Here is a 287,229-nt window from a genome sequence, read left to right as displayed (position 1 = left end):
GTATATGGATCTGTCCCTCTGTCTGCTGAGGAAGCTGAAGTTGGCACGTGTGCTGGCTGGAGCAGCCCCTCAGCACCTAATGCGTCATATCTCACTTAATCCTGACAACAAACCCATAGTAATAAGAACGTCTGGCATCCAGTTCATTCTTGCTGCCTACCTGGCACTGTACTAGTTGCTTCCTGTGACTGACTTCATTTAATCCTTACAATAATTCCATGAGGTATCAGCAAGCTTTGCTGTTCCCATTTTGCAGAGGAGAAGACAGAGGTTCAGGGATGAACTGACTTGCCCAAGGCCGCCCAGCGTGTAAGTGACAGAGCCAGTGCAGGAACCCAGGTCTGTCTGACTCTAGTGCAGTTAGTCAAGTGTCATATCCAAACGTGGGAGGATGGCTGGGTAGGTTCTTTAGAACAAGAGGTAGATATCAACTACGGCATGCAGAATTTAAGTCAGCTTTAGAAAGGACTTCCTGGCAATCTCATGGGCCTGAGGGGAGTTTCAGAGGTATCCCTGAAAGAATCAGACTTTCCTCTCTGTCCTTGCTTGGAGGCAGAGGGGTGGCCCCCATGACCTCTTGAAGTCACTTCCAGCCTGGATTGAACTTAGAGGACCATGAGTCTCCCTCTGCCTCTCAGAGCTCGGATTCGTTTGCCAGGACTGCTGTAGCCAAGTGCCACAAATTAGTTGACTTAAAACTTACAGCTCTGGAGGCTGGACGTCCAAGATCAAGGTGTCGGCAGAGCCAGCCCTTTCTGAGGCTACGAGGGAGAATCTGTTCCTTGTCTACCTCCTGGCTTCTGGTGGTTTGCTGGCGATCTTTGGTGTCCTTGGCTTCTAGGCACATCAACTTGACCTCTGTCTTTGTGTCCGCATGGCATTCTCCCTGTGTGCGTGGCTACACCCCAACTTTCCCTTCTTATAAGGACACCAGTCATATTAGACTAGCACCCATCCTAGTGACCTCATCTTGACTAATTACATCTACAACAACCCTATTTCCAAGTAAGGTCACACTCGGAGGTTCTGGGTGTTAGGACTCCAACATATGAATTGGGGGTGGGGGGGACACAGTTCAGCCCATAACAGAGCTCCATCAGGGTCCTGCTTTCCTCCTAGGCCCAGGCTCCAGGCTGGCCTGTCCCCTCCCCTGAGGCCACACATCTCTCTATGCCCATTCAAGCCATCATGGGTCTCTTTCTTCCCTGCTCCCCTCTCTCTCCTCGCTCTCTCAGGACGCTGCCCACCCCTCAGGACACTTGATGCCCAGACCAAGGGGAGGTGGGGGGGGTGGAGCAGGGTCGGGGGTAGGGAGAGCCAGGAGAAGTCTGGGATGCACTTTTATGAAAGGTGGTCAGGGTGGCATCAGAGAGGGAATAGGATTTCAGCAAAGACTTGGAAAAGGTGAGAGCTTGCTATGAGGCTCTCCAGGCAAAGAATGTTCCGGGCAGAGGGAAACAGACAGTGCAAAGGCCCTGAGTTGGGGTCCAGGAGCAGAGGCAGCCAGTGGCTGGAGTGGAGTGAGGGAGGGAAGGAGAAGTAGGTAGTAGGGGGTGAGGGTGGCCAGAGGGGCCGACGGCAGGTCACACCTCCCCTTGTGGGCCATGGGGAGGACTTTGGCTATTTCTCTGAGTGAGATGAGAGGCACGGAGGGTTTTGAGCAGAGGAGGGATGCGATCTGACTCAGTAGGTTTAGCAGGGTACCTCTGGTGGCCGTGGGGAGAACAGACCATAGGAAGGCAGGGTGGAAGCAGGAGACTGGACAGGAGGCTCTTGCACTAGTCCAAGCATGAGATGATGGTGGCTTGGACCACAGGGGTTGCAGTGAAGGGTGGTGGGTGGGATTGGGTCTGTTCTGGATGTTTCAGTCACACGCTCATTCTTTCACTCATTTATTCCGTTATTCATAATAAATATTTGTGAAGATCCCCCTCTGTGCCAGACACTCGGGATACTAAACATTAAGCAAAACAGACCCAGACCCCTGTGCAAATGGAGTGGAAGTGTAGCAGAGAGACAGATATTCATCCAACAAGCATAAAAGAATGCAGTGCTGCACGCAGCAGGAAGACTCTGAGAGAGACTGTCACGGCCACATGCCCCAGCCTGGGGACCTTCTCCTTCAAGGTACCTGGAGGGGATGTGACTGGCTGAAGGTCACACAGCACGTCCCAGGCAGAGCTAGGAAAAGGACCCAGCCTACCTCTCCCCCTCCCTGGGTTTACCAGAAGGTGGATGTCAACCACCCATCACCACTTCTCCAAGCCCGGGCCTCCCCAGATGTAGCCAGCCGTGGTTTATGACCCCCAGAAGCCCCTGCGAAGTGTCTTGGCGGCGAGACCCTGGGCCACAGGAGATGGACTCGCCCCGCTTGGGCCCAGGCAGCTGCAGATCGATTGTGTGCGCGCCGCCCTGATACTCCGTCTCATTAGGCCCTCGTTTTCATCTCCCGGCTTCCTGGCAGCCTTCAAATTATCCCATAAAATTTATTTACTATTTCATGAATACATGAGCAGCAGGCAGGCACAAGCTTTTTATACATTTACACTGTATATATTTCACGGGAGACTTATAGCTGTCTCTAAGGCAGAGAAGGGGAGACAGGGAGAGAGCAAGCAGACGGAGGCGGCAGCTGGTGGCAGAGGGAGGGAGGCGGCAGGGAGGCACACGGAGGCTGGGCAAGGATGAGGTCACGCCGGGCCACGCCGGGCCACGCCGCGCTGGCCTGAGGCTGGGGCGAGGGAGGGAGGGGAGCTCCACTCTGGGACACTCATCCTGCGGAAGTGGAGGCAGGGCAAGGGGCTTGGGGTGTGAGGATGGGGTTGACACTGATGCTCTGGTCAGTGGTTCTGGGGTGTGAGACTCCAGCTTTGGCACATCCATGGTTACTTATGACCGCAGGGCAATTCTGACCCTAGTCAAGGGCTGGACCCTCATCCTGGCCCCAGGTTAAGCCCTGACTCTTGCTCCAGACTGAGTCCTGATCCTGGTTGTAAACTGAGCCCTGATCCCAGTCACAGACTGAGCCCTGATCCCTGCCACAGCCTGAGCTCTTTTCATAGCCTGAGCCCTGAACACAGTCACAGATTATTCCCTACCCCAGTCACAAACAGAGCTTTGATCCTGCCCAAAGATGGACTGCTGATCTCAATCCCAGACTAAACCCCAACTCTAGAACCAGACTGAGCCCTAACACTGGCCCTAGACTGAACCCTGATCCCAACCATAGGCCGAGCCCCACCCCCAGCCTTACACGGCTCCTCCCCCTGGCCTGCATCTCACAGTCTCTCCCATGCACACGAGGAGCAAACGAAAAGCTCACAGCGGCAGCCACAGGCCCTTCCTCCTCCCTGTGGTCTGTGCCGTGATCACCAGTGGGGATCATAGTGTCACCTGACTGATACAACCAGAACCCTCTTCTCCTCTGAAGGCAGCCACTCTGGGTCCTGCCCACTCCTAGTCACCAAGATTTCGTCCCGCAGCAGGGCCCCAGGGCCCAGAAGCCGCGGCCAGGTGAACAGAACGTGGATCGGCATATGAGGAAACCCCTCACAGGGCGCCAGGCCCACGGTAGGCTCTCAATAAATGCCTGGTGAACTGAAAAATATGGGCTTTTCCCTCTGCTTCTGCCTCGGTCTTCTAGAAAATTCTCGTCATTCTGACACAGTAAGATGCCAGTTCAGGACCCCTAAAGGACAGAGGCTGTGCCCAGGGGTTACTCTGGAGTGGAATCCTGACTCCAGAATCAGTACTGTGACCCTGGGAGCGTCCTCCCACTTTTAGTGCTCAAATTACCCATCCGGGGACCGGGAAGAGAAATCCAAGCCTGTGTGTGTCTCTCTTGCTAGCTCCTCGAGAGATCTGGCTGGTCAGAGGCTCCAAATGCCAACCCACTGTTCCCATTCACTATCATCCGTTATTTACCCACTTATTTATCATCATCGTTGCTGACGTTTATTGAGCACTTACTATGTTCCAGGGCCAGTGCCTTTACTCATTTTAATCTTCATAGTAACTCTGTAAGGTCAATTCCCACTCTTTCATCTCTCCATGAGTTTATTTATTGACTATCCATCTAGTGATCTCATGTATCTCTCCCTCTCCCCATCCTTCCTTCCTTCCATCCTTCTTCCTTCCTTCCTTCCTTCAAGAGGCCGTCCAGTGCAGTGATTAGGAGCATGGGCTCTGGGTCCAGACTGGCTGTTCAAATTCTAGCTCATCCCTTACTAACTGAACGATGTGGGGCAAGGTAAGTAATGCATCTGTTCAATGGAAACAGTAGAAGTTCTTCCCTCTAAGAATTGGTGCAAAGATGAACTAGTTAACAGATGCAAACAGTTGCTTAGAATAATGTTTGGCAAGAGTGAGCGGTTAGGGGCTTCCCTGGTGGCGCAGTGGTTGAGAGTCTGCCTGCCGATGCAGGGAACACGGGTTCGTGCCCCGGTCCAGGAAGATCCCACATGCCGCGGAGCGGCTGGGCCCGTGAGCCATGGCCGCTGAGCCTGCGCGTCCGGAGCCTGTGCTCTGCAAGGGAGAGGCCACAACAGTGAGAGGTCCACGTACCGCAAAAAAAAAAAAAAAAAAAAAAAAAAAGAGTGAACGGTTAGTAAATGCTGGCCGTGATTATTCATAGAGCCAGTGACTTACCCACATGCACCAAGCCCCTTCTTTGTGCCGGATACCAGGCTTTTAGTGATGAACAAGACACAGGATGGTAAATACCAACAATGACCATTGGCGTGGTCACTGTGTGCAAGACACTTTATACTTATTATTTATATCCTCTCAAAAGCCCCATGAGATGGGCACTATTGTTATCACCATTTTACAAAGGAGTGAACTGAGACCCAGAGAGGGTAAGTGACTTTCCTGAGGACACACAGCTCATAGGTGGTGAAGCCTAAATTAGAACCCAAGAGGTCCAGCTGTTGAGCTTGTGTGCCTAACCATTGGGGAACACGTCCACCTTGCTATCACATGCATTCAAAGTGAGCAGTGCTTTCTGAGAGGGTGTGCGAAGAACTATGGATGGGAGAATGAGCAATGGACTCTGCCCGGGCCAGGGTGGGAGTGAGGTCCATTGAGCCGGACCACCCAACAGAATCTTCTGGACTCCCTTCATAAACAGCCAACCCCTAGGGATCTCTCCTGACCTCCCTGCTTTCCTTGTGGAGCCCTTACTCTTTCCTACCCTCCCAGGGAAGTGGTGAGTAAGCACACCATGGGAGCAGAGACTATAAGAACAGTCCCCTCCCAGCCTCCCCCTTGCAGAGCAGTGCTCTGTAATTGCACAGAGCTGAAAGCAGAGGCAACGTCGGGCCGGCTCGCCGACACATGCAAAGCCTGGGCTCCAAGGCACCCACTTCATCGTAGCTTCTTTGTCCGGACCATGTAGCATTTATTATTAATGGTAATAATAATTATAATTGCTTATTGATCTCCCCCAATGCACCCAGCGCTCTACCCAGCACTGAATTCGGGTCACTGCCCAGCAGACTCACAAATCCATGCCCAGTGCGATGCATCGCATGGTGTTGGTGTTCAACAGACGTCCAATAATGTGACCACGTCCGCATGTCGAGTCCCTGCCTGCCACGTCCAGCCGTGCACACTTATCTGGTTCATGGCTAAGCAGATAGCCTCTACTTCGGCCACACGGAATCAGTCTCTGACCCAGAGGCATTTATTATTTGCTTTATATTTTTAGCATTTGCCATGGACCATGAAAATGCTCTCCTGGAATAGAAGAAAAATAAAAGGAGGACACTCTGGTCTTCAAGGATTATCTAGGACTGAATTTCTTAACCTTTAACATGCACTCGCCTCACTGCACGCTGTTTGTTGAAATGCCTCAAAGGACAGTGGGCAAGGCAGGGATGATTATCCCTCCCATTTCACAGATGAGGACACTGAGGCCTGTGAAGGTTTGATTTATTCAGGCGTCCACTCAACAAGCGTATGCTGGGTGCCTGCTGTGCACCCGACGTTGTGTTAGGAACACCATGGACAGGGGCTCAGGGGCTCACCTGGTGTTTCTTAGCCAACACAGAGCACCAGGATCCCTCAGGGAGCTTGTTAACATGCAGATTCCTGGGCCCAGCCCACAGAGATGATGATTCAGTGGATGTGATTCAGGGAAGGGCCAGGAATCTGCATATCAGAAAAAAACCAAACCAACCCTGAAGGTGACACCAATTCAGAAGGAGAGGAAGATTCGGGACAGGACAGAAGGACGCACAGGACCCAGAGTCGAGGCTGAGATGCACCCCAGTGTGAGGGCTGGAGCTCCCCGGCCAGCGGTTTCTTGGTCAAGGTTCTTTCCCTGTCCGTACGGCCATCTGGTCTCCCATTGCCAAGATCCCCACCCGTTGTGTATCCCCGCCTCAGCACTATCCACGTCACCTCAATAGGAGATTTTTCAGGTGTCTTGGACCAGGCAGGGACTGGAGCTTATAGGTTTTAATTTTACGATGTACCTTTCAATTGTAAAGCAATCTACAGTTTATAAAGTACCTGCCCACATTTTGAAGCACTTCCCAGTTTAAAGGACTTTGCAGAGTGTTCTCACCCTCATCACCTTTCATCAGCTTTCCTTTAAGGACCCTCTGCATCAGCCTTCAGCAGCCGAGGAGACTGAGTCTACAGGAAGCAGCCCAAAGGCCCCGGTGAGCTGGCCTTGCCTAGAACACACGAATCTTCCTCCGAATTCCCAGCTCTTTCTGACCAGGGAACCACAGAGATCAAGACATTGCCCAAAGTTTCCTCCAACCTCTGAGGATGAAGCCTGCCACCCACTGATGGGAAAAATGCCCCAGTCCCGGGTGGGCCCATCTCCCCATGCCTCCCTCTCTCCTAGCATCCTCAGGCTCCTGGCACTTGGGATGACATGTCCGGGTTACTGGATGAGGCTATCTCCCTGCACCCCTCCCCCGACTTTTCCAAGAGCTCCCACCGGAATAGCAACCCTAGCCATTTACATCTCATCGTCACAGCCCTGCAACATGGGATCTTTATACCTGTTACACAGAAGAAGAAACAGAGGTTCCAGGAGGTCAAGTCGCTTGCCTGAACTCACATCTACTAAGCAGATGTGGCAGAATCCCATTCTTTCTAATTCCTATGTTTTTGGTCCTCACTGCTAAGTCACAGTCTCCGCCCTGTCCCGGAAGGTCTGGATTCTTGCCATGGGACTCAGAACCATCCTTACGTGAGCAGGGACGTGGGCCGGCCGCTCCATCCACAGCTGTCCTCAAAGCTGAGGGAAGGGGGCTGCATCTCACCATTCAGACCGCCACCTGGTGGAGCCCACGTCGCTGGGAGTTTGGGGATGCTCTTATTACTGAAGACTACAGCAATTAGTTGCAGAGGAAAACAGGGGAGACAGGAGGGAGAGAGAGAACTTTCTGGGCCGAGAGAGCCCTTTGAAAGATTCCTCTGTCAGCCGTATGGGGACTAAGAATAGACTTCCCCACCCTGTGGTCTTATGCTTAGGAAATGACCAAAGAATAACCTAAGGAGATCAGGCTGGGACTCAGGAGACGCGGGAAGGTCACTGGCAGCTCAGAGCCTGTGGGCCTGAAACAAACCAGTCCTGGGGGTCAGACAAGGCCACTGCACAGAGTTGGGCAGACTGGTCCCTGCACAAAAGTCCCAAGCCAAGAAGATGCTCACCCAACCATTTTCCATGGCCCAGAGCCATGCCCATCTGGAAGAAGGGAAGGCTTTTTCTAGTTTTCACCAAGGTGCCATATGGGCTTGCGAAGGTCCTGGTTCAGAGGAAGCGAGAACCTGGTGGCCAACAGGGGCTGCCCGCAAGCTATCAAGAGTCTAGAAGGAGAAGCCTTAGTTTCAGTCCCACTGAGTTACAGGGGAGAGAAACGAAAAGGAAGAAAATGGGGAGGGGGAAGATTATCATTTTGTTTTGACTTTCTAAATACCCTCAGCTGCTTGAAGATGAGAGCCATCGGGCCAGGTAAATACTTCTTTTTTATTTTCCACCTGCACGGCGTGGCATGTGAGACCCTAGTTCTCCTACCAGGGAACGATCCCGTGCCCCCCGCAGTGGAGGCGTGGAGTTCTAACCACTGGAATGCCAGGGAAGTCCCTTTATTTATTTATTTTTAATTTTCTTCTTTCATAATGAAACTTACCTTCTTTCACTTCTGATGGGAATAATGTTTTTTATTTTCTACATCTTTATTGGAGTATAATTGCTTTATAATAGTGTGTTAGTTTCTGCTTTATAACAAAGTGAATCAGTTATACATATACATATGTTCCCATATCTCTTCCCCCTTGCGTCTCCCTCCCTCCCACCCTCCCTATCCCACCCTTCTAGGTGGTCACAAAGCACCGAGCTGATCTCCCTGTGCTATGCGGCTGCTTCCCACTAGCTAACTATTTTACGTTTGGTAGCGTATATATGTCCATGCCACTCTCTCACTTTGTCCCAGCTTACCCTTCCCCCCCACCGCGTCCTCAAGTCCATTCTCTAGAAGGTCTGTGTCTTTATTCCCGTCTTACCCCTAGGTTCTTCATGACATTTTTTTCCCGTAGATTCCATATATGTGTGTTCGCATACAGTATTTGTCTTTCTCTTTCTGACTTACTTCACTCTGTATGACAGCCTCTAGGTCCATCCACCTCACTACAAATAACTCAATTTCGTTTCTTTTTATGGCTGAGTAGTATTGCATTGTATATATGTGCCACACCTTCTTCATCTGTGAATGGACACTTAGGTTGCTTCCATGTCGTGGCTATTGTAAATAGAGCTGCAATGAACATTGTGGTACATGACTCTTTTTGAATTATGGTTTTCTCAGGGTATACGCCCAGTAGTGGGATTGCTGGGTCATATGGTAGTTCTATTTGTAGTTTTTTAAGGAACCTCCATACTGTTCTCCATAGTGGCTGTACCAATTCACATTCCCACCAGCAGTGCAAGAGTGTTCCCTTTTCTCCACACCCTCTCCAACATTTATTGTTTCTAGATTTTTTGATGATGGCCATTCTGACAGGAATAATGTTTTAAAGTGGTTTTCACTGGCGACTTTCCTTTGACGGTTCAAAGTCTAAAGTGGAAAGTTGAAGGCTTCTCAAATCCTCTGGCTGTCTAAAATTCCTCTCTCCATCCATTCATTTATCCATCCACCCTCCTAACCATCCATCCACCCATCTACAGCCCCATTCACCCACCCATCCACCCATTCGTCCATCCAAACAATAATCCAGCCACCTAAAAATGCATTCATTCATTCATTCATTCATTCATTCATCAACTTAGATATCCATTGAGCACCTACCACGTGCCAGGCCCTCTCTAGGCAATGAAGATCCAGTGATAAACTAGGCAAATGGGATCTCTGCCCTTATGGGGCTGATATGCCATTGGGGAAAAGACAGATCATAAACAAGTCAATCAATAAGCAAGATCGTCTCATCAATGACAAGGGCCACACTTAGAATTAGGACATTTCAATGTGCTAGAAAGGGATGGAGGCCTAACTTAGACCACGTGGTCAAGGATGGCCTCTCTGGGTGGGTGACACGTGCACGAGACCTAGATGGCAAGCAGAGAGCTCTTCCATGCGGCTAATCACTCTCTATTTCATCATTACAATATGGCCATCAATATCGTCAACATTAAACCCTGCAGAACTTTTTTTTTAACCTGGAAATATTGAGCCAGGCCCAGAGTAGTTGACAAGGTCAGTCTCTCAAAGAGACAGGAAAAACACACCTGGTCTTTGGTAACTATCTTGAGCTGACATCAAAAATCATGTATTGATTATCACTGATGACAATGACATTCTCCATTTTGAGGGGTGGAGCAGAGTGCAGTGAGGTGGGAAGGTCATGGGGCTGGATCCCCCATCTCTTCCCCTGCTGTTGCCACTTCTAATCCCCTGATTTCAAGCTGCTGACAACATGGGCCTTGAGATCCAAGCTATAAATTCTGACTCTGTCATCTATAAGCTGTGTGACCTTGGACAAGTAACTTTGCCTCTCTGAGCCTCAATTTCCTCATCTGAAATGGACATCTGCCTATGTCCTTGCTTCTAAAATGTGTCTTTTCCCCCATATTTTAATGATTCTGAAAGCAAAATAGGTTTTGGAATGCACACAGTTTCCCTGGAGAATCTTGTTAAATTGCAGATTTTGGTTCAGTAGGTCTGGGGTGGGCCCAAGATGCTGCATTTTTACCAAGTTCTCAGGTGACAGCAGATGCTGCCAGCCCACGGACCACCATCTGAGTAGCCAGAAAGTGGTCGCCTTATACATTTAATGTGGTTGTTATTAAATCAAGGGGGCAAAGCTACAGTTGATGGAATTCTCCATTCCAGGAAATGCATTAACCCTGTGTTTCATTTTATCCCCCCAGTAACCCCATAAAAATGTTTGTAAAGCACCCAGCACACAGCCCGGCACGTGGAAACCATTAATAGATGTTAGCTCACTCCTTTGAAAACCTCCAGCACTGGTGCGGGATGTGAAGGCGGTCGCTGGACTTGGAGGTCCATCTATAATTGGATGCGATCCCCATGGGGCCCAAATGTAGGACGGGGCGGAATGCTGGCAGGATCCTCAGAGAGAAAAATGTTAATTCCTCCCGCCATTCCCCACATCCCCCAGGTTCGGGGGACGTGTTTGATCAGGCCCGCGTCAAACAGCACGTTTGCAACAAGACAAAACAGAGTGTAGGGGACTCAGTTGTATTCGACTTGGTCCTGCTCACAGCCCAACCACCCCCACCCCTGACCTCCTTCAGATAGACGTGCAAATGCTTGTTTCAAGCCACCCAAACTGACAAGCACCTGGAAGATTCTGCCTGCGGTTAGGAACTCAGAGAGGAGGAGCAGGGAGAGGCGGGAAGGGGAAGCTGGGTTTTATTTAGGGACTGGGGACGTGAGAGGGAGAGATGAGCTAGGAAGGAAATGGGGATGTACGGGGCTCTTTTATCATCTTCCAGCCACTCATAATAAGAATGCCACCTTGCAAGAAGCATATTCAACTTTGCACCTTCCAGTGCATTCTCTCATCTGATATAGGCGACAGGGTAAGAAGGAGGCAGTAAAGGACCTTATTATCTTTTATATTTCAGCTGAGGAAACTGTGACTTGGAGACTTGGAGGAAATGATACACAAGCGAGTGGTAAACTAGATTCAGCAGATGCAGGAGGTCCAGGGTAGGGCCTGAGACTCTGCATTCCCAACAAGCTCCCAGGTGATGCCAATGGGGCTGGTCCTTGGATCACACTGGGAGTAGCAAAGATATACTGACTGATATATTGAAGGGACACAGACCAGGAAAATGATCTGCCGCTACTCCCAGAACTTCGTCATTTATTTACCTTGGCCATCGGTATTGGGTATTTCTCATTGCCCAGGCGTTGCGTTGATACCACAGAGGACAAGACAGACCTGCTCACTGGCCTGGTGGAATCTAGACCAAAAGCAAATAAGTTAAACTCCTACAAATTGTAATAAGACTGGTTATGCTTATAGCGCATTGCTGTAAATGATATTTAGGAGAAGAATGTAGCGTGCAGCACGACCTTTGCAAAGAGCCTCTAATCAGTGTACCAAAGCCAGGACGTTGGCAGTCAGGCTCAGGTCCCAGATCCCCCTTGTCCTGGGTGTCTCTGAGCCCATCGTGCCTTGATACACCCATAAAAGTGGTGAGAAAATCAACCCAAACCACAGCGTGGCTGCTGAAGCCCCAGCCCTTGGTACCATGAGCCTTAGATCTTTGGATTTTTCACGTTGACAAGGACGTCATCTACTCCAGTGTTTTCCTATCTCTCTGGGCATCAGAATCCTCTGGGCATATGGTTGCCAGATTTAGCAAATAAAAACCCAAGATGGCCAGTAAAATTAAAATGTCAGGTAGACAACAAATAAATTTTTGGGTAAAAGTATATCCCGTGCAGAATTCGGGACATACTTATACTGAAAATTTTGATTTGTTGTCCATCTGAAATTCACACATCTCGATCTTATTGGCCGTAAGTATCATCAACTTCACTGACCTTTCTCTGCCCCAGCTCCCTCCCAGCCCATCGGAACTGTAAATGTCCTGCTGTCACCTTCTATCTATCCACCACGTCTCCAGCTTGGGTCCGGACAGCTGGGGCCACAAGAGGACGCTTATCCCTAAGCGATATCGCCCCCTACCCATCTGCTAAGCGGACAACTAGGGGCAGAGAGCCCTGCTGGAGTACCGGTGAGGGCCCCCGTCGTGGCCTCACCCTGGGGCAGCAGTTGTAGCAGCCCTCACCGACGAGCAGGCCTGCTGCCCTCATATTTGCCGCGCTCTGCTTGGTACGTTTCAGAGTGGATCCATTTATACTGGGTAATAAATAAGCCCATGAAGGAGGCACTGGAGTGGATCCTGCCTTCTCCTCTTCTCCCTTTTCACTGGCCCCTAGGGAGGGAGGGGGGAGGGGGGAGGGGAGGGGGGAGGGGAGGGGAGGGGAGGGGGAGGGGAGGGGGAGGGGAGAGGGAGGGGGAGGGGAGGGGGAGGGGAGGGGAGGGGAGGGAGGGGAGGGGGAGGGGAGGGGAGGGGAGGGAGGGAGGAGGGCAGGGGAGGGGGGAGGGGGAGGGGAGAGAGGAGGGGGAGGGGGAGGAGGGAAGGGGGAGGGAGGGCATAAATTCAGTCCAATAGCTTCCCTAGCCTCCTGCCCTTCTCTGGGCCATGCCAGATGCAGTGGGGGCTGTAGGTGGTGGGCAGCTCAGGAAACATGCATGCCTACTACGTGTCAGGCACTGTGCCATGTATCTGGGATCCAAGGATCAATGTTCCATGCCCTCTGGGAGTATTGTGGGAAGGATAGGGGGTGGGTAGAAAAACAAGGACCAAAGGCAGCACGATGTCACAGTCTCTTTGCATTCTGCTATCATCTGCTTATTATTCAAATATTCCACATGAAACGGTCATCACTGTGCACTCACCCAGGGGTGGTTGGGAGCGCTGAACACGTAGAATGCCCATCATACTGCCCGGCACATGGCCGGCCTTCAATAAATGAGAAGTAGTTTTGCTGGAGGGGTGCCGTCTGGGTGAAAATTCCAGTCCCACCTTGAGCAAGCTCTGAATGTCTCCTAACCTCTGTTTCCTCATCTGTAAAATGGGGTGAATTATAGTAAGTCCCTTATCAGGTTACAGTCAGGGTGAAACGGGTTGACACATATGCAAAACTCTTAGACGCTATTGGGCACGTCTGAGTGTTGTGGAAGTGTCGTTGTTTTTATTGCAGGGGAGCTGTTGGTTTTATTTTCCTCAATGCAGCGATTCTTTGGGAGCTTGAGTTTTTACCTGGGAAGTGGGGATAATAACAGTACCTACCTTAGAGGTGAGGATTCAAAGAGGTCCTGTATATAAAATGCTTGACCCGGGCTTGCTGCTCAGTGGGCATGCAATATGCTATTAGTAATTAATATAGGTTTTCGTTAACCCAAAGCTTGCATTGGAATCATTAAAGAATATGACTTCCCCATCCTCCCAAGGTTCACAGTCTAATACTGTGACATATTAGGAAACCAACACGAGTCTTAGTGCCGTAACCATATAAAACAAAGGCGCGTGCCTCTGGGTAGCTCTGATGGGAATGTCCAGCCTCGTTGAAGGCAGAGGAAGCGTCCCGGCACCTCCAAGCCTTTGTCCTGGCTTGTCCCCTGCCCCGCGTGCCTCTTCTCCCTGTGTTAGTTTCCTGGGGCTGCCGCAACAAACGACAACAAACTGGGTGGCTTAGAAGAGCTGAATTTTTTCCTTGCACAGATCTGGAGGCTAGAAGTCTGAAATCAAGGTGTTGGCCAGGGTGTTTCCTTCTAGAAGTTCAGAGGGAACATCTGTTCTATATCCCTCTCTAGCTTCTGATGGCGGCTGACGAGCCTTGGTGTACCTTTGCTTATAGATGCTTGACTCCAATCTCTGTCTCCGTCTTCATGTTGCATTCCCTTCTGTGTGTCTGTTTCAACTCTTTTTTTTTCATGAAGACACCAGGCATTGGACGGAGGGCCCACCCTCGTCTTGAGATCCTTAACTAAGTACATCTGCAAAGACCCTTTTCCGAATAAACTTACATTCTGAGGTTCCGGATGGACACGAATTTGAGGGGCTACAATTCAACCCTGCACACTCCCTGCCTCTTCTTGGCAAACTCTCTACTTCCCTTTCTCTGCCTCTCCTCTCCCAGCTCTTGCCCCTGCATCTCCCCTCAGGATGTTTCTGCCCCTTTAGTCTGCAAGGAACTGGGTCCTGCTCACAGCACAGGATACGTCTGACTCAGAAGAGGGCAGCTGGCTGCTAACCCCAGCAAACCCAGAGGTGAGTAGACAAAGGGAAGCCCACATACCATATGTCTGAGATTTAAAAGTTATAGATGGAGCAAACCAACTCTTAAATAAAATATGTTCTATCCTCCTGCCTGGACAGATACGCCATCATAACAAACCGGAAGGCCAGCTTTGAGTCTTGCATTCTTAGATTCCGGACAGTTCTGTGCTCACACGAGGTGGCCCAGAGACAGCCAGCCCCTGGCCCACAGCCTTATCGCAAACAGGTCAGGATTAGGGTTAGCCAAAAAAAGTGCAGTCAGGGCTTCCCTGGTGGTGCAGTGGTTAAGAATCCGCCTGCCCATGCAGGGGACACAGGTTCGAGCCCTGGTCTGGGAGGATCCCACATGCCGCGGAGCGAGTAGGCCCGTGCGGCACAACTACTGAGCCCGCGTGCCACAAATACTGAAGTCCGCGGACGTAGAGCCTGTGCTCGGCAACAAGAGAAGCCACTGCAATGAGAAGCCTGTGCACTGCAACGAAGAGTAGCCCCCGCTCGTCGCAACTAGAGAAAGCCTGTGCACAGCAACGAAGACCCCACGCAGCCAAAAATTTAAAAAAATAAAAGAAAGCACAGTCAGATCCTGTATTTATTTAACACCGTGTTATTTTGTGTATCGTGGATTCAAGCACATCAGGCTAAGGGCTTCGTATGTATCGTTTCATTTAATCTTCACAAAAGGCATAGGAGGTACTATAATCATCCCCATTTCACAGATGGGAAAACTGAAGCCCAAAGTCGTACCACTAGGTAGTGGTGGGGTTGGGATTCACATCCAGGTCTGTATGGTTCCCAACAATCAATGCACTCAAACCTCCCCTGGACTCAGCTTGTGCAGAAAGAACCCTTTTCTTCCTCCCCACCCCTGCTTGCCTCTTCCCCACGGGGTGGGGCCTCCCACACATTTCCCTTGCCTCCACTGGCCCCGACCCCCTTTTCTCTCTCCCCAAGCCTCCACAAAAGGTGCTTTCTCTCTTCATATGCCATTTCGTGCGGCACAAACAGGCATTTCTGAAAGGAACTTTATTTCCTTTTGGCTTTCCCTCAGCTCCGTAGTGAAGAAAATAGAAATTGCAAAAATATAGACAAGTTCTCAGATTGCAGATTCCTGATCCTGAGAATTCCCTCCAGCCAGGACGGGTTGGCACCACTGACTGGTACCACGCCTGGCTTCCCTTCCTCCCAGCTTCAGGCCCCCACCTGCTGGGCAGTATCTCGTCTCCCATCTTCAGCAGAGGTTTACCTAAAATTAACAGTACGTGATCTTACTAGTAGAGGACGTCTGTGCTTTCCCCTTTACGTCTTCTAATGTTAAAGGCACCCACATTTTCTTAGGGGAGCCTCAGCTCTCAGGCCAGGTGGCCTTTATAGGGCTGACCCTACCCCCAGGTCCTGGGATAGGCAGGTGACCCCAGGCAGGCCAGTGAGAGTACCACATCCCCTCTCCCCATAGTGATTGGTTCAGGCAGAGGCACATGACCCAAGATGAGCCAATCAGAGCTAAGGAACAGGGATACCCGATGTTTGCTGGCGCTCTTGGGTGAAAGTCGCTCTCATTTTTGCTGTGCGTGATGCCTGGAGCAGCTGGGGGCCATCTTTGCCAAGCTGTGAGGAGAGGCTGCCTGAGAATGAAGCCAACTCAGAGGAAAACACAACTTTCAAAATGAGAAAGAGACAAATTCTTGATGACATTGTTTCAGGACCTAGATCCAGCTGTACCTGAAGTCGTAGATATAACTATAAACTTTTCAGTCAATGAGAAAAACAAATTGTTTTTGCTTAAGCCACTTTAAACTAGGTGTCTATCTGGGACTTCCCTGGTGGTCCAGGGGTTAAGACTCCGCGCTTCCACTGCAGGGGGCACGGGTACGATCCCTGGTTGGGGCACTAAGATCCCACATGCCACATGGCACGGCCGAAAACCAGACAAACAAAAAATAATAGTAATAAACTGGGTGTCTATCACCCCCCAGCTCAATCAATGCAATAACTAACATTTCTCGAGCACTGTCTGAGTTTGGGTTCCCCCGAAAGCAGCATGGGGATTTGACACAGCAGTCACAGGAAGCGAATACAAACCGTAACTTAAATGTCCAGGCTACACTGTGTATAGTTCAGCGGGTTCCCATGGCATCAGACAAGACCTGGGACTGGAGGAAAGACACACAAAGATACTTTTTTTTTTTTTTTTTTTTTTGCGGTGTGTGGGCCTCTCACTGTTGTGGCCTCTCCCGTTGCGGAGCACAGGCTCCGGATGTGCAGACTCAACGGCCATGGCTCACGGGCCCAGCCACTCCACGGCATGTGGGATCTTCCTGGACTGGGGCACGAACCCGTGTCCCCTGCATTGGCAGGCGGACCCTCAACCACTGCGCCACCAGGGAAGCCCACACAAAGACACTCTTAAGATAGGATGCTATCAACAAAGATGTGAATCTCAGCTTGCTTGCACAGACCTGCACTTAATTAGAGGTGGGCCGAGGGGATGTGGCAGGAGGAACCAGAGGCAGATGCCACAAACAGTCCCCATGGGCCAGCCACTGTGCTAAGTGTGCCACATGCAATATCTTGATTATGCCTCTATTCAAGTCAAAAGGATATGCAAATCCCCTGGGCCCCCAAGGACCTCTCATCTAATGGGGGTTCCAGTTCAAGGGTCCCCTCTTGGTGTGCAGCTCACTGGCACGGCAATGTTGAATGACCCACCTACTCTCAGAAATGATCAAATGGCCTCTCCCTGCCTCACAGGTTGTCAGCTCCGCCTGCCTCTTGGCTTTTCCAGGAGTCACCCTTCAGGTGCCCACATCTGATCACAGTCTAACCTCCCAGTAGTAAAAATATCCAGGAATAGTAAGATACGGAAACAGAAACAGAAGTGGATTATTCTTTCCTCTGGACCTGGAAATGAGTAAAATGCAGCTGGGTATAAGACAAAAAAGGGAGTGGTGAGGACTGTGGCAAACTGGAGACTGAAAGTGGTGACCGCTACTCATCTCCAGCAAGTGGCTGCCATGCAGAAGTGCAGGCCCAGCTTGGATAGACTTTCCTGTTTTTTTTTTAAGACCCCAGAAATCCAAATATTTATATGAGGTCTCCCAAGTTTTAAATGTTGGCAACAAATGCAACTAAAAATCAGAACTGAATGAGGCGGACAAAACTCATTGTCTACATGCTGATCTGACTCACACGTCTCATTTTATAGATGAGGAGACTGAGGGTCAGAGTGGAGAAGTGATTTGCCTAAGATTTCATGGGAAGGGTCACCCTGACCCATTTTCCTGAGACCAGAAAGCAGGCAGTGCCTCTTCTCTGGGTCACTAACCCCAGCCCAGGAATTCCAGGCCCAGGAAATTTCCCTGTGTGGGGGGGAAACCAGAGTAGGAGGTGGAGGCGGGGCATTTTCTAAGTGCAGGGCTCATCTGGGGCTCCAACATTCCTGATGCATTTTATAGAGGCTGGAGAGTGATTCCCAGTGCATGGATCCAGCAATCCTCTTTTTCACTTTGGTCTCTTGTCTCTCTGCCTCTGTGTCTCAGTGTTTATTTCTGTCTCTGTCTCTGTCTCTTTTAGCAACAAATGCTCTGGCTTTGACCCCTTCTGTCTCGCTCTGTATCTCTTTTTCTCTATTTCTTGGTCTTTCTGTCTCTCTTTGTTTCTCCCCAGTCTCTTTCATCTCCCTCTGTTCCTTCTTTCCATGTCTCTCAGCCTATTTCTTGGTCTGTATTCTTTCCGTCTCTCATAATCTCTGCCCCTTTCCATGTCTGTGTGTCTGTCTCTCTCTCTCTGTCTCTTCCTGTTTCTCTCCCCATCCATCTCCCTCTGCTCTTTCATGATCTCTGTCTCTCTCCATCTCTGCCACTCTCACTTACTCCCCTCCCACAGCCCCGCGTCCCCCCAGGCCTCTCCTCTCCTGCCCTCCAAGTCCCTCTGGCCACCATGGAAAGGTTACTGTAAACGGGAATGAAGCCGAGGGCAAAAGTAATCAACCCCCTGACTGACCTCCGATCCCGCTCTCCACACCCAGGCTGGCGGAGCCGAAGCCCCGCGGTCTTTGGCTGCGCCCCCTCCCCCGCCACCACTCCTGCCCCCCTCCCTCTCCACCCCCAGGTCCCCTTGCTGACAAAAGGCCTATCTTCTCTCTGCCTAAATGATTTAAATTCTAATCAAACATCATTTATAGTACATCTCGGAGCCGTCTCCTGGGAGCTGCTCCCACATGAGACGTTGCCATGGCAACCGGGGGGTCTTGTTTCAGAAATGTCAGATTGTATTATTGTCTTCACACTTCTCTGATAACCTAGTGTCTCTCTCTCCCAGCTCCCTCACTCACACCACCATCCCTGGGATTTTATTCCTCCTCTCTCTCTCCCTCTCCCTACCCTCTATTCAACCCCCCACCCCCAGGCTCTTCCCAGGACCCCCAGCCTTCCTCCGGCCCCAGGAGAAAATGGCCTGATCGATTTCATCCCCAGCCTCTCACCAGGCCCGACGCCCCCTCCCGTGTTTCTGGCGCCGGGGCCTCCCCCCTTTGGGAAAGGTGTCTCCCCCACCCCTCATCTTTGGCAGACACGCTCCCCCCTCTAGGGGTTTGCTGGAGTGTTCTGGTGTCATTTTATTTTGCTAGATATGAAAATGAGACATAGATTTTTCCCGGCGATGTGTGTGTGAAGTTCTAATCTGGCTTTTCAGATTTTTTTTTTCTTTTGGGGGAGGGGGTAGCAGTGGAAGGAACCAAGTTCCTAACATGATGCAAACAGAGGGGTAGAGTATGGGGCCAAAGGTGTGGTGTGTGGGTGAACGCGCTGTGTGCATGCGTGTCCGTGTGTATGCCTGCGTGTGTCTGTGATGTAGAAGGCGCCCTTCACAGCCCGGCTTTGGCACCTAACACCTCTGAGAGTCTGGGCACTGCTTGTTTTCACATGGTCCTTGTAGAACATAAATGGGCGCATTTTACCAAGTTTCTCATATTCAGGTCAGGTTCATCATTACCCTGTCTGCTGTCAAGACGCAGTAGCCCTGCAAACGGCCCAGAGAGATTTTCTACACCCAACAATCCCCATTGCACAGATGGGTACAATGAGGCCCCAGAAGGAGCAGTGGCGTGATTAAGGACTGAGGTCCCAGTAGGGTCAGAGGTGGCACTGCAGCCCGAGTCTTGCCCTGTCGGGACCCTGGGAGATGGGCAAAGTGTAGGTGGGAACTAGAGCCCCACTGTCCTTCGGAACCATGGCTCTCAGGAGGGGGCCAGGCCAGCAGCTTGGGCAGCAGCCCCACCAGGCCCTGCAGTGATGCTCCCTGGGTGCCAGGCTCTACCAAGCCCTCTACAAGAATCATGCCCTTTAATCCTTGTAACAACTAATAGGAGGTACTATTATTATTCCCCATTTTGCAGATGGGGAAGCTGAGGCTCAGAGAGGTGATGTGAGACAGCCCGAGTTGGCAGAGGTGGGATTCGAACCTAGGACTCTGGGGCCCCAAAGCGCACCTTTTCCATTCACCCTGCTGTTTCCTGTGGTGGGGGGGGGGGAAGAGAAAGCCCTGCCCTTTCGAGCACTGAATACATGATGATGGAGCACCCCGGCTTTGTCCCGAACATCCAGGGGGTCTTGTCATGGGGCAGAACCAGAGCTGGAGGGACAGGCAGGGCTTAGAAGAGGTGGGGGGAAGGACAGTGATTTCTGGACACAGCTGAGTGTGTCCGCCGACTGCAGTGACCAGGAGCTGTAGCATGGAGAGTAGGACCCGGGCTACAGCAACCAAAAATCAGATGCAAAATGACCCCAAGAATCTTCCTCCTCCACTTCCCAGATGGGGAAACTGAGGCAGGAGTGGTCAGGAACTTGCGTGAGGTCCCCAGGGCTTATAAAGGGCAGTGGTGGCCCTCAGCCTGGTCTTAGTGGCTCTGGTGATTTCTATCGTGTGGTTAGGAGTCAGAGGACAAGGGTCTAATCCCAGCTCTGCCCCTCACTGGCTCTGTGACACTGGGCTCCTTACCTAACCTTCCCAAACCTCCGTTTCCCCATCTGTAAAGTGGGAATAACTTATAGGGTGGAAGTGAGAATTCCATGAGTCAGTCCTTGGACAGCACCGGGGCGGTGCCAGGCCCGTGGGAAGCCTGGTTAAGGTTTGCTGTGTGATGATGATTCTGTGTGATGTGTGATGTGCATCCACGAGCACCCTCCTGGATCCAGACACCTTCCTCACCCGATGTTCCGTTTCTTTTTAATGGCTGCGTTTGGCCAGGGACCATCACCCCCAGGAGTTCCAGAAACTGAGATCTCCTATCCCTGAGCTTTTGGGGATCAAACCCTTAAGAGATGCCAGTTTTCCCCTTCTCCTCTTCTTCTGGCCAATCTCCCAGTAAACTGGGGACTGGGAACGGCAGTGAGTGGGGTCAGCGTGGGCTTTTCCTACCCACCCCCCGTGCCTGTCACCTCTGCCACCTTGGACCCAGCACACACTTCGATCCTGGCAGAGACCAGGGCGCGCCCCTGGTGCCGTCAGGCAGAATCGTCTTGAAAGTCTTGATTTTTGACATTTTCATTTTTCACTGGGCCCCACAAAGTATGTATTGACACGTGGTCCTGACTGACACACAGGTGGACGCAGAGAAAAACAATGCATTGTCTCTCCGGGTCCTCACTGTGTCTGTGGGTCTCTATGTCTCACTGCTTCTCTGGGTCTCTCATTGTATCTCTGCCTCTGGGTCTCTCTCTGTCTCTCTGGATCTCTCACTGTCTCTTTCTGTCTCTCTGAGTCTCTGTGGATCTCTGTCTCTCTGGATCTTTCACTGTCTCTCTGGGTCTCTCTCTGGGTCTCTCATTGTCTCTCTGGGTCTCTTACTGTCTCTCGGATTTCTCTGTCTCTGTGGGTCTCTCCCTGTCTCTCTGGGTCCCTCACTGTCTCTCACTGCCCCTGGTCTCTGTCTCCGGGCAGAGACAGCGTGTGGGAGCGCGGGAGACCGAGAGGAGCGGGGCAGCGGGCGGAGCGGGCAGGAGCGGGTGTTTGTCCAAGGAAGCGCATTGATCCCGTGGCCGCGCGGCCATCGGAGAAATCCCGGCCTCGGTAATGAACCTCGCCACACGCCGCTCGCAAAGCACACACCAGCCCTGGCCCCAGCGGTTAATATTTAACTGAATAAGGGCCATAAATATGGAAAATGGGACTTTTAATTAAATAAGCAGCTTTTAAAAGGGCCCTTGGGCGGGAGAGGCTTTTGTTTAAATATGATTGATTTGACATGTCCTTCCGCTCTCACACTCTCCCGGCTCCCTTCCGACGTTAACTCTTGGCCTCGGCCCGGGGAGCAAGTTGGCGGACGCCGGACTCTGTCCTGCTGGAGGAGGGGGGTGCGATGGACAGGAGGTGCCCACGGAGGCTGGGATTAAACCTCTGGCCGTGTGGCCTCCCACATTTGGGTTAAAGCTCATCTGAGGCTGCCAGCATTGCAGGGCATGTGTATTTCAGCTTCTAGAAGGAGTGAGCTAGTGGGAGTGAGATACCTCCAGGTTCCGCGGGTGCAGGTTCCCAAAGACCTGGGTTTAAGCCACCACCCAGCTGTGTGCCCTTTGGTGGCCTACCTGGTGGTCCTTCCCTGTGTGCCTCAGTTCCCTCATCTGTAACATGGGATAACAATATTACCTACTTCACAAGGCTGTGTTCAAATTAAGTGTGTTCCAGTCCATGCTGGGGCCTGTAGAATGTTCCTTTCCGAGTGTCTGCCGGGATTACGGCTGGAGGCTGGGTGACCACTGAGAGGCCCAAAGAAGCAGCTTGGAGGGCACATTCCTCTGCCCAGCGTCCACGTTATGGGTTTGCATCCTGTAATTGCACAGAGCCCGGCGCTTAGAAGGGCCCCAAGCTTGGTTTCATGCTCTGTTGTCCCCATTTTGAAATTCTTAATAATTTTTTAACAAGGGACCCCACGTTTTCATTTTGCACTGGGCCCTGCAAAATACCCGGTCCTGCCTATACCCATCAATAGGCCAACAATCTTGGTGGCTTGAGAGGTAGTAACTCATCTGAGGAGCTTGGGACTCTCAAATTCCAGGGCTGGAAGGAGTGCCTCCTTGCCGGTGGCCTTTCACTTTCAAAACTTTTCCCTCAGTAGAAAACATATCCTATTTATTCTCAAATTAATGTTTATGAGGCACTTTCTACATGCCTGATTCTGTGCATGTCTGACCTCAGAATCCTATTGGTCTCCCCAATTCCTGGGTGAGGGACTCGGTGCTCAGAGAGGCCAAGTCATCATCCTGGGGTTGCCCAGCTAAGGAGCAAGCAGAGCCGGGATACGAACCCAGGCTTCTTTGCCTCCAGTGCCCATATCTTAAGTCCCATGTAGTTTTAGCCTGATGCAGGCCCATATCTTGAGACTCATGTCTGGTTTGGTCCTGACTCCTCTGAGCTGACATAGAAGTCACTTCCCTGGATAATTCTGCCATCTTCCATTGCCTAAGGCGGGGGGTGGCAAGGGGAAGGGGATGATGGTCACTTGGTTTCCTGATTTATCAAGATGTCCCTCCCCCACTGTTTCTTCCTCTTCCTAAGTCAGATAAGTTCTTGCTTATTCCCACTCATGGTCCACCTCTTCCAGGAAGACTTCCCAGATATGCTCTGTTGTGATGGTGCATCCCCTTCCTAAATCTTCCAGTATTGGCGGCACACGGTATTTAACCATACTCCTTTGTATTGTTTCTGCAACCATTCATTCATTCACATAGGCAGTTACCATTTATTGATGATCTGTTCCTTTATTTCTCCAATTTTAAGATCAATTTCTTTTTTTCTTTTTAACATGTTGAAATTGAGCTATATTACATATATAAAACCCACATCTATTTTTGGGAAACACTGTAATTAAATGAATGGTGCCTCTTACAATTGATGGAATTTTCAGACTCTGAAAATAAGAGTTTGTGCCCTGTGCTGGGTGTTGGGAGAATTGGAATAAATCAGAAAGACCTGCTTGCTACCTCCTGGAAGCTTACAGTCTAGTGCAGATAATATTTTATTTTATCTTTTTCAGATAATATTTTAAAACCATCCTTCTTTTTAATTCTCAGTACATCCAGTTCTGACTTGTTCACACTTTTACAATTTTATTTAACCCTCTGCATCTTCGTGGCTCTGTGGCCAGAAATGTGTTCCTCTCCTCCCGAGAATAAATGGTTTCAGAGAAGGAAAGCATGATGAGAATTGAACACACTTACTGTGCCAGACACTGTCCAGTATCATCTCACTTAATCTTCACTGAAATCCAATAAAGTGAGTGCTGGAGTGATCACTCCCTGATTTTGCTGATGAGGCCCAGAGATGTGGAGTTACCGGCCCAAGGTCACACAGCTAGTGAGTGACAGAGCCAGAGTCAAACCCATGCAATCTGGCTCCAGAGGCCACACCCTTAATCTTAACTCTTTTGACCCTTCTTTCATCCTCTTCCACCCCCGTGTGCACCAGGCCCGTCACAGAGAGGAGTTTCAGCTGAATGTCAGTCAATCCAGGGCTTGGGGCATCAGCTCCCATCAACACAGGAGGGGAGAGCTGCCAGGAGAAAATGGAAGCAGGCTGTCTTCCAGAAGGAACCATAATCAAAGGCATCATAGAAAGATCTGGAAGGACCCAGAGCCTTCTTTTGGGTTTTTTTGTTTTTGTTTTGTTTTTTGCCGCACCGTGCAGCACACGGGATCTTAGTTACTCAACCAGGGATCGAACCCACACCCCCTGCAGTGGTAGTGTGGAGTCTTAACCACTGGACCACCAGGGAAGCCCTGGAAGGACCCAGAGAGCTCCATCATCAGGTTGGCCCGGTGCTCTTCGTCTAGTCACATCCATGGGCAAACCTCTCCTTTGATGGGACGTCCAGAGCCAAGTTCCCCAGTGCCAGCTCCAAGGAGAGTTGATGGTTCATGCCTTCTGTCTACTGGGCAGCCAGTGGGCCGGGTATGGGTCAGTAAAATTCCCCATCTTGCCGTGCTGACACGCCTGTTGCCATGGCAACTCCTCCCGGGCATCACCAGGTTCTGGGTCTGTTTCATGGGCTCCGTGTTGGGGGGTAGGCAGGGCTGAGGCTAGTGCTGGTTTTGGGTGGAGACAGCAGGGTAGAGACACAGGGCCATTTCTAATGCTCAGTAATTTCTAACTACCAAGTTCTAGTCACTCATGGCAGGGACAAGGGCAGTGGGTGAGGTGCCTGGACTCCTCCCTTGTGACGAAAAAAACCTGTGTGTGGGACTTCCCTTGTGGTCCAGTGGGTAAGACGTTGTGCTTCCAATGCAGGGGGCCCAGGTTCGATCCCTGGTCAGGGAACTAGATCCCACATGCATGTCGCAACTAAGAAGTCCGCGTGCCGCAACGAAGATCCTGCGTCCCGCAACAAAGACCTGGTGCAGCCAAAATAAATAAATAAATATTAAAAAGACCCCAAACCTGTGTGTGTACACTTGGGAAGGGAGCTTCCTCCTAGACCATCCCTCCCAATACCCCTCAGTGAGCCCTGAGATTCCACCTTCCCAGTTTCTGTCCTATCCACGCTTTATTTCCCACTAGCACCCAAATTCAGCCATCAGCATCTCCCTCCTGGATGACGGCAAAGATCTCCTAACCGGCTCCTTGGCTGGCAATCTGCCCCCTCATATCCACGTTCTACCCAGAAGCCAGCTAAGCTTTCTTGAGTTGAAGGTTCTCCCTTCTTCTAGCAGGAAACGCTGGCTCTTGCAGCCCTCCCTTCACTTGGTCCAGGCCACGTCTGTGCTATGGGCAGTGTGACTGCCGTCAGGCCCTGGGAACGCCAGGAATCAGGGAGCTGGGGAGCAAAGGTCAGGGCGAGGCCAGCTCCTTTTGACGTCAAAGAAGATTACGAGTCCTGCTCTCAGAGCTGAGGGCTGGGGCCGAACTCAGCTTGTGATCCCAATGAGCTGAGTTCAGAGGTCACCAGCTGCCTCCTTTGTGTGTCAATATTAACACGAGAGTCACCTAATTGGGGTGGGTCAGCCAGTGGACACAGCCACGATGCACATCTGGAGAAAAGAAAGGGACCGATGGTCCCCCAGGCACTGTGTAGGGTGCTTGACATTATATTAATATTCCTACTAATAATCCTAATACAGAGGTAGCAGAAAATAGCAGTGACCACATACATTGGAGGCCTGTGAAAGTCAGGCTTGGCTCCTGGCACTTAATTAAATTGTCTCATTTTTCCAACCTCCTTGAAAGTTAGGTTTTTCTGCTACAGCCAAGGAAACTGAGGCACAAAATGGATACATCAGGGGTCCAGGGTCGCACAGCTTGAGTGGAGGACAGGGAGTTGGATCCAGTCAGTTTGCCTCCTCCCAATACTGGGAGGCAGGGATGACCATCTCCCTTTTATTGATGGGGAAAGTGAGGATCAGAGAGGGTTAACAGTTGTCCGAATCCACACAGCTAGCTGGTCAGTGGCAGAGCTGAGTTACGAACCCTCCAGAAGTATGACTCCTCCGGAGTCTGCAATAGCATGGTGTCTCCTTGTTACTATTTATTTATTTATTTATTTATTTATTGCGGTACGCGGGCCTCTCACTGTTGTGGCCTCTCCCGTTGCGGAGCACAGGCTCCAGACGTGCAGGCTCAGCGGCCATGGCTCACGGGCCCAGCCGCTCCGCGGCATGTGGGATCTTCCCGGACCGGGGCACGAACCCGTGTCCCCTGCATCGGCAGGCGGACTCTCAAACACGGCGCCACCAGGGAAGCCCGGTGTCTCCTTATTTTTAAGCTCATCCCTTCCATAGATTTTTTGAAGGCCACTTTTGTGGCCACTGTTCCTTCCTTCCTGGTCCTAAAGGTGTAATGAAATTTAATTGACTAATGGATGCAGATCTGTCATCTACGTGGCTCAGACTGACCCCGTATAGACCCCACCACCCATCTCCCTTGGTTTCAGGATAGACGGACCCACGTAGACACTTGCCAAAATCATGGCATCCTGGTACCTGTCCGACACTCACTTTATGTAGGCTGAGTGATCAGAAATACCCCTTGCCTCAAATGATTGGAAACTGGGTTCAATAGCGGTTAATACAACTAACATTTCTCGAGGGTCGGCTGTGTGCTGGGCACTGGGCACTGGGCACGTAGCAGTGACCAGAATCCAACACTTCCCTGCCTACCTACAACTTACATTCGAGTGGAGGAGTGGACATTAATCAAATAACCATGCCTGTAATGACACACTGAAACTGTGACAAGAGCTACCAAGCGTAGGACAACGTCATGGACCAACTGGCCTTGGCCAGCAGGATTAGGGGAGGTAATCCTGACAAAAGGACCCTTGAGCTGAGAATCTGAAAGATGAGTAGAGGGTAAGTCCACAAGGAGGGAAAGGAAGGGCATTCTGGGTAGAAAGAATAGCTCATGTAAAAGTTTAACATACGTTTTCCCATCAGATCTATACTGTGATGGGACTATTAATAGCCCCATCTTATAGAGGAACAACTGAGGCTTAGAACAATGGGAGTCTTGCCTAAGTGCAGGGCTCTGATATTAATCTAGGTGTGTCTGATGCCAAATTTGATGCTCTCTCTGCTGTTCCACACTGTCGCTTAGAAATGACATCATGTGATGGTGGGAGGAAAGCTTCCCTGGGAAAAAATAATGCAAACAGCTTTTTGGGTTTCTATGGTTAAAACCCAGCTCAAACTGACTTAAGACAAAAATTTTTGTCCTATGTAGCAAAAATCCAGGAATAGATGGCTTCAGGCTCAGCTGGATCCAGGCGCTCAAACCATCATCAGGGCTTGATGTGTCTGTCTCTCTTCTTCCCTGTTTCTGCCTCCTGGGTGTTGGCTTCATTCTCAGGCTCCTCATGATAGCTACTAGTAGTCCCCTGCTCAGTCTTCCTCACTGTTTGCAGTTCTGGAATAAGGAGAGACTCCTCTTTCTCAGCCACTCCAGAAAAACAAACATTCCTGGACTAGCTCCAATTGGACCAACTTGCTTATGTGCCCGTCCCTGAACCAATCAGTGTAGCTAGGGGACTGAAATGTTCTGATTGGTCAAATCTGGGTCACATGCCCATCCCAGACCAGTGGATGAGGCCAGGAGGGATGAAATATTTTGACCAGTCCTGAGTCATGTGATCAGCCCTAGATCTGAAGGTGGGTCAGCCTCACCCAAGCTCTGTGGACCTAGAGTTGCAGGAAGTGGTGATGCATTTATGGAAGAAGAGGGAATGCCTGACGGGCAAAAAATCCATGGCTAGATGCCCAAAGGAAGCAAAACAGAAAAGACCTTCATCACCCCTGAAAATCAAGCTGGGTTTCACTTTACACAGGGAACACTCACAAAGATGATTTAATGTGCCCCTTCATGATGGCTCATCAGGCAGCATCACAGACCTTCACAGCATCCTATCATCTCCCAGGCTTTTGTGGTTTAGTCTCCCATTCTTTCCTGCACCCTGCTTCATGCCAGCTTCTGTTGGAATTTAAGATGCCCACCACCTTCGGAAGCTGCCAATCTCCCCCTGGATAGTTTATCCATCTCATCTGGAAACTGGAGATCATTATAATCCCACCGTTACAAACTTTAGAGGTCATGTAAATCAATTAATTTAGCCCAGTGCGTGGGTCCATAGTTAACGCTCTGTCACTGTTAGCTAACAGTATGAGCTTTAAGATGCCTGTTTTGCAGACACATAAACTGAGGCAGAGAAAGGAAACACAGCTTGCTTTAGGCCACACAGTGAGTAATGGAACCAGACACGGCCAGATATGGTTCTTCAAAGCCCATGCTTTGTCATCTCGCCTCTGGAGCGGTGCTTCTGTGTCATTTGCTGTGGTCTTCCTTTTAGCTGCTGGGGTCAATTCATGGAATGAGGTGCACTTATGCATACCTCATTTTATCATAATTATGATCGAAAGATTCCTTAGACATCGATCCAGCTGCCCATTGGTAAGCAGAGGGAATGTATGCAACATTAAAAATTAACAATTTAGTCTAAGATGCAGTACATGAGAATCAGAATTGAGAAGTCCAAGAGCAATCTGGGAGGGAACCAACAGGGCAGATGTGGGAAGGAGACATCCCACCTCTGACACCTTCACAAAGTTGCTCTAAGTGCTCTCAAAGGCAGCCATTGATCACACTCTCACTGTGATCAATGGCTACTCGTTCTTGAGCACCCATTATGTGCAAAGTCCATTAACATAATCTCATCAAACCATCCAACAGCCCTGTGAAAGAGGTATTATCATGTACATTTTAGGGATGAGGAAAAAGAGGCTCAGAGACGCCAGGTGACTTGCCCAAGGTCACAGTTACAATGTAGCACAATCAGGATTTGAACTCAGGTCTATCTACATCTGACTCAAGGATCAGTTTCATAACCATGATCTTCTGCCCTCTTTCAGGATGTCCCATGATTTACACAGCTGGTTCTTGATCGATCAACGCATAATTGGTTTCCAATTTTTTAGCAGCACTAGGCATGTGCATGACTCTAAGAGTGAGCGCTTCCTTAAATTGTACACCCTAGGCACCTCACTTGCCTCACCCTAATCCTGGTCCTGTGTTTTTAGAATAACAGACAATACTTTGATTCCGCAAGTCTTTACTGAACACCTATGATCTTAAGTGACTCCCTTGCTAGGCAGAGCCTGGGACGGGGATTCACAGGAAGTGTTTTACTGAAGGAGCATTTGCAGGAGAGATCTGTGAGGGGTGAGGGAAGCAGGACGGAGCAGGGGAAGGAGCTGGGTGAAGATGTCGTTTTCGCTAGAGTCCCATGGGGAGCTCGGGAGGGTGAATGGTACCACAGCGTTGCCCCAGCTCCTGAAGCAAGTGGTGGACCTTTTGTATTCCTGTATCAACCAGGCATTGGCTGTGGGCTGAGCTGGGGGACGGGGAGAAAAAACCGCTACTCCACGGCAGCTCCCATTGGCAGAGGGCGTGTCTCTGGAAACGGAAGGAGCCGCCAGTCTTTAGCGGCCACCTCCAGGGCTGGGGATGGGTGCTGGGCAAAGGTGATGTGGGTGGGTTACCAGCGGCATTTGCTACACCTGCGATGTGTCGGGCGCTATTTACCCTCACGGTACTTACCCACTTCTTGGAGAGCGGCTGTCATGTGACTAACACTCGGGACCCATGATTGAATCTAGTTCTCCCTACAGCCCAGGAGGCAGAAACAGCCCACTTAACAGATGAAGAAGAGGAGGCTCTGTCGGTAGCCCAGAGCTGAGCAAATTGCAGAGCCCACCTCGTGTCCCACACTCCAGTCCCCCGGCCTGGCTACCCTCCTGCCGTGCTGTCCGCAGCCTTCGAGAAGGTCAGCGGCCAGGTGGACACCCAGCCAGCGGCAGGCCGGAGCTGCAGCAGAGGCGGCTTTAATGGCCCTGGCATTGTCTGACATTTGGGTTTCACTCTCTGCGTGAAGTGCACTAATTACTCCTGTTCATTCAGGAGTCCAACTTAACTACCACTTGCATTTTATGGAGTTCTTTGGGGCCGCCATTTCTGCGTGACTTCCGGAGACCACGGTGGCAGGAGGCAGATGTGCCTTTTCCCCCAATCTCCGGCCGGTGACTCCCGGGGACTCCGGCCAGATCGCAGCCACGTGCTGGGGGTGCCTCCCTGGCCCGCTCTCTCTGTGCCAGGCACACACACAGCTCTGCCATCCCCCAAGCACCCCAGGAGGCAGGCACAGTGACTCATCCCCATTTTGCAGATGAGAAAACAGGTCCCGAGAGCGTTGGTAGCCTAGCTCCCCACGTACAAGCTGTGTGACTCTGGCCACCTCTCTGAGCCTCAGTTTCCTCATCTGCAAGACGGGGGTAAAAACAGCACCTGCCTCATAGGTCGGTTGGAGGATGAAGTCTAAATGCTTAGGACAGCATATGGCGAGTGCAAGGCTCTGGGGACAAGCTGGTGATTGTTACAAAGGTGGCGCCAGGGTCGCTAGTGAAGGTCCTCCCTGCCCCAGGCTCTGCTTTCTCCTCCCCACTTGCATCCCTGGACCTTTGCTCCTCTCTCCCAAGTAGCACCTGCTCTTAATTGCTCCCACCTTGGCAGGTGTCCTGAGTCCTCATGACTGGGGACCAGCAAGACTTCTGCCTTTGGGGGGAATATGAGGCACTAGGTTAGGGAATCACTTTCAGGGAAAAGGAGGGGTCTAAGTCCCCCCAGACCATTGCATGTTAGAGCAAGAAGGAACTGTCTTGTCCAATGACCCTCCCTCCGTTCCCATGCTCCATTTTATAGACAGGGAACTGGCATCACCCAATATCTGTTGATGAATGAATGAATGAGTCACTTGTGAAAAGCTGGGGCAACGCAAGTCAAGCCCTGGGCTAGGGGCTGGGGTTGGGTGATGAGCAGAGCTGCCTGGTAAGGTCACTTAGCCTGTGCTTTGCACACATCCAGGGGGTGCTGGTCACAAGCCGTAAGGTGATAGGTGGCCTTGAAGGAGTAGGGCAGTGGCTGTATGTCTAAGACACAGGCTTTGCTCCTAAGGAGCCCATGGATAGGTAGGGGAGAAAAAAGACAACCATTCATCATGTTAAATGTGATCCTAACAGTGGGAGGAAGCCTCTGCACAGCAGTTTCTGAGCACCTACTACATGCGAGGCACTGTTCTAGGTGTTTTGTTGAATCTTCTCACTAACCCTGGAAGATGGATATTACCACACCCATTGTACAGATGAGAAAATGGAGGCTCAGAGAGGTTAAGCAATTTGCCTCAAGACCACACAGGAAATGGCTGACACAGAATCCAAACCTAAGCTCATCTGGTCCAGAACTGTGTGTCCAGGACAGGGGAGTGTCCACTTCTTTAGGAGAGGAGGGGATGTGAGGCCGGAAGCTTCCCCTCTGGAATGTGGCGCCTGGGATAGGCAGTGGCCACAGCAAAGTCCACCCAAGTCAGAAGCTTCTTAGCCAACTCCCTCCTCCTCCTCTGAGCCTCCTCCTGGGATGGGATTGAAAGTGAGCTTAGCCCCTTTGTGTGTGTCTGGAAAGCGGACGTTCTGCCCCGGTGGGGGCTCTGGCTTCCGCTCCATCCCCTGCCTGTCCCCAAATTCCAGTGGCTTTCAGCGTCCCACCAGGCCCTCCAGACAGCTGACATTTTACACCGCCCCTGTGGTCAGCTCTGGGCAGCGATAACAGGATTAGCCCCATGGAGGCAGATCACTTAATTAAACTTGGGGAGGAAGAACGCTGTCGCCTCTCCTCTTCTCAGCCCTGGGGAAGGGGGAGCTGGGGCTCCTAATTGTGCAGGCTGAGGGATTTTACCACCATCCCCCACCCCCATCATTAATTCTGACCCAGCCAAAGGCCAAGAGCATCCATCCGTCATCCCTCCACCTGTCCATCCATCCCACAAATATTGGCTGAGATCCTCACCTATGCCTGGCACTGTGCTTTCGCAGGGATAGAGAAATGGTGGACCAAACTGGCTTCCACGCTTGGTTTGACCAAGAGATTATTGCAGAAGTTACACTACACCAGCTCCAAGCCTAGACCTCAAGAGACCTTGCAGCTTCAGCGCTCTCTCGTAGCCCTGCCTCCACCTGGAGACTGAGCCTAGGCTAACCTGCTCCTGGAGTGACTATATGGGGGAGAGCCAAGTTCTCCCAGCAGAAGCCATTCTAGCTCAGCTGAGCCTCAAACATGTAAGAGAGGCCAGCCTCCATCAGCACCCACCACAGACCACAGAGGCATGAGAGAGCCCAGAAAAAGCCAGAACGGTGACCCATAGACTCTTGAAGCGATACTTAATGCTTATTGTTTCAAGCCACTGAATGTTGGGGTGATTTGTTTGGCAGCATTATTATAGCAGTAGCTGACTGATACAACTTCTCCTTGCCTTTTGTATTAAATCCAACCTCCCCTGCACCTCATCTCTTCCTGCTCTTTCCTTCCCTCCCTCACTTCGATCCAGCCATGTTTGCCTTCTTGCACTTATTTCCTTGTAAGAATCTAGCTTTTTCCTGATTGCTGGCCCTCCCAACCCTTTCAATCTGGCATATGGTAGGTCCTCAATCAATATCTATAGTATGAATGAATCAACAAATGAACATGGGGCTTACCACCCAGCGGAGGAGGTGATGATACCAAATCACAAACTCCACATGCTACGAGGGAGAGTATCAGGGCAGGAGACGCAGGCTGGCCAGAAAGGTTTTCTGACATCTGAGCTGAGGTCTGAAGGATGAGGAGGCATTGATTAGGTGAAGAGGGCATGGAAGAGCATTTCAGGGAGGGGGGAGCAGCAGACGCCAAAACCCTGAGACAGGAGGAACATGATAACCTTGAAGATTTGAAGAGAAGTCAGAGTAGGGGGGCTTTGGTTTTTTTAAATCAAAGAGGAGGAGGGAGGTGAGGAAATGAAGTGAAATGACGGACAGCCAGCACTTTTGTAGACTCGTGGTCGGGATTATACTAGGCACATCCCACCAAGTATTTTTTTTTTTTTTTTTTTGCGGTACGCGGGCCTCTCACTGTTGTGGCCTCTCCCGTTGCGGAGCACAGGCTCCGGACGCGCAGGCTCAGCGGCCATGGCTCACGGGCCCAGCCGCTCCGTGGCACGTGGGATCTTCCCGGACCGGGGCACGAACCCGCGTCCCCTGCATCGGCAGGTGGACTCTCAACCACTGCGCCACCAGGGAAGCCCCCCACTGAGTATTTCTAATCTTCCCAGTGACCCTGAGAGGTATCACAACTTGCTCTTTGCAGATGGGGCAACTGAGTCCCATGGAAGTAAAGTGACTTGCCCAGGGCCACATGGTGGATGGTAGAGCTAAAACTAAAACCAGTCTGTCTGACTGTAGATTCTGTATTTCTCTTTAAAAGCTTCAGAGACATTTTTTTTTAAACGCATGAGAAATCGAGACCCATTACCCCTTGTTAATGTGGGCGACTGTTTGTGGTTCCCTTGTAATTTTCTATCGTTTCTGTTGTTATTATGATTGAGAGATTACAATAGGCTAGACACATTATATATATAAGTCTCACTTCATCCTCTCAATAACCGTATGAGATGGCTCGTGTTCTTATCCCCAGTTGACAGATGAGGCAACTGAGGCTCAGACAGGAGTGTGATTTGCCCAAGCCCTCCTTGGGACGGTGCTGGGATTTGAACCCCCTCCCTTGCACCCCCACCCTGCAAGCTTCATCTGCCTTTGGTGAACATCAATGCTGTTACCTCCCATATCTTGTGTTTTCATGGTCCAGATTCTCCAGAATGGTCCCATCTGTTATCTCCGGTGTGGGTGAGGGGTGCAGGTGGTGAGTGGAGGAGGGAGTTCTTATCCCTCTTTTCTCGATGGGGAAACTGAGGCCTGAGGAGGGGAAGGGGGGGCCCGTTCAGCTTGGACAGCAAGGCTACCCTCCCTCCCACCCTCTGCAGCCTTCCCCCTCTTCCCGACCCCTTGCTCAGAGCCCAAAGCCCCCGTCCCTCCCTTGCATGCCCCCCCCGGCTCACCCCCTGAGGGAGCGCTGAGGTAGACAGTGATAGATTTGGGCCAGCCTTCATTTTCATCCTCTGGCCTCGCATCCCGGCTGGTTCCCCCACCCTCCACTTCTTCTGCAGACGGATGACAAGTGAGAATGCCTGTGACCCAGAGAAATTATCTTCCCTTCTCTTTCACTGCATAATTTTCTGCCCTCTCGTCTGGACAAGCCTGGGTGATTTTTAGCTACAAAAAAAAGGGGGGAAATTATCATTCAGGAAAAAAAAAAATAGAAGGAGGCTCCTAGCTACCCGACAGACAGGCTGTCTCCTGGGTGAAAATGAGAATTTCCTGCCTTGTGAACTCTGGGGGACTTGGGGGGGTGTTCACACTCGCAGGGTGATTGTGGGCACCCTGGAGGGCGAGGCCCATGGCTCCAGCAAGTTCCAGTGGCTTGAGGCAGGTGCATGTTTTTCTGGGGGCACCCGAGTGCCCACCCCCCCATGTGGGTGCAGACCTTGAGGAAGTCAGGGGGACACAGCATGGCCCTTGGTCACCTGTGAGCACCACGGCATCACCTAGCAATCCAGTGTCATGGTGCCGGGAACCCGGGCAACTTTCCCCCCAGCTTGTGGCTTTCTGGAAGTTTCTCTCCCCGTCCCAACACACACACACATGCATAGGCACACACAAGGTCACATACTCAGGGCCTACTCATGGGTCAGCAAGAAAAGTATTATTGACTTTGTTTTTCAAAATCTCTATTTGTTTTTTGATTGAAAATTTCAAGCATTACAAGTAAAGGTCCATCTGTTTTCTCAGTCCTGTAAGTAACCACTGCCTATGGTTTAGTGCCCATTTTTCCAGACTTTTCCATTCAAACATCACAATTATAAGAATGTACACAAACACAGACACACGGACACACAGATACATGCACACACACATGCAGAGAACTCCCTGAGTTCTTCACCTAGTGCTGCCACTTACTGTGTGGCCTTAAGTAAGTTACCTAACCTCTCTGAATTTGTTTGCTCATCTGTAAAATGGGCACAGTTATGGATCGCACATGGCAGGGAAAATTTAATGAATCAATAAATGTCATGTGCTTAGAACAGTGCCATGCATTTAGGATGCGTTCCATAAACATTCTTTATTATTTCAGTTTTCAAATTATGTACCTGGAGCTCTGGGACTCTATGGGGGTATTACTATTACTCTTCTTATGGAGAGAATCTTACTCGATTTATGAAGCACAAATACACACACAGCACATAGAAACAGACCTACAGTGTATCTGTGGTATTACAGTCTCGTGGGGGAGGAGGGGAAGTGATTAGGGGGAAAAATGTCTAATAAGTCTCCTGAGAAGGATGATAAAAAACAAAGGCTGAGAAACCTTGCTGTAGCTGACGGACAGAAGTGTGGGTCAGGAGCTGTGGCCTCTGGCAGAGGGAGACAGTCATGGTGACCCCACAGCAGGGGGGCTGGCGAATCTGTACCCCAATCTCTTTCTCCTTCTGCCTCTCATCTTCTTCCAGGGCCTCCTGCTGGCCACACACACCTGGGAGCCTGAAAGGGGGTCCATTGATGCCAGCCTCCCACGCACACAGCAGGTGGAGAACAGAGGAGAGTAGATCTGGGCAAACGGATGGTGTCCGGCATCTGATCCTGAGTTAATTTCTACCACTTACAAGCTGAGCGATTTTGGGTCAGATCTATTTGACACCATTTTCAGCCTGACTTCCCAGCTCCCTGTTGGAAACTTTATCCCTCTCTCTCTGTCTGTCCAAGAAATTGGGTCAGAAAGTGTGTGGTTCAAAAGTGGATATGTCAATCATGGTATTTGGGGAGCTTGTGGTTTAAGAAGGAGTTAGGCTTGCAAAATGGACAGTCACCCTGCAGGGAGGTGAGTCGAGGGAGGTACAGAGGTCATGTGAGGGGAGGAGAAGGCAGAGGAGAGTCTAGGGAGAGGATTCCCAGCTGGTTGAGGTCCTGAGAGTTGGGTAGTGCTCTTCACACTGAGGCTGGTCTGCCTCTGTGCCTCCGTTCATGCCATTCCACTCTGGAATGCTTATCCTTCCACTCTCCATCTGCTTTTTTTTTTTTGTGGTACGCGGGCCTCTCACTGCTGTGGCCTCTCCCGTTGTGGAGCACAGGCTCCGGACACGCAGGCTCAGCAGCCATGGCTCACGGGCCCAGCTGCTCCGCGGCATGTGGGATCTTCCCGGACCGGGGCACGAACCTGTATCCCCTGCATCAGCAGGTGGACTCTCAACCACTGCGCCACCAGGGAAGCCCTCCATCTGCTTTTGTTTGACTCATCTAACTTGAGACCCATCTTTTCCACAAAGCCTGTTCTTCCATGAGGTCTGTGCCAACCTCTTGCTTGAGATTTTTTGGAACTAGAGACAATCCCAACTTTCAATCATTTCTGATACCTTATCTCTTGGAACAGATGGGAAACATCTGGATGGAGGGAGGCTAGGGCTGTTCCTGAGGCGGAAGTCCCAGGGCCACGTTGGAAGCTCCATGTGTTGCTGTGATTGGCTCACCAGAGCAGCAGTTCTCAACCCTGGTTTCCCATCAAAATTACCTGGGGAGCTTTGAAACATCACCAGTGCCCCAGATGAGTTATTTCAGAATCCCTGGGGGGTGGGGTCAAGGCATGTGTTTTTAAGAAACTCCCCAGGGAATCCTAATATGTAGGCAGGTGCAGGATGAATCGCATAACAGGCTTTCTAATTGGATGACACACACGTGAATCTATAGTCTTCCTTTTCTAAAAAAATGAAAATGCACATATAACTTAAAATGCACATTTCCATGAATTTTTACCTAGGTAAACACCCATGTGACCACCACCCAGATCAAGATATAGAACATCTCCAGTCCACGGCAGCCTCCCTCGAGTCCCTCCGTCACTCGCCCGCTCCCCAGGGGAGCCACTGTTCTGATTTCTATCAGTAGCCGTTAGTTTGGCCTCTCCTTGAACTCTGGACCGATGGAGTAACCGCCGTTTTGGGTCTGGCCTCTTTCACTCAGTGAAACGCTATCTGTGCTGTTGGGTCCATCCTTTGTTTCTTCTTCTCTGCTGACAAGGATTCGGTTGTGTGAACAGGCCACAGTTTATTTACCCATTGTACTGTGGATCGGCATTTGGGTTGTTTCCAGTCTTTAGCTACTGCAGTCAAAGCAGCTCTGGGCATTCTTATACAGATGTTTTTGTGTCTATGTCCTGATTTAAGTGGTATTTTATTCCTTTCTTCCTTCACCTTACACCCCCAAATCTAATTTTTGATGGTAAATGTTCGTAAACCAACAGTCCATTTGTGCTCAGAAAAGGAAGTTAGAATACGGTGTGGCCACGTCTCTGCATCAGGAGAGAGGACAGAGCTGCAGCAGTGCGGGGCAGAAAACAGAACTGAGTCCAAGGTACGCAGGGTTGCGGCACGTCTCCTAGCTTCTTCCCTGAAACCTTTGTATTTTCAATGACACCAAGGCCCTGGGATACTTCCTCCAAACTGCTGGATCTTCAAATGATTTTCAGCATTCATGCCACTTCAGGCGTAGATCACATCCTGGTTGAGAGGCAGCTGAAAGCACACTTCCTAGCAGAGAAGGTGGCCGTTACAGCATTCTTGATTCTCAGTTCCGGCAGCTACCTTGACATCCACCTTTTATGTTCATAATCCTTTGCACCCAGATAATTTCAGCACCCGAGACAGTATGGACATAGTAGGTCTTCAATACATTGTTTGTTGATTGAATGTCAACGTGCCCCAAGCTTAGGCAGAGAGCTGTGAGTTCAGCATCTGAGCTGCAGCACTGGCTCCTCCCCCTGAGGCACGATGGCTTCTCTTGGTCCAGTTGGCCCTTGACCTCAGCTGGGACCTGATTAAGGGAGTAGAATCAGGATGGCCCTGATGCCAGATGCTAGGAACCAGGACTCCACATTCATCCCATCTGTGTCATCTGCGTTTTCAACCATTGCATTTCTGAGGCCTCAACTCTAGGAAATCTGGAGTCTGTGGCTACTGTATGATTTCTATTTCAATGCATACCTTCGCTGAACAAGGATTTATGTGGGCCTCTTGAGAGAACACAAAACACCGAATAAATGTTGTTTTTGCTTCTTCTTCTAACATTGTGTAAAGAATCTGCACATTCTCACAATTTTTCTTTCTTGTTCCACACAACATTTATGGTCACAATGTACCTCAAACCCAGAAACCCAGGGAATAGCACGAGGGCCTCTTCAGGGCTTGTGCAGAAAAATCCTCTTCCTCTCGCTCTTTATCACCTTTGGTTCTTTCTCCATCAAAGTTCAAACATGGCTCCTCCACACCGGGTGCTCCATGTTAGAATCTCAAGGCTGCTGCTTTTGAACTCAGACTCACCCGTATTGTTATTCACTTCTCTTCAGCCCCAATTCCTTACTCCATGTGCCAGCCCAGGGATGTTTTGACAACACATAACAGAAAATCCAACTAACTATATCTTAAATGAATGGGGGTGATTCTTCTCATCTAATGAAAAGATCTAGAGGGAAGTGTGGATTAAATGGCTTGCCTGTCTTTGTGATTCTCTTGGCCTTTCCCTCAAGGTTGCAAAATGGCTGCTGCAGTGCCAAGCATCACATCCAAGTTAAAGGCAAAGAGACAGGTGCTGCAGTTTCACTCTATCCGGAAAACAAAAGCTTTCCTGCAAAGCTTCTAGCAGATTTCTGCTTAAGTCTGATTGCTTAGAACTGTCTCTTAGACGCCTCTAGCTGCCAGGGGGAGTTGGGAAAGCAAGTGACGGGCAGCACAGGTGAAGGAGATTGGAAAAAACCGTTTATCCCACTGCATCTGCTGCATCCTGTTTCTACCCCACCTCCCACGCTTCACTGTTGGAACATTTATGTCTTTCCTGTTTGAATGAATGGCGAGTCCTCGACGGTTGCCTCTAAATATCTCTCGAGTCCATTCTTGACATCGTCCACTATGTTCCAGGAATGCTGGCCAACTTTCTGTCCTCAAAGAAAGGTGCCCCTGCTTCTGGGACTCACTTGTCTCTCTGTCCGACATACTGCTCATCCCACCTCCATTTCCGTCATGCATGGGTGGTTTCTTTTCAATCTCCAAGTCTTGGCTTAAATGTCACTTCCTTGGAGTGGTCTTCCCAGACCAAAGTCGGCTCTTACACTAGCTCTTATCCCTACGTGAAATTATACATGTATTTGTATAATTCGCCTTTATCATCTGTTTCCCCATGAGACTTAGGGACATCGGAACTTTCTGTCCTAGCAGTATGTCATTGTGCAAACCACAGTGCCAGGCTCCCAAGAAATATTTGTTGAATGAATAAGGGAAAAGGAGGGGAAAAAAGTCGATAGTCTCAGAACAGTTGGCAGATACCGTCAAGTGGAGACTACGGTTCAAATAAAACCAGACCTTTGAATAACAGCAATTCTGTTAGGAGTAAAATGTGTGTACGCAAACACATCCACGTCCGCACACAGACTCCAAAATAAAACAAAACAAGAAGAAAACAGTAGAGGAATTTTGAGGCATAATAAAGACACCCTCAAACTTCCCATCAGCCTTTTTGCATCATTCCCGTCTTGGGGACCACAAAGGGGGCGACGGGCCACATCAGTGGGCAGATTAACAGAATTAACCATCTGCAGTGCTCTCTTATTTTATTATTTTTCTCTCTCTTATTTTTAAGCCCCAATGCATTTCTTTTTATGTGGTCCCAGTGTTGCTAGTTTGTGCTCATCGAACCACGGCATGGAGGCACTGGGCTGTGTTTCACACAAAATGCAAGTGGGCACCTTTGTTTGAAAAAGACTTGCCTGAAAATTGCCAAGCCCCCCTTAGAGGGGTCTCAAGGCACGTGTGGTTCCTCGCCCACGAAGGCCACTGTAGCTGCCCTGCCTTCACCGTGGCGACCTCCCACCTTGATGCTCCCCTTCTAAGAGAAAATCTGCATGCAAAGGTCTTTCCCACTAAACTTCAGCCCGTCGACGCCAAGACCACGTCACTCATCTTTGCCACCCTGGTGCCTGGCGCCGAGTGGGTGCTTATTAAATGCTGGTCGTGTTCTTATTGGAACCCCAGCTTCTTCCAATCTTTTGGAAGACTCTGCCCCTCCAGTAACCCCGCATCCTATTCGAAGCTCTTTTTTTGCACAGGATCTGTGGCTCTGCCCCTCGGCATCCAGCCTGCAGGAGCTCTGCAGACACAGACCTGTGGGGGCAGCTTTCAGAACGCTGGGTGCAAAGTCCCCGCTCCCGTGTACGCAGAGCAAAGGGAGCTGATGCTTTTTGAAAAAGGAGGTTAGAAACAAGCTTGGGGATGTCTCCCTCAGCCCCGCTTTGGCCTTTGGAATGTTCTGGATTTGAGAACATGAGTTACAGGTGAAGGGAGATGTGAGAGAAGCCAGCGAGCGCAGAGAAGAGCAGGGGTCAGTGTCTTCAGTGCGGTGTCACATCCCATCCACAGACCTCCTTCTTCATCTCCTTCCTTCCTGGACGACCTCCACTGGCCGTGACATCCCCGTCCCCGTGCACAACGCCCAGCCTCTTCTCCGGTTGCTGGCTCCCCTCCGTCCAGCCAAGTTTGCTTCTTCGGAACCTGTTGCCACCCGGATTCTGCTCTGGCCCCAACTTTCGAGGGTGTTCAGGGAAGGGGAGCTGAAGCCCTGAGCAGTCACAGCCGGGGCAGAGCTGACCACTCTGCGTGTCTGGGTGGCCCCAGGGGATGTCCAGGGAAGGTGGCAGCAAACGGGTGGGACTTGGGCAATATCTCCCCTTTCAAGGACGGGAGGGTGACCGCCTGGGCCTCGTCCGGAGCCCATGCAGGAGGCTTAGGGCTTTTTTTCTCCAGCGACGGCCGTTCTCAGAACCAGAAGAGGGAATCTGAATAAAGAGGAGCTGCAGGGAGAGAGTTGCCTCCCCGCCCCAACTGCGGTTTCCAGGCGACACGCGGGCTGTCGCGGTCGCTGTCATACAAACCCTCTTCCCGTAAGACGGCAGGTCCCATGGGGAGAAGGGGTGAAGTGGAATATTTTATCAGCCGTGTACACATGTAACCAGAAATGGGGCTGAAAAGCGAAACCTCGTTTCCCTGAATAGGGGGAAGGAGAGCCGGTGGGTGGCTGGAGGGGACTTATCTCCACGAGGTCAACAGCCAGAACACAGATGCGACCGCGGTCTTCACCCTCCGTGTTGTCAACTCGGAAAACCTAACACCGAGGGCTGTTCTGGGGATGAAGTTTAAAAGGCCTCTTGTTTTTGTATTAAAAATAAGAATCTGATATGCAGAGAAAAGGTGAAGAAAAAACAAAGAATAAGAAATATTTAAAAACTGAGTAGGAACGGGAGGGCGACCCTCCAAGAGAGAATGGAGCTGGATTTCCCATTCATGGGCCATTCCTCACTCGTGGTTTGAGGACAGTTTTGCTCCTGTGGGGAGCAAGCCCTAAGTGCTGGCATCCTGGGGGTTGAAGTTCCAAGTTCATTCTGCAGCACGGGCGGGTCAGTGTGGTGCTTGGATGGAGAAAGTAGGGCTTCCCCTCGGGGTCGGGGGAGGCAGGAGGCTGTCCAGGTACCCAGAGTGAAAGGTACAATCTCTCCTCTGCTCCGAAAAGGCAGCATCTCTACCCTGCCTCAGTGAGTGCCATCCTCCGAGGGTCTAAAGAACGAGGGGAAAAAATAAAATAACGTGCTGAAATACTTGCTTTGCCCAAGGATTTAGCGTGAAAGTAACCAACCCTGCAAACAGTCACCAGCCCCTTTGCGCGGGGAAAGTAACCACTTGCACGGCGTGTCATAGAGGAGGCTGGTTTATTTGTGCAGATTAGTCTTTTGTGCTAGTTGGGGAAATCGAGGGGGAGAAGGCAGAGACGCACAGGCTGGCTGGGAGGCAAGGATGAAATGTTCTTCTGATGGTCAGTCTTATGCCCATTTCCAAAGAACAGAGCACAGACATGATCAGATGGGCAGACAGCACATCCTCCAACAGCTCTGCCCAGACTCAGGCTGGGGGCTTGCTACAAGCTCATTCAGAAGTTTGTGAGATTATTAAAGTTAAGCAAAGAGGGATGGAGTGTGAGCACGAGAGAGAGAGAAGAGGAAAGACCAAGAGAGAGAGGGAAAGAGAGAGAGAGAGAGAGAGAGGTGAGAAACGCAAGAACCCATCTGGGCAATGCACCACATTGAAATTGCCCCGCATTAAAAATTCACCAGCCAGTGAATTTTCAAGGGATTTGTAGTAATTAGATGACAAAATGCCGGCAAATCTCAGGCTTGCCAAAGATGTTACTCAGGGGTCAAAGACTCGACACTTTCGGCTGGGTAATTTGTAAGTGTCAATCACTTGCCGCCATCAGAGAGGAGGGAGCGATCTAACGGCTGCATTCTAACTAAGTCGAGGCGCGAGCCTTCAGCCGCCGTCTGCCAGCAAACCCCCAGACCCCGCGGCGCTCCGGCTCCGGTGCAGACGGCAGCTGCAGCCCCGCCCGGGGCTCAGAGCCACATCGGCCGACCCAACTTTCCAACTTCTTGACTGGTTTGATTCCCCTCTGTCACTTTCAGGAAGCAGCAGCAGTTTGCCAAGAGTTGGACATCCCTCCTTCATGGAGGGGAGAGCATCTTGTGGCCGCCACCCCTGAAGGTTGAAACGGCGACTCTCTGCACCTGGACGGGCCCCGGGGCCTAGTCTTCTCATCTGTGAAGTGGGGCTGAGACTCGCCTGGCGGGGCCGTCCTTCCTGAAGGAGGAAGAAACCACTCTGTACCTGCCAAAGCGATTCCTTTGCTCGGTATCTGCCCGCCTTTGTCCCAGGAGCTGTGCTGGGCTCTGAGGACTGGACAGTGACCAAGAGGACACACCTGCCCCCAGGGAACATTCTAGTTGATGGGGAGGGCGGAACGGATAATAAACAAATCAACAGAAAGCACGTCAGAGGCTGTTAAGTGCTAGGAAGAAAATGAAACAGAGTCAGGAGGATTAGAGCGTGTCGGGGGACCCTACTTTACACGGTGATGAGGAAAGCCTCTTGGAGGAAACGAGGGCACGGAATGCTCCCCAGAGGGCCTGCAAGGCCAAGCCCCGAGGCCCGGGCTGGACGATTCTGTTCTGAGAATTATCGCGAGGCTGGAGACTGGGACGAAGGTAGGCAGGGATACGGCGGGGCTGGGCCCCCGAAGCCTTGGACGCTTTGAGGCCCCGCGAAGCCGGGCTCAGTGCAGCCCAGCCTGGACAGTCCCTGCTCAAATCTGATTTGGGTTCTAAGGGGAGGGAAAGCACCTGGAGATGCCCGTATGTGGTGTCCGGCCTGCCTGTGGGCCTGGGCCGACACTTGCCGGGGTACCTCATTTCAGCGGCTCACGCTGATTGAAAGCGAGCTACAAAGGGGAACAGTGAGCCGGAAGGTAAAATGATGCTATCAGGATGGCGGCTGGCCTGGAACTGCCTGGACCCCAGACCAGCCTGAAAAGGAGACCCTTTACGAGATGATGGGTGCAGAGCGACCCCTGTCTCCCTCACTGCCCCTGCCCAACAGGGTACTTTTTGGAAAAAGCGCTGGCTGTGGAACCAGACAGATCCTGGGCCCTGACTCTGCTGTTTCTGAGCTGTGTAACCCTGGAGAAGGTAGTCCATCTCTCTGGACCTCTGTTTCCGCATCTGGACAATGGGCACGTGAGCCCCACTCACACGGTACAGACAGGCGTTATTCGTAAGAACCTGGCTCAGGGGAGGCTCTCAACAGAAGCACTTCCAACTCCAACACAGCCCTGATAAACGAAAGATGGCCAGACTCTGGCTGGCCGCTTAAAGAGTATCTCAATTAGCAAAAGAATTCTGCGGCTGAACCACACTTTAGGGGTATAAGCCAGGGGGCAGACCTCTGCTCTAAAAGAGCTGAAACAGGGTGTCTTTGTAGAGCCTGCGCCTGGTTTGCAAAATAAATGTCCAAAGTGGAATCTATATGCTGGGGATATTTATGTATTTGGCTAATATTGGGTCCAGGGAGGGGCCCGGGCTGGGATCTGTAAATCACTTTCTCCCTTGAGCTCTTCCTGGTTATTTCTCATTTGTTGTTGGCAGGGGCAGGGCACCACGCAGGGTGTATTTATTCCCCTCACCCACCTCCTTTCCTGGGCCTGGGTCTCCATCCCAGCGAGCCTTTGCTGCAGGTTTAACTGGGCTGTGAAACTGCTCAAGGGGAAAATGAGAAACTACCCAGTGTTTCATGGGAGGCAGTGGGCTGGGCTTCCTGAGCTCCGATGGCCAGCCCTCACCACTCCACGGAGCAGGGATAACTGGAAGGCCCTGGACCAGGAGGCAGGTGTCTGCGGCACCCCCCAAATCCACGCCAGGCTCCCCTGCAGCCCGGAGGCCCGGAGGCCCACTTGAGATGCAAATGAAAATTAGCAGCAGCAGCAAGTTGGCTCAACTATTCCCCACGGCCCCTCGTTAATATCATCCATCTTTGTAGTTTCTACTGGGGAGTTTGGAGCTGACCCGGCATCTGCTTAAGAATCAGTGGGACGGAGAATCGTAAGGCAAACAACGCTGATCGCCCCCACGGAGCTGCCGTTTACTGAGCACTTACTGCATGCCAGGCGCTAAGCTGAGGCCCCTGGTGAGCTTCGGCTCAGCTGATCCTCACGAGGACCCAGGGACGGCAGATGACTGTCCCCTCATCCGTGGGACCGTCCCTGAGCCCATGTGAAGCTGTCCCCCCGCCCCCACTTCCGGTGCCATCTCCGTGCTCTGATCTCCAGTCCTTCTCTCTGCCTGACGTTATATTACAGGCACTTTGAGGATGGACCCAGGCTTTGTTTGTGATGAAGGCGACCGATCTCGTTGCCTCCCTGGGTCACAGAGGCTGCGGTTTTTAAACTACCTGTTTGTTGCCCTGAATCAGAGGAAGAGCCGGTGCAGTGGGGAGGGGCGTGGAGGACACTGAACGCGCGTCCTGGCTGCTGTCTGGGCAAAAGAGGCGGTGGCTTGCGCGGTCGCATAGCCTTCTGAAGCCGAGGCTAAGCTCCGGACGACCCAGAGCTGCATGCGCATGGCTCCCCTGTCCTTTGCACAAAGGACCCACAGACACACATGCCTCAGCGGAGCTAGGGACCTCCCCAGGGCCCCTGGAGCGTCCCCCCCATCTCAGCAGTCCACTCCCGCCCAGCCTGCGGGCCCCGAGGGGCAGGGGCTGTGTCTGCCCTCTTCCCCCTGGACCCCGGGACCTGGCCCAGGGAAGGTGCCGGCCAACGTTCTGATGAATGAATAAACGCACGCGCTCTCTCTCAAAGGCCTCGGCGGGCGGTCTGGGGCTTGGGGATGAACGTCAGGGAGACCCAGCAGGAACACCCCAGCCTCTCCGGAGCTGGGAGACTCTGGGGATGTCCCCGGAATAGCCTCGAGCCTCAGTTTCCCCAACTGAAAAATGGGGGGAGAGAGCAGTGCCCGTGGGTTGCAGGGCTGTGGTGAGTATTCAATTCTGGATGATTGGACTTCATTTTATCGTTGAATCCACAGGGCCAGAACTTAGCTCTCAGAGAAAGATGGCTGAGTCATTAGGACTCAGACCCCAGCCCTGAGACTCTGTCACAGGTGTGCCCGGAGGGCTCAGGGTCTTCTAATGTGGGCCCCCGGTTACTCAAGTCCTTACTCTGGGTTGACCTCCATCCCTGACAGAAGGGACTGCCTTTGGAGACACAGCACAGGTCCTCGCTGGGCGTCTGAACGCTGATGCCACTCCCACACCCACGGGGAGGACGGGGTGGGAGGGTGGATGCCGCTTCTCGGAACGGGTTTCGTCCTAATAATTAGGGACTGTGGCACCAAGGTGGCATCACACCAGGAAAGTCAAGGATGCAGTAGGATGTAATCTCTGCAGACGCCCCGCGAGCTCTGGTTAAGCGTCCAAACACTCCTCCAGTGCGAGAGGAAAAGGGACAGGCTCTGCCTGCCAGCAGCCTGGCTGGAGGGAAGCTTCCAGCTCACAGGAACGGGCAGAAAGGGTGGTTCAGAGCCTTGCCAGCCTTTCTCAAATGGGTGGGGCTGTGTTTCCAGGCAGAGGCAGACACGGAGGGTCAGGACGGGGTGGGGAGTAGTGGGGACGCAGCCTGGAGGTGAAGAGCACAGCCCGGAGTTGGCCGCCTGCTTCCCACCCTGGCTGACCCTGGAGCTGTGTGGTCTTGGGCAAAGCACCTGACCTCTCTGGGTTTCTGCTTCCTCAGTGGAGATGAGGATGGTGATAATGGTGCCCATCTCGCGGGGAGGTGAAGGATTAAGTAAGTTAATCCGTGTTTAAAGCAGTGGTGATTATGGTCACTTAGGATGGTGGATGAACCAAGCCCACAATGGGGGAGGCCAAGAGAAGGGAGGAAGGACCCTCTCCCAAGCCCACAGTGTGCTGGGGGCTTTATGTCTCTTTCAGCCTGTGGATGGGGCCCTGGCTCCGAGAGGTGCAGTGCCTAGCCTGAGTCACACAGCAGGGCGATCCCCCGCCCAGGCCCGCTCACTGAATCCTCCCAGGTGGGCGTTCCTGTCACCCCCCTTTTACAGAAGAGGAGACCGAGGCACAGAAAGCCAGGCCACGTGGTCCTGAGGTCACAGAGCTTGTCGTAAGCAGCGGAGCCGGGATTTCGACCCAGCAGTCTGGCTTTTCCCACCCAGCTGCGCATGATTCGATTCCCTGACCTCAGGCTGCGGGGAGGGTTAGCGAGCTTGTCACCCACGGGAAGTGCTTGCAACTCCCAGGCCAGGACCAGCTCTTCCTCACTTGGTGACGAGGGGGTAAGTCCTCCTGGGATGGTCTGCCCCAGGCAACCGGTCTCTCCTGGGGTCTCTGGCTGGACCCCGTAACTGCTGTCAGGAGATCCCTGAGGGAGAGGTTAACCTCCTCTCCCTCAGAGGGGCCGGGTTTGGGGTCCCAAACCCTCAATGCCAGCCAGACGCCAGGGTGGGTGTCAGCACCCCTGAGAGGCTGCGTCCCCTCTCCCAGCCCCTTCCATGTGCTCTGTGTCCCGGGCCCAGAGCCTGCCCCCAGCTCCCCTGAGGGCGCTGGCTGCTGTGAGGGGACCCCTGCTCCCCAAGCTGTCTGGCAGCCCCTTGTGGGAGCGAGTGGCCACGGGCCACCTTGCCATCTGCAGCCCTGCCTTCAGGCTTCCCAATTCCGGTCACATCGTGCCCACACCTGCCCGCCGCCCCACGCCATTGCCACTCTCCTTCCCCGGCCCTGGTTTGGGGTGAAAGCCTTGCTTATTAGTCAATCTGGAGCCCACTTACTGTGAATTATCAGGCCTGATTGATATTCATGAGTGGATACATCTGAAACCTCAGTCAGCTGCCACGTGACTCTGCCTTGGGGAGGTGTCTGCTCTGAGGACGCGGGGACCTGAGCGGCCCCGGCACACAGCGGCGGTCCCCGGCTGACGGCTGTCCGTGCCCAGCAGGGGCCGGGGCCGGGAGGTACCAGCTGGGTTTCCCAGTCCGGATGGCGGCAGGGAGGAGGGGCCGGGGGCTGGGGCAGAGGGAGGCCAGCAGCCAGCCGCCCCAGTTCTCACTGCTCTACCTTTGCACGGCCGTTCCTCCCACCCGGACCTCCTCTTCCTCTCTGCCTAGCTACCCGCTCCCCCCGCAGCTGGGACATCACTTCTGAGAGGTGCCTCCCCAGCACCCCCATCTGAGTCAGGCTCCCCAGCCTTATTCTCCTGGTGCACCGCACTATGCCTGCGGGCACACACACCGCAGGGGCCTCCCGGTCTGCAATCTCGTTTCCGGTGTTTGGGGTTGAGTTCCATGGGGACCTAGTCTTGTACCCCTGGCTCACCATCTGGTGCCTGGCACAGGGTAGCGTTCAGTAAAACTTGGTGGGATGCATGGTAAAGTGCTTCCCCCGGACTAGGCCCTGGGCTGTGGTTCAGCTCACATCTCCCCTGGGCTTGAAGCCCCCTGGGAGGGACAGTGTATTCTCTGTTTGCAGACAGAGCAGATGCAGAGATTCAGGAACCTGGGAAGCAGAACCTAGGCTGGTGTGATTCTCAAGCCTGTGCTTCAGGGTTAAAGGGAGGAACTTAACCTCTCACCCCCAAGGGCTTGGGTTTCTGGCAAGTACCGCGTCTTGAGGGTCCGGGGGCTTTTGCTGCAGGCAATATGCCGTGAAAGTAAATATTGACGATCAGCTCAGAGAACATGCAAACCTCTCTCCATCCTGAAAAGCTGCTTTGCTGAGTGGAGGCTGAAAGCATAGATCTGTCTATATGCTTCTTCGCAGATCAGACACCCAGCTGAACAGACGAGAGATGCGGAAACTGGGACTGCTTTCCAGACGCTTGGAAGTTCAAGGCTGGCCTCTCCAAGCAGGAAAAAGGAAGGGCTGCTTCACAAGCCCAGGCCTGCAAAACGAGACGGGTGGTGCGCCCAGCCCTGATTCCCGGCTTCGAAAGCCAGGGCAGGGAGGCCTAGGGATTGGAGAGGGGTCAGTATGCAGAGAAATGAGGCGAAATCCAAACTCCGATTTCGAAATTCAAACGTTTCCCAAAGAAAACAAGGTTGGAACGGACTGAGTCTTGGGAACCAGAAGGAACGGGGTTTTTTTTTTGTTTTTTGTTTTGAAACCCGAGGGCTTATTTTAAAAGGGGGGTGGGGCGGGGATGGAACCATGTCCCACGTACTGGGCGCTCAGGGCACTGTGGGGAGGGGCCGGCTCCCCTTCCTCGAGGAGGATTGGGGTTGAGGCTGCCCGGCTGGAGGAAATCTGTCAGTGACCCCTGGGCAGCTCTGGGGCCCACGTGGCTGTGACGATCAGAGGGCAAAGAGCACAGAAACTTCCAGCAGGAGGATATTAACTCGCTGGCCCAGGGACACCCAGGGGCTTGATGAGCGCCATCTGGGTCCCTTGGCAGCGCGAACGCTCCAGAGGAGAGAGGATTCATCTCGGAGGCCGGGCTCACCTGCCTGGCTAGGACTTTCCTGGGTTTGGCAGTAAAGAGTCTCTGGATGGCCTGCTTCTCCAGAGGTCGGACTAGGGGCGACCTGGGTTCCAGCAAACGCTTAGTGGGAGCCCCTCCCCGCCCCGCACTTGTGGACAAGCCCTCGAAGGCTTCCTTTGGGGACAGAGCACACACACTCTGTGCCATGAGGAAGCACCGTGGCAGTGACAACCCTGAGAAGCTCTGAGGGAGGGCACCCGAGTCTTGGGTGGCCAGGGGGAGGGGGGAGACTGCTCAGAGCCAGTGGCGTCGAGACACGAAGGATGAGCAGGTGGGAAACAGTGGGGGAAAGTGGGAGACGAGGTGTCCCAGTCATCCGGGCCACAGATGGGTGCTGGCACTAAGATGGTCCCCAAGGGAAGGGATGGGTGCAGGGTATGCTAAGTCGTGTGTGGGATCCTGACTGCACTCACGGCCCGATTTTCACCCCCTCCACCACCACGTCCATGCATTTTGCTAGTCCCCTCCCTTGCTGACTTTGAGCTCCGCCATGTGACTTGCTTTGGCCAACGGGGCAGTAAGCAAACCTGTCTTCGCGCGTAAGCTGCGTGTAAGCAACAAGAGCCTCACGCTTTTCTGGGGTTTTTCATTGACACCTAGCGCTTGGGCCCTAAACCCGTTATCCAAATTCTTGCGTTAAGAATCCATGGAAAGATGTGGTATGTGTGTGCAATGGAACATTACTGAGCCACAAAAAGGAATGAAATTGGGTCGTTTGTAGAGACGTGGATGGACCTAGAGACTGTCACACGGTGTGAAGTAAGTCAGAAAAACAAACATTGTATATTAACACATGTATGTGGAATCTGAAAATATTGGTGTAGACGATCTTATTTACAAAGCAGAAATAGAGACACAGACGTAGAGAACGACCGTATGGACACCAAGGGGGAAACGGGGAGGGTGGGATGAATTGGGAGATTGGGATTGACATACATATACTATTGATACTATGTATAAAATAGATAACTAGGGCTTCCCCGGTGGCGCGGTGGTTAAGAATCTGCCTGCCAATGCAGGGGACACGGGTTCGAGCCCTGGTCCGGGAAGATCCCACATGCCGCGGAGCAACTAAGCCCATGCGCCACAACTACTGAGCCTGTGCTCTAGAGCCCGGGAGCCACAACTCCTGAGCCCACGTGCCACAGCTACTGAAGCCTGTGTGCCTAGAGCCCGTGCTCCGCAACAAGAGAAGCCACCGCAATGAGAAGCCCGTGCACTGCAACAAAGAGTAGCCCCTGCTCGCCACAACTAGAGAAAGCCCGCGCACAGCAGCGAAGACCCAACACAGCCAAAAATAAATAAATAAAATAAATTAAAAAAAAATAGATAACTAATGAGAACCCACTGTATAGCACAGGGAGCTCTACTCAATGCTGTGACCTAAATGGGAGGGGAATCCAAAAAAGAACGCATATATGTATACGTATAGCTGATTCACTTTGCTGTATAGCAGAAACCCACAAGATCGTAAAGCAACTAGACTCCAATAAAAATTTAAAAAAAGAATCCATGGAAGAATATTTTTGGATCTGTGAATGGCGCTCACGTGGGGCTGAGTTCTAAAGTCAGCTCAAAAGGTGACAATCAGGGACAGTGAAATTGATCTTGACAATGACCCGTGAAGACGCCGGGCAGCAGCCTGGCTGCGTCCACGGCAGATGCTGCTATAGCCACTCCCACACTCCCTCTCCTGCTTCCTGCAGCACCGGGACCTCCATGTCTTAATGGGCCGACGGCCACCCAGGAGAAAGACTATTTCCCAGTGTTCCTTGAAGGCAGGTTTGACCATGTGACTCTGTCCTGGCCAAAGAGATGCGGGCAGAAGTGACATGAGGCGGCCCAGGCTGTGTCCTCCTGCTGGCCGGGTCCTGCACAGAGAGAGCCCTCCTGGCCGTGTGATCTGGAGGCAGCCAGGTCCCTGCCACTATGCAGTGCCCTGTCAGAGCGAGCGTGCTCACCTTCCCAATGTCACGTGAGAGAAGTCCGCCTCCATCTTCTTGAAACCACTGATTTTGGGGTCTGTCACAGCAGGGGAAACACACTCTAATACACCGTCTGTCTGCAAGGCCACCACAGTTGGCGGCATCTCTAGCTGGCTTCTGTTCTTTGGTTGCGCACCAGGTGAAGAAGCTGGCTAGCATTTCAGTCTACAAAAGATCTCCCAGCTCAGAACTGTTGCGGTGAGATGCTTATTCTTTGAGGGCTGGGCAACTGCACCCAAGACTAGAAATACTGGACGGGGAGGGGCTTAAGGGCTCTGGACCCACATCCCAGCTCCTCTGGGAAATACAGTTTGAGAATCATTAAAGGAACCAGTGTTTTAGGCTATGTCTTATGTGGCCCACCACTCCTCAAGCGTCCTTCCTTCTCCCAAGCAGCCAAAACTTTGACTGTGGGCGGTGGCCAGTGAAGATGCCTGGAGGCAAGGGGGCCTGCCTTGTTCCAGCATCTTCCTGGAGTGTTAGCCATGCACGGCTCACTGCAGTCCTCTAGCCTCAGTTTCCTCACCTGGGCAATGAGAGCGACAGCCTCTGCCTTGTTGCAGTCGAGACTCAAGGCTGCGAGAGCACCTTGTAAACCGCGGGGCAACACACAGACATGCAAGATGGCGGTGATATTATCGCCTGGAATGTTTTTGGGGGTCCAGGAGAAGGGAGGGCTCCAGACAGTTCCTAGGGAAGGCAGAAGCAGCTGCCGTCCAGAAATCTGCACGACTACAGAGAAATGTTTGCTGTTGGCCTGAGCCCAAGGATGGGGCACTGCAGCCCCAGTGGATCGCTTTCATGAGAGCTGCAATTAAGGGGAAGTGGGGTCTATTAAAGAAGCTGGAGGGGACGCAGCCCTGGCTTCTGGCGATGCTCTAATTAGATTGCAGGGCCCCTCTTATTTTGCTGCTGAGCCAGAAGGCCCTGGGCTCGGGGTTTGTGCTGCGTGGTGGGTGACGGCGAGAGCCTGCCGGGGCCCGGGGGGCACGCCTTACGCTAGGGAATGGGGTAACTACGGCAAACGCTCGTACAGTGCTTGCTGCATGGCAGGGACCATACTGTACTCACTTGATCCTCACAACTCCAGGAGTCGTATGGCCGTTGTTCTCAGTTCACAGATGAGGAGACCGAGGCACAGAGAGGCCGAGGAGCAAGGTCAAGGTCACGCTGCAGGCAAGTGGCAGAGCTGGGATTCTGGCCCGGGGAGCCTGGCTGGGTCTGGGCAGAGGTGGCAGGATGGGGAGGGCACAGAATGGGGAGCAGTGCCACGGTGTGACCTTGGGGAAGCCACCTGCCCTCTCTGGCTCTGGCTTTCTGAGCTGCAAGATTAGAGGGGCTTGCTTTAGATTAGGGATTGGCAAATTTGATGTTAAGGTCCAGACGGTAAATATTTTGGGCTCTGCAGGCCATACAGTCTCTGTTTTAACTACTCAGCTCTGCTACTGCAGCAGGAGGGCAGCCTAGACCATCTGTAAACCAATGGGCATGGCTGTGTGCCAATAAAACTTTATTTTTACAAACAGGCAGCAGCTGGACCTGGTCCACAGGCCCGCAGACTACCAACCCCCAGTTTAGATCACTCATGTCCCTTATTTACCACTTTTTTTTTTTGGCCAAGCTGTGTGGCTTGCAGGATCTTAGCTCCCTGACCAGGGATTGAACTCAGGCTCTTGGCAGTGAAAGCATGGGGTCCTAACCACTGGACAGCCAGGGAATTCCCTTTACCACTTCTGTCTCTCTCTTTTTTTTTCCGTACGCGGGCCTCTCACTGCTGTGGCCTCTCCCGTTGCGGAGCACAGGCTCTGGACGCGCAGGCCCAGCGGCCATGGCTCACGGGCCCAGCCGCTCTGCAGCATGTGGGATCTTCCCGGACCGGGGCACGAACCCGCGTCCCCTGCATCGGCAGGCGGACTCTCAACCACTGCGCCACCAGGGAAGCCCCCTTTACCACTTCTTTGTATCACATTCATGTTCTTAATAATTTTCTTTATACAAATTCACTATTTTTTTACCTCCTCCTTAGGGCTTGGCAAAACCATTGGCTTGATGAGCTAGCTGTATATTTCCAATTGTAACGTACATGTGAAAATAAACCCATAAGTTAAAAATTAAAAAAAATAAAGTTTATGGGCTGCCTAAAATCACCTCGTGTACCACGGAAGCCTGCACTCCATGCTTCAGGAGACATGTTTACATCAGTGTTTTTCCAACCAACTCCTGACAGGGAGGAGGAACACGTGGGGGTCCTTACACCCTGACTTTGAATAGAGCGGTTCTACTTTCTCTGTTTTCTGCATTGGGGTTCTTGGTTTTTCTAAGACTTTTGCTTGGAAAAAGGGGTCCTGTGGTCAAGAGAGTTTGGAACCACCTAAAAGGGGCTTCAAAATGAACTGGGAACTGGTAAGCTTTGAGCGAGGACATCCCAGCTCTGCCTGCACGCGGCTGTGAGCCTCCACGCTGCTTCTTAGATTTCCTAAAGAAAAACAGATGATTTCCTGTTACACTTTTGGTCCAGCCCGCTCTCCTGAACTGGAGACACGCAACCTCTGGGAAGCTCTCCATCTCCACCCGATAGCTCTCTCCAAGTGAACGCGGTAAAAACCCAACTCCTGGTTTCTCCTCTGGGCCAGCTCCTGCATGTGGCCTGTCTCAGCACGTGCTGGCTTCTGGCTTCCCGGGGCTAAGGGCCCAGACCATGGTGCCCCGCAGCCCACAGCCAGACCTCTAGTCTGTCCCCTGGGCTCCACCTTCAAAACATCTGGGACCCGGCCGCCTGTCACCTCCTCTGCTGGCTGAAGCCGCCACGCCTCCCCTGGATTACTGCAGGGGCCCTGGGCTCGGCAGCCCAGTTGAGCCTGCACAGTGGTCTTCCCAGTCCCACTGCCCCTCCGTCCCTTCCTTCCCGCTCTGCTCTCACGCCACCTCCTTGGGGAGTCCTTCCTCGGTCCCTCCGGACACCCCGTACAGAAAGCAGCCTCAGTAGCACCAGAGGAGAAAACATCTGCTTGCTGTCTGTCTCCCCACATCCCACTGTCAGCTCCTGGGGACCCGGGAGTGTCTCTCCCAGCACCCAGGGCTGGGCCTGGTGCACAGCAGCCTGAGCAAACATCTTGGGATGCCTGCGCCCAGGTGTTTCAGGTTCAGACCTCTCCTTGGGCTCTGCAGCAACGGGAGCCCCCGGGGATGAGGCCACGGGCTCTGCCTTCGGGAGGTGACCGTCCTCCGGGGGTCTCAGGGGTACCCCATCACCCTCATGCTCTACCCTGGTGCCCTCCACAGCCCCACTGAGCCCCAACATGTGCCCGTGCACTGGGGATGGACGGCATTCGATGGTATTAAAACCAAAGTCAAACAGCATGTTAGGAGTTGATGGTAAGTAGGTGCTGAGCAGGAAGAGACCTGTCAGGGGAAAAATGACTGGATGCCTTTCATGCAAGCCGCCCTGAGGTCAGATTGTTGATTTCCGGCACATGCCGGCCTTCCTTCCTGAGCCTCGAGCACATCTGTAAAATGGGACAGCAGCGCAGCCCGTGGTGCAGGGGTGACGAGAGGAGGGTGTGCATTAAGGCCGCGAGTGGGGCCAGGCTCTCCTGCGAGCACGTGCTGCCCCGCCGCCCGGGGCAGGAGAGCTCGAGGCAGGTTGGAACTCGGGCTTCCCGCTACCTGGAGCTGGGCGCGAGTCCCGGGGCCAGCCCCTTGTGCCGTGTCACCTGGGAATGTCGCCTCCCCCTTGGAGGCTCCACTTCTGTACAATCTCGCTCGTTAACTTACCTCCCACAGCTGCGGGGAGGACAAAGTTGGCGTTCGTTCCTTCATCACATATTTACCAAACACTTCCTGCCTGAGAGGCACAGGAGATGCGGTGCACAGGGAACAGGCATGGACCCTGCCCTCCTGGGGCTGACAACCCCAGGAGGGAGGACAGACACGAAACCACGACACAGACAACCATTTACAGCTGTGACAGGGGCCAGGGAGGCGCTTAGGTGTTACGAGGGCATGCAACACGGGGGCCTGGCTTGTCTGGCGTGGGGTTTGGAAAAGTCAGCTAGGGGAAGGTGACTGTTTCAGTGGCTGGGGCAAGATGGGAGAACAAATTTCTTATTAAGCCAGGATTCTATTAATCTGTTATTATTAATACTGCTGAAAAAAATGATCGCATGTTATTAGCGAAGCTCAGCAAAGAGAACCAGAGAGGCTTTTTCGTGGAAGGGGAGCGCGTTTCATTTCTGCAAGGTGTACCAAAGGGTTAAAGTCATTTTCATTAAAATTCAAATTTCAGCAGGCGCTCACTCTCCCTTCGCCGTCCTTTGAACGTTTGACTGGCAACCATTTCATATTTCAATCTCGGCAGAACAAATTGAATTAGATGTTGAAACCAAACTCGGCTCTGCTCACCAAAGCCTCCATGCTCGGCTTGCACTAATCCTTTCCTAGAAGCTGCAGAGCACAGACAGGCGCTGGGAGGGACGGGCCCCGCCACAGAAGACAAAAGAGCCCAAGGAGGCGGCAAAAGGAAAGGAGGAAAAACACGGGGGCAAAGGCCGCTGGAAATTGTCTTCTGCCTGATTCTCGGGTCTTCAAGCCCAGGAGACAAACTCCCGTGTGGATCCAGTGTTTCTGTCCCTGCATTCCTGGCACCCAGCACAGTGCCAAGTGCAGAGGGATGCCTAGCGTTCGATGGATGAATGAACGAATGATTGGGGGTGAGGATTAGCCGTTGGTTTGAGGACTTAACTCCACCACCCCCTCTCTGCCTCTGGCCTGTGCCGTCCCCCCCCTTTCCTTTCTGAGACACTGCAAAATGCCTGGCGCCCTCCCAGGGTCAAGGTGCTTCCGCTGGGACCTGGGCTCACTCCAGTCCTGTGATCTTCCACACCAGCCCCTGCAGAGCGTGCAAACCGGCTGGAGGATGCCAGCTCGCGTTTCCCAGGGAGGAAGGGGGCAGACCTCACACCCTGGGATCACCCCACGGCTGAGGGTCTGTGGAATGACCTACAAGCGCTGACACAAGGGCCCGAGCCTGGCTTCCAGTCTACTGTGGCAATGGCATCGGTGCCCACGGGGAACCCCAGGATGGAAACGGTTAGGAATAAGCACAGCGACACCGGCCGTTTCTGGGGGAGGGGTTCACTTATTTCCCGACTGCACCACGGCAACCGTGGGCCCATCCTGAGTCTGGCTTTGGCTTCGTATGAGGAGCAACTGGGTAAACCACGTCTCTTGGCCTGCTCGGGGGCTGCTGGGCAGAGGTCACTCCCTCCAGGCTGCCTTTCTGGATACACGGGCTCCTTTCCACCACGACCCACCTCAGAATGCTCGTGCTTCCTCAGGTGCGACCTCCGTGCTTTATTTCTGGAATTTCTCTCCTACGTCTTCTGGTGGTTTGGGACCTCTGATGTCCCATCATCATTCGAACTCACCTGAAGCCCCCTCCCTGAAAGCTCCCCCCGTGCCCCACTGCTCTGGTGGCAAGTGACCGTCAATCTCCCCAGGGCCTTGGCTCCAAGGCCCGGAGTCTCCCCAGTTCACCCGGCACACACTGGGTGGAGGCTTTTCTTCTGAAATGCTTTCACACAGTCCCTCTCCCTCAAAGGGGGAAAGGTAGGCCCTCCTCTGGGCCAGGCTAAAGACCTGGCTTTATTTTATTATTACCTAGCTATACTTCTTATTCCAGAATACCAATAATAATGCCGATGATGATTATGATAATAAAAATGACGAGAGCTTTAGTAGTTCCTATTTAAAGAGTTACTTTCAAAGGGGTGGGGGACAGGGCTCAGGGTTACTGAGACACTTGTTCAGCCTCCAGGCGCCAGGTGCTGTGACTGAAAGGAACAGGGACAGGATCGGCTGAGGACGACATGGGGGCAGGGGCTGGGCATGGAGAGGAACGGAACGTGGCTACTTTCCATAAGGTGGTCGGGGCTGTCTCTGAGGAAGGGAGGGAAGCTTAAATGAAGATCTCAGAGTGGCTGGTGGAGATGGGGGAAGGAAACAGGAAGAAAGTGGAGGAAGGGTGTCCCAGGCAGAGTAAAGAGCAAGTGCAAAGGCCCTGGGGTGGGACTGTGCTTCCAGGTCGGAGAGCAGTAAGTGAGCGGCAGCGGCAGGGCAGGCAGGGCCTTCTTGCTCATCGCGGTGAAGAGTGTGGTTTTACTCCAAGTGTGCACGCGGGGGCAGGGCCGCAGGGCTTTACACTACATTCCCCGTGATCCAGCTCAGAGTTGCAGGTGGAGAATGCAGTGCTCCTGGGGCAGCGTGGAGTCTGCTATGGGCGTTGGTGAGGGCCAGGTGTGGCACGAAGGTGGGGTGATGGGTACCCCCCCGAGATCTCTAGGGGAGTTGAAGTGACTGCTTCCATTGCTTATGGGGGAGCCCTTCCCCCCCAGACAGTAAGCCCCCAGGGTTGGGGGTACAGACGCCAGGCTGGGACGGGCAGGCAGGAGGGGAGGGGCCACAGTCTCCCTGCGTGCAGCTGGCTGAGCGGCTGGTGGCTTTCCCGCCTGCTGCGCCCTCAGGCCATTGGCTTCGCGGGCCCCCTCGCTCCCCTGCTGGTCCTGAGCTTTCTCTGGGCTCGGGCCCGGGCTTGCTTGCTTTTTCTTCTGGACGCAGGGAAGACAGTAAAGCATGAAGGTCAAGAAAGACCCGAGGCCCTGGGGTCAGATTCACCTCCTGCAGGTGCCTGAAGCTCTCTGGGCCTCACAATACCCCCGGTATATGGAGGTGCTGTTAGCACCATCCCATTTTAAAGATGAGAAGACTGAGGAATTGAAGGTTAAGTCACTGGCCCACACTCACAAGGCTGGCGAGTGGTGGATGTTACCAGGAACCCAGAATGGTCTGAATGCAGAGCCCGAGCTGGCATGGCAACACCAGGAGGTGGTGAATTCCGATCTGGGGACATTCTAGTACCTTCAGTGAAGCCGGTGCCAATGTTGCCTCCTCCCGTGCCAGGCCCACGGGTCTGCAATCTTCTTTAACCAGAAGAATCCACGTGGCCCTTAACGGGACAAGCAGTGGGGAGGGAGGGGGTGGACCCCAGCCCTGTCATCCCTGGGACCCACGGAAACTTGGGAGCCTGGTCACCCGAGGGACCCCACGCAGGCTCTACGGTCTGATGTCGGGGAGACACCTCACTATAAAAGCTGGGACGTGAGCCACTCCGGGTCTGTGTCTTTTGCTTCCATTGTGTCCCAGGGATAACCTAGGATGGATTAGGAAGCACCTGCCCCCCAGGGAACTGGGGACACGCGCAGCCTTGCAGGACTGTCAGCGCTGTGTGGTCTTGCTTGGATTCCAGGCCACTCCGAAAACTGCTTGGTGTGGACTGAAACCTCCTCCCAGAAAAATACACAGACCAAATTTTACACAGCAAGTCAGAAGATCCCTGGGCTCTCACTCGGGGCCCAGCTGCCCCAAATGAAGAAGGACAAAAACGCTGACAAGTGCTTGCTCTGGGCTTTACTTGGACTGGCTGATGTAGTCCGAGCACCATCTCTGAGGTAGGTACTAGATCACCCCCATTTTATAGAAAGAGAAGCTGAGGGTCAGAGGGGACCTCGCCGGTCCAAAGTCACACAGCTGGGGTTCAGACCCAGGGCAGACGGGTTCTAGCTCTTTCCTCTCTACCATCCCCCTCCTGGTGTGTGCTGGGTGTGAATCTCCAGGCGGGAGTGGGTGTGGGCACCCCAGGTCTGGGATGAGCCTTGGGACACTGCTTGCCAGGGCTGGGGACCTGTTTGCATTTCACGGCGTCCCCAGCCTGTGAGTAGAGGGCGTCTGCCGTTAGCGACACAGCCGGGCTCAACCAATGAGCCGGTGTCTGGGTTTGGAGCTTGGTGCTTCGTGAGTGGCCCCTTGGTCAGCACGGACGGAAGACGCTCTTGTGACTGAACCAGGGCCCGTGGTCCCAAGTGGCGAGGAAGGGGCAGGACAGAGGCCACGTCCCAGGCTGTGAGCAGTCCCTTGGAGAGCCGGAGGCGGGAACGTCAGCTTAGCAGCCCTGGAGGGGGAGCGAGAACAGAAGCTTCTGGGGCCCGCCTCACACGCGCAGCACTGTTCCTGGCGTTCTTCACGATTATTACATTTCTTTCTCGCTAAAGCCCTCTGAGGTGGGAAGCAGTTATTGAGGAGGCTGGGCCCAGGGAGCTGAGCTGACTTGGCAGGGTCCCCAGTCTGTGCTGGGTGGAGCGGGGCTTCATGCCCAAAGCGCCCAATTCCAGAGAGCTGCCTTCAGCCTGGTGAGTGTTCCGGGCTCGTGGGCAGTGGGGCCCGAGGGTCCTTGCGCCCATGTAGCTGCGCACCCCGGGGCAAGCCCTGAAGTCCCCCTGCACCCTGGCCTTCGCGCCAGCACGGTGAGGCCCTGTCTGCATCTCAGGGTTGCTGGGAGGAGAAGCAAGAGGGGGAACTTGTGCGGGAACCGCCAATGGCTGGGCTGGACGCAGGGCTCGGTGGTTTCTGCCACTTCCAGATCCTCGTGCTGCCACGAGGGACTGCCCGGCGCGGTGGCATCCTGCGCCTGTTCTCTGGCCCTGCAGTGCTGGGCACAGAGCAGGCGCAGTCAGTGCCTGGGGCCCGGGATGCCCGGGCAGTGGGCTGAGGCCATCGTCCCCTCCGACCTTGGACCAGTGGAGGGCGGGGCTGCCTGCTGCTGCTGCCCCACCGGGCGGTGCGGCCCGCCCGGCCCCCGTGGTAGGGGGTGCAGAGCCGGAGCGGCTGTGCCCCGTCCCCAGGGCTCTGCAGCCACGTACCCTCGGCGCCAGCTCACGGCTGAAGGGTCTGCTCGTCACCGCCGTCCTCACTGTCTTCCAGCTGCTCCAGGATCTCGTCCAACACCACAGACCGCTTTTTCTTCGGGGGTTCTGCGGGAGCCCAGATGGCAAGAGAGGAGAAAAGAACAGCCGAGAGGGTTGGGAGTCAGGAAGAGAGAGACGACAGAGAGGGAGAGGGAAGGGGAGAGCAAACAGGGAGCAGGGGGAGGGGATTCAGGAAGGGACAGAGGGAAGGGGTGGGAGGTAGGAGAGCAGGTACAGACCCAGGGTGGGGGTGGGGAGATGAGACAGAAGAAATAAGCAAAGACAAGAGGGGGAAGGAGCATCAAAGGAGGTATGAGAAAGGGAAGAGAGCACAGAGCGGGAGACAGAGAAACACGGAGGCTTAGTCTCTACTTCACCAGGGGGCAGCCTCTCTCCCAGCCCTGTCGGCCACCCCTGCCCATCTTCCACCCACCGAGGAAAGAAGGGAGGAAGGCCCTTCCCGGCAGGTCAGAGGTTAGCGAGTCTCTGCCTGATGTAGGGGGAGCCAGAACCTCCAGAGAGGCCAAGTCAAGCGAGGGCAGGGGTTGGGAAACAAGTTCCTGTTCTCTTGGAGTCGCAGACTCTTAATGGTATAGTAGGTGGCTGGCATACAGTAGGTGTTTAGTAAATGCTGGGTGACTGGATGCTCAAGGACTCCAGATGAGGCATGGAGGGAAAAACAATTAGAGATGGCTTTAGAGAAGAGGGGCTATTTGACCTGGGCTTTGAAGAATGCAGAGGAGTTCTCTGTGAGGAGACGGGGAAGGGGAGGTAGATGCACAGTGTGAAAGGGCATGGTGGGCTCGGCAAAATACATGTCCCCAGGGTGCCAAACACTATTGATTATCTGCTCTGTGCTATGGCTCTTATCTTCTCAACAATCCCATGGGGAGGTATTATTATTACCTCTCACAGGTGAGAGCACTGAAGCAAAGACAGGTAAGTCTAAGGTCACTCAGCTAGGAAGTGGTGAAACCAGGACCCAAGACACACCAAAGCCCACCGTCTTTCCTCTTTTCATAAAAGTCTCAGGTGCTGCCCAGAGACTGCCAGGGAGACAAAGGGTGGAGGGGGGAGGTGTGCAGGTCCTCTCGGCCCTCCAGGAAGGGAATGGGGTGGGGGTGGGAGGGGGAAGGCTCTGGGCTTAGATTGACTCTGTCAGTCCCTCTGCTGTCTAACCAGTCATTTATGGTCAGCCTCACCCCCAGATAACGCTGGGCTTGTTTTGAGGCAGCTGTCGGATGCTGTCCCAATAGCCTCTCCTTCCCTGGTTCAAACAACACCTTCTCTGTGAAGTCCTCCGGGTGGGCCAAATTGCCACTGCGATCCTTAGCTGCCACCTCCCCACTGGGTCTGGGGCTCCTGCAGGCAGCGGGTCTCCCCAGAGCCTAGCCCAACGCTCGCCCTCGAGATGCAGCATCTTGGGTCTCTTCCAGGTGGTCTTGGACAAGTGACTTGACCTCTTTGAGGCTATTTCTCCATCTCATTCCTAAGAACCTGACCCGGACGCTGACCCTTCTCCTCTTCTCCGCAGCTAACTGCCTGACCCGAGCACTCGCACCTTCTCAGCGGACTCTGCTTCCGCCCTCACCCTCAGGGCCACCTATTCCCCCGCCAACAGCAGCCCGAGGGATCCTTCCAGGACAGGCTCTCCTGCTCCGCTCCGGGAGTTCTCCGTGGTCATGTCGAGGCACTGCCTGGGCCGGGCCCTCCAAGGCCCGCGAAGCGCGCTCCCACCCGGAGACCCCTGCTCCCCCGTCCCCTCCTCAGAGAGGACTCCCCTGGCCGCTGTCGACAGGTCCCCGCTCTCCAAGCCCGCCTCGCCCCATAGCACTTCTCACCACCCGGCGGGCGCTTCTTCGTCTGGGGACAGAGCTACCCCGTTCACGGCCGTGTCTCCTGCCTTAGCGCACTGCCTGGCACCTAGTGGGTGCCTGTGAGCAGCTGTTGAACGAGGGGATGAGCGAATGGGGCAGAAAGGGGGGACGCGGAGGGGCTGGCCCCTCGGGGAGGGTGAGGAAGGGGTGGGAGGCCCGCCCGGCCGGAGCCTCAGGCCATCATCACCCTGTTGTTAGTCATGAGGAGGGAGGGGGACAGGAGGGGCTGGGGCGGACACCTGCTTCCTTCACCCCCGCCGCCCCCTCTGGGTTTCCAAATAATTGCCGGAAGTGCGCAACGGTCTCTGGAACTTGGACCTTTGGGCAGGTAGTAGGAGCCGGGAAACAGAAGGACCTGCGGGCCTGTCACTGACGCCCCCCCCCCCCCCCACTCCCAGAGGCTAATGATGGGCTAGGTTTGAGCTCCTGGGACGGCTGGTCCCTGCTCTCCTGGGCTGGCCTGGGGCGCGAGGCGGCGGCCAGTGGAGCAGCAGCTATGATGGTAGCAGCTACCGCTTTCACCTTGGCAGAATTTTTGTTCTTTCCCACGGCTTGAGCATGACTCTGAGACTGGCAAGGGGGCAGGTGCCAGGCACACGGGTGGCTCTTACCCAGCTGGCCCAGGAGCACCACGCAGGCGGTGACTGGGGCGTGAACTCCGGGTGCCCCCAGTGGCCAGCACAGGGCACCCCTTGGGCACCAGCCCACCTCAGGGACCTTTCAGAGAAGCACGGCCCAGGGTCACCAGGAGCCTGGCCAGCTCCGAGGGCCTCTCTGTCACCGGAACATCCCGAGCGCTGCACTGGCCTGGCTCCACCACACTGTGAGCCAGACTGCGAGAGACCGTCCCAGGGTTGAACGCACAGTAGGTGCTCTGTCATCATTTGTTGAACATAAAAATAGATGAATGAAAAAAAAAAAAAAAAAGGATGAACGAATGATTGAGTGAATGAATAAAAAGGGGCACCAATGTGGGTAACTTTTAAAAAGTAAAACTGCAGTTGTCGGGACAGCAAACAAACAAACGGAGTGGCGGGAAGAGAGGCACCACGACTGGGGAAACTGAGGCCCAGAGGGAGGGGCGACATAGCTGGAAGAGGAAACACACAGGACGGGCACTTAACAAGTGGTGTCTCACCTTAGTTTCATAAACCCTCCGGAGGCTGGTGTCATCACCCCCATTTCATGGGTGGGAAAACGGAGGTGCAGAGGAGCAGACACACCGGAGGCGCCCCCCCGCCCCCAGCTAACACGTGGCAGCCCCTGGATTCCGCCTCAGACGGTCTACTTTGCAACCACGCATGCTCTGTGCTGTGCTCTGTGGCATCTTCCGAGGGGCCCTGCCTGGGGGCGGGGCCAAGATCACGCAGGACCCTGTGGTGACAGGGCGTGTGGCCACTGCGTCTGGCTTTGACCATTCCCGAGCTGCGTGACCTTGGGCAGGGCATGTGCCCCGTCCGAGATTCAACCCCTCATGTATAACGTGGGGGGACAGGGCTGTTCCGCCACCCCTCCCTTCTCTGTGACTGCCTTCTGCTGCCGTCCTGACTCCCCGGGAGGTGAGGGCTCCTTCTTCCTGCAAAAGCCCTTCAGAGCCGCCTGACTCGTCCCCAGCACCTATTGTAACTGTGCTCAGGAACAGTGGGCACTGACCCCACAGCCCAGGCATGGACTGGCTGTGAGGCTGTGAGCAGCAGACTTAGCCCTTCTGGGCCTCAGTTTCCTCATCTGTAATATGGGGCCACTAGGAATGCCTACCTCCTGGGGCTGTGGTGAGCACTGAGGAGAGAAAAGAGCAATGCCAGCACCTGGTCAGGCTCCATGACGGTGCTGCGACCACCATCTTTGTTACTACTGCTCATGTCAGAGGTTGATTTAATGTGTCCCTCTGCCATTAGGCCAGGGAGTGCCAGCAGGGCAGGGGCTGTCACAGGAAGGCTGGTACACAGTAGGTGAGCAATAAATAGTTGTCCAGTAAGTGAATGAAGTGATTTGGCTGGTCAAGGCCAAAGCAGGTATGGTTCCCCCTCCTCCAGCTGGAAACCAGAGGCACAGGGGTCTCCACTGACGGCTGTGGGGTGAGTGGCAGGCAAGTCGTTAGCGACCAGCTGACTCCATGACACCCAGAAGTCAGACAGTCTGAGGTCCCAGCTCTGCCACTTAACGCTCGGTGACCTTGGGCAGGTCACTTGTATTCTCGGGGTCTCGGCTGCCTGTCTGTACATTGGGGGTGGAGATGCGACCTCCCGGGGCGGCGGCAAGGATCAGTGAGTTCACTCACGGAGCCTGGCGCCCCAAGGGCTTGGTACCCTGGGGCCTGGTGTATCTGGCTCAGGCCGGGGCCCCCAGCACCGCCCCGCCCCCCAGAGGACACGTCGGGCCCCGAGTCCCCACCAGACAACACCCAGCAACCACCCCCCCCACAGGCCCCATCCGCACGCGGAGCGCCCTGCTTGCCGGGAACAGCTGCTGAAATCCCATCTCCCCGACATCAAAAGCCTCAGTGGGTTTTCACCGAACAAACATAATGCAGAACCAGAGAAAGGTGTAAAATAAATAAACGAAACAAGCTGTGCGTTCTCTTTCAGTATCACAGCTGCACCCAGAGATAAACAACAAGTGAATGTCACCAAACATCAACACCCAAGAAATTAACTTGACAAAAAGCTCAGCCGTCCCCCAGCAACCCCCCAGTCCTGCCCCCGTCCCCCTCCCCACTCTCCAGCCACCATTTTGCATTTCTGGAGTTCCCATCTAATGATTTTATTTTTCAATTAATTCCTTGACAGAACGCCAGCCCGCATCTCTCTCCCGTCCCTGGCTGGTGCCGGCGCCCTGTGCACAAGGCAAGGGCAGGCAGGCGGGCGGGGGGCTGTCGGGAGGACAGGGCAAAGCTTCAGGGCTGGTCGGGGAGGAGGAGATCCTGAAAGGAACCCTGAGAGGAGGCAGCTGTGACGGCCGGGGCGGCCGGGCTCGGAGTTGATGGCGTTGCCGGCTGTAGCCAGGCTGCCCGGCCCGGAGGCAAGCCTGCCACCCCCTGGCTGAGCCACCTGGGGCCGAGGCCTCCCCTCTCTGTGCTCAGTCTCGGCAGTTACTGAACAGCACCCAGCTCCTGGGGTCCCAAAGGGCGTTAGAAGGGCACAGATGAAGGCCTTTACAACAGCGCCCGGCACGCAGGAGCCGCGGGGGAAAGGTGACGCCCTTACTGTCGTTAATGGGTACTGTTACTGAGAGTGCGTGGGCAGGTCACTTCCCTCCTCTATAAAATGGGGATGGCAGTACTGGCCCTCAACAGATGCGGCGGCCGCGGTGGGCGCCCCCCTCCTGACAGTCACGTACGGCGTTAGCGGGCCGCTCTGGGGCGTATTCATCGTTCCCCGCCTGGAGGGCCAGGAGCTTTCTCTGGCCACAGGGGCACACGTGGCCCTGGCACAGGGTAGGCTGGAAGTGTTGGAGATTTAAGGCCCCTGGAGAAATGTCCCAGCTCCCTCGACTCCAGGGGACAGTTCTGGGGCAGGTGCCACATGGCTCTCAGGGGTCCCTGTGGCCTGTATGGTGGGGCTGTTCACTGCATCCCCCAAACTGGCTCCCCTCCTAGCTGGTCAGGGGCTGCTTCCAGGGAACCCAAACTAAGACACCATTGTCTACAGGTGACCAATTGGAATGAAGCAGGCCTCAGCCGGCAGGCCCACTGAAGGGCATCTGGATTTGCTGACATCACGGAACGTTCAAAAAACCCTTAGTTACTAATATGTAAACACAAGACAGGCTACACAAGAATCTCCATTTCTAGTTTCTCTCGAAACTGGCTGATCTGGCCACACTGGGCCCATGTCCCCACCTAAGGATAACCGATGGGGTGTGTGCCAGTTGCCCCTGGAGATGGGAGGTCTCGTTTATTTGGGTGTTTTCTAGCTGTTCCTGGAGGTCCCGAGCTTGCTACTCCCCGAGACAAAGGGCAGGCGAGGCCTTGGCAAACCGTAAAGTGCAGGCCCGTGTAGCAGGTTTCCCCTGTTAAAACCGTACCTGAGGCGACTCCAACAGGCTGGGGGGGAGGGGGGAGGGGGAGCAGGTGGCCCCTCTCTCCGGTCTGTCCCTCGAGGGGAGGAGAGGAAGGAGGTTAGGGTTGAGAGTGGAGGGCGGGATTCCAGGCTGGGACAAGGCACCACAGCCTTCGGACTCAGTGGCCTGCTGCCCCAGGCCATCGGGGGGCATAAGCAACCTGCAGTCCCCACCCTTGGGGACATTACGGTGCTGGAGACACAGGATGTGGGTCTTGCGAGGGGCCGGCACCCTGAGGGCTGGCCTGGCGTGTGAGGCTGCCTGCTCCTGGGTCCCCCTGCCTCCCAGGCTCCAGGCTGGCAGCCCCCATGGGCAAAACCCTCAGATACCGCGATGAGTCTGCCTCCCAGGGCTCTGTTCACAGCAGGCACACACTAGATGATCACAGAATAAAGGGCACTCTTTAGAGAGGATCAGCCTGGCTCCTAAGACCAAACGCGTGGCCCTTGCTCGGTACCAGGAGGTGTTTCATGGATGTGCCTTTGCAGAACATAGCTGGTCCCCCAAGAACCAGGCGTGATCCGAAAGTCCCTGCTCGGGGCTGGCAGACAGGAGACTGGGCCCCAGGCCCACCTCTGCCACCTCAAGGATTTAAGGGAGCCTCTTAACTCCTTTCCTCGGTGTTCCTGTTTGTTAACTGGGAATAGTTACCTGCTCTCCTGATCTCAGGCCTTGAGGGTTCCAGCCCTCAGTCATTCACAGCAAACAGTCATTGAATATATACTATGTGCCAGGCCTGGTGCCAGGGATACTGCCGCCAAAGGAGAAACTGAGCCAGCAGCCACGGAGGCCATGCTGGGGTCCCAGGGCGGGCGGAGCTGGGCTCTGAGCTCTGTCACTCACTGGTCCCAGGCCATCTGATCGAGTTGCTCTCTGTAGAAAGGGCGTGGCAGTAGTGCCCACCACAAGAAGAGTCAACAGATAAGGCTTGGGTGCACACAGAGGTGTTGAGTCATGTTAAAAGTAACAACGCAGGTGTCGTCCAAGGACACCCAGAGAGCGGGCGGTACTCGGGAAACTGGGAACCTAGCAGGCTGAGCCGGGGCCGACCGTACATGAAGGCAGAGAAGCCAGCATCCCCGGGCTTTGAGCCCAGCCTCTTTGGGCTCCAGGCATGGGCTGGGTGTGGACTCACTCACAGGTCTCCCACGAGCCAGGTGATATTACTGCCCCGCCTTCCAGATGCATAAGCAGCTGTTCTAGGGCTTGGGGAAGACTCGCCCGAATGGGGCCTTGAGCACAGATCAGGCTGGTCCCAGGGTCTTCCCGTCACCCCACGGCGATGCCTGTGGTCCCGTGGCTCAGCTGCCCACCCTGCGGGGGGGACGCCAGCCCAGACTCCTCAGAAGGAACTTCTCAACAGGGAAGGCGTGAAACAGACTCAGGCCGCGTGGCAGCGGCCCAGTGCCTGCATCAGCCGTTTTTTCAAGAAGCTATTGGTTCCCAACCCACGGCCTGATAGAATCGTCTGGGAAACCTCAGATACCTGGACCCTACCCCCAGAGGTTCTGATGCAAATGGCCTGGGGTGGACACTGGCTATTGAGACAGCTGTGACTACAGCCGTTATGAATCACAGTGCTAAGGACTCTGGCTCCTGGGAAGCAGGAAGCCCCGGGGCAGCCTGGCGGGTTCTTCTTGCTCTGTGCTCTGGGCATCCAGGGCACACAGGAGTTCCAGGCGGCCGGGCTGGCGGCTCTCCATCCACCAGGGCTGCTGAAGGTGCCCGGCCTGGATTATTGTGGGTTCAGTCCTGGTAGGGCCGTGGGGCCACTAAGCCTGGGGGCTCTGGGGCTTGGTGCTGCATGCGTCTGCATTAGTTACAGATGCTGGAGCGGCCTGTGTGGGCCGGGGAGGCAGGGGAGTGTCCAGGAGAAGGTGACTCATTGCAGAGGACAAAAAAAGAAACCAGGAGAGGCTGGAAGGCACCCCCCACCGCTCCTCGCCCCACTCTCCTGTCTCGGGCCTGGAGGGATCTCCCCATTTCTAGGGGCTTGGTCGACATTAACTACCTGTCCCTTTCCTCTTGGCAAAGGCCCTGGGTTGGGAGTAGAGGCTAAAAAGAAAGAATCAGTAACATCATCTCGAGGGGCCAAGCTGTCTGCACTAGGATCTGTAAGTGCGAATGTGATGGAGTTAAACGGTCTGGGTGGGCGACTATAGGGAGGGCTGCGGACTGCGGCAAAAGAAGAAGAAGAAGAAAAAAAAGCCCATGTAACTCGACCCCAGCTACTCTATGTGAATGTAGGACCTAGGGTGGTCAGACCTGATTTTTCAAGAGAGGCCATAATCTTGACTTTCAGGTCAAATCCTCTGATAGCAAAATAGAGACAATTAATTAAAACAAAACACTTTTTCTCCCCCTTATCTTCTATGCAAAATAAAGATCTGTGATCTCAGCCGACAGCTCACCAGTGCAGCCTCTGGTTTACTTTCTCTCTACTCTCTGTCTACAGAACCCCACTAGTTTCACTTGTGGTCATGAAGCAGTAATAACAACCTCCTCGTCTGTGTGTTTTCCTTGGGTTTCTCAGGCCTGGGCCAGCCTACAGTTCAGAAACAAACCCGGCCACCCTCAGTCACCAGCCACAACCCTGGAGGCAAGTCCACCCTCCTCCTGACCCTATTTCCAGCACTCTGGTCCCCAGGTCCCCGAACCCTCATCCAATCCGGGCCCAGCCCCTTCCCCTCCCAAGTTGCTCTGAAATTCTCCTTCTGTCAGTTTAATTCCATGATCAATGAGGAAGAGCAGGAGAAATGGCCCGGCACAGCTGGCTTCCCCGTTAGCCCTAGCAGGGATTCCTGGCCTCACTGGCGACAGCCGAGTGAAATGTTTGCAGAACGCAGAGAACACAAGTCAATAACAATTTAGCGGGATTGGGAGCAAGTACCTTCCCCGCACGGACAGCCGCTCCCGGGGGAAGGGGGAGAGAGTGTGCAGGATATTGCCAAAGCGCTTGGAAATATTTCCAAAACACCACTCAAAGAGGCTCGGGGAGTGGGGGGTGGAAGGAGGGAGGAGTGGGAGGGGGTGACCTGGAGGACAAGGACACCCGCTCCCCCTTGCTCCAGGCCCCCCCAGCCTCCCTAGCACCTCTGCAGGGAGAAGCATTCGGCTCTCTGAACCTGGCTCCCTGGCCACAGCTCAGCCATTTGCACCATTGCTAGCAGTTGCCACCGAGGAGACACCTTGACTCCGGCTTCTTGACTTTTCTTCTCTCGATTCTGCCTGCATCAGCTGGGGTGGCCTGGGGCATGTGACAGAGAGTGGGTCTCCCGGCCAGTTTCAACCTCTCTCCTGCTGCTACCCACCGACAGGGCTGGGAGCAGAAGGAAGAACAGATTCAGCACCCTGGACAGGGGCGGGCACCCGCTTCCAAGGGGGCAGGGGTGCAACACCTCCTGGGTGGCCCCGGGTGCCCATAGTGACCTTTCCTCTGTCAGGACCCTTTGTGGCAATCCGGGACAGCCCTCCCTCACCTGTCTTCTGCTGGAGCCTCTGACAGCTCTGGAGGAAGGGCTGCCACAGCAAAGCCTTACGGAGGGGATGCAAGGCACCCAAATGGAGGAATAAAAACGAGGCGAGGGGAGCCTATAGGAACCTTCTGTCTCCAGGTAGCTGGAAAGATCCATGGCAGAGGGATATTTTGAATAATAATTTCTGTGACTTCACATACTTGCTTGAACTTTCCTGAGTGTGATTTTTAAAGCCCGATGATTATGTTTTCAGGGCCATGATCAGTGAGGCATATTTGCAAGGGCTGGCATGGGGATCATGGGCTCTCCTGGTCCCCAGCCTTTTGAAAGTGTGCCGTCCTGTGAATGATTAAGTTATGGGCGGGGGGGGGGGGGGGTTGGTGAACTGTTGCAGGCTTTAAATATCATCTGTATGCTGATGACTTCCAAATTTATATCTCAGCCCAGACTTCGCTCCTGAGCTCCCAACTCATAGATCTATCTGCTTGACATCCCATGGGGAGTCCTAATAGGTGTCTCAAACCCCATGCGGCCGGATCACTCCCACCCCCACCCACTCTTCCCGGCTTCCAGGGCCTCATCATCACGCAGCACCACCATCCTGTGAGTGGCTCGCTCTGAGCAAAAATCTCTGTACTGGCCTTAATTTCCCTCCTGCTTCCCAGAAGTCTGGCCAGCTCTACTTTTACCACATATGCACAATCCACTGGCTTCTTTCCACCCTTCCTGTCTCTGTCCCTGCTCAGACTACTGCCGTGGCTTGCTGGGACGACCATAGTGGGACTCCTATTCCATATTCTTACTCCTCTACAATGCATGCCCCATGCAGCAGCGAGGATGAGGGATGGAGTGTAAACCAGGCCATGGCACTCCTCTTTCTAAATCTTCGAGGGATTTCCTACTGTATCTTGAATAAACGCCAGGCTCCCTGCCCCACCCCACAAGACCCCACCAGGGAGCCCTTCTGGCCTCTGCAGCTTTGTTTCCAACCACTCTCCACCCTGGACTCATTCTCTAGTCACAATGGCCTGCGATGAGCATGTTTCTGCCCCAGGGCCTTTGCACCTGCGGCTCCCACTGCTCGGAATGATTTCCTCCCAGATCCTGGGCTGGCTGGCTTCTTTGAATCACACAGAAACACTGACTCCTCGGAAAGACTTTTTCCAACCACCACATTTGGAATCTCTCCTCCCTCTTCACACTCCTGAGTGTATGATGTTATCTTTTTGCATTTCCTCCACAGGGCTTGCGATCACCATAACTTTCTCATTATTACCGTTTTTTTTTTTTGAATCATTCATCTCTCCCATTCAAATACTAGCTCCATGAAGGCAGGCACCTTCTCTTTTGCTTGCCGCTTTGTCCTCAGTACTGAATAAGGCTGGATAATTAGACGATCAATGGAGAATTGAGTGAGTGAATGAATGAAGTGGGAAGCAAGGCACTGCGGCTTCTGTTCCAGGAAGTGCTGGGGATTCTTTTTTTTAAATAAATGTATGTATTTATTTTTGGCTGCACTGGGTCTTCGTTGCTGCACGTGGGCTTTCTCTAGTTGCGGCGAGCGAGGGCTACTCTTTGTTGCGGTGCATGGGCTTCTCGTTGTGGTGGCTTCTCTTGTTGTGAAGCACAGGCTCTAGGCGCGTGGGCTCCAGTAGTTGTGGCACGCGGGCTCAGTAGTCGTGGCTCGTGGGCTCTAGAGCGCAGGCTCAGTAGTTGTGGCGCACGGGCCTACTTGCTCCGCGGCATGTGGGATCTTCCCGGACCGGGGCTTGAACCCGTGTCCCTTGCATTGGCAGGCGGATTCTTAACCACTGCGCCACCAGGGAAGCCCTAGCTGGGGATTTTTAAGCAGAGGACTCTAGCTGGGAGGATGCGGGTGGGGTTATGATGCCTTTAGAATTGTACGTTCTCTGAGAAAGGGGGGTTATGTGGGAGGAATTAGCCACCCGTGGCTTCAGACAAAAGAAGGGCAGCCATCTCACAAGCCCTAGGGGCTGTAAACTTTTTCTGTAAAAGGGGAGATAGTAAATATTTTAGGGCTTTGCAGGCCACACTGTCTCTGTCACAGCTACTCAACTCTGTCCTCACAGGGCGAAGACACAGCTAGAGACGCTACGTGAAAAACGGGCATGGCTGTGTTCCCCCCAAAAGCTTTATTTACAAAAGTAGGCTGCAGGCTGAATCTGGCTGTGGGGCTGTAGTTTGTAACCACGGCCCTACCTGGACTGTGGAGCCCAGATCCAATAAAAGGGGGGATAATTTGAAATTTAGGAACTGCTGGGGGTCTAGGGAGTGGCTAAATACGGTGAGCTGTTCCGTAGTGTGCAGAGCTGTGTGCCCTCAGGCAAGTTACTAGACCCCTCTGGGGCTCAGTTTGCACCTCAGAAAAATGGGAACAGCACTTCTTCTAAGGAGCTGCAAGGCTAAAGTGAGAGTGCATGAAACCACCTGGCAATGTCCCCTGCACGCAGTATGTCCTTGACCCAGCTCTCTCCTGTTTTCTTTTTCTCCTGACTTCACCTTTAAAAAGAAGGCACACAACTGCCTCTTCCAGACTAGTGGTGTTTCGAGGGTCAAGGTTAGCGCCACCTGGCTGCACACCATGCAGGGCCCCTCTTGCAGTGCCCAGTACATAGCTGACGTTCCACTAGAACGGGCCCTTCTGACGATCAGGACTTTTGTCTGTTCGTTTATTCACTCCACCGATTGTTACTGAGCACCTACTCTGCGCTAGATGCAGGGCCAAGGCAGTGGGCCTGGAGAGGGCCTTGTCCCCTGGAGGATAAAGCCTCTCGGGGAGCAGGGAGGTGAAACCCCCACACACGCGAACACAAAGTTCAAGGGAGACGAGGTACGCGGTTCCACAAGGGAACTTTCGGGGAAAAGTAGAAGCTCTGACACTTTGGCTGAGATCTGAATCACGGGGGCCTGGGGGCCAGGCCGACGGGGCAAGGGCCCCAGGAGTCGGGCTCCCTCCTTCCTGGCTAGGAGGGCCACCGTGCTGGAGGCCAGTGACCGATGGGACAGGCGCCCATCGTCTGGGCCTGAAGATGGCAGATCTCGCATCCCAGCCTGGCCTGGTTTGGCCGAGGGTGGGGGCGGGCGGGCAGGCGGGCGACAGCGGCGCTGCCAGCCACTTGCCATGCCGCTCATGTCTGCGCTCCCAGCTCCGGAGGCGAAAGGTGCAGCCGCTAACCACAGCCCATCAGTCCTCCCAGCTGGGATAAGACAATGCCGGGAAGCAGAGCCATGCTCCCGGCCCAATAAAAGCCTGTTTGCCCAGGCCTCCCCGGCTGTGCCCGCTGGAAAACAGAGGGCTGTGCGGGCGGGTTGCTTCCGTACCATTATACTCTGTCAGCGGCGCTCGCAGGTACTGCGGCCTGCCAGGGCCCTGAAAGCTGCTCGATGCCGCGATGCCGCGACCCTGCTGGTTTGTAACACGCTCGGGAAGAAAAGGACACAGCCAGTGGCCGACTTTCCTCTTTCTTCTCTCTGCGCTCTCTCTTTTCACCCGCCCGCACCGAGGCACTGAAGTACAGCACTTCACCTGCCGGGGGCTGCCGAGCGGCAGCTGACAAGGCTGATTCCGGGGGCCGGGAAGGAAGGCAGGGAGAGGACGGGGAGAGGGGAGGGCGGTTCTGTGGAAGAGGGCCACCTTGCCCTTCCCTCGGCCCAAGCACCGCTGTCTGGGGTCAAGGGCTTTGCCTATCCAGGGCAGCTTTTTGAACAACTTTCAAAGAGCTGCCCTCGGTTGTTTCATTTGCTGGGCATTTCGTAAGCACCAACTCGCAAGGGAATATCTGAGGACCGCCCTGATACCGGGACAGTGGGTGAAATGAAGACCCTCCTGCTGGGGAGCGGGTGCCGGGAGGGGGGCTTTGAAAAGAGTTTTGGCCGCGGACAGGGAGCCTAGAGAAGTGGCGACGTCCAGACTGGGCGCTGAGTGTTTAGTTCCCACAACTGCCTCGGAAAGCAAGACATCACGCCCTTTTACCAGCGAGGAATCCCCTTCCTCCCCCTTGCTGTTACTGTGTACTAATTAAGAGCCTACCACGTGCCAGGCCTGGGGACAGGTGGCATCTACAGATGCAAACGTACCGTCCTGAGCACTGCCCAGGTGACGGGCTATTCATTCTCATTCATTCTCCCTCCCTCCCTCTCTCTCTCACACGTTCCTTATTGTCCGGGCTTCTAAAAACTGCGGTTCTTCTTTATGTCTCATTCCTCCACCCAGAGAGCATCCTCCCTCGGTCTGGCTCCACCGGAATGCAAGGAAAACAGGGAGTGTTCTTGGTGGCCCAGAGAAGGAAGAAGCATTCGCGCCTTGCAGGGGAGGGGCGGATAAGTAATACTTGCTGCTTTCTCACTGTGCACCGAGAGCTTTAGAGACCTCATCTCCTGTAAGCCCCCCAATTCCCCTATGAGGTAGGCACCCTAGTCCCGCTGTACAGATGACAAAGCTGAGGCCGAGTGACTTACCTGAGGTAACAGAACGGACATGAGGACACACACTAGGGTGGAACGTTAAGGGGTAGCGGTGCCTAGCTGCTCATATGAAGCCAGCAGGATGGCTAAAAGTCCAGGTCTGACTCCTGACTCGGCCACTAGTAGCTGGGCGCCCCTGGGGAAATCATCTGCCCTCTCTGTGCCTCAATTTTCTCGTCTGGATAATGACGGTATTTACCTCCCAGGATTCTGCAGGATTAATACCTGTGAAAGCCCCACAGATAGTACCTGGCGTGGAGCGAGGCTTAACAGATGAAAGTTGTCATGGTAATAATAATAGTAATTAGTATTACGTGGCCTGAACTGCACATGGAGCTGTACCGGGACCCTGACATCCACCCGCGGTGCCGGGGAGGGTCTCTCAGGGCTCCCTTTCTGTGCACTTGGTTAACTCAGAGCCAGGGGCCCCTTCCAGAACCTGGGGGAGGGGGGAATGTGTGGCTTGACCTAGGCTTGTCAGGGACCAATGCAGGAGAGAAGGGCTGGTCACAGGGCCTGGGGAGCTCTCGGCCCACCAGCACCCCATCCCCACAGCCTCCTCCAGGGGAGCTGGAGCTCAGAGGCAGAGGTGAACTCTGATTGTACCGGCCACAGTAGGGCCAAAGCTCTTCTCTATTTCTCTGGCCACCCCCCCTCTGTCCCCGAGGGCAGCTCAGAGGCCACGGTGTCCCCAGCAAGCTTCCTGCTGGTTCCCGCCCAATGGTTAAGACGCCTGCCGTAGGCCCACCTTCCCCAGGGAGCCCTTTGTCGTGGCCTCGGTGCTCAGGCTGGGCAAATGGGGCTCGGGGCCTCCACCTGAGTCCTGAGTGCCTTCCTGGCACAGATCAGGGCCGGGGGAGGGAACTGGGCATGGATCCCACCGGCCCTCGGAGTCTGCCAGGGCCCTGGATGCTCTGAACAATGAGGATTTCAACACAAACAAGCTGGGCATTTTTCACCACAGGGAAGGGGCAGAGCGGGGAAAAGGGTCCAGTCAGGAGGGCAGGAGGCCAGCAGCCCTATTCTGGGTATCGAGGGCAGCCGTGGGTACCCCGTTTCCAAAGACATCAAGCAGACAATGGGGTGGGTGGGTAAGAGGGCTGACGTTTGCAGAGCACCTGTTCTCGGCCGACTCGTCTACCCTGTTTCCCCCCGCGGTGTCCTGCTTACTTGGGAAGGATGTAGGGCGCAGTCACCCCAAGGATGGAACGCTGTAGCCAGACTGTCCGAGTTCAACCCCTGCTTCTACCTCTTACTGCCCGTGTGATCCTGGGTAAGCTACTTCATCTCTGCGTGCCTCAGTCCCTTCAGCTGTAAAATGGGGTGATTAAGGGCATCTACCTCCTAGGGGTGTTGTGTGGGTAAAAAAAAAAAGGGCAGCTCGTGCTGCTCGTTTTTGCCCTGACCATCTTCACCAGTACCCCATAAGGCAGTACCCTTGTATCCCCATTTGTAAAATGGGAAACGGAAGCCCCAGGGGCACAGTGACTTGTCCTGGGACACTCAGCTGGGAGGCCACAGAATCCAGGACTTGATGATTCCAAAGTTGATGCTCTTCCTCCTAAAACTAACTTTTTGGGGACTGTGACCTGATAGAAAATCTGATGACGACAAAGATCCTCTTGCCAGAGAGGTAAACACACACGTGCACACACGCACCAGATGATACCGTTTCTGGGTGTTCACAGCCCCTCTGAGGCCAGCCCTAGACTAGGGCCCATGAAGACAAGGTTTCATGGATTCTGGGTTAAAAATCCCTGTCTCACATCTTGCTGTGCTCTGGATAGCGTCCTTTTGTTTTCTAAGGATTATATATTGGTTTGGAAAGAGTGCTGTATAAGTATGATAGGTAATTGTTTCAGACTCTTCGGGTCCTGAACTTTCAGGCTACCTCTTTGCTGCCTTTTCACGCCCCAGACAGGTGAGGCCAGCTAGAGGTCTGACACTTGGCCATGTTTGCCAGTGACCCTTCTGGATGGAACACATCCCGCCAAGCCAGGCACTGCTGGTCCCACCCCCCAGAAAACACCCCCCGACCTCCGCCCTATGCCCTGACCTTCGTGGGTCACCACAGATGCTGGATATTCTGTTTGGAGCTGCCAATCCCTCCCCTGTCCTACTCCATCCCCTGGAAGGAGCCGTCACTGGGGAGCCTGGCCCTCTGGCTGACGGATGGGCCAACGCGAGACCTGGGAGGAGAGCAGAGCAGAGAGGGGGGCGAGCGGGATGCAGGCATATCTTGCCTGGCTCCCTCCCTGCTTTGGTTCAGGGCCCTGGCACTGGCTGCATCTCTCCAAACCTGGGGACCAGCTGGCCATCCCCAAGGCCCCTGCTCTCCCTGGAGCCCAGGGGCATCACTTCCTCCTGCTGCCCCTTCACCTCTGCCCCCTGCCCCCACCTCTGCATGGCAGGCCTGGGGTAAGTTCTGTTCCCTGCTGGGACCCTGACATCCACCCGCGGTGCCGGGGAGGGTCTCTCAGGGCTCCCTTTCTGCGCACTTGGTTAGCTCAGAGCCAGGGGCCCCTTCCAGAACCTGAGGGAGGGGGGAATGTCCCCTCAAGGGGACTCAAAAGAAGTGCAGGGGCTTCCCTGGTGGCACAGTGGTTGGGAGTCCGCCTGCCGATGCAGGGGACACGGGTTCGTGCCCCGGTCCAGGAGGATCCCACATGCCGCGGAGCGGCTGGGCCCGTGAGCCATGGCAGGCTCGCCGCTGAGCCTGTGCGTCCGGAGTCTGTGCTCCGCAACGGGAGAGGCCACAACAGGGAGAAGCCTGCGTACCGCAAAAAAAAAAAAAGTGCAAACACATGGCTGGGCTCTGACACCCAGCGCTGGCCTTGGTGGGGCCTTTTGTCACCTCTGCACCTCGGTTTCCTCATCTGTAAATGGGGACAAGGTAACACACACATCGCAGGGTGTCAATTCTAAAGCGCCAGCTATGTTTCTCACTAGATTTGGTATTCATCCCCTCCATTTCGGGAAGGGACCCTGTACATCCTGGGTTCAGGGTCTGGATGATTCAGGAGGAAGGAGGCCGTGCAGTAAACACACACACCCTAGATCTAACGGAGGCCCAAGGCTTTTACAAGTGGCATCTGCTACTATAATGCCATGCGTGGGGTTGTGGCAGGGCGGGGCAGAGGGCTCTAGAGCTGGCCTAGAGTTCAAATGTCAGCTGTGCACTCTCCAGGCTTTCTCATGTCTTGGGCACACGGCTGAACCTCCTTCTCTGTCTGTTAAATGTAGACAGCCGTGCCCATGGCTGGAAGGGTTGCCGTGAGGATGAAAGAGACAACGCGTGTCACATACAGAGGACGGCCCGGCACAGAGGAAGCCTTTAATAAACAGTAGCTTTCACGAGTCCCTTTAGTGCTCGGCTGGTCTCAGTTCTGTCATCCGCAAAATGGGGCTAATCAGGCCCACCTCACGGGGCTGTTGGGGCATTAATGGGAAGATGTATGCAAACAACCTGCTGTCTTTCCTGATATTATTATTGTATCTGCCCCTGTCTGGGCCTCGGCCTGCAGCTGATAGGGGGAGACAGCCAATCCCACAGAAACGCCTCCAGCCAAGGCTTTCTGCTGGGGTAAGGCAGTAAATGCTGTCTTTGGAGCTCAGTTTACTGAAGGAGGCTACTCTCCAATGCAGGGCAGGACTGCTGAGTCTGCACTCCCCCGCGGGGTGGGTGGGTGGGTGGGGGGCAGCGGGACGGGAGAGTCCCTTACACAAACATTTGCCGATGGGTGCATTTAGGCTGGTCAATGGCTGTCGATAAGGACAGGCTCTCCTCCTGCACAGCAGGATTTGGGGGCTTATTGAGTTGTGTGCTTGCGACTGTGTACTTAGCCCTGACGGCTCTGCTTTCTCGTTCGCCTTTGCTTATGTATTCCCCAGCCTCGGACTGGTCCAGGCTGGCACGGGGGCCCGGAGATGAACCAATCACCGTGACAGAGGTGACATGACGGCACACGACGGCACGCTCTCCACACTGCGGGAGGCGCCAGTCCAGCGAGGAGAAGAATCGTTAAGAAATACAGGATGGGGACTTCCCTGGTGGAGCAGTGGTTCAGACTCCACGCTCCCAATACAGGGGACCCAGTTTCGATTTCTGGTCAGGGAACCAGATCCCACGTGCACGCTGCAACTAAGGAGCCCGCCTGCCACAACTAAGACCCGGTGCAACCAAATAAATAAATAGAATTAAAAAAAAAAAGAAATACATGACGACGTGGCAAGGAGGTTTAGAAACACAGGTGGGAGAGCAGAGGACGGAGCCATTACTGATACCTGGGGGTGGAGGGTGGGGAAAGGGAAGGCTTCTTGGAGGAGGTGTCATTTGAGCTGGGCCTTAAAGGCTGGATAGTCACTTGCCAGGTTGGAAAAAAAGAGAAAAACAAAACTGAGAGGCAAGGCATTCTAAGCACAGGGAACGGCATATGCAAAGACACAGAGTCCTGCCTGGCGTTTGGACGGGAGGTGTGGTGGGGAAGGATTAGGCAGGAAGGGCCGCTGGGGTGGGCACGGGGGTGTGTTCTGAAGGGTTTGGCAGGTGGAGCTAGAGTCAAAGGGCTTCCACGCTGTTTCTAGACAACGTGCTAGAGAAGGCGAGGCCTGTGTGAGGCCTCTGGCTGCCCTCCCCAGACACACTGGCCGCCCCGTTTCTCGATGTGTCACGCTCATGCCAACCCCGGGCAACCCTCCTGTGGGCACAAATGCCACCTCTGCGGGGAGGCCCTTCTGGACCCAAAGCCCCCCGAGGTCACCGCGGCACTCCTCGTACTGGGACACGGCAGGGGCTAAGTATTTTCTGGAGATGGACTGCATTACGGGCGAGGCTGTGTGAGGCCACCAAGGTGTATAAGAGGTGGGGCTGGGTCCTGTGACCATTGGGGCCCGGGCAGGAAGCGGAAGGCGCTCAAACTGGATAACTGAGGAGGGTCCAGTAAACAGGTAGCAGGCGCAGGGAAATCGGGGCAAGGGGTCCCTGGGTCAGCCACTGGACCCTGGACAGAGAGTGCTGGGTGCAGAGAGCCACTGCATGTGAGCTGTGGCCTCTGGGGGCAATGACAGCCAGCCGGCAGCAACCAGGCAGGAAGTGAGGGGGGGCGGGGGGATAACCACCCTCACCCAGGCTGTTCCTCTCCCCGATATCCTGCCAGGTCTCCCAATGACCTGACTTGACTGGGAAACCAAAAGGGCATGGAGGCCACCAATGCCACCCACTTGGGTCAGCACCTCCCACTGGCACAGAGAAGCGTATGGATGGCGAAGGGTAGATGTGAAGGAGACGGAGGGAGGTCCAGGAACCTGGCCCCCCAGCCCGGCCGGCGGACGGCAGTTCTCTTACCGTGGAAGCGCTCGGCCGTCTTCCGCCGCAGGGCCTGCAGGCTCACCTCGGAGTCGGCCCACTCCAGCACCAGCCTCCGGCCGTACAGGTGGGTGCTGTGACACAGGGCGTTGAAGGCCCTCTGGAACGAAACACAGCGCGTGAGCCAAGACCCACCGGAAGACGCCACAGCCTGGTCTCCCACCCGCCAGCACCGCAAACCTAGGCCAGCTCTGGCCCCGTGACACCTGCTTCCCGGGGCGGGTGTAGGGAGCTGATGGGCACTTCTATTCCATTAGTGGGTTACGTGCCCAGGGACAGTGCTGCAAGTGGCCGTGTGCTCAATACGTCCGCTCTCTGGGTTGTGACTGGTGCCTGGGCCGGGCAGCCGGCTTCCCTCCCGTGTTCCATCCCATCTGGGGACGGCGACCCCGTTAGGCGGCTGGCCTCCCACCCGGCTGCCAGGGGCAGTGCCTCTGAGGAAGCCGAGCCCATCCGGCCCCTCGATGACAACCACAGGGGCCCTTCACTGTCACTGGGCGGCACCGTCCTCCGCGGGTGCTGGGGATTCTGGCCCCCATCTCTCTCTGCTGGCCTCCGCTGAGGCTCCCTTGGCCACCGCACTGCCGTGGTCCCCCAGCCACTGGCTTCCGCCCCGGGCTCAGCGGCCTGGGACCTGCGCATGCTCTTGCCTCCCGCTCTTCACTCTTCCTGACCCCGCCCCCCCGCACTCTGCCTACTTCCCTCTTTTTGATTTTTGTTTTGTAACAGTTTTCTTGGGATATAACTCACCATACATACAAGTCACTATCACAGAAGCCACCCGTCTACAATTCAATGGCTTTTAGTCTATTCATAGTCGTGTGACCACCACCATACCTATTTTAGAACATTTTCATCATCATCACTGCAAAAGAAACGCTCTACCCATTTGCAGCCACTCCCTATTCCCCCTGCCCCCCGGCAAGCAGTAGTCTACTTTCTGTCTCTGTGGATTTGCCTGTTCTGGACACTTCCTACAAATGGATTCATATGGCACCAGTGAGTTCCCTCTTAAACATCACCAGGTCTAGAGCTAAATTGGCTCTGTGCTGGGGCTCTTCCCAAAACAGCCCTGAGGTACACAGAGGTCACTGCACTTGGTAGCCAGGAGCTTGGGCTCTGAGGCCACCCTGCCTGGGCAGGGCAGGTCCTGCACTTCCTAGCTTCAAGGCCTTGGGCAAGTTAAATGAATCTCCCTGGCCTCAGTTTCCTCATCTGTAAAATGGGAAAGTTAACGGCACTATCCTCTAGGGTTCTACAGAAGAAGACAAAGAGTTAACATGCAAAATGCCCAGAACACTCTGGGGGCGCACAGTAACTGCTCAATAGATGCTACTTCTCGTGAAGGTGGTGTTGCCACCACAGACATTTGCAATTTCTCTCGGCACAGAGGCCTCGGGTTAGTGCTAGGTTGAAGGCGCGGGCTCCCAGGCGCTGTCAGCACCAGGGAGCAGCAGTGGCCAGTGGTGGCGTCTTGGTCTCTGCTTCTGGGTTGCAGGCAGCGCCACCTGCTATGAGAAGAGGCACCACGGGGTTTGTCCCTCTTGCTTCTTTGATGCTGTGAAGAGGCAGTGTATAACCAGGGGTCTGGATTGGAACCAGTCCCTCTCTGGCCTCATCTGCACTGTGACTGTTAGAGGTTGGACTGGATCCCCCAAAAGAAGAGATGTGGAAATCCTAACCTGGCACCCCAGGTTGTGACCTTATCTGCAAACAGGGTCTTTGCAGATGCAGTTAAATTAAGGCGACGACATCCTGGAGTACGATGGGCCCCTGATCTAGTGTGACTGGTGTCCTTACAAGAGATGGCCATGTGAAGACACAGGGTGAATGCACGTGACAAAGGAGGCTGGAGTGATATCCACAGCAGGGAATGCAGGCTGTCGCCGGAAGCTAGGGGAGAGGCATGGAATAGATTTTCCCTGAGAAGAACCAATACTGCTGACAAGCTGATCTTGGACTTTCGGCCTCTAGAACTGTGAGAGAAGACATTTCTGTTGTTTTAAGCCACCCAGTCTCTTACAGCAGCCTAGGAAGGCAACAGTGGCCTTGGGTAAGCCAACTGCCCCCACATGAGCTTCAGTTTCCTCACCTGTAAAATGGGGCTAACTGTGAGACTTACATACCATCAGCCCCGAGGGTGGCAGAGAGTAGGTATCTGATAGACGGCTGCATCTGAAAAGCACCGGTGCGAGGTGGGTGGGACATGCGTCTTTTAAAAATTAGACATGGGCCCAAATTAAAGAAATGCTTTTGTTCTCCTTCGTGCTTTTCTGAGAAGGGCCAGGTGCAGGAAACTTTTTCTTTTCTTTGTTTTTTTTTTAAACGTTAATTTAAAAAACTCTTTCTGACTGCCAGCAGAGCCTCTGCATTTTTTTTTTCCATGTGGATATAAAAATGCATCTGGACTCCAAGCCGGAATGGCCCATTCAGAGCTTTAAAACACACGCATTCTCAGCTGGTGAGGCAGAGAAACAGCCTGACTGGGGGAGCTGGGGTTTTAAGAGCGGGGAGTGAAACTGGTCGGGAGTCTGGCATGGCGGGTACTCCATCCTGGTGCCAGGGTCCCTGAGGAGCTGCGGTTCTGGGGACACGGTCGGATGCGGGCGGCCAAGAGGTGGCATCTGGTAGGAACTAAGTCAGAGTCAGAACAAGGGGGTACTGGAGCCTGGCAGGTGAGTCCAGGCGAGATGCCCCAACTCCAGCCGTCATATCTGTGTTTCTTTCTTACGCTTGGAAACCCACTCTCCATCCCTGTGGCACACAAAGCCTGGAGCGGTCTCTGTTCATTATAGGAGTTGCTAAAAATTCCCTCTCCCAGCCTCTCTCTGACATCACCCCTTGCAAATTCTCATCTCTTCTTTGGAAGGGCTTTTCACTCTAAGAGGTGAGGGGGCACGGCAACTAACACTGGGGGCTCTGGACCTGGGCTACTATGGTTCAAATCCCTGCTTCATCGCTTACAAGCTGTGTGATCTCGGGCAAGCTGCTTAACCTCTCTGAGCTTGAGATTCCCCACGTGTAAAATGAGAGGCAGCAGCAAAAAATGGACGCGCACATTCAATGAACTATTAAGTCTGACGCCACACTGCCTGGCACGTGATAATTCTCACCTAAATGTTGGCTGTTGTTATTATTATGATGTATGCCCTCAACTTCCCATTATCACGCTAAAGAGCAGGGAGAGTGGTAAGTAGGGTACAAAAGCTCTTTTGTATTTGAGGTTAGAGCACAATGTGTGAATCTCCAAAAATAGCACAATTACCCTTCCCGGTTCTAGTCCCCTCAGGTTAATAGGAAATCAGGTTGTGTTTCCAGCCCTAGTGGCTGGAATGCGGTAGCCCCAAACTATCGCAGGCAGGAAGCCAGGATTCCTGGCTAAAACTGGCCTCGGATAATTCCGAGTAGTGGTGCTTCATGCAAAGAGCCTGTTATGTGTGAGACCCGGGGAGGGTGACGGGGAGACACAGCCCCAGAGCCTTGGGGCTTTCGGGCCAGTGCAGGGGAAGGTTCCAGGCACAGTCCCGGCCTCTCTGGCCTGCCCTCCTCTAGCAGCTTCCTCCCAGGTCTGTGTCTACACTAGACTCCACCGAAACCCACACCACCTTCTCCCCAGACAGAGACTTCCCGAACCTCAGCTCTAGGGCTGCGGTCGTCTCGGGGTGCCCGGGGTTCCACAGAGTGCCGGGCGCTGCAATGGAGGAAGTGGAAAGTTAGCTGTTCCCAGCCCTTTGCTTCTCTCCGAATCCTGCTTCTGCTGCCTGTGTTCCTCCCTTGCCATCCAAGGGCCTTCATACCACAGATTAGAGATGTCCTGGGTTCCAGAGAACTCTAAGCACTTGACCTCAACCAACTCATGAGAACAGACATCATTCTCCCATTTCAAGGAAAGGAAAGCTGAGGCCAAGGTTGGTATGCAGGTCAAGTTCCTCCTTACTTTTCCTTTCAGCCTCTATGTGTTCCATCCCTGGGCCTTCGTAACATCCCTCTCAGCCTCGGAAGGGCTCCCTTCGTACAGACTGCAGCCAGGTGCCCTCTGTGTGCCCTGCGCCCCCAGCCTCCTTAAGAACGCCTGCCCTGTTAATGCCTGCTTGTGTGCCGGGCTCCCTGGCTCGACCTTGAACCTCGGAGGGAGGCCTCTATCCTGGCTACCCTTGGCACAGAGCTCAGGACAGAGCGTGCTCGGTAAATTTCTGCAGGGCGAACCATGGAGCGAGACCTTCACCGAGGGTCGTGAAATCACGTCTCCAGACTGGAAGGGACGCTGAGGTTGGTCCCGGCTGGAGACGGAGGGCTGGTTTAGATGTACTGCCCTGGCTCCTCCAACCCCTGAGATTCAGCCCACGAGGGCAGCAGGGAAAGGAGCACGTCTCGCCCACGACTGTTCTGTCCTGTACAAGTGGGAGGCTCTGCCTTTGGTTAGGACAAGAGCTGACACATACACAGTCCTGGGTGCGGCACAGAGACGGACAGGAGGCCCCGCTCCCAACATGCGTGACTTTGGGACCTTGGGATGGGAAGAGTCTCCTGTGCCACTAACACCCGATCGCCCAGCTGGGTCACTGCCGAAGCCTGAAGGTCTAGAATGGAACTCTAAGGGTACACTGGTTTGGCAAAGAGGAGGATGCTGTAGAAGATGAGGTCCCCCCCGCCCCCCGGCCACTTCGGGGCCACTTCCTTCATCACCCGATGGGCCCGTGCTGGTTATTCCTGATCTTCCCCTGCACCCCCTCTCCGGGCTTTCAGAGCTGCCTCCCCTGGAGGGCATAACCAGGGCTCGCTGGCCTCGGGTACCATTTAGGATGAGCAAATGGGAGGCGGCGGTGAGAGGCTGGGGGAGGGGCAGAGAGGCCGGGAGACTTTCTCCCTGGACCCCTCCCTCCAGGACCACAGCTCCTGCCGGTGGCCCCTCCTTGACAGCTCAGGCTCTCACCTGTCCCTTCAAGGTCCCTTAGCCTAAGGTGGCGACAGCTCCCACTGCCACTGGCCCTGGTGGGGGTGGGTCACATCCCTGGCGAGCCCCCCCGAGCCCTTCTTAGCCCTCCATGAATCTCTCTTCACTTGAACCATCTGGGGTTAGGTTCTGTTTGCTGACACAGATGGTCGCCTGGAGTCCCTCTGCCTTGACCCGGGGCAGATGGACTGCCCCCTTCAGAGAGCAGGTCTTAGACAACGTGAGGCCCGACAAGGGCTACTCTGAGCAGGTCTAGCCGGAGTCTGGAGCTGCCCCATCACCCGGTTCTCCGCCTCAGCTATCTTGGAAACACACCTCTTTCATCTCCTCTGACCTAAGCCACCAACTGTGGGCGCCAAGAGCCCTGGCCTCCAGTGCCGGCTAGACTGTGCCCAGGCCTGGCAGCCACCTTTCCAGAACAGGGAAGGCACCGGAAGGCTGCCAGCTCAGTGCCAGGCCTGACCTTTCTGCGGCTCTCTCTGGAAGACGGGCTTCTGCCTCCTGGCAACAAAAGCCCATGTGATGCCCTTGGCAGGACTCCCATCCCAAGGGCCATGGCTCCCGGGCTGGGCTGAGGCCAGGCCTCCTGTCCTGAGATGTCCAGGTCATCTCTCAGCCCCTCTGCTGTCTCTCGCCGAGTGGGAGGGCCGCATCTCTCGGCGGATGCCAAATCCACCTGAACACGGACGCCGCCAACCTGCCCTAAACCATCTGTGCCCCTGAATCCTGGAGGAAATGTGGCCAAGAATGACCACGTGGCTCAGAGCACAGCAGCCAAGCCCGGGGAAAGGGAGCCGCGGCCCAGCTGGGGCTGCCGGGGGCTCAGCCCCTTCTCTGCCGGGGGCTCAGCCCCTTCTCTGCCGAGGGGGGTGAAAAACAGGGGCCTGTGATTCTGGGAGGACAGTCTGCTGCCCTGGGACGTTCTATATCGGCTCCTTGTGGACAGCATGCTGAGCTCTAAGGGGGAGATCACTTTTGTCCCTGTACCAATGCTCCCCGACTCCTGTAAGTGAGCTCCCAGCAAATCTTCCAGCTACCTCTGGCCTCCACTGGGGAAGAGCTGGTCCCCAGAAAAAGTGGGGCTCTTTGCACAATACTGCTAACTTCAACTGTGGGCCTCCACTCAGCACCTTGGGCCCCTCCGACTTACAATGCCGTGGAGCTGAGGGCAAATCCATGCCTTGAAATGCAAGCCTCAGGATTCAAACACGTTTTCCTTTATCCCTGGGCCCTGATGATAGGAACTAGGGAAAACCTGCACTTAAAACACAAGCACGGGCTTCCCTGGTGGCGCAGTGGTTGAGAGACCGCCTGCCGATGCAGGGGACGTGGGTTCGTGCCCCGGTCGCTCCGGGAAGATCCCACATGCCGCGAAGCAGCTGGGCCTGTGAGCCATGGCCGCTGACCCTGCGCGTCCGGAGCCTGTGCTCCGCAACGGGAGAGGCCACAACAGTGAGAGGCCCGCGTACTGCAAAAAACCCCCCCAAAAAAACACAAGCACGAGCGCACACACCTAACACAGACAAGTGGGGATAGCACCCCAATTCCTGGATTTGTGGCCAGTTAACATTTCAGGAGACAAAAAGCAACTGATACCTCGGCTTCAAAGCACAGCACCTCTGCCCCGTGGGGCCCGGGACACTCCACTGCCTCTGCTCCTTTGGTGCCCTGCGCCGCGGCCTGTGGTGAGTGCTTGGCACGCGGCTTTCCACTTAATCTTCATGGCTGCCTCAAGGCGCAGATCATTTCCGGTTGTGGACATGAACAGCCTGCGGTGTGGGGACATGAAGCCCCTTGCCCACGTTCACGGAGATGGAAGGAGGCAGCTCTGACTCCATGGGCCACGCTGCTAACCACTGTGCCGCCCTGCCTTTCTAGAACATGGGCTGTCTAGGGAGGACACAGCCCACGGAGTCTTCATTTCCATGGGGCCATGTCCCATTCAGACCCTGGCTGCACACCCTCGGGGCCCCTGGGAGGCTGTACTCTATGCACTCCTTGCACTCAGATGAGCAAAGCTGTGTGTGTGTCTGTGTGTGGAGCGCACACCACCCACCGCTAGTCTGATGGCGATCGCCGTTTACGGCGCCTGCACCGTGGCTGGGCACCCAGCGAGAAGGTGGCTGTCCCTGCCTTAAGAAGCTCTGCCTTGCTCACCGTCATCTCTTCCCACCACTGGTCTTGTTTCAGCGGAATCTGCAAGGCGAAGGCCAGGCGTGCGGAGAGGCCTGATGGGACCCCCCTACGAAACTCTCTCAGCATTACCCCAACTGGGGTGGGCCTGGGTCCACGCCCCCCTCTCCCCCGGCACCATACAAAAGTGAGAAGTGAGAACGGAGACGTTAACTGGCACGACTCCCCAGTTAAAGCTGTGGTTGTTTACCAGTGAGAAGAGAAGAGCGCTGCCTGCCAACGCCGACCGCCATCCCATCTCCCTACTGCCGGCTCCCCCCAAGTGTTTATTTAAGCCAACACATTGCTCTGCTAATTGGATAACATTCCATGTGAAAACAGACCTTTTAAAACAACAGCAGCGGTGGCAAATAAAAACAGCTGCAACTGCAAAAGTACAAAGGCTCGGTGGGCTCCGGGAAGGGAGAAATTAAAGGCGCATGCATGGGGGAAAAGAAAAAAAAGAATGTTCTGGTTTCCAGGCTGCAAGTCTGCTCTTTGCTTTCTTTCCCTTCTTCCTCCGTGACCAGCCAGTCCAAGTAAAGGCAGAGGAGGTGGTGGCTTCTAAACGGAAGCCCAGTGACTACTGGTGGCCACTTGGCCAATGGGCACGGGCACAGCTGGTTGGGAATCCCAGGTCACCTGCCCAGGTAGAAAGCTGCTGTCTCCAAGGCTTGGGACGGTTGGCAGGAGACAGTGTGCGGCTCTGGAGGCCCCTAAAGGAATGCCCACTCCTCCTCTGGGGGCCCCGGAGGAGCTGATTTCATCCTGGGCTTGTTCCCAAGAGATGTTTTAAGGGCCAACCTCTTGGCCTTCCTCCAAATGTCTAATTGGTGAGTTGCTGGGGATGGGTGAGAGGTGAGGGGTGTGGTGTAGAGAGGAGGGGGCTGGCGCACGGTTTGGCCGCAGCTGGCACTCAACTTAAGTGAATACGTGAATGAAGGGAGGAAGAGCTAATCCGTGGACTCTGGAATCAGATCGACACGCGGGGTTTCCCAGCTCTGGCACGTGGCGCCAACCCTTCGAACCTCAGTTTACCCATCTGTCAAATGGCTTCCTCCCGCTGACGCGCCAAATGCCCATGGCCGTCCCTGCCAAAGACGGGCTTTTAGAAGTTGATGGTTTTTTACTGATGCCAAGAGGCTGCCCTTCCAGAAACATCATCAGGACCCAGAGAAACACGTGGCACCTGAGACACTACAAACATCCCTACACACAAGCGCAGGCCCAGGCCACTGGGGAAGACCACCTTATTTGGGACTTCCTGTCTGCCCTCATCGACCTTTGTCCCTGCTTCCCTCCAGCACGTGGGAGAAGGTTCTTTGAGAAATGTGGGCTCATCACACTTGGAGGTTTAGATAATAACAACAGCAGCCCTTTCAGAGGGACTGACATTCATGCCTGGGACATCGGGGGCTGATGAAATGCCCTAGGTTGGGAGAACATGCCAGCTCACGGAGCCTGTGACAGGGGCTGACGGCCAGGTCCCACCCCTGGTTTAGCATCTCAGCAACAGAGCCAGGTCCCGGCTTCCCATTGGTTCCCAGGACCCTGCACACATGGAGCTTAACAAGCGCCTGGAGAAACCGGGGAGGGGGTTATGCAAATCTCCAGCTGAGTCCGGGGCTGCTGCAGGTTGGGACGAGACAATGCGTGTACGGTGTACATGTCACACACAAAGCCAGCTCGGCCGCTCGCGGGCGCCTCTGGCTATTGTCATCAGTTGCCTGGTTACCCTGAGCTCTTCGTGGAGCCTTGCGCTAGGATTCTCTTCCCTGTTTGGGGCGTGTGCTTGACCCAGAGGGGCCTGACGGATGACGGAGTTCCCGAGGATGTGCGGGGTGGAACACGGGGTCATGGAGCAAGGTCGGAAGACTCAGGGTCCCTGGGGGCGGGGAGGACGCAGATGACCCGTGCTTGGGGCCCACAGAGAGATGGGGGTGCTGAGCGGATGCCTCCAGGGACCAACCAGGGTGCCTAATTCTCTCCTCAGCCAGCTGGCAAAGTGGACTGGTTGGTGCCCAGGAAAGAGTACTGTGCTGAGTCACATCCCCGGGTTCACAGCCCAGCCTGGAAACTGCTAGTTTCTCCACTGCTTTCCAGACCCAAGGTTCTACCATCGGCCTCTACTCCCTCCCTGCCTCCTCCCCCTAATATGTGTCCGCTCCCCTCATCTTTTCCTCCCTGTCTCCTCTTTTCCCCTCTGAGGACCGCCTGGCGCCCCGGGGCACAGGAGGCTTACACCTCCAGGTTCCAGTGCTCTGACGCCACAAGAGTTACTGACCACTTCTTCCTGGAGGACGCCCCACGGCAGGAAGCAGGGGTGAAGCCCTCGGTGAGGGAGGCGAGTGGTCAGGGTTCAGTCAAGCCCCGGGAAGGATTTCTAAAGCAGGTCTTCTTCCCTGAAGCGCTTCAAAGGGAGAACCGCTGGGGGTGGTGGTGGGGTGGTGGGCGGCGCTTGTCCTGAGAAACTGGGGGTCCTGGAGGTTCCCGTACCAGCCCTGGGATTCCCACGAGTTCCTTCTTTCGAAATGAAAATAGGGTCTCTGGGGGTTTCTAACTCAATGTCTCCTTCCAGCATTGCTTTCCCTCTTCAAACTCACGCCTGCCCTCGAGCTAACCAGATATTTACAATATTCAGAATTCTATTCACCAACATGGAGCGCGCACGCTCTATGGCTCAGTGGAGAGCGCTAAATGTTCCACTCGGGGGACAATAAAGTTCTTCAGACAGACAGGGAGAAGGAGAAGGAAAAGTCACGGCAGCTTCTCCGGGAAGCAAAAAGAGCAAAGGAATCTTTGCGGGAGAGGTGCGTTCCCGATGGGCTCAGACTTCATGGGAGACCAGCTCGCCCAGCGGCGGCACAGAGGGCCCGTCCTGGTGCGGTGAGAGGCGGGAATGGCGGGGCCGGGACAGCTCCGGAGCCAGGTTACCGCCTGTCGGAGGTGAGGGGCCGCAAGAGCCCGTCCTGGAGGGGGTGTGGGTTGAGCCCTCGCCGTCCTCGGCTGCCCTTTCTCTTCCTGGAGCCCAGGTTGGAAGGGACAGAGGGGGAGGAGCCACCTCCATAAGTCAGCAGAAGGCTGTGCTAGGCTCTGCAAAGAACATTTGCAGCCTGGCCTCCGGCGCCAGGCGCTAGCCAAGCGGGCACTGGCACTGCCCGGCTACCTGAGCATCTCCCCCCTACGCCCCGTTCCCATGACCCCAGGGAACAAAGCTATATTGACTGCATCCTGGCGACGGGAGCGTGGAATTTCAGGGCTGGCAGTCCATGCCTGGTCTAGCCCTCTGGGTCGCGAGAGCCACGTTAATTCTGACTTCAAGCTCTGGAGGGAGGCTGCCGCGTGGAAGAAGCTTCTAGTTGGAGGGCGTGGACAACTTTTCTCTCTGCTCCTTCCCTTCTTCTTAGATCACCACCATCACCATCCGCCTCATCACAGCTAACAGACGGAGCTCCCGGAGGCCAGATCCCGTCCTAAGACTATCATCTCATCCCAGCCTCGCAACGATTCGGTGAGGGAAATTCTATTACCGTTTTATAAGGGGGGAAACTGAGGCACGTAGAAAGTAAGTCACCTGCCCAAGGTCACATAGCAGGTAAGGGCTAGGATTCGGGCAGCAGAGTCTGTGCTCTAACAGCTAGCCCTCGCACTGGTCCTTAATAAGAGATTTTTCTTGGGGCTGGGAGTGAATCCCCCTTCATTTCTCCCGTAATCGCAGTCTCACACAGGAACCCTGACATAAAACAGATGACAATGGTCCTACACACTCACAGAAGCTCAGGGCTAGACGGACGCAGTGCAGGAAGCGCTGCCTGCACCCCTCTCTTCCCTGTCCACAGATGGAGGGCTCTGAAGGGACCTGGGCTGGTGGGAACGAGGAGGAAACAGCTCACTCATCTCGAGCACCGTGTGCCAGGACCCGTGTCACCATCTGCCTTCACCCTGTGGGCGTGAGACCTCTCATCATTCCCATTTTACAGATGAGGAGACTGAGGCACAGGGCAGGGCCGGGGAAGCCAAGCAGCCAGCAGTAAGTGCAGTGCTCTGGACGGCTGTTCCCTGGCTTCTCTCTGAGCCAGTGGCGGGGGGACCCCGCAGGTGCCTGCCTTGCTGGTGAGCGTCAAGGCCGTGGGCCGGCTGCACGCAGGGGTTGTGGTCCCTCCTGTCACGACAGGAGGCGAGGGGAAGACTGCCAGCCGAGAAGAAAGAGGCGCAGATGTCTGGACAAACATGGCCACGTGTCAACAAAGCGTGCACTTGAGTTCAAGACGCTGAGACAAAGGTGGCTGGCAGGCCTGCTGAAGTCCTGGGGCACCCTCTCTGCCTGTGCGTGTTCCCAGGGCCCACAAAGGCCGCAGCTGTGTCCCTGAGATGACACCTTCAGCTCCACCCACAGGGCCTCTGGCAACGCCAATTTGCTGCTGGCCAAGAGTGTGATTCCAACAAATACTCTGCTTTTCTGAAGATGCCTCCTCAGAGGCGGAGGGGATCCCAGCCATTAGTGACACGTGCCCCTTGCTTTACTGCACCCTCAAGGGAAGACAGGCCAGGACGGGGGAAGGCTGCCTGTGGCACAGGCTCTCGGAGGGAGCCCACGAAGACAGCGCCATGGCCCCCTCCCCCCAGGATCCTGACCTGGGACTGTGAGAGCAGCAACCGCGGACCCCGGTCACACAGCCTCTGCCCCTGGTCTGCTGCCGCGGAGGACGAGGACCCCGGACCTACTGCGCCAAGCCCACACCCAGAGAGGCTGCCTTGCTTCAAAAATAAAAGGTGGTTCTGTCTCCAAGGAATTCCGTACACGTGCTTACACACAGCAGCACTTGCCTGGCCTGAGTGCACCTGAAATCAGCACAAAACACAAGCCCCAGGCACCAGCAGAAGAAGAGGGGAAAGAGCTGTCCCCGCGGGTTCCCACTGGGGTGCCTGGCGGCCTCTTCTCCGAGCGCTGTCCCCTGGCTCCTCTCCACACTCTGCACAGCATCTCCCACGCTTTCTGTCTGACCTGGAGCGGCCCGGGACACAGAACTGCCCCTTCCTCCAAACACAAGGCCCATGGTCTTTTCTTCCAAGGACATTGTGTAAATTAGCAGGGCTGGGGAGTGGAGGGGAGAGAAAATCCGAATGGGGAGTGGGGGCCGCGCCCACGTCTGTTAAGAGGCCTTGCTGCTTCTCCCACAAAGGACCCAGAAAGGAGAGGCCGGGAGGGAGGGGCCCTGGTCTCACCTTCGCGTCCTGCTTGGTGAGGAAGTCGACGAAGCCGAACCCTCTGTGCGAGCCCATCCCCGTCATCTTCTTCGGCAAGCGGACTGTCTTCAGCTCCCCGAAGGTGCTGGGAATAAAAACACGGGAGTTTCAGAATCGAGGCCTGCAAAGGGGGCGGGGGGAGGCAGGACCGATTCTCACCCGCTAACCCTTTCCAGTTAGAAGAGAGGAGTGCCCGCAGATGCACGAGGCGGGTACGTGTGCACAGCCACGTGCACGAACACTCGTGTCAGTGTCAGCTCCCCACTGGCCAGCACGTGTCCTGGGGGCCCGGGTGGCCTTCCCCCTCCGGCCTGGCCATCACGCCAGCAGGGAGGGAACCGTCAGACTGGGGATGCCGTTCCTCCCGGGGGTGAGGGGGTGGGGGGAATGAATATTCAGCAAGGGGGATGCAGCCCCGTGCACGCATGGCTGGGCTGGGGAGGCACTGGCCAGGCCAGGGCCCCGGACTCGGGGTTAGCACGGACTCCCCACGGACCCCCACGAATCTGACTGAGTAAGCAGGGTGAGTCCCTTCTCCCAGATCCGGGACCTGGGATGGTTCTTCAGCGCTTGGCACTTGAATGCCACACAGCCACACCCTCCAAACCCCACTCCTGCCTCAGGGTTTTGATATCTGCGAAGCCAAAGTCAGGCAAAGCTGACTCTGGAGGAGAAAAGGCAGGTGTTCCCCACCGCCCCCCCGCATCCAGCAGGGACAGGTAAACACGGCCTCCAACCATCTCCCCAGTGCCCCCTCTCCCCCTGGATAAACCTTTGAGAAATTCCCGGACAAAAGGATCGGGCCTCCCTTGCTTTCCTCTCTCACTCCCCCGCCCCCAGCCCATCCTCGGGTCCATTTATCAAACATATACGCACAAATTGTTGCCGATAAATATTTAATGTGCGTGGCATCTGCAAAGAGGTATTATTTTATTTGAAAATCTACACACACTTGTGGGCACCCGGGCACACGCACCTACACACGATGGTGCAGGATGCCTTGGGGCCAGAGACCGACTGGGCAAAAGGCACAGTAAAGGCCGTAAGCTCTCGTGAAATGATCTAAGCTGAATCTGTGGCGTTAACCCGCAGCCCTGCCGGCATGACCAGGCATCTGCCCGCCCAATTTCTGGAGGCAGGACGGTGTGTAAATGCAGCATTATGAAGCCTCAAAATGAATCTGCACGTCTCCCCGGCACTCTCCCCGGCAGCTCCGCTCCCTCTCCTGGCGCCTCTCCGAGCAGAGGCCACGGAAACTGGGCTGCTGGCTCCACGGCCAGCCTCCCGGGAGGGGAGGGGCTGCAGAGGATGGGCAGTGGAGGCCTGTCAGTCATCCCAGCCCCCGGCTGGGGCTCGTGGCCCACCTGGAGCGGCCCAGAGGCTGGGCAGGTGGGGACCAACACGAAGGTGAGGTGGGAGAACCCAGCGGAGTCCTGCCCACAAACCCTGCTTTCTTCTGCCACCTAAAGGCCGACACGCCCCACGACAGACACGCTGCCTCTTTTTCCAGCGAAGCCCTGCTGGCCTTGGACACGGAGGGCAGGGGACGCACGTATTTTCTGGCAGGCTCCTTTGGGTAAACATAAATGGCGCTTTGGCACCAAGTTCTTCAGAGTCACGGGGACTGTGGGGACAGTGTATCTGACGGATTCAGACCTGGTCTCAGGAGGCTGAAGGGCACAGGGAGGCCTTGCCGAGCACCCGCTGTGTGTCTGGGTCATGCTGGGCGCTGGGCAGACACGGCCACAGACAACCTATGGGGTGGGCCGGTCTCTCTGCCTGACTCTCCACCCCCGGCCCAGCCTCCAGGCTCTCAGGCCTCGGCTTCCGTGAGCAGTCTTGGCTGACCTGCTCTGGGTGGGGGCGGATGTGCCCCCAGCCGTCAGGCCCCACCGTGCTTCAGGGCGCTGCGGTGTGGACGCCTGGGGAACGCTCTGCCTTCCCCTGGGGCTGGAATTCAGCTCTGCGAGAGTGGAAACCACATCTATCTTGCCCATCACGGGATCCGCAGTAAGGTGCCCCAGGCCTGGCTCACAGTGGACGCCTGGAGGTAGTTTTGGACCGAAGAAACAGCAGCCCTGGAAGGCGGACGCGACCATTGGGATGTCGCACCTACGCTCCGAGGGTGGTGGTGAGGATTCCACGAACCAGGCCACGGGGTACATATGAAGAGCACAAATGTTAATTACTATTGGTCTCACCGACCCCATTGTCAGATGAGGAAACTGAGGCTCAGGGAGGTAGCGGTTCTTGCGAGTAGGTGGCAGGGCCAGAGTGTGAACCTGGGAGTGTCTGATGCGAAGCTGGAGGAGCTCTCTGTGCTGCGCGATGTTTCACCCGCTTCAGTTATCTGGAGGGGACCAGCCACTTTCCGGAGCGGGGCTTTCATTCTGAGGCTTGGCCCTGTCTGGCAATGAAGAAGGAAGGCCGTGTACGGGGACGGCTAGGATTGGGCTGTGCAGGCTCCGAGGGGTCCAGTGACTTGCCCGAGATCCCAGGGCAAGGGAGGTCGACTCAGACCCAGTCCCTCCTGCCTGCACTGGGTGCAAACCCCCTGCCTCTGCCCACGGGGGCTCTAACTTCCCGTCCCTTGATGCTGCCCAGTTCTTCTTAGCCGTGGCTCATTTCTGGGGACCTCACCCGTATGTGTACGCAAGAGAGACCGAGAGAGGGAGAGACTGGTGAGGTTAATTCCTCCCTCTCTGCAGTGCACTGCAAGCTGTGGACGCTGTATGCATGGTAAGCAGCTGAGGGTCCGGAGAAAGGCGAGGAAAATAATTAAAAGGTGGAGAAAAAAAGCTGATGAGAGAAGCTAAAGGAGCCATGCTTACGTGGCCTGGAGAAGTGGCATCTGGGAGCTTGGCAGGGAAAAGCCAGGACGGAGGGGCATCCTCGATCCACGAGGGAGTGAGGGTGGGGACCAGGGAGCTGGGGGGCCGTGGGGGAGGTCACTGCCCGTCTGGGGTGTCCAGACAGACATCTGCATGGCCAAGGAAATGCTGTGTCCCAAGACCCTAGGAGCTTAAAAAATCCCACCATTCCTCACGACAAGAAAGAGTGAGGGCTTCCAGAGCAGCTGGAAGATTAGGGTTAGATCTTAGAACGAACTTCCCGATTCCCGTGAAGCCCCGGAATGAATGGCTGGAGCTTCAAGACCGTCACTGCGGCTGTCACCCCAGTGGCCAATGACAGAGTGCCTGTGGAGTGCTAGGCCTTTTAAATATACCGTTTCTAGGTACAACGATTGTGGGGTAAGAGTCGCTGCCTCCTGCTTTTACAGATGAGAAAACCAAGGGCTGAAGAGGCCAAGTGACCTGCCCAAGCCCCACGGCCTGGGACTCGAAACTCAGGCGAGCTTTCCCTCCCAGTTCAGGAGGGATGGCTTCAGTTGCTTGTGGAACTACTGGGTGGGAAAAAATAAAGCCGATACTAATGATCTCAGAGAGAGATCAAAAGAGAATTAAAAAGAAAAAGAAAGGTAAAAAAGGCTGGGGCGGGGGAATCGATGAAGTACCTTTAGCTCCTTGGAGATAAGCGATATATAAATACCGGCCATTATTAAAGTTCTCATCTGACAGCAAAGCCCACAGAGCCATTTTCAAGAGCGGCTTTTGCAGGAAGTTCTGCGCGTCTCCTGGGAGAGGAGGCCTGGGCATGGCTGGGCAGGGCCGCCAGGGACCGGAGAGGGAGGCAGATGACCGGGCACCCAGGAACCAACCCCCCCCAACCCCCGCCAGCCCAGACTCTACCACTTGGGAAGGAGACACGGATGCTCCCCACTGTGTAGATAATAGAAACCACAAAATAGCAATTACTGTATCAGAAGCTGTGAATAAAGAGGACATACGGGGCTTTTAAACGTGGCCCTCCTTCCCTCCCCCACTCTGCTCACACTTCAGTAACAAACTCACACCTCACTGTTCCAATTATTTCATTCACCTCGGGTTCACCAATTACTCCTCCACGCCGCAGCCCCGCCCCGCTCCGCCGCGCCAGGAGCACGTGACTGGTGGGGATCCGTGGGTGTTTGTTGTCACATTTTTAATTTCTTTCGAGGTGCAGTGGGGGTGGAGGGGGAAGAGAAGGAGGAGGTGGGGAGGGCGCACCAAGGTGTGGAGCGAGGCAAGCCAGTTATGCCTGGGCCCCGTAAACAAGTCCAGGCACGCAGATCGCGCTGGCACACAGGCCTGATCGCAGACACAGAGTGTGTGTGTGTGTGTGTGTGTGTGTGTGTGTGCGTGTGCGTGTGCGTGTGTGTGTGTGTGTCTTGCGTGCGTGAGGGGATCCCCTCCCCTGGTGCCCTCTGACTGGACCTGCCACAGCCCTGGATGGCAGCGGCTCGGTGGCGGGGGTGGGGGTTGGCTCTGCTACTGAAAGGGATGAACCATCCTCTCTCTCCTCCTTGACTGAAGTGACGGGATGGGGTGGGGTGCAGTGGGGACAAGGAAGTGTGGGGGACAGAGAGCGCCCTCCAGAGATGCCGAACCTGATGATTTGGCAGCCGTGCGGATGCCTGGGTTCGGGGGTTTCATGGGCAGGCTGGGAGGGCGGCCCAACCTTCTAGCCCGCACGCTGACACCGAGTAGGGGTCGGGCACACCCCCAGGAGCCTAGGCCCCCCTGCTCCCTGGACACAAGTTCTTATCACTCTCCTATTTGGATCCGCTGGAGGAACCCGAGTCCCAGCAGAAGTGCTGAGTCACGTGGGGAAGTCTGCTGGCCTGACTTCTCTCCACCTGCACTCAAGGCACTGCTGAGGGGGAAAAAAAAACAAACCAGCTGCCCCAACAGTGTGGTGTGAACAACAATGAGATAAAGGGGTGGTTTTGTGCTAAGAATAAACTGCAGGCTTCTTTCTGTTCCTTCTGGAGTAAGAAAAAAGGGCTAAATCTCTTGGCATCAAAAAGCCTTTCCAATATACCACCACCAATTTTCTAACACACACACACACACACACACACACGTAATATCCATTATTCCCCCCGTCCTTCTCAGTGCCATGTGCCCCACGGTGTGTTAAATATTGGCTATACATGATCTTACAACAGCCTTATGACCTAGGCGCTTCTATTCCCATTTTATAGATGGAGAAAACTGAGGCTCAAAGAAGTTATGTGATTTCTCCAAGGTCACCCCGAGTCATTACCTACGACGGGGGTGAAGTGACTTGTCCAAGGCCCCACGGGTGGCAATGAGCCAAGCTGGACTCCAAGTGGGCAGTTTGTCCCTGAACTTGTGCTTTGCTCACTGGAAGTCTGTGTGGTCTGTCTTGTCTATTAATAATTGGCCAAAGGGATCTGTGTGCAAGGTGCCTGGGCGAGGCAACGGTGGGCCAGACATCAGCTTTGTCTTTAGGGACCCTTGGCTGGTAGTAGGGAAGAGCTACAGGCAGGCAGTGAGCCCCCTGCTGCCCCACAGACAAAAGAGGACTCTGGGGTCAACCCCCGCGTCTCAGCTGCTTAGGGTCCACAGCTGGGGGCTTCTGATTCCCGCTCACTGCTCTCTCTTCCACGCCCACATCCACCATGAACTCATGGGGTAGTTCCCACGGGGTGAATGAACGTGGCAGGTTGGCAGCCGCTCTGCCCGGTATCCCGTCTCGTGTTCCCCTTTCCTTACTGAGTCGCCGTGTGGCTACGGGCCCCAGCTGAAGCAGGGTGGAGGGACAGACAGGCTGAATGGACACCTAGGGACAAACCCACCCCTCCGTCAACGACAGGTGGTTTCTGCAGCGGAGGGAGGCTGGGCCACAGGACCCATCATCCAAACCTTCCGCTCCTGGAATGTGTACAGAGCGAAAGCTTTGGTCAAAGCTGCTCGTCCGATCCTCCAGCCTCACAAACGGGGAAACGGAGGCTAACCCAACCACACTGGCTTTCCTCCTGTGCGTGAAGCCACCGAACTTAGGCCAGGACCTATGACCTTGCTCTTCCCATAACCCAGAACTCTCCACGCCTAGCCGTTCCCACCACAGACCCTCCTGTCATTCAATCTCAGCTCGAATGCCACTTTCTCAAGGAGGCCTTCCACTGCCACCTTATTTAACGTCGCTTCCCCGCGCCACCAGCCACGCTGTCACATCTGAGCACCGTCTGGGATGGCTTGTTTACTTATTTGTCTTTCCCTCCCCCTTCTAGAGACACAAAGAACACTCTAAGACGGCAGAGTCCAGTCTCTGTTGTGTCTGCAGAACCTAGCCTGCGCCTAGCCCACAGAAAACACTCTATAAACATTCATGAAAACACGCACTTGACATTGACCGAGTCCTCCCTAAGTGCCAGGTCTGCGTCCTTCACCCGAATCATCTCACACGATGCATACGCTACTGCGATGGCACCGGCACGCCCGGGGCCGGAACACCCAGTCCTTCTGTCCTCAGGACATTCTCTCATCTTCTACAACCACACGCTATTACAAGGAGTGTTTGGCCCCCAGGGGCTCCTTCCAAAGTACCTGCATCGATTCCTTCAATTGCAGGCAGTGAGCCAGCAAAAAGGGGGCCGGCTGGATTACTCACCAAGGAGCTAGCGCCGAGACAACGGGGTTCAGAATCCTGCCCTGCTGCGTAGGAGAGAAAAGACATCGTTCCCTCCAGACAGCCCTGGCTGAGCTGCAGACAGGAGTGGGGGGTCTCAGCGAGGCTCCACCTGTGGCAGCTGCTCCCCCAGAAGGTTACGCAAGTGAGCTGTGGATTGACCCCGGATCGCACCTCTACTCCACCCAGGGGGCGTGGGGAGGGGGCAGTGGCTTTGGGAGCCGTTTCATGGAGGTATATTTAAGCCCAGAGTTTCTTCCTCTTTTGTTCTCTCTCTTTTAAAGAGTACCGATTAGATTGAACTTTTCCAATTACGCACTGCTCATCACGGTGAGAACTGGATGTAGAAAGGTTACCTTATCATCACTGGTGCACTATTCCTTTCATTTTTGCCTCTTGGAGGCTGAAGAATGGCCTGGTTTCCACGAAAGGGAGAGAGGAGGTGTGGAGGACAGCGCTTAGCTTTTCTCAATAGCCTTTCATAGGGTCCTCTGCAGGCAAGCGTAACCCTCTTGTTTTCTAGATGAGGAGTCCCGAGGATAAGCGGTTCAGTGTTATCTCTGAATCAGAGTCTGGGCCCGAGTTCCAGGTAGAGCCCAGAATTGCCTGAGAGACTCTGGTGGAGGGAACCTGGCACTGGAAAACAGAGGCTTCCTGTAGTGGCTCTGCCCTCACCTGCCGTGTGACCCTGGCTGAGTCATTTCCAGGCTGGACTGATAAGAGAGAGAGGATAAGAGAGGAGGAAGCTGTATCAAAACATCTTGAGACATGCCAGAGCCAGGATAATGCAGGAAACAGTCCCCAAGTAAAGACCTCTGGGGCCAGACAGATGGTAGGAGGGAACCAAGAGAGCTGGGGCCAAATTGGCAGAAATGCCCCCAGCTCTGGGTGATTCTTGGACCCGTAGCATCAGTGTCCTCCAGGAGCTTGTCAGAAATGCAAAGTCTCAGCCCACTCCCCTCCTTCTGAATCGGAAGCTCTGGGGGAGACCCAGCAGTCCAGGTGGTAACAAGCTCACCTGTAACAGGTGAGGGTGATCCTGCCCCAGGCTGAGGACCACTGTTCCACCAGAGCAGGCAGGGACCCCTCAGGCCCAGCCTGAACAGCCAGCTAGGCCCAGGACTGGCAGATCTTTCTTCTAAAGAAAGCCCTGCAACCCAGATTCTTTTAAGAAACGGGATTTTAAATATTGGTACCAAAGTCAAAACATTTTCAACACTGTGTTGCCAAAGATACCAGATGCCCCGTCTTTAGCATCTGCACATGTAAGTTCCGTTCTGGTTCAATTCTAAGAGATCAGAAGGGCTGGTCTACTTCCAAAGTGATGGAATTTCCTTCCCTCCTTATTACCCCAGATTGGGGCCCTGCCCTCTTCCTCCTGGCCCCCTGCAGCCTGTCGGCCCCCTTGGTGGTCTATGTCCACGTAATGTGGACACCTTCGTGGCTGGCTCCACGTGCACTGAATGAACTGCCCCTCGCCATTCTCCAGGACCCAGCCCCAGACACGAAGCACGGCGGGAACGCCAATGCGCCTTGTCATTCGGGTATTATGGGTCCTGCCTTCACTCGGCGAGTATTTCCTGACCAGGTCCCAGGTGTGGGCGCCGCGCTCTGTGCTGGGAAAGAACGGCAGGCCAGACGCGCCCGGGCCTCCATGGGGCACAGCCTCTTTCTTGTGGATTATAAGCCAGTGGTTTTCGTTTTTCAACCCCCTAGGGTTGGTGCACATCCTCAGTAAAACAGTTTTGAGCATTCATCTCCAATATATGCACACTTTTAATTTATAAGTGACATGCATACGTACTGCTGTTTCACTGTATATGTTCATCCTTATTTAAAACATTTAAAAGAATGAGATAAAACAGAAATAGAAACGGAAATTGTAATGATTTTCTACTGCTTCCCCAACTGACAGTCAGAGGCACTTTTTAGAGTCCCACCACACACAGTGGATCAGGCATTGTTCCAAGTATATTTCATGTGTAACCTCATGCCGTCCTCAGCAGTCCTGTGAGGCATGGATCACGCACCCATTTACATATGGGGAAACTGAGGCTCCAGCTGCTTAAGGGATTGGCCAGAACTCAAACCTAGGCCTGAAGAAATTCTAAAGCCTCTGCACTAGAAGGGGGCCATCTGTGCACGGTTGCAGGGCTTCAGAAGAACTGAAGGCTGAACACTGCCTGCTGAATCTGAGTATACTCCTCCGGCAGATCATGTCAGAAAAAAATTTTTTGAAATCAGAGGTAACTTTTAAAAAACAACATTACTCAAACTTGTCCTGAAAGATGCTATTTGGTATTCTGTGTAAAAAGCATTCTGAAATTAAATAAATTTGGGAGAGACCTGCCTAAACAGACTTCAGTAAGCTTCTCCGCTGCAGACCTTGTCAGTCCCTTTAAGATATTTGATGCAGGGAGGATTTATCTGGAACAGCGAGAGAGAAGACACAGCGTTTCTCAAACTCATCCAGCCATTGAACCCCGTCTCCCCTCAAACAAGAAAACCTATCAGCACCTCCTAAGACACTGTTATTCCACGGAACACAGTTGGAAAATACAATCTGGAAGAGAAAAAGAAGACAGTCACACACCTCAAGGTGAAAGGCCTTTGCCTTGAACACTCAGGTGAAACCTCGAATTCACCAGGGACCACACAAAGTGGGGAAATGCTGCAGGAGTCTAGTTTTGACAGTGAGGGGTCAAGTCACACATTACTGAAAGAACCGAAGTTTGGAGTCAGATGTGAGTTCAGACCCCAGCCCTGCACCTGACGTCCCCTTTCTGAGGCTCAGTTCTGTCACCTGTAAAATGGGGACAATCAGCCCACCGTACAAGGCTGCTGATGCCATGGTTCCTGGCAGGTACCGGGAAAGAAGAAAGGGAAGTTGTTATCAGGAATGCCCTTGTCCTTTACACGGATCTGCACTGGCGCCAAGTGAGTGACACCTTCCGAGCCCTTACGATGTGTCAAGTCGAAGCTGACAAGGAGCGGGTTGGGCTGGGCTGCCTCTCCTGGGGGCACCCCAGGGGTTTCCAGCAAAGAGATCTGGTAAGAGGGCCAGACGTGATTTTGTGATTCTTGGAGCCCTGAGAAAAGAAGCAGTTCTCCATCTTATCCATGTGTTCTACTAGTGTTGCAAGATAATTAGAAGAAATCGTCCCCAAGGAGGCCTCCGTCAGCCAGACCCAGGCCCTGTGTCTTCCCTCGGGCCGAGCGAGCCCAGTGGAACTGCTCGTGTTCCCTCTTCCTTTCGGAAGACGCAACCTCTGGCCTGGGGCGTGCATTCTGGTCGGCTCCACGCCTCTGCCAGGGTAAGTTAATAGAATACACAGCGGATGCTCTCCGCCACCTTTTCCCTCTCTGGTCTCAAGTACAGCTAATCCCGTTACAAGAAAATAAAGTGGATAATTCAGGCTAATGAAATCGTTACAAGAATGTGGCCAGCCAGAGGTGGACCTTCAGAACGAATTTAACACCCTTTGGTGTTATTCTCATTACAGGAAATGTTTGAGAGGAAGGAAAAAAAAATAGAAAGAAAGAAAAAAAAAAAAAAACTCTCCCAAACCCAGCCTCTTTCTGGTGGGCTTAAATCTGATTAAAGAATTAATCTGCCACATATCTTGCTTCTTGCAATTATCTCCGTGGTACCCAATATCGCCATAGTAACTCCAGAAAATATGAGAGGAGGTGGAGAGAATCCAGGAAGTCCGCAGGCAGGGTTAAACTTGTCTATAACTTGATACCTTTTGCTCTGCCCGGTGCTGCTGCCACTCAGAGAAGGGCCACTCCCGGGCCTCCACTTAAGCACCACACTCGGGGCCCTCTGATACTCAATTAGACTGTGCATCCCTGAGGTCTCTATGAGGCAGGAGAGGGTGGGGTTAGCTCCCATGCAAAACGGGGCAGGTAGCTAGACCCTCTGTCCAGGGTGGGCACGGGGTGCTGGGCAGGGAGATACCCCTCGCCACTGGTCCACACCCCTCATGCCGCCCGCTGCCAGGTCACGGCCAGGCCCCCTGAGAAGGCTGAATGAAGGGTGGCCCCTCTACTTCTCAGCCCTCACCACCTCCACTCAGTGGCTGCCCCCTCCTCTGCCACATCGACGCATACACAGAAAGGGCCCCTTCAATGTCATTTTTTTTTTTTTTTTTTGCCATGCCGCATGGCATGTGGGATCTTAGTTTCCCAACCAGGGATCGAACCCGCGTCCCCTGCATTGGAAGCGCCGAGTCTTAACCACTGGCTCGCCAGGGAAGTCCCTCAGTGTCATTTCTTTTGGATCCATTTTACCACTCAGAACTCTAAGGACGACTGCATGCCATGAACCCAGAGTGTCTCCGGTTGATTCTCATCAGGCCCACGCCATCCTCCCGAACTCACGTGGCCTGTTCTAACATCTCAAGCTAAGGGCACAAGTCTTTCAGTGATCTAAGTGGCCCTAACTGGAGACTGTGGAGGGCAGGTGGACGGGCATAAGGAGGACGTGAAGGCAAAAGGAGAAGCCAGGTCTTTCAAATATGGGGAGAACTTCCGTTGAGCTTGTAAGGTTCTGAAGGGATCTTAGGGGGCACATGTGGATAGGCAGAAAGTTCTGGTCGCCGGGGGTTTAGAAACTCTCCACTGATGGTCCCCCTATTATAAGTGCCAAGCAGCAGCCCACAGCCACCAACACTGCCTTCCACTCCTGATTCATCAAGAGGAAGCCATCCCAGGGAGATTGGAGATGGACCACAGAGCAGCTCGGGGCTGTCAGGGTGCAGCAACGCACATGCCTGCATCACGGCCGCAGGGCCCCGCCTCTTCCCATCTCTCTGGAGAAGCACAAGGAGGCAACTCAACATCCAGACAAGTCTCTGGTGTCCCGGCAGCATCTCTAGGAAAAGGGGCGGGATGGTGGCAGCAGCCCCCTGTATGAGTTCAGGAACCAGAGCACACATGGGATGCAAGCTAATGCCACCACTTAGGGGCCAAGGACAGAGACTCGGGGAGCAGGGGGCTCAGAGCACAGCAAGTCACACGTCAGCAACGCCATGCAGCTCCTGCGGCCTGAACGAGGAGATGCTGCGCGCACTCGTTCTACAGAGAATCCAGAAGGAAGAAAAGAACCCCCCGGGCAAAACAGAATGACGCCAAGAAGCCCGTGCACTAAGCTTCTGCCTGTCACCCATGGGAAAGCCCTTGACCCTGCCCCCTCCCACTGAAAGCCTATTTAACTTTTACTTTACAAACTTGTTTAATTTCTTGTCCCAGAGCAGCTGAGAAGGGCAAAGGGGTTAATAGGGGCAGGTTCCTAAAAGGCCTCAAGAAGGGAGGGCTGACGGTCACAGATTAGACCAGGGCCACGCGCACCTCCTCTGTAAAGGGTCAGATAGTAAATATTTTTGGCTTTGCAGCTACTCAGCTCTGCCACTGCAGCGTGCAGGCAGCCGCAGACAACACGCGAACGAGCAGGCACGGCTGCCAATGGAACGTCACTTACAGAGACGGGGCTGGCGTGGGAGCCTTAGTTTGCTGACCCCTACCCTAGTCCAAAAAACCAAAACGTGCTCTTAAAATAACTGGACAAGCACAGCAGCCCGGGGCTACCAGGTGCAGGGCAAACAGCAGACGCACCTACGCAGCCCCGATCTGCCCCGTGTGGTGCGGCCCGGGCTCAGCATCACTGAGGCAAACACACAGACCCATGAGCCTGGCCGCTGCCCCGCAAAGGGGCAGAGGGACCGACTGCCGGGCTGGAGGATGCCGAAGGCTTCCCACCTGGTCTGCCGACCTGCACCGGCCTTGCACTGCCATCACCTGACTCACTCCAGCCCCCGGGTGTCACCGACTTACGTCCTGCTGTGCATTTTGTTCTCTGCGTGTGGTCCTCCTTCCTTGCTGGGCTGCCGAGTGGCCAGCGCCCAGGATGGGGCTAACCGTGCCTGGCGCGCAGTAGGTGCTCAGCACAAACCGCACGTGGTCCCTCTTACGACCCAGGTCCTCAATTTCAGAAACAGGAAACAGAGAGTGGGGAGGAGACCAGGTACCTGATGCCTTGTCGGATGGTCTAACTCACTGCTCAGAGCAAGGCCCGGGGCGGCCGTGCTCCCAGGGTGCATGTGACACCGAGGGGGCGTCTGTCTGAGCTCAAAGGGCTGCGTCCAGGGCTGTCTGACCATGGACGTGGAGTTCCCCGACTTCCTCCTTTGCTGTGCTATGTCCCCATGCCACACGGAGTAACTTCTGCCTGCCAGCCTACTCCTCAGGTTCTCGCTGGAGCCCACCAGCCACTGGGAAGCCGTCAGGCAAATGATGGAGGAAACAGAAAAAGAGGCCAAGGAGATGTTGACAGATATGGAAGGCAGCTTCCGAAGAGCTCAGCATTCTAGAAGCTTCTGACACCTGCCGTTAGGAAGAACACTCCAGACCCCCACAGATTAGAAAGCTCTCCACCCCCTTGGCAAGAGTCCCGAGCATCCCTCTAGCCCTGCTCATGGCTGGAAAGAGGCAAGGAGGCAGTCACCGTGTCTCCCCAGGAGGCCCCAGACCGACGAGTCACAGCTGGGAGGGGACCACTTTTCTGGTCCAGCGGGGCTCAGACTGGAGTGTGCCTCGGATAACCAGCCTCAGCATCGGAGCTTGAGAAGAAAGCCAGCCTGTCGTCACCAGGGGATGACAGCTGACACACCCTTGCAGAAGATGCGAGAGGTAAACCCACAGCGTGGGCCTTCGATGGAAGGCCCTGGAGGCCCTTCCAGGGGCCTGTGGGAGACGGAGTGGAGGACGGTGATTCACGCTGGTGAGCCTGCCAGCGCCGAGGGGAGGGGAGGCACTCACTCCGGCTGGGACAGATATGATTTTTAAAAGCCTGGGAAAGAAAACAACAATAAAACAACCTGAGCTCAGGCTGGCTGGCGAGTTTTCAGAGACAGGGAGGGGTGGAAAATGGATTTGTGAGGGAGAACCATTTGTTAGGGGCCAAATAAACCAATATGGAGCTCGATTCAATTACAGGAGAGAAGAGGAATTTAGTTGAGAAGAGGAAGATGGGCCAGATAGCTCGGTGCTTTGTGACCACCTGGAGGGGTGGGATAGGGAGGGTGGGAGGGAGACGCAAGAGGGAGGGGATACGGGGATATATGCACACGTATAGCTGATTCACTTTGTTATAAAGCAGAAACTAACATGCCATTGTAAAGCAATTGTACTCCAATAAAGATGTTTAAAGAAAAAAAGGAATCTGATGGGACATCAGGGGCCAAGAGCCAAAGGGGCCTGACTTGGGCTCTGCCTGGTCTGGAGTCTGGGACAGAGAGAAATGGGCTCTGGAGGGCTGCTTCCAGCGGCCCCAGGAGGAGAGGGAATGAGTCTGAGGTGTGTGGACGTGAGAGCCATGATGGGTCCCACCGTGGGGCATATCTTGGTGTGCGCAGGTGTGTGTGTGGGGGCTCTTTCCATGATAAGAAACCCAATCAGGGCCAGACAGGATTTGGGGTGGAAGAAAACCAAGGAGGCCCAGGCAGAGGTGAGGAGAAAGGGGAAAAGTCAGCAGTCAGTAGGGAAAGGTCCCCTCTGCAACAAGCACTGTTTATCTCCCCAGCGAGTTAAAGGGCATCATTTGCAAAGTTCAAGAGGAGGGAAGGGTAAGTTATCCTGTCTCTGGCTTTGTGCGTTTGCCACAGGCCTGCTGCCTCAGAAGAAGCTGCAGCCACATTTCCCGTCTTCCGGGGGAGCGGGGGAGGTGAGGGAGGCACAGCCGAGATTCACACCCCCAGCCCCTCTCCTGCGCATCGAGAGGCAGCCGGGAGATAAAGCACCCCATATTTGGGACGGCCCCCACTCAAACCGGGAGAGGTCAGAGGTCAGAAGGCATAGATGGTGCTACAAGGGATACACAGGGGTTACAAGCACAAGCCTGGGGGCCAAGCTGCCTCCCCCACTCTCTACCTTGGGTTGCTCATCTGTAAAATGGGGATAACCCGCCCCCCACCCACCCAACAGAGCTGTGGTAGGGCTTAGAGGAGACATTTTATCTGAAGCGTTTCCCACAGAGCCGGGCTCCTAGTGCGCGCTCACTAAGAAGCAGAAGGAACAAATGCAGGGGTGAATGACAGAGTCAACAATGGAGATCAAGTGAGGTCGGTAAGGATAGTCCTCCCTGGGAAGTGTTCTGGTATTTGTGTTCTCTCCTGTCCTGAGCCAGCGGCGAGGGGTCCTGGGCCAGAACTGGACTCCCACTTCACAGATGAGGAAAGGGGAAGGCCCCTGGCCCTGCCTCCCTTTAAAAGGCCAAGTGGCAGAGATGGGACTGGAACCCACAGACTGATGCCCTATTCACCCAATGGGCTGCCCTGGGGCCATGGAGATGCTCCGTCTCATCCTCTCCAACTCGAAACTGGGAAGCTCCGTGAAGGTATGGTTTGCACTTCACGATTCTGGGGGAGCAATTTCCTTTGTGGGGAGAACCCCCTCCTCTCCACCAGCACCACTGCTGTGTTCCAGGGTCACTGACTGAAGGTGGATGGGTGGGAGGGAGGTCAGTTACTGTGGCAGAGACGTCACTTGCTCTCCGGTATCCACGGCTATTCCGATTTTCAATGACAATGAGGAAAAAGTGACTGGTTCTTTTAAACCAGGGGTTGGCAATCTGGCTCAGGAGCCAAACCTGCCGCATTACCTGTTTGGGTCAATAGGCTGTGCTGGAGCACAGCTATGCCCGTTTGCTTACGTCTTATCTAGGGGTGCTTCCGAGCTGCACAGAGCTGAGTACCTGTGACGGAGACCACACAGCCCACAAAGCTGAAAATATTTGCTCTCTGGCTCTGTATCAGGGTTCTCCAGAGAAACAGAACCAATAGGTCATATATAGATATACAGGAAGAGATTTCCTAAGAGGGACTGGCTCACACGATGATGGAAGCTGAGAAGCCCCCCAGTCTGCAACCTGCAAGCTGGGGGCCCAGGAAAGCGAGTTCCGGTCCAAGTCCAAGGGTCTGAGAACTAGGGGAGCCGATGGTGTTTTCCCTGATCAGGTATTTACAGGCAGACCTCGTTTTCCTATGCTTTGCAGGTACTGCATTTTTTTTTAGCAAATTGACGGTTTGTGGCAACCCTGCATTGAGCAAGTCTATCGGCACCATTTTTCCAACAGTATTTGCTCACTTTGTGTCTCTGTGTCACGTTTTGGTAATTCTCGCCATATCTCAGACTTCTGCATCATTGTTACACTCGTCACGGTGATCTGTGATCAGCGCGGCCTTTGATGTGATGATTGTAACCATTTTCAGCAATACGGCACTTTTCATTTATTGCTTTATTTATTTAGGTCGCACGGCGGGGCTTGTGGGATCTTAGTTCCCCAACCAGGGGTTGAACCCGGGCCCTCGGCAGTGAACATGCCAAGCCCTAACCACTGGACCACCAGGGAAGTCCCAATAAGGTACTTTTTAATTAAGGTAGGTACATTGTTGTTTTAGACACAGTGCCATTGCACACTTAACAGACTACAACAGAGTGAAAGCATAACTTTTACATGCGCTGGGAAAGCAAAAAATGTGTGTGACTCGCTTTACTGTGATACTGTTTATTGAGGTGGTCTGGAACCCAACCCGCAATATCTCCGAGGTCTGCCTGTATGCTCATGGGGCACTATTAGAGGCAGTGAGAAAATCCAAGGCAGCTGGTAATTAATGAGGTTTGCAGAAAGCATCCCTAGGCCTCTCCACCGGGCCCTCCCAAGGCATCATTTGCCCAAGGGGGCCTCATGAGGGACGCTTTCCCGGGAGCCTGCCATCGCAGATGGCTAGGCCTGGTGTCACCCCAGCAGCCCCGCACCCAGCTTTTCTCCACAGGACCAGGAGAAGGGAAGACCCGGCCGGTCACTCTGCCCTGGGAGCGACGAGATGCGGTGCTCGGAACAACAGGGTGCTTCCCCCACCTCCCCACCACGCAAACACCCTCAGCCTGACCTTCACCCAGCCAGCGCACCACGGACAGTGACCTCCCAGGCAGTAGGAAGGCAGTCTGTGGTCATCTATTTCTAATGTTAGAAAACTGCTCCCCAAACTAGATCCTCGCCAAGATAGGTGATCAAGTGGAAAACAAAACAAAACAAGACAAAACAAAAAAACAACAGGTGCCAGAGAGTTAAAACGAAAAGCGGCGGGAAGAAGGCAGTACACAGGTGTGTACATGTGCACACAGTATTATTTCTGGAGAGAAACAGAAGACATCAGCTGCAGCGGCTGCCTGTGGGGAGCAGCACAGGGGACCAGGCCCTGTGTCCCCTCCCCTGCACCATGCTGGCATCTGGCTGAAGCGATGGTGGTCGGTCCTCATGAGCGCTCAGATTCCCCCTACCTGCCAGTGTCCCACCTCCAGCGGCCCCCAATCTGCCCCGGGTGCTTGCTCAATCCCAAGTGCAGGGCAGCCCCGGCCCCGGGGGCCAGTGCTCAGCTAGCAGGACACAGGCTCTCAGGCAGACTGTTCTGGAAAGGCCTTCTGTACTGTTCTCAGGAGTGTCCGTGGGATCAGGTCCTGGTACTCAGCGCAGTGGCCTCGGTCACACCCCTGTGTATGGTTGCTTCCTCCCCGACCTCCCCTCACTGCTCCCCGGGTCATCTGCCAATACACTCTCTGTACCTAAATCCTTCTCCAAGTTTCTGGCGTGGGGAGAACCAAATGAAGATATATACTTGCCATTTAGTCTAACCCTTTTTATAGCTGTTATACTATGTGCATGTTCTATAAAAATAATCATACGTATGTATAAATATAATACGTATTTATATATACTATATGTATATGTAATACATCCAATATATACAATTATATATACATGTATACAATTTATGTGTATACACACACATATATATATACATACGCTCATACATATGTGTATATATACACATGTATTTATAGTTTGGGCCACGTCACGTGGCTTGTGAATCTTAGTTCCCTGACCAGGGGTTGAACCTGCGCCCCTTGCAGTGGAAGCGCGGAGTCCTAACCACTGGACTGCCAGGGAATTTTCCCTGTATATATTTTTCTAAAGGGGAGAAAGGAGACCCACTGACATCTCAAATACTGATCCCTTCAACCATACTTGGATTGCTACTTCATTTCTTCCTCTTGAGAGTTTAGTGCTAAGAAAATAATGTTCTCTCTTTGATCCACGTACTCAAGAAGCCCAGTGGGACCACTTGTTTCCCTTATTCCCTAGGCTGCCAGGGAGCTCAGGCTACATCCAATATTCCACTGCACGAACCCTCCAGAGGCCAAGGTTTTCTGGCCCCAATACTGCCCTCAGTTGCACAGACTCCTCCATTTGCCCCTCTCAGATGCGCTATGGAGGGCATCACCTAACTCCCCTGTGGGCAGGTTGGAGGGAGGGATTACAGTATTTCCTCCCAGCGTCCTTGTGCTTTGCAGGCCCTTCTCTGGCAGCAGTTCTGCTACAACAACAGTGCCCCCAGGCAGCCCCTCCTCCACGCTGGACCACAGACTGGCTCCCCATGCTGTCACTCTGGCCCCAGGGGTAGTGATGAGGGCTGCCAGATAAAACACTGGACACTCGGCTAAACAAGAATTTCAGATAAAGAACAAGTAACTGTTCGGGATAAGTATGTCCCCAATACTGCATGCAACATACTTACACTTAAAAGATCCACCTTATTAAAAGAATTTTTTAAATCTGACACTCAAATGACACCGGGCATCCTGTACTTTCACTTGCTACCTCGGACACCCCTGTGCGACAGATTTCTGCTGCTGATCTTTGGGTGCCTCCTCCCTCACCCCCCACCGGTTCCTTGTGGGTTCCAGAATCCTGCCCACACCTGCAAGGAATGCGTTCACTGGAGTATTTAAAGCAGAGGCGTGAGTTCCGTTCCCAGTTGGCACGCTGGCAGATAAGAAGCCTCTTGTTCTGTTAGCCTTGTCCGAACGAGGGTCCTCTTTCAAGTGGCTTCAAATTCCTTGGGTGCAGGATGATGTAGCTGCCACGCCTGGTTAGACTCTGAGTTAGAGCTGCACTGACTCAGGCTTGGAGCTCTCCTGCCTCTGTCCCTGTAAGGTTAGGTTTTTCTCATCCTTCGAGTCTCAGGTCACAGTCACCTCTTCAAGGAAGCCTTCCTCGACCACATGAGCTATGCTCCCAGGCACGACCAACCCCATCACCGCAAAACGAGTTAGCCTTGCGTGTATCACTGTCTGCTGTCCCCTATTTGTTGTCCATTTCCCCACGTGTCCATCAGCTCCGCCAGGGCGGGGATCTCACTGGTCTTGGCCACCTACGTACCCCCCATGGCCCTACCATGCACTCCATATTTCGATAAACCAATGAATGAGAGTAAAAATCAGAACTACAAAAGGAAAGGGACCCTCTCTGCCTCCCCCTCTTCCTGAAAACACTGCTGTCATCAAATTTCACTTAGCCTGCAAATGCCAATGCCCTTTAGTTTTTGGCCTGTCAACTTAGACACCTAGGAGTCACCCCTCAAATGCCCCATGCCCCCAATTTGCTTTGTTACACAGGCAACCTAATGGGTGTGTGGACATGGGAGGGAACTTTCAAACACTTATTGTCTTGGATTCTCTGCCTGGCCCTGATAATGACTTTTCTCGACCAAGTTTCTCGGTGAAAGAAAGTGATAGAACCAGAGGCAGGTACAGTTGCCATAATACAGTCGTTTAGCCTCATTTAGCCTGAGCTCTGGCTCCCTTGGAATAATTTAATGATCTGTCATGGGAAGGGAGGAAGGATGAGTGTCGCGTGGCCTGACGTCCCCACCTCCAAAAAATAATCGAAGTTCCCACAGCCAGAGAAGGTCCCCGGGTGGAAAGATGGGAGGGTGAGAACATTTCTTACAAGGACCCAGGTGGGCATGCCTTATCTATCTATCTTTGCAGGAGAGAAACTAGTGAATTAGAAAAATCGTAGGGACATCTATTCCCAACTGTGCCTTCCTCTGGCCGCCAGTTACGTTCCTTCTATATCCAGAGCCTGGAGGGTCTTTCTTTAAAGCCACTGCTTGTCAAAGCGTCTGAGTGGCTTCCTCCCTCCTTCAGGGGCCTGTGGCATGGAGGAAGAGGAGCTGGGAACGGGAGAGGACAGGATGGCAAGATGCTGTGCTAAGTAGCAGTTTGGACGGTAGGTGTGGACAAGAAATGGAGCCACGTTTGTGGCCCCATGACCTCCTGTGTCCCTGACTTGAGAGGAGATGGCTTCTAGGAGCTGGAGAAAACCCCTCATTCTACGAGCCACTGTTGCTTCCTTGCACCACTGACTCTTGAGATAACAGGGGACGGGGAATGGCTCTGCAGGTGGGCAATTACCCCTCCGGATGGAAGCCAACCCCACCCCAACACACAGGTGATGCACACACCCTGCACCCCCCGGGGGTGTGTCCAGGACTGCACCTTACTGACTGTGCACCCGGCCGGCACCCGGGGTCGCTGACCCTCTCATACTCAAAAATCCGCCATGAAACCTCCGGGCCCCATTAGCAGGCAGGGTCCTGGCGGCCTCTGTTCTCTGCGAGGTCCAGCTTGGACCTGTCTGCCGATGTGTCTTCCCCTCTCAGTTGAGAAAATGCTGGAAGTCGGGGTGCCAGACACTGAATGGCAGTAATACAGGAGGAGAGGCACTGCTGGGTCCCCTGGCTCGAGGTGAAAAGAAAACCTCACTCATCTTGGAATGGACAGATTAACAGGCTTCCTGGTTCTCTGAGTTTTAACCAGTCGTTTAGAGACATCAGCAACCTGGCCCATGGGGCTCTGGGACCTGGAACAAGTCACTGACCCCATGTGTGAACTGGCCTCAAAGGCTGGGTCACCTCCACAGGGGTTCACGGAAGGGCTCTGCAAACTGTAAAGCTTTATCCCAGTCCGCCGTAATTCTGTGTTCTAGCAATACTCTCCCCACTCCGGGGTAAAGGACCAGTATATTTTACTTTAAAAGCGCTCTAAGGTCCTACTAAAAAGAGTTGCGAGACAAAGCCTACTTAGTACCAGGAGGAATGAGAGAAGGTTCTGGAGCTGGGGTGAATTTTAAATGAGAGCTCTAGCCAGAGGGGGAGGGAGGGCTCAGAGAGTTATGGGAAGGGGAGGAGGACCAAGACCAGGGACGGCTCCAAGGAGTGGCCTGGGGGTACCTTGGTCTTCAGGACTTCCACTGGTCAACCACCCATTCTCTAAGCAAGACATGTGCTCCATTACCGTGTGAATGCAGCTCCCACCCTACCCCCCCACTGGAGAAATTCTGGAGCCCTCACTGCTTCCAGACGCTAAGATTCCGACATCCAGCAGGTAAAGGGCAGGGATGCTGCTAGAGTTCCCACGATGTGCAGGACAGCCTCTATCACAAAAAAGTTATCCAGCCCCAAATGTGCTGAAACCCTGGCCCAGCGGCCATGAGACCCCTGAGCACACCTGGCACCCAGACCTTGGTGTCTAAATACCACCACCCCCTGAGAAGAAACAGCGCTCCTTGGAGAAATGGCTGGTTCCAGGGCTGGAGCTGAGAAGATGAGTCTGCAGTACCTTGCTAGGCCAGAAAATAAGGAAGTACTCAAAAAAAGAAAAAGAAAAGAAGACAGGGACATGTCAAAAGGATACAACCATGCTTGAAGGGGTTCCCACTGGTCTAACTGGGGACGATTTCAATAACGCAATAAATAGCGATAATCATGGGTTAGGACTCATTGAATAACCCGAGTCCACACTGATAAAAATTAAATAAATAAATATAGGGAGGGGGGAACGGGTAGAAAAGCCCTTCCCAGGAGGAGAATATCAACGAATAAACGTGAGGAATGAATGAATTACAAAATCACCATTTGGAAGCCAGCTTGGTAATGAATAATTCAGGCACACACCCGTCAGTGGATGCTAAAAGCAGTACAGTGAGCCCAGACACAGGATATTTATAGAGCCCCAAAGCACCCCCCGAGACATTTATTAACTGCAAAGGGAACAGAAACAGGTTAACAGTGGAGAAAGCTGGCAGAAACTACTTTATCCAAGTGATCAAAGATAACATCGCCAGCAGTGGGACATCGGATGTGCCTCCTGACACTAGGCACTGTGGAGGACACCACTTCTGCGGTGTCACCACCCAAGAGCCGCAATCCAATCTAATCTAATCCAATCGAATCCCACAAACCCAACTGGGGGACCCAAGCCAAAACAACTGGCCAGTAGACTTCGATATTGTCAGGGGCATGAAGGACAAAAGAAATGCCAGGTAATGCTTCCAAAATTAGAGGAAACTAAAGACACGTGAAAACGAAATGCAACACGTGATCCGGGGTTGGATCTTGAATCAGACTTTTTTTTCTACAAAGAACATTATTAGGACAATTGAAAAAATCTGAATAAGGTCTACAGATTAGATAAGACGGCTGTATCTAAGTTAATTTCCTGATTTTGAGAACTGCACCACAATGATAAAAAGAATCTTGTTTTTGAAGAAATACACTATTAAACATTTAGGTGTTTAAAAAAAAAAAAAGCCAGTACCCAGAGGTTCCGCTTTAATTGGTCTGGGGTGGGGCTCAGGCTTTCCTACAGCTTCCAAGGTGACCTGGATGTGCAGCCAGACCTGCGGTTGGTCCCCCCGACTTGCAGCCCACCCCCCCACCCCCGTCATCCATCCAAGCTGGGGAGAGAGAGACGGCACAGAATGTTGCTCTATTGAGATTCTGAGCTGGGGGACTTTACCACTAGGCCTGTGATGCTTTTTGTAAAAACTCAATACTTTAAAAACATTCCCTTTGAAATGCCATTATATAACCAGTCTGTTTAATGACACAGCATGTACGACAATCCTCAAGAAACCAACAGCACATCACCCAAAGGGTATTCGCTTTGCAGCCACTTGGCACATTTTGGCCCCAACCTAGTCTGGCTTTAAACCTGACCTTCTAAGTCCACATTCCAATGGTCACTGACTCAGCTGATGACACGGGTTCATGAAGAACGCTTTTCACTATTCACGTGGTTTTAGATTCTTGGCAGGTACAACAATCACTGAAATTTCCTTACACTTGTATTCTGTACTTTTTCAAAGGTCCTTTACGTGCATTCTCTCTTAAAAGTCCCAAGGAAAACATCTGAGGTGGGAGGACAGTTATCATTTCCCCCCATTTAACAGATTAGGAAACTGAGGCTCTAAGAGGATCAGTGAGCAGAGTGGTTGAGTGGTTTGGCCTCTGACAGGTCTGGGTCTTAACTCTTGTCTTCCCTGGTTCTTAGCTGCAAGTAAGGGATGTCACCTCTCTAAGCTTCAGTTCTCTTCCTTATCTTTAAAATGGAGGTAAAAACATTGACCTCCTGGGACTGCTGTGAAGATTAAATATGAAAAGGGATGTGTGAGAACCTACGTTGGCACTGGGCACGTGGTCATCACTAAAAACAAAATTAAAGGCAGGGATTTTTAAGGGAAGAGGCACCTTCCCCCCCGAGGGATCTGTGGGGGCTGCTTTTGGTTGTCACAATGAAGGGGGATTTCACTGGCATTGACCAAGTGGCAGCTATACAGGTGAAATACTGTTTAGGCATGAGATAGCCACCCCCCTTCGCATGCCAACAGCACCCCTATTTAGAAACACTGGGACACTCACAGCTCCTCTGCTGTTTCCTCTGCAAAAGGTCCCTTTCCCTACAGTCCAGGGTTTACTCCACCTCTGCACCACTGACATCTTGGGTGGGATAATTTGCTGCTGTGCCCTGTAGGATGTGTGGCAGCATCCCTGGCGCCTACCCACTAGAGGCCACTAGCACCCTCCACGTTGTGACAACCAAAAGTGACCCCGGACACGTTGCCGAGTGTCCCCTGATGGGCACAGGTGCCCCTGGTTGAACACTCCTGCTATAGATAAATAGACGCATCATGAGGATGTAGCTCTTTTCAGCTCCCTGGTACCAACGGGCAAGGGAAATCAGTAGGGATGAGGTGGGTGCACGTCTATAACACCCAGACCATCTTAGCCCCAAGTCTGACTGCAGCAGCCGAAACCCAAAGTGAGAGACCCCCATTGTGGAAGTCTGAGTTGATTTGGGAATTTTATGGGTAGGAAACAAGAATGACACATGGTCTCCCTTGTCGGGTACACAAAGATTACATTCTCTTGCAGTCACTGTGCCTTTGAGATTAGCCCCGCAGGCCTTCAATTTAAGGCAGAAGTGTGCTCGCTTCCTGATCACAAAACATCTGCTTTCTGGTGTCACTGACATTTTTTCCCCCATACTTAAAAAAAAAAAAAGGAAGAGAAAAGAATGAATTTTAAACGGCTTAGGTAGAAGGCAGTGAATACAAAGTATTATTTATTCCTCTGCCTGGATGCACAGCGCTTAGAAAGAAACACGTGGAGTGACTGATATTATGAAGAGAGGAGACTCTTCAAGGGAGAAGGGAAAACACACGCATTCCTCTGCACGTCAGTCAAGCAGAGGGAGAAAAAAAGTAACCATAATTGATCAGAGCTTAGAGCGCCTGGTTCTCTGCTTGGCACCGCACCCCCACCCCCACCGGCTCAGGGGCTGCATCCACCCCCGCTTTGCTGGCTGGCAGCTGGGACCCCAGGAGTGGTAACCTCGCTAATTCAATAAATGAACTCTGACACACCTAAATAGTTGTTTAGGGGGATGCATCCTCTCTCGTTCCCTCTCCCTCGCTGCCCAAAACCTCAAATAAAATAAACAAAACACGAGACACAATCTGAGTCTTTTACGGCCGCCTTCTCTAGCGGGAGTCGGAAAAATGCTAAGGATTCCGGAGGCGGCGGGGCTGAGCCAGGGCTGCCTTGGGGCCTGGAGTAGCTGGGGAGGTCTGCCTTCTCCGCTCTTCTGTTTGCTTTTCCTCCCTTGGTGCCCTGGTCCCCCCTGCTCCTGGCCAGGGAGGGGGCGGGGCAGGATGGGATGTTACTCGACACGCTGCCTTAGGTGTCTTCAGCCAATCGGAGGCGATGGCAGCTGCCTGCACCTTGCTGACAGCTGCTGTCAAAACACCCTCACGACCGGCGGCTCGATAATAACTCGAAAATGAGAGACAAATGAGTGACTTCATGAGCGGGGAGGAGCCACCGTCCTCCCCCACCCCACCGGCTTCCGAGCACTGGCCACGGTGGAGGAGAGATGGGTTAGGAACAAAACCCCAAGCCAGCCAGACATGGAAGACTGTCCCCATTCCATTCCCCTTAAAGGGGATCCCACAGGCCTTTAAAATGGATCCGACAGACATCCTTCCCTGAAGGGATGCTACACACTCCGAGATGCAGCTGGATGTACTGATGGAATCTTTTGAGTGGAAACAACCCGCGGGGGTCTTTTCTGTCCACCCATCCAGGGAGGCTGTATCAGGAGCCCCAGGGAGAGAACCTCGGGCTCCTTCCCAGGATACCTCACTCCCCGCCCTACCCCCTTTCCCCGCAGTCCACAGCCAGGCCTCTGGGCTGTGTTTTTATTATCAAGCCAACTTTTTCCTTCAAACTTGGGCTGTTACTCCCCTGGGGAGGCCAACATTAGCACACTTGTTTAGAAAAGCACAAGTAAGCCCCAGGGAATACAAAGCCTGTGGTCAGCACTTCTCCGTGTTTCCTAGGATGGAGGGGGCTTAGGGCAGCAGAGGGGCAGGCGGATCTGAAACTTCCTTCTCGTTTTGCCAGGGCCAGCCCTTGCCTGGGATCTAAGGCAGGCTAGGATCACCCAGGTGGGAGAGGAGGCAGGGGCTGTAACATTCACTTACTTGAGGATACAGAATGCCTCTGAAAATTCCAGAGTACATGCCATACTCAGGAGGCCCTGAGTGGAGATCCATTGTTTTGTGTTTTTTTTTTAAAACCCTTCTGGGTTGAGCTCGGCTATATTCAGAGAAGCCGAGGTGATGGCTTAGGCTCCGGTCAAAAAGAACGCTTTTGCGGAACAAGCCATTAAAGGGACTTTATTCAAACTCAAGGTAGGCAGAGGATAATTGTCCCAGGGAAGTGCAATCATGCTGCCTGGATTAAAACCTCTTCCACATGACTCTTTCTTCCCACTCATTTCCCTGCAGAAAGCCTTTATTCCTCCGTCCATGTGTCGGGTAAACATTTAGCTTACTCCGTTTTGTGTGCGACAATGCACATCTTGAATAACCCCGCCTGTGTCACCCGTGCCTACTTTAAAGAGTAACTCCCATAAAGAAAGGATCAGCCCAGTGTAACTTACTCTGTGAGCTGAGCCATTATAGAAGGCTTTTAAGTGCTACACTCGGAAGGACAAGAGGCTCTCAGCATCCCATGAATAGGTGAGGAGGCTATTTGGGGGTTACGTCAAACCTCACCTATAGAGCTGGGGAAAGAACGCAGACTAGAACTCAGGCTCGGGCCTCGGTTCTGCCACTTAACCAGCCACGAGACCTCAGGCGAGGCACTTAACCTCTCTGACCCGCTGTCTCCTCATCTGTGAAATGGTGATATTAATACCTGCCCTGCCTGCAGAGGCATATGAAAGAGGATGAGGGAAGGCACCCACAAAGGGGATTGCTGTGTCCCGTGGCGGGGAGATGGGCGGTTTTCTCCGGCTTATGTTCAACTTCCCAAAGACTCTGGAATGAGGTTACTTTTCTAATCGGAAAAGAGAATTTGAAAAAGAGTAAAACTCTGCCTTGCTAATAACAAAGAAAGATTCAAGAGAGTTCTGTATGTGACAGAGTTTTGAAATTCTATAAAGTGCTGAGCAAAAGAACCCCACTAAAGTGGTATATTGTCCTGTCTCCGTTCAATGCAAGTAGATTTTTTAACGGGTTGGCTTTGGAGTTCAAGGGCAATGTGGAACAGAGATGGGGAAGAGAGAAAGCCAAGAACCACTCAGAGGGTTTCTTACAAGTGAACTGGGTCTGGAGTTTGACCAGAGTATTTCAGGAAACACCCTCCACGCACCACCACCCCCTGGCCCCTGAAACTGTGACAGAGCAACAGACAGCCGTCTTATTTTGAAGAAGTACTTTTCCTTCTGAATCTAAAGCAATCTTCACGCTCACGTAGGCGATCTGGCAAATGCACAGTAATACGGAGAAGGAAGGAGGAAGCGCCGTGGAATTTACCAACAGCGACTGTTATTTTGGCGCATTTCCTTCCAGTCTTTTTTCTACGCGTGTTTACTCGGAGATCGCATGGTGCCCTGTTTGGACTGCCTGCTTCCTTCACCTAATTGCCAGACAAAAGCATTTCCCCTCTCAGCGACGCTCTTTACGAACGCTGTTGATGTCTTCTTTCTGGCATTCCATTCATAATTCACTTAACCCATCCTCTCTCACTGCTGAATAGTAACATTTCCAATTTTTCCCTGCCATAAACAACCCTTCACGGAAGATCCCCGCACAGCAAGCTTGTTGATACGTCCAGTCATTTCTTTAGGGTAAAACTCTAGAGACAGAATCACTAGATCAAAAGGTATGAACGCTGTCACACAGTGCTGTCAAACATGGCAGCTACCACTATGCGTGACTGTTTCAAATTGAAAGGAAAAACACTGCATTTGCTATTTAAGGTTCAATTAAACAGCACTGAAATTCAGTTCCTCAGCTGCACAAGCCGTGCTGCAAGTGCTCAATGGCCACACAGGTTAATGGCTGCCACAATGGACACGTTTCCACTGTTGCAGAGAGTTCTACAGGACCGTGTGCCCTTGGCATGCACTACACACTCACAGCGGGGGCTAGCGCCATAACACAAGCTTGGCACTCGTGACCTGCACTGGGCCTTCCACCTTTTCCTGACCTGGCACCATCTTCCTTCTTTCATTCCCTCTTTCTATTCTCTTCTCTCCACTTATGACTTAAGACTTCTCAAAACTTCTCAGAGATGCACCTTATCCCAAAGGGCAGATGAGAATAAATGCCCACTTCGAAAGACTCAGTGAGCGTAAGGCAAACTTATCTTGTACTCATTTTAACATTTCGTGTAAACTTTGCATTCTATTCCACAATAGGGCTGTAAATTTGTGCAAAAATATTAAAAAAAAAAATTCATCCTGTCAGTCCCCCTGGAGCCCTCCATGGGAGCAGAATCTCTTTAGAGGGCTGGGTGGTAGCTTAACAATCAGCAGGTGCTGGTGCTTTTTTCCCCTTCTTGCTTTGGTTGCTAGGGAGCTCAGACTTAAGTCCTGCTTTACTGAAGGACTCCTCAGCCTGGGAGTTGTAACATAATTTTCTTCCAACTGACATTTTTCTTAAACTTCTATACTGACTGAATTGAGGTCTTGTTCCTTCCGAAAGTAGGTGGAGAATCTACTTGCAAGTAGAGGTAAAAAGACAAGGTTCCTATACAGATTCCTAGGCAAGCTGCTGGCACCTTGAAGTTCCTTCAGCTCTCAGAGGTTCCTTTTCCTGAAAAGGGAAGAAACTGTACACCTATTCCTTCAAACAAGGGAAGGTCCGCGCTATGACTCAGGCCACTGCTGCCTGACTGCAGAGTCCAAACTCTGGCCAAAGGTGTTTTGCAGAAGCTCAAGTGGGATGCACCTAGTGGGACGATGTTAAAGTCACGCGATACACCCCCAGATGTCCCTGAGCTTTCCGATACTGGATAAGGGCTGCCCCTTTCTCTAAGCCTGCTTTTCTGGCCAGAGGACAAGGCCCGTCGCAGGGGACGCCATACGCGATGAGAGTCGCTCAGGCCAGCAGCCAGGACGTCCCATTAACCAAGGCTTCTGCCCGGCTTGCGCAGTGGTAACTGATATTTGTAATGACGACCCGGGGCCCTGCAGGCCCTGATCGTCAAACATTCAATTACACTCCACTGAGTTCCAACGTTAAGCAGATTCTACTCTATTCTAATTCCTTGGAAATTAGATTGGCCATCCATGGTATCGATGGTAACTCTCCATTAACCTGAATGGTGGGTCTGCCAGGAAGCCCCATCCCTCAACTTGGTTTGGGTTGGGTTGGAGGGAGTTATAACACGTCAGTCTGTAAAGGATGACGGAGCAGGCTGCCGGAGGCTCGGGAACAGGGGAAGGCTGCTGGGGCGAGAAAATTCAGCCTGGGCTGGGACTCAGAAGTGGCTTTGCCACCTCCCAGCTCTGTGACTTTCCCCACTCTGAACTCCACTTTCCTCATCTGTAAAATGGGCTGCATGATTCCCTCAGAGCAAAGAGATAACGCAGGACATTAAGAACCAGGTAGAGCTACAGGGACTAAATTGGAAAGATCACCAAGACACATTTCAGAGGGAAAACGCTTAACGATGCATGAAACATGGCACCATTTCGGTCTAAATGGACCCAACGCAATTGTGTGTGGTGTCTTCAGGTTCACATGTATATGGAATGCACAAGGAAGGATCTAGAAGGAGGGTTGCCAAACGGATAATGTAAGTTTCTCTGGGGAGGAGGGTGGCACCGACCAGGGGTAGCAGCTGATGAACAAGGGTTTTGGTCTTCAATCTTTCTTTCAACAAGAAAAACATATTCCTGTTTTAGTTGTGCAACTAAATTTTATTTTTTTTTAAAGAAAAAGATTAATAAAGAGAGAGTGCGCACACGAGGAACTGATGGCTGCATGGAAGGGATTCAATTAAGGGTGAAGAATTACCATTAGGCTGAACTAAATAAAAGTGTTTTGCAGGTCAAAGCTGACCACATACTGGCATGTTCATACAGTTTAACCTAATATCTGCAGGCTAAGGCGTACCCCCCGATCCCGCCAGACGGCCAGAGGCAGCTAGAAGGAGGAAGGGAATTAAAACAAACCACACCAAACCACACACATAAAACCCTGGGCCCTGGGCTCACATATCTTCCCTGCAATGTACTTTGTTCGCCAGTGCAGGGAAAGCCGGGCAAATCCTCCAGGGCCCGCAGCCCATCACATATGACCTTGCGAGAGCTCAGAGGGATTTCTCAGCTGGGGGCCGTGTACACTTCAAAGGCTTAGGGTGGTCAAGGCCGCCCCCCTCCGCCAAGCCGGGGTCCAGACTGCGGGTGCTGGCCCTTGCCAGGAACTCTGTGAGGCATGGATACTCAAGTGAATTAATTTCCTTCTAAGACTTTTATGTTTTGGATGCTTCACGACACCCCTCTGAGATGACTGCGGGCAGCCTGGGGTTGTTTCAAAATCTGAGCTGGGAAATCAATGTTGTGAAATGCATTCTACCAGCGAACAGGAGTGAAACGCGGGGAGGCAGGAGGCGCAGCCTAGTCATCTTGGGTACCAATCCCACAAGTGCAAAGTCTCAAGAGCTGAAACGGAATCTTGCGGCCAGCACAGCCTTTCTGGTTATATTATTATGAAACAATCTCTACTCTTTATCGAGCTGTGATTTGTACCAAACACGAGGCCACAGGTTCCCAAACTTTCTTGGTTCACGCACTGTGCCCTGATGCCTCAGTAATTTTCTCACGGCATTTCTAGGCCCAAAGAAACACCTAACAGTTTGGTTACAACAGCTTGATAGTCTAAACCATTAATAGGTCCAAACAACTAAACAACAGTGGTTGGCACTATGGCTGATGATGTTGCTGTGTCTTTCTTGAAAATCTAGAATAGCCCGCAGTGCACCTGTGTGTTCACTGAGGCACCCCAAGGTGCCTTGGTGCACAGTTTGGGAACCGCTTCACTGGGCTAACTGCTTTACTTTCATCCCCTCATTGAATTCTCCCGATAACCCTGACAGGTATGTACTATGGTCCCCATTTTACAGACGCAAATACTGAGACGCGGGGTATTTAAATGACTTGTCCGAGTCTGACAGCGGGTGATGGAGAAGCCAACATTGAAACACCGATCTGATGGACTCCCAGGGCCACCACATTCAGCTGTACAGGTTGAATACTGCACAATTCTGGAGGGTGTCACAGACCACAGTGCTGGTGCTCTGAATCCTGAAGCTAACGGGTGGTGCTGGATTTAGCACAAAGCCCCCACGCTGAGCAGCCTTTTGCTTTGCCTTCTATGATCACCTCGGCCCCCATCCTTTCCCCAGCAAATGGGGAGGGCAAGCTAAAGAGCTCCAAAAGCTTCATTTAACTTTGGGTGACCAAGTAGCCAAATGAGTGACTCCTACAAGCATGAACTGCATAAAAACCAGTGGCATTTGAACCCTAAGTAGGCTTGGCAGGGAAAAAGATCCACAGGTCTAAGTGGACCCCACAAGTACCCCAGACTCAAAACTTGTACTATGGTAAGAGCCTACTTAATAGAACAGAGTTTCTCATCCTAAGGTCTGCTGCCTCTCAGATCGATTTGGGTACGTATATGAGGGTAGGGGCAGGGATGTGGAGAGGATTAGCTACTTCTGTAAGATAATCTTAAAATTTTCTGTTTGTATTTAGATAATGTAATTTTTAATATATGTGCATACATATATGTGTATTGTAACAGGGCTGTGAAGAGTCTTGGTACAAGCACGCTGACCTCAAAAGACCTGTAACTGGAGTAGACAGCACTCAGGGTAAGAGCAGATGCTGTATCGTGCGGAACTTATCTTTACATGTACTGACCTGCAACAAGAGATCGATTAGCCAGAATGAATGATGAAACACTTTTCTGTCCTCAAGTCTAAAAGAAATTGGTTATCCATTCACTGATATTTTCAATGACACTATAATGCTAACTTTTATTTTTAAGTGATCAAGATGGCTTTACAGAACCACTCAGCGACACTGCCTGAAAAGGGGTGTCTGATGACTGGCTGAGATTTAGACAAGTGAGAGGTCTGATGACGCTGAACTGGCAAGTAAAGCCTTCAAACCCGTGTTCCCGTCCTGCACGTACTGACTCATGCAAATAAGCATCCTCTGCATTAGTACGACTGACGTAAAAGTAGCGAAACCGACTATAGATCTGGACCTGAGGCTACGACTTTCTAATATTAAAACCCACATTCTGAATTTGGTTTCCGCAAAACAACATCATCCGTCACACTAAAATAATGTTGTTAATTTGAATTTTATTGATTTTAAATTTTGTTTGTATTTAACTTGAAAATGTGTTTTGGTTTTATGGTCCTAATAGAACCATAAGCATAAGTTGTCGGTTTATTCTGGGTTTTACATTTGTACATAGTTAAGTAACATAATAATAAAAATATTTACATCACCGCTGTGCGGGGAAGGACCACGAGATTTTTCTTTTTCTTTAAATGGAGGCTCTTTATACATTTCTCAAGTTTGAGAAATACGGTCATGGCCCATGATTTTATGAAACGCTCCTTGAAAAGAAAACCCTTCCAGAGACCTTCCTGTTGTGAAGCTCCGCCACTTCAGAGTGTCCTTGGGGAGGACCAGAAAGACAAGGTAAGCTTCCTAAGCATTCGGCTAGTTAGTAGCAGGGCTGGGAGTAAGCGGTGCCCTCCTAGTGTATTCTAGGAGTTCTGGGTACCAGATACAACACCCTCTGGACTGGAGAAGGGCCAAGCACTTTACCAATATCGTTGACCTTGTCATTATGGCAAACTGGATACAGTTGTTAATCTTGCCATTCTACAAAGACGAACACTGAGTCCTGGAGAGGTTGTCACCAGACCAACGACGTGTATGACCTGGCCTCTGCTGTGAGGGTTTTAATGGAGTGAACCTTGTATCCACTTCTCCTTAAACCAAGACAGTCCCTTCCCTTCTGGGAGTTCACGTTTGTTTCTGTAACCCAGCACCTGGCAAAGCCCCTGCCTCATTAGAGATGCTTCGTAAATATTTGCTAAATCCACGGGTTATTTCTTAACTAAAAAGCAGTGTGGCAAGACCCCTTTTCCATGGAAAGCTCTGAGACAGGAGAGGATTCAGAATCTGTTCTTACTCAGAAGCCTCCCAAGATTTCCTGGGGCTCCCTCCCCGCTGCCTTTCAACACCAGGGTGCTGGTGACACACAGCACAATTATGGGTGGCTACAATGAGCTGACTGCCGCCCTCCCAACAAGCCTAGACAAAGCGCGGAGACCTTGTAACTGAAAAGGCACTGAGCGCAGAGAGAGGAAGTGAGAGCAGGCGGCTGTGCTGGGAATCAGGCACAAGGCGCCCTTCCCGTTCACCCACCCACCCTCCCCTGGGAACCGCACGTTCTCCCCAGGGTGCCCCTTTCCACCGTCTGGGCTTTGTCAACTACTCTGCAATCAGTCTAGGCGTGGGGAGAAAGGAAATGTCAGCTGTGATGGAAGACCATATCTATGGAATTGCAAAGGAAGAAGAAAACAACAAAAAGAAACATCCTCTCGACTTTCAGTGTATTTTTATTTTTTTTAAAGAGGAAAGCTAAGTCCACTTCCCCATGGGCTGTGGGTTGGGACTGCTCTACCAGTCAGTCTGGCAGACAGAAACGTAAAAGCTCTAGCGACATGCGATAAATACCAGAATCTTCAGCGAATACCTGCAGCTGCTTGCCTATCACAGACGCTGCGCCCGGGTCCCTGGCAGACATCGCTAATCAATTACAGTGCCATTTCCTGCGGAGCCCAGGCAGCCTCACAATTCTCCAAGACAGAACTCTAGCAGCCATGACCAACGGGTTTGCACCGGCTTGCGAGGGGGAAGCTATCTGCTCTGGCTGGCCTCGCCCAACCCCGTCACTGATTCACTCAACAAACAGAGGCTCTGAGAAGTCACCAAGCGCCCAAGGTTATGTAGCGGGTGCCAGGCAGAGCTGGGCCAGCATTCAGGTCTCCTGACTCCCTGGCCAGGTGGTCGCACTTGGAAAATCACACTGGCTGCTTTCCAAGCTGACAGCCGACTTCTGATGACCGGGGGACAAGACAGCATGGAAAAGGAGAACTCAGGTAACCCGAGTACCTCACCTGGGCAAGCGCTGCTTTGTCCTGCTTTGAGCTGCAGTCACTTTTACATCCTCTGGCCAGCCCTGGGTGGACATCCTGGTGGGCAGGGAGCAGGACCACTCAAAGAGGGAAGCAAAGAGTTTGGCGTGCGGTTTTCTGCAAAGCAGGCTTCCGAAACGAAGGAAGTATCACCCAGAACACATCTCTACCAGATTCCTCGGGGCTACGTTCCCAGGATCTTAAATGGGGGGAGGCCTGCTCTGAGAGACAGGGCTCTGTGCCCAGCCTGCAGGACAGAGAACCTGGAGGCGCCCAGACGGACAAGAGCCTGGGGGGCTACCTGGGTTCCCCTGGCTTCTGAAAAGGGTGCAGAAACACTTCAGCCTCACACGGCAAACAACCGAAGCTTAATATTTTTCTATAGCCAGGTTCGTGCCTAAACCTACGAAATGAGAATAGATCCTAGGAGGTGAAATATACTGACTAGACCAGTCTTTTCATTTCCTGGGGTTCAATTAGCCTAGATTTAAGTCATAAGGAGGATATAATCTTCATACAAGTTGGGATAATTTCTCTTCCCCCATTTCCCTTCCACCCTGGCTGTTAACTGTGAGGCCACTGAGTGTTCATTTCCTTCTGACCACAGAATCAGACCACCTTCCGCAGACACCACAGCCCAGAGGATTTTCCTTTCTCTGGCAGAACGGACTCTACTGCTGACATACTTAAGGGTGGAAGTGTCTCAAAGGGAGTGAGCCCGGCCTCCCATTCCATCAGAAATCCCTTTCATAGCATCCTTAACAGTCACCTTAGCCTTCCTTTGCTTACGCCTTGTAACGGGCAATTCACTAATTCAAGAAGTGACCTTTTTTTATCCGTTTTGGATTGGGATACTCGTTTTCAGAACACTTTTTATTTTAAGATAATTACAGACTCACATGCAGTTGTAAGAAATAACCAGAGAGACCCTATATACGCTTCACCCAGTTTCCCCTAATGGTAACATCTTGTAAGACCATAGCACAGATCACAACCAGAAAACTGACAGTAATACTATCACTGACCTTACTCAGATGTCACCAGTTTTGCATGTATTCATGTGTGTGCGTTTATGCAATTTTATCACATGTACACTCGTGTGACCATGACAATCAAGACACAGAATGGTTTCATCGCAGGATCCCTTGTGCTACACTTTTATGGCCACACCTCCCTCCCTTCTTGCCTACCTAATCCCAGGCAGCCACTAATCTGCTCTCCATCTCTGTAATCCTGTCATTTGAAGAATGCTGTATAAATGGAATCATGCGGTATGCAACCTCTGGGGATTAGCTCTGTCCACTCAGCATAATTCTCTAGAGGTCTATCCACGTTGCTGCACGTATCAGTGGTTTGCTCCTCTTTATTGCTGAGTCATATTCCATTGTACGGAGGCATCACAGTTTAACGACATGCCCACGTAAGGACATTATGAATAAAGCTGCTATGAACATTTGTGTGCCGCTTCCTTCCTTCCAACAGCTTTACTGAGATGCAATTCATATACCATACAATTCGCCCAAAGTGTACAATTCCACAGCTTTTAGTGTATTCACAGAGTTGTACAGTCATCACCATAGCCATTTTAGAAAATTTCATCAGCCTTCGTATCCTTTAGCCGTCACCCCCACCCCCTTCCCCATCCCTAAACAACCACTAATTTACTTTCTTTCTCTCTATATTTGTCTATTCCGGATGTTGCACATAAATAAAATCATATAATATGTGGTCTTTTGTATCTGGCTTCTTTCACGTAACGTCTTCGAGGTCCATCCACGGTGCAGCAGCTATCAGGACTTCATTCCTATTTATGGCAGAATAACGTTGCAGTGTATGGAGAGACCACATTTGGTTTACCCACTCACCAGTGGTTGGACATGTGCATAGGGGGTTTTTTTGGCCACACTGCGCGGCTTTTGGGATTTCAGTTCCCCAACCAGGCACTGAACTCGGGCCCTTGGGCAGCGAAAGCGTGGAATCCTCACCACTGGACTGCCAGGGAATTCCCGTGTATCGGTTTCTGTATGAACACACATTTCCATTTCTCTGGAATAGATGCCCAAGAGGGCAACCGCTGGGTCACGTGCTAAGTGCCTGCCTTGTTTGTCCGAAACTGCCCACACTCTTTTCCAGGGTAGCTGTACCATCTTACATTCCCACCAGCAATGCGCGAGGGATCCAGTTTCTCTGCATCCTCGCCGGCATTTTGTGTTACTCTTGTTTTTTTCTTTTAGCTATTCTGACAGGAGTGTGTATCTGCCATGCTTTTCCTCTGAGCAGAAATCTGATTCCCAGTAACATCTGCTGTGCGTCTCCGCCCTGCAGGCTCCTCTAATCTGCCATAGCCTGGTTAGTTCACACCTCTCCCCTCTAAACCAAGGGACCCCCACATTAAAAGCTGGATCCAAGATGTGGTCACACCACAGGGTGGGGATGGGACCTCTGGGATTTGGACCATGTAAGTCCTTTGAGCTGCATTCTACAGCTGGCTCGTGGGAACCCTGGAGTCCATTCAGAACCCCAGATCTTTTTCCCAAATAAAAAGAGGTTAGGCAAGGACTCCTGCCTTCTGTCTTTGGGACAGTCCCTTAATGGAAGAACTGATTCCTCCGCATTGTTTTGTTTCTGCCTTGTAACTATAATCATCTTCCCAGGTGGGCCCCTCATTTTCTTAGAATGTAGTGATCCCAGAGGCAGAAGCGGGCACTTTGAAATGGGCACAGTACTTAGCTCACAGTGAGCGCATGTTACGTATTTAAAGATCGGTCTTGAGAAGCATCATAGACATGGAAAATCACAGGCATATTCCAAGGACTTAATAGATATGAGCTACGTGGATACGTGAGAAAAGGCACGTCTCTATCCCTTGAATCTGCCACGGGAACAGCAGCAGAGAAAGGGAGTGACTGGGAGCATGAATCCGACTCTGCCACTTGCTCGGGGTTTTATGGCTGTGCAGCCATCTGCCTCATCAGCGGCTGTTCCCCAGGCTTGCGGGGGAAGAAACAAATGAAATCATGAGCACAAAGGCACTTCAGGCCCCGGCAGGGCCCGCTGGTAAGGGCTGTGCAAACATCCGGAGTACTGTCAACAGTCCTCCCCCTAACGGCAGAGAACACGCCCATGAGGGATACTGACAGAGCGACGCCGCTGCTACGGCTGACATCCACGCAGCTAACGGGCGGCCCTGAACCGGAGGTGTTGCCGAACCCCCAAACACATGCACACACGTGGGCAGATCAGCTGAGAAGTGCAACTCTGGCACCACGCTGTGGCCCCTGTTATGTGCGATGCATCGAGGGTGAGGAAAGGGTGGGCGTGCAGAGTGGAGCTGACGCCTCCCCGGACTGCCCTGACCCCAGATCATGTTGCTTAGGACCTAAATATAGGGGTCATTCTTGACTCCTGTTTGCATCACGGTCCTCATGAAAGCCATCAGCAGGACTCTGAAAACGCACCCCCCGGCACCGATCTGGCATCCCACTGCCACGGCTGACACCTGGTCCAAGCCACGATCACCTCTGGCCCAGGGGACTGCAAAAACCTCCCTTCGGGTCTCCTCACGAGGTATTTCACAGATGGAAGTCAGATCCCACCACTCCCTCTGCTCAGAACCTCCAGCTGCTGAGGAATAAAACCCACAGACCTGATGAGCACAGGGCCGAGAAGAGCCGAGGCAGTCTTGAAGAACAAAGACACCCCAGAGCAAGCTATTACAAAGCCACAGTAATTAAGACAGTGCGTATTAGCACAAGGGTAGACAAACAGACCCGTGGAACAGATTAGAGAGTCCAGAAACAGACCCTCGCATACACAGTCACCTGATTTATGACAAAATCAATACTGCAGAGCAGAGGGGAAAGAATGGTCTTTGCAATAAATGATGTTGGACCAACTGAATCTCCATGTGGGGAAATAAATGTCCCTTGATCTCTACCTCACGCCGTACACAGAAATCAATTCCAGATGGATTACATACCTACCTGTGAAAGGTCAAAGATTTTAGAGGAAAACATAGGAGACTGTCTTCATGAGCTTGGAGGAGGCAAAGATTTCTCAAATAGCACACAAGAGGTTCTAACCAGGAAGCGAAAAAATGACAACTTGACAATATTTAAAATTAAGAGACTCGGTTCATCCAAGGACACCACTAAGCTACCCACAGAATGGGAGAGGGAGGGGATGCAATCATATATCCACCAAAGGACTTGAACCCAGAATATATAAAATTATATAAAAAGTAATTAAGAAAATTAATAAGAAAAAAAGACAATCCAATTTTAAAATATGGGCAAAAGACTTGAATAGGCATTCTACAAGAGTATAGCCAAATCATGATAAATGTATGCAAAAGCATTTGATTTCCTTAGCCATCAGGGAAGCACAAATTAATGTTACATGATGATGCCACTGTATACTCACCAGACACGCCTAGAAAGAGAAAGACATACACTACCAAGTGCTGGCGAGGACAGGGGGCAACCAGAACACTCATGGAGGAAGGGCAAACTGATACAACTACTTTGGAAACCTGCTTGGCAATATTTACTGAAGCTGAAATACGCACACCCCATGACCCAGCAATTCCACTCCTACAGGTACACCCTATAGAAAAGCGTGCACATGGCCACCAACAGACATACATAAGAACGTTCCCAGGAGCATATGTTATTCAAAAAAGACAAAATGCTGCAAACTACACATTCACTGAGTCCAAATGTCCCACTCTGGTGGGGATGCTGACTGATAGTCAGGGAGGCTACGTACACACGGGGGCAAGGAGGCACGTAGGAAATCTCTATACCTTCCTCTCAATTTTGCTGTAAACCTAAAACTGCTTGTAAAAAAAAACAGTCCTACAACAAAACAAACCAAAAACAACCCCAGCAAAGTCAGAGGAGAAGGGATACCTCTGATGAGAAAAACGAGTCAGAGAGGGGACACGGTTTGCAGAAAGGAACACAGAAATTCTCTGAGCTGAGATCTTATCTTCAGCAGGGTCAGTGGGGCTATAGCTTTACCTGTAATGTCTGTATGTTTCATAAACAGGGGAAGAAAAAAATACCTTATGTGTGTAATTAAAACTAGAAGACAGAACCAAAACCCCTAGGGCATGCCCCATCTCCCTGCAGGCGCTGCCTGGGTTTAATTTAGTCCAGGGGTCAGCAAACTTTCCCCCATAAAGGGCCAGATAGTATTTTATAAACTTGTGGGTCCTCTGGTCTTTGTCACAACTACCCAGCTCTGCTGCTGCAGCCTAAAAGCAGCCAGGGGCAGCAGGACAGTGAGTGAGCGTGGCTGGGTCTGATCACAATGAGCGAGCGCGGCTGGGTCTGATCACAATGAGTGAGCGTGGCTGGGTCTGATCAGTGGATGCGCTGCCTTCTTCTGAGGGTCGCTCTGCGGGGGTACACCTGGCGGGAGATGAGCGGGGGTGGGGAGGCACCTGGGGACAGCTGCGCCCTCCTTACCCCAGCCCCCTTTCAGAACCTGGCTGAGGGTTTTCTCCGCCACCCCCCACCCCAACCCCCCCTTCTGGAATGGTCCAGGCTGGCTCTTGTGAACTGCCCGAGCCTGTTTTTTGCAGAGCTTCTCCCTAATGAACGGGAAGTGGCCCCGTGCAGCTTACAGGGCTTTGCAGCTTTTGGAAAAGTGCTGCTGACAACCAGGAGTTAAACGGGCAGTGACCCTGCCACTGGTCGGGGGACAAGGGGGGAGCGCGTGAGAGGAACTCGGCAGGCAAGCTGTCTTCAGCCCTTCCTCCACGGTCACGGTCACTGCGAGAGGAAATGAGGAGGAAAGGAGGCCTGGGACGGACGGACACTGCCCACAAAGTGGGCACAACAGGTGCACCGGGGAAAGGAGATGCAAACCCAGTAATTAAGGCCTCCAGACACCTGTTGTGAGCTCACCCATTCACACCCCCCGCAGGTGGTTCACACCTCTGAGGAAGGGGGGAAAAAAAGGCTCAGATGAAAAGCTCTCCATCTGTAGCCTGCAGCCGAAGGCCTAGCCTGCCAGAGATGGCGGCGTGACCTCCAGGGACAGTACCCCAGGGGTGGGGGTGAGGAGGCTCCAGAGTGAGAAAGAGCTGGCTGTGCCGCTTCAGAGCTGTGTGACCCTGGGCAAACTCCTTAACCTCTCTGTGTCTCACACGCCCTATCTTTATCAGATTCCACAGGGCAAGGCTTTGCACAGTTAAATCTACGTGATCAGCAAACATTTACTGAGAACCATCTACGTACCAGGGGCCTGTGGCCACTGCAGCAAACCAGACAGCATGTCTGGGGGTGGGGAGTGAAGGACACGAAACAGCCACATGGATAGCACTCCAAGGGGAGCTGTGAGGTGGGCTGGGTGGAATGGGAATGGGGGCCGCGGGAAAAGAGGACAGGCCAAGCTACCCTGGCTGGGGAGTCGGGAGTGAGCCAGTGGAAGGGTAAGCTGAAGGCCTCATTCTCAACAGCAAGAATTCTAGCTAACTCTGCTTGCTCTGTGCCAGGAACTGTTCCCCAAATCAATCTTTATAACTGCCTGCTGAGGTTATATGTCATTTGGAGGTCTATGCCCATTTTCCAGATGAAGAAACAGAGACACAGAGAGGGTAAGTGACTTGCCCAAGGTCACACAGCTAGGAAGTGGTGGAGGTGGGACATGAACCCAGGCGGGCTGGACCCAAGCTGCATGTCCTTATCTGATTGCACTGTAGACTTAAGCTATACCATAATCATCACCTAAGAAGGATGCCTCTGTGCTGTGGACATTTTTCAAATCGAGGCCAGCCTTTAAGGGGCAGGATCGCTGAATGCGATACATTACTCGGGGCACTTGTAAGTGAAGTCGGAGGAGGGGGAGGGGCCGGAGAGGGGCTGTCTAGTCCCCATATCTGCTGTGACGCTCAGCCAGGAATCATAAACTGTGTCTACCAGGCTGGTGGGTAAGAAAGAGTGAAGTGGGCCGGGTGGGAAGCTCAAGAGCAGGTGTGAGCAGCCACTACATAGAGCAACAGTCAAGGCCACAGAGGAACCCGGGCCTGATGGACTCAGACCTTTCCATGTTTCTTCCCAGGTCAGAAACCAAGCTTGGATGTGAAACCCCACGCTTTGCAAATATGGGACACCAACTCGTCCCCACCCCCTGTCCCCGACACTGTGTGGGCCCAAGTAAGCCACGCCAGGGGCCGCATCTACCCTGCTAATTTGCAACCTTTGCTATAAGGAGAGAGGCAGTGAGGAGAGAGGCACTGAATCAACGGCAGCACTTGCTTCTCAGGTGAGCCTTTCACTGCCTGGGGAGGGAGGATAAGTGGGCATGACTGTCAATCCCCTCCTGCAGATGAGGAAACTGAGGCTGGCTGACTGCCAAACTATACTCTGCTCCGAATCTGATCTTTCCACTGGTTTGCAGGCAGGAGTGGCTGCATAGTTTGCTGGGCCCAGTGTAAAATGAGAATTGAGGGCCCCTTGTTGGAAAATTAAGGATTGCGGGACGGCGACAGGAGAGCATGAAACCAAGTGTGAGGCCTTGCGGGACTATGCAGGTCAGATGTTCACGAGGCTGGCCCTGTCTGGAGAACCTCTTTCTTGGAAGATCACTGCCTTCCAGAAACCAGGTGCCTCAAATCAAGGCTGCCCCTGGAGTACAAAAGAAATGGGCAAGCTGAGGGTCCTTCTAGCAATAGCCCCTTGACCTCTCTGCGCCTCAGTGTCCTCATCTAGAAAATAGACACAACAATAGTTCCACTAGGCTGGGCTGTTCTGAAGATACACTGATACCATGAGTGCCCAGGATGTGGCCAGCTCAGTGTCCGAGGCCTCCTAAGTGCTCGCAGGCACTAGCCACCTGGTTCCCAAGGGGTCTTTGCTATCTCAGGGCCATCACTTGAAATGTGGGTGGGAATGAGACCCTTCCATCAGATGCTTTGGCTCTGCACACACGCGCTTGTGCGTCAGGATGGGAGGCCCTAAGTATAGAGGCTTCCACTGAGCGAACGGACTGAGGCTCCGTGGAAGCATCTGCGGGTCTGTTCTCTGAACCATATCTCTGCCCTGGGGTCTTTCAAACCCAGCCTTTCGGATGGAGGCGGGAAAAGAATGAAAAAACAGCTTAGGGAGGGTGGAAGGGAGGCGCAAGAGGGAGGGAATATGGGGATATATGTATACATATAGCTGATTCACTTTGTTATACAGCAGAAACTAACACAACGTTGTACAGCAATTATACTCCAATAAAGATATGAAACATAGAGCTTCCCTGGTGGCGCAGTGGTTGAGAGTCCGCCTGCCGATGCAGGGGACGCGGGTTCGTGCCCCGGTCCGGGAAGATCCCACATGCCGCGGAGCGGCTGGGCCCGTGAGCCATGGCCGCTGAGCCTGCACGTCCGGAGCCTGTGCTCCGCAACGGGAGAGGCCACAACAGTGAGAGGCCCGCGTACCGCAAAAAAAAAAAAAAAAAAAAAAAAAAAAGATGTGAAACAAAAAACAACTGAGCAAAACCACTTAGCACAGGCATGCACATGCGCACACCTAACCCACAGTCAACCAGAGAGCAGGGGGATGCCCACTTTACATCTTCTGGAATCGATACTGACTTAAGGCTGTGGGCACCTGCTGGGTGAGCCGAGGACCATCCCATCCTTGCTCTGGTTGTGGGTTGAGGAGTTGGCTCCCTGCATCCGTGTGTGCCCCGCGCAGTCTGGGGAACCCCGGTTTGTCCTCCACATGTCCTTTCAGGGCTTGAGGAGGAGCAGCTCGGCCTTGCCCTGGGTCTCACATTCCTTACTGACCCTCTCTGCCCCAGAACCTAGCTGCAGGGGGACAGCACTACAGTGGAGGGCGCGGGGAGCTGGGAGGGAGGGAGATAATTAGGGAAAAGAGGAAAAAAAAAAAAAAGGATATGCTGCGGAGAACTTCCAAGGAGTCAGCACTACTGTGACACGGGCTCTGTCTAGAGTCAGACCTGCCCTGGGTTCAAAGCCTGGAGCCGCTGGCTTTGTGCTGTTTAATAACCACAGCTAATGCTAGGTAACTACCCACTCCACACCAGGTGCTGTACTAAGTGCCCCACATGCATAATCTCACTTAATCCTTTAACAGCTCTGGAGGCAGCCGCATGGTGAGGGAGCCGGGTGCCAGCCCGAGCCACCTGACAACCCAGTGGGTAGGAATTCGGGCTCTGGAGCTGGTCTCTTCACTGGGAAATGGAGCCGATGACAACCGCTCCGCGGGGCTGGAATCAGGCGAAGCGCTTCAGCCCACACAGAGGTCGCACTCAAAAAATCTACCTCATTGATAATGACAAACACTAGCCTCGTTACTGAGATTCGCAGCACACGTCATCACCAGTATTATGGCTACTATTTTATGCCAGGGGAAACTGAGGCCCAGAGAGGGGGCAGCAGAGAGAGAACTGCTGTCTCCTAATTCACTGCTGTGTCTACTCTCTGACTCTTCTAAAGGGCGAGCCTCGAACTGTCCCAGAGGACGATCCCGCAGAGGCATGGATCTGCAGGGCCTCTTGGCACCCGTCGGACTGGGTTTAAGGGGTTGGGGTGTGGTGCAGTGAGGCCTGGGTGGAAGGCTGGTGGCCCCCAGGAAAGGCCCAGGCAAACACTGCCTCGGCTGAGAAACGGCTGCCCCCAGCGCTCGGGCAGGGCCCCCAGCGGCTGCGGAGGGCAGGTGAGCTGCTGTACCCCAGCGGGCTGCCTCAAGAACCAGACCATGCCCTCCCACGGCGCTGCACTCATGCCCTCACACCCCGGGTGTGTCACTGTGCGACTGTCACTGTCGCTTTCCTTCCTGGTCCTTCACAAACAGTGAATTCCTTGAGAGAGGAGCCTGTCTCTCCTGAAATGGCTACGTGCCGGGCGCCTAGCACAGTGCCTGGTACAAACGACACACGTGCGGGATGGTGGTTCCACTAAGGGATAACAGCATCCCTCCTCCGCAGCGCTGCTCTGCTGCTTAATAAAAGATACAGCATAGGAAGGCATGTAGCAGAGCCCAACACACACTGAGCTGGTGATTTTGATTATGCCTGGCAAATAACTCCATGAAAACTGCCTGGCAAAATGGACCGGACTGGTTCCCCTAAACCCTGACATCTTCCCCTGGCTCTGACCTTTGCTGGCCACTGGCTTTGTCTGAAACTGGGTCTGTGTGCTTTCCTGGCAGAGCTCGTCTCCCAGAGAAGGTTCACAGCGACCCCTGCTGCCCGCGCTCGGAGCGGCCTCAAACCCCCGGCCAGAACACACAACAAAGCCAGGCTCCAAGCAGGCTCTGGATTTCCAGGGGTTGATGAAAACTACCACCAGAACAATGGCAGGAAGGGACACCACATGTAATGATGTTCGGGGAACACTAATTCCCTGTCTTCTCAAAATAAACATAAAACGTGAGATCAGACAAAGCGCTTTTCCCTTCCCCTTGCGGGCTTTTGTTTCCCTGGATAAGTGTCATCCTCAACAGGCTGCGGAACCAAGTGAGCTGTCATTTCAGCAGGATGCTGTTCCCTGATCAACGCGTGCTGCTCAGAGCCATCCCGTTCTGATCTGGCAGTTCTTAAACTGGACTCTTTAAAAAGCAGAAGCATGGTTGAAACCAGCGGCCGTGTGGGGCTCGGGATACATACCTTCTCGTGACGGCGACCCACTCCTCTTGACTCGTCCCCCCAGATGCTGGGAGATGGAAAACAGCCTCCTGCAGATGGTGACCCCACCTTACCAGGCTGTTACTACCACGCAGGGGACCCTGGGATCATAGATAAGACCCCGCTACTAAGAAATCGACAGGGTTCCCGTCTTTGCATCAGCACTGGGCTAATGTCTGTTAATGAACTGTGTGCCAGTGTATGATTTAGAGTGGGGGGGAAGACGACAGGGATTTTTAAAGCAGACCCTTCAAGGGGTTCCCCATTCTTTACACCACGGAGTAGGAGCAAAGAGGGTAGACTTCACACAAAGATAATACACACTTTCCAGTCTCCAAAAGCTAGGACTTAACATTTTGCGCCCACAGCTGACCTGGCAAGATGCTAACTGGCAAAACCCCAATCGGGGTTTAGCTTTCCTGGCCCTCACGCCAGAACCGGACAAACGCAGGTTAAACAAACAAGGTCTAGCACACAGAATCCTGAGTGTTCACCCCTATGCAGGCCGCAGAGCCGCAGGTCCCCAGAGTACTCTCAGACTGCAGCCGAGCTTCCGTGATCTGCTTGGTTGGGGCCGATGGCATCTGCCTTAGGTTCTGACAGCCAGAAGGGTCTGTTCTCCGTGCCACACAGCACACGCCTGGACAGTGCCCCGGCTTTATAAACGTCTCCCCCTTATGCCCTCTCTCTGAAAACGTTTCATCCAAGGCTTGGTGCTGGGTGGTGCCTGACTTACCTGGAAAACCCAACAGTGTAATGTACTGGCACGGGGGTTGCAGACTCGTGGCCTGGGTTATAGCCGGCCCTCAGGTAGACGTTGTCCCACAGTGTTTTTAGAAAGTGAATTAGTTGCCAACTCAAGAATCCAGATTGCTAGTTTCTCTTTCAAAACGCGGAAGAACTGGTCCTATGACATCTGCGTCCCTGCCCAGCATCACCGCTGGCCCTCCAGTCCGTCAGTTCCCACCCAGTCTGCTCTGCCAGGCTGTTCGCTGCCTGGCCCCCAAGAGATCTGAGTTTTGACTCCTGTGCTGTAGCATCTGCTGGTGGACTGCATTATTTAGGCAGGTGGTCCCCCCTCATTTCAAAGCGGGCTTTCCATAGACAGCAGTGCAGACCAGTGTGCTGCCCAACCCTGGCTGTATACCAGAATCCCCTGGGGCGCTCTGATCCGAATATCAACATCTGGGCTCCACCCCTGATCAACTGAATGCAACTTTCTGGGGGCGGAGCCTGAGCAAAGGTGTATTTATAAAAGTCACCAGGTGATTCAAAGGTGCAGAGAAGGTAGTGGGCCACTGGCTTAAAGCAAAGGATGACTTGGGCGGCAGGATTTCAGGCAGATCATGGGCAGAGCTGGGCGTCAGCCGCCTGGCTCCCTGCCCCTCCTGCAGGTCGCTGGTGGGGATGAAGAAGACTGACTGCCCTGTTTGGACATGTTTCTGCCCAGCGGTCTGGAGAGCAATGTCTGAGATTAAGGGAGATACATCAAAGGCAGCCAGAAGATGACCTCTGAGAGGCCACCGCACTGGCCTTCAGCAGACCATCGAGGACCCGAAGGCTCAGCAGCTCCCCCCAACACGACGGCCCCGCGGACCGGACCAGCGCCTCTCACCTGAAGAGCTCGCGGATCTCACGGCTGTCAGCCTGGAAGGGGATGTTCCGCACCAGGATCTTGGAGGTTGTCTGCTTTCTGGGCTCCTGTTTCCTCCGAGCGGACGTCAGGGCTGGCCTGGAGGGTCGGCGGAAAGTCTCCAAGTTATTTGGGGCCTCAGCAGCTGCTGCCCTCTGCTGACTCCACCGGCCCCTCCCCCCACCAGCACCGACGCTCCTGTCCTCTGTTCAGGTGAGGGACTCGAGGAGTCTGCGTGGACGCGGCTGAGAGGAAAGGGGAAGGAGGCGGGCTCCCCTGGGTGGCACGCAGCCTAATTATCTTCTCCCCCCAGCAGCTCTGGATGTCCAGTCGGCACATCCTACCCTGGGGTGTCTGCTGCCCTTCATCTGAGACACTCAGGGACCAGCAGGGACTTGAGGAAAGAACTCCGATGGGGGGGTGGGGCAGCCTCTCCCTAAACCCAGTCTCCTCTGCCTCTTTCTTTGCAGATGCCCAGAAAGACGCCGGCTGGTCCCAAGGTCTTGTTGGAGACATTTCCTCATGAACCCGAAGCGCAGAATCCAGGGGCCTGGAGCAGTTTCTAACCATGGAGGTGGGTCAGGGCTGTGAGACGAACTCTCTCCACCTGAGGTTCAAGGCCATCCCGAACCTGTCCCCCTGCTCTTCCAGGGAAACCCTCCACTCCACGGACGCAGGGGAGGGTCACGAGCACAGCCATGAGTTGACAATCTGGGTGTGAATGCCCCGTTGGCCACTAAGGATCTGTGTGATCTTGGACAAGTTATTACTTGGCCTCTCAACTGTAAAACAGGCCTAATAATAGTGCCAACCTCATCGGATTGTTTGAGGATTTAATGAAGGACACGTCAAAACACTGCACTGTGCCTAGCACAGGGTAAGTGTTCCATAAACGGTAGCTGTGATTATGAGGACGGTTATGACTCACTTCCTTTAAGTCTGCTCCGGGTCACCTCCTCCCTAACTGTCTCCACTAAAATAGCAGCCCGCTCCCACTCCCAGCCCGGCTCGATGTTCCTGGCACTCATCACTGTCCAAGAGCACATTACATATTCAGTCATGTTTCTCTTCACGGTCTGTCCTCTAGGGCTATGCTGTCCAACACGGCAGCCACCAGCTGCACGTGGCTAACAGTTAAATCGATATTAAAATGACACAAAATTAAAAATTCAACTCCTCGGTTGCTGGGCTAGCCAGCCTCCAAGATGGTTCCCAATGGTCTCTGCCTCTTGGTATTCATGCTCCTTGTGTACTCCTCTCCTGCTCTGAGCCTAGGTCATAAAAGACGCTGCCGCTTCCTCCCTATTCTCTCTTGGATCACTCGCTCTGGGGGAAACCAGCTGCCAGGCTGTAAGGACACTTGTGCAAGCCTAGGGAGAGGCCAACATGGTGAGGAACTGTGGCCTCCTGCCAACAGCCATGTGAATGTGCCATTTTGCAAGTGAAGCCACCAACCCCAGGGGAGTCTTCAGATGAGACTGCAGCCCCGGCCAACGTCTTGACTGCAACCTCATAAGAGATGCCAAGACGGAACTTCCCAGCTAAGCTGCTCCTGAATTCCTGACCCTCAGGAACTGTGAGATAATAAACGTCTGCTGTTTTAAGCTGTTAAGTTTTGGGATACTTGGTTATGTAGCGATAGATAATTAACACAGTGGTAGTTGCCACGTTTCAAGAGCTCAAATGCCATGTGTGGCAAGTGACTACCACGCTGGGCAGTGCAGATGTAGAACATTATAGGATGTTTTCATCATCGCAGAAACTTCTATCAAATAGCACTGCCCTAGAATGTAAACCCCATGAGGAATCTCCCTCCCCAGCTCCTGGGAAGAGTGTCTGGTGCCCAGGAGGCTTTCTGTAATTTTTTGTTGAATAAAAGACAGACTAAATGAACACTGCCTAGGAATTGAGAGCCTGCAAGGTGACTTCAGCCTGACTCCCTGGAGTCAGGGGACTGAGAAGAGAGAGACGGGCGCCACTGGCTGAGTGATCACGTGCTGGCCACGTGCTAGACGCTTCATGCACAACCTCCAGTTTCCACATTTTACTTTACGGGCAAAATCACCCGCCCAAGGTCACACAGCCTCTGGATTAGAACCCAAAGCTGCAGGGCACAAAGCTTGAACACCCCCCCACTCTTAATTCATGGCTCAAGAACCCCCGTTAGCTTCTGGGGGCTCCCACACCAAGCCTTCTTCTGGCTAAGGATGCTCAGCACGGGATGGCCTGGGATGGGTGGACACCACCAGAGGTGGCCAAGGCTGGCTTCACAGGGAGCATTAAAGAACAGAGAGAGAAGGAAGAGACAGCGGCAGCTTCAGGTCAGCTCACTGGCGGCTGATCTGCTCAACGACCACAACAAATGACCGACTTCCTGAAAACCATCGAATAAATATCTTAAACCAGCCCAAGGATTGTTAGAGGCAGTCACTTCATCACCTGAGGCGGACAGATGGGACTGACAATGACAACAATGATAACGGCTGACCCCAGGTACGCGTTACATGCCGGGCACTGTTCAAAGCACCTCCAGTGTATTAGTTCAATTAGGACTTGCAAGGGTGAGGATGTAGGGGCAAAACTAAAACTCCCAAGAGACCTCCACTACTTTAGGAAACTGGTCATTGGGTCCAGTGGTCTGTCTCCATCTCTAACGTCTACTGAATCTCTTTCAAATTAAGCGGAGGCCGTCTCTGGGCGCCGCTGTCCAGCTCCAAGAAAGAGAGTCCCATAATGCGAGGCGTCTAGGTTTTCTCACTGCCTCTGGTTCGTCCAAGGCTCCAGCAACTTGCAAGTCTCCCTGGGTTTATTTATAGGACCAAGATAAGTGGGTTTTGCTTGCTTCTCCTGCCTGTGTTCCTTTTGTTATAATAGATGTGTACTAACACGTTTACTCCGGGGACTGGCATGGTCCCAGTTTACCAGGGAAATGGGTATCAGAGCTGGCATGCGGGACACCTCCTTAATTAGGAAGCGGTCCCAGGGTGAGGGGGGTTGGGTCGGGGAGGATGTTCAAAGACCATGAGACACCATCCAGGGCACCAGCACCAACACAAAAGGGATGGACTCAATCCAAGGAAGAGGGGGCAGGGGAGACTCACTTGGTGGCTCGTTCTGAGATCCTGACTTCCAGCTTGTGGCCGTCCACGACGTGACCCTGAGAGATGAGACAACACAGCCTGTCCCTCTGTCCTCTTAGAAGCACTCACCCGTAGCCCTGTCCTTCACTGGAGTGGGCTTCGGCTGAGTGAGGGGAGAGAGAACTTCGAGGGGGCACTGACTATTCCCAGGAGACAAGCCCGCTGGAGTCAAGGACAGAGAAGGGCTTTTCCTGGAAGTGGTTCCCGCTGAGCCCGGGCAGCAGCTGGTGGTTACGGAGACCCAGCCCTCCAAGTCCTCTGGAGCCACGAGTGGGCCTTGACCTTTAAGCCATTCAAGGGGCACAGAATTTTCCATTGTTTATAAGCATTTTCAGGCAAAGTAAGCCCTTTGGTCTGGCTTGCAGAGAGAGAGTTTGGTTTGGATTGTATGCCGTTAAAAAAAAAAATCTAAATCACAGCAGAGATGCATCTAAAGCTAGGCTCTTAACATGGGTCCCTTAAGGCAAAACTGGTGTATTAGCAAAACTACCCTTGAAAATCCTTTAAAGTCCCCCATAAAATACAGCACACGTAGCTTCGTATAAACAGCTCTTTGCGGCAATATACCCGTATGTAGCACACAGCGAGGCACAGAACATAACTCTAATGTGTGCAAGGCAGACTCTGACAGGCTCCTGAATTACATGGAAGAGAAAGACAGACCACTGGGCGTGCAGAGCTGAAATCCAGTTAAATGAGTACACAGCATCTAATGACAAAGTTGGATTTCTAGTGTCTCTTGAAAAAACAACAAACAAAACAAAAAACCAGAGAAGATCTGGTATGGCCGGGGCCCACCTGCCCGTCAGGCAGTACCTGGCTGAGGCCAAGAAGTGGCTGCCCCGGTAGAAGGGGCGCAGGTGCCCAGGCTCTGTTTTGGGTGGTGCTGGCCCCGTCGCTAGTTTACAGCTAGTGGCCCCATGGGCACTTGAGGTGGAGAGCAGAGAGACTTTCCAAGTGAGAGCAGAGGCCCCAGAGGCCATCCCTCCCCACCACCGCACCCAAACCCAATTCAGCCCTGGAGTTGCTTTGGGCCAAGGGGAGGGTCATCAAAATTCTACAAAAACGATCATATTGGCTAAGTGCCCAGTTACATTTCCTATAATCCCCAAGGCCTTTCGCTTGACTAGCAAGCTCTACTGGGACAGATTCCATCACCTGGAGGGTCCCTATAAAGCCAGGCTTCACAGGGAGGTGGGCCGGTATGGGTGCCCTTTTCACCCAGTATCCAGCCCAGCTGTGCAGGCCCAAGCACACGTCTCAGAGAGAATGGGAGCTGGGAGGGCGTGCGGCTTGCTACGCGCTCGCTTGTCAACTTGGCCCTGGTCAACTCCATCTTATGTTGCCGCTGCCTGGATGGCCTATACAGACACGTGACATTCTGAATAGGGTTTAAAAGGGATCCTGGAGCCCCTGGAGCAAGTGGGCCTCCAGAAAGAAAGAGGCTCGTGAGAAAGCACTGTTCCTTGTCCCCTTCCTGCCACCGAAGGGCCTGGGGACGTGGGGTGTCAGGGAAGGTGCTGAGGACACTGTCTTTTTTGTTGGCGGTACGCGGGCCTCTCACTGTTGTGGCCTCTCCCGTTGCAGAGCACAGGCTCCGGACACGCAGGCTCAGCGGCCATGGCTCACAGGCCTAGCCGCTCCGCGGCATGTGGATCTTCCCGGACCGGGGCATGAACCCGTGTTCCCTGCATCGGCAGGCGGGCTCTCAACCACTGTGCCACCAGGGAAGCCCTGAGGACACTGTCTTAAGCTGAGGCCTGGCCCACTTTGGGGCTCTGTTCTGCTCCCTGTAACCTCAGCTCCCTTCCTGCCATCCAGGGCCCTGATCTGTCCCTGTACTTCGACCCAGCAGGAGGGCATCGCTCCTTTCTCAGCAGGACATAAGTCTGTGTCCCAAACACCTCCGCGTTCAGCCCCCTTCTCCCCACTGTCACTGCGTCCACCCTGACCTGTGCCTGGAGGACTCAACGGTCTCCAACCTGCCCTCCTATGATGCACCCTCCACACAGCAGCTGGAGACACTGTTCTGCAGCAGAAATAAGATCCTTCTCCAAAGTGCTCCAAGCCCTCTGATGGGATCGCACTGCCTCTATGTTGAATTCCACAGTCCATAAAAGGTCTGCAAGATCCAGCTCCACATACCTCCCACCCTGTACCCTGTCCCTGCCACACTGGCGTCTTTCTGCTCCTCAGACATAGTAAGCTCACTCCTGCCTCAGAGTCCCTGCCCCAGGCCCTTTGCACGTGCTGTTCCGAGATCTCTGTGTAGCTGACTCCTTCTTGTCAATTAGGTGTCAGCTCAACTGTCACGTCCTCAGAGAGGGCCTCTCCTGACCACGCGATCTAAAGCAGCCTTCCCCTCACCACACTGTCTGCTTTATCTGCACCCGAGCACTTCTCATGACCTGGTCGTGGCGTGTTTCTTCAGAGGTCTGCTTCACCCAGCTCCCTGAGGCCTGGCACAAACCAGGCTCTTGATCAAGAGTTGCAGACTGAAGGAATGCCTTGTAGTGACTGTGGGGGGCTGAGGAAGTTCAAGGCCGTGGGCCACAGTCCCCTAGGGAACTGGAGAAAGCAACGGGCCTGGGAAGATGTGGGCTGCTCGGCATTCCCACTCAATTTCCGAAGACTGACGGGATACCGCACCACCTGCCTTGTGCCCCCGGGAACCTCGGCTGAGAACGCCCGCTTACCTGGAGCTGCTTGAGAGCTTTCTGGGCCTGCTCCGGTTTCCTGTATTCCACGAATCCAAACCCCATGGACAGCAGCGCGCCTGAGAGAGAGAGGTGGGAATCGTACGGGGGCGCCAGGCAGGGAGGAAAACAAAGAAGGTGCACCAGACCAGGTTCAAGGGCTCCAAGGGGCCCCTGGACGGCCCCTCGACATTCTCATTTCTTCATGCCCCTCTTTGTTCCCCAAGATCCCAGCTCCCGGCTCGCCATTTATTACCAGTCGTCTTGAAGAATCAGCCAACGAGGTTATACAGCCGCCACCTGAGGCCCAGTTGACTATTAATTAACAGATGATCGACGTGATAATTAACTTCATAATAGAATTCCGCCTTTGGGAGGGAGGGGTGACCATCGCCACGACAAGCGGCAAAAGCTCTACCCGGGCAGTCCCCTGCTTCCATACATAATGCATAATATGAACACATGCATCAAAGTCAAGCACGCCAAAGGCTTACTCTTTACAAAGTATTTCTGACCACCCGGTTACACCTGGTTCCTGGGTTTCAGACATAAGGCTGGGACAGGGAGGCTGTGACCACCTCGTTAGAACTCCTCTGGTTCCCTATTGCTGGGTCGTGAGTAGCAAGAGTTCAGATAGCCAGGGGTGTCTCCAAAATTTATAGAGAACTCTGCTTCCTGAATGTAAACATGCATAACTGGGGGCACACAAGAATAAGGTCTCTAATCACACCTGGCTCTTTGACACAAAATGTGATGCATGCCTCCGCCCCCGCGGTTCATGCTGATTTACTAATTTTACTCTATTTTTTCACAGTTGAACTCAAAGAGGGCCGGCTCAAGGCTGATGGGCCCAAACGCGGCTCAGGGTTCAGCACTGTTGACCCAGCAGTCCTCATCTTTGTCTGTATTGTTTGTGAGGCTGTGCCCCTGCTTGTCTGCATTTCTACTCACAACTACATGTTATAAAACGAGGGCCCAAAGCAGGAAGAAATTCCACAAACAGCCCAGACATGGTTCTGCGGGCGACCGGAAGGAGGTTCAGAAAGAACTGATGGCTGATGGGTAGCGCCACCCCGTGGTGACTTTCAGTATTTGTTTTCCAGTGGATACGTGAAAACACTGTTCTGAGGGCCAAGGCTGGAGGGTCTGTGCCCGTAGGGTATTTAAAAAGCTCATTAAGATGGTGTTAAAGGCAACTACAGAGAGTCAAGTTCATTGCCGATTCACTGACGCTGTGCAGATCCATTCTGCCCTTCTCCTGCCCTGGAACGCTGATGCCCATAGAGAGCACGACTTGGGCCCCCCGGCCTTCTGGTTTCCTGTTCGGTTTACCCAATGGAAAGCTCCGATTTGACATAGGCGGGTGGAGGAGGTAGAGTTGGGGCCCCCGTTCTTTCCACGCACCCCATCGCCTCCCCGCTTTGGCGTGGTTCTGGCAGCGCCAGTGTCCAACCCACACCCTTGGCTCTGCTGGTGGCCCTTCTTCTGTGGCTCTGGCCACACCACTCCCTCCCCACGGCCTCTGGGCTCTGCAGGGGAGGGGCGTTCTCCCACAGGATCCACTGCCTCGACATTCCCGTGGGTCCCCTCAGCCCAGCCCAGACCCAGGCACTCGGCCCCTTCACTACAAACATCTCCTTGACAACCGCAGCTGAGCGTGCTTTCTGGTTCCTGCTGAGACCCTCGCTGATAACAGGCACCATCTAGATTCCCCCCAAACTGTGACGGATGAGCCCCGGAGAGTAGGGCTCTCACATACAGGCTCTTAAAAAAGACAGTGTAGCTTTCAAGAGCTGCTCGTGGCACTGAAAGATCAGATAACCGTTCTAAAGCACGCTGAAGAGCGCTCCCGAGGGCCGAGGGGCCGGCTCCACAGAGCGTCTGACTGCAGAGGGGCACGGTGACACTACAGCCTGCAGGGACAGCCCTGGATGGAGCTGGCGACCCCTCTGCCAGCCTGTCTCACCCCCCAGACTTCAGGGGTCACCTCTTTTCCTGAACTCCGTCCCCAGACCCCCCCAAACTGAGCCTTCATGTCGTTCACTCGGCGCTTAGCTGCCCTTCCCTGTAGCCCAAACTACATCTGCGGTTCCTGGTGAACAGGGATGTTATGGTTTGAACTGTGCCCAGCTCCCCAGTGTGCGTTAAAGTCCTAACCCTCACATCTCAGAATGTGACCGTATTTGGAGATAGCTCCTTTACAGAGGTAATCATGGCAAAAATGAGGTCCCGAGGCTAAGTGCTAATCCAATATGATCGGTATCCTTATAAAAAAGAAAAGGGGCAGGCTTCCCTGGTGGCGCAGTGGTTGAGAGTCCGCCTGCCGATGCAGGGGACACGGGTTCGTGCCCCGGTCCGGGAAGATCCCACGTGCCGCGGAGTGGCTGGGCCCATGAGCCATGGCCGCTGAGCCTGCGCGTCCGGAGCCTGTGCTCCGCAACGGGAGACGCCACAACAGTGAGAGGCCCGCGTACCGCAAAAAAAAAAAAAAAAAAAAAAGGGGTGGTGGTGAACTCTGAACACAGGACAGGTGCACACAGGAGAATGCCATGTGAACATGAAGACAATCACTTATAAGCCAAGGAGAGAGGCTGGAACAGATCCTTCCCTCACAAGCACTCAGAACGAGCCAACCCTGCCCACACCTTGATCCTGGACTTCTGGCTCCCAGAACTGTGGGGTAATAAACTTCTGTGGTGGAAGCCACCTGGTTTGTGGTGCTTTTTGCACCCCTAGCAAACTAATACAAGGAACTCCCCAAATTCTATGCCCCCGTCTGCTTCAGCCCCTCCAAGGCTCCTCTGCCTGGCAGCAAGCCATCTGTGACCTGGAATCAGCCCACCTTTCTAGGCGCGTCTTCTCCCTCTTCAATACACTCCCGACCTGCTACTGCGCCCTCTCCCGCCTCCGCCACCCACTCCCGCCCCCACCAGCTGACTGCTCTGCCTCCCTACCCTCCAGGTCGCGGTCTGACGTGGAGACCCCTGGCCTGGGCTCCTGTCCAGCCAGGGCCCCCTCTACCAGACCCCTTGTTGCTGTGTGCTGTAACCACTAGCTCCTTAGTCTCTCAGGACACAGCCACGGGACAGCCCACGTGGCATGCCTACAAATCCCGGCAAATTGAAGGGATGGGGAGCGCACAGCTGTGAGGAAGCCAGGAGCAATGGCCCGTCTACCACCTGCAGGAAGCCAGGGCCGGAGGAGGAACAGAGAGACGCCAAGGGACTCGTGGCAACGCCTGAGGCTGACAGGAGAGATGAGGGTGGGGTCTGCGTGGCCCAGGCACCCAGGGGCCAGTGAGGTGCGTGGCTGGTGACTCAGTGGAGCGTTCTGGATGTTCTACATCTGGGTCACTTCTCTTGGAAGGGAAGAGGGAAAGCCCAAGACGGGTCTGTTCTCACTCTCCCCTGGAGATTTCCAGAGCACAGAGATGCTGGGAGCAGGGAGAGGCTTCTGCCACCGAACAGTGTCAACCCTGCCAGCCCTCTAATCGCACTGCTCTGAAAACACCCGACAGTTCGGGGTGGCAAAGGGTCTAGATTCAGAAGAATCTGACATGCATGGCTGCTCCCACCGGAAACCAGGAGTCTCCAGGGACCCAGAAAGGAGGACCATTTTAGACAGCCAAGCGAGAGAGCGTGGGGCTGCCAATGCTTCAGAATGAAAGAAGACCCTCAGAATAAGCAAGAGAGAGGTACCCTTACCCCTACCCAGAGCGACACTGTTTCTTTCAGAATCGTTCCTTTCTAACTGAGATCTCCTGTGAAATACCTGCTTTGTTCTTCTTCTTGGAAATGGAGCAGCTCTTCACCACACCCACTTTGGAAAACACCTGGAAGAGAATGTCGACAGGTATTATCAGAATTTCTGTGCTAATCCCGCAACCTGGTGTAGGCGTGTCTCGAAAGACAGAGGGGACCAGGCAACTGCAGGCATGGAGAGGGCGAGAGTAAGAGAAGAGTTAACCCCTGGATGCGCTTCCGTGGCCGGGCCCTGGCCCGAGCCCTCTGCCTGCATGAACTCATCCAGCCCTTGCAGTGATTCTACCAGGTAGGTGTTACTACCCACGTTTTGCAGATGACAAAACTGAGGCTCCAAGGGGTTAGAGACGCACCCAGCGTCACAGCTGGGAAGCCCCGGAGCTGATAGTTGGATCCAGGCGCCAGAGCCCAGGTTCTAAATGCCGTGCAGGTGGAGGTCCTGGTCAGACACTAGGCTCCCCACATTTGCCCTAATATCACCTCGGGGGTCCCCAAAAATATCTGGAGGCACTGGATCATGGCCTACTTTAAGTAGCTTGGATGCTCCCTTAGGGTTCCCCGTAAGGGCCGCTGGGCTGGGTCCTGGCTCCCAGTGTCCAAGAAGGACCTGGGACACTGAACAGTCCAAGGAATCACGAGGGCCATGCAGTGGGGAAGCTGGGCCTACACTTAGAAGCTTGGAGTCCACTGACCCCAGTCCTGACCCTCTCACTGCCCCTGCACCTAACGCCAACTAATGTTTAAAACTTTCAAAAATCACATTCTGCTCTATTTTTCCCTTTACTTTTTTTGTCTTTCTTGCTAGAATTTGAGAACTGACCAGTGCGAACTCCTGTCCTTCTGGTTCACTGCGGTGTCTTCCACAGCACACACAGGGCCCAGGGAGAGGCAGGTGCGGGTCACTGTTCACCGACTGAGTGAAGGGGAAGCAGAGGGGAGGGGGGATTCCGACCAGCAAACAAGAACCGCACGCAGCTGACATTCACTGACTCTCTTATTCCGACCGTCAAACACTTTACTTGAATTATCTCATTCATTCTAATCAGATCTTCCAAACAGCTCCGCAGAAGATTCTATTAACACCCCCTTTTTACAAATGGGAAACTGAGGCACAGAAAGGCCAAAGGACCAGCCCAGGGTCACACTGTTAGTAAGGAGTGAGGCTGGGACCCAAGTCCAGGCAGACTGACCCTTAAGCACAACTCTCCACTCAGGATGCTGTTAACAGGAGCCCTGTGAGCTGGACGCTGCTACCCACAGTGCCTCGAATGGGCTGTGTGACCCTAGGTCAGTGAACTGACCTCTCTGAACCTCAGTCTCCACATCTGTAACATGAAGAACCTGGACTAGATCATTTTGGCTGTACCTTCCAGCTCCAGGGTTCTTTAACTCCAAGGATGCTCTTAGGCTGAAGCTTGGGCACATCTTCCAGGAAAAAAATGGTTCCCGTTGACGACATCCCCATACCAGATACAGGGGGGCCAGCACAGCAGAAATAAAAAAACAAACCCTCCACAAGCTGGTTTGACCTCTTCAAAGCTATCTAGCCTTTGGACACTACTAGCGTGTGCCTGTTTGTAAAAGCAAACTCAAACGAGACCAAAACGGATTCGGGAAGTAGCCCAGGAAAAGTCCAAGAGTGGGTTTCCCATTGCCCCAGAGGGTGAACCTCTGCGCTTAAAATGCTGCTGCTTTTGCCAGGCACCTCTGCTGCCGTGGTGGCTTTTCTAACTGGCAAGTGACAGTCACACTGGAGATTTAGCCAGAGGGTCCCAGCGTGCAGGCTCTGATCTCCTGCTTCACCTTGACACCCTGGGCTTTCCCGCCCAAAGCAGGCTGGACTCCTCTCCACCCATCCATCACCTTCCTGCCTCTAGGACTCAGTGGACCCCGTCTCCCCTCCTGAATCCAGCTCTAGGATTTCAGAGCTCAAAAGAATTTGCAGAAACCAATCAGCTCAATCCTCACGGCCTTCGTCCTTTCCAGAACCAGTTCATGGCTGTCAGGCTGCTAGTCACCAATTCATGCATTAAAAAAAAAAAGGCATCGAGCATTTATTCTGTGCCAAACCCAGTTCACAGAAGCAGAGACTCTCCCCGTGGACAGTTCTCAGTCCAGCGGGGGAGCTCGCAGACCCCAGTCCTTTGGCACTAGAATCCCCATTTCCAGATCTCTGGCCCAATTCCTTCTAGAAGCCCCCCAGCGCCCATCATTTGGCATTTTCCCAATGCGTACTTGGAGTTCCCCATCCTTTTCCCCTCCACCCCCTTCCTATGAATGCAAAACTCTCAGCCCATCAGGGACTCCAGGCACGACTGCCCCTCCTCCAGATTCACTCAGTGCTGTGTCTTCTGCGTGTTCCCACCAGGCCAGGAGGGTGTGCTGGCGTTTACTTTTGGGTGGTTACCCTCGCAGACACCATCTGGGGAGGGGCTTTGTTTTCTGACTACAGCTCTCACACCGCATCGCAACAGGTCCCCTTCAAGTGCATGCAGGCGCCCCTGCCAGCCCCCAGACTGGTCTGGCCAGGGCTCCGATCTCCGGGTGACATGTCTACTGGACAGCTCGGTGGAGGTGTCAATGCGGTGGCTGTTGGCTGTTAATCTACACGCTGCCACAAGTCACTCGTCCAGGCAGGATAAACACAGTGACCACATCAGCAGACTGGGTCTCCCGCCCCGCCCACCCCCGCCCGCTCCCTCTGGGCCGAGCGGTCACTCACCCCCTTCAGCGTCTCCTCGGTCGTGTCGAAGTGGAGATTTTTGATAAACAGCGTGCACCCGGGAAGGCTCTCCTCATTCTCTTCCTCCTCCACCTCTGCTGAAGTGTCGTGTGCTGCTCCCTCTGTCAGCTTTTCACCTTCTGGGGTCTCGCCGTCTGCATGGGCCCCCCCAACCCCGCCACCAAAACAAATCTGTTAAATGATGCCTTATCTGCCTAAGCCCCGGGACCTAAAGCACAGAACCTGCCAGACCCGGGGGTTCTGTCTCTGAGTGGGCAGCGTCAGGAAGGGACGGCTTGTGCTGGGTTTTAGCAACTGCTGGGGGGTGGGCTGAGGGAGGGGAGAGACCGCCGTGCTTCCTGCCTCTGTTTTAAAGAGAAAAGAGTGTGAAGCACAGACCAAAACCCAGGAGCCCTAACTTAGACTGACCCACATCATATCACCCATATAATCTGAACCTCAAAATAAATTACTGTGAGCTGCAAACGTAAGCGACGTGGTCTTTTTCCTCAAAAACCAGCACTTGGCGAACTTTCAAAATAAAATGCAACTTAAAACTGCAAAAATTACAGAATGGGAGCAAAACTCAGAACGTCCTAAATACCCCTTGAACCTAAGGGATGTTACGTTCATTTAAAATCCCCAACATACATAACTTCAGGAAGCATACACATAAGAGTATGTTTTCATCTACACAAAATATGTTCAATTCAGAGCTACACATAACAGCAAAAAACTGAAAAAAAGACAAAAATCGACTATATTCATAAACAAGAGATCTGGAGAGTTATACTGCCACCAAAGGCTACACTAATATGTAAAGATGACGTTTCCGAAGAATGTTTAAAGACGTGCAACGATGCTCGTGACAGAAAAATTAAGAGAAAAATGAAGGTGCAAAACAACATACGACGTGACCCCAATCACGTTCTGTATCCAGAGCTTACGAGACACATACGCAAGAAGAGAAAATAGCGCACTCCTGGTTATTTCTGGAGACTGTGATTACGAAGCGCTCCATCCTGTCACTCCCACCCGTGACACGCCTACTCTGAAGGAACAGCATTGCAGGAGGAGGGAAGGGCAAGCGTGAGGCTGTGAGTTAGCAGGGCGGGCGTGTGGCTGCAGCTCAGGATGGAGCCCTGGTGGAGAACGGGGATGTCACCCGAGGGTGCCGGAAGCCTCACGAGGTTGGAGGTGGCGTCGTGACCTCTTGAGAAGTTCCGCTGCTGGAAAAATGTGTTCCGTTTGGGTCAACCTCCCCAGTTTTTCACATGATCGGGGCCTGGGGACAATCATCATTTCCCCCACGTTCAAGCTCCAGGAGCTCCTCCCATAGCCCCCGGGGAAATCAAACCCCATCTCAGCCATTCTCCAAGATGCCCGCCCGCTCCCACCCTCATGGTTCTGAGCATGTGGCCCCGACCCCCCCTCAGGTCTGAGCCCTGCACGTGCCAACCTGCAGCGGACGGGGACACTCATTCTCTCGTGCCCACTTGCACGCAAGTAGTTCAAGGCCAAGGGAGCTTCCGGGGCTTCAAACCCGTCCCGCACGCTCTCACGCCGAGCACGACAGCCCTCTCCATCGCCCCCGGCCCTTTCTGATGCAAGCCTACTGCTGGCCAGTCCTAACTGAACTTCAACCGCTTTGTCATAAAACAACCCTTTCAATCCCTAATGGAAAGAGCGACAGTGAGGATGTTGCCCATTTCACATCAGCTGAACGGGCAGCCTTCTCCCTTCACGCTCCCTCGGAGGTGAACCCAGAATCCAGACTCTCGCTCCAGGACAAAAAAGGAGAAATGTACATAAAGGCTCCTCCCCCACCCAAGCGACTAATGCAATTTACCCACCGGGACTCCGTGGTGTGGCCATTTGTCCTCAAAACCCAACTTCCAAAGCAAAGCAGGGTAGAAAAAGTATTACTGATGATGAGGAAGCAAAGCTAAGCAGACAGGCTAAGATTCCAGGTGGTGAATGAGAACTTCAATGGAAAGGAAGACCACGCCCCTCAGCTGCGAAGGACACCCACCCCACAGGCTCGCCTCACGTCTGATGTGTCTTGGAGATAAAAGGAGAGAGGAAGGGGTGCCAATCAGATGCCCCACTGCGTGCGGGGACTGGGCTAGGCCTGCGAGGATGCTTTCTCACCGCAGACCATAGCACTGCATCACAGTAAACCGGTGGTCCATGGAAAGTTCTGGAGTTCGCTGCATCTGAACTCTAAACCTCAGGCAACTTCATGTTGGGAGAGAGGTTCATGCGAGACTGAAAAAATTTTTTTTGTAGAGAAAAGAATGGGGGGATGATGGTGATTGAGAGAGCACCGTGCCGGTTTAAGGGGCAGCCTGTTCGCGGCACCGGCCAATTGCTGTCACGAGGACAGATCAACCCAAGTGTGGCCAGGTGTTCAGAGCTTTCACGAGAAGCTGAAAATCCAGCTTTTCATGGGAAAACCCACATTTTAAAACTCTTGGCAACTAACTCAGCGGCATGTGGCTTCTGTACTAGGCAGTGGTCAACAGACTGATTTAAACCAGCTTATGGGCCTTCGTGCCCTGCTCCCCACTTCCAGCCTGGCAAAGCCCAACGACCCGTCCCTCTGCCTCTCCCAAGGGCCTGGAATCCAGCCAGTTCCCAGCGTGGCATTCCAGGGATCTGAAGCCTCACAAGGACAACAGCTCCGGGGAGCCCAGGGGCTGTGAACAGGGCCAGAGTCCACTCCTTCCTGCCTCCCTGCCCCAGGAGCAAGGGCTGGTCTGCTTCAAAGCACTTATTTCAAAGGTCACAGGCCCCTGCCCAGGAAGTGTGATGTTTGCATTTCGTGACAGAGCTGAGATGAGCTTGCAGTCAGGGTTGGCACCCCAGGAACAGACAGATCCCTTCCCCGGAGGGTGAGCTGCCCTCAGTCCCAGCCCAGGGGGAACAAGAGGGGACTGCGAGGACGGCCAGGACCTATCACCTACCCGGGTGTGCAGCTGGCCTGGCTCCTCCCACTTCTACTAAGTCAGCCAACGCCCCTGACCCCCAACATCCAGGAGAACATCCAGCTTGAAATAAAAGACACGATTAAATGCAGCCTGGTTCTGCTCCAACAGCAGAGATGCCTGTTGTTTCTCCAGACCTCTGTGTGCCCAGCCACCGCCTCCCCACCTGCAGCTCCCCCGGGGTGCTGGAGAGCTAACAAAGACAAGGGCATCCCAGTCTCGGGACCTGCTGGAAAAAGGGGGCCTGAAGAACACGAGAAGGGGGCCCAGAGACCGCAGTCAGGAGGCAGCGCAGAGCTGTGAAAGCGCACGGCCTTCGAAGTGAGAGTGGTCTGGGTCAGGGTCCCCGTGATGCCACACACACACACACACACACACACACACACACACACACACACACACACTCTCTCCCCTTTTCTCTGCTGGCTTCTTTGGAAATTCGAATGTCTGCTACTCCATACGCACGCTGGGTCCCCGGTCCAGGGCACCGTTGCCTCTTGTGTGGATGACCGGGTGTTCTCCTCACTGGTCTCCCGTCGGCACCTGTCCCTGGCCTGCCAGCTTCTCCCATTCTGTCTCCTCGCCTGCTCCATTCCAGCTGCACCAGCCTCTATTCTGATCTCTGAGCCTGCCAAGACCCATCCCTGCCACAGGGCCTTTGCACTTGCCATCTGTCTCCTCTGCCTGTTCTGCTCATCCCATTTTCCCAGGCCTGGCTTCTTGTCAGGTCTCAGCTCAAACGTCCTCCCCTCAGAGCTCCTCCTGTGCAGTTGTCCCCAGCACAGGCCTGGCCACTTGCCATCAGAGTCCCCTGGGTACCTTTCCTTCAGAGGCCTTACCCCTTTCTGAAATCACCTTACCGGTTCACTTCTCTGTGTCCCCCAACTACAAGGGGAGCTCTCTGAGGACGAGACCACATCTGACTCAGTAACCTCTGCACCCCCAGCACCGGGCCCAGAGCAGATGCTCCAAAAATATTGGTAGATGATGATCTGCTACACAAATGGCACTTAGTGTGACCGACAGGAGCTGTGGGGTCACAGCTAGGAGCACAGACCTGGGAGCTGGTGGCCTGGGCACAGCCCAGCTCTTTCCAGATGTGTGACTCTGCATAAGTCACTCAATCTCCCTATGCTTCCTTCTTTCCATTCAAAAAAGGAGAAAGACAATCACAGGGTCCACTTGCAAGACAATTATGAGAATTAACGCACAGAAACCCAGATAAAACAGTGTCTGGGCCAGGGGAAAATGTCAGGAATCCCTACCTCCGCAGGCCCATTGCCGGAAGAGGCAGGCCAGCCGGCTGCAGGCTTTTGAGAAGAACAGCCAGCGCCGCAGGTCTGAGTGCAGGGGACTGTGTCTCTGTCGGCCACATCCCTGGGAAGAGCTTCTGCCCCGCTCAAGTGGCCAGGCCCTGCTACGACCCATGCCCATGTCCAGAGAGGTGTGGAAACGGCCAAGGTCCAAGGACGAAGCCAAAGGTCACTGTTAAAAGTGCTTTTCTGCCAGGCTCCCCTGGTGGCACAGTGGTTAAGAATCCACCTGCCAATGCAGGGGACATGGGTTCGAGCCCTGGTCTGGGAAGATCCCACGTGCTGTGGAGCAACTAAGCCCGTGAGCCAGAACTACTGAGCCTGCGCTCTAGAGCCCGCAAGCCACAACTACTGAGCCCACGTGCCACAACTACTGAAGCCCGCGCACCTAGAGCCCGTGCTCCGCAACAAGAGAAGCCACCGCAATGAGAGGCCCATGCACCGCAACGAAGAGTAGGCCCCGCTCGCCGGAACTAGAGAAAGCCCGCGCACAGCAACGAAGACCTAACGCAGCCAAAAATAAAATAAAGAAAATAAATAAATTTAAAAAAAAAAGAGAAAGAAAAGCGCTTCTGCCCCTGGCCTCAAGTGGGGTGATGACAGGAAGACTAGCAAGGAAAAAGGAGGTATCACAAAACGAACAGATGTTTGCCAACGACCTCACCAGGAACCAGGAAAAGTGGGAAGAAGCGCAGGATGGGGATGGGGGCGGGGGCGGGGTGAGGGTGCGAGGAAGGCTCGGAAAGCAAGGTGGGCTGGAGGGGGCTGGGAGAGGCAGGGGGGAATACCGTCCATCTGTAGTTGGCACAATAAAATCCAGTCACGCATCACCACATGGGGCTTTATTATAATCAGGCCGCAGAATTTACGGTCGCTCCCTCCCCCTTCCGGCTCTCTGCGCGGAAGGCTGACAGCAGAGACTGTTATCAGTTGCAAGCAGCTTTTCAGGACCTCCCCCGACTTGGAGCCCTTTATCTGGAGGTGAGGGTCTTGGTTGTGGGGAGATAAAACACACTGTCCCCCCCCCCTCGAGAACGGTACAGGGAATGGAGGGCTTCGCCGAAAAGACAGGTGTCGGGGGGGGGGGCGCTGGTGAACAAAACAACCCTCTTGGTCCACTCCCCTCCTGCTGCCTTCCTGCGGAGCCTGAGAAAATCCAGGGCTTGGGGGCCGGCTGGTCCCCGGCAGTGGGGATGGGGAAATGGGGAAGCTTCAGGAACCATGTGCAGAGGGGCGGGCGTGGGGGAGCAGCAGGTGAAAAGGAACAGCTCGGGGACCGGGGAGGGGACCGTGTGTGTGATACAGGTAAGAAAAGGAACAAAAAAGGGCAAAAGGAGGCTCGGGAGATGAGTCCTGCGGGGATCCGCCTGACGACACAGGACTCAGCGGGGCGTGAAATCAGCTCAGGCGTGCACAGCTTCTTGGTCCCTATCCCATCTATTTGCTGCAACTACTGGCTCCCTCCTCCTAGCTCCGAGGCCTCCTTTGTGTGAGGGGCGGCAGGACCCTGGACAGCAGCCCCCTAAGAGGCAGGGCCTGTTGGGGACAGTCTGTCTGGGATGTTCTCAACACTGGAACCTAGGCCCGGGCACCCAAGGGATGCTGGGGGCAGGCAGGGGCAGCCTTCCACCTTCCGACCAGGGCACGCTATCTCTGCAAAGCCTCCCCTCGCTGTGCTCCAGAACATTCTGCACCCAGGGCCCACTTCTATTACTGTAACATCTCAGCTACCCCCGAACAGCCCCACCCATCCTCCTAGCAGCCCGGGAGCTTCTGAGGAAGCGGTATGTGTTGGGCCCATCTTGGTCGCCCCAGCTCAGTGGCTGGAATCCAGCTGGTGCTCAGGGCTGAGTTAGAGACCATCCACTTCACCTTATGCTGCTGAATTAGGACGAGGGTCAGAGAAATGGTGACTCGGGCGGCTTCTCACTGAACTCTCACAAAGGCCTTCTGCCCATTTTACAGATGCAGGAACAGCCTCGGAGGCTGGTGGCTTTGCCCAGTCACTGGGCTAGGCGGGGACAAGGAAGACAGTGACTTCCCCGGGAGCTGTAAGCCTCACGTACGGAGGACCCAAAGTGCTTAGCGCAGGGCCGGGCATGGAGGAAATGCTGCTTTTGCCTGTGGATTCGCTCAGCACCTACTGACTGCTCTCCCACCAGACGCTGGGCACCTTCCTGGGTGCCAGGGCACAGCAGTGCACAAGCAGACGAGGTACCCGCCCTGCGGGATGGACGTCTAGTGAGGCAGTCAGACAGACAGACAGTGAGGAAGGGAACCCATAATGACACACTTCTGGGAAGCAGTAAGCCTTTAAAACAAAGTTTAAGGGTGGGGGGGGGTATAAATCAGCACCATGAAGGGAGCCACGGTTACGCGATGGGTGGCGCCACGCTCTGATGCTTAAACAACGATGCAGAACAAACGTGCCGACGTCACCAAGCTCTACTATGTGCCGGGGCTTGGGACACAAGGACGAGGATGGCCCAGCCCTACTCTTCACAGGTAAAGAGAGACAGAGAGGCACAGAAACCCTTCTTCCTGCATTCCTTCACTCCCTCAACTCACATTCCTGAGCTACCCCACGCCCGGGGCCCTACGGGATGCTTGCGCCCAGCAGTGAGCGAGACGGCCACGCCAGCAAGGGATGTTAAACAAGTAAAACAAACGAATAAACAGGATAAACACAAACTGTGACGAGTGTCACAGAAGAAAACAACAGAGAGAAGGGAGGGAAGCACCGGGACACCTGCAAAAGAGTGTGGCCACAGGGCAGCGGCCCCCCGGGGAGGCACCATACTTAGTGGTCCCGCCAAAGCTAGGAGAGGCCTCTGCTGGATCTGTTTCCAGGGCCCTCGCTCCTGGCAAGTCTGTGCTTTAAAGGAGGACTTGCTTTTGGCCGAAAAACATTAGTCATGTCCAAGTTTAGTGACTGAAGTTGAAACCAAGGTCGCTGATAATTTGGGGGTGATGGCTAGTTAAGAAGAAACCGTGACTATATAAAGAGAATTCTTCTTGATGGAAGCATAAGCACGGTGGAAGAGAACGTTAATCCAATCTGTGGCCAAAAATAACTCAACAGGGGCTAGTGAGGGGCTTTTGAAAGGTTTATATCAGTGGTCAGTAGGTAACCCCAATGGCTAAGGGATGCTTTCGGGGGCCTCAGAAAGCAGAGACTGAAGAATTTTCCTTCCTGACTGAAACAAGGCTTCTAGACCAGGGGTTCCCAAATGCCTTGTAGTGGCTTGGGCCAGTCCTGAGGAGGTTTTACCGATCCAAGATGAACTGGGAAATGCAGACAGCCTAGGGAGGTTTATGGACAGGGAGGTCTATTCAGTTAAAGGACTGTTCTTTAATCTGAGAATTCCCATCCCCACCCCCATTCTTTTATGAGGACAATGGAGAGGGTATACAGGAGATGTATTTCTTTTAATCCTTATTTTAATCAACCGGCAACCCTACGTTAAAATGGAGGTACGGAGGAGGGATATTACCGATGGGCAAGATCTTAATGTCTGGGTAAGGGTGTTCTTCAAAGCTTTTCTAAAGGTCTTTGCTTCTAGGATGGAGTCGTGGTCCCCTAAGTGGTTCTCAGTTGAGGGCTGCACTGCCCCCTAGAGGGCATCTGGCATACAGGGAAGGGGTATCAGATCGTCACAATTACAGGGGCAGTCCTGACATTCAGTGGGCAGGGTCAGCAAAATGTCTTACCATTTGTAGAACAGTCCCGACAGGGAAGAACTGCGCTGCCCTGAGTGCCAGGAGCACCCCCTCCTCACCCGAGTGTGAAGCATCAGCTGAGGGTTGGGTCCCCGTCTCCCTTCCTTTTCCTGCCTTTGCAGCCACTGGGCACCAGAGGGCGCCATACCATCCCAGGGACCCGGGAGAATAAACATCTCCAACAGCCCTGCTCATCCCGGCGGATGTATCAATACGACCCAGAAGGCTATTTTCTCTTGCTCTGTTCCGAATCCCTGTTAACAGATTCTAGTGGGTTTTTTAATTTTTCCTTTCACAACCTATACTTGATAAGCCAAAATAGTTGGCTACCTTATGTTGTATCCAGAATTTTTATGCTCTATTTTTTTTAAGGACATTTTACGTGCCTATAAAACTCAAGAGATGGGGACCCACCAGTCTCAGGATGAATACAGAACTTTAAAAGAAATACCTGATAAACAATTTAGTGCTGCCCCCTAGCCCTCTGTCCTTCCCCTGCCTGATGCCCCAGGACATCCTGATCTCTTACCTGTTTCTGGCTCCATCCTGTCCTTTCCGGCCAGCTCTGCTGGTGCATCTTGGAGTTCTTTCTTGTGTGGGGCTGGGCTGGAAAAGATGCCCACCGGAGCCCACTCCAGATACAGGGGGACGTGGTGGAACTGCAGAGACGGGGCGGGGGAGGGACTCAGTCCACGACACAGACAAAGAGCCTGAGGCTCAGAGTATAGAACTCTATGTGCTGCTTGATCCCCTCGCTGCAGCTCAGGGTTCAGGTGAGAGGCTGGAGCATCTGCTGTCATTGAATACGTCTGCATCCCCCGGTGCTTTCTCTAATCAAGAGTGTGAACAGGGAGTGGGACGGGGGAGCAGAATCACTGATACAGGGCAGCCCTCCTGGAGGAAGTGCAACAGGGCCACCGGACACCAACCATGCTTTCTCTCCCTCCACATACGTACACTCACAGGCAGTGAGTATACACATACGTACATGCAGAGAGGTTTTTTTTAAAAGAAGGATAAACAAGACACTGATAAACAGTCAGCAAAGCATTAAAGTCCTTGATAAAGAGAAGCTACTTGCAGTGGGCTGAATGGTGGCCCTTCAAATGGTATGTCCACATCCCAACTCCCAGAAGCTATGAATGTGGCCTTATTTGGAAAAAAGGCCTCTGCAAATGTCATTAAATAAAAGATCCTGACATGAGATCATTCTGGATTATCTGGGTGGGCCCTAAATCCAGTGACAAGCGTCCATGTAAGAGAAAAGCAGAGGGAAGATTTGAGATGGAGAAAAGGCCATGTGGACAGAGGCAGAGACTGGAGTGATGCGGCCACAAGCCAAGGGACACCTGGAGTCACCAGGCACCGGAAGAGGCAAGGAAAGATCCCTCCCCCCACCCACAAGAGCCTTCGAAGGGAGAATGGCCCTTGGGCACCTTGATTTTAGACTTCAGACCCCCAGAACTGTGAGGGAATACATTTCTCTTCTTTTAAGCCACTAAATTGGTAGTAACTTGTTATGGCAGCCACAGAAAGGAATACACTGACACATGTAACTTTTTCTTCCTTATGACCAAAAATCAGGAGGTAGCCCACCTACAGAATTGACTTTCAACTAATTGTAGGTATAAGATATCCAAAGCGCCGAGGATCATGGTTCAAAGTCATGGGGGAATAGAAAGCTGAGGAAAGCCAGAATCGGCAGGGAACCGAGGCAGGCTTTCCGGAGGATGTTTTGAGCCTGCCCCTCACACTACCCTGTCCAGAGGTGCTTCCAGGGGCGGGATGACATTCACAATCCCGACAGACATGGCTGGTTTCCAGCAAGTGCTTGCACGTGCCAGGTCTATGCCAAGACTGTCCGCCCGTCAGCTCCCTCCGTCCTCTCCCTGAAGCGGGGCTTGGGCGGCCCTACCTTGGAGTAGGCCAGGTGTCGGAAGGCCTTGCGGGCCTCCAGCGGCTCCAGGAACTCCACGATGGCCGTGATGCCGCCCTCTGGCAGCAGCACGCGACCCAGGCTGCCGAAGCGGCCAAAGGTCTCCTGCAGCTCGGCCGCCAGGGTGCCGGCCGGGAGGTTCTTCACCAGGATCACGGTCTTGCTTCGCTCGGCGGCGGCCTGCAGGGAGGGCACAGCTCATGTGGGACGATGGAAAGGAGGGTCACTGACCCCCGACGCCAGTACTGATCAGTGGGTGACTCTGGACCTGGCGGCCACGTGGGACCTCGGGTACCAGGCCCTCAGGAAGCAGGTCCAGGAGACCCCACCCTCTTGGGCACGCCACCCTGTGGATGAGAGGCGGCCCCGAGGAGTGGATGAGGGAGAGGGCTCTGGAACTGGACCCCCCAGGTCAGATCCCGGCCCCTCCACTACTGAGCCCAGGCAAATTCTGACAGCGCCCAACCACAGCCCTCGCTGGACCTTCCAGGACCCTCCAGCCCAGGGCCGGATCTGCATCTCTGTGCTAGGGGTCTTTTCCCGGATCTGCAGAACGCCTGACGCCACACGTGAGAAGTTAACACCCCGTGGGAGCTGCCCGTGGCTCTCAGGAGTTGGCGTGTCACCTGTCCTTTGGGTGGGACAACTCCGAGTTGGGCGGTGTCCCCGGGGAAGGTGCCAGCCCACTGTTCCACCAGTGGCACTGGGACGAGCATGCCCGTTGCTGGTCTCCCCCCCCAGTCCCTTCTCGCCAGTGTTCTCCGTCCAGTGAACTACTTGCCCTTGAATCTTTGCCTCAGTCGGCTTTTGGAAGGACCCAAACCAAGACACCAGATGTACGGCCTTGAGAAATGCACTTGAAATGTATTCAGCCCCTCCCCTGACATGAGCACACAGCACCTATTTCATGGGTCGTCCCAGGAAAGGAGTCAATCAAAAGCGTTGACGTAAGCACGCTGCTTAGCAATTGCTAACATTAGCAATTATTTTATTATTAAAGCATGCTGGATGGAGAATAAAAGAGCCCCAAAAAATTAACGGGAGGATTCCAGGCATAGGGCACATCTGGGTATGAGTCTCCACTTGGCCACCAATCTAATTTGAAACCTTGGGTCAAGTGCTTTTCTTCCCTCTGGGCCTCAGTTTTCTTTTTTTTTTTTTTTAATTTTATTTTACCTTGCAGTATAGTTAATTTACAGTGTTGTGTTAGTTTCAGGTGTTCAGCAGTGATTCATTTATACATATACATACATCCGTTCTTTTTCACATTCTTTTCCCACATAGATTATTACAGAATACTGAGTGGGGTTCCCTGTGCTATACAGTAGGTCCTTGCTGATTATCTATTTTATATATAGTGATGTGTATCTGTTAATCCCAAACTCCTAATTTATCCCTCTCCCTCACATTTAACCTTTGGTAACCATAAGTTTGTTTTCAAAGTCTGTGAGTCTGTTTCTGTTTTGGAAATAAGGTTTTTCTTTTTTAGATTCCACATATAAGTGATATCATATGATATTTGTCTTTCTCTGTCTGACTTACTTCACTTAGTATGACAATCTCTAGGTCCATCCATATTGCTGCAAATGGCATTATTTCATTCTTTTTTATGGCTAAGTAATATTCCATTGTTAATATGTACCACATCTTCTTTATCCCTTCCTCTGTCGATGGACACTTAGGTTGCTTCCGTGTCTTGGCTATTGTAAATAGTGCTGCAGTGAACATTGGGGTGCATGCATCCTAACCGTCCTTTTAAGGTGAAACTCTTAAAGTTTGGTGAGGCTGAGGAAACAGCAGTTTGGGGGTCAGAAGCCCTGAGATTGAGTCCAGGCCCCTGTCACAGACTCACTGTCTGATCTAAGTCCGCTCCCCACTCTCTGGGCCTCAGGTTCCCAGTCTGTAAGACGAAGGGGAGGATGTCAGGTGTTCTCAGCGGGCCCTCCAAAACTTCATCATCCAGACACCTAAGAACTTCTACCTGCTAAGGAATAAGCACGTGGAGGAACCTTCCCCTGTGATTCAAGAAAGGTCTCGATCCCGAAACAGATAACAGGTGCTCTTAGTAAGGTGCTAGGTCGGGGAACAGGATGCTTAGGGCCCCCCCCACCTGCGTGGAGAAACTCTTGCTTACGGCCCCCGAGGGACACCATCCAGGTCCGACGGGCCACTGGGCCATGCTAATCATCTTTGAAAGGCCTGACCCTCCCACCCATCCACGCGTCTGCTGATGTGAGACTCCGCCCTCTCGGGGGGAGGGCGAGCCCTGAGCAGCTCGCTGGGCTGGGCAGCGGGCACTCACCTGGCTGAAGGAGTCCAGACTGACCCCATTGTCGAGGAGGAAGCGCCGCACCTCTTGGACGAGCTGGGTCTCTCCCAGGGCCACGCGCACGGCCACGCTGCCCTTGGTCTCCTGTGGGAGGGAAAGGGAAGATGCCCTGTTGGCTGTCGGGCAGGTGACGGGTCGGCTGTCCCATCTCCCAACAGCCCGAGGAGGAGGCTTGCACGGAGCTGGACCCCGCGGATGGCCCCCGCGGATGCTCCCCCCGTGAACACCCACTCTGGCTTGATGGCTCTGGGTTCCGCATCTGTCAGGGTGAATCAAGAACCCCACGCCTCCCCTCCAGCTTCCCCTCCTCCATCTACCGCCTGCTCCCTCCCCTCCGGTCATATGTACGGGACTCATGCCAAGTTCATTCCCACCTGAGGGCTTCTGTGTGCTCACCTCTGCCCTCCATTCAATTTCTGCTAGAATGTCGCACCCCTGAGCAGCCTGCCTCGCTCTCACACCCTGTCCCCTTACTCAGCTTAAGCCTTCTTCAAGCCATCACGCCAACATGCGGCACCTTTGTTAATGAGCTAGTGTCTTCCTCTGCTGGAAGGCTCTAGAAGAGCAGGACTGTTTCCCTTCAGGGCCCTGCTCTCTTCCCAGTGCTCAGAGCACTGGTGGGATCTGAACCAGCTGCAGCCCCTCCTGACTGGCTGAGGTCCAGAGCTGTGTGGCCAACACAGTGCCCACGAGCTCAGCCACTGGGCACCTGAAACGCGGCGCGTCCGAACCCAGTGTAAGACACGCACTGAATTTTAAACACTCAGTGAGGGGAAAGAAAGCAGTGCAAGACAGCTTGTCACTTTTTTATATTGCAGATGATGAACTAATAATATCTTGGCCGTATCGAATTAATAGAATAGATTCTATTCTGAAAAATTAACTTTGAAAATTAACTTTGCCTGTTCCTTTTTGCTTTTTAAAAATGTGGCCCCTTGGACATTTACAATTCTGTGTGGGGCTCGCATTCTATTTCTGGGGGACAGCGCTGACCTTCAGCATGGGGCAGGGGCAGTAAATGACGATGGCCAGCGAGTTTATGGACCAAATCTATGGATATCCTTTGCCTGCTGGCTGAAAAACACACTCCCAGGTTTTGCCAAAGATGAACTTGGCCACGGCCTAACTGGAGACACAGCATTTAAAGGAAGGTATGTGATCTGGAGAAGCCAAATGGACGGAGGGGAAGGTCGGGAGGAACAAGGTCAGACTTGGAAGAAGGGGACGGTCAGAGACCTATGACCTACCCCGTGCTCATCTCAAAGACCTGGGCTGGCTGGGCCCAGAAGTGGGTGGGACCACCTCTGGGGAGTGGTTCAGAGCAAGGGCAGTGGATTCGGATTGACCTGGGTCACCCCACCTCTGCCTGTTTCCAGGCGTGTGACCCTGGGCCTCCAGTTCTTCATCTGGGAAGTGGGGCGAGAGGAGCACCGCACGCTAAGTGCTCATCGTCAGTTCCTTTCTGCACGTGGCTCCACACTCGCCCACGAGAAGCCAGGGCAGGGTGGATGCTTCCATGGGGGAGGCCCCAGAGGACAAGCTGGTTGACAACCCCAGCCCGACCCCACCCCCTCCCCTGCCCAGAGCCGGGCGCCCACTCACATGGTCAAACACTTGGCTCTTGGTGGCGCTGTACTTCTGGGCGATGGCGTCGGCCACTGCATTCGGGCCCATGAACAGCGTGTTCCAGTTGTGAGAGCTGAGTCAGAGGCAGAACAGAGAGGTCAGACCGTGGCTGAATGGGGGCAACTGTTTGCAGATGCAAAGCCTGTAAGAAACGCGCTTGTGGGCCTGCCTTCCTAAGTCCCCGAAGCCTCCTCTCCCCCATCTTACTTGGCATGGGCCAAGTACCAGGGCCTGAAGACAACAAAAGCCACGATGATATTAATAAGCCCTAACGTCTGTCAAGCGCTTACTCAGCACCAGGGACCAAGCACTTTGCTTACATTGACTCAATCCTTATGACACCACAAAAGTGAGGCTCCACTGATTCTCCCCATTTTGCAGATGAGGAAACTGAGGCTCAGCAAAGTTATGGATGAGGGGCTAAAGCCACCACGAGGAGTCAGGGTACCCTGGCAGCTAGGCAAGGAGGGGCGAGGGCAGCCAAAGCCGGGGTCAGAGGCAGGTATGGACCTGGAGCTGTTGGCCTTGTCTTTTGACTCTTTCTTCTTCTTGTAAGTCGATGATCCTGGGGCGTCTGCGTCCTCGCTGGCCTCCTTCTTGATGGTGGATGGTAACACGTGGAGCATCCTGCCCTGGAGGAGGACGAGGGGAAGGGGGTAAAGACAGGAAGGGGGCAGGCGCTTCTACATCCTGCCCCGGGTATGTCGGCCTCTCCACGAGGGGGCTAGACCCAGCACTGAGACCCTTGTTGCAAGACGGGGACCTCGGGCAGGATGCCCACGAGGCCGCCCTGAACCCAGAACGGGGGCCTGGCCATGTGGCACAGGGGCCTGACTTTGTGACGGGGGACACCTGACAAAGCTTCACAGAGGACGCTGATCGGTTTGTAAGTGACACCTGCAGGGCTCCCCACCCGCCTCTGTCCCTGTGAGGGTGTGAGCTCCATGCGGGCAGGAGCCAGGTTCAGCCTGCAGTCACAGGGGATCAATAAATCATGAATGAATGAACGAACGAACAGGAAAGGGAGGCGAGGCAGCCTGCGGCTTCGGCTTGTGCTAAGCACGGTATTTGGAAGAAAGAAGCGCTTCTTATATTCTACTGTGGCCATTTCAATGACTGGGTCAAAACTCTCTTTCCTTACTCCTTCCTCTTCCAAGTGGTATTTTGAGAGAGCATGTTCATTTAATCCACAGACACTTTTTAAGGGCCCACTATGGGCCAGGTGCTCCTCTAGGGGCTAACGATAGACCCGTGAACAGGACAGAGCAGACCCTGCCCCTGGAGGCAGCTCGGATCAGGAGGTGGCTTCACGTGCATCAGGTGTGCTTCCCTAGAAGCGTGGGTGTGGTTTCGTGCCTGCGCGCACGCGCACACGCCCACAGCCTCTCCCCATCACCTGGGCCCGGCAGCCGCCCGCCACCCCACGGGCCATCACCTGGAACACCTGCCCATCCACCTCCGCGTAGGCCTTCACAGCATGCTCCGGAAACATGAAGGTGACGAAGGCAAAGCCCTTGGGCTTCTTGGTCAGGCTGTCGATGGGGTAATGCAGCTCAGACAGGGGACCTGAGGGTAGGAAGGGCGTCAGTGTCCTGCAGGCCAGAGCTGGGTGAGAAAACTCTGGGCACTAGTCAAGCTATGGGTTTTAATCAGGGAGAGCGTGGAGCTGCTGCCGCCGCTTGGCCCAGGACAGATGGTGGCAAGGGGCTGCCGTGAGACCCCCTCATGGGTCAGGGTGTCCTTCCACAACCCTTCGTGTGTCTATTCTGAGAGCAGAGGTGTCTGGCCTGGACCCTCCTGCATCACATACTATACGTGTGGCCTCGGGCAAGCCACAGGGTTTTACGGGCCTCAGGCTTCTCATCTGTAAAATGGTATTGTTAAGAATACCCAGCTCGGAGGACGGCGGGGAGGGTTAAACGCGCTAATACGTGTCATGTACTAAACAGTGCCTGCTGGTGACGTGGGGCCACAGAAGTGGCTGCTGGGATATTATGATGCTCACATTAAAGTACACACCTTCCACTCTGAACACCAGGGTGTGACCAAGTCCTCCTTCTCGGGCTTTATCCTCCCGGATGGATACTTCGAGTCTACTGATGACCCCCTCTCCAGTGCCCGGCCCTGCCACGTAAACCAGGGCACCAGCCTGTGCGGGAAGATCTGGCGACAGGACAGCAGGACACAGGCCAGGAGGTGACACCAATTTGCCTGATCTCAGAATCCTACTCAGGGCCTCCTTGTCCAGAAGACACGCACTCGACCGAGCTCGGATTCCCTGCAACCCACAACTGGTCTCCGAAGAGAAGCGGGGAGACGCTCCAGGGGATCTTAAAAGCATCTAGACCTCGCCCTGCCATCCTGAGCCCTAACTTCCTTCCCTTCAACAACCACGACCTTACAAACAAGCACAGCTCCATGTGCCAAGGTGAACTACAGGCCTTCAAGTCTGTGTCCTGCAAAATAAAGCCAGCAACCACGACAACAATGAAAACGGCCCTCACTAGCAAACGCATCCGGATGCCCGGTCTGGAGAGCAAGACTTAGACAGCAGAGTTCAGACTGGGGAGCACTTCATATCAACACACACAGTGAGTGGGCTTCCAAGAGCAGAGCAAGGGTTCAGATACCAGGAACATCTCAGAAAACTGTACCCAAACCCCGTCAGTTCTGAGTTTAGTGAGTGAAAGCTAAGGGAGTCTGGGTTCAGACCACGAAAGGTGCCTGTGATGCCATCTAGGACTTCGAGTTCTGCTGTCTACATACTGTTTGAATCTTCACAGCAGCTCAGAGATGGTGAGGCCCATTTTATGGATGAGAAAACAGGCCAGAGGGGGCCATCATTAGCCCAAGGTCAAGAGCTGCAGGAGGCACATGGGGACTCGGACCACCCGCTGCAGGTGCCTGTGGTGAGCCGGAGGCCACGCCCCTACCGTATTTGGAGAAGAGCTTCTCCAGGTCTTCCTCAGAGCTGGTGTAGGGCAGGTTTCGCACAAAGAGCCTCCCAGAGTCAGCCAGGTCCTCTTCCTCTTCATGCTCCCCGAGTGTCCGGCCTTGCCAGGGTTTGGCGCTATTCTCTGGGGGCACCTTGGCTGCGGGGACGTTCTTTTCCCTAAACACCTCAATGTAGCGTCCACCTGCACAAGGAGAGGCAGTCAGGGCCCCGGGGGAGGCCCGGAACCTGCCAGCTTCCAGACTCTGTTGCTGCCTTCCGGAAGCCATGGTGAAGGTGGCTGGTGACAGCACCAGACACCAGGCTCTGTTAACCAGGGTGGCGGCCCCAGCCAAAGCCAGGCCTCGATCTCACTTATCCTGCGAGCTCGGCTTTAGCTCAGGGGGGAGCCTGCCTGGGCCGCCTGGCCCATGGGGCTGCATCCTCCCAATTCCAGGGCACGGCCCCTGGCACTGCCCTGGGAATCATCTCACGTGACAGCCCAACCCTGAAGAGCCACCTTGTGCTGCTGCTGAACTGCGTCCATGCATTGCCCCGGGCTCCTGATTAGACCACGACCACCACCATCACCTCCACATGCACACAGCAGGTGCTCAATAAACACCTACCACCTGACTTGCTAGCAAGACCGCTTAGGTTTCTCCTCTTTCCTAACAGAACTTGTGTCTTCACAAGGGGTCAGTGGCTGGACCTGAATCACCTGTCCATACCAGGGACAGGCCAAAGAGCACGTCCTTGGATATCTTGTTCAGGTGACCTCCCAGCTCCAGACCCTGTACTTGCTGTTCCCTGTACTTGCTGTTCCCTGTACTGGAACGGCCCCGCCCCACAAAGCCAGAGCTGGCTCCCTTTACCCCTCTGGCTTTTGTTCCAGTGTCGCCGGCTTAGTGTGGCCCAAGCTGACACGATCCTGTTTAAAATGCGCCTCCTCCAATCCCGGCCCTCTCCTGCATCTGTCCACAGCACAGCCCCTCTGGTTACCGCCTGTCTCTCCCCTCTCGACGTCAGTTTCCTCTACAGGAAACTTAGCCTAATCTCTGCCCCAGGAGGGCGGGGGCTTTGGTCTGTTCTGCTCACGGCTGTATCCTCCGTGCCCAGGGCAGTGCCCGGCAGGCACACGGCAGGCCCTCAATATAACCTTACAGAGCAACTGAATGAGCGAACCCCTGCCACCACGCGGCGTGGGGCCGCCCAGCACCCTTACCCATGTATTCCCTGTTGCATTTCAGAGCTTTCCTCACTTCCTCTTCGCTGCTGAAATCCACAAAGACGTACCCTGTGAAAGGACCACGACAAAGGTAAGGGCTGCAGGCCCCGCAGACAATCGTGGGAGTCACGGAGGAACACCCACACTGTGCTAGGTGTTTGGGGGAATCTGAGCAGAAAGGGGGGAGAACCTGTACTTTTCGCCCAATCTCCAAAATGCAGACACTCCCTGATGCCCCCCAGGCAAATTTCCCTTTGTAGGCAGCGTTCGGAAACGGGAGGGCCTTGGCCTGCCTCCCAGCCTCACCCTGTCCTGACCAGTGCCTGCTCTTTGACCTTCTCTGGACAAATGCCTGTGGGTGCGGCGCTGCAACCCAGCTTGGCGCCAAGGGGCCACCTCCACAGTGACTGCCCGCCAGTGCCCGCGGCCCTGACTTGCACAGACGAGCATGTGGAGTCTTCCCGAAACACGAGAGACCTCGCCTCCCCACTTTTCTAGGAGTTAAGTGACGTGCGCACGGACACACAGCTAACGCGTGGCAGTGCCGTAACCTGCGCCAAAGCCTGTGGGTTTTGGTCCCTATCACAAGACCCTCCCCTGGGGGGCTGCAAAAGCCCCCACCCAGCCCACCTGTCCTTGGGCCCTGCCCCTGGACCCTTCCCTCACCAGCCAGGGCGCCATCCTGAATCTGATCACGGCCTCCCCTCGCTTTGAGCCCCCGGTGGGCCCCTGCATCTGGGCTGAAGGCCGCAGTCATTACTGAGCCCCCAGGCCTGGGGGCTGGGCCCTGCCTGCACAGGTGAAAACCTCACACTAGGCTGCCAGCGGCAGGGGACAAGAGGCAGACCCCTGTCCTGAGCACTTTCACCACATCCACAGAAGTGGGGACCACAAATAGGAAAGAAAGTAGCTGCCCTCCAAACACCTCCACAGTTCCACTGCCCCAACCTTCCAGCTCTAGCATCTGCCTCTCCAGCCCCCTCGAAACAGCCCAGACCTTACCTGTTTTGTTTCCATGGGCATTTCTCACTATTCGAATGGCCACCGGTTTCAGGGGTGCCAGGAATTCCATGACATTTTTCTGTGAGGAGAAGAAAAGTTTTTTCCCCAAAGTGCAAACCGAATAAAGAAACATGGGTCAAATTTCTGAATTCAGAAAGGACACCAAAGTGTTCCATCTTTTGAGACTCTCTCTTTCCTCTAAATTATACACATTTTCTCCATCGTAAATTAAAACCGCCTTGGAAAAGAAATTTTTTTTTAAGTTGGAGAAGAAACAAGGAGTGTAAATACAGAATAGTAATGGCACCATTGGTATTTTAAGGTACTGCTTCTGATCTTTCTTTCCCAACTACCTTTTACTTAATTGGGGTTAAACCCAGCTTTCTTCACGTCTCATCAAAGCACGATTATTTGTCCATGTTACTTCACGGGGATGATACACATAGAGTACTGTTGTAGATGGTTCCCAATTTTCTTAACTACTTCTCTATTTTTTGGACGTGAGGGTGATTTAAACTCTTTTTAAAAAATGCACAAACACAGAGAGTAAAAAATTTAGCAAATGCTGAAAAGCCCCAAGAAGAAAACAAAAATGGTCCTAACTGCAAGGCCCAGATCACCTTGTTGGCACTCCAGACGGGGCCAAGTGTTCCCTGACGGGGGTGTGGGGGGGGACTTTCCCCAGCTGAGACCCACTAATTTAACCATTTCTCTAGTGATATAGTGTAGAGGTTGTTTCCAGTTTTTTGTTTTTATAAATAAAATGACACAAATTAATACATTAATTTATAAATAAAATAAGAATTAGAAAATGCGGCAATGAACATTCTTGCACTGACCTCTTGGTGTACCTGGCTGATTCGCCTGTAGTGCAAATTCCCAGCAAGGTAACTGCTAGGTCAAAGGTACGTACGTATATTTTAAATTCTGACTGATGCTTCCAGATTGCCTTCCAAAAGGCTTCACCGCAAACTTCCCCCAACAGTGCGTGAAACAATTTATTACTGAACTTAAAAAATTTCTGCAAAAATGTAACCTTCCTGTTTTGATCTGTATTTCTTTAATTATGAGTGAACTCAGGCATATTTCCCAGCCATTTGAATTCTTTCTCTTAGAAGACCTCCTATCTTTCGTCCACTTTTCTATTGGGTCATACGTAGGTCCCAATATCTACTTACCTATTTGTAAATGGAAGAAGCAGGTTTTTGTCTGTTTGTGTTATACGTGTCTGTTGTTTGTCTTTTGACTTTATGACAAAAAGTTGCCTTAGAGAAGTTTTAAATGTTATCTAGTCAATTAATCCATCTTTTTCTTATGACTACCAAGTTCTGCAAACTGCTTAGAAAGGCATTCTTTTTTTTTTTAATTGAAGTATAGTGATTTACAATGTTGTGTTAGTTTCTGGTGTACAGAAAAGCAATTCGGTTATATGTGTATATATATATGTATGTGTATACGCATATGTGTGTGTACATACGTGTATATATGTGTATGTATACATACACTTTTTCATATTCTTTTCCGTTACGGTTTATTACAGGATACGGAATACAGAAAAGCATTCTTCATTCCAAGATTACAAGTAAATTCAATGCTTTCTCCTAGAACTCTTATTGTCTCAGTTTTTTATCTTAAATCCTTGATGCATCTGAAATTTAGCTTGCTATGAGGAGTAAGGCGGGGCTCCACCTTTTTTTTTTCTTCACATAAGTTAACTGGTTGTCCCATTACTATTTATAGAAAAATCTCTTTTCTCTTCATTGATATGAGACACCCTATCCTAAATTAGATGCTTATACATATGTGAGTCTATTTCCGAATTCGATTCTATTGAATTAACCTGTGAACAGCTTCACCTGAACCAAACTGTTTTAATTACTGTAGCTTTAAAACATGTTTCAACATCTTGCAGGGGAAGGGTCTAATCCCACAGCATGTTCCCAGCTGTTCTCCGGGATCCCACCCCCACTCCCCCAATCCTGACGAAACTCTGTGATCCCACTGAATTTACTCATTTATTCGCTAATTAGGGAGGAACTGGCATTTTTACTTTCTAACAATGTATGGCTTTACATTTATGTTAGCATTCGTTTATATCCCTCAGTGGAATTGAACATTTTCTTTATATAGAAACTATAAATTTTTTATTAGAATACCTATAAAGTCCCCAATACATAATTTTCATTAGAATATCTAGAAATAGACTGTCTTTTCGTTTCTTCCTTCCCTTCCTTCCTTCCTTTTTTTCTTTCTCTTTCATAAAAGTAATCTGTTTTTCCATTACATTTTCTGTTACTGTTTGTGGAAAAAAGTGATCATTTTTCATGTATTTATTTGCAATAGTCCATCTAATGTCCCCCGTCCCCACTGAAGCACATGATTTTCTGCATGGTTGGTACTGACAGAACTCTGACCCTAAATTAGCAGACAATTCAGATAGTCCAGCAGAACCCAAATGCTTGTTACTCCGAAATGCGATTAAGTTTTATTTAAAAAAGTAATTAGCAAATATACAGACTCAAAAAAGGTGAGTACTTTGAGGAAAAAAGAGCATAAAATATAATCAGGCACTTTCCAAAAGAGGATACACACATGATACACAAACGTGAAAGAATGATCGACCTCACTAATCATTGAAAATATAAATCAAAATGAGATACCATTTTGACCTGTCACATTGATAAAGATTAATACCCAGGGTTCACAAAAATGTGCACTCTCATTCTCTGCTAAGGGAGTATAAACTGGCCAGGCTTCCAGAGGGCAACTGGCACTCTGTATCAAAGACTTAAAAATGTACTGAATACACGGATGTGCTTAATACAGTACTTATCTGGAGCAAGGGTTGGCAAACGATAGCCCACAGGCCAAATATTGCCCACGGCCTGCAAGCTAATAGTTTTTACATTTTCCAAGGATTATCAAAAAAAAAAAAAAAAAGTGCAATAGCCCATATAGCTCACAAAGCCTAAAATATGCACTAAATGATGTTGATAGAAAAACGTCTGTTGACCTCTGATCTCAAGAAATGCGCTGACTGCATTATTATTCAAATCAGCAGAAGACTGGAAACAATCCCCATGTCTCAATTTAGGAGGTTGGGTGAGCGTAACACAGTGTGCCCAGAGTAAAGAATAGCATGCAACGTGAAAAATGATGCTGCAGCAGAATGTTCACTATTCAGAGATATTTATGACATAATGTGATGAGGGAGGAAAAGAGTTGCAAAATAGTTCCTACTGTAGGATTGCTTTTTAAAAAGAAAAGACACAGGACTTCCCTGGTGGTGCAGTGATTAAGAATCTGCCTGCCAACGTAGGGGACACAGGTCAAGCCCTGGTCCGGGAAGATCCCACATGCCGCGGAGCAGCTAAGCCCATGCGCCACAACTACTGAGCCTGTATTCTAGAGCCCGCGAGTCACGACTACTGAGCCCGCGTGCCACAACTACTGAAGTCCACGTGCCTAGAGCCCATGCTCCACAACAAGAGAAGCCTCCGCAATTAGAAGCCCGCGCACCGCCACGAAGAGTGGCCCCCTCTCACCGCAACTAGAGAAAGCCCAGGCGCAGTAATGAAGACCCAACGCAACCAAAGATAATTTAATTAATTAATTAAAAAAAAAAAAAGAAAAACACAGGTCAACGTTTCTATACAAAGAAAAAGATGTCTAAGAAGATATACTGAGAATTCATTACTGGTTGTCAGTGTATGGGATATAGACGTGGGGGATTGAGGGGGGCTTGCTCCAGTTTGCCTGGGACAGTCTTTACTCCTATAGTAATCAGACCTGTAGGTAATTAGCTCTGCATCCTGGTACCCCATCTGGTTAGCACTTCTCTCTCAACACAGTTTGCTTGGCAATTTATAGAGTGATAGGTAATTTTTACTTCTTGTTGTTTAGCTACATTAAAAAACATTTCCTAGGCTGAACTTCTACTACTTTCATGAGGAGGGAAATTGACAAAGTGTTCTCTCCTGTGTAGACCCAGAGTCAGCAAACTACAGTACGCAGGCCAAACGTGGCCCACTGCCTGCTTCTGTAAATAAAGCTTTATTGGCACACAGCCAGGCCTATTTGGCCACCTCTCACCTCGGGCTGCCTCTGTGCTACGACAGCAGGGTTGAGTAGTCGTAACACAGACCATACTGATCACAAAGCCCTGAGTATTCACTAGCTGGTCCTTTTTAATTTTTCAGCAGAAGTATGCCCGCCCCTAGCATAGATGACTGGTGACTGAGACCAGTCCTTCCTGGTCTCGTATAGGCGGCCCTGTTTCCCGACCGTGACGATGCCCGAGATCCTGTGTGTCAGTCGTTCTGGCCCCCAGTTCCCTCCGGCTGAAGTCCTCAGCTGATCCTGAGGCTCCCGTGCAGCAGAGGCTCCTGGGACCCTCACCCTTGTCTCCTGCTCCCCGGGGGCTCCTCACCCCGCCCCGTTACTGGCGCGTACCTCTGTGACATTGAACGGGGCTCCCCGCAGCTTCACGGTGTGGGTGGTGGTGCGTTCCTTCTGGTTGGCTGGTGTCTCGGTCTGAGTGATGGCAAAGAACAGAAACGGCCACAGTGAGCTCCCTGGTGCAGCCGCAGGAGGTGCCGACCCGGGCGTCGCAGTGAACGCTGCAAGGCCCCTGGCGCCAGGGCCAGCTGGCAATGCCGGAAGCATCGTGCCTGCCAAGGAGGCAGAGTCTGGCCAGAGCCTGCGGTAGGAGGTGCCAAGCCTCCACGTGCCCCTGAGATGAGGGCCAGAACCACAGGCCGGCTCGCTGGGGGTCTGCTCACAGGGGCGCCAGGCACACGGAGGGGCAGAGCCTGGGAAGGAGCCCTGAGGTATGGTGACATTTGCTACCACTTATGTAGGGCGTATTCTGTGCCAGATGTTGTGCACTTTGCAGACACAGCTGTCCTCCTGAATCTTTAAAACAATCTTACAGGGTTTGGGACGTCTTCTGTAGTTTTAGAATCGAAACAGCTCTGAGAAACCTAATCTTTTGGTTAATTCGTTTGGTAACAAAACCTGCCCTGACTTAGACTCATTTGCCGGCAAAGCCCACTCTGAGCTGTTACGTCACAATTTAGGGTTTACGTCTTCCCCAAGTAGATGAGCAATCATTTCTAGCTTCACTGCAGAAACAGTCCTGTGCTTTTATGGACCCGTGTAGTTATGGGGCATCTCCCGGAAACCTGGAGCTTCTGATTTCCAGTGCACACCCAGGTGCAGGGGTTTTGGAAACTGGACACAGAGACCAGTGCTCTGCCGAGCATCACCTCACATGACGAAGATCAGAGGCCCAAGGAGAAGCGCCTCACCCCATCCCACGGCCACTCCACATCAGGTCAGAGGCCCAAAGAGAAGCGCCTCACCCCATCCCACGGCCACTCCACATCAGGTCAGAGGCCCAGAGAGAAGCGCCTCACCCCATCCCACGGCCACTCCACATCAGGTCAGAGGCCCAGAGAGAAGCGCCTCACCCCATCCCACGGCCACTCCACATCAAGGCTGGGATGTGAACCCACGGCTCCCTGACTTAGCCACACTCGACTACTTCTTTAGAATTTCTAGGAGAAAAGGACAGGAGATGGCAATTAGAAGGGAAAGAGAATGAACGGAGGGAGAGGGGGAAGGAGAAAGAGGAGGAGGGAGATGAAGGAATGAAGACCCAAAGGATGTGTGAAGCTGCCCTAAGCAGAGCGGACCCCCGGGTGGAAGACGGGGCGGCCATCCCCAGAGGAAGCACCCACGTTTATGACCTAGACTCCAGAGCCCAGCAGACCTGGGTCTGGGTGCTGACCCCACCGCTTCCCAGCCGAAACCTTGAGCAAGTCACTTCCTTTCTCTGGGCCTCAGTTTCCTCACCTGTAAAAGGGGACAAGAATCCCCATCCCCCAAGATTCCCATGAGATTCAACGACAAATGACATGCCAGGTACTGAACCTCACATGCAGTAAGTGCTCAATTAATTTCATCCATTATTGTTGATCACGGGCTCGCACCTGTCTACTTTGCTAGTAACTGCGAAGTACAATATGCTTGGGATACTTTTTCCGCTCATTTACGCCCCCCTCCCCCCCAAGTCAAGAGGGGCAGGCAGCCTCTGCGTTAGCGACAGGAAATAAATTCAGAGAGGGAAGATGCTTGCCCAGGGTCACACAGCAAGCAAGCAGCAGTACCGAGACCTGAAGACAGGTCTCTGGGCCGCTGAGCTGTCTTTCCCCGACGTTACAGGCCCCGACAAAGAGGCTGCAGGGAACGTGGGCGAGGGCCAAGCAGACCTCCTCCCTCCCCAGGCTCCCAAGCTCACCCCGATGCACACGCACCTCGGCTCGGGCCGCCTCCCTGTCCTGCTGGGCGGCGGGGGTGCAGGAACCCTCTTCCTCGGCCTCGCTCCCTTCCTCGCAGTTCACGGCTTCATCTTCACTCTCCTCTGAGGATGGCGACTCGGCCTCCACCACCTTGGATTTCAGGTAATCCATGTCCGACAGCTCCTTCCGTGTGGCTGCCTTGGGTTCGAGGCTGCTGTCTTCCTCTGGAAAAACGGAGAGGTTGGGAGCCGGTGACGGTTGTGAGCAAACGAGAGGGCTGGAGGCAGACAGCATGGGGGTGTGACCGGTGGGTGGCACATAAGGTGCCAAGCCTGAGGTGACCAGGGGCCCCGTGCCAAGCAGCTAGTCCCCAGTAGGTCCTTGAATAAATAGCGTCAAGTGGGGAGAAACTGATGGAGTTTTGACAGTTTCCATGCTACACACTGAGAACTTCGGGGTTCCCTCACCAGCCTCGCCAACCGCCTACAGAGAGGACTCTCACTCCTCGATCAAAACACACCAGGGGCTCCCAGATGCTCTCAGGGTGAAACCCAAACTCCTCGTCGGGCCCGGTGAGCTCACTGGCTCCTCACCGGCTCCCACTGCTGCAGCCACCCTGAGCCATGTGGAACCCCCGTCCAAGTTCCTGTTTTTCCTTCCCTCTGTGCCTTTGCCATGCCGTTCCCTCTGCCTGGAACCCCTTCCCTCACCCCATCCCTTCTGAGTCGCACCAACTCCCAGTGAGTCCTTCGGATCCCAGCTTTGCAGAGACTTTACCAGCCATAAAACTCACGTTAAATTCATTCCCTCATCTTTTAACCAAAGTCGATTCCCACCCCACGACCACGGCAGTCACCACGCTGAGCCACAGTCGCTCACAGGTCCATACGCCCCCCCATGACACTGTGACCCCCTTCTGAGGACAGAGATTCACCCCCTCAGTCCTGTGCTCAAGGGCCACCTCCTCGGAGGCCTTCCCCAGTGACTCTCCCGTCCCCCTTTCCTACATTCCTCCCTTTCCTGCTTTCTCCCTGCAGCACCAGTATTCACATCATATACTAAATAAGAGACCAATGTCTTTATTGTTTCTCTCCCCAACCAGGGCGACAGCTCCACGGGGGCAGGATTCCCTGTCTTTTGCTCACTCCTATATCCCCAATGCCTGAAATAGCGCATGGCATACAGTTGGTGCTCAATCAATATCTGAGTGAGTAATCAACTGACTGAATAAGGAACCAGGATCGGTCAAAGCCGACGTACCCGCAGGCGGGATAATCACTGCTCCATGGGGCAGCGTCTGACTCGCAGTCTCCTGGGCCCGGCACAGAGGGGCCCCAGGTCACGTGTGCACAGGCCCGGGCGCTGCAGGGCGCGCACTCAGGTAGGGGCCACACCCTTACCTTCCGGGGCCTCTCCGGCTCCCTCCTCCTCACTCTCCTGCCCTGAGTCGGAGTCGAAGTTCAGGTAGTCTTCGGCCAAGTTGTTCTTCCCTTTCGAGGGCTCAACGTCCAGGGCATCATTCGCCCAAGTGGCCACCTGCGTCCGCTTCTGGTGAACTGACAGGAACTCCTGGAACTCGTTATCTTCCCTCAGCTGCAGGTGCCGGGCGGCAGGGAAGCAGGAAGGAGGGAGAACAGGCAGAGGAGGCTCAGGCAGGGCTCACCCTTGCTAACTCTTCAGAGGGTAAGCACATCTTCCGAGGCCATTTCCCCCAGTCTCTAGAGGACCTCTGGGGCCAGCTGGGTCAGTCCCAGGGAGGGCGGCGTGGACTCTTCATCAGACAGAAAGACCAAGGAGCCACAGCCATGGCAAGGCACTGACTGCCGGGCCCGCCCTCGCCGCCCGCCTTCCGCTTGTCACCAGGACAGACTCACCTTCTCCAGTTCACCTGCTACCTTTTTCTTCTTGTCATCCTAAAAACAGAAGGCACAGGTGGTGAGGGTCATGATGAAAGGAGATGGAAACGCACTGCCCTGGGAGGGCTGCTTTCGGGAACCACCCGAGAGGGATTCTCAGGTCCCTCCCCCTCCCCTGCCTTCCCGGGGTGACCACCCTGCTGACACCCGGATGCAGCCAGGAGTGCCCATCCATGCACCTTCTTAGTTTCTGGGGAGATGGAGTCTTTGTCTTTCGGAGGGGGCTTGGACTGGCTTGTTTTCTGGGCATGCTTGCTCCAGGCTCGGGGCTTTGTCGGGTCCCCAAACGACTTGCAGAACTCTACCTGTGACGGACAGAGAGGGGGATGATGACACCTGCCACCACGCCCGGCACAGGCAATTCAGCCACTGACTGGGCGAGTGGATGAATAATGGAGACCAGCGCTTCTCATCCTGGGACCAGCAGCATCACCATCACCGGTAAGCCCGTGAGACGTGCAAATTCTTGGATTCCCTCCCCCAGCGTACAGAATCAGAAACTCTGGGGAAACTGTTTCCGCAAACGCTGCAGGGGATTCACAAGCATGGGAGCTTGAGAACTGTGAGGAAGACCAAAGATGCCACGGTCTGGAAGGGGACAGGCTTTGGACTTGAGTGTGGAGAGAAAGAGCCAGTGGGTCGCTGTTGACAGGCAGGAGAGGGCGAGATTCACACCCACTCACCGTGATCCGGGACATGTCGATAAAACTCTTGTTGAAATGGTTCAGCGCTGTTTGGGCCTCCTCCTCGGACTTGAAGCCGATGAAGCCGAACCTGCGGAACTTGCCGCCTTTGGTGAACTTGAGGCTGCAGTCTGTCAGTGTGCCGAAGGCGGTGAACAGCTGCCGGAAACGCTCCTCCTTCATCTAGGGTGGAAGGGGGACGATGAGGGGGGGGAGCCGGGGAGCCCTCAGAGCCAAGGGGACAAAAAGGGCTGGAAACCCGAGGCCCTGGGATTCCCCGGAGGTGACCTTAGAAGGGGCGGTTGCAGAGCATGCGTTGCAGCTGGACCCGGTTCCAGCTCTGGCTCCAACACTTACTCGCTGTGTGACCTTGAGCAAGGCCCTTCCCCACTTCATTGATAAGGAAATCAAGACTCAGAATGACTGCACTGAAATCTTTCTATCCTGTGGGCTGCTAGGAGGCTGAGATCTATCGTACAAGCAGCCCAGCATCCTGGCTGCTGCATAGTAGACACGTAATAAATGTCTGTCACAGTGATGTGTGAACTAAGGAAATGGTAAACTACACAGTGCCTGCTAATTGTGGTAGAAAGAAGTACACAAGATCTCTCAAGCTATCTTTATAGCCTGGTTTTAGGACTCCTCATAAGCGTGGCTCCATGTCCCTATACTGAGCTCTCACTTTCATTTCTTGGCTTATTTACCCAATGACTATCTGCTGACTCTCACTATGAAAAATAAGAAACCTACGTCATCTATTTCTCCCTTCTAGTCTCTGTCATTTATTGGCTTTTTAAAACTTTTTATTTTATATTAGAGTATAGCTGATTAACAATGTTGTGACAGTTTCAGGTGCACAGCACAGTGACTCAGCCATACATATGCATGTATCCATTCTCCCCCAAACTCCCCTCCCATCCAGGCTGCCACATAACACTAAGCAGAGCTCCCGGGGCTATACGGTAGGTCCTTGTTGGTCATCTGTTTTAAATATAGCAGTGTGTACATGTCAACCCTAAACTCCCTAACTATCCCTTCCCTCCAGCCTGTTATTTATTGTTTTTAATTCTTCCATCATTTATTCTAAATAGTACACTTAAAAAATATCTATTATTGATCCATCCGTCAGCTTTCGATAGCGTCTCTTGATGCCTCACTCTGACGGATGAGGATTTTAGCATGGCTACCCTTCCTTCCCCTCTCAACTACCATCTCATTTTGCTTCTCAGTATGGCTGTGTCTCTTACCATTACATGTCTTGTTTGATGAATGAAAGAGTTAATAACAGTAGTAATAGTAGCTAACGCTTTGAGAGCTTACTATGTAATTACATTAAGGGTTTTGAAATGAGGAACTTGTCAAGAGATGCAAGCTGTAAAGATGGTTACTCCTGGAGAGAGATGGAGGATAGGATGGAACAAAAGACTGTGCTTCTCATTTTATACTGAATTTTAAAAATCGTATGATAGGTGCCCCCCCATCCGCCGCGGGGGGGAAGGTAAAGTTAAAAAACCACAACAATGAAACAGAAATGGTTTTATGTTCTCACTCTTTCTAAGGAGTACACAAGATCTCTCATACCATCCAAACGGCACATTTTGTATTCTGGGAATGAGTATACTGGCCACACCAGTCGTGTAGGGGCTCTCTATCCAAGAAAAGTCATAGTGAAATAGGTACGGATGATTCACTTGGGCACAATGCACTAACCGTCTGACACCACGCATTCAACTATTTCTTCACTCTTTCATTCAGCATGTATTTACTGGATGCCTACCACGTGCCAAGTTCTGTGCGGACTCTAGGCGGAGACAAGTACGACTGGGGCACCCCTCCCCACTTACTGGATAAGTTGCTTAAAGCCCTGCACACTCACTCAGTTTTCTTATACTATCTATTCCTACCTTTTCTAAAGGCGGGAGTGGGAACTGGAACGCAGGTCCTCAGTCTATTGCTCCCCACTTTCCTCCCAGACAGTGTGCCGAGTGGGAGAGGGATACAGGCGCAGTGTCTGACCCAGTCACGAGTCAACCCAAAAAAGCGACTGACAAGAGGGCTGTGGGAGCAAGGCATTCGACACAGCGTGGGGGCTGGCATGTCCCGGGGAAGGAGGTGTCTGGCTGGGATCACATACATCGGGTCGGTTGTGAAACCCTGAGCAGGCACTGTCCCTCTCTCCCAAATGTCAACGGGGAATCTGCCGAGAAGCCCCTTTCGGGCTCTGAATCCTCCGGGAATCCTTCCCGAGATCGAAAGCCCCTCAGTTCTCCCCAGGCACCTCCCTCCCAACCTCCAGCTCCTAGCTGGTCCCAATTTCAGATTCTCAAGTCCAGGCTCTGCACTCACCCCATCTGGGAGGTTCTTCACGATCAGTCGCGACATGGCGCACGGTCCCACTGTTGTGATTCCAGCACGAATGGCCTGCGACTACGACCACCAAAATTCACGCTACGGCTCTGGGCGCCGCCATCTTCCGCAAGCCGGAACCAAGTCACGTGCTCCAGGCGTAGCCCGCCCCCGGAAGTAGGCGTGGCCAAAGAGATCAACCCAAGGAAGTTACACCCTCCAAGGGGCGGGCCTGAGCGCTTGCATTCTGCGCAGGCACAGGCTGTTTGGCGGCGCCTGGAGAGACCAACGTAGTGTCCAGGCCGCCAGGGGACGCTGGTCCCTAACATTGGCGGGGGATTGCCCGTAGGCAGAACAGCGTTTTAGCTCTGCTTAGGCTCAGAAATCGTTTTAGCCACTTCCTGTATTTAAACAGGATCCTGGCCCAAGATAGTTAAGATGCAATCAAAGGAATAATTTCAATGAGCCTAGGCTCTTGCATCTTCCCACACTAAAAGTGCAAAAATCATTAACTCGAGATGTCTGTTTCTGTGATTAGCAGTAATCTTTTTTTTTTTTTTTTTTTTTTTTGCGGTACGCCTCTCACCGCCGCGGCCTCTCCGGGGCCTCTCCAGTTGTGGAGCACAGGCTCCTGACGCGCAGGCTCAGCGGCCACGGCTCACGGGTCCAGCCGCTCCGCGGCATGTGGGATCTTCCCGGACCGGGGCACGAACCCGTGTCCCCTGCATCGGCAGGCAGACTCTCAACCACTGCGCCACCAGGGAAGCCCAAGCAGTAATCTTTTGATATTCAACTACATTTTTTTCCCCCCAGCGGAAAAAGTCATATATCCTGTCATCTCCTTTACCTCTTTGGAACAGTCGCTCAGAGCTATCTGAGAAGCTGTATCCTCCTGGGCTTAAGTCCTCAGTAAGTCTGCGGAATAAAACACAATTCTCCATTTTTAGATTGTGCATTTTTGTTTTCAGTCGACATAGGATTATGGGGTGTATTGGTTCCCTACCACCTACTCCAAGTTTCCAGAGACTTAGTGGCTTAAAACAACAGAAATGTGTTCTCTCACAGTTCTGGAGGCCAGAAATCCAAAATCAAAGTGTCAGCAGGGCTGAGCTGCGCCCGGAGTCTCTGCGGGAGGACCCTTCCTCCTAGCTTCTGGGGGCTCCAGGGGAGCCTTGGCTCTGTGGCTGCATCACGCCCACCTCTGCCTCTGTCTTCATGTGGTCTTCTCTCCTCCGGTGTCTGAATCAATCTATCTCCTCCTCTGTTCTCTCATTAGGACACCTGCTATTGGGTGTAGGGCCCATCTTAAATCCAGGATGGTCTCATCTCAAGATCCTTAACTTGATGTCTCCAAAGACCCTTTTCCAAGTAAGGTCATGTTCACAGGTTCCAGGGGAAGGATGTGGGCGTGTCTCTTCAACCTATTACTTGAGGATTTACTTGCTTGGTAATAGGTTACTCTGAAGGTCAGACTTCGCCCTGTCCACCTCTTACAGTAGACTGTCTATTCAAAGAAAACACACACACCCATGTAAAAATGTACCCTCAAGCCTAGAGTAGGTGACAAGGGGTCACTGTGTTTCCAAGTCATTTTTTATTCAACAGCTATTTATTGATATGTATGAAAGTGCTCTTTAATTAAATGACAATTAGGGGGTTGTTTTCTGCACACCGCAACCCCAGTCAGAACAGGCTGGAGCAAGCTTTACGAGGCAGTGCTGAGATCTTAGCCTTTTATGAGAGGGCAAGTGTGGGTTGCCCAGCCAGGCCTGGTTTCACGTACTTTTCTTTTATTATTTTCAGGAACTGCCTTTATTAAAATGTGCAACTAAACGTAGCCCTCCCTAAAGAAATTCACAAATCAGAAGGCCTTTCAAAGGTATTAAAAGAAAATGGAATGCTCTCGGCTAATCGCACGACCCAACTCTGGGCCAAGAAAATATGGTCCCCACATGTCGGGGAAAGGAAGAACCGTTCCTGGGCTGTATATCCCTGGGCTTTTAATAAACAGCTAGGTTGTAACATTATTATTAGCCTTCCTGCTTTCCTGCCTTCCCGTTTTGTCTCCGGCCTCCTTTTCTCTCCCACCAAATATTATCCAGGGGCACCTGGCCCCCACCAGGCTGGGCTCTCTGATTAGACATGGGGATTTAAAAAAAAAAAAAAAGCAGGTAAATCTAAAATCTGAACTAGCTCCAATCAATCACGGCTGCCTTCACAAATGTACTCAGGCAATGAGAAGTCTGTCTAGGCTCTGCAGTAATTAATGTCCCACCAGGGAAAGGCCAGCCGTGGGGAGAGATCTTGGAAGGGTTGGAGGATGGAGAGAAAGTTGGACCCTTGATTTCCTCCACCTGAGGCGTCTAATTATGAAAAAATGTCAGACAAACTCCAATAGGGTGGGAGGGGAGACATCCTACAAAAATCCCTGACCGGAACTCTTCAAAATTGTGGAGGTCTTCCAAAACCAGGGACGTCTGGGAAATTGACACAACCAGGAACAGCCTCAGGACGCAGGCTGACCCAGTGGAATGTGGGGTCCCAGGTGAGATTCTGGAAAAGAAAAAGGACATCAGGGGAAAGCTGAGGAAATCCAAACACAGCGCGGACTTCCATTAGTAATAACACATCAATATGGGTTCGTTCCTTGTGACAAACGTACCACGGCAATGTTCACAGTAGGAGAAACTGGCTGCAGGGTGCGTGGGAACTCGAGTATCCTCACAACTTTACTGTACATTGAAAGCAATTCTAAAATAGTTTATTAACTATCTCTTTTAAAAGATATTTTGAAGATTAAAGGAGAAGGATGAAGGAGGTCAGTGTTTACAGAGGTGGAATAATTGCCAAGGCATATTATAAAAGGGCGAAAAGCACGGTGCACAGGGATATTCCCGTTGGTGTAGAAAAGAAAGGCGCGGCGGTCTCTCTGCACACCTGCTCCTGTACGCGGGGCAGCAAACCGTGTCCTGGGCCGGATGTGGCCTGTTGCCGTTTTTTGTCATGGCCTCACAGCTAAGAAGGGTTTGCACATTTTTAAGTGGTTGAAAAAAATATCAAAAGAAGAATCACGTTGCATGACTCATGAAAATGATATGAAATTCTCATTTCCCTGTCCATCAATAAAATTTTATTGCAACCGAGTCACACATGTTCACTTACGTCTTGTCTGTGGCTGCTTTTGGAGACAGCAGAGGTGAGTCGTTGTGACCAAGGCCATATGCCTGCAAAACCGAATCTATTGACTGCCTGTCTCTTTATAGAAAATGTTTGCTGATCCCGTGCTTGGCTATCTCTGGGGGAATAGACGAGAAATTGGTAACAGTGATTTTCTCTAGGAAGGCAAACAGGATGGCTGGCGGAAGGGGTGAGTGTTTGATCTATGTTTTAAAAAATCTAATTCATTTACCAAATGCAGAAGCTGGGCTCTTTGGGGCACATGGGTTGGGGGCTTGAGACATTTTAAGTAGAAAAGGTAACGCACCAAAGCATTTTAGGCATCACTTATTTGACTGTTTAGAAAGGCTTTCCAAAGGTAGCGCTCTGGTCATGGTGGGTCGGCGTGCTATCAGGGAAGGCTTCCTGGAGGCGGTGAGCCTTGAAAGCTGGCAATTGACTTGTTTGGAGGGTTATGCGGAGAAGGGGCTTAAGGCAATGATGTGATTAAGTTGGGGAGGAAGAGTTGGGACTCTACATTTTGTTGGACGTGGTCCCTGATCCACGTGGCAACAGTGTTGTAAACTAGCTATTACCCACGTTTGTTTGTTGAGAGGAGTAAAGGGAAATGTAAATGTCACAGCTCAGAAGTCATACAGCCACGATTCCAATCCAGCTGTGATGGAGCGAGTGCTAGGATGACCTCCGTTGTTCCCTCCCTTTCTCCACATCCTCGGCGTGGGGCCTCAGAGTTCTTCCCATTGGGAGAGAGCCCGTTTCCTCTTCTTGCATCAGGACCCGCTGGGAGAGTGGTACTAAGCAACAGAACGAGGCAGAAGCAGCGGTACCACATCTGAGCCTTGAAGACGTGGGGCCCGTGTGCTGCCACGCTCTCTGGGAGCCCCACCCACCCAGAGAGACACATGGCCTCGTCACTCCACTGCCCCCGGTGACAGCTACCCGATTACCAAAGAGGATCTGGGTTGAAAAGACAGTTCATTTCTTGACTTCAGCCTCAAGGTCCTAGGAGGTCCATCTGCTGACCTCTGCTCCCCTTCCACTCAGCTCTGGCCATAGCAGCCACTTTCTGCTTCTCAGATGTGCAAACCTTGTTCTCACCTGCCATGGGTTGAATCGTGTCCCACCACCCCCAAAGTCCTTGGAACCTGTAAATGTGACCTTATTTGGAAATGGGGTCTTTGTAGATGTCATTAAGTGAAGGATCTGGAGATGAGGTCATTTGAGGTCATTTTAGATTTAGGGTGGGCCCTCATTCCAATGGCCAGTGTCCTTACGAGGAGGCCACGTGGAAACACAGGGAGAGTTCTGCATGGTGACAGAGGCAGAACCTGGGTCATACAGCCACAAGATGAGAATTGCCAGCAACCAGCAGAGTTAGAAGAGGCCAGGCATAGATTCTCCCTCAGAGCCTTCAGCGGGAGCATGGCCCTGCCCACACCTTGATTTCAGACTTGTAGTCTCCAGAACTGTGAGAGGATACATTTCTGTTGTTCTAAGCCACCCAGATTGTGGTGATGTGTTACAGCAGCCCTCGGAGACAGACACCTCACCCCAGGGCCTTTGCATATCCTGGGCTCCCCCTTCAACTCTTCAGCTGCCCAAGTCCAGCTCATCCCCAGGGCCTCAGCTTAGATGCCCCATCCTCAGAGAGGACACCACAATCTACGTTAGGGCCACGCTGATTTGGCCTCTGAAAGCACCCTCCACCTCCCTCAGCCATTTGTCATCCCATAGATATTCGCTTGTCCACATTTTTAATGCCTGTTGCCCCCAGACGGAAGCCTCGCTGGGCAGGGGCTGCATCTGCCTCTGCTCGCTCGGGTGGGTGATGTGAAGGGCCGCCCAGCTCCCCTTCCATGAATTCAGGATGGTTTGAAGGACTCATCCTCTGCGGCAGGAGGCTGCCTCACCCCGTCCTGCGTGGCCCTGGTCCAGTGACTGAGTGATGTGTGTGTGGGGGAGCGGTTATAGAAGCCCAGCTTCCTTGTCCAACTAGGGGCAACCCTGAAGTCTCAGCCCATCTTCAGAATTCTCTGGAAGGTCAGCTGAAGCCTCCTGTGACACCGCAGCACAGCCTGACTTCCCCTTCTGCGCACTCCTGCTTCCTTCCCTTCCCAGGCGCTACCTGTTCCCAAGATCAGGGCTCTTGTTAATGTCCATCATGTCCCACCCCCACCCCGCCCATCCTTTTCCTACTTTTCCTTATTGGGTAAGAGGCTTCGGGTCTTCGCGCTGCCCATTTAGAAAGCCTGTCTGCAGTTCTAGAGATTGACCAGCAGATAGCGCCAGAGGATCATGTATAAACACGTTCAGAGCAGCGGAAACAAGGGGAAAAATCCTTGTGAAACTGAATCCACAGAGCGGAAGATTTCAAGGACACCGTCCACTGGGCCCCCAGACATACGAGCCTAACCTGGTCACAATGGGTGGGGCTTATTCCTGATTTCACCCCGTTAGGGAGACAGAACCCTGCATCCTTGCCAGCAGAACCCTGCTCAACGGAGCGCCTGGCTAGAGTTTGTCAGTAAATATTTCTGGATAAACAAGTGGATTTGAACCCAGAGGAAGTGCAAGAAAGCTGTCTAACTGCAGAAAGCAAGAGGGAGAGTTCTGTCTGGGATGGAAGGCAAGGACACTGCTGGTCAGGGTAGCAAGCAGGGAAAAGACCATGGAGGTCTTGAAGATAGTTTGAGGTAGGGACCATCTACAGAGTCATGGGCAGGGTTAGGAGATCCAAGGATCAAAGGCAACGGATATGCATGCGACAGGCTGAGAAATGGTCCCCCGCACGAGATAGCCACGTCCTAATCCCTGAAAACTGAGAACACTACTTTATGTGGCAAAAAGAAAAGAAAAGAAAGAAAGAAAAAGAACAGGAAAAAAAAGTGTCTTTGCAGATGTGATTATTTTGAGATTTCTGTGTGTACCTAGAAGAGGGAGGCAGACGGAGATCTGAATCCCACAGAGAAGACGAGCGATGCGAGATGGGGAAGAGGGAGACTTCAAGGCACAGCCTTGATGGTGGGAGCGATGCAGCCACAAGCCAGAGAATGTTGGCAGACACGCGAGCCTGGAGGAGGGAAGGGATGGAGTCTCCCCAGAGCCTCCGGAGGCAGCTTGGCCGCACTGACACCTCGGTGTCTGCCCAGTGAACGGGATTTCCGGCCTCCAGAACTGAGAGAATAAGTGCGTACTGTTTTAAACCCTCGAGTTTGTGGTGATCTGTTAACAGCAGTCACAAGACACTAATACAGAGACATTGCTACTCCAGGACTGAAGAGGTGGGGGGGGGGGGCGACCGGGGGCCACTTAGAGAGGAGCTATGGGCGCAGTGAGACTCAGCCACTGTCTCAGGACACGGTCCAAACTGGGCGTGGGCGGGACCGAACTGCCTTTTCTCCCGCCTCCGATTGCCTGATGGTGCCTCCCATTGGCTGAGCCCAACAGGCGGGTGAAGGATGGATAAGGGTGGGGCCTGGGAGTCAATGGACCCTAACCAGCGCGCCAGCTCCGTGCTCGCAGCGAAGATCTCCCATTCCCAGGACAGCCCCATATTTTGATGGATTTTCCTTTCTTTCACAGGACAACATATATACCTCACAGTGCGACGCTTCTGGAACACTTTCTTGAAGTTATCTTTAATGATTAACTTATCATTTCTGATTTGGTAAAACTTTAAAAAAAGAATATAATAATCAGTATCGGTGATGGTGTTGGGAAATGGACATTCTGTAATATTCTGAAAAAAGTTGTGCGAAATTGTTACATTTTGGGGGGATCATGATTTGAAAACCACATAGGAGACTTTTTCACAACAGTTGCATTTCTTGGAGCTTATTTTAGGAATTTTTTTTTTTTTGCGGTGTGTGGGCCTCTCACTGTTGTGGCCTCTCCCGTTGCGGAGCACAGGCTCTGGACGCGCAGGCTCAGCGGCCATGGCTCACAGGCCCAGCCGCTCCGCGGCATGTGGGATCTTCCCGGACCGGGGCACGAACCCGTGTCCCCTGCTTCGGCAGGCGAACTCTCAACCACTGCGCCACCAGGGGAGCCCAGATCCTGTGCTTTTAATTACAATGTTGTACTGCCTTTCTCACAAGCAGAGGCAAAGTATTTGCCCATTCAAATACTTGTTAAGTTCCTAGCTCATCCCAAGTGCCTTCCATGTGCGATCTTACTTATTGCTGTGCGAACTACTGGCTTCAAGAACTATTCTTATGCCCATTTTACACATGAAGAAAGTCATGCCCAGAGAGGTGGAGTGACTTTCCCACAGCCATGCAGCCGGAAAGTGGTAGAATGTGAACCGGAGACCCTCTGACTTTGGAGCTCGGGCTTTTGCTTTTGATTCTGTCTACAAGGACAGCACACTGGGGCAGGGCTTGGGAAATTAAGTGCCAAGCCCAGAGGGCATGAGAGAGGCAAGTCCAGCCTGCCTCCTTTCCAGACTCTGTCTGCCCCTGGGACCCAGCCTCACTCACACAGCTGCCAGGGATCAAAGTCCTCTCCGAGATGTATTTGCTGCGAGTTCTAAACAAACGGGTGTTAGCATGTAGCTAAGAGAAACACTGGGAGGACACAGTGTATGAAAGCCGACTGGCCTTTCAAGTCCTGTTGATTGATCAGCTCCCTCTTGGGTCTCATGCTCTCAGGGGCCAGGATGGAGGGGTGGGCAGGCTCCCGCTCTGGAGCATCGAGGCAGAGCAGTGGGCTACCAAGCCGGTACCACCACACTTTCTCCAGCCTCTAGAAAACTCCCCTTTCAGCCGACAAGCCCATGAAACCAACACTCACAAAATAATAATGAAAAGCTACCATTTACTGATGGATTACGCTCATCACGCTAAGCACTTTGAATGCATTGAAGCCAAATCACAAGGCAGGTATCTTTATTGGCCCATTTTACAGACGAGGCTAAGAGCACAGAGCTATTAACCAGTGAGGCTGGATGCCACTTAGCACTCAGCAAATATTGATTGAGCACGATTGTGGGACACAGTTCCTGTCCTCCCGTTGTTCACATTCCTCAGGGGGCGACAGAAAGAAGAAGAGACCCTGTGATCCAGCGTGATGAGTATTAAGACAGGGCTAGGCAGAGAGGATGCTCAGTATGGGTAGACCAGTTGTTTATACTAGAAATCCTCCCTTCTGATTGAGTCAAAGTCAGTTGACGGGTTTTTATCCCAGGCTTACTGGTTAGATTTTTTTTTAATTTTAATTTTTTATGAAGTATTGTTGATTTAAAATGTTTCAGGTGTACAGCAAAGTGATTCCGTTATACATATATATATATATCTATTCTTTTTCAGACTCTTTTCCATTACAGATTAGCACAAGATATGGACTATAGTTCCCTGTGCTACACAGTAGGTCCTAGTTGTTTATCTGTTTTATAGTGTATATCTGTTAATCCCAAATTCCAAATTTATCTCTCCCGTCCCCTTTCCCCTTCGGTAACCATAGGTTTGTTTTCTGTGTTCGTGAGTCTATTTCAGTTTGGTAAAGAAGTTCATTTGTATCATTTTTTTAGATTACACATATAAGTAATATGATATCTGTCTTTATCTGACTTACTTCACTTCATATGATAATCTCTAGGTCCATCCGTGTTGCTGCAAATGGCATTATTTCATTCTTTTTTATGGCTGAGTAGTATCCCATTGTGTGTGTGTGTGTGTGTGTGTGTGTGTGTGTGTATCATATCTTCTTTATCCATTCATCTGTTGATGGACATTTAGGTTGCTTCCATGTCTTGGCTATTGTAAATAGTGCTGCTATGAACACTGGGGTGCATGCAGAGTTTTCTCCAGATATATGCCCAGGAGTGGAGCTGCAGGATCATATGGTAGTTCTATTTTTAGTTTTTTTTTTTTTTAATTTATTTATTTTTGGCTGTGTTGGGTCTTTGTTGCTGTGAGCGGGCTTTCTCTAGTTGTGGTGAGGGGGGGCTACTCTTCGTTGCGGTGCACGGGCTTCTCATTGTAGTGGCTTCTCTTGTTGCGGAGCATGGGCTCTAGGTGCACAGGCTTCAGTAGCTGTGGCTCGTGGGCTCTAGAGCACAGCCTCAGTAGTTGTGGCGCATGGGCTTAGTTGCTCCACAGCATGTGGGATCTTCCCGGACCAGGGCTCAAACCCGTGTTGCCTGCATTGGCAGGCGGATTCTTAACCACTGCGCCACCAGGGAAGCCCTATTTTTAGTTTTTTGAGGAACCTCCATACTGTTTTCCATAGTGGTTGGACCAATTTACATTCCTACCAACAGTGGAGGAGGGTTCCCTCTTCTCCATACTCTCTCCAGCATTTGTTATTTGTAGACTGGTGATGGCCATTCTGACCAGTTGGTTAGATATTTCGAATATCACTCATTCTTGGTGGTTTCTATGAATGGTTGGAGGGCACAGAGGAAGCCCTTACCTCTCCAAGCTGCTCAGTGAAGATAAACCTCGAGGGAGGGTGAACAACCCGTGTGTACAGAGCAGAGGTGTGGATGAAGGAGGCATTCGAGGGCCTGAGATGCTTGGTGTGCTTGAAAGATCACACTGGACACATAGATGCAGGTCCAGAGTGGACCTTGACCTTGCTAGGGCGTTTGGACATTCACCAAAGAGCTCTGGGTTACTCCATCAAAATTTGAGGCAGGGGAGGAATTTCAACCCCCTTGACCGTGCACAGTTCCCAGGACCATGTGAAGTCAGATCCTTGCGCCAGGACGCGGTTCTCGGGTTCCAAACTATACAGCAGTGACTTCTCTACCGCTACTCTTGCGTCTTAGGAAATATTTGGGGACTGTAGGCAGATACAGCACCTCGTGAGGAATCACAATTAGGGTGTGTGCTTCAGCTCGCCCTTCTAGTGCCAAGGCTCAGGATTCATGTGATGTTTGGACCTTGATCAGGGGAAAGAAAAATGAAGCGGCTGGGTTTTCCTAAACATATTTGTTTTGTTTTTTTTTTTGTTTTGTTTTGTTTTGTTTTGCGGTACGCGGGCCTCTCACTGTTGCAGCCCCTCCCGTTGCGGAGCACAGGCTCTGGACGCACAGGCTCAGCGGCCATGGTTCACGGACCCAGCCGCTCTGAGGCATGTGGGATCTTCCCGGACTGGGGCACGAACCCACGTCCCCCGCATCGGCAGGCGGACTCTCAACCACTGCGCCACCAGGGAAGCCCTTTCCTAAACATATTTGAATGGAAAAACGTGCGTCCTGGAGAATCTATGAGATAATTCCCTTAAAGGGCTCTGCACACAGCCTGGCATACAGTCAGCGCTCAATAAAGCGAGCCATGATTCTCATCACCATTGGGTAGTTCTCAGCCGTCTGCCCAGTGAGGTCACCATCCATCCCCCCCATCAGGGCTGGCGTCGGGGCTGAGACCTTCGTTTAAAGCTTGTAGCATCAATAGAACAGGATTCAAATCATGTACTTTTTATTCCCCATAGAATGATTTCTCTCTGCTTACATGAAACTTGCATTTTATTTCTTTAGGTACCTGGAAGACGAGGCATCCTGGTGGCTCTGAGGCCAGGCTTAGAGGACAGTGTGGAACTCTGATCGGGGCTGGGGTGACTGCAATATAGTGCAGGCATTAAGAGCACAGGTTCTGTGCTTATATACTGATATTTCAAATCCTGACTCTACCACTGCCTATAGTATGTGCTGGTAAGTGTTCCATAATGGTTCTCTGGAAAAAACAAAATCCTGACAGGTAGCATTTGTCAGTTACCATGGTGTAACTTCTGTTGTGGCTGATTTCTACCCATGTCACTGAATGTGGAGTTGGGAAGAGATACACAGTAACGCCCCACTGTATAAAATTTCTACCAGCCAGAAGTAACCACAAGAACAAAGATAACGGCAAAACGTCATAAGACAATTAGGAAGGGATGAGTTTGGAGTAATTGCCTCTGTTTGTAACATAGTTTATTTAATTGTAACTTTCTATAATTTAATTTTGAATGATGGCCGTGTTTAACAACTCACCAAAGTTCCTGAAAATTGAACAATCAGCTCTCAAGAGTGGGTGTGGCCAGCTCCAGCGCACCCCTGTCACTGGCCCTTCTGTGCGTTAATTTCTGCAGCCGGTAAAACCAGGATGATACCACTGATGACAGTAGTTGTGAGGGTTAGAGAAAATGTATGCACAGGGCGAGGCACAGAACAGACACTCAGAAACGGGAGCTGTCATTATCTGAGGTTCAGTTAGAGTTTGTGGCCTTGGGGTTTCTGAGGATGGGAACACAGCTTTTCCAGCACACCATACGTTTCCATTTCTCCCATGGGAAACAGAAACTGGAGTAAGGCAGGGAGATGGGTTTGCTACTGCCAGTCAGATGACGGGTGCTGGGGGCTCCCTGTGTACTTCAGCTCAATTTTTCCATCCTTATATCTTGTCTATCTATCTATGTATCTATATATGTCTATCTATACATATATCTATCTATGTATCTATCATCTATCTACCTGATGATGATAGTTATATCATCTTCTAGAAAATTGGTATCCAAGTATCTACACCATTTTATATTTTGCCTAAATTTCAAAATTCTTATTACAAAAATAGCATATACTAAGTGCAAAGTAGAGATAAGCCAGTTCTGGAATCCAGCAAACATTTACTAAACTTAGGTACTATTATTGGAGAACATGGCCATACATTTTGTTGCATTGATGAAAGAAGATGAAAAGTAAATGTTTTCTCTCAGCCCAGATACGAGTACTGTAGGTTTTCTGGTGTACACGCCTCTACTCTGTTCCCATAAGTGTATTAAAAACAAACAAACACACACACAAAAATGCCCAAAACCAAAACTCCCACGGTTATCTTGTATATGCTGTTTCATGCTCTGCTTTTTATTTAATTAATTGTAAACATAAAATTCAGCTCTTGACGACCTGCAAGAAAAGATGGAGTCAATGGGGCGAATCATGTTAACTGCAGGGAATTATTGTCATTATAAAAGCTACTGGCAACCTCTACATTAATCTCTGAGATTTTGCCTCTGATCTCCTTTTGAGGTTTGGGCCCCTGAAGCTTCTGCGTTTTCAAAGTTAAGCTCATTGCATATCTGCCCCCGCATCAGCTTCTCTGCGCAGCGCCAGTGGACCCCGGTCCTTCTGAGACCTGCACTGACAGGACCAGCACCCCGGCCGGGGGGCGGGGGGCCGGAGTCCCCCATCGCCCCGCCGAGCCCCGCCCCCAGGGCTGCCCTGCTCCATCGGTCACGTGTGCGTCCCTCCCACCCTCCCGCCTCTACCCTACGTGCGTCTATAATCTTGTGCTCTGGGGAGGGTCCGGGCAGCAGCTGCCTTTGATCAGCCCAACATCTGGGAGACTCGGCACTTCAAGAACGCTGACTGGTGATCAAAGATGGGAACGCTGTGACAGCGGAGACTTGGCAAGGACCCAGCCCGGCTAAATGCACTGGTGGGGGAGGGGAAGGAAGGACAGCGGGAGTTGGGGGGCTGGAGCGAGGAGCAACCCACCCAACCGCAGGGGCTTGGCGGTGGCGCGCGGTGGGGGGGCAGTTAGGAGCATGGGCTTTGCTTCTTGACCTTGACTCGCGGTGCCTCAGTTTCCTCCTCTGCAAAATGGGGATAATAACGTGAGGACAAAATGAGTTCAAAAAAGAAAGAGTACTTAGAACAGAAGCCTGGATCCCAGTTTGGGCTCATAAATGCCAGCTGTTGTGGCCGTGCTATTAGGGCTCTTCTTATTCCTAGAGCCGGGTCTGGGAGGGAACGATAGAGTCTGCGTAGTCCCCAAAGCTGTAGTGCCTACTCATTTGTAATGATCTATTTTGAGCCTCAGTTTCCCCATCAGTAAAATGGAGAACCACACAAGATGGTGGAATTCAGTAAGGATTACCGCTTTCCATTTGACTCATGGAGAAACCGAGGTCTCGAGATGGGAAGTCATGCAACCAGGAACCGGCTCAGTGTTTCACCACCTGGGAGCTGGCCCTAACTGGAGGGTTGGACTGCTGCTTGGTGGGCCCAATGCTGAGTCACTGGTTTTTTTGCTCAAGCCAAGAATTCTCCCATTATCTCCTACAGGCTGGGTTCAATAACATTACTACCAACAGCAGCAGGTTATAATTTTATTTTATTTTATTTTAGGCTTTTGATTTCTTATTAAAGTATAACATACACACAGGGGAATGCACATATCACCACACTGAATTGTCCCAAACCAAACACACCCATGGAACCAATGGCCAAATGGAGAAGCAGAATGTTCCCAGCTGCCCCTGCCCCCTTCCCCAACTCCCAAAACTCCCTCGTGAGCCCTTCCGGTCACTACCCTCTCCATGGAAACTTCTCAAGTTGTTTTTATGTATTGCATGCTCACCAGGAACTAGGAGGGACAGGAAGTGACCTGGCAGGCACTGGCCTCATCTAAACCTTGCAACAACACTCTGAGGCCAGCCCTGTTAAAGATCCCTATTTTACAGATGAGAAGACAGAGGCACAAAGAGTCTAACAAAATCGCTCAAGGTCACACACCGGTCAGCGAGGCTTCAAAGCTTTAAGCCGTGGCTGCAGGACTGTGAGCTCTTGCTGTTATAGGGATGATGCCTCTTGGAAGTGGGTCAGTAGGGAGAGCGTTTTTAATTTTTGGAGGAGAGGGGGTGTTAGGGAAGAAGCAAGCTTACATACAATAGTTGTGGGATGCATCAGGGCTTTTAGGAAATAGAGCTGTTCAGTGGCCCTGTGGGCTTTTAGGGTTGCTCCTGAGTCCCCAGTAAGCCGTGGCCAGTGGCCTGCTCTGAGGGACTGGATGCAGCCCCTGGACCTCTCTCCTCTCACCAATTTTTTCCTCCAAGAGCTCCATCAGTTCATAGAGGGGACATGCAGATGCACCAGGGAGAAGCCCACTCCCCTTTCCCTACAGAATACCTTAGCCTGGGTCTGAAAGCAGAGCTTGAGGCAAGGGTTCGTGTGCAGGCATTTGACTTGGGACTTGATCCCAAGGAGCAGGAATGAGGGACAGGGAAGGAAGGAGAGCCAGTGTGGGCATGTGTTACTGATTTGGCCATGGCTACAGGCAACTGGTGTGGCTTCTGCAGGACCTAGGAAGCCTCATGAAATGCCTCTCAGAAGCATTTATCCATGGCATAAAGAAGGGAAGCATTTCTCCATTGGCTCCTATCCCCCATGGGTCAAAGTGACCTCATGACTGTTAACTGCCACCCACTTCTAGGTTGCACATTGGTGAACTGGTCCCCACATCAGTGGCAGGGGCAAGAGGGGGGATTGAGTAGACATAAGAGGTGCACAGAAGGTCTGGAATCCTGGATGCCACTCTTCTCAGAGTCCATGGGCTGGGGCTGGCTCATGCCCTCCATAGCCACCTGGTCAACCCCACCCGTATCAGTCCTTCCTCTTCCCATCCTCTACCCTAGTGAACATACCCCCTCCATACCGCCTCTGACAGCACAAGACGGCACCTGCCTGACCTTAGGACATCCTTAAATTGTGTATCCCAAATATTCTCATGTTGAAGTTCTAACCCCTAGTGCCTCAGAATGTGACCTTATTTGGAAACAGGGTCATTGCAGATATAATTCGTTAAGATGAGGTCATGCTGGGGTAGCGTGGGCCCCCAATCCAACCTGACTGTTTTCCTTCTACAGAGGGTAACTTTGGACACAGACATGCATGCAGGGTGAACACCACACGAAGATGAAGGTAGCGATCCAGCTGAAACATGTACAAGCCAGGGAATGTTGAAGATTGCCAATCAACCCACCAGGAGCTAGGGGAGAGGCAAAGAACAAACGGATCCTCCCTCAGAGCCTCAGAAGGGACCACCCTTGCCGACAGCTTGATCTTGGACTTCCAGCCTCCAGAACCGTGAGAATAAATTTCTATCATGTCAGCCACCCCGTTTGTGGTACTTGGTTACAGCAGCCTTAGCAAACTAGTAAACATCCTAAAATAGAAAAATTGAGCGCTGCCAAGGACAGGAGCTTCTCTTCAGGTGTGTTTTGGGTCATGGGCCAGCTGCATCATTAAATAAAACAGCAGACCCTCTCTACAAAGATCTCACGTGCATGTAGGATTTTGGAAACAACCTTGGGCAGTCCTCAAATATCCTCAAACCCATCCATGTCTTAAAAGACATTCTGGAGACATGTAACTGCTCAGAGCAGTTTCAGGCAGACATGAGGAAGCATCTCTGAGCTGATTAAGTCAAGTGGATTTGATATACAGATGTTCTTTGTATGAACAACCTTTGTTGAAACATAAATCATGAGAAGGGAGAGAAGCCCAAAACCTTTCGTGATGGAAGGAGTGTGAACGGCAAGAACTGTGGGTAAGGGGTTGGCACAAATAATGCCCCTTGAGTCATGTCACAGCTTCCGGCTCCCAGGAGGGGCCCACCAATGCTGGTCCCTTTCTGCTGGCCCCCAGGAAAGGGAGACATATAAGCAGGATCTGGAACTTGCAGACCAGAAAAAGTTACATGGAGCTGTTCATTTTAACCAGATTACCCAGCTTTTCAGCAGATATGCACCATCACTGCTCCATCCAGATTCCCTCCCCCCGCACCCCCACTCTTTTATTTTTTGGCATATCTGTGCGATCATCCTCTAGCTTCCGTGACCTTTCGCTCCTGGCATCTGCACCTGGAACTGTCTTTGGAGGTCTGCTCCCAGGCTACCGGCTGCCCTGCCTGCAAACCCAGAAGGCTGAGGTGCCAGGAGATAGACTACACCCCGGGCACCACCCTTAGCTGATGACAGACTGGTCCAGGAGCATGAAAGCTCGGCTTCTTTGCCTCGATGAGTTGAGAGGAGCTCTGAGGTATAATTTACGCTCCCAAGCTCCCCACAGGATCAGGCTAATATGAGGCTTCGTGAAAACCTCACCCCGGCTTGGCTTCTTCCCTGTCCCCCTTCTGCTTCCCCCATCACCTATTGCTTCCTCCTGGAGCATTTCCTTAATAAATCACATGCAGAAGACTCCTAGTGTCCGTTCCTGCTTCTGCGAGTCTGACATAAGTGGGATGGTTTAGTCCGTTCAGAGGATCCCAAATATCTTCTCAAATATCCTGGACTGTCTCCTGTGGGCCTGACCCAGATTGTGTTTAAGTGATAAGAGGAGAAAGAATAGCAGGAGATATTATTATGAGAAAACTTTTAGTATTAGGGAAAACGTCCTTCCATTCTAAGGTGATCAAAGCAAGAGTTCTGGCAATAAGCCAGAGTTTCTCCATCTTGGCACTATTACCATTTGGGCTTGGATGATCCTTTGTGGCAGGGGCTGTCCCGGGCATTGGAGGATATTGACCAGTTGTGACTACCAAACATTGGCAGATGCCCTCCAGCTGAGAACCACTGCATTAAACCAAGACCTGAGCGCCGAGTAAGACTTAGGTCAATGGAAGCAGCGTCCTATGCAGAGGAAACAGCCTGTGCGAAGTCCCTGAGGTGGGAAGAACTAGGATCATTGGAAGAAGAGAAGGGAGGTTAGTGTGGCTAAAAGCAGTGAGTGAGCGGGGAGATGGTCCAAGAGGAAGCTGGGAAGGGGGTCAGGGGCCAGATCGCGCAGGGGCTTGAGCGGCAAAGACTTCAGATTTTAACTTAAAAGCAATGGAAAGCCGCAGAAGTGTTTCCCCCCTAATTCGACATGTAATTATTGAATGTCCACTCCATGCCAGATACCATGTAAGTGAAAGTCAGAGGAGGGCTTTCAGAGGAAGAATCACAATGAGTGGTGAGGTCACCTCCGTATATGAAATGGTCATTCCCAGCTCCAGACTCAGGAACGTCATACTGATGTTTTGAAATCAGCCACAGAAATCAGTAAATATTGCAAATCAGGACTTCCCTCACCTTGTGCCCCATGGGATCATGTTATCTGCAACCAGAAACAGTTTTACATCTTCCTTTCTAATCTGGTTGCCTTTTCTTTTCTTTTCTTTTCTTTTCTTTTCTTTTCTTTTCTTTTCTTTTCTTTTCTTTTTCCCTCCCTCCCTCCCTTCCTTCCTTCTTTCTTTTTTGCCTATTTCCCTGGCTGCAACCTCCAGTACAGTGTTGAATAAACACAGCAGGAGTGACCATCCTTGTCTTTCTCCTGATCTTAGGGAGAGTGGGGAATGCTTTTAATTAGTCTTTCATCGTTAAGCCTGTTGCTTGCTGAGGATTTCTTGTAATCAGGTTGAGGAAGTTTGCTTTTTTCTTTTTCCTCACAAAAGTGTTCGATTCCAGAAGGATCTGCAGAGGAGTTGCCTTGAGCTGACCTTTACTTTGAAAAGCCTCCACTGGCCGTTTAGAGGAGAGTGGCCTGCAGGAGGCCGGAGTGGAGGCAGGGAGGCCAGGGAGCGGGCCGTGAGGGGTGCTGGTGGCCTCAGTGCTGCTGGTGGCCATAGAAAGAAGGGTAGAGCTTCAAGAGCTTCAAGAGATGCGGGAAAGGTGACACCGAAGGGAGTGCACCCGGCCGTATGCATTGCCCTAGGGCAGGATTTCTAGAAGCAGAGTCTGAGGTAGGGATTCAGGAGAACTTGGTTGATTGCTGGAGACCGCTGGGTCAGGGAGAGGGAGTGAGGCAAGCAGGAAGGGACAGGGATGGGAGCCCAGTCAGGGTGTGGCCTCAGGTGAAGTCTGGCCTCGACCTCACCCTCGGGGGACTCTGGAGTATAACTTGCATTACAGAGTTGCCCCCCAGGTCAGTCAATTATCAGCTGCTCCCAGTAGGTGGGGCACAGCCTCCCAGGGGTGTCCATCTCTGGGCAAAGTGGCTTGATTCAGTCCAGGTCAATTTCCCAGGGAAGGTTGCATGGCTGTGAGCCTCCTGAAGCACTGGGAGAAGCTCAGGGGCGGGTGCATCAGGGATAAAGGGGATGTGGGCGGGGCTTCAGCTCCATCTATCATGTTTATGGAATGTCCATAGGGCTCCATGTGGTGCCTAACAGGTCCAACGGGGTGTGGGACCTGCAAGTGAACCGCCAAAATCCTTGAAAAGATCAGGGGTGGCCTTGGAGTGTGTGTGTTTGGGTTGCCTAACCAACCCGAGTGCTTTTCCCAAGACTGAGGGGTTTCCCAGGATGTAGGACTTTCAGTGCTAACCAGGAGAGTCCCAGGCAGTAGTCACCCTGTTAGTGAAAAGTGACAAGGCACCTAATACATAGGATTATAATAAAATATCCTTTACCTACAGACTGCATGCAGGTGGCATGCCTTTACAAAGTCTATTTCTAGTATTTATGTGGTGATAAACCGACCAGCGGGAAGCATTTTCTAGACATGACCTAAATTTCCTCCTAAAGGCATCAGAAGATGGTAGTTTGGTGGTGGTTAATTCAAGACCCTGTTTTGAAGGTGGGGAGATATTTACGAAGTCCTAGGGTCTCCAGTGCCCAAGTCACATGGCCCATGAGTGAAAGACCCCTCCTCCTGCATCTGCTCTCTAACTGCAGTCTGGAAGTTAGAGGGATCCTGGAATTCAGATTTCCCACATATCCCTTTTTTTTTTTTTTACCCCAGAATCTCTCTCTCTCTCTCTCTAAAAAGAGAGACTGACCGACTTAGATCCTGAAGGTTTCAAATTTCTGCTCCACCAGTGGCTCCAGCCTTGAGTCAGCTCCTTCTACATAGACAGGAGATGCAAATGCCCGTCTTGTGAACTATCTCCCAGACCCTCTTCCCTGCTTTGCCAAGATACACAGTCACCACCTCTCCTCCCGAGCCTGGTGCCCAGCTGTCTCGGAGAGAATGAGCCACTTGTGAGTCCTACAGGGCAGCCCTGCCTGGAGTGGTCCATTGGCACATCCAAGAGCATGACCTCCTCTGCCCTGGGCTCAGCTAGCTCCGGCCAAAGCTGGCCTGACTCTCCCAGGCTCCTGGGTGGCTCCCGCCCAGGAGAGGCCACACTACCTCCCACTCTGGTCAGAGTTCTGAGTTTTCTTGGAAGCACATGATGACAATTTTCAAAAACCTTATTTGACTTTTTTTCCAAAAAGAGCCTACTAAAACACTCTCACAGCCAAAGGAAATGCATCTCAGTTGGGGACTGCCCATGTTTGGGCAAGCTGATGAGAGATTTTTTTCTCCCTTTTTTTTTTTTTCCAATTGAAGTGTAGTTGACTTACAATGTTGTGTCAATCTCTGCTGTACAGAAAAGTGACTCTGTTTTACACATATATACATTCTTTTTAAAAACTATTATTTTCCGTTATGGTTTATCCCAGGAGATTAGATATAGTTCCCTGTGCTATACAGTAAGACCTTGCTGTTTATCCATTCTAAATGTTATAGTCCCCTCTGCCTAGTGTTTTGAGAAAGTTGACAGCAACTTGGTTTTCCGTTCTCAACTTTTAGGGAAGTTTTTATTTCTCCTTTCTTTCTTTCACTAAAGTCTAGTTGATTTACAATGTTGTGTTAGTTTCGGGTTTACAGCAAAATGATTCAGTTTTACATACATATATATATAAATCTATTTGTTTTCAGATTCTTTTCTGTTATGGATTGTTACAAGATAATTGAATATAGTTCCCTGTGCTATACAGTAGGTCCTTGTTGGTTATCTACTTTATATATAGTAGTATCTGTTTATCCCAAACTCCTAATTTATCCCTCCCCTTCCCCTTCCCCTTTGGTAACCGTAAGTCTGTCTTCTATGTCTTTGAGTCTGTTTCTGTTTTGTAAATGAGTTCACTTGTATCATTTTTTTTAAGATTCCACATATAAGCGATATCATATGATATTTGTCTTTCTCCGTCACTTTAGTGACCTCCAGGTCTGTAGATCCTGGGAATATCCCAGTTTATCCCCTCTCCTCCGTAAGACTCTGTCGGCTCATGGTCCCTCCCTTTTGAATGGAATTTGCGTAGGAACCTGTCACAGCAAATGTAGCATGTTGAGGATGGGTGAGGCGTGAAGGCTGAGAGCCTACACCTGAGTCTGTGATGTCCAGAACTGCAGGTGCTTTGCCTGTGTGAGATGAGACAGGAGCAGGGGAGGCTGCCTTCTGCTGCAGAGGAAAGTGGTGAAATGGAGCAGCTCCGAATGCCACCTGGGAAACCATCCTCTCCTAATATTAGCTACCGTGGCTGAGGCAACCTGGCCAAGTGCATCACACACATAAAAGTGACCTCAGCCCCCGGTCAGGACAGATCAAAAACTCAAATTCCTGGGCTAGGAGGTGTCTTGGGCTGGATGCCCCCAGAAGCAGACCCTGAGGCAAGGAATCAAGTGCAAGTATGTTTGGGAGGTGATGCCAGGAAGCTCTAGGCAGAGGGGAAGGCACTGAGATGCAACTGGTCAGAGATGGAATCGGGCCTGAGAACCCAGAATCCCTGTCTTTCACTCTCCTTTCCCAGCGGGAAAAGCATCCATTTGGTGACTGGGCAGCCCTGTGCTTAAAAACAGAACTAAGTTGTCTGAAATGCAGCATTGTTTGAATACGTGTATGACATTGTTAGTTTGCTGCAGCTGCCATAACAAAGTCCTTAAACAGAGATGAATTTTCTCACAGTTCTGGAAGTCTAAGCTCAAGGTCTCGACAGGTTGGATTCTTCTGAGGCCTCTCTCCTTGGCTTGCAGACGGCCGTCTTCTGTTTGTGTCTTCATATCAGCTGCCCTCTGTGTATGTCTGTCTAAATTTCCTTTTCTTATGAGGACACCAGTCATGTTGGATTAGAGCCCACCCTAATGACCTCCTTTTACTTAATTACCTCTTTAAAGGCCCTGTCTCCAAATGCCAGAGCATTCTGAGGTCCTGGGGGTTGGGAGCTTAACATATAAATTTCTAGGGGACACAATTCTACCCATAACAGATGTTGACACTAGCAATTGGAATGCAAACCGTAGGAACCCTTTTACCCAATATTAGGATGGTTGAGTTTCCAGTTCATCCCTGGGGGTGTATTTATCCTCTACAATGCAGCCATTTACTGTATTTCATTAAGAGACTTGACCTACTGTATAGCACAGGGAACTCTTCTCAATACTCTGTAATGACCTATACGGGAAAAGAATTGAAAAAAGAGTGGATATATGTATAACTGATTCACTTTGCTGTACAGCAAAAAGTAACACAACATTGTAAATCAACTATACTCCAATAAAAAATTTTTAAAAAAGAGACTTCTGGCCTGTGACATCCAGCATATGCCATGCTGAGGCCATCATCCTGTGAATAGTTACTGGATCCCTGTGAATTAGGGGTTTAGGTGAAGGAGGAGGAACAAATGCCAGGTGGCTTCCACGAGCATCGTCTGCAGGGACTGAGATTGCCATAAATCCATAGCTCTCAGACTCAGGTGCACATAAGCGTCATGGGAGGAGCTCTGAATAATCCCGGTGCCCAGGCTCCACCCCTGACCAATTACATCAGATTCCCTGCAGGTGGGACCCGGGCATCAGAATTTTTCAAAGATTCCCAGGTGATTCCAGTGTACTGCCAAAGCTTGAGAAATACCTTTTTTAGGCTAATGTGTCCCCCAATAATACTTTGTGGTTCAAAGTCAAAGATTTGAGAAGGCTCCCGTCATAAAGAGACTCTGTGATGATTCATATATAATGCAAATGACTCTTCCTTAAGGGATTTTGGGGGTTTTATTCCCAGGGTGGGGAGGGATTCTTTGCCCTCTACTCAGGCACCAGCAGTAATGTGGTTTACATGTAAGTTGGTCCCATTGCCCCCTCCCTCTGCTTCTCTATATGATCTCTCTGTTGCCCCTACTCTCCACCTCTCCACACCGTCTTGCCATCCTTCTCCATTCTGTTCTGCGTCCTGCAAGGCTGACCTATATGAACCATATAGGTTCAAGGGGTCCCCCTACACTTGGCTTCTGGCTGATTCTGGCCATAATGGAGCCTTGCCAGGAGAAAAGAAAAGGGAGAATGAAATCGGGGTATTGACTTGTGTGGCTCCCTCCCTGGGAGGTTGTCTTGGGATGACTGAAGTTTCCTCCTTCATGAAAGCCATGAAAATAATGTGATATGTTTTTAACCGTATGCTCTTCAGCCAAAGTCTTGAAGCTTATTTGTGTGTTTAACCAGAGATGAACAGGTGATCAAGAGGTGTTCGTGGCACACCAGCACCAAGCTGAGACTCTCCCGTCCAGGTAATCCAAAAGATGGAATGGGAATAAACGAATGAGTTAGTGAACGTGGAATCGACTTTCCCAATGTTATTTGATGCTGTGCCCATGCAATAGATCCCTTCCTGAATCCCCCGTGGGAGACGATGCACATATAGTTTAAAATGTACCTGGGTTTTGGTTTAATCAGGTCTCATAAGACACGCAGACACAGCCATTGACTACCATGAAGGAAAGCATTTATACTCAGAACTTCCGAGAAGCAGGAGGCATGGCATGGCACTGCGGGGCCATGGGTATGCACCAGGGTCTGTCAGGAGGCAGAGTCAGTGAGCGGAAAATGTGGGCAAGAGCTTTTCCTGTGATTTCATCGGGAAAGGCGGGGCAAAACAAGGCACAGTAAGCAGGCTCAAGATTGGCTACTTTGAGTAATTTCAGCAGGTTCTGGGGCATAGGGACTGTCCCTAGTTGCCTGGTACCTGGCCCTGGGGGTGATTAGGGCAGGGGGATAGTCACCTGGAGTGTGAGAGCCCAGTAAAGGAGAAGGTTGGCGTGTGGGCTCTGGACTGGTTGGTTTGCACAGATACACTTGCAGGCAAGTCCTTTACTGTCTCTAGGAATCAGCTAGCCCTGGGCGGGACGGTCTCTCCACAGTAAGTATGGCTTCCCAACATCAAAACATCAGAAAATATAGCAAACGAAAAAATGTGATTAATACACCTGCCTCGCAGCAACCTTGCAGAGAGGGACAGGGAAGGCAGGGTGACCTCCCCCCACCCCCAGGCCAGGTGGAGGTCTGGTTAAATTCCACCTATCATAAAAGTGGTCATGGAGTGGCTAATGTCCCCAGGTGGCACTTGTTCCCCAGAGACCAGAACCAGCCAAGGGCTGGGGAAAGGGAAAGGAAGGAAATGAAGAGCAGGGAGACACAGATGACCAAGGAGCACCACGTACTATCAGACAGACAGCTGGAGGAGACGAGGTGGCCAGCTGACAATCACAGAACGGGCAAACCCTGCCAGGGACCTGATAGTCCAGAGGTTCCCGGTGTCCGAGACCACCCAGGACCCGGCTAGCATCCACGGAAGGAGAGATGGACGGCAGGGAAGAGAGAGAGGAAAACAGGTCCTGACGTGTCTGGTTGGAGAATCCTGGGCTGTTCTGCAGTCTCACTGTTCGGATAGGAATGCTGAACCAGAGAGGGGAAGGGACTCGCCCAAGGTCACACGACGAGGGCAGGGAAGAGCGGGGACTGGGACTCTGGTCTTTCAGTGACAGAGGCATCCCTGTGGGTCCCCCATATTTCCTTTCTATACGCAGCTGAACCCTACTGTAGGTACTGCCTGGGTTTCCGGCTTCCCCTAGAGATGTGAGATGAGAGGGCATCAGCTCTGCGCTGGCCCCTTCCAACATGTCCCCATCACCTCAGAGTCCGGGGCAGAACCTTTCTCTGCTTTTGGCTTATTTTGGGTTCACACACAAAACCCAGCCCCAGTACCTTAGCTCCCTGAAGCTGCCCCTTAGTGTAATTAACTAGTGCCAAGGCCTGGCACTTGTTATGTGCTGGGTACCCATTTGAATGTGTCCGTGCTTTATCTCACTTGCCGCTCACTATGACCCTAGAGGCTAAGTTTTATTATTATTTCCATTTTACAGAGAAGGAGACTCAGATCCATTCTGCAGATATTTCCAGAAAGAAGAGCAAGTGAAGGTCCTCTTCCAGATACTGGGTTCAACGTGCGTATTCGAGTTGCTTCCATATCATGAACTTCCTTCCATTAAACGCAAGCTGCTAGGCACTTAATATACACGATGCCATCTCATCTTTGCAACAACGTCACGAAATTGACACCATCAGCATCCCCATTTAACAGATGAGGCAGAAAGAGGTGATGTGTCTTACTCAAGGTGACGTGGCCACCCAGAGGCGAAGCTGCGGTTTGAACCTAGGGCTTCCTATGGCACGGTGACTCAGTAACCTATGCAGTGCAGAATGCAACTTCTCAGCCCCATCTCTTTTCCTTTCCATCTCCCTTTCTGCTCCAGCATCCCATTGCCATGGAAACCAGCTGCATGCAGCCGTAGCCAGACAGAACCTCACCTCATCTGTCTTTCTCATCCTTTGCTTTCTTCTCTGGGCTTCTCTGCCCACAGCAAGAAATCCTTCTACCATGTGGACACCTACACATACTTGGAAAATCCAGGAGTTAACATTCTCCGGGAAAACCCTTGACTCACGGGGTCAAAAGCTGGTGGATTAATACTCCCCATACCCTCCTCCTGTGACTTGGGTGGAAATATTTGAGGTGTGTTCTACGTGTTTCCTCAGAGGGGCCCGGGTGGGACTGAGCCCAGGTGTCTTTAGGGCACCCATCTCAATAATGCACCTTTGAGTTGGCTTTTCCTCATCCCCATTTCACCCATCTGGTCCCTCCCCAGACCACCCACTGCTCCAGCTACCTGGGATCACTTCCCAAAATAACCTTCATCTTGGGCTCTGACGTGAGGGTACCTCCAGTAAGAAAGTTAACACTGTTCATCTATTTCACAGTCTTCCTCAGCATCTGACCCATGAGGCTTTCTGTTCTCAGGCACTGTGGGAGCCTTTCGTTTTCTCCATGATCCTAAGGTAATTCTTATTTTCCCCTCGGTACAGATGAAGAAGTGACGGTTCAGAAGGGTTAAGTCACTTGCTCATCTGGTGTCAATGACTTCATGGGGGTCTTGGGAAGTTTCCACGATGTGAGACTCACTATTTGCTGGACACGTGCTTTTCTCCCTCGGACTCTGCAATTCTTATGAGCTCACTAAAAAAGAGCACGGTGACTCTCAGAAGCAGGGCTTTAAGTTGTGTGAGAATCTTCGGAATCAGTGGTTCTCAACTTGGGGTGATCCACCACCGCCCCTGCCCCTGGTGACCTGGGGACATCTGACAACGTCTGGAGCCGTATTTGGTTGTGACAACTCGGGGTGGGATAGCTACAAGCGTGGTAGGCAGAATAATGCCCCTCCGCCCTGCCCCAAAGATGTCCGTCTATCAATCCCTAGAAACTGTGAATATGTTACAAGGCAAAGGGGAATGAAGGGTTCCACATGCCATTAAGGTTGCCTGTTGGCTGACCTTAAAATAGAGAGATAATTTTGGATTATCTGGGTGGGCAAATGGAATCACAAGGGTCCTTAAACGGGGAAGAGAGGCAGCAGAAGAGAGGCAGAGGAAATGTGACCGTGGGCCAGAAATCAGAGACACGCGCTGTCGCTGGTTTGAAGACGGAGCCAGGGAATGTGGGTGGCCTCTCAGAGCAGGAAGAGGCAAGACAATGGACGCTCCGCTTGAGCTTCCAGAAAGGAATGCAGCCCCGCTGACACCTTGACCTTCACCCAGTCAGACCCTCGTCGGACATCTGATCTAAACAACTGTGAGATAATAAATGTGTGTGGTTTAAGCTGCTGTGTGGATGGTGCAATAGCAGCAATAGAAACTGAATGTGACTGGCATCCAGAGAGGCCTGGGATGCTGCCACACGTCCTCCCATGCCTGGGACAGCCCCCACCACCAAGACTCATCCAGCCCTGTTGTATGAACACATGATCATGGGTTTTAGTTTACATGGTATTCTTCAGATCTTTACTTAACTTTTTTTCTCCCAGAAACTTTCTTTAATTATCATAGCTGGAAGTAATCTCTCCCTCCTTTGAAGACCTAGCTCCTGCGTCTCAATTTTGATGTGTACCACATTCTCTTTACTATGAGATTGATACTTGTTGCTTTCATATCTCTTTAACCAGATAGTAAAGCTCTCTGTGGTCCCAGACTCTGCTGTACCCTTTCCTGGGACTGCTGTCCCCTTCCCCAGTGCCTGGATCAACCCCCCGCCCCACACGTTACAGTCCTGCTGCTGGAGTCGTTCAGTCCTGGACTCAAAGCCCATCTCAGCCACTGGCTCAGCTATTAGTTTCTGGACAGTGCACACATTATTCATGCCCACTAAACCACAGTTTTCTCAATTGAAAACGGGAATAACATATTCCACAGAGGGCTAGGGTGAGTATTGAATGTGGTGATGTTTCCCAAATGACCTAGTCAGTTACTTGACACGTGGTAAATATTCAGTGATGGTTAGTTTTCTTTCAATACACAGTGTGCGATAAATAAATGCTTGCAGAACAAGTGAATAAATGAATTAATGAATGACCACCTGGCAAAAAAAAAAGAGAGAACTATTCCAGCCCCAAATGTCCATAGTTTCAAAGCTGAGAAGTTTAGGGATTATAAACATTGGTTGGGGCTGGAGGGAGTCAGAGGTCCCATTGGGAATTGAATGAAAGTTAGAAGCTTCTGCCCAGATTAGCATCTCACAGGCATGTGTACACATGTACACTTTTGCATTCAGTTTCAGGGGGTTCAGGGAAGCCCCTTGGAGTCCACAGGCTCAGGTTAAGAACTTCTGTTCTAGAAGAAGAGCATGCGCAAACTCTTCCCAGGTGCCTGGTGGGAGGAATAACCTGGAACAACGGGGAATCCTATGCAATGTTGTGGAAGCTGAGGGGAGGGGCACCTGGACTTCGATCCCAGCTCGGGAGAGAGACCCAATATATACATGGGCAGGACCGTGATTAAAAGCCAACACTTTTTGCAAAGACATTTTTCTTTTTTTTTTTCCCACAATCAAATCAGAGATAATCTGGTGTACTATTGAATAAAAGTCTAACTATCATCACATACCTTTCTAGTGACAGTTAATAATAATGGTTGTGTGCATATAATAAGATGAAATAGGAAAAAGACAATGATGGAATTTGGATGGGATAAACCTCACCGTGTTGTTGTGATGTTCAAATGAGTTCATTGATGGAAAGCATTTTGACATTGAGTCTCTACAGGAAATTGTTCTTACACCTGATTATGTTCAAGCGTGCTGTTGGGATTTACACGAGACTCACACACCTGTATAGACTATGTAACGTGTGCATACGTAGCATGGGGCCATCCGCCATGGAAGTTTGTAGTTACATGATGCCCAGTGGCTCCCATCCCCACCAACCACCTCTGTGTCAAGATTCCACCCGTTGGGGCAAATGGACCCCATTTTGTGCACCATTTAATTAGGAAAAAAATCCTTTTCCCCTAAACTCTCTGGTGGGCTGCACATCAGGGAATGTTTATTTGCCTGTGAACAAAAGAATCAAGGGGTCAGACCTGTTTTTGTAGACAGAGCAGCAGTTGAATGAATTAGTGCACAAGGAATAGATTCTGAGTTGGATTAGACACAGTTCCATGTGGGGACACATCTCCTGGACCAGGGTGCTGAAATGCCATTGTATGACAGGGTTCTGAGTGTAAAGAAGAAATTGGTACAACATAGTATGGGGGCTTGGAGACAGAAGCCATTGCCAGATGTTTGGAAACGGGAACCCTGGAAGGCTTCACAGAGGTGGTGACATTGAAGATAAATCTTGGAGGACAAATGCAAAATAGTCAGGGACAAAGAATAGAAGGGACAGTGCAGACACAGGGAGTATCACGTGTGTAATTATGATTTTCAGATCTCCCAGACAGCCCAAGGGAGAGATGAGAATACATAGTTTTTCCCAATGTGTGGTATACTTACCACTGGAGGCATAATAAAAATACAACAAAGGAAAAAGGTTTCATTTTTACCTTCTGTTTGTGACTAATAATACTGGTTTTCCATTTTACTGTACTGATAAAAAATTAAGTATTTATCATTTATTTATTTATTTATTTTGCTGCACAGCATGGCTTGCGGGATCTTGGTTCCCTGACCAGGGATTGAACCTGTGTCCTCGGCAGTGAAAGCGCAGAGTCCTAACCTTTGGACTGCCAGGGAATTCCCAAAATTAAGTATTTAAAAAATAAAGGGCTTCCCTGGTGGCGCAGTGGTTGAGAGTCCGCCTGCCGATGCAGGGGACGCGGGTTCGTGCCCCGGTCCAGGAAGATCCCACATGCCGCGGAGCGGCTGGGCCCGTGAGCCATGGCCGCTGAGCCTGCGCATCCGGAGCCTGTGCTCCACAACGGGAGAGGCCACATCAGTGAGAGGCCCGCGTACTGCAAAAAAATAAAAATAAAAAAATAAAGTAGGGACTTCTCTGGTGGTCCAGTGGTTAAGGCTCTGCGCTTCCAATGCAAGGGGCATGGGTTCAATCCCTTGTGGGGAAAATAAGATCCCACATGCCACGTGGCATGGCAAAAAATTTAAAAAATAAAGTAAAAAAGGTCAGTCCATTTAAAGGAGGAAAGTCATACGTAAATAATTTGGTGTGACAGAATTCTTAAAATGGTAGACAAATGACAGTCTGTTTTATCTACAGCTGTGTAACAGTCTACTCCCAAATTTGCTGGCCTAGAACACCATTTTATTTTGCTCACGGTTTTGTGGGTCAGAGATTCAGGAAGGGGTGAGCTGGGCATTTTCTCTTTGATTCACTTGGGTCTGCTGGGGTGGCTGGGACAGCAGGACGGCTCTTTGTTCATATCTGGAGCCTCAGAGCTCTGTGGCCTGCCCCACTCGCCACGTGCTGTCTTATTTCCCAGGGCCTCCCCGTGTAGCTTGGGCTTCCTCACAGCATGGAGGCAGCGACTTGTAGCAAGTGTTCTGGAGACTCAGGGGGCAGGTGCAAGGCCTCTTATGACCTCTTAGGATAGCTTTGACTATCCTGATCAAATTAGTCCCTAAGGCCAGCCCAGATTCGAGGCGAGGAATATAAGACTCCGTCTCTCCATGGAGCAGCCATCCTTAAACCATCACACAGGCGTCATGTTCTCTAAGTCCGTCCTGAGCTCACACTCTGTATTCCACGTCCCTGTGTTCCATGAATCTCGTAGCATTTAAATTCAGCCTTGCACATGGGTGTCCTCGGTGTAGCCCGAATTTAGGTAGCAAACCCCTGGTGGGTGGAGTTATGGTTTAAACCTCTGGCCGGCTAGGCAGAGAGCAGGCTGAGCTCTCCTCCCTCCCCCATCTTTTCCCGATGATGAGAATCCTTCTTAGGAGTCTTGGGAGAACAGAGTGGGAGCTGGGCATCGGGTCCTATTGGAAGCCTCCTCCTTTTCCTCTTGCCCTTGCTGTCACTTCTGAGTTATTCTCAGAAGTAAAAGCCCTCTATGCCTACCTGGTCCTCTCTCAGGCAGCCAGGAGTGCAAGCATAGAGAGCTGGGCTGCTCAGGCAGAAACAGGACCCCAGAATCAGGGAAGCAGAAACCTTCAGCCGCCGGGAAAGGACGGAGATGAGTACACGGAAGCTGGAGGGTGCTGAGGGCAGGGGGCTGTGGTCATCTCCCCGAGGCCTCTGGGAAACTCTTTTCATCCCCCTCCCAAATCTCTCCAGCATGCTAGCCCACCTCTGTGCTGATGCCCCTCCATCAGAAACGAAGTCGTAAAGAATCAGGGAATCCAGTGACAGGAGGGGCATCATACGTGGGATCAGAGGGTTTCGGTTTGAGGACCGGCTCTGGCTTAGTCTGCCAGCATCACTGTTGAGTGCTTAAGGATAATAATGATGGTGATGAGGGGCTTTAAGTGTTTATGATGATGGATGAATGCCTTCTAAGTGCTTTACTTGTATCAACTCCTTTAATCCTCATAACACACCTATGAGGTATGGAGTTTTAGTACCTCCACTGTACAGTTGAAGAATTGAAGGCTAAGATTTATGTGTATGTGGGGAGCATGGAGAGAGAGAGAGATGGATGGATGGGGGAGGGAGGAAGGGAGGAAGAGAGAGAGAAAGGGAAAGATAGGGAGAGGGAGAGAAGACATAGCCATCTATCCATCTATCCACCTGCCCATCCGTCCATCCATCGTCTACCTATCTAAGAGACAGAGACAGATAGACGCTGATTGGGAAGAACTTGTTGCTTTTTGGCTAAGCATGGGCAAAAGTGGTTCAATTTATCTTTCTTCCTTGGAAGGGGCGTCTAGGGCCCATGACTGGGGGCATGTGGGCTCAGGGGCCCAAGTGTTCACAGAAGGCGCACAACAGCCCCAGAGGAATAGACTCTAGAAAAAGTGTGGGAGTTTGAGTCCCGGCTTTGCCGATTACGGCGTGGATTTGGGGAGAGCTATTCAGCTAACTGTGCCTCTCTTCCGTTATCAGGCTGGAGAGTTTGACATGGCGCCTCAAGCACAGTGCCTCGTACTATGTAGTAAGTGCTCAATAAATAAGGTGAGTGCTTCGCTCAAAAAGTAACGCCTGGTTTAACTTTAGGATGCCTCATGGTACCCCCTCCCTCCTCCATGGAGAAGTCAAGGGGCTTATGACAAACATCAGTGGGGTGCGGGGGTAAAAATAATTACACCTGCATTTCACGGGGTGTCTAGGGCAGCATGCAAGATCCCCTGGTATCTTGTTCTCATCAGGATTTGGATTCAGGAGGGCTGGACTGAGACCAGGGACTCGGCCCCGTGGTCCACACACCAGCCTTTGCGACCAAGGGCTGGGGCAGCATCTCAAATCCAGGACTAGCTTCCAGTGGGTGGTTGTTGGCAGAGAGACTGGGGAGGTGGTAGGACCAGGACACCCCTGTATTTCTCAAATTATTATGCCAGGGTCCTGCCGCCCAGATGGCCTACTCTAACCTGGAATGCCCTCTTTTTCCATTGAAGGTGTGGTCCTGTGTTAGGATGCAGGGCAGAGGTGGCAGAACGGGAGGTGAGCAGGCTTTGAATCCAGACAGATCTGGCTTCAAACCCTCAGTCCTCCGCTTAGCAGCTGCGTGAACTTTGGTGGAATTACTGCCTCTCTCTGAACCTCAGTGTCTTCCCAGGTAAGAGAGGGGAAAGGAAGTGCCCAAGGTCTCACAAAGAGCAAGGGCAGCCTTCTAACACCCACGCACAACTTTTACCAGGTCTGTAGGTAGGTTCCTACTGTCCTATGAAATATCAGTCAGTTGATTGTTGGATGGGTTTTAAAATGCTCCTGCAGGAAGAGGTGGCAGGCTAGGTTAGTAGAAAGCCTACCTAATGGTCTGGAAGGAAGAAGATGCCACAGTGGGCGGGGCTTGCTGGCTAGAGCCAGTGGCTAGCCGCTTGCCTGAGGATGGAGCTGCTGACGGAGTGTGAGGCAGGGCTGGATTTCTTGAAACACCTGCAGGGCACCTACCAAGTGTCAGGCAGTGGGTGTGACAGCATCCCATGTGGGGGACATTCTAAAATGCATACGGGTGTTTCCCCTAGGGGCTTTCAAACTTCCCACCCCTTCTCCAGACTTTACCCTTACCACGTTCCACACCGATGCTGAGGACAGGCTTAGAGGAAGGACAGGTCCCTGGATGAGCCACATACAGTGTGAGTTTCGCCTGTTCCCTTCACCTCCAGTGGGCAGGGTTCAATAGGCAAGTTGTTGTCCCATTTAACAGAAGCAACATCGAGGCGTGTTGTGTCTACAAGATTGAAATCCTTGTCACGTTGGCAGCCACTGGCCCAGATCAGAGAACTGACCCAACCCCCGGAAAGGTGTCCCCAGACGATCTTGCCCTTCCACTTCCAGCGGGGGCTGCAAAGTCCCCACTGGAAGGATTTTTAGCTGCAGGTCACGAAGGGCCTTTGAGGAACCAGAGTGCAGTGACTCGCCTTCTGTCGGACACAACTGAGTCCTTTGAAGCTCATCTAGTCCAACCTCATTTTATAGGTTGGGTGGACTGAGGCCCCCCCATGGAAGGCTTTCTTCTGTAATAGTATGATAAAAAGAATTTTTAATCTTTTCGTAGGACAGTGTTTTTCTCCAGAGGAAAAATAAAGCATTTAGGCTTATCAAATGTGGAAAATACAAATAAGAGGGATATTAAAAATTGCCTATAATTGATCTTACCATTCAGGTATAACCACGCAACATTGATTTAATATATGACTCAAAGGACGTAACATGTAGACTGTCTATTAAAGATGGATCAGCCGTACATGATTGTTTCCCGCCCAATTTTTCAAGAACCTTTTCAACGGACTCTTTCCAAATCCTTCAAAGAGCTGTGACATCAGGTTGAATGGCCTCTTTTTTTTTTTTTTTTTTTTTGGTGCGGTACGCGGGCCTCTCACCGTTGTGGCCTCTCCCGCTGTGGAGCACAGGCTCCGGACGCGCAGGCTCAGAGGCCATGGCTCACGGGGCCAGCCGCTCCGCAGCATGTGGGATCTTCCAGGACCGGGGCACGAACCCGTGTCCCCTGCATCGGCAGGCGGACTCTCAACCACTGCACCACCAGGGAAGCCCTGAATGGCCTCTTGAATTGCATCAGATAAATGAATCAATTGAACCAATCTCTTGTTGTGGCACATTTGTGTTGTTTTAATTTTTCACCTTCTTATAGATGCTGGGATGGAATAGCTGAGTCGCATTCATGGGAGCCTCTCTCTTCTCTCCGCACAGGGGGAGAAACAATCCCTCCTACCCCTCTCTCCTCTTCCCCATCAATCGTGCCCTTTTCTGTTGGAGTTGTTTTCAAGTGAGGCAGAATTTTGCCACAAGGGGTCCTTCATACTCTTTAGGCGGAAGCAACCCTTTGTTCAGATTAGAAAGGGATTTGGTGCCTGAGAAACTCTGGTTTGCAGCTCAGCTCTGACACTCGCTCTCTCCGAGGCTTTGGACAAGGGATTCGACCTCTATGCATCTCAGTTTTCCTGTCTGAGGACTGGGGAGAGCACTCCCTTGAACCACATTATCTAAGCATCATAGCCACCTTGAAAGGAAAGCGTTGGGCATGGTGCCCGGTGCACGGCGAGTACTGGGTAAGTGACAGCTCCTTATAATGTGCTCAGTTCTGCTGCCCAATTCCTGGAAAATGGGAATTAGAAGAGTCCCCAGATCATGGGGGTCGTGGGCAGGATTAAATGAGATAGTACACGTAATGTGCCAAGCCAGGAGTTTCAGTTGATTGAATTGTTAACTTTTTAACCGTTAATAAATAATTTTGTGGTTTTTATTACTGTAAGGTCCTTGTCTGCTGCTGTCCCCATTTACAGAAGAAGAAAGGAGCCTTTGACAGGAGGTCAGAAGGGGCAGTGAGCTTTCTGGGGGCCTAGGAGTTGATCTCCCTTCCCCCCCTCATCCTCTGCTCACTGCCCAGTGGCATCTACTAAAAATGTCCTGATAGTACTGCCGTGTTGGCTGCCCCAAGAGCAGCAGCTGCCCCAAGGTCACAGAGAGGCCCCCCAGCGTGAAGTATAAGTGGCACCCTCCCCCGCAGCTGTGTAGCAAAATGACCCAGCTCCTTGCCCGTCTCCCCAGAAGACCAAGTATTCACCCTGCAGCACAGAAGCCCCTTCAACAGTCCTGCCCACACCGTCTTCTCTCGTTGGGGAAATTCATCCAAGTGGTCCCTCATTTTGCAGGGGCACTTCCCACCTGACACCAACTCTCCAAGGGGTAGCAATAGGGGGATGCTTTCCCAGCCTCTCCCTGGCAATCATCTGGGGAGACTTAGTTATCTGTGGAGCCGGGGTTTGAAACCAGGTCCAGTCTGAGTTCGACACCAGAGCTCTTAAATACTATTTGAAAGAGAAGTTACTGGAAAGAGTAAGCACTTAATAAATATTGGCTCTGTTCTTATCTATAGTAAGAACAGAGCCAATATCATATGTTATAATATATAAAATGTATAAAACATATATATGTACATAACTATAGATAAGAGAATATATATAAATATATATGTATATCTATATCTATGAGGATATAGCTAAGAGGTTAGATGAAAGAATATATGAATACGTACATGTACACATATAATCTTACACCCACACACACAATCTTTTGATCCACACATATAATCTTACACCCACACACACAATCTTTTGATCCTCTCAACAACCCGCTGCGGAAGGTACTATTATCCTCATCCCCATTTCACAGATGAGCAAACAAAGTCCCAGAGATATCAGGTGTCTGTCTTCAGAGTCCATGCTCTTAACTGTGCCCTCTGCTGAGGAGGCTGTGACACGGTAAAGCATTCAAGGGGTCCGTGCAGTGCCTGGCACTGAGCATTAAAGGACTCAGTGCCTGGTGGCTGTTTTCCTAGGAGGCTCCGAAGAGCCCAGAGAGGCAGCCGAGGGGGTTCCTCCAGGCTGATGCTTTTTAACTGACCTTCTGCGGGGTGGGGGCGTGGAGCTGGGTTATCTCACTGTGGCCTTTCAACCTCTGGGAGGGCTGGGGTCAGGGCCGGGGCAGCAGGCCTGCTGAGGGCTGGAGGGCTGGGCAGCATGGAGCCTGTCAACGTGAGACATCCCAGGAGGACCGCTGGGGAGGGCCCAGGGGGCGGCAGAGAGGTGGGGGGACCATGCCCTGCAATCCACCCTCCAGCCTGGGACAGCAGACTGAGGACAGAGGGGCAGGCGGAAGGCCAATTCTGCCCCCTCCCCAATGCTCCCTCTTTGACCAGCCACTCTTCAAGGTTTTAGTCTTCATTTTGTAACTGAATAGCGCTCATGATCTCTCTTTAAGGAAAAATGCGAAATGCAGAGGGATGTATCATCCTATCACCCTGAGCTAGACAACAAGAACTGCTGGACGTGTGACCTTCCCAAACTTCTTCCTCCTCCAGATAAGAAACATATAGACACATAGGATTTCCCCCCTTTTGCAAAAAGTAGATCACATCAAACTCTTATTCTGTGGCATGCCTGTTTCACTGATAGGTCCCGGACACTTTTCAAGTTAAAATTCATGGGTCTGCCTTGTTCTCTTTTAGGCGTTGCGTAATATTCCACACTATGGCTGGGTCATCACTCAGCCATTTCCCTGCTGATGGACAGGAAGGTCACGCCAGCTTTTTTTCACGTTATAAAACGTGCTGCGATCAAAACCCTTGCCCGTGTTCCTTCAGCCCTTACTGCTGCCTCTAGAGTCCCAGAGGTGCGTCAGAGAACACAGAATTTTTGAATTGTAGTCGATTTTTATCGGACTGCTTGCCAAAAGGGCTCTGACAATTTACACTTTGTCCGCTGAAGTGTTTGTTTCTATACAGCCTGAGTGTTATCTCTCTGTGTGTGTGTGTGTGTGTGTGTGTGTGTGAGAGAGAGAGAGAGAGAGAGAGAGAGAGAGAGAGAGAGAGAGAGAGAGAGAGAGAGAGAGAGAGAGAGAGAGAGAGGATCAATGAATCTGGTAGATGAAAACTGAAAACAAAATTATATTTAAGACTTTTATGTCATAAGCCTTTGAAAGCAAATGTGCTGCCATTTTTAAAGGGAGAAGAAAATAAAAATCATAGTATTCTAGTCACACTACAGCCTTGTTTCACAAAGGAGATTGCGATCTGAAAGGGAATGGCTTGGTCCTGCGACTAGGACAGTGGTGTCCAGAAGAAGGGACGCAGCCTGGGATGGGGGTGGAGGTGGGGACTCAGGTGCACGTTGCCGTCAACTTGACGATCCAGAGGGCGGGATGAAGTGCTCAGGATGGAAGGAGTGAGAATCTTCAGGAGGAGAAGCCTCCACTGGCTTGCCGCCCAGGTCCCTGGGGTGCCATTTACTCTGCCTGAGTCCCCATCACCGCCAGCGTCTGTGCCCTTGTGCTTCTATTGGCCCCAATTCTAGACCTCACTCAGGGAGATGGCCCCCGGGGCACTGGAGTTGCTCTGCCCTCGTTGCCAGGCGGATTGAAGAATCTAGGACTCCATGTTTTACCGGGGCGGCCCTTAGGCTGTGATGGATTGGTGGGTGGTAGAGAAGCCCAGGTCCCTCGCCTGAGTTGGGACAAACTCAAAGGTACAGTTCACACTCCAGAGTGCCCTGTGGGATCAGGTTGAGACTTTGCCTGAAATCGCATCCTTGCTGGACCCTCTCTCCTGCCTCTCCCTCTGCCTTACAAGTTTCTCCTGGGGACAACCCATTAATAAATACCTTATACACAAGTCTTGTCTCGGGCTGTGCAGACCTGAGGCACCGGAACACTGGCAATACCGCAAAGCCCTCTGTTGGGAGCACTGTCTTCATTCAGCCGTCATCCAAACTCCAGACGTCAAACTCCCACACGCTGCTGCAGAACAGGTAAAGTCAGCCTCCCAAAGCGAGTCTGGCCGTGTGAACCGGGAAGCCTCAAGACTGTATCCTTCTTGCACTCGTCATTCTACATCCAAGAATGCAGCCTGAAAAAAGAGCTGTCACTCGGTCCACCATGTGCCAACTGGGTAACCTTGTACAGTTTGCTCATTCTCTATAACCCTCAGTTTCCTCATCAGTGAAATGGAATAGTAATAGTGCCTATATCATGAGCCGGTGAGAATTAAATAAGATAATGCATTTCATCGCTTACATCCCAGGGCCTGAGTAATGAGTAAATGCGCAATAAACGCTGTTGTATCTCCTGCTCACAGCATGTGGGCATTTATGTTTCTCAAGCTCAGGGATTAATAAACTTATTAACTGCTATCATAATAATATGAGGGCATATTATTAAGTAGAATTTTTTTTTCCTGGAAGAATATAAAGGACTCTTAGCATTGGTTATTTTGGGGAAACCGGAGAGGCGGGTGGTGGTGATTAGATAGGGAGGACTTTTCACTTGGATTTCCTTCCCTTTTGTACTGACAGTCTTAAAAATAAAAAGACCATCAGAAAGTGTAAAAACACAGTGTCAGCAGGGGTTACCCAGGTGATGACACAGGGCCCGGCCCATGGTAAGTGTTCTAAGTTTTTAGAAATATTCAATCATTTCATCTTTGCAACAACTCTGTGAGGTAACTACTGTCATCATCCTTATTTCAAAGAGGGGAAGAGGAGGCACAGAGAGGTTCAGCAACTTGCTCCAGGTCGCCCAGCTGGCAAGAGGCAGATCTGGGATTTGAACCCTGGAAGACTGGCTCTAGAGTCCATGCTCTTAATCATTAACGACACTGATAGCTTTAAAACATTCATTTTGGGAGCACATACCATAGAAGGCACTGGTCCTCCAATCCATAAAACCTTACTCATCCACGTGCTGGACTAATGACCGTGGGGATGAAAATACCGGGGCCTGGGACCAAGTCTCTGATTCTGAAGTTGATGAACGGTGTGATCTGAATCTTGGGGAAGTGATGACCTAGCCCAGGACACTGGAAAGGCCTTCGGCTCCAGGTCTGAGCCTCCAAGCTTGCCGCTAGGAGTCCCTGAATGGAACCCACAAGGGCTTCGGGGCTCAGGGTCTGGAACACACCTGGCCAAGTTGCAGTGCTTCACGGTCAGCTCAGCTGACACAGGAGACAGCCGTGGTGGGCCCTGGGGGAGAAGTTATTAGACTCAGACCCTCTCTCCTAGGCCTGGATCATTCTAGAGCTGGAACTAGATTTTCACCTGAGATCTTGTTGGCTGGCTTAAAACCAAGCCCCCCTAGGCTGCCACTTCAAGTAATGCTTGAAGTGGGTCCTGGAGCAGGTTATGTCATCCCTAGAGCCCTGGTCAGGACCTCTGCTCAGCAGTTCGCTAGAACTCGGCAGCCCCCTCGCCTGGCCCTGAGCAACTATAATGTCAGAGGCTGAGTGCGATTGAGATCGCCGTCTGGGTTCCAGGAGATGTTTTACTGCATTTCTAACGAATCTACGAGACCCTGGAGTCATAACTGGTCAGACGGGGTCTATGTCGGAGGAGTCTGGGTGGGGGATATGACTGGGGTAACCTTGGAATGACCTTGGGGCTTTCCCAGTTTTGCGCTCCGCTGTAGTCTGGGCTGGGGGTTCACGCTTGTCTCTACAGTGCTTGTTTCAGCAGAAAGAAAACGTGGGGTCAGATGGTTACCCCACCACTCACTCTCCACGTGATAACATCTGAGTCTCAGTTCTCCCCTCTATGACTAGAAACAACTACTTCTCTCATTAGGACTGTCATGACCATTAAGTGGAAGGTCATGACCGTGGCCTTGCATGGAGTTAAGTTCCCAGCTCTGTCATAACTCATACTTATGATCACCTGGGCACAGGAGGGCCACCTAGTGACATACCAGATGTAGGACCAGGAGAGAAAAACAATCTATGAAAAAACTCAGCAGAGTTTTAATGAAAGAGAAAAGAAAGCCAAACAAATAAATATAGGAAAACAAAAGCCTCTTTTGACCCTCCCCAGACGTTACCACTGTAACTAGTTTGGGGAGCTCTCCAGTTTTTCTTTCAATGCATTTTTTTATATTTCAAATATAAATGTACATCTAGAGAGTCTGGAAAGTATGTTTTTTGAAAAAGAGGATCGTATTCTACCTGTTTTGCAAGTTAGTGATTTTTATGTAATGCATCTCAGAATGGGGTAGAACATTTCAGCATCAATATCTACGGCTCCGTTAGCATGCTGTCCTATGACATACCACTCGGTAGTTAGCATTCATTTAACGTTCCGCCTTTGATGAACACCTAGGTGACTACCTACTTTTTCCTTTGGAAGTCATTCTGCACACGAACATCTTGTGCTTGTTCATCTTTGTGCACCTGTGGTAGTATTTCTATATGATACATCTGTTGACCCCCCCCTAAAGACCCCGCAGAGAAAACCGTAGGTCAAGAAGGTTACGTTTTTTTTTTTTAATTTTTATTTTACATTGGCGTATAGTTGATTAACAATGTTGTGTTAGTTTCAGGTGTACAGCAAAGTGATTCAGTTATACATATACATGTATCTATTCTTTTTCAAATTCTTTTCCCACTTAGGTTATTACGGAATATTGAGCAGAGTTCCCTGTGCTCTACAGTAGGTCCTTGTTGGTTATCTATTTTAAATATAGTAGTGTGTACATGTCAATCCCAAACTCCCAATCTATCCCCGCCCCCCTTTCCTCCTGGTAATCATGAGTTTGTTCTCTAGGTCTGTGTGTTTGTTTTGTGCTGTACAGTAGGTCCTTGTTGGTTTAAAATAGATAACCAAGAAGGCTAAGATTATTAGACTGACTGCAGTAAGGGACAGTATTAGCCGTGTCTCAAAAGGCAAGTAGGGCAGAGTATTGACAGGGTTTTAGAAGTTGGGCTGGATGATTCTAAAGTGGGTCTTGCAGGGCAGGGAATGGTTTCAAAGTTGGCAGAGCTTAAGACATGGTGGCTCTGGATAGGTGGACACAGTGAGGCTAGGCTTTAGGGTGAATCTTGATGAGCAAATGGTCTTGATAAGTTGTCTAGTCTTGTCTTCAAGGGGCAAGTATGTCCTAAAACCAGCAGCTGGTTTCTGCTTGGCCTCAGCGTTGTTTCACACAGGAACAGAAATTGATGTTGGTTTCAATTTTTCAATGCCTGCAAGGTGAATTTTTGGGTCAAAAGTATGACTGCTTAGAACCGCCAGCATATAGCAAGCAATAATAAAAAGCAGACCAACTGTTAGTCCATTTTATTGTTTTTCTTTACAGATGAATGTGTCTCCTTATTGCCCGGGGCAGCCACTTCACTGCGCCCCTCCCTTAAGCTCCCCACAGTGTTCCAGTGATTGGCACAGAAGTATTTTGGAGAATTGGCAGGAGACAGTAAAAGTTAAAACAATACCAACGATAAAAATAATTCCTTTCTGCTGTTGCACATACCACCCCTCCCAGTACGAGACTGGTTCCAAGTTATATTTCTGCCTACAATGTAAGAGGTTAATTACTTTCTTTAAAAACAACTTTAAAAGTGTTGGAATAATTTTAGATTGATGTCACAACTGCACAGATAATACAGAAAATTCCCGTATCCCCTCGCCCCTTGTGCTGGCATCTTCCAACATCACGGAACATTCATCGAAACTGAGAAACCTGGGACTGCCCTGGCGGTCCAGTGGTTTACACTCCGCACTTCCACTGCAGGGGGTGCGGGTTCGATCCCTGGTCAGGGAAATAAGATCCCACATGCCGCGCGGCTGAAAAAAAAAATAAAATTATTTTTTTAAAAAAAGTGAGAAACCAACTTCAGTACATAACAATTATCTAAATGTTATTCAGACTTTATTCAGATTTCACCACCTTTCACACAGTCGTATTTCTTTTTCTTTGTTCCAACGTCTCATCCAGAATCCCACATTGTAATTACTCATTTCTTTCCTCCGATCTCTGGCAATTCCTCAGTCTTTTCTCGTTGTTTGTGACGTTGACTGATTTGAGGAATACTACTGGTCAGGCGTTTTGTAGAATGTTCCTGAACTGGGGTTTCACTGACGCTGTTCTCATGATGAGACTGGGTTGATGGGTTACTGGAAAGAAGACCACAGACGTGCGAACACCATTGCTCACCTGCCCTCACGGGTGGTGGTAACCTTGACCACGTGGTCAAGGTGATGTCTGCCGGTTTCTTCACTGTAAAGCTAGCATTTTCCTCCTTTCCACATTCTCTTATTTGTGGGGGGTGGGGGGACGAGGGGAAGGGGTTAAGCCCCGCCTCTTGGACAGGGAGGCGTTTACTTATTACTCTGGTTTCTCCTGTAATGAGGGTTTGTCCCGCTTCCCCCATCAATCACTTTTGTAAAAAGAGAATTTCTCAAATTCCACTAAAATACCTATCTTTCTCCAAGATGGATAACAGCACGCTTGATGAATTGAAGATCTCCACCCCGCACTCCAATTTCATTCAATTTGATCGATTGGAATTTCCCCAAAAGTTCTCAAGCAAGATGCCCAATATCCCCTGAGCTCCTTCTCAGAGTTCTCTGAAAGCCTCCCGGGGTCAGGCATCAGCAGGGGAATTGGGTAGCATCTTAGATGTGGCTTCTCCTACTGTGGCCCCTGGCCCAGCATTGCCAGCAGCACTTGGGAGCTGGTCAGACATGCAGAGACTCAGGCCCCACCAACACTGCCTGATTCAGACTCTGCATTTTAACAAGTCACCCCCAAGGTGACTGGGGCACAGGTCCATCATTTGAGAAGTGCTGTCTTAGGATCCCAGGGTCTCCGGAAACGGGGCAGGGAGATCAACTCCAAGCAGGGGGTGGTCCCATCTCTATCAATGCCGCACCTGCTGTAGTTCGGGCTGCATCTTGCTCAGCGGGAGGACAATTAGGAAGGGCAGAAGTGAGGGTCACGGAGGTAAGGCGGGAGAGCCAGGTGGAGCAGGGACAAGCCTGAGGTTGGAGGAGGGCTGGCGGGCTGGGGAAGGTGGGCGAGGGGCGGATGGTATCAGCATCACTGATAGATGAGCGTGTGGTGTCTGGGATGGCCTTGAGGAGACAGATGAGAGCAGGGACCCAATGATGGATGAGCTGGGGTGGGGAAGGCTGCTTGACAGCTGCAAGGAGCAAAGGGCTCAGGGTTCAAGAGTCCACTGTGGGTGGCAGCAAAGCCCAACAGCCACGAGAGAGTAGGCGCTACTCTCTTCCTGCAGCAGTGTTCACAAAAGCTTAACTACGCCATTATCTCTCTTAAAAAAAATTTTTTTAAGTGTACGGTTGGGTGGCATCCAATACCTTCCCACTGTAGTGCAACCATCACCACCATCCACCTCCAGAGCTTTTTCATCTTGCAAAGCTGGACCTCTGTACCCAGTAAACAATGACTCCCCATTCTCCCCTCTCCCCAGCAACCACCATTCTACGTTTTGTCCCTGAGTTTGACCCTCTAGGAAACTCATATGAGTGGAATCACACAGCATCTGTCTTCCAGGATCTCTTTCCATCTTCACGACTGCCTTCTGAACCAGATGGAGCAGGAAATGGTAGTCCCATTGTAGAGATGAGGAAACTGAGGCCTGGGGTGAATCACTGAGCCTGGATCTCACATCTAGTAAGTCAATGGCACACTCAGTAGCATCAGGGAGACCAGGAGACCATCATGACTCTGCTGTGGAACATTCTGACCCACCAGCCATGAAGGTGGGCTGGAAAAGAAAGGAACAGGACTGAGGGGACATGGGGAGGTGGGAGGGATCATCTCTGAGATCAAGGGCTCCGAGAGGAACGAATGACTGTAGCTTCCAAACCTCCCCAGCACCTGTCTTTGTACCTGCCATATCAAAGATGCTGAGATATTTGTTGAGTAAGTAAACTGTGGACTATTTTCTTTCCCATTTTAATGATCGATAAGAATGAGTTTGCTAAGACAAGATGGGGAATCTATTCAAGGAAGCTTAGGTAATAGAAATGTGGTGGTTTTAGTAAAATCAAGTTCACGGCGAATTCAGAAGGCTTTCATGGATTTTGCTGGGTCTCCCATATTTGTCGCTGATCACGCAGGGCTATATGAACACATGTGCCACCTACATGCCAGGATTCAGTGGGCCTTGAATGAAGCCATTTCATGTTTACCTTTTAAAATAGAAATCGCAGAATTCCCTGGCGGTCCAGTGGTTAGGACTCTGCGCTTTCACTGCCGGGGCCCGGGTGCAAACCCTGGTCAGGGAACTAGGATCCTGGAAGCTGCGACGCACGGCCATAAAAGAAAAAGAAAAATAAAATAGAAACCTCTGCAATGCATGTGAACTCTTTCCCGTAAAAGGCAGTGTCACTTGGAGGCTTTCATGATGTGTCGCGGCTGATTCAGAAACCAGACGCTATTAATCGCCAACCACATACCTACATTTAAAAACAGGGATTACGTTTAACTTCTTCCTACCCTGTCCTCTAAACAACTTAAACTTATTTTACTAACCATAATATGTTTTTTCCACTAGACCAGAGGTTGGCAATTTTTCTTCTGTGAAGGGCGAGACGGTAAATATTTTAGACTTTGAGGGCCGTACATTCTCTATTACAACTACTCAGTGCTGCCATTGTACGTTAATGAATGAGCACGGCTGGGTTCCAATAAAACTTTATTTACAGAAACACATGGTGCGCCAGATTTGGACCACAAGGTGTAGTATGCTGACCTTGCACTAGATCATGAACTATGCTGTACTGGTCTTTGGATCTCCGTGATCCTCAAACCAAGCAGATGTTCCAATCTTTGGAAACAGGAAACACGCATTCTCCTTCCGTTCGCTAGTTGCCTAGGAAATGGGCTGGTGTGGACGACTGCAAGGGATGTTCTGTTGACCCCCAGATCCTCCCTGCACCTCTATGGAGAGGCTGACCAGGGGGCACTGATCACCTGGGCTCACTTGCCCTCTGACTTCCAGTGGGGCTCTGCTTTGGAAGGTGAAGCAGGGTATCAGGGAGAGGAGGAGAGAGTGCAGCGTATTTCCCCCTGGCTCCCTCCCTGCCGGGCCACTGGAGTGCTGGGCCACTCCCTCCCATCCACTGCTACCTCACCAAGGGCTACAGCTCTCATCAGGCAGCCTTCTCTGTACAGCTCTTTTCTTCCAGTTCCAGGAACTGCACCCTCCTTCCTAGACAGTTCTGGCTGCTATAACAAAAATACCACAGACTGGGGGCTTAGACAACAGATATTTGTTTCTCACTGTTCTGGAAGCTGGAAGTCCAAGATCAAGGTTCTGGCAGTTTCAGTGTCAGGAACCAGCCCCTTCCTGGTTCATGGCTACCATCTGCTCACTGTGTCCTCACATGACAGAGGGGGTGAGGGAGCTCTCTGGGGTCCCTTTTATAAGGGCACTAATCCCATTCACGAGGGCTCCACTTCATGGCCTAATCACTTCCCAAAGGGCCCACTTCCTAATACGATCAGCTTGGGGGTTAGGTTTCAACACATGAATTTGGGGGGGATATAAATATTCAGTCTACAAGTATATACTCTTCAGGTATAGGGGCATTAACAGTGTCTGCTGTTACTAGCCGCAGAGTACTTCACATCCCCCCCTTTTTTTTTCTATGCTCCCTTGCCATCCCTTTGGGGGAAAGTTGAGTCATTTGAACGTGCCATCCATGTCCTGCTGGGACCCTGAATGCCAGGAGAATTTATTAAAAAGACAATCCAGGCCCTACACTAAGTTCTTCACATACATCAGCTCTTTCACTCCCCCACTGTGAGTGAGGTAAGCCCAGCAGACATGCTCTAAGATGGTTCCCAATGATCCCTACCTCATGGTATTTATGCCCTTGTAAAACTACCATCCCAACCCCCTTGAGTGTAAATAAGACCTGGGACTTGTTTCTAAGCAACAGCACATGGCAAAGGGGATGAGATGCCACATCTGTGATATGTTACATGGATTGTAACTTCCATCTTGCTAGCAGACTTTCTCCTTTGCTGGCTCTGATGAAACAAATGGCCACGCTGGGAAGGCCCACGTGGCAAAGAACCAAGGGCAGCCTCCCGCCAGTAACCAGCAAGGGACAGAGGCCATCAATCCTACAACCTGCAAGAAACGGGGTCCTGCCAACAACATAGGAGCTTGGGCGCCAATCCTTCCCCAGTTGAGCCTTCAGCTGAGACCCCAGCCTTGGCTGACGCTTTGTTTTGTCGTCTTGCTAGAGACCCTGCCTCAGAAGACAGCCAAGCAGTGTACCAATTACCCACAGAAACTGAGAGAATAAACATGTGCTATTTTAAGCTGGGTTTGATATAATCTGGTAAGCAGCAATAGATAACTACACAGCAAGATAACTGCCTCTGTCTTACAGGTGAAGACAGTAAGGTTCAGAGACGTGAGCTAATTTGCCCAAGGGACACATCTAGGAAACTGGCAGCCTGAGGACTGTCAGGCATCAGAGCTAACTGCCCCTCCTCTGTGTGCACATATTTCCACCAAGTGGATGTCCTTTCAAGTGTCACTGCCCTTGGTGAATGACTTGCCTCTGAGCTCCTTCCTGTTCTACCCGGCACCACTCGGGGAGCAGCAGGGGTCCAGGGTATGTAAAACACAGTCCAGCTGTCAGCACTGGCATTTGTCAAAGGAAGTGACTGCTCTTGGGCACCAGCACGGTTCCCAAAGTGGACGCTGCTTTTGAAATGTGCTAACGTACAAGCTTGTCAGACTCAGCTCGGGGAGCTGAAGCAGTGATCTGATGCTGGGGGACAGATAAGGGAGAGGCAGCTGCCACAGTAAAGCTGGGCATCTCTTTCCCTTGCTCACCTCTTGTCCACAGCCTTCCTCCAAAGCACTCATGGGCTGGAAGATGAGGGGCAGAGTGAGCAGAAACCACCTCTCTTCAGATCTTCTTATTCTTAGGACCCAGAGGTGATGAACCAGAGAGAAATACAGACTCATACACCCTCTTTCTGGTGAAAACCAGTACCATGGGAGCTGAGAAGGAGGGCACACCTCCTCAGCATGGATTGGAAGCAGAAGGGTCCCTTTCTGTTATAAGGTAGAGGAAGAAAGGGGGTTCAGTTCGCCAGCTAAAAGAATTGGGATCAGATGTTAGGGAGAAGTATACCCTTTGGAAAGTGGACATGTGAGGCACTGGCAGCCTGCGTTAAATGTGAAGATACTCCCAGATTGTCCTGCCTCATGGGTCTACCTTATACCACTATGGTCTGTCTGCCCTTACTAAACAGGAATAGGTAACTCCAGATAAAGAATGTACACAAGTCAACTCTAATCAATAAGAGGGCAGGAACCTTTTTTGCCCAGGAACAGGAAATACAGTGGTGAACAAGACACTGCACCTACTTGAAGGGCTTTAACCACCTATTAAAACACTTGAGTAATTATCCAGTACCAAGTACCACACTAGACTCAGGGATACAGTAGAAGCAAGACAAAATCCTAGCATTTGGGCTCACATCTTGGTGAGGGGAATCATGATTGCTGAGTAACAAACATCCCCAAACTTAGTAGCTTCAAAAAACACTGATTGCTCATTATTTTGTGGGTCTGGCATTTGGGCAGGGCTCAGTTGGGTGATTCTTCTGCCCTAGGTGATGTCAGCTGGAGTCATCTGTGTGTTTGCATTTACCTGGTGGTTCGGATGGGAAGCCAAGATGACCTCTCATCCTCCAAGGTGTCTCTGTGTGGGGCCTCTCATCACTGAGTGGTCCAGCTTGTACTTCCTCACAACATGAAAGCTGGGCTTCAAGAAGGGAAAGCAGCAGCTCAAGTCCTCTTAAAATCTCAGAAGTCCCAGAACATCACTTCCACCACTCTCTACTGATTAAAGCAAGTCCCAAGTCCAGTCCACACTCAAGAAGAGGAGAAAAGAACTCCACCTCTTACTATGAGGAGTGGCAGGTGCATACATCGGTGCCGGGGGGAGACGGAGTTGTTGGTGACCAATTTTGGAGACTATCTTTCCCGATACGTAACTTCAGATAGTGATACACTCAGCAATGAATATTAAACACAGTAAAGGAGAAAACAGTCTGGAGGATGAGTGAAATGCTGCTCACAGCTGAGGTATGGGTATACTTTTAGGTGGTGGTAGGAAGGATATTTTATGATGATACATATCTAAGTTTATATGATTGTTTAGCTTCAAGTATTAAATGATGTAAGTGTTATAACCATGATACACATGAGGAAACTGAGGTTGAGGGAGATGAAATGACTTAGGTTACAGAGCTAGTTAGTTGTGGGGCTAGGGTTTGGTAACCGGGCATGACTTCACAGCCATTTTTGTGTTAATATTCCAGATGCAGATGTATGACTTAATTGTTGAAGTCTTCCTTTTCCACCAATTGACCCAAGTAGCTAGAGGGACAGAATTTTGTCCCCACCTTAACATGATCCCTTTGCCACCATTTTACAGGAATAAGTTTGATTCCTGGCAGATGACAGATAATTGGAAAGCATGTAGCTTCAAAACATCCTTTGAGACAGAGGAAATCCACAAGGGATGGATGAATTAAACTTCACCTGTCCATCTCTATGGATGAAAATTATCCCAGGTTGGCCTTATCTGCAATGGGAAGCAAATGATAGTTATTATAGTGGCTATTTTAAAGCTATACTTTGAACACTCATTGTCAAGAGGTCATGAGACTCCTGGGTCACAGCGCTGCAAGCAGCACTATCATGGTGTCCCCATCGTCCCTCAAGGAGTGACCCAGGTGAACACTGCACACTCAGTGAGTTTGCATCCCAGTTGAGAAGCCCCGAGCTTAGGGAGCCTGACTCTTTTATAACAGGCTGCAAGCAAACCTGCCTGAAATTGCCCCAGATGAAACATTACCTTTATTGCATTGGACACCAAACAAAACTATTCCCTGCTCTGGAGCGAGACACGAATTCTCTCTTCCAAGGCAGTGTGCTTTATACACATCCTTGAAAAGTTAGCCCAGAATGAAAGGGCAGTGAGTGCCTCACGCACAAGACAGGTAGAACCATGAGATGCCTATGAAGAATTGCCTGCCAACACTTGTTATGTACCAGGCACTGTTCTGTGGTCCAACTAACTGAAACCTCGCAGTCATCCCGTGAAGTAGACCCTGTCATCCATCTTTACCGTTGATGACACTGACCTTGGGAAGGCCCCTTCACCTCTCTGTCCTCCAGAGCTAGCAAGTGACAGAACTGAGTTGGTGCCCTGCCCACCCAGCTCTTGCAGTCCCCGTCTCACCACCACGCCACAAGGCAGACAATATAAAAGCTGACAGTCCACCTGCTAAGTACCTTGTCTCAAAACTTCAGGACAACCTGTGCCATGGCCATTATCCTCAGGATCCTTTTAGAGACGCTGAGGGAAGTGAAGTGATTTATCCAAGGTCACACCATGGCCAAGTTGGGATTCTAACCCTGGGATGACCCAGGCCCTTCCCCCAGTGATGTCCTGTTCTCCTTGGCCCCGTGAGCCCCCTGTGATAGAAACAGCAGGTGATACACAGTATCATTTATTTGCCATCTTTCCTATTAAATACAAACACGAAAATAAGATGGTGGGCCACAGAGTGTATAAAACACTTGTATAATTTTATCTCCCCAGCTCCACTGAATATTTCCTGATGGCAAAACCATATGTTATGTCTTTACCTTGTACAAGGTACTATTACACTGATCCAGGGACCACTGGGAGATAGAAAACTTCATGGCATCCCATGTGATGAACACAATCCGTATCACTCATTCATCCATTCATACATGTACATATATGTATGAATACATGTGTTCATATGTACAACACACACACGTGAATCGATACATGCATCCATATGTATAATATACACATACATGAATAGATACATGTGTTCATATGTACAATATACACATAAGTGAATAGATTCTTGTGTTCATATGTACAATATACACATAAGTGAATAGATACATGTGTTCATATATACATGTGCATCTATATGAATGTATGTGTGTGGATATACATTCACATATATTTTATATTGTATTGTGTAAAATATTATATGCATACATGACTATAACATATATAACACACACACATAACATACACATGTATATGACACACATACCTTGTTTTACTGCACTTCACAGATGAGTGCATTTTTTACAAATTGAAGGTTGTGGCAACTCTATATCAAGGAAGTCCACCAGCACCATTTTTCCAACGGCTTCTACTCATTTTCCTGTCTCTGCGTCACAGTTTGGTAATCCTCACAATATTTCAAACTTTTATATTATTATTCTATTTGTTATGGTGATCTGGGATCGGTGGTCTTTGATGTTCTTACTGTACTTGTTTTGGGGCACCACGATCCGCGCCCATATAAGACAGGGAACTTAATCGATAAACGTTGTGTGTGTTCTGACTGCTCTACCGACCGGCCAGTCCCAGTCTCTCCCCCTCCTTGGACCTCCCTATTCCCTGAGACACAACAATATTGAAATTAGGCCAATTAATACAGTGACCTCTACGTGTTCAAGTGAAAGGAAGAGTTGCACGTCTCTCACTTTAAATCGAAAGCAAGGAACGATTAACTTAGTGAGGAAGGGCATGTCCAAAGCTGAGACGGGCACAAGATGCCTAGGTTTTGGCCTGACAGTTGGCCAAGTTGTGACTACACAGGAAAAGTTCTTGAAGGAAACGTGTGGTTCTAGCCACCTCCTTATGGCTATGGGAGGTTTTCAATACTTTGTAGCCAAGAGCTGGCTCCCTCCTTTGCCCGTGTGGTGCCTGTCCTCCATTCTCACCCCCTGAGCACAGCATGTCCCTCAGAGCCGACCCTCTATCCTGTGCCCAGGGGCAAGGCTGCTGGGAAACGTAACACATCCCCACTGCCACGTCCAATGCCAGGGAAGCAATGGGCATCGTGAGTCTCATGAAGGTTCCTGGGAAAAGGGGCAGCCACAGCAGGCTCAGTGGAAGCCCCCGCACCATCCTCTGTGTTGCTGTTGAGAGATCTGAAGCCCACCTCTGGACGCGGCACTCTTGTCTGCCACCGGGCATCGGAAAAGCACTGCCTTTCTGCCAGAAAGTGAGTCCTTCCAGGAGGGGGGCAGGGTGGGGATGGAGTCAGTCCTGCACTCTCGGTGCCTGGATGTAGGCGCTCCACACGCGCTGGCAAACGTCCAGCTTCGTGGAAGGTCCCTCCATCCTCTGGGCGGCTCACCTACGGAGAGTGACATCCTGGGACCTCCTCTCTCTGTGGCCGCCCCAGACTTTGGTTTCATCTGCTCCCGAGGCCCCCCACTTCCGGCTGGCCGGCCCTGCAGTCTGTCACCGACAGGATGGTCAACCTCAGAGCCGGGTGACCTTTCAAAGACACCAGGATTTGTTTAATTTTCAGAATTCACCTCTCTCCATCCTTATCAGAGGCGAGCCAGTCCCCAGCTGGGAAGACTGCTTGGCATCTTTCCCTGAGTTTTGAAACAGATGGGCTGAGAGCTTCTCAGACGGTGTCCTTTTTTTCTCAACGGAAAGGAATGGAGAGAAAGGAAAGACAATGACAGGATAGGATGGGGCGGCGGAGAGCTCCTTAGAGAAGAGAGGAAAAAGCCAAACACACACTGAACGATTATAATGCTGGACGCATCATCATGGAAACTTTCATTACTGCACTTTCAGAGAAAGGTCTTCCGGGCACTTAACTGTAGCTTACGTTTGAAGAGCTTTTCTCACGCACCAAGTGCTGTCTCCGCTAATCCTTACTGCCGCACGTTGGGGTCCTGTTATCCCCATTTTACAGGTGAGGAAACAGAGGCAGAGTCATTGCCCAAAGCTACAGGTAGTGTGGAGGGTCCAGGGTCCAAACACAGCGCCACAGACTCCGAGGTCTGTGCATGAGGCAGGTCTGAGTAAACTTCACCTCATCCTCACAGTAACCTCAGGGAAGGAATGGACCCTCCCCCATTTTATATGATTTTCAGGACGTGACTCTCATTTTTCAAGTCACACAGTCAGCAAATGTCAAGCACAGGGGGAATAATAATATAACAACACTAAACAGTGTCTGGCACAGGGCGGTTCAAAACCCTTTACTACCTATGGATTTATTTAATTCCAACAGCCACATGGTTAAGAACCTGCCTGCCAATGTAGGGGACACGGGTTCCAGTCCTGGTCTGGGAAGATCCCACATGCCGCAGAGCAACTAAGCCCGTGCACCACAACTACTGAGCCTGTGCTCTAGAGCCCCTGAGTCACAACTACTGAGCCCGCGAGCCACAACTACTGAAGCCCACGCACCTAGAGCCCATGCTCCGCAACAAGAGAAGCCACCACAATGAGAAGCCCGCGCACCGCAACGAAGAGTAGCCCCTGCTCATCACAACTAGAGAAAGCCCGCGTACAGCAACGAAGACCCAACACAGCCAAAAATAAATATATATAAAATAAATAAATTTTTAAAAAAAGAAATACTATTTCATGGTACTATTATTGTTATTTATAACAATAATATTGTATTTAGGAGAGAAAAAGAAGACTCAGGTATGTAAAGTATGTCCAACAGCAAACTGCTGGTGGGTGTTAAAAGCAGGTTGAAATCAGAGTCACCTGACACGGTAAGCCTATGTCATCCGTGACTGTTACACTCTTCTCCTTCCTATGCAGACCCTGGTCGGCAGGACCCCAACATCAAGGTCTTTCTCCAGTGGGGTCACCTGGTGCTCACGGATGAACAATTCTGGATGTCCAGCTGCAGCAGACCCTATGGAATCCCATGCCAACTTACCTTCCTTTTCCTTTCTGCTCTGACCCGTCCAGACACCCCTACACATGCCCCTAGAAACCACAGGGATATTTTGAGGCCGGTGCAAACTGGTTTGAGTGGGAAAACATCCCTTAAAGAGGGAATCACTGTGGCAGGCTCACACCACCTAAGTCAGGAAGGGAGGGCAAGAGATTTTCTAGAAGGGAAGCTGCAGGAAGGAAGCCATGCTTGGGAATTACGGGCACACACCTGTTTTTTTCATTTTTTTGATGGAGGGAGATCTGCCAGGAGAAGCCAAGCCTGAGAGTTTGACACCCAGGCTCACGCCGGGGCACGAGGTGAGAGTGGCGTAGGGTCCTGCTCAGCCGGAACTTAGGAGACAGCGCTTCCGTGGCCTCTTGCTGACAAGTCCAACCCTGGGAACACAGGTGAGTAAAAGTGTCTCCCTTCTGGAGTCGAGCTACCTCGGTCTGAAGACATCCAGGCATCTGAACCTAGAGGGTCCCCTGGGAGCTTAAACACACAAAGGAAAAAGCTCAGGACTGACACCACTTCCTTTTAGCCGATGAAGTTCTTGGCTTCTTAACTGTACTCTAGAATTGTTTCACCTATTTTCTCATTTCAGACCATGATTACATCATTTATCATCTTAGCTTACGCCTTATGTCAGTTTCTAAGCTTTATCTTATCCTTTCATTGGAGATTTTTGGGTCCAGGGGGGCCTCACTGAATAAAACTGCAGGCAGGAAAAAGGGGAAAATGCCTAGTGAGAATCTACGTGTGTGGGATACAACGTTGAAGGCGGCAGCCACTGTCCCTACGTTTCCCCTCTCCCGGGCATTCTTCTGGGTGTGGGGTAGTCAGCAAATATATGTCCTTTATGACTGTGAGACGTTCTAGCCAGGGGAGTGCGCGTGCTTTGAGGACCGACAGCTAGGGGTCTTAACCTACTCAAGGGAGTTATTTTACACTAATTCTGTTATTTTAACCTCTTCTACTTTTATCCGCCTCTTTAATTGGGTTGATTTTATCCTTTGTTTGGAATGTTACCCATTTAGAATTGTATTCTTAGTTGACGGAGTAGCAGGCAGGAAGTGTGGATATAAGGTGACCGCTGCAAGGAGAGTCCACGCTCTAATCAAGGTGGCCCTTCCGCCGCCCCTTCCAGCAGCTCTTAGTAACTCAGCAAACACACACACACACTTCAAAATGCTGTGGGATCTGCGTTATCAAGAAGACAACTTCCTCAGCATTTATACTTTCACTGCTGGAACTAGGCTACTTTCTCAAAGTAACCTCTTTTTTTTTTTTTTCCTCTTTTCTTTAAAGTGGTGGTTGCGTATACTGCGTGTTCCCAAGGTCCTAAGTGAAATGTCTGACATCTGCAAATGCACCAAGGTTGTATCCGATCTGCACCGTGGCTCTAGCAGCCAGGTGCTCTATCCATTTTCAGATGGAGATGGGAGGCTCAGCAAAGCTGAGGAACCGGCCCAAGGTCACGCGGCTCTCACTAATGGAGGACAGCACTTACCCACCCAGTCTCATTCGAAAGGGTGAGCTTCTCACAGCCTCTGGATGCCCGCCCAATAGCCCGAAGTGTGGGACTAGCCTTGTGATGGTCTGGAATCACCGAAGCCACAACACCATGCCACCACAAGCTTTTAGAATGGAGTTAAGCTCCTACCATGCAAGTTATTGCCTATCTGGGGAAGGGACCGTTGAGCTATACACTCCAGGGGGTACAGAGGATGCCCTTATACGGTTGAGGGACTGTGATTTCTTGAAGGTCATGATTGTTACTAAGCGTGAGGTGGAAATGAGATCTGGATCTGCCTCCTTCCCATCAGTGTGACCTGGGTTCCCCCTCAGTTTGCTTGTTCTTGACACAGGGATTCTACTAAGTCCTCCGTTAGAGGATGGGTTTGGGGATAAAATGAAGTCCATGAAAGGAAGGTCGGTACAGGGGTATGCGGAAGGGGTATCAAACGCGTAGGACCTGCTGAGATAGAGGAACGGGTCGCTTCCAAGCAGATGAGCATCGGCAGAGGTGTGGGTCGGCGGTTCTCATGAACGGTGAGCAGGAGTGTCCAGACTGCTTTGGAAACCAGGTTGGCACCATTCGCTTTTTCTGCTGCTTCCCCCACTAACAGGGCATAGAAGTGTGCTCGGCACCCAGCAGCTGCTGTTCAGTGGTTTCAGTATTAACTCGTTTAATCCTATGACGTGGACCCTATTACTTATTTTACATGTGAGGAAACTGGGGCACAGAGAGGTGGAGTCGTTTTCTTAATGTCACTCAGCTAGTGAATTGCGGAGCGAGAACTTGAACCTGGGCAGTCTGGCTCCAGAGCCTGAGATCTGGGCACCGTCTTGCCCTGCTTGAGCCCTCGGTTCCTAGGGCTTTGCACGCAGTAAGCACTTAATGGTTTCTGAATGAATAGCCCTCAAGTGAGGAAGGGAAGGCAGGAAGGCACCCTTCTCCCCACCCCTAGGTTGGCTCAAACCCAGCAGACAAGGGGGAGCAGAGACTGCCTCAGCTCGAGGTACCCGGACGTGCCATGGAACAGGGGTCTACACAGCAACCCCCTCACTGGAGCCGGGTCTTTCCCTGTTTGAAACGAACCCTCCAACTCTTCCCCTGCCCCCTCCCAGCCTCCTGCTAGGGGTCTCGGAACAGAACAACCTCATCGATTCATCAGGGGACGTCAGCCTCTCGGAGCTGTTTGGGGCATAAATCAAACCACGAGGAGGAAAGGTTTTTTTTTTTTAAAAAAAAAAAAGGTAGTGGGGAGAGAAAAATCAGGGGAGGGGGTGGGGAGAAAGAGAGATGGAAGGAGGTGAGGGGGGTGTGAGATCAAAGGCAAAAATTCATCAGAGATAACGAAATTATTTATTTTTCCTGCTCTCAGGCTCTGGGCCTTTGAGGCCTCCACGCTGATGTATTTGGACATCTTGGGGCCGTCTGTTACTGGAGGCCACCCCAGCCCCCCAAAGGCACGTCGGTTCCATCAGCCGCGGCTGCCCACGGAGCCTTTTGAAGTGGATCCTGGTGGTGTTTACTCGCCTTCGTGTAGGAAACGTGTGCACAGTGCTGGCGGCGGCAGCTGCCCTGGCGGGGGAGGGGTGGGGGGAGGGGGGGTTAGGGGTGGGGAGGGGGTCCCCTCATCATTCATGAGGCTGTTTATTTGGGAACCAGAGTGGTCCTTTCTCTGGTTATTACTCAACGTCCTCTACAGACCAAATGGCCTCGTTCCACAACGTGGGGCAGGAATAACACACACGCCGCCCACGGCCAGGCACGCCCATCTCGCCCGGGCCCCGTGGTGCACTTGGCTTTCAGAGAAGCCTTGGGCCTGGCTGAGCCTCCTCTTGGCCCCCTCATTTTCAAGAGGGCTGGTTACGAACACAGACCAGGACCAGAACCACGGGCTTCCAATGCTAGTTCTCTTACTAGCTTTTGCAACCATCACGGGCAAGTGAACTCACCTAATCCTCAAAGCAACTCTCCTTCCCCACATTACAGATGGAGAAACTGCGCTTCAAAGAAGTTAACATATGCAGAGAACTTAGATGAATGCTCAGTACCTAGTAAGGCCAATATAAACGTTATTTGCAAACCAGCAGTTGGCTAAGGGCTACACGGGGTTACCGTGGCCCCCCTTAAACATCAGCTCTCTCCACGCCGATGCCCCCCATGCTTTAGTTAACTGGTAGACAGCTGAAGACACGATTTCATAATCTGTGTTAATAGGACAATAGTGTGAGAAGTTGCTTAAAAAGTAGTTTGAACCGATAGTGTTGAGGCGGATGGACGCTGAGGTTACAGCATGCGAGGTGCCCACGTTCAAGGAGAAAAGCCATCTGGCGTCAGGTCACCAAACTAGTTACCTGTAACGTGAAGCCGGGGGTTGAGGCAAAGACTAGAGTCAGAACGCCGAGCTTCAAAATTCGGAGGCTGCCGTGGGCCGGCTGTGGGGCCTGGGAGGCACAGAGACCCCAGCTAACGGTTTCCTCATCGGGAAGAGGCAGACCCTCGTCCCTTCCCCCGTGAGGTTTCTGTGAAGACTCGGGGGTTTTCTTGATTAAATAACATTTATATGACATGATGTGCCAGGCACTGTCCTTGCTGCCTGATAAAATATTTGCTTATTTAATCCTTAGAAAAAGCCTCTGGTCTAGATGAGCTTTGTCAGAAATAGAGACACAGACGTAGAGAACAAGTGTATGGACACCAAGGGGGAAATGGCGGGTGGGAGGAATTGGGAGATTGGGACTGACACATATACGGTATGGATACTACGTATAAAATAGATAACTAATGAGAACCTACGGCATAGCACGGGCGACTCTACTTAATGCACTGTGGTGACCTACATGGGAAGGAAATCCCAAAAAGGGGGATATATGTACATGCACAGCTGATTCGTTTTGCTGTGTACAGTAGACACTAACACAACATAGTGAAGCAACTATACTCCAATAAAAATTAATTAAAAAAAAAAAAGAACAAGCCTCTGAGCTGGGCGCTATTCTCCTCACTTTACAAATGAGGAAATTGAGGCTCAGAAACGAATAAGGTTACACAGAATAACATTACCAAGGACACACAAGAGGGGCGCACGCAGAGGTTGGACACTTAGGATTTCTCACGTTCGTGTCTTCAAGAATGGTTCAGAATTGCAATACGTGGGCTGCTTCATGCTATAACCCCTTGGACAGGGCACTTTGGCACACAAACGGGCTGAGAGATGACTCTTCTGAAAGAGGTGTAGGAGGATGCCAAGGCCCTCGGCCGGAGACTGCAGACAGGGAGGTGAGGGTTGGAAATTCTCAAGTCTCGGTGAAGAGGTGACCCAGGCTCTCCACTTTACCTCTCCTGCAGCGGCAGGGACCAAAGTCCCGCTGCAAGGGATGTGGACCAGCTAGATTCTAGCTGTTGGACCTCAGGGGCCCACGAGAGCCAGGAGAAAGTAGAGTTCCCCTGGGAACACACAGGCAAGGCCAGGCTGCTCCTTTGGGGGAGAATCAAGTCTAGTGCTGGGCTCTTGGCTCTCGCGGGCAGCAGGGAAAGTGGTCCAGCAGCTCCCAGAGACTCTACAGGACCTCCTGGGAGTGGGGCAAGGGGTTTCCCAGAGCTCGAGGGGTTGCTGGAATTTCTGGTTTGAGTGGCCTGGAGTTGGGACCTGCTTCACACCATCCCGGCTGCCCCTACAAGCCCTACCACCAATAACAGGACAACAGGGCCCATTGGCATCCAATTTTAGCATCATGTAGTCAACGATATTATTTTTGAACAGAAGGGTATGCCTTTGATCTCCTCTGCCATTAAGGGTATTCCACGAGGCGTGGGAGCAAATGCATCCCAAACGTCCTTGCTCACATCCTGTATCATCCAACCCAGCCTTGGGATCATCCTTGCAGAAGAAGCAGGGCCAGAGGTGGCCAGTAGCTCACTTCGTGAAACGGGGATGGGCAGATGACCCTCAAGAACTTGCCTCCCTGGTCTTGCCCTCAGCCTGGCCGGCTTGTGCTAAGAGGAAAGGAGAGAGAAGCAACTCCCTGAAGGACACGGACCCTCAGCACAAAAGCTCACAGGCGGAGGGGGAAGGCTGGTGCCGGTGAGGTGCTCGCCGGGTGAGAGGCAGGGTCTGGTTTTGATTAAACAATCATCATTTACCCACGTCAGGAACAATGCTGGGGAAGGCAGATGTCACGTGACCCACAGGCTGGGTTGGGAGCCGGCAGCCCTGCCAACCCAGAAAGTCACGATGCCCTTATGTTGCCTCCACTTTGTGCGATGATCCCGACATGGCTGGAAGGCCTCATGAAATCCCTGTGACGCCCCTACTGAAACAGGCGCTTATCTCAAGATGTCGTTATTCCTCTCAGGAAAATGCTGATCTCTAGCCTTTCAGACTGGAGAGCCCACTCAGAATGCTCATGGACCTTTTTACCAAAGACAAAACTAAAACAGATTCCAGACTTTTCCATCTTTGGGTTTATTATTGCTACGTTATTGAGGATCGAGCCAGAAATTAAGTCATCAAGAGTTACAGCCTTTTCCCTCCCCTATTCCCAGCTCAACCAGGGAACTTTCCAGAAGAGTATGTGGTTCAAGACTCCTTCCACTTAGGGGAATATGGTGGATGTCGGAAATGGTAGCTGTCACGATGTATCAGGTCTTTAAAATTGATGCTTTAATTTCAAGCACAGTAAATTCTTATCCCAGTGGCCGTGAGCGTCGTCATTCATATTATACAAGAAAACGGAGGCTCCTAGAAGCTCATGAGGCAGGTTCACCCCAAATCTTTACATCCCTGCGGAGGGTGCATCCTGGGATCCAACAGTTCTTGATTCTGTAACTCCATGAGGGCAGGGACCTTGCCTGTCTTATGCACTGTAGAACAGTGTCGGGCCCAGGAGAGCTCAGGCCTGGGATCTGGAAGCTCAGAGAGGTGATGGGAGTTCAGTTCAATTTCTTCATTAAAATGGAAACAGTGAAACTGCTTTGCATCTACCAGTAGGTGGCTCTGTCAACAGCACAGGTGATGAACGTGGAGTGCTACGTCCAAGGCTTTTTCATAATTTGAGGTACATTCAGAATGAGCTGAAAGGGACCTCAAAGTAGCACCGGCATTGGTGACACCTTTTCATGGAGGTGTGGCCATCAGAACAGATGTGTCTTGGGTTCTCACCCTCATCTCTGGGTAGCCACTGTAGGGGCGTAAGACCAGCCACCAGGCAGAGGCAGGTATCACGCTTCCCATCGTGCTCCTGAGCAGCTGAACAGCTTACCCCCTATTAGTCGAGGGTTCCCAAGCTTCCTGAGCCCAGAACCAACAAGGGTTCAAGTGTGTGTTCTCTTCCTTGATCAGAGAAGTTGCAAGGGTCTGATTTTTTAACATCTAGGAAAGACTGAGCCCCAAACTTATCAGTATTATTTAAAATAAGCTTTATTTGGGGATAGTTTTAGGATTACAAAAATGTTACAAAGTAGTCCAGAGGATCGTATCCATGCGCGCTTCCCCTAATGCTCTACGTCACAACGGAACATTCGTCAGAACTAAAAACGGAGTCCGTTAACAGGAACTCGCTCCAGGCTTTATGCAAATTTTCAGTGTTTCCACTGCTGTCCTGTTTTTGTCCCAGGATCCCATCCAGGGCACCACACTGCATGTAGCAGAATGTTCATTTATGCAATACAGTGCTGTACGATATTTCCTAAAGAAGCCAAACAAAAAGAGGGAAAGCCCTGTGGCTCCTCTTCTCCCGCCCCAATGCCATTATTAAGTTTGCTCTCCACCTTCCAGACCTCTGCCACCCAGTGTGGTACCCAGTAGCCAATGAGGCCATTTCCATTTCAATGTTAATTCTACTTAATTCCTCAGCCGCACTGGCCACATTTCAAGTGCTCAACAGTGTGTGTTACTAGTGGCTACGGTACCAGGCAGCAGAGGTATATATAGATTTCTATTCTCACCTAAAGTTCTGTCATATAGCACTGTCCTGGATCTTTTTCTATGTGTTTTCCTACAAATATATGCTTAAATACATGCCTTTAATTTTTGACATAAAGATTGTAGGCTGCATAGCACATCACATTTTTACCTAACGTGTTTTAGCCATCGCTCCACATCAGTACATTTTACAATTTATTTTATTGAAATATAGTTGATCTACGGTGCTGTGTTAGTTTCAGGTGTACAGCAAAGTGATTCAGTTATACATATATATCTATTCTTTTTTAGATTCTTTTCCATTATCGTTTATTACAAGATATTGATAGAGTTCCCTGTGCTGTACGGTAGGTCCTTGTTGGTTATCTGTTTTATATACAGTCGTGTATACATTTAATCTGCCTCATCTTTGTGGCAGCAAAGGGGGGCCCATAGTGAGGGTTACCATCATATAAGTCATCTCCTCTTCGTGGGCACTTAGGAGGAAATTAGGAACAACTGATTGCAACAAAGACTACAAGGAACATCCCTTATTCTTTCTAAGAGCGCTCTAAATTGACTTAATTCGGAGTAGAGTGACCTTAGCTAATAAGAGATACTCCCCCAGAAGAGTTCTGTACCATCAGAACTGTGTTTCAGGCAATGACCCTCCAGTGAGATGGACACAGGAGAGAAACTCAGTCATGCCTTAGTGTGGGCAGGATGCCAGGGGCTGCCCAGAGGTCAGATGTATCTCAGGCCACTGTTGAGAGGCGTGAGCCAGAGACACCATCTGGCCACTCACAGGTAAAGCACTGTGATACCCAGACTAGAAAATGGCATCCGACCAGTATCTGAGGGTCTGAATTACATGGTTTGATTGGCAAATACTAATTACATGGTAAGAAAAAGCAGTAGTTAGTTCTAAAAATGCAGTTGTGTGGCAGCAGTGTGCAAACCCTTTACGTGATGCCATTTAATCCAAAGCGATTTCACTAGGTAGGTTCTATCATCACCATTTTACAGATGGAGAAACTGAGGTGAAGGGTTAGGAAAACTCCTCATTCTGTTTCTGCAAAAAGAAAATCCCAGCTGTCAGTGGCAGAGCTGGGACATGAACCCCACATGGAACCCGTGGTCCTAACCCATGCCAGCCACCTGTGCCTCCCCTGTGACCGGGCATGCAAAAATAGCACAGAAATACATATACCCTTCACCCAGCCTCCCCTAGTGTTAATGTCTTACGTCCCCAGGGCACTTATAAAAGCTAGACGTTAGCACTGGTCTATTACCACTAACTGAAACCCCGACTATTTGGATTTCCGCAGTGTTTCCCCCCTTGTCCTTGTCACTGCCTACCACGGATCAGACTCCTGTCTGTAGGTATTTGCTCCATTTTACAAAGGATGTGTAGGAAGGAGGCTCAGGGAACTCTGGTCACCAACCCAGGCCTGTCCAAAGCCAGACGGTGCTCTGACCTTGCTGAGTGATCTTGCATTTGCATTCTCAACGGCCGATGTAACGATGTGCTCATAATGTGTTCATCATTAATTCTAACGATGAGATTGGAATTGGGCCTTAAGGAATGGGCAGGATGGTGGGGGGCAGGGCATGGGATCCATCACTGGCTTTGAGCGGAGACCTCCTGTGTCTCCATCTGTCACAGCCCTCCCTCCCAGGGAGCACAATTTTAGGCCCAGAGAGACTTAGTACTCAATAACTGAGAAACCCTGGGCCTGGAGGCTTCGGACCTCTAGATCTCTGTGCTTCTGATCAAATTCAGGTGGCAATTCATCCACATGGCTCAGATATGGGGTCTGCAAACCCTCCAGAAGCACGTTTGCTGTTGCTGACTGCACAGCACGCGTGGGTCGGCCCCTCAACCTAGATCCATCTTCCGAGATGGCCAAAGGCCATGGGGCCCACCTGTAAAACTTCCAACCCGGGCATCCTCAACGTGGCCTGTCATAGTGGAAGAATATTTTATTGTGGTTTCAATTCCACCCCTCATTTATCACAGAGGGCCTCTAACCACGGGCTCGGGCAGAAAATGGTCCACAAGAAATCGGGTATGGTTACATTAGAATCCCCCGGGATGCTTTCAAAGCGTCCAGAGGCCTGGGCCCCGCTCCAGACCCAGTGAAATCATCGTCCCCGGGAGTGGGGCTCAGGCCTCTGGACTTTTACAATCTCTCAAATGGTGGATCAAAGCCAGTTGGAGGCATGATCCTGGATATATTTCCCGAGATTACAGGAATCTTTTCAAGGAGTGGTTTGGGAAGGGAGGCCTCCTTAAAGATACCTTGGGTGTGCTGTGTGGACTGGGCCTCTGCCTGGTGTTATTCCTGTACCACTCCTCGCACTCAGGGGTCCTGCTGGAGACACGGCAAACACGTCACTTTCTTCACTGTATTGATGGGAAACGGCATCCCACCTCCGGAACAAACAATGACGATGAAATGATGGTACTTTGTAGAGAGTATGTAAAAGATTCAACTTTGCAAAGAACCGTTAAGTACGCGGGCTTTCTGAATTTTAAATACCTGGCCTTTAGTTTTTAAATTATATTTATTACATTGGGTATGTAAACCTTGTCTCAGCATCTCCCCCCTCCCCAAACCAAAGGAAGACAACTTTAAAAAGTCAGTTAGTAAAATAGCCTCCTCCCCCAATTCCGCTACCGGGAAGAATTCACTATTGACATCTTGGTATGTATCTTTGTCTCCAGGGCAAAAATCACCCCCCGCTGAGAACCACTATTCTAGCCTACATTCAGCAACGCCTGCAGATACACCTGAAGGTTACTACTGACGTCAGCGGATAGTGGTCAGGGATGCTGTAGGTCAGGGATGCTGTACATACAGGACAGCACCCCAAAAAGACCTACCCAGCCCCCAATACCTCTACTGTTGAGACTGAGAAACTTTGTTTTAGATCTATTCTGTGCACATATACGCGGGCACGCATGTTGTTACTCTTCTGCAATTTTGCACCTAATATTGAGGACATCTGTCTATTGTTCTGATGAACGCGCGTCCCATAGAGCATTTTAGAAAACTGGAAATAATCTAGTGCTTATTACCTACATCTTTGCACGTTTATCCACTGAATCCCCGAGCCGTCTGAGCTGTTGCAGATGTGGCTCTCGTAGCCAAGAGAGATGGCTCTGAAACACCACTAACAGAAAAGCAGCTCAGGTCGGCAGAACCGTACGCTGCGTGGCTGTGTGTCTACACATGTGTGTACTCCAAGAGTCTTCGGAATCATTTAGCCACCCGGGGCCTCGGAGGAAACCTCTCAAGAAGGGAAACCTGTGTGGAGAGCTCATGGTGGAGGTCGCTCTCCAGTCCTAAGCCTGGAAGCGCACGTGAGTCATGGCTTTGAAATCCACCTCAGATGCCGGCTGAAGACAGAGGCTTTGCATAATCAAGTTGACAGATGAAGCCTGGCCTGCCCTGCTAGGGACAGACTCATCCATATCTTGGGTTAAAAGAAATATTGCGTTTTTAAAGAGGAAAGCAACATATTTAAGAGATAAAGGAGGGGGAAAAGAGAGAAGAGTTTTCTGGTCATTAATTATAATAAAACACAGGGGGAAAAATTCACTTTAAAGGCAGCCTAAAGCCCCATAATCTTCAAAGAGACAGAAGAGGCTCAGCTGCCCGGGAAGAGAGAAACTTCCCCGGGACAGCACCATTTCTAAGCAACTGCAAACAGCTAAAGTGAGGGCTGTAGTTGGTGGACTGCCTTGGGCTGGGAACGAGTTATATTCCTACCTAGCTCAGGTCAGCTACTGCCCCTCGGGTGTTGCGCTCAGATCCAGCCACATGCCGTGGAAGGGCGCTGGTTTCCAATCTCCCCCAGGGCTGTCATGCCCAAATGTTCACCCCTGTTCTTCTGGGGTCTCAAACTCTTGCCCCCTCTTGGGACCCTGGTTTTCAGGGCAGAGAGTTCCAGTTTAAGGCCATTAGGTTGTGGCCAGGCAAGAGCACAGACCCAGTCTTGCCAGACTTTGCTCACAGGAAGCCCATCTCCAGGTTTGTGTCCAATTTCTCCAGTTTGCACAAGCCAGTTGACATGCCTCCAGCTGAACTGAGCCCTGCTATAGCCAGCTGGCCAGTTGTTGGAGGTACCGAAAGCCTTACACCATCTTGAGGGAGGTGACTTCAATCAACGCCGGGTATTCATGGCGGAATATGGCTTTATTTATCCAACAAGCTCCTGGCTTGATGGCCTAACCCGTGGTGTTGGAAGAACCCAATGGTTCTCTGAAGCTGGGGGAGGGGGAGGTACTGGATGAGAGAGAGTCTTGAGTACTTTTTGGGAACTAAATCTGCATTTCAGTCTCATAAAGCCCTGAGAAGTGTGTTTGCAAGTGGGGAGAATTAGGTTGTCCAGCGGGAACCAGTTCTGTAGGGGGGCTTATACCAAGAAAAGTAAGGACGCTTTGCAAGCGTTTCAATGTTTGAAAACAAAACAAAACGAACCAACTCTCCACTCATCCTACCCTCCCCACCTCCTGAATTAAGAACTCTCGGATCACCCTGGAGGGGCAGGAAGATTCCTGTCCCCAGACACTCCCTCCCTCCAGCCTTCAGCTGCTGCTTGCTCTGCTAAGCAGGACACGCTCCTAACGCATGCATTTCAGACCACGGTCAGGACCCATTAGAGGCCTTAAATCCATGACTTGAGACGCACTTTATTTTATTTTTTTTAACATCTTTATTGGGGTATAATTGCTTTACAATGGTGTGTTAGTTTCTGCTTTATAACAAAGTGAATCAGTTATACATATACATATGTTCCCATATCTCTTCCCTCTTGCGTCTCCCTCCCTCCCACCCCCCCATCCCACCCCTCCAGGCGGTCACAAAGCACCGAGCTGATCTCCCTGTGCTATGCGGCTGCTTCCCACTAGCTGTCTACCTTACGTTTGGTAGTGTATATATGTGAGACTCACGTTAAAATAAAAAGTGAAAGGATAGAAAAATCATCATCACTGCGTATAGCAAGGGCAGGTATTGCTCCAAGATACTTGTTGAATTACATACGCACACGTGTGTGGGGATGCAGCGTCCTGGGGCTGACTCCCTACGGACCTATAAGCCCATCTTGCCCCTCTCGTTCCAATTCCACATTCGGTGACTTCAAGATGATAATTTGAAGGTGGGCATGGTGGGAGTATTTACACCCTGGAAATTGGAAATTGGCAAATCAGAACTTTTCCCCCTGGAGAGGTGGTTGTTAACACGTAACTAGTGGTAGTCTGGTCAGTGTTAAGGACAGGTGTCAAACTCTTCGACCTGTTAGTAAGAAGGTCACGTGCTGTAGGTTGAGTTTCCTGGGATTTGCATGCAGGTGGGTTTCCTGGGGAGGACCCTTAGCAGTAGCACCTGTGGAAGCCAGGGAAGAAGGGCTGGGCTTCTTCTGGGACAAACGGAACTGGCATGCTGCTGCAGAGGCCTCCGTGGGCCCCGTGGGGAGCCTTGGGACAAGTCTGAAAGGCCATTCCAGTTTCAAAGCGGAGAAGATATCAGCTTTGTGCCCTTCACAGACTAGGCATTGAATGTAGGTTGCCCCTGAGAAGGTAGCAGATGTTGGGGGGAAGCGGCTCTCTAGGGCCAGAAGCCAGTTCCCAGAGGACAACTGATCTGTGAGCCATTAGCAGCCCAAACTCACAGCACCTGGGGGGGTTGTTTCAGTCCTGAGGGAGGTGATCTGAGTAGCACACTAAGGATCTACGACTTCAGCTGGAGTCTAAGGAGTAGACATGCTACCACCATGTGAATGAACCTAAAGCTAGACAGTGGCCATGAGGGCCAGCTGTCCCAGCCAAGGTCAACCTAGAGCCAGTTGACCCTCAAAAACACGAGAAAGCCCAGAGCTGCCCACGCAAACCCAGCTGATGAGAGATGCGTGAGCGAGTCCAGCTGACACCAAAATACACACCTAGACGAATCCCAGTAGCAATCATACACGCTTATCTTAGCCCACTGAGTTGAACCTCTACAGGCCATGTTGGAGGCCTTTCAGAGAAAAGAATGGACTTGATGCTGAAGGTAGCGGTGAGCCATAGAAGGTTATTGAGCAGGGGGGATATCCCTTCCCAAGCGCTGCCTTTCTGGAATCAGAAACTGTTCCAATCAAGACTTTTTTGGGCACTAGAAACATTCACTCAAGCCAGCTCACAGTTTTTAAAAGTAGAGGGGAGAGAGGGGGTTTTTGTTTTTGTTTTTTTGTTGTTTGTTTTTTTTTAAAGGGTGTGGATCTCAAAATCTAGGGACAAGAAATGAGATGTCTGGGCAGGCTAGGAGTCAGAAGACTGTCAGTAACAGAGGTTACTTTCCATCTCCCTGTGCCCTCATGGCCTCTCCCCTCCATGCCTAGAGGTCTGCTCCATTCTGTTCCTCCTTGAGAGGATAGAAAATGCCAGTCTTCAAATACCTGAATACCTACTGTGTGCGAAGCCAGTACTGCTTTGCTGGTCATTACCTGTTTGCCTTTCCATCAATTTCTTACCCTTCCCTCTGCTCAGCTTGTGAAGACAGCTGCAGACTTCCCCAGGCTCCTAGGCAGCTGGCTTCGGTTTGGGTCCATCCAATGGGAGCAGAGGAGAGCAGGAGAACCAGGCTATTTCTACCCCTTCCTCTCTTCCTCAGGTGCTGCCTTGTTCTTATTTCCAGGTCCTGACGCCACCTCCATCCCTCCCTGGTCACCAGCCACCGCTGGGGAAATCCAGTGCCTTTCCAGACTCAGCCCAACGGCTCCAGCCAAAGCAAGAGGTTAAGGCCACCTCTTCTGCCCTCCATCCTCTGCAGCAGGGGCCCCCAGCTATTGCTTATCCCTGGGTTGTCTCACCTTACCCTGTGCGCTCCAGCAACAATTTAGGGGCTTTGAAAGGGATTCTCTGTATTAAATTCCCTGGCATTTCCCCCCCGCCTGGGACCTTGCTGATGGGGACACCCTATTGGGCCATTCAGGTATACAAGGCACACATCCAGGGCACCTCTCACATGGTGCCTACTTTGACCTATTCAGTGCCAGAGCTCTGCGGTCAGGTATCGCTCTGGGTGCCGGGGACGCAGCAGCGAACACAATGAAATCTCATCCTTTCAGTGCTCAACTTCCAAGCTCGTACTCCCCATACTGGGGGAGCCGAGTAAGCCAAACACATGCAACTTCAGTTGGTGATAAGAGCTATGAAGAAAAATAAAGCAGGAACATGGGTGGAGACGGCACAGGGGCATGCGGGTAGGGTGGCAATTTAAAATACGCTAGGAAAGTTCTCACGCGTAAAGACTTGAAGTAAGCGTAAACCACGCTCATATCTGGGGCAAACACCTCCGCAGAGGGAATAGCAGGTACGAAAGTTCTGCTGTTGGAATCCGTCAGTGACCCCACCTCTGTCACTTTCTGATCTGCTCCTGCGTCCACTGGCTGGACTCCATAGGACGCAAAAGAACAGAGTGTAACTGGCACAGGAAGGAAATGACGTAGGTCTGGTCCAGATAGGACGTGGAGATACGGAAGTGCGAATTGATACCCATCTGTCTAATAGCAGGACCTAGTGAGTAGGTCTGTGTACGTGTGCGTCTCACTTGACAAAAACTGATTCCCCCTCCCACATATGCAGAGCAGACCTGCCATGGAGATGGACCTCCCAGATCTCTTTTAAAAAAAAAGAGATTTTTGTTCAGCTGCAGAAATGTGGTTTAGCTGACAGATTTGAGATCAGCCTCCAAGCTGAGATCGTGCTCTTCCTGGGCCGCTCATTGGCAGTGTCGGAGCAAAGGCAGGCGGACTGGGGTCTCGTGCTTTCTGCCCACTAGAAGGGTCTCACAATCTTTGCTCGAGCTCCCTATTGGGTTACCTAATACTTCGTCAGCTCTGCTTCGGAGGCTGAGGCCCTCCCTGCCAATTCTTCTTCCCACCCTCGTCTTTCGGAGGCATATCAGTGGTGTTGTGGAAAGTGGTTAACAACTGGCCCTGATTGACGGCGTTTGCCAAATTCTCTGGTGTAAATACTTCCACCCCCCAACCAGTTTCAGCCTATCCACTGGGTATCACTGAACGTAGAGTTGAGAAGTGATGCCAGCCCCAGCTTAGCACTGGGAATTGCCCTAAATAAGACACTTTCCCTTCTAACTCCATCTCTCCCTTACTTTCTGAAAGACCAAACAAACAGATTTGAGAATTCTAGCTTACAAAGGTCTCTTCCCATATCCCATCCATCTGCAAGTCACAGACTCTCAAATATACCCTGAATCTGCCCACTTCCTTCCTGCTGACTATTCTAGAGAGAATGGAGGAAGACCAGGTGGCTTCATCTATGGTGATAACATTTTAAAATCTCATCTTAATGCTTCTACTAGTTTCTCACTGGCCTAAAAATAAAAGCCAAACCCCCTTCTCTAACTAACCTACAAAGTCCTGCACAATCCAACTCCCTTTGTCCTTTCCAAAGGCATCTCCCACCCACCCTCCACCAGCCAGATTTGGCTCTCCTGCAGTTTGATGCCAAACCCAGTCGCATCGTACCCTCCCTTCCTCTTTGGTCCCTTGACCTGGAATTCTCTTCACTCCTGCTGTTGGCTTATCTGGCTTCCTCTTCTTCAGATCTCAGCCTAATCAGCTGCAGGCCACCTTTGATATTTCCTCGTTTGTCTGAGTATCCGTGGAGGCCAAGTAGGGTGCTATGATGAAGCGTGACTATATACTGTTGCGTGAGGAGAATTAGGGCTATTTCTCGGAGATAGGAGATAGCACCTGTATTCTTTAGGTCCACAATCTCAGCACCTTGAACAGTGCTGGAACACAGCAGTTACTTCAATATCTGTTGGCTGAATAAATGAAGGCTGCTAAACTCCAAGCCCAAGCTGGAGTTCGTGGAGCTGGAACCCTACGCAACCCCAGTTTCTGAATGTAGCACACGTTCCCTACACCCTCCTGGCCCACCCTGAAATTTACCTATGGCATCAGTGGACCACTCTCATCCTGTGGCCTTCATGCTGCCTGCCCCCCAACTTCCAAAGCCCCAGCACCTCTGCCTGGGGGCTTTCTCTGGCCACAATAATCATGAACGATCCAGAAGTGCTGATCAGTTAACGCCCAGAGAGATCCTCCCAGCCGGTGAAAGACCACCGGGGTTAGCGGTTAAATACCCCCAGCTTCCTTCTTAGAGAACAATCCTGAGGTTCGGTCTAAGCAGTTTCTTGAGAGGCTCCCAATAGGATAAACCTTAACGTCAAAGGTGGTCACATTATTAACAGGCCCCTTTAATGGGCGGTCACCCCAGAAAGCGTGACGGAGTGCGGAAATGTGACAGAGAAGGGAGGAAAATTAGCAAACGCGATTGTACCCAAATTCTTCTCTCAGTCTGGGATCCCTCAGACAGACCCTGAGTCAGCAAGTCGGCTAAGCTGGTCCCAGCACGAGCTGGAAGTGTGGGACCCAATAGGAAGCCTCGCCGATTCAAGTCTCCAACGACACTTGGTTCTAGAGCTGCTCCTTGCTGGGCAGGGCAGCCGTTGGCTGCGTGGACCAACCGTTTCCCATGCAGCCGAAGCAGGTGCGCGCAGGAGCCCTGGAAGGTGGAGGACCACCTTGATCCACTTAGCCCTGGCATCCTGGGCTGAGACTGCAGGAGCTGCCCCGCCCCACACGTGGAAGCCTTCAGAGGCGAGTCTGTGCCCACAGATTTATAGGTTGCAATCTCCTGCCTTGACCCTGGGCCATTCACTTCCCGCACCCTCCCTGTTCTGCATTCTCTACCTGCTCTGAAGTTATTGGGGCCTGGTGTGAATTTAGGGACAATAAAACCATCAAAGGGCTTGGTCCTAAGAACAATCAGTTGGGGAGTTTGCAATAAAGGAACATCCTGCCCAGGAAGGTGTGAGACTTCAAGGCAAGCTGATGAGAGACCTCTGAAAGGGCCTTCTCTGGGGAGTCCGGCACGGTCCACACCTGGGATGGCTTAAGGTGTCATCTGGCCCGGAGACAGGCACATGGACCTCGTCAGCTGCAGCGCAAGTCCCTGTCTCTCCAGGACTCCGGGAGGAAGGCCACTCTGTCCTCCCCAGGACATCCATTCCAGTTGTCAACGCCCCCGGCAATGCCTCATATTGCACTGTGTTTTCTACACAAGCTCCTCCATGCCCAGTTCCCCGCACACGCTTCATCTCTTACCACCTGGCCCCTGCTTTTCTCCGATCTCTTCCCTCACTCGGGCAAAGCCCTTGACTGCAGGCAAGTGTGTGTGCTGGGGATGCGGAAAACACAGAGTGGGTGCCCGAGGCAGTGTCCCTGGGAAGTTTCCTATTCTGGGGGGAGAAACGAGCATCACAGAAGACAGAACTACCTCCCTATCAGGGAACAATGAGAGCTGGGAAGTCCAGCAGGGTAAGGCTTGGAGTGCAGCAGGGGCCGTTTTAGGGAGCCATCAGCCTCCTTAGGAAGCCTTCCTGTATGTGGACGGGAAGTGAGCCACGCAGGTGTCTAGGAGAAGTGTGTTCCCAGGGCAGAGGCTTGAAATAGGAACATGCTTTGTATGTCCAAGGACATCAGTGGGACTGGTATCTGCTTTCTTCCCCCACCTTCCCTCTACTCTTCACTTGTGATGTCTTTGTCTAGACTCTCCCTCCAAGACTTTTCACCTGGCCAACTCCTATTCACAGAACCTTTAAGAGCTCAGCTCAGATGCCACCTCCTCCAGGAAGCCTTCCCTGCTCCACCTCACCTCCAAATATCTGGGAGGTACCACACAGATCCCCTTTCATAGATCACATCAGCTGCAGGGAGCTGCTTAACCCAAGGTCATGCTCTTCCCTGTGTAGCCCACAAACAGTGACATGCCTGTGCAGGGGTATAAAAGCCTGGCTAGACCATCCCAGGATACCTCAGAAGGGTCATTCCAGGGCTCCCATGGGATTGGCCAACACTGTCGTTGGGTTCACACTGGAGATCAATTCTCCCCGCTTCCCTAGGGGTTGATCCCAAGGTCACCCTCTAAACTTCACTTCAGTCCATTTCCTAGGAAACTCAGCCTGTGACCTTCCAGGGGCCCTTGTCACAGCCCATTGTAGTAGCAGCCGTGAACAAGCAGACGGTTGCAGTCTCATTAAAAGAGTTTATTCAGCATTCAGCATGCGAGGCACTAATAAGGACTGGGTGTGATTACATAGCTTGTCATCAAGTGCTCAACGTTGGGTAACCTTATCCCCATTTTACAGATTGGGGGGAAAAGGACTCAAGTTGCTCACCCAAGGTTTCCTAGCAGATAAGAGGCAAGCTAGGGGCTGACACCAAACCTGCGGCCTCAGGCACTAATCAACACAGCTCCCTATTTCTTGGCTGGCCTATCTCTGTCTCATTCCTGATCCCAGGATGGGTCACTGACCTGGCCTCCCACTTCCATGGCCCCCAAGAGTTGGGTCTGCTTCTCTCCAAGGTACCTGTGAGCCTGGGACGGACACTACCAGCGTGTCATCAGCCATTACCTAGTTTCCTTGGTACCGTCCCATGTCCCATCCTTATGAGTTTTCCTGGCTTGTGGATTATGTTTCCTTTCCGTGCTTCTCAGTGCAGAGCCCATAACCACCGTCTGTTACCAGCAAAGGTCCTGCCCCTTGATGAATGAACACACCTTCATCTGTAAAGACTACAGGATCCCAGAGAAGGAGTGTGTCTTGTTCACCATCACACAGCATTCGTGCGGGCTAGCTTCCATCTTGACGATACCGAGGTGCCTGTGCTTGTAGGGACTTGAAGGTATGATAGGAGGGGACCAGCTCTGGGGTCTGAGCCAGCAACAAGGGTCCACGGCATTTGCTAGCAAGCTATAGGCTGAGATCTTTTGGGGCTCAGGGTAGAAATAAGTTTCAGATTGTTGGCATATCCTTTCTACTTGGCGTTGGGGGTAGCTCGGATGTAGTAGGGAGAGCAACGGATTAGGGGGTCAGGATTTGAACCACTAGTCCTTCCAGGATGCGTAGACTTGGGCAAGTTCCTCATCCCCATTTTACAGCCAAGAAAACGGAGGTTCAGCTAGGAGATGGGCAGGCATTGCTTATCTTCTGTCATGAAGAGTAAGTGCCCGATTTACAGTGCTATGAAACACACATGCTTTTCTCAGCAACCCCGTGTCTAACTCTGAGACTCAGCAACTAGAGATGGTGGTGCCCCCTCTCCATAACGTGAAGCCTGCAGAGAGGGAGAGTGTCTTTCATATCTTGTATGTCCTAAGAATCCTTGATTTCGAGAGGCCAAAAAGGACTGTGTGTGCTGAATGTGGGGTTGACTGACCTCTGTATGGAAAGCTCGTAAGGACAGACAATGATCAGGTTAGTTAGTAGCACAGGGAAGTGCAGGGTTTAGGGTCAGGCAGATCTGGGCTTGAATATTTGTTCTCTTACCAGTCCTGTGTCTTCAGGCATATGACTTCACCTCTCTGAACCTCTATTCATCTGTAAAATTAGGGGTTCTTTTCCCAGACCTCACAATTGGTGTTTCAGAGCTGGGATGCTCTTTGTATCTTTTGCCCAGACTGAATGCCATAACCAAACAGAAGCCATTGATTTTGTCCACGGATCTGCTGGGACATGGGATGGGGGTGGGGACCACATTTCCCCATGTCATCAGTTGGGACAACTTGACTGAGCACTCTTGGAAGTGGATTCTTTCCGCCTACCCCAAATGGCTGATGAGTTGGTGCTGGTTATTGGTTCCCTACCAGATGGGCCTCTCCTCAGGGACGCTTGGGCTTCCTCACAGCATGGTTGCAGTTTCCAAGAACAAGCATCCTAAAAGAGTGCCTGATGGAAGCTGTGTCCTCTTTTGTGATGTAGTCTTGGAAGACACATGGTCATTTCTGCCATATTTGATGAGTCGAGGCAGCTGCAAAGCCTGGTTTAGGACCCAGGGGTGAGGAGGCAGATCCCAGCTACTGAGTGGGCTTGGCAAAGTGGACAAGAAATACTGTGATCATCTTTGGAAAATGCAATCTGTCACTCTGTCTTGGGTTCAGTTCAGCTGGCCACAATGAGCATTGGAGTCTCTGCCTCTTTGCCTGTTACCTTTCTCCACCTTGCTGGGCTTTGGGCTAAGCCAGCACTCCGCACCAGCCTGAAAGCACTGGGGATTTGACACTTCTGAGGCCAACCTCAACCAACACGTAACCCTACTGGCTCTTTCCCATCCCCCCTCTTATGCTTTTTGGGTCGACAAAGCGGGCACTTGGAGACACTAAGGTTTACTAAATACATAACCTCAGCCCCTTTGACTTTTGGCTTTTCAAAGAGTTACAAGGGGGCTGCCGCCGTTCGAGGTAATTAAGGTACCTCTCAAATTACACCTGCCATTAGGCTTGCAGATATAGTTGTAAAAGAGCTACAGCTACCACGTGTTCTACAAGGGTCACATTAAAATGGGCACTTTTTCTGCATGCATCAGCCAGACCCTCCAAAGAACTTGAATTCTTGGAAGGGGAAGTGCGAGTAAGGAGACCTCCGTGTGGCAGCCACGGATGTCCATCCCCCTTCAGGAAAGAACTTGCTGTTCAGTCGTACGAGAGCACATAGCAGTAGTGCTTCTGCAACCCATCACGGCACCCATGCTGTCTCCATGGTCTTCCCAGGTCACCCCAGCTGATGGTTGAGTAGAGTTGGGCGGGGGGTGGTCCAAGGGCCTGGCCATTGCTATCCCCGTGGAGCTTCCCGAATGGGCAGTTTTTTCTCAGGAGGCCCTACGGAGTTGAGCCCTTATCAGATCTGCGCTGGGATCTGAGGCTCTCCCTGCCTGTTTCTGCTTCTTCTCCCTTTATTTCACACAGGCATCCCCCACCCTCCCTACAAGCACCTTTGCCCAGTCTCCGCTCCAGTCCCCGGCCCAGCCCCCCTCCCTCCATCCGCGTCTCATCTCGTCCTCCTCCCACATCAGGGCAGCCCTGCTCAGGTGGCCATGATTTCCCAGGGAGCTTCCGCCCCGGCTCCTCCCAAGGGATCTTTAAAACATAAATTGCTGACCCGGGATGTGTTGGGGCTGAGTTTATCATGAAGCTAAACGTTGGCATTTTCCCCTCAACTCGAGAGCCAAAACTAATATAAACACCCCACTCCCCTTTTGTTACCCTAATGCCATCAGCAATCTGACCAGGCCTGACCCCAACTGAGGCCTCCTGATTTATGGCCTCATGAACAGATGCCCGGCTAGTTCTCAGCCACTGAGTCTGGTTACCAGGGAGGAGGGCGCTTCAAGAGAAAGAAATGGCATCCTCCCCCAGTGGCCGGGGGACCACAGGCTTTGTCATCAAGGAGATTTCGAAGTTGAAGTCTTTGCTGGTGTCTGGGAAAGAACAGAGGCCAAGCTCTCTATTTAACAAACAAGTCTTTTCTGCATCCCCCTTATTTCTACCCTAAGTCGGTTGACCTTGGAAAAGGGGGACAGAGAGGGAAAGTCATGGCAAAGCATGTGCCAGTGGCATGAGAAGGAGGCATGTGAGGTCCTACCCCTTTATCCATGATTGAATCCTGGACCCTATTTTTTTCATTTTAGCAGCAATAGGATCGTGGGCAGAATTCCCAAGTCAATATTTTTTTTTTTTTTTTTGCGGTACACGGGCCTCTCACTGTTGTGGCCTCTCCCGTTGCAGAGCACAGGCTCCGGACACGCAGGCTCAGCGGCCATGGCTCACGGGCCCAGCCGCTCTGCAGCATGTGGGATCTTCCCGGACCGGGGCACGAACCCGTATCCCGTGCATCGGCAGGCGGACTCTCAACAACTACGCCACCAGGGAAGCCCTTTAGTGTTCTTTTTAAAGACCTGCTTTCCTGTAGAATTTACCGTAGGTTTCCTTCCTACATGCAGAAAATCTCGCCTGGTTTATTCAACTTACTTTACAGGCTTTTTAGCTACCTGGTGGGGGGATGACCCCAGCATAAGGAACCAGTCAGTCACAGCCTGGGGTCCCTTGCAATCAGGATTATTTGATATTCTAGTCGGCAATTTTGCCATCTCCTCTTGCTGTCTTCACTTCCGTTTTCCTCTCAACCCCGTCACACTTGTGGTTTGATGCCAGGATCTAGGGAATTCCAAGTTTAAAGCCCATCTCTGCCTCTGTCTTAAAGGCGCTAGGCCCATATTAAAATTCAGGAAACTGAGTTTAACAGTTACATCCACTCCTGACAATTTCCAAAGCGCTACACTCCAAGCAAAAAAAAAAACACGTGAGAAACCTAGGTAGCCTACCGCCTTAGCTTTGGCCGGAATCTCAGAGGGGACCTTATTAGGAAGTGGGCTCCGGACCCATCAGTCAGGGAGCAAGGAAATGGGACCAGGAAGGCAAGAAAGCATTGAAGCCTTAGTATCAAGCCTGGTTCCACAGAGGGTAACGCGTTCAGTTCTACGGGCGAGCTCCGGCGACGATATAAATCATCCCCAGTTGGCCTCATGGCGGCGAGGGAGCTGGAGTATTTATACCCCTGCAGCCACCAGTCATTGGATAAGGTGTTTATACTTCACGTCTGTACTGACCACACCTTGAGTTCCGGCCTCTAACAATAAGATGCCAGTGTTGACTGTTAGAAGTGCTTCAGGAGCCACTGGGCACGAAAATGGCAAAGAGATGCCAGGAGAGAGACTGCAGGGGGCATCTACCTGCCCCCCAACACTAGGACATGCCACAGAGACTGTAGACATTTCCGAGATGCTAGATAATTCCTGTTACGGTCCGTGAAGAGGCCATTTCGGGGCTGAGAGTCCAGATCCCTGTACCCTTGCCAGCCTTCTGAGCCATGGATTAGTCCCACCCTCTTACACGTGGCTCTCACTGTGCTGAGAACCACAGCCAAAGAACGATGTTCTGGTGAAAACTGAGAACCAGGGATAATTTTGCTGCAAAACGTACCAGGCACTTGATTTCTAATCTGCATTGCTGTCAGGGACAGCAGGTGTGGAGCCGATGGCATAGCAGTGAGATCTGTGTCAGAGGGAACCTGAGGGCAGCACGAGTGGAAGCAGGAATGGTAGCTGTGATGGCGACAGTGGTCGATAGAGCAGAAAGGAGCAGCCTGGAGAGAATCTCCTTATGACCGGGTCAGGCAGGAGAACTGTAATAAAAAGGTGAAAAAGGCTCCAGATCTACAGGAGCCAGTTCAGGGCAAAGGACCCCAGTGGCAGAGAACCATACATGGCTCTATATACCAGAAACCGTCAATCCTCACAGCTGAGTATAAACCAAGGAATAGCACACCCGCTCAGATCCTGCTGTCAGCCTGATCTCGTTTGCCTCCAAAGACCCACTCTTTCCAGCATTCTGCCCCTGGTTCTGTGCTCTGAGAGGGAGGATCATTTGTTTATATTCATCTGGAAGACAGAGGGCAAAAGAACCAGTTGATGGACCCAGTGAGAGCTGCCAGCAGATGATACACAAGAGGAGAGAGGCTGGGGTATTTAGTCCCCTTCCTCCAACCAGCGGCCGCATTTCTTTCGGACTTTAGCTTCCATGGCTCCAGCTCACAATCGGGCCCCGTGAGCCCTGGATGTTTCCCCTGCCTTTTCAGTTCTGGGAGGGGAAGTGGTGTGATGAAGCCTTGAGACGCTAGCAGAGGGATGCCATCTCTCATTGGTTCCCTCAACCCAGCCCATGCCTATGAGTAGTCATCTGACACGGATTCTATCTCCGGTTGGGACCCTCATGGAGAAGAAGGGCATTTCGTTTTCAGGATTCAAGGCATGTAGTGTGCAGGCTGATAAGAGACACGCACAACGCGAGCTGATTCCTACGACTGGGTCAGCTCGTAGACCAGCAGACTTTTTGATGAAGAGCAGGGGCATAACTTCATGCAGAAACTGGAACTCAAAGGGTCCTTCTTCCAGATTAATCAGGATGAAGGCTTTGGTACACAGAAGCATTGTTCAGAAATCTGAGGTTCCCCAAAGAAAGAATTCCGTCCAGTGAAGAAATGCAGGAATCCCCTTAAGAAGGGACTTATCCTCTTTAGGAGGAGGTGACTCTCTGGTGAGGAGTCCCAGTTCAGGTCCCTTTCCAAGGGCAAGTTGATTCTCCCGATGCACGCTGGGAAGGCCCCCAGGAAGAGAGCCAGACGAGTACTTTACGTAGCACAGAGTCCATTTTCAGGCCCATTTAGTACCATCCTGGACCCCACGGGATAGGACACGAGATTCCCTAGGTTCTGCCGAGGAGCCTGACCTCACTTCTGAAGTCAAGGGCATCCCGAGCAAGGCCCCACTGCTGGGAACTTGGGTCTGTGGTCTCGGAATATTCCAGCAGAACTTGCTCTACTGCGTTCCGCCGGATCCGCCGGAACCTGAAGTCCTTGTACCTTCTGAGTTTATCTCACTTCGGTTCCTCCACCTCCTGCATTAAAACAAGACCTCAAAGCTTATCGTTCTTTAAGTGCGGTCTGTCCCTCTGCTTCTGGCAGATCCCGCCATCCCTACAAGAGCTCCCAAGACTGCAGAATTCCAGGTGGTGCCGAATATTCAACACTTAACTCACTCTAGTCACCTCAGCGACAGCCAAGAAATCGCCAGCGAGGAACTCACTCAACGCGACACTCATTATTAAAGAGGCCAGATACTCAAGGCCAAGTCTTTAAAAACTGCCAAGTGATTGCAGGTTGAATGTCACGTCTCTGCTCTTGTCATCGTCACTCACTTGCAAGGGCACGTGGGGTCTCTTAACTTTTCAACTGCAAGCAAAGAGAGGACAAAACGGGCATCCTCTGAATTTTTCATCCTATGGCTACATCCGTGGCTTCAGAGGGTGGGTCACATGCATCTGCTTTTGGGCCACAGGACTGTCCCTTTGTTCCTTGGCTTCAGGCACGATTGACTCTTGGTCATGGACTATTCATTTGTTCTTCACCTACCTGCACAGAAATCCTGATGATAGACTCCAGTCTACTTCCTATGAAGCCCAGAGTTTCACTTTGAAATGTGTGTTATTTGCACTATCACATTGTTTATCTGCAGTATTTTTATTGCAGTGCAGAAGGAAGTCACAATTCATAACGACTCAGTCCCTTGCACAGCTGTGTACTGCCCACATCTACACATTAAGTAGTTCATTAAATGTTAAATAGGGAAGTGGTGTTTGAAATTTTGTTTGATTAATAGAATCAAATAGAGACGTTATGTGGAGACTGTACACTCATCTCTCCCCCAGAGTGATTCCCACATAAGCAGTGAACAAGAAAGTCACATTCGGGGAGAGCCTTAATGGTGAGCAGTTTGGCAATGCCTCTGGAAAGGCTTAGAACAGAAACAACAGCTCTTACTAGGGCCCTTCTTCCCACCAGGCTTCTAGAGTTGAGGTGAACCCTTTAATCCAAAGTCGTTGAAGACATTGCCTTTAAGAAGAGAAAGATTGACACACCCTAACAGCAGTGGCCTCAGTGAGTTTTATTACCCCTTCTGAGTTTTTAACTTAAGAATTTGGACCAAGATGGTATGTGTTATGAGACCTTTGCAGAAGACACCAATGGCTGAGTTCACCTAAAACTCGATTATCAGGTAACTACACCAGTCCAGCATCAAGGGAAATAGATTGTTCTAGAAGAGGTTACCCACATACAATCCCCCACCCTCAGACTAAGAGGACCGTATAGCATGTTCTTTGTGTTCAGAAACCAGATTTAATGATACAACTATGATATAAAGGAGAGAACCAGGTACAAATAGCCAGAAGGGCATACAGATCCTCACCCGTTCAGAGTTGGTCCCTTATCCTACCGCTAAGTCCTCGGCACTACAGACATGAGAGAATCACCAAGTTTATCTTCTCTGGTTTCCAGCTTGAGATGCCCCCAATCCTGATCCCCACTAACATAAGGGAAGGCTTTACTTTACTTGGCCTGAAAAAGCTAATCCTTGGGTCTTCTCATGAGGTCTCTCCAGGCTTCTCCATGAAGCCAGAGGAGCTGGAGAAAGAGGGAGATGCCAGCAAAGGACAAAGTAGCAACAGCAAAAACAAGAAGCTCTTCCAAGACAAAGCCTAGAATGTACAACAGGGCATCGCAGCCTCTGATATGTGGGTCCCTCTTTATAAGGATTGTGGCTGAACCCTGTGTGCAAGGAAGAGCCGATGACTTTCTGAAGTGTCTATATTGGTTATCCTGCAGATTATGCCCTGTGATATTGTAATATAAACATGCATTTGGTCTTAGGCCTCATCCTGGCACATAGCTCCTGAAACCCTTCTATAGGAAATTACAAGAGCCATCGGAGCATCTTGTTACAGTATTTAGTTTTGTTCCCAGTTCCTGAAATAGTTCTAGAGCTCCAGAGGTAAAATGGGTGTCTTGTTATTCATAACAAGCCCCTTTCAACCACACTGTTATGTTAACGGTGTTACTTTCCGGAGAGCCCTTAAGATGGGGGCTGGTTGCCAGGGGAGCCAACCTTAGGATTAGGGAGTTGGAAGTCTCCAAACCCCATCCTTTTGGGTTTTTATAGAGGCTTCGTTATGTAGGCATGATTGACCTGATCACTAATAACCGATGATATAATCTATCTCCAGCCCCTTTTCCCTCCCTGGAGGTGGAGGTGACGGGTAGGGCTGGCTGAAATTTCCGTGTCAGTAAACACATGCATGTTCTGGAAGGATGGTGATCCTGGAGATGGCATGGAAACTCTCTGCCCCCTCCCCACACGCCTTGCCCTATATCTCTCTTCCACCTGGAGATTTGAGTTATATCCTTTTATAATAAATTAGTCAGCTAGTGTTTTTCTAGGTTCTGTGAGCTGCTCTAGCAAGTTTAGGAGGAGGTCATGGGAACCACCGATTAATAGCCAGTCGATCAGAAGCACAGGTAACAACCTGGAATTGTGATTGGTGTCTGAAGTGGGAGGTGAACAGTCCTGTGGGACTGAGACCTGAACCCATGGGGGATCTGACACTTATCTCCAGGTAGATGGTGTCAGAATTGAGTTAAATGATAGAACACCCAGACGGTGATGCAGAATTGCTTTATGTGTGGAAAAACCACACATCTGAGTGAAGTAGAACAACGGACCCTTGAACAACTCAGGGGTTAGGGGCACTGATCCTACATGCAGTTGAAAAAATAAATCCACGTATAACTTATAGTTGGCTCTCCATCTACTTGGCCCCTCCGCATTAGTGGTTTGGTATCTGCAGATACAACCAACCATTGATCATGTAGTATCAATTTATTTACCATTTAAAAAAGCATAAGTGGACCTGCATAGTTCAAATCCATATTATTCAAGGGTCACCTTATTGTAGTAGAGTACTGAGTAGAAGGGTCAAGTTTTTCCCTTTACATTCTGGATTAGAATGTCATAACCTTGACAAAACCATGGTAAGAAGGGCTGGGCATAGACCTAAGTCCTACCTTCTATGTCCTACCTTCCAGACACATGGAGTGCTTGGAGGTGACCAAGGTAAAGACCACCTCCATGTGGAGGTGACAGTAAGAACATATAGAGAGAGGCAAACCCACAGGTGGTGTGTGGTCTTTAGTGGTGATGTTTTGAGGCAGGAGCTCCGTCAGGTGGCCAGAAGCAAAGCTCTACCATGCAGACTCTCCAAGCTGGTGACCATAATGTGAAAAATTAGACCCTTCCTACTGGTAAATACAAAACAAAAACAACAAAAAACTCAATTAGAATTGGGAGGCCAGGAGAGGAATCTCATGCCCTACAGTGATACTCGAACCCAACAGGAAGAACGCTTTTTGTATGGCAAGAGCTCAGCCAATGAGAGACTGTCATAACTTAGCCAATGAAAACACACTCAACTCCTCCAATGGACTGTTTACTATAGCCCTCCCAACTTCCTTTTCCCCTCAACAAAAGAGTTCTGTCCTTGCTGCACGGGACTTACATGTGGCTTGCCAGGGATGCAGACCCCGAATGGCACCCCTATGCCAATCCCGAGTAGACCCAATTTTTCTGGAGAGATACCTGGCAGTGTATTTAAGGTTAACATTTTGGTGGCCCATATAGGGATCCAGAGAAGACCCTTGATGGTGCTAAGGCAGGTGAGCAAACAGGTGCAGTTCCCATAATAACCCAATCGATGCTCGCTGCTTTTCTCGCTGACCCTGGGGTTGGAGGGTAGGTCTTTCTCCTGGATCCACGCTTCCACCCTCTTTGCATTTTGAAGCTCTCCAGGTTTTATTCAGGATCTGTTTTAAGGCTTCATCCTTTCTGGTTAAGGCTTTCTGTATCTCCAAGTACTCATTTAGCACTTCGACCTGACTCTTGAAATCACGGGGTTCCAACTGGAACTGCATCAGCCTTCAGCCTGATTCCTTTGGGAACAGGGGCGGTTTCACTGGAATTGCAGTTTTCCATTTAGGGCACCTGATCTCAGGACAAGAGCTGCACTTAGGATGCCATGAAGTCTGTCTGCATCTAAGTTCTCCCAAACCCAAAACTAAGCGTCAACTGCAAGTTTTTCTCAGGTTAGTTGGTGATTGCTGGAAGTGTATTCCAAACTTTTCTTATGGCCAAACCTCTATGTTTTGCTAAAGAATGACCACCCTTACAGAATTTTATGGGAAAGAGCTGGATGACATAGTTTTGATGAACCCACAGACTCTTGGGTATCCCAATTGTCAAGATTCTTTTTTTCCTTTTTGTATATGAAAAGGGAATGCCCTTGGAGTACTCATCCAAAAAGACAGGGACCACCATCAACCCACAAGATATTATAGGCAGCAAGGGGACCCTGTGACCCAGGTGATCTCCCTTGCCTTAGAGCCATTACTTCCACTGCCCATTTGGTTAAGGCTGAGAAAGCACCTTTACCTACGGCTACGTCTGTCCAATAGGCTGAATTATACTCTCTTGCATGGGCTTGTACTTTGGTCAAGGGCACTGACAGTAGACATGCTTTCTGAATAGCTCATGATTTTGGAATGTCGTGGAAGCAATGTGACGTCCTTACTTCCAGTGGAAATAATTTAAAATGGTCCCTACGTTTAGGAATTATTGGATGCAGTACTTCTACCTGCTGCTTTAGCGAGTAAGATTCTGGAGCATTCTAAACGTGACTCTCTGGAAGCTAAGGGAAATCACCTTGCTCACATTTCCGCAAGGAATGCTACCCTTAAAAGGAACCAACAGCAGTCAAACCTCTGTCACAATCCAAAAGGGAGATTTCCCCAAGTGATAAGTTAGAAAAACTGGCTAGAGAAGCCCAACCATCAACCTCAGAAAGGAAAAGAGATCAGAAACGCAACCATTCCACTGGTGGATTTGGCAAAAGGGATACAGCTGAGTTGTTTAGTCCAAACCCAAGCTGCCAGACACTCAAATTCCCACCCCTCACCACTGTGCTTGTATTAAACCACCGGCTACTGACAACATGCGTGAACACAGATGGGGAAACGTTAACAAGGCTGAAAAAGCGTGCCCACCTCACTTGTTCAAAATACAACCCGGGGAAGTCCTTTCGTGCTGCTCCCAGACATTTTAAACTGCCTAATGGACCATTTGAGATCGGCGAATGCATTTCATACGACTTCCTCAATCCCATGGATATAAATATATTTAGTCATGGTCTATGTTTTCACACTGCACCAAAGCCTTCCCTTGCAGACAGGCTACTGCCTCTTCCATGGCTAAAGTCCTTTTGGGAAAAGACCGTACGTACCTGGGGAACTCCTCTCGAATTTCAGTGATTGAGCAGCCCATTTTACTGGTCAGGTACTTCAAGTCTGCACTACTTAGCTGGTGTGACAACACTTTCACTGCCATTACTACTCCCAATCCTCTGGTTTAGTCGAACACACTAAGGACATGAAGACCCGGTTGGCAAAATTTGTACAGGCCGTCCAAATACCTTGGCCAAAAGCATTACTGTTGGTCTTTCTAAACCTCAGACCCACCCCTTTTGGAACTCAGGAACTGTCACCCATTGAGATAGTCACAGGAGGCCCGATGCACTTGGCTTCTGCCTGTTTTGACCCAGAACTGATAAAAGGAGAGATACTCCAGTATTGCAAAGACCTAATAGCTTCCATTAAAAATAACCACATTTTGGTAGAACAATCTCTTCACAATGTCCCCTAGAGAGACAAACACGTTAATCTCAGCTTGCAACCTAGATACCTCATCTATTGTTAAAGACACCTCTAGAAGACAACTTTTCTGAATAAAACAAACTAGATCTTTAAAGAACATGAGTAATTCTGTTAAAAAATGGCAAACGGACTCATTTATTCTACCCCATTCTGAGTTCTTGACTTGAGAAATCTCTAAATCGAGGTGTCTGTTACATGGTGCATGTCTCCTTGGAGATTCAACTGGTTGGGCTTATCTGAAGCTTGATCAGGTACCCCAATCCATCCAACCTCAGAGGAGGTCATTCCCTCTCTTCCGGATGCCCACGGACAGCATTTAAGATTTGTCTTGCCCCCAGAAGGGCCCCTCCCAGCTGAGGTGCTCTTCCCCCCATTTACTGGTAAACTAGCCAGCCTGTCGTTTAGCCTGTATCTCCCATGAAGCTACCAACGTCCCAATTGCTTTTTACCCTAACTTCTACCATGTTTACGAGTGCCCTCTGGCCTGGAGGTCTCCATATTCTTGTGTTTGAAGTCAGTTCCACGCCGAGAGATTTGGAGCTCTGTTCCATGGCTTTCAATCCAGAGAGCAGAATATGAGACACAGCTCCAGTGCTAGTGGTGGGGGAAATTGTGAGCGTCTCCTATACCCTCACTTTAGGAGGGGAGCCCTTGGTGGATGGGGCCAGCAACTCCAGGTCTCCTCGGCTTACTTCTCACCATGAAACCCCTGCCCCATGAGTCCCAGTATTTTCAGCAGCACAGAACCCAAGGTAGAACCTCGGTCCCAAGGGTGGTGGTCCGGTGGAAGGAGGCGGGTCCCTGCATCTCAGCCGTACGCATACCGGGCGGAGTCTCAGCAACAAGTCGCTGGAACAGGATGAGGAATGCTGACGTCCTGCACCTCCCTGAAAAGAAAGCTGGGAGCTGAGGGGAAAGGGGGCCCTGGGTCCTCGGCTGTTCTATGCTGGAGTGAAGTTTAACCTATCACTGAGCTAGACGGGAGAAGGGAGTCTGCAGGTCTTGGTTCAAAAACCAAAGACTCTGTGGTTCTAAATTGTAGATTTTCTTGATTAAGTGTATATTCATTTGCTGTAGGACCTTTGGGCCATTTCCAGAGACTTTAAATGGTTAATATTTTCCCCAGGGAACAGGTCCACCCCAGAACTCTTTATGCTGTCATGCTGGAAGGGCACCTCTGCATGTCTTTTTTTTTTTTTTTCTTTAAGAAATGCATACAAACAGATGATGTTTGCTTCCGAATACAGAACAGGAAGTGGATGGATTACAGATAAGACTTACCATGAGATAATTTTTGAATAACGACATGAGGGTAGGGCTACCGTCTTTGCATAAGCCCTTCCAAAATATTTGTATCTTTTCCATAACCCCTGAACTTGGTCTTTCTATTGGTTAGTTCAAAGAACTAGAGTGGCAGCTATAAGTTTTTTCTATATGAGATATTCCCTTGGGCAGAACTCTGGACGTGCTTTTTGCATTGCTGTGTTTTGCTTTTTGATAATAATTGTTCATGAATAGGTGTAGACTGAACGATAGGGTTAGAAGATTGTGAGCTTACAAGCACCATCAATCGATAGGGCAGGAATTGAGTAAAATAAATGCAAAACCATTTAGGGATCTCACATTTTTCACACATGAATCAAAGTGGGGAGAGGAACCTTTACAATGAAAAGATGTTTGAGTGAGAAATCTCAGCATCCCTAAAGGTGGGCCGTCCTGGCACGTGCCTCCCAGACATGAGGCCGGAAGAAATACCCACCACCTCCAGAAGGAACCAACAGCAGGAATCCCATCATCAGGGTTAAAGTGAATTATTTCTTGTCATTTAAGAGACCAAGTTATTTGTCTTGCAGATTATCTGACGTTCTGCATGAGCCCATCCTGAGACTTTGGAAGCTCACAGCGAGTGGGGCCCGGTGTAGACCTTCTCTATGGTCTGACCTTCCGGACGTGTGGTAGAAATACTCAGAGGTGACCAGAGGGACAATTCCAGTTGAAGTCAGACATTGTCCATTCCACAGGGGTCTGAACCTTAGAATGTATGGCAGGAAACCCTTGAATGACAGTTTTGGATTTGAGTGCTCCATGGGGCAGACGGGACACCCTTGCCATGGCTCCATCATCCACTGACTCAGGGTTGGTGACCCAGAAGTGACAAAACTAGACCCCGCCAGCCAATTGGGTAGAACCTGGCACCACCCGCAAGCCTCGCTAGATTGACTGCCTGCTCTGAGCTCAGGAATAAGCCCAAGTGGACCTTGATTTCAAAGACAAAGGTACTCCTTTGAATGAAAGCGGCAATGAGATAGCATCCCTTCGGCCATCACCACGCTTTACCTACCTTGCTGCAATCTCTAGTTTTACAATATTCACTTGCTAAAAAAAAAAAAGTAGAAAAAATGGCTGATCCCATCACTCACAACATGGGAGACTGGGATAAAGCAAACTGAGTGAGGAAGAGATGCCGTCTCTGGGAAACTTATGCTTGTCGAGCAAAACGCTGTGACGTGTCACTCAGCTCCCCGGACACCCTTCATTTTGATGACTTCACTTGCTGGCAGACAGCCCTTAGCAGTCAGCTCCCTGGGGGGATTATTTCAGCCAAAGAACTGCCTTCGCCTAGGTTACATGCCCATTTCCTGACATTGCCCCTGCCAGTGACTGATCAATACAGGATGGAGAGGTCCGATGCTCTTGCCGCCACTCGGGACAGCTTTAAAGGATCTTCCTCTTTAAAACTGCTTGCTGGACCAAAAGAGAGGCGGACAGTTCAACTCCTCTACCTACCCAATCCTGTTTCCTTCTTGGCTTCCACAGGGATGAATCCCAAGAGCACTCTCGACAGCAAGACAGGCGAGACAGATAAGAGGGAAGAAAGCATGAGGGTCTCCACTTGAGAGAGCCTCTTCAGGACAAAGCCAGCATCTAAGAGGCTGGGCAAGAGAACCAAGGATCTTGGCACCTTCTACCGTGAAAGACTTCTCCGAGCAAGTACCAGGCAGCAGCCTCAGGGCACCTCGGAAAGCCAGAGCTGCAGTGCATCCAGGTGGTGTCTGTTACATTCAAAGCAGATCAGATCTACACACAACTGTAAGCAGGGGAGCAAGCGGGTCAGCCTCACATCCCCCATGGATTTTCTTGAGTTGTTTTCCCAGTTCAGTAAGCAGGGCTACTTCTAGAAGCTTGTGTCCTGCTGTCTCAAAGGCAGCTACCCAAGCTTCTCAGCAGCCTGCTAGGATACTGGTGCTAATAGCATTCTACAGGTGTGCCACTGTTGACATGCTGTCACCTACTTGTCCCAGAGCATTTGAGCCACACTCTCCCCCCACCCCACACACAAAGGAATTGGGAAGGATGGTAACAACCTTGCCGCATAGCTCCTGGAACATCAAGTTCTGCTTGGTGAGGTGTCAGCCACCATGAAGCAAACCAGGCTGGAGTTATATCTAGAGCGTCTTGGATACCCGTCACCACCTCATTCAGTCCCTTCCTTTCCAGCTTCCTCATTCCAGCTCTAACCCTGTTTTACCCAGAAGTTCAAGTAGCTGGTTTCTCACGGTCCTTCAGATCTCAGCTCAAGTTACTACATATAGTCATGGAGATCAGGAGCAGAGGGCTTGACTCAAGACCATGGGAAGAAGGTGTCCCTGCTTCTTCCTGAGAGCAAATGCTGAGGGGGTGAGCAGACCTCGCTCTCCAGTGCTGGAACTCAAGGCTGCAGGGCTTGTTCCCAGAGGAGCTAAGAAAAGTCGCAGGCTCTCACATAGCCATGTTTTGACTCGCATACTCATCTGGAGATGTGCCTAGAAAACCAGTCAAAGACACTTCTCCCTCAGCCTTTATGTACTACCTCAACCTCTGGGATAAAAATCATTGCTGGCCATGTTTTAGAAGATGAATCAAGATGCTCTAACATGACCTTGCCAGGAGCATCCGGAGTCATCTAAGGCATTCTTCTAGAGAAGCACCCACTGACCATCTCTCGACAGAATAAGCTTGGAGTCACTGAAGGATTCCCCCTATTCACAGTAGGGTTATCTAGCACACGTGCCGTAGCAAACAGTCTCCTGTTTTTAAGCAGATATTATTCAACCCCTTCTAAACCACAGTAAGAGGGAAATTTCATCTCTATGTCCAAGTTCTGGACCTGAAAATAACCATGTCCTCCAGTTGTATATCCCTATTTTTGTATTTAATTTACCGCAATCTGCAGCGTGGTCTGTACTCACCCAAATTACATAGTTCAGAAGGCCTACCTCCATGTAAGCTTCGTTGCTAATATAGACTCCCGCTGATATCGGGACACGGAGACTGGCTAAATAAACGGCATCCATGAACATAGTACTCTATCAGATTGAATTGGTTCAGGAGATGCTGGAAAGAGTGGGTCACGTCAATCGTCTCAACATGGGTTATCAAACTCTACTGGGAAATCACATTCGTTAAGGAAACAGTCACATCTCTGCTACCATATTATAGCACAAAGGATCGCCTTTAATGTTCTAAACACCACTTGATCAACACTTTTACCAGAATCACAGCAAAGTTGGAAGTACCATCCATTCCTGACCAGTGAGTACAAACTGCCTAATCAACTTCCTGGAGTAATGAATCCTGCTTTCTGAGTGATTGCTGGGGGGAGAAACAGGTAGACCTTGAAGCCATCACGCAAGTGTTTACAGTTCTGTCTGGAGTGTTAGCTATACAGGTGTTTTCATAAGCACATGAACAGACAGATCCCGTCACTTAAAGATACCCAGGGCAGCGGGCTGACTGCCGATTGCCTCAGGAGTTTTCATCCAGAAAGAGATCTTTGATTAATGCAGTTAGCAACTCTCTCTCGTGATAGGATCCCCTCCCCCACAATAAATGAAGGAAGTTCAGCCATCTAGAGGCCACATGGGGGAAAGTCAAGCGGTCCAAGTCTGAGTGCTTTGGAGTTTCGGCATTCATGACAGTCGATTCCTGAGCCTCTCTGGGAAGGGAACCCTACTCCCAGGAATTTCCATGGAATTAAACATATGCGCCCATCAAGAGAAAGATCATTAGACCAGGTACAGTTTAGCTACAAGGAAAGCTCCAGAGGGAGGGGTGGGCCAAACATGTCTTTGGCCTTCACATTCTGTCTTCCCTGAGAGTAAAATGCAGAAAAGCAGGGGAGGCCCCCAGTGCAGAGGCCCTTTGCACCAGGAAAACAGGGACTCTTTCCTCTGCATGACCACTTGCTATTTGCCCAGTGTCCCTTGCTTTAGAGCCACCATAGGATTCGCCCTGAGGACCCTGTGTGCACACGACCTGCTCCCCTCTCCTGGCCTCAGCGACGTTAAGGTCCTCATTCACATGCATCGCCCCATTGGCACCAGGATTGGCCAAGGACGCTCTGTTGATACCACATCCCTCCACGAGCGAGCAGCTCAGGGCATCGGCTGTCTAGCAGGAGAGTCTCTGGAGAAGGGTGTCAGAGCAGGGGAAGCCCAGCTTGCTTTGCAGAGTTTCCACCCCAAATGGAGCTACATGCCCCAAATTGTCCCTTTCAACAATCAAGCCCTCCAGCAATAGAGTTTTCTATTTTTCTTCCCAGTGCTATGTATTGATATTTGCTCTGCAGAACAGATAGTATTGAAGGGAATCCTTACAAACTTCTCTCACCAGCCTGTCCGTAGACCTGGGGGCTATTCCACTGATGCTTTATATGGTCTGAAACCACAAACGTTAGTGAAGACCTCAAAGTCCCTGGCATACAGAACTGGCTCCATATTTGTTCGTGGCATAGATCTGGGGGAAAATAAGATTCCAGGAGGAAAAGAAGGTGCTGCTACCTTCAGCCAAGATCAGCATAAGTAAGTTGTTTGTGTGAAGTTATGAAAAGCCTTTAAGAAAACTTTGTCAGCATGGGATGGGTAGCTTTTTTTTTTTTTTTTTTTTTTTTTTTTTTTTTGCGGTACGCGGGCCTCTCACTGTTGTGGCCTCTCCCGTTGCGGAGCACAGGCTCCGGACGTGCAGGCTCAGCGGCCATGGCTCACGGGCCCAGCCGCTCCGCGGCATGTGGGATCTTCCCGGATCGGGGCACAAACCCGTGTCCCCTGCATCGGCAGGCGGACTCTCAACCACTGCGCCACCAGGGAAGCCCCGGGATGGGTAGCTTTTAATCTAGTTGGGTCCTCAAACTAGTAGGGGCCAGTGGCTCTGGGACTACACGTATCTTGGAGGAGACTTAGAGGTCATGGCTACTAGCACCCAGCAGGCACACTGGCCGCAGCCCCTTCTCTCCGTAGGAGAAAGCATTTCTCCCGTTCCTCACCGGCTGGATGGTAGCCGGCAGTGGCCAGACACTCCACCAGTAACCAGAGCAGCCTAGAAGTTACTGAGCAAGAAAGCAGAGAGTCACCCTCTTGGCGACATGGCCCAGCTTGGGGAAGGAGGGACGGGGAATGAGTCGGGGCAGGGGACACAAATGGAGATATTTTAGCACGTTCCGAAGCTTTGGATTCTTCAGCTCCACAGTTGATCAGAGAATCATTTTGGCCTCAAAGACTTAGTCCTAGACTGAGTTGAGGTGGGGGAACATGAACGCTGTTCATGGGTCTACTATGCCCCTGGGTACATTTCTCTTAAAGATACTTCATCCTCTAAATGGGAGGTGAGCTCTGCCTCAAAGTCAAGTGTGCTCTAGGCAGTAAGAAGTTTCGGCTACCAGTTGGCACTTAGAGCTCATGAGAAAGAAGCAGCACCCTGGTCCCACCCTTTTGTTCCTCCAGCAGAGGACCCCAAGGTTGTAGGAGATGGAGCCACAAAATGAACCCAGTGGGTCTCTGAGTGGAGAGGTCCGTACATGCCTCCTGCTGACATTGGATGGGTACACAGAGCGGCAGGGGAACAAGACGATGCAGAAGAGCTTGTAACTTACGTATCTGGGAGAAAAATAAGTCCATAGACGGATCCGGCATCAAGCTTCAGAAACAGATAGAAATCTAGAGGTAAGTATGAACAGGAACTAAAGCTCGTTCTCGAAAAGCAAAAGATTCCAGAGAGGAGGTTCACAGTGAATCAAATTCACCAGCCCCACCAGCTGGGCAGAAAGAACCAAGTCAAAACCAAGCAAGTCAAAAGAAGCTCATGCTAAACCTTAACTTTTCCAGTATCTAAGAAGATAAAGCACCAGAAAGCAAGGAAAGAGACAGCCTGAGTGCCCTTTGCTCTCCCAAAGTACATGTTTGTGCGGAAGAGTACGAAGCGACTGGCGGGCCACGTGCTGCTCGCTGGGGGTGTCCTTTTCCACTGTGGGTATCCAGGGCTACTGAGATGCCTGACGTGAAATGGGAAAAGGTGAGAAAAGGGGCCAGGCAAGGGTGCTATGACTCCCACCAGCACCTGTTCCTCAGGTAGCCAGTCCCCCGAGAGCGGGGAGCAGGCTTGGAATCTTCCAGGCAACCTGTCTTCTCAGATCAGCCTCAGAGAGGATGCTGCCCTGATCTCTGCACCTCCTCTAGGTCTGATTGCTTTGGCATTTGAGTTTAATCCCTCCTTTGCTAAGCTGATGCAAAACAAAAACCATGCTTGCTTTCTTCTTTAGAGATAGAGAGCCCACCCGTGCCCCCCGAGCAGCAGGGAAACAGACTTCTGCTCTCCCGGGTCAGGGAGGAGACACTTAAGGGATGGCGTGCTCCTGAGCCCCTGGCCTCCCCCTCATTCCCGAAGCCAGAGGCTGGAGCCACTGTCAGGTCTCATTAGAGGAGTCGATCGCCCTTGCTTCCATTCTTAAAATGGCAACGATGGGGTAATCACCTCCACAGGGGGTCAGAGTGGGAGGGGGCGCTCTGGCCCAAGTATTCAGGCTCATTAAGACCAGATCCAGGGGATACTGCTTGTCCCCCTGCACTGAGCAATTATAACCAGCTTTGTTCAAATCCCTTGTCATGGCCCAGAAACTAATTGATCCCGAGTCTGGAGGCTCTATCTTGGTGAATGCAGAGACGCTACAAGAATGAAAATAGGAAGTGGCGTGGAAAACTAAGTTTGAGTTTCCCCAAAGTGGTTTCTCTTGAAATACATCATTTTGGGCGTGAACCCGTTCAAGGCAGATGGCCTGGTCAACGCAGTTGCAACTAGCTTGGAAAAGTTTGAGCGTCTAGTTAGCCTGGTCATTTAGATAAGCTGGTTATTCAAGACCAAACATTAGCATATTTTGTTAGCTGAAAGTAAACTGGTGTTTAAGGGGTGTGGCCCCAGGACTTCCCTCCTGGCGCAGTGGTTAAGAATCCACCTGCCAATGCAGGCGACACGGGTTCGAGCCCTGGTCCGGGAAGATCCCACATGCTGCGGAGCAACAAAGCCCGTGCGCCACAACTACTGAGCCTGTGCTCTAGAGCCTGCGTGTCACAGCTACTGAGCCCATGTGCCACAACTACTGAAGCCCGCGTGTCTAGAGCCCATGCTCTGCAACAAGAGAAGCCACCGCGATGGGAAGCCCGGGCATCACAACGAAGAGTAGCCCCTGCTCGCTGCAACTAGAGAAAGCCCGCGCGCAGCAATGAAGACCCAAACGCAGCCAAAAATAAATAAATAATTTATAAAAATAATAAAATAAAGGGTGCGGTCCCAGTAGCACAGTGGCCAGGAAAGGGGACCCGAGAAGGTAGGTAAGGAAACCAATAAACTCTAGAGATGCGTCCCGATCGCCTTGGACCAGTCAGAGGAGTCACATCCTCTTAGCCAGTGACGGGTTCACGTAATATGGGCCCAAGGTAATCAGCAATCAGCTCTTGGCGTTCCCCAACCAGAGCGAAATTCAGGACTGTCGCTGGGAATTCTGTCCATGCCCTCTTCTTTGAGGGCAGAGCTGAGGGAGAGATGGGGGAGTCGCTACCTTAGGGATCATCTTCAGCTAAAGACAAAAGACGTTGGGGGAGGGGGAGCCAGTTATGGGAGGTGACCAGGAAAAGCAGTAGATAAGAGTAAAGTTGTTATGCAGATTTAAGTTCTTGCCTTCTGCCTTGGTAAGAATTTCTAGAAATAAGGTCATCCTTTTCTTCCTGGTACAGGAGGGAGATGCCCTACAGAGGGAAATTCCAAATCTCAGTGTAATCTAAGATTACAAATAAGTATCTTTTACAAAGGGTAATTTCTACTCGGTTTTCCATTTCTTCCATGTCTGCTGTTTAATTACCAGCCTGAAATAATCCTTATACCAAAGAGACATTTTGGGGTCACAGGTTGCACCTCTACAACTCCCTATTCATATCATCTGTGCAGGTAGGCTTCAAAATTAACTCCTCATAGCAATGCCTTATGGGGCAGACTGGGTAGTTTGGTTTTTTGGGGATTTTTTGGCCGCGTGTCATGTGGGATCTTAGTGCCCCATCCAGGGATCGAACCCGTGCCCCCTGCATTGGAAGTGCAGAGTCTCAACCACTGGACCGCCAGGGAAGTCCCAGCCCCAGCTTTTATAAACAAGTTTGTATAAAAAAATTATATTAAAAAATACTCAGCTTACTGCATGTTGGGCATGGCTCTAAGCACTTTTACTTCAAGGTGGTTTTTTTTTAACATCTTTATTGGAGCATAATTGCTTTACAATGGTGTGTTAGTTTCTGCTTTATAACAAAGTGAATCAGTTATACATATACACATGTTCCCATATCTCTTCCCTCCTGCGTCTCCCTCCCTCCCACCCCTCTAGGTGGTCACAAACCACCTAGCTGATCTCCCTGTGCCACGCGGCTGCTTCCCACTAGCTGTCCACTTTACGCTTGGTAGTGTATATATGTCCATGCCACTCTCTCACCTCGTCACAGCCTACCCTCCCCCTCCCCATACCCTCAAGTCCACGCTCTAGTAGGTCTGTGTCTTTATTCCCGTCTTACCCCTAGGTTCTTCATGAGCTTTTTTTTTCTTAGATTCCATATATATGTACTTCCAGGTGTTTTGAGGACTAAGGGAATTATGCTTTTTTTTTTTTAAATCTCGTCTACACCTAACGTGGCTGAGGCACAGAGGTGTTAAGTAACTTGTCCAAAGTCACACAGCAGGTCAGTGGTCCGGCAGGATGCTCACTCAGCCTGGACCCAGTCTAACTGCAACACTTGATCCTACCGCCTCTATCATGGCTGTTCAAGTACGTCATAAATGCCAATAGGTGTCAAAATGCAGAAGTCTTCATGGCTTAACAACTGGAAAACCATTTTAACACTATGGATTTATTCCTTTCATGTTAAGTGCGTTTCTTAAAGCTAAGTTTCCGATTTACCCTTGTAAGGACAACCATGCAAGTTCTCCATAAGGAGGATGCGTCCTCGCTTGCAGGGGGAGCTTCTATGCAGCTTTGAAAGAGAAAGGTGAGCTCACTTTCTAAGTAGAGATCGCTGTGGTAGGCGTGGCTGCCCCGGGGGAGGGGGTGGTGCCGAAAACAGCTCCCAGAAGCCCTCAATTCAACCTTGAAGCAACCCAGCATCTCTGTCACCTGAGACCTTAAGAAGCACTTTCTATTATTGGGGTCATAAATAGGACAAGAACAGATACCAAAATGGGATCCTCCACAAGATGGATGGACATTTGTCAAACTTCTAAAAGCATCTTCCTGCCCAGACAGAGCAACAGATCAGGTGGGTTTATAGATTCTCCCTCTAACGTTTCACGATAGCAATCTTGCTTGTATCAAAGTTCTTTGGGGCGAGGGAGGGGTTGCTTTCCAATTCACTGGGCAGCCGTCACGCAGTGCCGCCCTATTTTACAAACCAAGAAAATTCTGGAGAAAAACAGCCCCAGGTGTCACGTTACTCAGCTAAGAAACGGAGTCTGAAGGCAGAACAGCCTCTCGGGGCCTCCTCGCTATCTGGAATCATCATTTGCACCTTGCAACCTCAGCAGTGCCCCCGATGAACTGAGCCCTGCTGGACCCAAGTTCATTATCAGCAGGATCTACTGTAACAGTTGTTGAAAATGGATCCTGCAGATGTGGGACAGCTGTTTGTACTTAGCCGTTAAGTGTCCTTGCAATGCTGGCGGCCTCTGACAAAAGGGATGCCTCATAGAGAACAGTGCATCTCTCAAAGACTTCCTAAATCAGGCCCAGATGTCTACATGCAACTCGCATTTCTCCATGAAGACTTTCTGGAGAACTAGGTTTTTCACTAAGGTATACGCAGTAGAATGTGCAAGCCAGGATGCACAACCCCTAGGGGAAAGATCCTAGTAGCAGCTGGGTGCTGGGAACTAGAGAAACACTCCTATTGTGGAAATCAATCCTCAAAGCTATGAACTGGATAACTACCTTCGCATCTGTAAAATGGGCATGCTAGTTTGCCTGAGGGCACACGGCCGATGCCAGTACTGGTTGGTCAAGGGCTTTGGCATTCTAAACAGACTTCTATTTAGCCCCAAACATCAGTTCCTGTCTTTTCCTAGTAAGAGACTTTCCCATTGTTAGCTGTGTAGACATGATTACCCCAAACAGGGCAAGATCTTCTTGCAGCCAGGTGTGGCGACGTCACTAAAGTTCTAGCGAATGGGATATAGGTGGAATTGGTGAGCTCAGGTTCTAGGCTATGTTCTTAAAGGAGGCACCTTCACCTTCCTACTGGCTGGAATCCCGAGTGACTGGCGCCCCAGCAGCCACCTTGTAATATGAGGTGACTCTAGGAACATATGTCTTGAACAGAGTAATAAGACTGAAAGAGGGCGGGTCCCTACATCACGCCAGCCCTTAGATGGGCTGCCTCTAGATTTTAATAGAGGAAAAACCAATTTGGTTAAGCCACTGTTCTTTTGGGTTCAGCAATCATTACTAGACGAACCAAGTACAAAGTAACATACCCCCTCCCTCTCACACGCACCGGCAAAAAGCAAAGGGTGCCTGGTGGGTAGGTTTCCTTTGTGCCCCTGGCCAGCCACTTTCGATGATGCTTGGTGGAGAGGTTTCCAGCAGGAGGTCACGAATGGATCTTGGCAACAGTTCTGAGCGCGTGGAAAGGAGTTGAAAGGAAACCGTGTAGCCATCAAGCTCAGGTTATGGCTTAATCTCTCTCTAGCCAAGTTAAAAAAGGTCAGACTCAACTCCTAAGTTTTTATATCTTTTAGAAGCTGGTTGGGGTCTTGACAGTCCTTAACGTGCTCAAAAACAGACAGCTTTGGTGTCAAGCACTTCCATCTCGTCTAGATTTACAGAAGTCCTGTGAGGCAGGTGTTCCTTCCAGGTGAACCCGAGGCTCAGGGAAAGCTGTCACCTTGCCTAAGGTCATCCAGCTCATGGTAGAGCCAGGCTTTCAACAACTACACGTGACCCCTAAGGTACAGCCTGTGGCTAAAGGCGTAGCTAAGAGCAACCCCAGGCTCACCCACCCTGTCACCGACAACATTCTCTTGTCTCCAGCGGGTAAGTCCCTTCCCTCTACGTGTCCGAGTCCTACATGGGAACGACACTTTGGGGTGTGCTTTTTCGGAAGTCCTTTTGTCAAGGGAGGCAAGGTTTGGGGAAAGACGGTGTAAAACTGAGGCTCAGAAGTTTTCTTGGCTGTAAGCTTTCACTTAGGGGGACAACACAGGGCAGAGCGCCGCTTCACAAAGAACACAGCCAAGGGAATTCCCTGGAGGTCCAGTGGTTAGGACTCCGAGGTTCCACCGCAGGGGGCATGGGTTCGATCCCTGGTCAGGGAACTAACATCCCGCAAGCCACGCGATGTAGCTAAAACACACACACACACAGAGCCAAGTCAGAAGTCAAGCTCCTGGAGTTTCTGGTTCCACGTCTCCATGGTCTGAATCTAATGACAAAACTAAAAAGGTCACGTAGCTCAGAAGGTCAAGGGTGTATCAGATACCATGCCAAGTGCTCTCAAATAGGTTATGTCATGAAGTCAGCATTTCCCTGGAGCCACTTGTGGGCCTGCCAGCCCTCTCAGAACTTAGACCAACTTCTAATTCTAGCGGCTAACCCCCAACCTCTGTCCCAAAACACAGGCGCACACCCCCCTGGCTGTGTCAGGCCTTTGAGCAACCAGTTCGGATGGATGCTACCTCCCCATCTCCAGGGCATCCCAGGAAGAGGAAGGTACACTGCAAACCCCAAGTGACAGAGGCAGGAACAGGTACACAAGCTATCGGGAGACGTATGCCAGGTCTGGCCCGTGTCCTGCATATACATTCTCTTTCTATCTTTGCAACAGTTCTATAGGAGACTGACATTTAAAGCAGTTAAGACCTTGCCCGAGGTCACGTGGCAAGTCAAACCCAGATTCAAGCTTTGACTTTTCAGAAAAAAAAATGAAGAACTCTATCAAAGAGGGGGTTCAGCCCCCAGAAGGTATTCAAGACTTTAGCATCCTCAGAAATAGGGCTATAGGAGTGCTGGCATGAGGGATGGGCTGGAACATGGCCACTGGAAAAAGTCTCGGCTTCCAGGGCCTGCCCTTTCAGCCCAAGTGCCTACTTAGATTAGGCCCCGACATGCCTCGGGGGGAAATTACAAGTAAGTGTTCAATTTCTCCTTCCACAGCAGCTCGGGGCTGGGAAATTATTTCTCCCCAGCAGCCTTTCCACACCCACAGCTGTGGCTCCTCTGACTGTCAGTGCGTTGCCAACAGGTTGGAAATGAATGTATTTCCTGCGCGCGGCTGTCAGGGAGGATGCACGTGTGCTCTCCCCGCACTCCGGCGCTGGTTCTTTCGCGGGGACCCCACCAGCAAACCTGGGAGAATGTGAACACCCAGCTGATACGCTAAGCATTGTCTAGGGTTTCTGAGGATGCTGAAAGGGGGAGTGAGGGGGCCCGAAAGTGGAGGGGAAGTCTGGTTGACCTCCACTGCGCCCCTCCGCTTTATAAAGCAGGGCGGGAAGGGCTGGGAGCTGGATGCGTGCACTGGAGGAGGGATAGCTCCACCCAATTGTTAGCTGTCCCTCTGCCCCAAGGGTGTGCGGAGAGCTGGATAATTGCACACCTCTTGGCTAGGACATCCTACACCATCCAAGTTTGTTTCCTTTATCACTTCCGCTCCTGCATAAGTTGGATCTCACAGGGTGTTAGGGGCAGGGGGTGAGGGGGACGGGATGGGGGGGGCAATTCACCCCAAAGTTTACTCTTCTGTCCGGTGACGCTTCCAACAGCTTAAGCCATTTGAAGGGATCCAGTCGGCTGCCACGGGGCCCAGACAATAGGTCTCCTTTCAAAATCTCCTTTCCTTCTCCAGTCCAAGTCCTACACGCCGCAAGTTTTGTTTAGTTATTGCTTTGCCCCAGGAAACTCTTGCTGTCATCCTGCTGTTGAGTTTCAGGGGCCAGGAAGCTCTTCCGGGTTCCCATGTCACTCTGTTCTTGACCCTCAAAGCATTTGATTATTTACACTGATCCGTCTCCCTGTAGATTGCACTCGGTGGTGGCAATGGCACTGCGGTTGCTCAATTGCTGACGTGAGTCCTGGTTACCAGGAACTGTAAAGGCCCGCATTTCAGCCTGGCCAACGTTGAGGTAGGTCGTTTTCCTGTTTACAGGTGAACCAGACCCAGAAGTTAACTCACTCCAAGCATACAGATACTAGAAGGCAGAATGGAATTAGAGGTGGTCCTAGATCATAAGATCCATCCATTAGCCGTGTTCCTTTATGGGGAACTCTGCTCCGTGAAGAATCGGGCAACTGTGGAGCATCTAACAGCTAAAAGATGGTCCCAAGACCGCTTCCCGTCAATGATGTTAGTGTTCTTGTTGGAAGGTTTCCCGCAGCATTTCTAACTCCAAGCATCACTCCTAGAAGAGTCGTTTTTGTACTCATCCCTGGAGGCATCATCCTCAAAACATGAGTTTTCATAAGGACGTTGGCAAGACCACTTACAAAAATAAGGTCTATAATTCATGTCTCCAGGTCTGCATTCACAGCTGATTCCGAGTACACTCGTGTATCTGTTTCAGTGATGTTACCCACCCCCCCGTTTATCCAGCGGCATACTGAACATTAAATCTTAAGGCTTAGGTAAAACCGGTCTGAAAAATTCAGTGACGTCAATTGATTTAAGACAGCTTTAACGTTTTAGCTAGCAAAGGAGTATTTTAGAAGCAAACCTCTAGCTAATAAACGAGTTTTCTCCTCCCTCAACAGAGCAGATCTGAATCCTCAGGGCTCCACTGACGTTGCTCGTGGGGAAGTATAGATCTGACATTCTATTTACGGGCGACTTAGTTTGGGGTTAGACCGCTGGGCCCTAGAGACTCAGATGTCTTTAAATAAGTGACCATCAGTAGAAGCTGTCATGTTGGCCCACCTCATGGTTTTGCTTCTTCAGATGGAGTCGCCGCCCTTCCAAGAGTTACACCATGTCCCAGGAGGGCAGTTTTCGTGGCCGCCTCTCCCAAGCTCCTAGCCCTCTGCTTGTCTTAGCAACAAATCCAAGGCATCTGAAGGAGATGGGCAGAAGAGAGCAAAATCTGGAACTCATTTGTCCAATTCCTCTTTCTACGCCTCAGTTTTAGGAGAAGCCAATTCGGAGCCCCCAGCTCCTGTTGGGCGGTAATACGTTACTGACCAGGGTTGTAGGCCTTCCCCAGTCAATAGAAATTGATCAGAGGCCAGACAAGAAATTCAGGCGAGGCTTTATCGGGGCCCCCGCTGTAGCAGGGGAGGAGCGAGAACAAAGAGGTCCCCTGGCTTGCTCGCTCCCCGAGGCAGGGGCAAGCTTGTTCCTTATATGGGGTGAGGGTAGGGGTGTGTCCAGGGGTCTGGCCGGAGGGACGGCTTAGGCGGTTTGCCCACCCGTTAAGTGGTCTTGTGTGCAGGGGGCACGCTCAGCACCTTCTTTTGCTCCTGACACCCTGTTTTTGCTCCAGGCTCTTCAAAAGGGGCAGCTGGGTTTTTTGGTCTCTTTGTAACTCTTGGGTCAAGAATTTGCCCCAACTGCACATGCACGCAGTTATTTTTAGTCCCATACAGTTTCTTTGTATTTTGTTGCTCAGGGAGAGGTGTGTCCAGGTGCAAGAATTGCAGCACTGCAGCAAAGGGTCCCAGGTCCCGGGCTGTCTCACTTCTGCAGTTACAGCCGCGGCTGGAGAGGACTCCCAGGGGGCAGCAGCAGCTCGCGCTGTTAGTCTGAGTGCTCTACCTTTCCTTGTTAGCGTCCTTAACTCCCCTCACACCCGTCCACGTGATCTGTTCACTAAGTTGTCTTCAATGAAACCCTTTGGATGTCAGCTGCTTCTCGCCAGGATCCGAAGTGACACACCTACTCAGGACCGGCTACATCATCTGCCCGGCCTGGTGCAAAGCAAACATGTGGGCCTCTTGTGCCAACATTAAGAATTTCAGGGGACTTCCCTGGTGGCACAGTGGTTAAGAATCCGCCTGCCAGTGCAGGGGACATGGGTTCGAGCCCTGGTCCTGGAAGATCCCACATACCGCAGAGCAGCTAAGCCCATGTGCCACAACTACTGAGCCTGCGCTCTAGAGCCCACGAGCCACAACTACTGAAGCCCGTGTGCCTAGAGCCCGTGCTCCACAACAAGAGAAGCCACCACAATGAGAAGCCTGTGCACCACACAAAGAGTAGCCCTGCTAGACGCAACTAGAGAAAGCCCGCGCGCAGCAACGAAGACCCAATGCAGCCAAAAATAAATAATTTATATAAAAAGAATTTCCAGTCTTCCTACATCAAGTGTTAATATAAGGACAGGGCTCTAAGCATCGGGTGCTTTGGAGCTCCCAAGGTGTGTGCACTCATCTGCTTAAACAGGAGGGATTTTCCCTGCCACGCCCAGGCTACACAAGCTGCAGGGAGGGACGGTTAAAGGCCCCACCACGGCTTTTCGGCAGATTTCCCTACTTGACATGCAGTTGTCCCTCCTTGACTAAGAGGATGCCACTTGCCCAGGTAGGACAGCAAGCATGGGGAACACCAGCAGCGGGCTCCTAATTCAAGAGGGGTTGGAGACGCAGATCCTGCTGTGCTCCTGTCACAAGAGGACGATCTGCCAAAGTCACTGGCCGTGAAGACGTTGGTAGCAACAGCTGATGAGAATCCAAGATGCGAGCTCTCGCTCAGTATCTGCCCTGTCCTATGCTGAACACTTAAACGCCTTCCAAGTTTGTCTAAACTAAATGGGTAACTGCATTTCAGAGACGGGAAGACCAAGGCACATCACTTCCCATCTGTGTACCTAAGTTCACACAGGCAGTGGAAGTGAGCCGTGACCTTTGAATGGATCCCCAATAAGAGTGTTTATTTAAAACTTATGGTTACCAGGGGGTAAGGGGGGAGGGATAAATTGGAAGATTGGGACTGACATATACACACTAGTATATACAAGATAGATAACTAATAAGGACCTACCGTATAGCACAGGGAACTCTACTCAATACTCCAATGGCCTACATTACATTCTTTTCCTATGGGAAAAGAATCTAAAAACGAGTGGATATAGGCATAACTGAGTCACTTTGCTGTAACCTGAAACTAATACAACATTGTAAATCAACTATATTCCAGTAAAAGTTAAAAAATAAAATAAATAGCAAATTGTCTTTTAAAAAAGAGTGTTTAACTGCAATTACGTGCCACTTTGAGCCAGGATTTCATGCACTTCTAATCTTCACATCTCAGATGATAGTATTGTGGCAGCTTTGAAACCATGACTTTCAAATCTGTATCTACTGGAAACTTAGTTGGCGGATGGCCACACCTGCTGAAGTCAAAGAGCCATAACTGCATTTGAACAAGACCAGGCTCCCTGTGAGCTGGCCTGCAGCTCCCGCCCGTGACTGCACTGCAGGGACACTCAGGTGAGCCTTTTCTGGAGAGTCACTGGTGACTATGGCTCAAGGACTCCCCCCTGGCCTTGCTGAACTCTTAGGTTGCCCAGCAGTTGATTTCCACTCCCTTTTATCACTGGGGTGGGACGGGCCTGAGGGTCAGACTCTTATCGACATCTGAGGTCCCCCCAGCTCTCCCCATTTCCCCTCACAGGCGCCTCTCCTAAAAAAAAAAATCCCTTGCAAGTCTAATCCTGCACTAGCGTCTCTTTCTCAGAGGACCTAGATTAACACAAGAACTTATGTCCATTTTAGAAGAGGTGTAAAAGGCTCAGAGAGGTTAGGCGTTTGCCCAAGGTCACACAGCAAAACGATAGTTGAACCTAGAGTTTCAGACTCTAGAGCCTGTGGATTTTAGTTGTTCTAGTCAAAGCAATTTTGATTTTGCCCAAAACCATCCAGGCAGAAGTCTTTGCTATTGGGTTGGCCAAAAAGTTCGTTCAGTGAGTGAATTCGTTGTTCAATAAAGTTCTTCGTGAAAATGAAAAATGTCTTTTAGTTTTACTTAAAACCGAACACTAAAACAATACAACTGACAAGATTTCTCAGTCTCCTGGGCATTGGGAAACTAGCAAGTCAACTTCTAGAACTTAGGGCACTTTTGTTTACCAAGAGTGAGAACTCAAGGGAATCATCTACAAAGGTCACCCTTCACTTTTTTTTTTTTTTGTGGTACGCAGGCCTCTCACTGTTGTGGCCTCTCCCGTTGCAGAGCACAGGCTCCGGACGCGCAGGCTCAGCGGCCATGGCTCACGGGCCCAGCCGCTCCGCGGCATGTGGGATCTTCCCGGACCGGGGCACGAACCCGTGTCCCCTGCATCGGCAGGCGAACTCTCAACCACTGCGCCACCAGGGAAGCCTCACCTTTCACTTTTCGACTGGATTCTCAGGTGTGTTCTGAAACCAGCCTGCCCAGCGAGGCAAATGCTTCTTTAAGAATCTGTTTGGTGGCCATCAGCTTATATTCACCCGCCTATTATGAAACTAGGGAACAGTGCATAGAGAAAATAATACACAGCCCAGATTTCTGCCTCCATGTTTTTTTTTAATTGGAGTATAGTTGCTTTACAATGTTGTTAGTTTCTGCTGTACAATGAAGTGAATCAGCTGTATGTATACATATATCCTCTCCCTCTTGGAGTTCCCTCCCACTCCCCCCTCCATCCCACCCATCTAGGTCATCACAGAGCACCGAGCTGAGCTCCCTGAGCTATACAGCAGCTTCCCACCAGCTATCTATTTTACACATGGTAGTGTATATATGTTAATCCTAACTCCCAATTTGTCCCATCCTCCCCTTCCCCCCATGTCCACATGTCCGTTCTCTACGTCCTCATCTCTATTCCTGCCCTGCAAATAGGTTAGTATGTACCATTTTTCTAGATTCCACGTATACGCGTTAATGTACAATATTTGTTTTTCTCTTTGATCCACTTCACTCTGTGTAATTCAAAAGGACACATGTACCCCAATGTCCACTGCAGCACTATTTACAATAGCCAGGATATGGAAACGACCTAAATGTCCATCGACAGATGAATAAAGATGTGGTAAATATATACGATGGAATATTACTCAGCCATCAAAAGGAACGAAATTGGGTCATCTGTAGAGATGTGGATGGATCTCCATAGATCTTTCATGGCCACAGGTGCAACTGTGGATTTTTTTAGCTTGTACAGAAGGTCCAAGTTTCAGGGTCAGAGACAAGGGGTTTGAACTAGAAAGATCTAAAGTTGAGTGGTTTTTCCCAGCTCTTGTGTTCCAGAAGGGTAGTTAAACATTGCATCTCATTGCATGTTAAAAAATCAGAGCCTGAATGACTATCTTTCCTCCAAGCCCGCTATGGAAAGTCCAAACAAGATTCCACTTAGAAGGAAGCAAGATATATCTATGCAGCAATGCAGGATGATCACCAGAAATAACTAAGTGAAGAGACCAATGTGCAGGTGGAATTTGTAGCTTGTTCCTACTTATATGTAGGAAGGGATCTTCCGGTACAAGGAAGATTTCAGGATATTTCCAGCTCAGCAGTGCAGGCTAGGAGAAGAATTTCATTATGCAACACTGCTTTGGGAAGTTTACCATGCATGTCTATTACCTTGACAGGGTTGAAGGAATTAAAGTGTTTCCTAATAAATACTAGGATGCGTTTGGGCCATTCAACCTTCAAGTATTTCCAAGTATGTAATTGCCGAGTGTCTAATACTGGCCAGAGTCGACCAGAACCCATCACCCGCCTGACACTGAAAGAGCCCTCCATTCTCATGCTTTGGGATGCGCACATTTACCTGGGCTTGAGGGGGGTTTCCAACCGGCTATGGGCCCTGCTCTGGGTCTAAACATCCTGTGTTCATTTGCCATCTCACAGTTGCAGCCGTTTCCAAGGGATTAGGACTCTCACCTTTGGACCTTCTCACACCCTGCTAGGTGTGTTCTAATCATCACAGCAGGCCCCGGCTGTCATGCCTCATTACTTAAATATATTATCATGACCTGGCCTTGGCCAGTATGGTGGGATTAAAGCAATAAAACTATATGGACAAGTGGCCAGCATTAGGCCTGTTCTTACCCAGAAGTGCCGTGGGTAATGGCACACAGCTGCCGCTCCAGGCACCAGGCCTCCCACCCCCCACTTCCTCTCTGCACAGCCCCTGCCCAGTTGCAAGGCAGCTGCTTCTGCCCTCTATCAGCGGGACATTGGATTGGTCCAGCTCCGAGAGCCCTTGGCAACTAAGATCCTCAAGATGGAGACGTGTTACTTAGCAACGCACAAGCTTGGGCTTCTCCAACTCCCAAAGGTCCTAGGGAGAGCGCATCTATTCTTATTACTATAGCTACCACTTGTATAAGCAGCATAGTAGCTTCCTTGCATACCTACTTACTTCTAACAGCTCTGCGAAGCATAGATTCATCCTTTTTCTAACAGCTCTGTGAAGGATAGATCAGTCCTACTTTTTAAAAGGGGGTGAGGGAGGAGTATGGCATTGCTCAAAAGGTCGCGATATTCACATTGCATCATATAGCTAGTCAAGGCAGAGCTAAGACTTAAACACGGGTTCACCTAAAGTCCCTGCTGTCAGCAATTACTCCACCCACTCCCTGCTCTTAGTTGGCCCCTCAGTGCACTGATGTAACATTAGTTTCACGTGTTCTTGCATCAGGTGACTTCTCGTTTGGGCTTTATGGCGTCTGCAGATCTATAGCATTCATGCCTAAAGTGGCAGAAGTGTTTCGATTTTACTTTTAATATAACTCATTGCCGTGCTAGGAATAGCAATGTTGGCTCCCACTTTTGTGGGATGCTAGCGCTCTGGAAGAATTTAGGAAAGGCACGATGGCGTTTGGCTAAGGCGGCCATCGATTATAGTCAGGTGTGAGCAGTGTGTAGGGTGACCGATCATTTCCGCTCGCCTGAGATGTGGACTGTCAACACTGGGTGAGTCACAACAGGGACGATCGCTCACGCTGCATGTGATCCGGAGTCTTGAGAGAAGGGGAAAGAGGGGTCAGGATAAAGATGGAAGAATGACTATTTCAAGGGCAGGCATCCTGGCCCATTACTGGACATGTACCACATAGGTAAGAAGATCGGTAACTTATAAGGAAAAGCTAGAATAGAATCTGTAGCACCCCTACCTGTTCTAGCTCTTCACCTCAGCCTCCTTTAGTCACCATCAGAAGCCCAGGACCTCGGATGAACACCGCACATGGCTATGAACCAAGATGCGGCGCTGTTGAGTGAGTGAAGTATGCTTGGTACTTGGATACAAACTCAGAATATTCCTAAATGTCCCTCAGTTATGGTACATCCGTGGCTATAGCATTTAACAGAGGAGACCTCTGACGAGATTAGTTAACTTGATATAGAGTTTATGAAATTGATTAGAGATTGTAGATTAAATTTCCTCATTGTGATCATTGTATTGTGGCAGAAGAGATCATACTTATTTTTAGGAATTGCACACAAGGATATTTTAGAGTAAATGGACATATAGGGCTCCAGTTTCCTCTGATGGCTCCGAGAAAAAAACTTCAGAGAATATAAAGCAAGTGGGACAAAATATAAACAGTTTGTGAATCAGGGTAAAGGGTACCTGTGAATTCTGTTATGTTCTTACAGCCTTTCTGTAAGCTTGGCATGTATCAAAATTGCAAAGAACAAGCTGCACGTTAGTTATAGCAGAATCCCATTTTTTGCTTCATGCTAACAGGAACTCTAAGTAGAAAGCCGTTATGGATTTTTAGCTTTTAGCCGTGGTTGTCTCAAGAATGAAGATTCTCTGAGACCAACTTTCCATGTTATGAATTGAACTGTCTAGAATACATGAGCTGTACAAATAAGGTGTTTTTTTTGTTTTGTTTTGTTTTGTTTTGTTAAAGGAAGCACAATGAAACCCCACCCTTTAAGATACCAGTCACAAACTCAGGTCTCAGACTTGGGATCCCAACCTTACATTCTACCTTGTGATCCAAGGCCTGCGCTCGAGAAACTCAAGGGCTGCCTGGAGGAGTTTCATCCACTTTCCTAAAGTTTGGGGCTTGGCCAGTTGCTCACTCTGGACCAGTGGGCTACATCCTCGGACTCAGTTCCCAGGAGGACTCTTTCCAGAAGTTCTTGGTCTTGTGTTGACAAAACCACTTCCTGTCACTTACAGGAACCCAACTTATAGCAAACACAAGGCAGGCAGCATCAAATAAGAGCACAAGCTTGGAATCCAGTGGACCTGGAACTCCGTGCTGCTTCTGCCATTTCCTCCCTGAGCTCAAGAGCACAAGCTGGTTTTCTCCACTGTAAAATGGAGATATTAAAACCCACCTTGGGCTTCCCTGGTGGCGCCGTGGTTGAGAGTCCGCCTGCCGATGCAGGGGACACGGGTTCATGCCCCGGTCTGGGAAGATCCCACATGCGGCGGAGCGGCTGGACCCGTGAGCCACAACTACTGAGCCTGCGCGTCCGGAGCCTGTGCTCCGCAATGGGAGAGGCCACAGCAGTGAGAGGCCTGCGTACCGAAAAAAAAAAACACACCCCACCTCATGTCTTCTGGATTACAGAGACAAGACACCAGCTCAATGCATACCATGTAATAGTAGTGGTTATTACCAATATCGGGGTACCTGTGGGTCTCGGCTGCTGGCATCAGGATGGCCTTTCTCCTTCTGAGTGGGCTTGAGTTTAACTTATAACGACTATCAGTCTCTGTAGGCTATGCTTTGCTTTTGGCCAACAGGAAGCTTGGGACCCAGTCTGTAGCCCTAGCTGAAGGTGTCACAGGAGCATTTATGCTTGCTTCACTTACCCCAGATCTAGTGCGTTTTACCTTTACTCCACACACTTATTTTGAATGTTTTTCCAGCAGAGCAACAGTGCATCGATGTACTGGAAGCGCTTGCCAAAGTCTGAAGCAATAGCTGGCCATCTCCCACACTTCACCATTCCCGATCCCCTACAGGTTTGGTCACTGGTTACAGCCTGGCGTGTGTGTTTTCATAGCTTTCGCTAGTTTCACAAGCCATAAAAATATATCTGAGTTTGGATTTATAAGAAAGGAAACATACTGAATGTTTGGAAACCCAATGCTCAACAGACAGAAGGTCTGGTAGAACCGTTGATTACTAGAAAAGTAGACCCAGCCCATCCCGAGCTGACACTATCAAACTGGTTACGTTCCAGAGCCTGTAGGTAGACAGAGAATCCAACCAGAAGTCCACAGACACGAGATGAACTCCCATCATGCGTGTCTCTGGTTGAGCGGCTTAGCTTCTGAGCATGTTTACATCTATAAAACTATCACTGAACACCCCAGCCTAAGGTTATCATGAATCTCAAAGGAGGTAACGTTTTAAGAGCTAAGACAGTCCGGTCTGTACCAAGAATCGTACCAGCAGACCCTTGGGTAGGGGTTCCCAGTAAGGAACACAAATGGAAAAGGTTGGTCTACCCAACTTGACTGGAGAGATTTAACACAAGAACACAAGCTGGAAAAACATCTCAGACACAGACGCGAAAGACTGCAGAAAATGTTCTATTAGGAGAGAAATAGAAACCACACTGTTGGAGTTGTTTTAATACGAGCAGCCTAGAGAACATGGTGGAAGCTCACACAGGGCCCTGGGAGCAGGGGATGTGGGGCGGTGGGCAGGGCCCCCGGTAACCTGATCAGCCTCTCCCAACCCTTATGCTGCTTTCAGAAACTCACAGTGGTGCTTCGAATTAAGTCAGGTGGTGTGTTCAAACCATTAGCCTTGTTCATGGAGAGGTGAAGTATTAACTAAGACATCCCTACCTGTCATGGGGGTTCATAGCCATCCACCGGGGAATTAAGAACAGTCCAAAGCGCAGACCAAACTCTTGAGCCAGGTTGACTTGGAACTTGAGTAGGGGTGGGGTGGAAGTGGGAGGGTGGCCAATGCCCCAGTCCTTAGCCTAAGATCTGAACATCACTCAAGAAGTTCTCATTGGCCAGACCTTCCTATTTGAGGAGCTGTCGATTTCAGAGAACTTCACTGCCCCCGAGTCGGTTCCGTGACTCACCCCAGAGGCTGTTTGCTTTCTACACCGCACTGCTGCTACCACCACCGCTGTCGTCTGTTTTTCTGGCCTCTTCGTGTGGGCTCTCCCACCCACTCTCCACTTCAGATGGGCCTCCTTCCAGCCCTTCCTGCTCTGTCTAAAGTCCTCCCTCCCCACCATCTGCTGGTTAAGCCCTCCGCATCCTTCCACGGCAGCTCAAGGGTACCTCCCATAGTTCTGAGAATCCTCCTAGGTCAGACCCCCCGCTCATACGCCCCTTAGCACTACAGGCCTATCCTGCACAGACTCATCATAGTTATAGCTTGGGATCTGTCCGTTTCCCACGAATATGTAGGTGCCGAGAAGGCAAATACCCATGACCCAGTGAGCGTACAGTATGCTCAAATTGAACAAATGATTATTATGCAAACGTCAGAAGATTCAACTTCTAGTCTCAAGGCTGCCATCAAGTTTTTTGTTTTAAACCAGGAGAGTCCCTGTAGGGTGATAGAAATGAGTGTCTTTCTATGTAACTTTGGGCTCCAGGTGGGTTTCTGATGCCTAGGCTTCAATTTCCTAACTCTGAAGAGTCTGAGATGGCGGCATGCAAAATCTCATGCCATTAGACCAGGGACGTAGGAATAGTTACTGCCGTCTACCCTACCCACTCCTCCCACAAGGGCTCAAAGGAAGCTAGGTGCCCCAAACAGGTGATATAAGGCAAAGCAATACAAGAAGGGCCAGGACTCAAAAGCTTCAGTACACAAATCCAACGCTGAGTTGGAACACTGAATGGTATTTTCCTTAAACTCACTTTAGACCACAGTGGCTACTGTTCTTATTCAGTCTGTGATCTGATCCCTATTTTGAGAGCAAAGAATGAGCGAATGCCAGTGGCTTGCACAGGGAAAGATGGAATCCAAGATCTTCTTCCCAGGGAGACTTCATGGCCCACGAAGCTTCGCTCGCCAAGCAGGGAGGGCTGGGAATGAGATGAATGTCTGCGGACGAGCTTGAGAGCTGAGTAAAGGCGAGCCAAGGGCAAGACTGCCCTTAGGACTCCCGTCTCGAAAGAAGGTAGAGCTTCGTACAGTGGGATGACTAGGGAGACCAAAGGGCACTGACCGGAGGAAGAAAGTCAGGTGCGTGGAAGGGAGACTCCAAGTGGCGGCGCTGGTGCTTCTGACCTGGGCTTTTGCCCTTGGAGCCTGGTTCTTCCAGCTGCAGAATTCAGAGTATTCGACAAGAAGGTTGCTTGGGGCTATCCTAGCTCGGCCTCTATAAGCTGCTTCCTGTCACACTGGAAACATCCTCATCCTTTTCCTTATTAAAGGAAAGCCCTTCATGTTCCAGCACGAGCACCTCTTGTCTACCGTCCTCAGAGCTAACTAGCTGGCTCGTGACCCACAGTCATGATGCGTCACTAATGTTCTTTTACGGTTCCAGGATCCAATCCAGGGCACCATGTTGCATCTCACTGTCACGTCTCCATCCCCTCCAATCTTTTGGTTGTTTCTCTTTTCCTTCCCCAAATCCCCAAAGAATTTAAGAGGTATCACTAGGCTCATAAGGATGAACAAGTCAGTGGAGAATGGGAAATTTCCAGAAAAGGAGATGTAGGAATGGCATACCCACCTTGAAGAGTGGGGAAAGCCAAAACTGGTGTCTGCAAAGAGACATACGAGATGGACCATTCCACTCAGTAGGGCCTGCAGCCCCCGCTCCTGGGAAGGTGGGACAGAATAACTGCTCTATAGTCACAGACTCAGCTATATACTCAGTCCTCTACCTCCACCACAGAGACCTGTACCCTATGAGGATGCAGTCTATTCTCTAGATGGAGTTTCAGCCAGGCGCTAGAACTCAAGACACGGCGAGGAGCTCGATGCAGAAGCAAGGAGCTACAAACTTAAGCTGAGGGACTCTCTCCGTGCTCCCAGAACCCTCTCCCGGGTCACGCTTTAATCTCCACCGCCTGGTTAGCCTGCTTCCTCGATCTAACTGTCAGCTCTTCACTCCATTTGGACTCCGTAGATGCCGCCTACGAGAGCTGGAGGTATCTTG

General features: G+C 51.6%; 1 protein-coding gene across 1 annotated transcript; it reads right to left on the bottom strand.

The window, feature by feature from the left end:
* Positions 1–58,201: 58,201 nt before the first annotated feature.
* Positions 58,202–179,525, bottom strand: RBM19 (RNA binding motif protein 19). The gene is made up of 25 exons (XM_082668403.1): positions 179,390–179,525; positions 177,044–177,226; positions 176,540–176,665; positions 176,319–176,357; positions 175,845–176,037; positions 174,460–174,668; positions 172,595–172,675; positions 168,143–168,221; positions 167,138–167,209; positions 165,914–166,117; positions 164,416–164,546; positions 163,491–163,612; positions 162,957–163,053; positions 161,328–161,438; positions 159,005–159,205; positions 157,619–157,748; positions 149,070–149,224; positions 146,358–146,418; positions 142,587–142,666; positions 139,852–139,907; positions 136,733–136,849; positions 91,151–91,256; positions 78,778–78,898; positions 59,489–59,599; positions 58,202–58,740 (listed from the first exon to the last, which is right to left on the bottom strand). The coding sequence occupies exons 1-24, from the start codon at positions 179,423–179,425 to the stop codon at positions 59,502–59,504; spliced, it is 2,808 nt and encodes a 935-aa protein (XP_082524529.1). The 5' UTR covers positions 179,426–179,525; the 3' UTR covers positions 58,202–58,740; positions 59,489–59,501.
* Between the last annotated feature and the right edge of the window lie 107,704 nt (positions 179,526–287,229).

The sequence above is a fragment of the Grampus griseus genome (assembly GCF_964374135.1).
Source record: "Grampus griseus genome assembly, chromosome: 12".
NCBI lineage: Eukaryota > Metazoa > Chordata > Mammalia > Artiodactyla > Delphinidae > Grampus > Grampus griseus.
This window is presented reverse-complemented; position numbering and strand designations above follow the sequence as displayed.

What these genes read in the sequence shown, in the direction of transcription:
- RBM19 (XM_082668403.1), bottom strand. Translation starts at nt 179,425, where the DNA reads ATGTCGCGACTGATCGTGAAGAACCTCCCAGATGGG. An exon ending in GGGAGGCGGCCCGAGCCGAG is followed by an intron (nt 172,676 to 174,459) that starts GTGCGTGTGCAT and finishes GCCATCACTCAG; the next exon opens with ACCGAGACACCAGCCAACCA. An exon ending in TCACCAAGCAGGACGCGAAG is followed by an intron (nt 78,899 to 91,150) that starts GTGAGACCAGGG and finishes GTTTCGTTCCAG; the next exon opens with AGGGCCTTCAACGCCCTGTG.